At 39.9% G+C, this 206,363-nt stretch overlaps 2 protein-coding genes across 2 annotated transcripts; both read right to left on the bottom strand.

The window, feature by feature from the left end:
• Positions 1–8,165: 8,165 nt before the first annotated feature.
• On the bottom strand, positions 8,166–102,005 carry ccdc141 (coiled-coil domain containing 141). Its single transcript, XM_002935686.5, has 23 exons — positions 101,721–102,005; positions 91,860–91,982; positions 71,384–71,575; positions 60,047–60,155; positions 54,912–55,165; positions 52,892–53,011; positions 50,402–50,596; positions 46,732–46,901; positions 40,873–41,014; positions 39,146–39,265; positions 36,030–36,221; positions 34,777–34,950; positions 34,329–34,505; positions 33,823–33,948; positions 32,484–32,672; positions 27,456–27,617; positions 25,888–26,037; positions 20,184–20,324; positions 17,928–18,122; positions 14,372–14,555; positions 13,264–13,376; positions 11,798–12,675; positions 8,166–8,762 (listed from the first exon to the last, which is right to left on the bottom strand). Exons 1-23 carry the CDS (start codon positions 101,820–101,822, stop codon positions 8,504–8,506), a joined length of 4,467 nt encoding a protein of 1,488 aa, XP_002935732.3. The 5' UTR covers positions 101,823–102,005; the 3' UTR covers positions 8,166–8,503.
• An 11,050-nt stretch (positions 102,006–113,055) lies between these two features.
• sestd1 (SEC14 and spectrin domain containing 1) lies at positions 113,056–205,546 on the bottom strand. Its single transcript, NM_001011359.1, is given in 18 exon segments — positions 113,056–114,557; positions 115,212–115,333; positions 116,008–116,199; positions 117,152–117,274; positions 118,151–118,232; positions 119,408–119,567; positions 120,919–121,033; positions 121,934–122,128; positions 127,221–127,343; positions 138,920–139,131; positions 139,532–139,587; positions 141,599–141,696; positions 144,147–144,260; positions 153,841–153,954; positions 159,167–159,257; positions 164,359–164,467; positions 184,222–184,295; positions 205,513–205,546. Coding segments are annotated over 17 exon segments (2,091 nt in total). The 5' UTR covers positions 184,277–184,295; positions 205,513–205,546; the 3' UTR covers positions 113,056–114,427.
• Between the last annotated feature and the right edge of the window lie 817 nt (positions 205,547–206,363).

The raw sequence follows: 206,363 nt of genomic DNA, 5'->3' as shown, positions 1-206,363 counted from the left end.
TTCTGGATTGTGCGCACACATCACTCGCATGCCGAACACCAGAGACTATGCCTGGGAACACTGGAAATGACACAAGGCAGGATACAAAAAAATGTTGATGCAGATGCTCCCAATCTTCAGCAAAGTGCAAGCGCAGTTGCATTTACTTTGGGGAATTGGTCGCAAGTGAAGTTGGTGCAGCACAATTCCATTAAGAGAACAGCTTGTTTGGATTTGCAATGGCTCTAGAATACACATAAAAAATGCTGCTTTGTGGGGAAAAAAACATGGCAGTTGTGGTCAAAAATGGAACTTTTCAGACGTAAAGAATCAAATAACAATGTTTGTAAATAATGCTACTAAACAATATTATATCCAATGAATAAAAACATATTTTCTTGTATCTTGTATTGAATAAAAAATTAAATCACCATATAAGTTTCAGTTCACAGTGTTTAGTGGATATTTAATGATTCAGTTTGAAAAATATAGGTTTCCTATAGCTTATTAAAAGACAGAGTGAATAGGAAAACATATACAGGGATATACGTATATCTGGATTGCTTCTGACCTGGGGTCTTCTGGAAAAGGGATCTTTCTATAATTTTGGACACCATACCATAAGTCTGCTAAAAATCATTTAAATGGTAAATAAATCCAAAAGGATTGTTTTGCCACTGATATGAATTCTTGCAGCTTAGTTACCATATACAAGATATTAGCCTATTATTACAGAGAAAAAGAAAATAATTTAAAAAATAGGTATATTTGCTTCCCATGCCTGTAGCTTTAATCCAGAATGGGTCATAAAGTGCTTTAGGGTTTACATTAGAAAATTATTTAAGGGGCAGTTTACCTTTGCAATAACTTTAATTGTGATGCAGACAATGATATTTTGAGACAATTTGCTACTTGCCCTCATTCTTTATTTTTGGTGTGTTTTTTATTTCACCCTTTTTTCAACAGCTATTGGGTTGCTATGGCAAGCCAATTACCCTAGCAACCAGGCTAGAAAATGAACAGTAAGCGGCCTAAATAAAAAAGATTAGTAATAAAACATAAGAATAACAATAAAATTGTAGCTTCCCAGAGAAATCATCTTTTGGCTGCTGGGGCTAGGGGAACCGTATCTAAACGCTGGAAGCAGCAGAACAGGTTCATATTTTGAAAACTGTACAAAATCAAGACCAACTGAAAAGCTGCTAAGAATAGGCAATTCTGTAATATGAGTAGCACTGGGCCATGGACACAGCTTTTGACTTGAGCTGTGTCAGTTTGAAACTTCTGCTCATCGACAATGAGCCAAGCAAGAATAAAATGTATTCGTAGGTAAGTCTCCACATTGGCAGCACTTGCCCTGGCTGAGTTTTTAGCAAGCTTGAACTTTTGAGCTGAGTGTTATTCTGATTCTTTACTTTAAAGGGGTTGCTCACCCCCATCCATGAACTTTTAGTATGATGTAGAGAGTGCTGTTCTGAGACAATGTGCAGTTGGTCTTCATTCTTTATTATTTCTGGTTTGTGAATTATTTAGCTTTTTGTTCAGCTGCTTTCCAGTTTGGAAATTTGGCAGCTATGGGGTTGCTAGGGCTTACATTATCCTGGCAACCAGGCAGTGTGTTGAATGAGAGACTGGAATATGAATAGGAAAGGGCCTGAAAAGAAAGATAAGTAAGTAAAAGTAACAATAACAATAAAATTGTAGCCTTACAGAGCAAAAGTTTTTTGGATTCCGGGGTCAGTGACCCCCTTTTTGAAAGATGGAAAGAGCAGGTAGGAAGGTAAATTTCAAAACTACAAAAAAATAAATAAAGAAGGCCGAATGACAAGCTGCATACTAAAAGTTAAATTAAAAGTAAAATCCCCTTTTAAGCAAGACCATCACTTTATTGCCAGATAATTTATAGGCACCGATAGTGACTTAAAGAAAAGGAAGGTAAAACATCATATCCTATTAAGTGATTTTAATGGGTGGCAACAGGAGTTAAAATGTATTTTGGCACATTATAAATAACTGCAAAGTATTAATAAAAAACGAAAAACACAATATTGATCTCACAAGAATAGTTTGATAGGGACATGGCATTTAGTGACATATCAGTCCCCCCTGATGATTCTACCAGAAGCAATTCCTGTTACAGAAGTTTCCTAAGAGGAGGATGAGGTGACAGCCAACTTGGGAGACTATAAAACCAGCACCTGTTGTAGCCTTTGCCACTGAACTTTGGCTCTGACTTTGTAGTGCAGAAATGAGTGTTTGCTGTATAGAAAGAAAAGAAACACGGGGGGCAACACTTTAAATCACTATTTACATTTTACAAAAGTGCAAAATGTTCATGGCATTTCTATTGGCAACAAAGGGAATTGCCAGTGGAAAGGCCTACGCATCACAGGCAACTAAATCTCTCCGCGGGACATAAGATTTAGTCAGGGCTGTCCAGCTGGGGTCACATAGACCAATAATACGCCCAAAAGAATCTGTATGCCTCATAGCAATGCCTTTTTTAAAAATATATTTTTAAAAATTAGTGTTCATTTTTAAAATCCAGAGATGTACAATAGGAGTTAAATTGTATTATATGTATTAATATATATTAATATTATTAGACTGTAGAATTTATGCTGTAATGCTGAAATGCCACCAAAAGGGTAGCACTTTGGCTCTGACACCATAACGTTAGACAAAGAGAGCTGCCGTAAGCAAAATCCGAGTGGTGGGCCAGGCAAGTGATTCTTTCCCCACACAATGTATCTCTGGGTTTCTGGTTTCATTTCCTCAGAATCAGTGCTCCCTGTTCCATTTTCCTTCCATGCAGCTCATATATATACGCCGCTTGACTCACAGCACAGGGCAGCTGCTTAATTCCAAATGCCTAGCATGCTTTGGAGAGATACACAATCTCTGACATTTCAACAGTCAGATAGATCCCAGGGAATTAAAATTCTTAGGCCAGACATTCCTATATATATATATATATATATATATATATACTGTATATATATACATATATAAACCATTTCTACAGTTAGTATTGATGTTGGTATACTGTTTATGGTTTATGTATGTGAGTGTATAGATAGGTCAGTATGGGTCTGTATGTGAGTGGATAGATAGGTCAGTATGGGTCTGTATGTGAGTGTATAGATAGGTCAGTATGGGTCTGTATGTGAGTATATAGATAGGTCAGTATGGGTCTGTATGTGAGTGTATAGATAGGACAGTATGGGTCTGTATGTGAGTGTATAGATAGGTCAGTATGGGTCTGTATGTGAGTGTATAGATAGGTCAGTATGGGTCTGTATGTGAGTGTATAGATAGGTCAGTATGGGTCTGTATGTGAGTGTATAGATAGGTCATGTGGGTCTGTATGTGAGTGTATAGATAGGTCAGTGTGGGTCTGTATGTGAGTGTATAGATAGGTCAGTATGGGTCTGTATGTGAGTGTATAGATAGGTCAGTGTGGGTCTGTATGTGAGTGTATAGATAGGTCAGTGTGGGTCTGTATGTGAGTGGATAGATAGGTCAGTATGGGTCTGTATGTGAGTGGATAGATAGGTCAGTATGGGTCTGTATGTGAGTGGATAGACAGGTTAGTATGGGTCTGTATGTGAGTGGATAGATAGGTCAGTGTGGGTCTGTATGTGAGTGTATAGATAGGTCAGTGTGGGTCTGTATGTGAGTGTATAGATAGGTCAGTATGGGTCTGTATGTGAGTGTATAGATAGGTCAGTGTGGGTCTGTATGTGAGTGGATAGATAGGTCAGTATGGGTCTGTATGTGAGTGTATAGATAGGTCAGTATGGGTCTGTATGTGAGTGGATAGATAGGTCAGTATGGGTCTGTATGTGAGTGTATAGATAGGTTAGTATGGGTCTGTATGTGAGTGGATAGATAGGTCAGTGTGGGTCTGTATGTGAGTGTATAGATAGGTCAGTATGGGTCTGTATGTGAGTGTATAGATAGGTCAGTATGGGTTTATGTATGTGAGTGGATAGATAGGTCAGTATGGGTCTGTATGTGAGTGTATAGATAGGTCAGTATGGGTCTGTATGTGAGTGTATAGATAGGTCAGTATGGGTCTGTATGTGAGTGGATAGATAGGTCAGTATGGGTCTGTATGTGAGTGGATAGATAGGTCAGTATGGGTCTGTATGTGAGTGGATAGATAGGTCAGTATGGGTCTGTATGTGAGTGTATAGATAGGTCAGTATGGGTCTGTATGTGAGTGTATAGATAGGTCAGTATGGGTCTGTATGTGAGTGGATAGATAGGTCAGTATGGGTCTGTATGTGAGTGGATAGATAGGTCAGTATGGGTCTGTATGTGAGTGGATAGATAGGTCAGTGTGGGTCTGTATGTGAGTGTATAGATAGGTCAGTATGGGTCTGTATGTGAGTGTATAGATAGGTCAGTATGGGTCTGTATGTGAGTGGATAGGTAGGTCAGTATGGGTCTGTATGTGAGTGTATAGATAGGTCAGTATGGGTCTGTATGTGAGTGTATAGATAGGTCAGTATGGGTCTGTATGTGAGTGTATAGATAGGTCAGTATGGGTCTGTATGTGAGTGGATAGATAGGTCAGTGTGGGTCTGTATGTGAGTGGATAGATAGGTCAGTATGGGTCTGTATGTGAGTGGATAGGGTAAAACTACAAACTTAACCAGCAAGATTTTCATGGCAACTAGGAGGAAAGGAAAATAAGTATAAATTTAGTCAAAAAAAAATATATAGACACAGTGGCTCTTCATTCTGGCTTTCAGAATGTATTTTTTTGCCTACACTCCAAAAACTAGTATCCACCCCGTAACCATCATCAGTATGTATTTATTTGATATGGAAATATAAAACAAGGAAGTGTGTGCATAGATGCTCATAGATGCACGTATCAGCCATGTCTTCTTCATTCAAACTATACAGTTACTTATTTAGGTCAAGCTCAGAACTTTGTAGATCTTTGTAGAATAAGGAATTCCATAGAGCTCAGTAGATGCCATGAGTTAATAGAAACAACACCAGCCCACAAGTAAGGACTTTTTAATGGGGACCAGAAGTGTGGCTCACCTTGGACTATAACTCCAAGGAATCTCTGTCATATTATCAAGGGTCAAACATCCTGCCATCTCTCTGTATATTCAACCTCCTCTTCTTTGGTGATGGGATCATTGCTGGATGCATTTAAATACATTTTATGGAATGAACACCTAAATAGCCCTTATGCAATTAAATTAGGGCCATCTTTTTTGGAATGCAGATAATTGGAATGGGAGGGCTTCTTAGGAGAATGTTTTCTCCTCTGAGTTATTTGAGGCCTTTACCCGAAACATTCACCAACTTTTGAAAGACATTTACGTATACATTAAAAACATAAAACATGCAAGTAACCACAAATGAGATTGTATTTAAGATCAGAAAACCTTTAATAGACTCTATAATCAAGACTAACCATAAAGTAACAGCGAATGTCCTTTTCACACACATATACATATATTACCCAAAGATATAATACAAACTCTAATGCCAAATATATTTGTTAAGTTGCACTTATGAACTTAAATCTTGACAATACAAAATAAATACAAATGAAGTAAATAACATGACATATAATGGAACAACAATATATATGCTCAGTAAAATCCTTGATTTTTTTTATCCAGCAGCGATACGGTTTCTTTGTATTCCTCACAAAATTAATTTTCTTGGTAAGTTAATCAAATAATGTGTTTTTGGAGGGCACACCACATGTACAAACACAATGCAAGTAATGGGTGCAAATGAGAATCTGTTTACAAGCCCAAGAAGGGGCAAACAGAATATTGAAACAAATTAATTAATTACTTAATGCACACCTATTCAAAAACAAGAGTTTTGCACTTCACTGCATAGTATACATACCACCAATCACAATTCATAGTATACATACCACCAATTAGCCTTGACACAACAGAACAGATATAGAAAAATCAGACACCTGTGGATTGAGAACCCCATGTTTCAGAACCACGTCCATTGGCAAGACGAGAAACATTGGGGTTTTCTCAATCCACATGTGTCTACTTTTTCAATATCTGTTCTGTTGTGTCAAGGCTAATTGGTGATATGTATACTGTGTACTGTGTGCAAATTTACTTACTATATAAAGAGCATTATATGTTATCATACAATTTGCTTTGACTCTGATTTTTTAAAATGTGTGCATTAAGCAATGAAGTTAAACGAATAACACATAGTGGTTTATTAATAAAATAAAACACAATTCTGTTTGGTCCAGGGTTTAATTATAGAAGTGGCATGTTTTATCAGATTTAATTGTTTCAGGAATGTGGAGCAGAAAATTGCTTTGGATCCACATTCTCAATGGAGTTGGACATGGGTTGCAACTAGAAGGGCATTGTGGTTTATTTGTTTCAATGTTGCATAAAGCAAAGTGCAAATAACAAAAGCATGCCACTGTTGTTTTTACCCATAATCCACCATTTATCCCAGCAGGTGTTTGTATGTATTGTATCTGCTAGGGTGGGGTACAAATCTTTGTGTTCCTATATATATATCTGTGGCAGTAGCTCTTTGAGGGGTGTTGCGACCTAGCTGGTATTTTACCAACTTTGCCAGCAAATTGCCAGCTAGAGCCAGTGCTGGCATTACAAATTATACAATATAGTTGCCGGTAAATTTGTAAGGGCAGCAACCCTTCCTATGGATCCCTTCCTTCCCTGACCCTCTCCATGGCGATCATCTCCCTTTTTAACTAGAAGCCTACCTCTGCTCTGCCCCAAGTATTGTCACTGCCCACCCCCATCCTGAAGGCTGATAATAACAGCACAGAAAGGTGGCAACCCTGCATGAGGGCATCCCGTTGTGCTCTCCTTATCTGTGCATCATTTACAAGACACCACAAGGAATGCCTGTGGAAGCAAGGTCAATCTGAAGCCTTAGAAGGTTTCACTTGTGCCTCAGCGAGCTGCATCCCATCCTGCCCCTAATATGCTCATGTAACCAGTGCAATATGGGGAGCATTTCTTTACTGCCCTGCAAATGCTATCTTCTATTGCATTTGAATGGGAATAATTTTGTGCCCATTAGTAAGCATAACAATTATGCCTCCAATTAGTAAATGAGGCCTATGAAGTCATCTGCAAGTAGTAAATAGCATTCGGTTCCAGTAACTGGCTGATGCAGCAAAACAGCCACTTTAGAAGTGAAGCAACATCCCTATGTTTTCTGGCTTGAAAATATCCAATAAACACCTACAAAAGCCCAGAAAACAATGACACCTATAAGAGGGTTGGTCAAGAAAAGAATGATATAGAGCCAAAGGGAACAATATGTCAAGTGTGGCTATTCATTGTCATTGGGCTGCTGTACTGATCTAGAACTGCATGTGCTCCATATAAGCTGTGCGTTTCCTTACTATTTATATACAGCGAATTAACAGTGAAACAGGATCACAGTTTTATATAAAGCAGGCAGACATGTTTGTGACTGGATAATGTTGCATGTATTACTTAAAAGCATTTGCTGTAACTAGAGGGAGCAGCTCTGGGGAGAACAATATGTTACTATGATTTTTTTAAGTATGCGTTTAAGATATCCAAAACACTGTCAGAAAAGCTTAATTATTATTGTGTAAAATGTACCTTGGAGAAGAAGATCAGGTGAAAACTCTGTCTCTTAAGGTGGCCATACACGTAGTAATTCTGATCTTTTGTGCAACCATTAGACGCACAACAGATCGTTCCCACCCATCCTCAGATATGGAGGTACAAAACAAAAGAAATTCTACCTCCTTCTGCCGATTCAGCCCTGAAATCTTTCAACCTGGCCGATCGACGAGTCGACCAATATCCGCAGCCTTTTGCAATATTGGTCATCTCGTCGAGCCACCATACACACACCGAATATCATACGAAACAAGGTTTCGTACATTATCAGTCTGTATAGCCGGCTTTAAATATACGATTGACTCAACTCTTCCTGCTTTCACACAATTACTGCCAAAGCCGTTAAACATTGTTTTCTAGTACTAAACACTTACACATTTCCATTTATTTTAGTTTATAAAAAAACTTTATCCAAACTAACCATCATAAACTCATATTGATGGCAAAACAACTCTACGGGGTTTATCTAATGTTTAAATGATTTTAAGAAGACTTAAGGTATAGAGATCCAAAAACAGCAAGAATCCTTATCTGAAAAAACCCAGGTCCTGAGCATTCTGGATAAAAGGTCCCATACCTGTACTGGCAAGTGAATATTGTACAGTAATCTCAATATGTTTTTATATGTGCCACTATGCCTATAACTAACACATTCATTTTAAAAGAGTTTAGTGAAACAAATGAGATTAGGTGTTTAGTGCTTATCAGTTTAAGTGTAAAGATTGGATTAAATTAAAAAATAGTTTAAGAAAAAACAACATGAAAAAGATGCACTTTAAATATGACTTGTTACTCCTTGAGAATGAGAATGACACTGTTGCCGGGTCTTCTTTTGAAGTTTTTCAAGAGATCTTTGACTGTATTACCTATGTAAGGATCCAGTACATCAGTGACAGAAACAGGTAGAGGGCCAGCAGTGTTATCCAGTCCACTTCCAAAACAGGTGGCCTGTTGCCTTCTAACTGGGTGTCACAGATAAAGGTGGGGGCTTTGCATACTGAGCCCTGGGAAATGTATTTAGCAGCATCAGTCTCCTGTACCTCCGGAATAATTGGGGTGTGATGATGTGCTGGTTTTTGTAAATCAGATAAAGGATCAGTCCGATGCACTGCTGTCTTTCTGCACCTAAAGTGAAAAGTAGTCAGTAGCATATGATCAGGTAAGTCATTCTTTGGCACATAACCATAAATCAATTATTCCTTTTCAAACAAAATATTCTGTTCTTTTTGGAACAAACTGATTGCTACCCAAACAGATGAGAAATGGAATTGAAGTGACAAACCTGTTTTATTCAGCTGAAATACATCTATGCTTTCATGAATTATAGCAACGATTTGATAGATAGCCCAAAGAAACAGATTATTTCACATAGGCCACATAGGTGAGGTAGCTGCAATAAGCATCTCATCAGACTTAATAGGCTTATCTACTGTAAGCAGCTTGTCCACCCTTGACTCTTTCATCAGCCTAGGGGCCCATGCATTGGAAGCTCCAAACAATATCCTCTTTAATATACACATAATTTGGGAATTTTACATACTATTGGCTGAGGAAAACAATAACCAGTGAGGTAGTGCTCAGCCGAAAGTCCCCACAGCACCCCTTCTCTATAGAAGTGAATTTTTGGTCAACTCAATTGAATTCCTTCAAGTTGTATACTCCTGGGGAAATGGGAATTATCCTAGTGCCATGAATACATCATATCAGCTTCCCTTCTAGTAGATTGTTTCATCAAATTAACTTTAGTATGAAGGAGTATTATATAGGCATCTTTTTATTTTTGTAAGGCTATGTTTACTGGTATGGCAACCAGACAGACGCTTATATTGCAAATTGGGGAGAGCGGCAGAATAGGCAAATCATTCACAAAAAAAGTTGCAGAGAATCCGATCTTCTTTCCCTTCCCCACCTCTTTTCTGTTGTTGCTTGTGTTTTCTTTCACATTTATGTCTCACTGGTCTGTGTTTCTTCACTCTAACCTATGGGTCTAATTAACTCCATTTTACTGGCATCTTACGATTCCATCTTGTGTGTACTAAAATAGGCCCCAGATTAAGTAATGTATATTGTGGCTATTCAGCAAATACAGTCATTATTCAGGTCTTCTCCAAAACCGCCAGCTTGGCAAGAACAAAGAAGAGAATGTTAAAGGTAAAAGAGGGAAAAAAGAGCAAGGACCAAGTACAAAAAGATGTGAAAAGAGAAGGGTTGGTGAGGTGAAGGGAGAAAATATTCTGGACCTTTTCCTTGTGTCCCGGTCTTGTAATGGACCTGTCGCCATTTGAACTTCATTATAAAGTAAACACAAAGACATGCAATATCTTTGCTTGTTTCTTTCTGTTCATTGTTAAATTTCTATTTTCTACTTTACCATAAGAAAATATTAGATGGTTCTTTGATACGTGTTTGTATTTAAAGAGAATTATTGATTGGACACAGTTTAGAATATATCAACTTTTATTACAAACATATGCAACACATCACAGACTAGATATTGCTTCTAGAAGGCTTTATGGAAAAAAAGATCATTTTATTGGATTGGAAAATGACTTGCTAGACTGGCTCATTAATCATGAAAATAACTGGATTTCAGTAGCTCATATGGAATCAACATAAACAGTCTTGGGTGGTAACAGATTGGAGACCTTGTTTGCAGAAAAACTGCATTAATGCTTCAGTAACATAAAGTACTATTCAGAGGCAGAGAAAATAAAAATATGCCCTGGTTGTCAGGCTTCTAGCATATGTATAGATCTGTAGCTATTTACAAGTTTATTTTGGGATCATGCTTAATTTGGTGACATCTAACCCGTGCACAGTGTCCAACTGAGCAACTGCCTTAGACATAAAGAGGAAGAGATTGTAATTAGCTCCATATTATCAGTCTTACAGCTACATATGGAGTTGTGATATTAAGCTTTGGCTGATTTGGGGGAAGGGGGTTCTCTTTTTTATACAGTTATAATTTACTAGTGATACACATGGCTGTGATATGAAAGCATACTCAAAATCAATTCTAAAGGAAATTGGTGGCCATGAAGGGAGTGATAGTTTGATACTATTTGCATTTCTTATTATTTGTGGTTTTTGGAATTTAGCTTTTTGTTTCATCAGTTCTCCAGTTTGGAATTTCAGTACCTATCTGTTTGCTACAGTTTAAATGACCCTAGCAACCAGGCAGTGGTTTGAAAGAGACACTGGAATATGAATAAGAGAGGGCCTTTATAGAAAAATAATGAATTAAAAGTAACAAGTACCAAGTAGAAGACAAAGCGGCTGGGGAAAGGGCCTTCTTACAGCTTATAGAGTAAGCAGACCCCAATGCCCAGGCCCCCCATGACTGCTGGGTCTGCTTTCTTGATAGTTACACACTGACAGTAACAATAACTTTGTAGCCTCACTCAACTAACACTAGCTTACCTTTTCTAATAAAGCATATTTTTACATTTTGGCTTTACATTACTTTTTTATAGGAGTGTTTTATCTCCTTAACAAGCACCTTTGCACTCAAACAGCAGATCTATCTATTTGTCTGGTGTTTTTACAAATGTAATGTATAGAATTTATTTTCTCTGCTTCTGCCAATGCACATTATATTGGCAATAAGTATCTTTTACATTTCAACGTGTAGTTGTGCCACTTTATTGACTGTCTGTAAAGGTCTATCCCCAGAGCAAAGACGTTATTTAAACACAACTCCTAGAGAACCCATTATAAATATATATACTATTCTCTTACTAAAAAAAGTGATACCATCCAAGGGACAGCAATGAGACTGAAACATTGACTGGAACTCGGCCAACAGCACAGATCCCCTGTGACTGAACAAAAAAATTGGCATGCGTATCAATTGTGTAAAATCTGTATTGTGTACAAATTGTGTTTGTCTTGTAGTACAAGGGATGGCACAATTCTTTTCAAGTATACATTTCAGTGTTAACTGTCCATGTGGAATGTTGTGTTAGAAAAGGAAGATAAGTAGGAAATAATAATATGAACTGTGAGGCAGGTAAGTTGAAATTAAATGAGAAATGACCCATGCATTAGAAAAGTACGGAAACAAACAAACAGGTCTCTTTTGTGACCACATTAGTGCACACGAAAGTTAAAGGGCCTCCCTTTACAAATCATTCTATTGCTCTTCATTATAGGCTACCCACCATGTAACAGCAGGTTCTGGGTATCCGGTTACTTCAACTTCCAAAGTCACTGGAGAACCTTCCTTAACAGTGACATTAGGCAGGTGTTTGGAGAAGCCAGGCGTCTGACCTACGAGACTAGCATTGCTTTTAATGGCGTCTTGGGCTGTCACGTGTCTCTGGCAGCTTTTGGCAGGGTCTGATTGAAACATGACACTTGAGAAATCATCTGGGGTTGGATGCAACCTATCTTTGGTTTTAGTAGAGTTATTGGTAACATGCAATTGTTGGGTTTTTTTCGTGCTCTCATAAACAGAATGATGCTGCCAATGGGTTTCATGCATTTCATTCATCATGCTATGGCTGGGTGACGCTTTTGCAGGAGGAGCATTTAGAGAATAGCGCATTTCATTTACTATTGCCGGCTGATGAGCAAAGGGAGATTCTACTTTATATCCAACGCTAGGAGAAGAGAATCTCTCGCTATAATTAGAAGTCTTTTCTTTCTTGCGATTTGATGCGTCAGTATTAGCAACGGGGGTTAAGAGTTCAGACCTGTCCACCATCTTTTTGCCAGTGGCATTGATCTGCATTTGCAAGCTGTAGGAGGTGACATGCAGGCTGTGGGAGCTGAAACAATGCTGCTCGTCCAGCTCTGTCTCTGACTGTGGGAGGTTGGATTCAGGAGTCTCAGCAAGCGGAGGCAAGGAGATGTCATCAGGGGAAATGCATTCATATTCATCACCCGATGCAGCGTCCTCTGCTAGTAATTCAGGCTGCAAATCCGTGTCTGTTAGTGTACTACCGTCTTTGGCCAACGTTGGCAGTTCTGCAGATGGAGGTAGAATTGGTTCTTCTGGAGCATCATCTAACAAAACCGGTGCAACTTTTTGTGGTTCCTAGAAAATAAATAACAATCATTCAAATCCTGTTGTACATGTCCTAGCTTTTAGCTTATGTAGTGGGTATAATATTATGCTTAATTAAGAAAGACCATGGCAACAAGCTAAATCCCTCAGGTAGTCTTGCATTCACATGTTCTGAAGGCAATTGCAACAAGTACAGAAGCCATATCAATCTATGTAAAGTTATGGACACCCATTAGTCTTCCTGTAACTATTTGTTCAGTTGTTCCATTCCTTGAATAGGTGGTGAAGTCAATGATCTGTGCTCTCTGAGCAGTTTTAGGATTCCCTCTATATATGTGTTGCTTACATCAGCAACTAGGGTGGGAGTTACAGACATTTACTGTTCACAGCTGCATAGGAAACATACAGTCATGCCCTAGCCCTCAACTCCATGTCCACTCCTTTTTACAGTATGCCTATCCATTAGAGAAAGAACGATGGGGAAATCAGAAATACTTTTCCCACCATCAGTTATTCAATTCATTACTTCCCCCCCAAAAAATCTAAAAATGTTATCTAGTATTTCAGAGTTTTGGAAAAACAGACATATACACTTTATATTAGGAATTCATACAATACCTCCAACTTCTCTTCCAGTTCCTTTAAATAAATACATAGTTCATTCACAGAATGGAGCGCTTCTTTGTGTTTTACTATCATCTTCTCGATATATTTCATCCCATCATCTGGCCCTGCAGATATATGGAGAAAAAGGCATGACATATATAAAGAGCATGCCTTTGTTCAATGTAGTGGGCAGGTTTAGAGAAGTCATAACAAAAAAGCAGGCCTGGACTGGGATGCAAAATAGGCCCTGGCAACTTAAATACACAGAGGCCCCCAAACAGCCCCCCTCCAGTCTAATAAATAGTGACTGTCAATGGCACCTTACAGCAGCCCCTCTGGCATTCACCAGACTCCACAGACTGCCAATCCGGGCCTGTTACCAAGAGATGAACCCTATAATCTCATCACAAAAAATCATATTAAATGGTTGGACATAACATGGGTTCTTCAGAGGAGGATCACTGGGTATGTGCTTGTGTTATTACTTATTTATATAGCACCAAAATATTCTGCACTGCTTTACAGAGATTACACTTCATTCATATCAGTCCCTAACCCTGGGATCTAAGGTCCTAATTACTTTCTCATTGTGGAGGCATCCCACACAAACACTGGGATACCATGTACCATAGCTGTTATCAAACATAAAACCCAGGACTGCAAAGCGGAAAATCTAACCAGTGCCACCACCATGCTGCCCTCTTCTACGTCTGTTAATCCTACCTATGGAATTAACGGGCCTTGTTTAGTGTAATTCATACACTAGCTTCCTCTATACTGTTCTAACAAGCACTATATTAACATGATACAAATTTGTTAACCTACTAAAAACCTGTTACACATGCAGGGTCGTGATAAAATGGTACCGTTGTGTTCCTAAGATTACCCTTTCTTAGAAGTAGATAGTTGGAGTCAACTGCCTGAACACTATGAGAATTGAGTATAGTAGTGTTCATGGTACTTAGAACTATGAAAGCTAGATAACTGATTATTCAAGTTGCTTGTATGGCCCCAGCCTAAGTTTAGTACCAACTAGATATGACTATTCATTCCTTGAAAAGTTCTGTTTAGTGCCAGTGCCATATAAACAAACGATGATAAAGATGGAGAATAACCTTACCATAGACAAGTCTTGCAATTCTGCTCATTTGTTCTATTCTTTCCTCTTGCTGTGGGACAGTGGGTTGCACAAACTTGTTGAACTGCTTTAGAAGTATCTCTATGGATTCCTTTGTTTTGCATTCAGCTGAATAGCGGCCCACTCTCACAACCGTGGCACAGGCTTCTTCACACCAGAACTGGCACTGTCATTAGGAGAATGGAGGAAGTCATGTGTAAGACTGTGCTTATTGTTAAACAAGGCTGTTCCAATTTTTCCTGTCATTTTATTGTTTTTATTGCTGCACTGTTGGAGTTTATTTGTTTTTATTTCTTTTTTTTCCCTCTTTGTGCATATTTACCGGCAATCCTTCTTTTCAAGTCCCCTAAGCCTCACCAACAATTCATCTGTTTTGTATGTGCCAGTATGTTGGGCAGAGCTGATTGGCTAATGCATTGCTTACATAGTAATGAAACATGTCACATCCCTTGTCACCACTGTAAGGATTCCCTACCCCTATGCCATCTTAGTGTTATCCCTAATTGCTAGTGATATATGTATATCAGGGGCAGGTACTATATTCAATGTACATTTATATGCCAACAAACTACTCTTCGTATAGGCCCTATAGAATCAGCACATGGTGCATCCAGTGGAAACCCATCAGATTTCAACCGCAGGCAGAATTGCTGTGGGCATGGACCTTAAATAGTATTCCACTGCAGCCAGTCACTGTACCTTAGTTAGTAACTTTAGTCCAAGAATACCAAAGACATTCTAGAGGTATACAAATGGATGTTCATACCATAATTTGACAGGGTGTCCCAGTCTGACGCAAACTGTATTAAATGTGAAAGACTATATATTAACACAGTTATAGATTTCCACAGAGATTTCACCAATAAACGAGAAGATACACTAAAGGAGTTATGTAATAAAAGGCACTAGGTTTGCCCAGTAGCATTAACCCATAGCAAGTAGAATTTACTGGTTACATGTGTAAAAGCAAACATTTTATTGGTTGCTGAAGGTTACTGGGCAAACTTTATTTACATTTGGGGGCAAGAATGGCAATATATATATTGATATGTGCTTTATCACAAATATGTTGCTTGGTAAACCAGAGCAAGCAATCCTCTATCCAAAAAAATTGGCCAATGAAGGGGACTTTTCACTAGTGTGCAGTTAAGCTTTCCTCATCAGAAAAACGATGTATTTATTTTTGATATGAAAGCAAATATGCAGATAAAAAAAAGGTTTGCCTAATATCCTATTGTATGCCAGCATGCTTGACTACACATTTATTTGGGAATAAAGTGAGTATACCCAATAATGTGCCCTGTGTGCTACACTATGGGTACAGCAGCCAAATCACAGACTAGTATATTATGTAGGGGGGTGTGGGGTGGGGAGATGGATCAGTTTGTTCTTCATAGAAACAACATGTACTAAACTCAACTAATCAGCATGGCAACAGCTGTCTCAGGAGCTGAGAAGATGACAGTGACCCACGGAAGAAAGAGCCAAAAGCAAGTTAACTGCCAGGTTCTCAGTTGGATATCCAACATGTACAGGGAGAACCCAGTTAAAAGATATTTAATGGCCCTTTGGATATCCAACATGTACAGGGAGAACCCAGTTAAAAGATATTTAATGGCCTTTTTGGAAAACCAACTTGAAATCTGTATTTATGGTGTCCCCCCAGCAAAAAAAATGGAAGCATTTGAATTAACAGCTTATAAAATGCAATGCAGGATAAAAAAAAAAAACATTTCAAAGATGTAAGTTTTTGGGGCACAAAATATAAGAATCTCTGGCTCCAGTGATCCCAATAAATGAGCATGACGTGCAGTGAATGGCATTAGCTTAGAGATATACTGACACCAGAAATGAAACCTTTTTTTTACATCTATTATAACATAATAGAAAAATATAATTTTGCCCTTAAAGCACTTGCCTGATGCTTTTATATTCCGTATCTGATCCCCTTGTTACTCTATGAGGGGCGGCCATATTCCATTAGCATTAGAAGCTATAACCGACAGGCTGATAAGGGACAGTCAGGTTGGCAAAACAGTCAGCTTTAGGGACTTCAAGTAACAGACAATCAACATGACCTATAGGGAACTTTTTATGCACATTCATATTTTGAAGAGTAGTTTTGTAGTGTCAGTATCACTTTAAGGAGTGGTTTTCCCATGGCAAAGAAATGCCAAGTGGAAGTTGCCTGAAATAGGGGCAAGTCACATGACTGAATTTGATCGATCATGCTCACAGCAGGATCTAGCTTACTGAGCTTACAGATTCTCACCAATTGCTGGAAAGCCAAAGGCAGCTGAAAGGGGAAGTATTACTCCATATAGCATTTTTTCCCCAGAGATTATTTAGAGCTTCTTAGGTGCCTGCAATATATGACCCTTTCAAAAGATAAAGCAGTCTCATAGTACAGTTGCTTTGTCTCTTACAGTAACTCGCAATGCCACTTCGTAACAGCATTCAGAAATAAATCTTTCTTTGGGCTCCATCAAAACAGTTATGAGCTATAAATTGTATGGAAAATCACCACTCTCATTTGCAGGAGGCTTGCACACCAGACGAAAATATGAAAAACCTTTATTCCATTTAGAACATTAAAAGAACACCTGACACGTTTCGTCCACAAAGGACAAGCCTATGATTAAATCCATTGTGAATGACACGCACCTTTGGCATAAATATAGCCGAATATACCCCATTAGTATGCAATGCTCGTTCTTCTTCAGGGCTCAAAGTCGTGGAAAGCATATTCCAGCAAATAGAAACATTGGTCAAAGTGATGATAAAAGTATGAAAAAAATTGAGCTGCTGGGAATCCACCAGAACCTCCCAGTCTAAATGAAATCAACTAACGTCTCCTTGAAATTCTGATCAAAATTTTCAGGGATAAATAAATACATGGCCATGATGCAATGATCGGATTGAGAAAAATGAACTGAATCAAAGGGCTCTTCCCAGGAGATTGCACACGTGGCTGCCCTCAGATGCTGTTTATCCCTTTAATATCTAGGGTATTCACACCAGCTGGTCTAGGACACTTCTGTAAAGCTAGGCTGCAGTACAGAACATTTTTCCCCTTGCTTTTCAGCAATGTAATGTAATGCAATGTAATGTACAAAGCTTCAGTTATTTTTTACTGAGCTTTAACAATGCAAGCATATGGTGGTAGAACTCCCCAGCAACACTGAGTTCTAACACCCCTCCTAATGATAGTTAACATGGTGTTTGGTGGGTCAAAGCAGCTGAACACATTCTGCTGAATTGCATTAACATATTAACTCCTGGCTGTCAGGAAACATAAGGCGATAAAGGTTCAAAATGAAGGCTCAGATCAGTTTCTTTAGGGATTTACTGTGTCACTGAGTGAAACTGTGGCGTTTTTGTGGTTTTGCTTTGGGGTTATTATAACTTCTTACTATATTGCACATTAATTATATATTGATTATATTATACATCTAGCTCTACATCTGCTGCTGAATTATAATTCTCATTATCTGTGTCTGAAAAATCAGCTCATTTTGTCATGTTAGGATCCCTTTACCTCTTCCATAATATGATGGAGGTCTTCAGCCATTTCAAGATTCTGTTTGTATTCCTCTATAACAATGCTAAAGTCATGTACTTGTTTCTGAAAATCTCCCATTGCTTCCTGGACAGCATCCGCCCCATTAGCTTGTGGGGTCACTGTAGGTACAGGCATCTTCTTTCCTAAATTATCCACTTTTTTTCTAAGGGCCTGGAAGAAGGAAATGCTGTTACATACAATACATAATCTTGTACAAATTCTATTTGCATAGACACAATGACTGGGTAATATCGTCTCTGCCCACCAGTGTCAGACTGGCCCACCAGGATACCAGGAAAGCTCCTGGTGGGCCCAGGTGTCAGTGGGCCCTCTTGCTTTTAACTATTTGTCCAATTGTATGATCTTTCCCTATTTCTGTATGGAAAAAGAAATGGAAGGAAAGAGAAAAGAGACTTGGATAATAAAGAGGTTGAGAGAGGAGAGAAGGAATAATAGTTTAGAAAGTGTGACTATGGTCCAAAGTTTTCTGGTGGGCCCCTGGCATCTCCGTCCGACACTGCTGCCCACCAAGACTAACCAGTCCCTTTAAAGGAACACGTTGAAAGTCTAGGCCACAATGATAAGGAACAGAAAATGCAATCTTAAACACAGTGGCAAATAAATTTGTAATATGCTTAGAAAAACACTGGATGCTCCACAGCAGTAAATTGGCCACCCACCATGCCTGCCAACCATTGCCACCACGCTCAGACAGATAGGTAAAATCAAGCGAAGCCTTACATTGAACCCTTACATTAATTGACCTTTACCCAATATGGTATTAACACAACTCTCAACACGAGAATACTGACACCTTCCAAGCATCCGCACTAATCTCCAACTGTGGCAAAAGAAGTATACCATCTCCGGAACATGAACCCCAAACCCTGACTCACTAAGCTGTAAATACAATACAGGATGAAAGGAAGCTGCTTCATACATTGCCAAAATGAAAAAGGACTGCTACCCCAATTATTTTATTTATTTTCCTTTCCCAGCCAACATGTCAACTTCTGGTATGATGTAGACATTCAAAACACTGGAAGATAAATAAGATGAATAGAAAGAAAAGTAATAAAAAGTAACAACAGCAACTCATTTGCAGCCTTACAGAGCTATAGTTTTTTGCTGCTGGGGTTATTAATAGTGATGAGCGAAATGTTTCGCCAGGCATGGATTCACGGAAAAATTCGCCGCACGTCCCAAAATTGTCGCCGGCATCAAAAAAGAATAGTCGCGGGCGTCAAAAGAATAGCCGTGCGACAAAATAATAGCCGCAGGCGACAAAATAATAGCCGGGCAACAAAATAATAGCCGCAGGCGACAAAATAATAGCCGCGGGCGACAAAATAATAGCATTTCGCGGATCTTTTGAAAGATTCGCAAATTTTTCGCCGAAGCGAAACGGAACAGATTCGCTCATCACTAGTTATTAACCCCTATTTGAAAGCTGGAAAGAAGTATAAGGAAGACTGAGACTGAGATTGACACAAGCCAATGGTTACATATACACAGAGGAGCACAGTAGAAAGTTGTATTCAGAATAGTCTGTTTACTTGAAACATGCTGTGTTAGGCTGATGGCAGACGTGGCGTAGGGCATATATTTTCAGCAAGCGGAAAAAATGCTTGCCGAAAATACGCCCCACTACTGTAAAAATTGGCTACCTTGTGCCTGCCCCTGAATGAATGCGTCTTATGCGTCTTTCGGCTACATGTGCCTACACCCAAGCATATTTCATTCATTCGGGGGCAGGCACAAGGTAGCCAATTTTTACAGTAGTGGGCGTATTTTCGGCAAGCGTTTTTTTCGCTTGCCGAAAATATCCGCCCTATGCCACATCTGCCATCAGCCTTAATAGACCACTAGTCCTGATATTTCCTGTCTTCTCAGATTACTATTTTCTTCAGTAAAGCAATAAAAGACTCCAGCCTGCTACCTTCTAGCTATTGTTGAACTACACGTCCCACAGGCCTCAGTAGTAAAAAGCCTGTTGAGAGATGAGACTTCGGTTTTAGCTCAGTACAGTTGGCATCCCTTCTAAATATAAAATAATATCTTAAAAATTCTATTCTTGGTTGAGCAAGTGAACAGACTGTACCTCTCATGGAAATGTGATCCCACTACAGATCATACCATAAACTGGGGGCAGCTTCATATAGTACAGCAGGGCATTACAACATTAGTTCATATTGGTGTCTGGGGATGCGCTATGACATCAAACGGACTTACCTGCATTCTTTCTGCATACATCTCAACTTGCTGGATTTGGTTCTTAATAACTTTCAGATTTCGACCTTTCTCAGCTTTCTTTGTGTAGTTGAATTTTAAATTATTGAATTTTTTCTTCAGATCTTTAAATGACTCTTTTAGCTGAAAAATAATAGACATATACACAATATAAAACGTTTTGCTCCATGATGCATTGACTTTATTTGCTTGTGCTTCAGGCACAGTCACATTTAGGCACATCTCTGCCAGCAAAATAATGTCCATCAAAGCCACACCCCCATGTACAATGGTATTTAGGGTAATGGCTTATGGGGCATTTTCTCCACTGGTGTATTTAAGCCATTAAAGAACTATTAAAGGACTATTGCTCTGCATCCCTAAATATCATCCTTAAAGGGGTAGTTCATTTATTTTTAACCTTTTGGATAATGTATGCATTGATTTTTTGAGGCAATTTGCAATTGATCTTAATTTTGAAATTTTTGTCATTTATTATCTTTTTGTTTAGAAGATCTCCATTTTAGCATTTCATCAGCTATCTGGTTGCTAGAATGTTATTTACTCTTATGTATTAACAACCAGGCAGTGGTTTAAATGAGAGACAGGAATATGGGAAGAAGAGGCCTGAATATTCTGTAAATAAAAGTAATAAAAAGTAACAATAACAATACATTTGTTGCTCTAACAGAGCAATAGTATTTTGGTTGCCGGGGTGAATCACCCCAATTTCAAAGTCTGTAAAGGGCAGAAGAGGAAGGAAAATAGGTAAAAAACTATAAAATATAAATAAAGAAAACCAATTGCAACGTTGCTGGGCATAGGACATTCTATAACACACTTAAAATTGACTAAAAGGTGAACAACCCCTTCTAAAATACATTAAAATACAAAGTTCTCACAGAGCTCTCTACCCATGCATACTGGGCTCCTGATTTCTATTAAAAACACAACAGCAGCAAAGTCTGTTTTGCAGAGATAGTAAGATTTTTGGACTGGAGGGCAACATTCATCTCTCATCTTTAGATTCAATTCTGGATTTTTCCATAGAGAAATAATGAATGAGACTGAAATGTAATCTGTGTTTTACCCCTGTAACCTGAACTCCTGTAACCTGAACCTGCTTTTGTACAGTACAGTTCTGGACCCGTTATCCAGAATGCTCAGGACCAAGGGTATTCCAGATAAGGGGTCCTTCTGTAATTTGGATTTTTATACCTTAAGTCTACTAAAAAATCAATAAAACATTAATTAATCTCACTAGGATTGTTTTCCATCCAATAAGGATTAATTATATCTTAGTTGGGATCAAGTACAAGGTACTGTTTTATTATTACAGAGAAAAAGGAAATCAATTTTAAAAATCTGAATTACAGGTATAGGACCCATTATCCAGAATGCTCGGGACCAAGGGTATTCCGGATAAGGGGTCTTTCCGTAATTTGGATCTCCATACCTTAAGTCTACTAAAAAAATCAATAGACCATTAATTAAACCAATAGGATTGTTTAGCCTCCAATAAGGATTATTTATATCTTAGTTGAGATCAATTACAATGTACTGTTTTATTATTACAGAAAATTCTAAATTATTTGATTAAAATGGAGTCTATGGGAGACAGGCTTTCCGTAATTCGGAGCTTTCTGGATAATGGGTTTCTGGATAAGGGATCCCATACCTGTATTTGATTAAAATGAAGTCTCTGGGAGACAGCCTTTCTATAATTCGGAGCTTTTTTGTATAACGGGTTTCCAGGTAACGGATCCCATACCTGTATATAATAATATACCCTGTGAAATGCACAATACAGTGCTAATATTGGGAAAGACTACTGAAAGTTCTAAATTCATATCAAGGTTTCCTGCAGGACATCAATTCTAACACAGGTTTTATAATTTATGACAAATCAGTCTAACAGACCTACCAAGTCCAATATCTAAGTACAAGTAGTCAATATTGATCAATACTGATTAAACAGTAGAACATCGGATGCCCTTTGCTAGGTAATCATTCTGAATTAGACAATTTAAGAATGATATATTAGGTATCTTTCAACTTTGAATGGATTACTTATATTTGATACATCTGCTATAGTTATGAGTGAATCTGTCCCATTTTGCTTGCCCTAAGGTTCGCAAAACGACAAAAAAAAATGCGAAACTGTGAGAAATCTGTGAAACGCATTTGTTGTGCAACTATTTTGTCGCCCTCAACTTTTTTTTGTCGCCCGCATCTTTTTTTTCACCGTGTCTTTTTTTGACACTACCGCACTTATTTTGCCACAACTGCAGCCATTAGGACGCGTCTGCGACTTTTTTTGACGCGCAACAATTTTTTTGTGGCAGATTTCCACGGAAGATTCGTGAAAATATTTGACAATGGCCAAATGCAGAAATTCACTGTAAATCCATGCCAGGCAAAAAAATTTGGCAGCTTATTGGGCCGTGTAGGGTCAGAAACGAGGGCCATGCCCAACCGCTATCTGGTCTGGAATTGGGCAGATATCGATTGGGCAAGTTAAAAGATTCAGTTGGATCGGGGACCGCATTGGCTCATTAATGCAGTCCCCAAACCGACTGTGCCATTGCCGCCGTTAGCAGTTTGTGGCTTTACATAAGATCTGCTGATTTCTCTCAAGGCTGGTGCCGGGCTAATTTTGTCTGCAGCTCCCTATATAAGAATGCTGAGCATGCCCTGGCTTTCGTAACATTTAGCAGACCACCTTAAAATCTAATCTCTAGCTTTCCGTATAGACAACAATGTAGAAAACTGCAGTGGCATTTGTAGATAGGTTTTAAACCTAAATTGAATTTAGCTAATACTATACCTTGCACAGAAGATAAATCATAAAATCTAGATATCAGATGGAGATCAAAACTGAAAGGAGATTGACCAATTCAATGGCATTATTGCAGTAACAATCATTACCATCATTCTGGACATAAGACAACTTAATGAAAGGTCTATTAGAATTCTAACAAATACTGTTTTTATTTTTACTAATAAATAAAAACTAGTATTAACCAACAGTTTGTCAGTGTTGTTTCTGCCTTTGCTAAAATATGAGTTTTTTCCCCAGCTCATTTATATAGATCAAGGCTTATTTGCTGCTGATATAATAAGGGTGAGTAGGTCCTGCCTTTCGTAACTTAACAGAACACCAATCTCCAGATTACGTTCCAGATAGAATACAACAGAGAAACAAGAATCAGAATCTGTAAAGAGGTTACCCCCCTCCGATAGAATTTGACTGTGTTTGGTGCAGAACATAAATAATTGTATCTGGACCTAATGGCCGTCAGAAGGAAATGGCAATTGAAAGCCAATTAAATTTAGCCTCATGTTACATCTCAAAAGTGTCGGAGTCGTCACATTTACTCCTTTACTGCTTTTTCCCAGTTTCCAATGATGTTAGACAATCTGATTGATACTGTATATCAGTGAGCACCTCCCCCATGCTTTTTTACTCCACCAGCAGTACTGAGCACTTGGGGGCAGTTAAATCTGATAGCCCACCCAGTTGGCAGACTGGATTTGGGGTGGCATACCACCACTACAATCCTAGACCCAGGCCTTCCCACAGATTTGGGCCTGCTAGGAGTTTTAATTCTTTCATTTTGGTAATTTTCCAGATCTGATTTCTCTGATATTTTGGACAAATTTGTAGTGGTACTGATTGAGCAGAATTTTTTAACCAGGCATGGATTCGCTGCCAAATTCCACATTTCACCATTGGCAAATTTTTTGTCAAAATGGGCACAAAAATTTGCCGCAACAAAAATTCACAGAGTGAGAAAAAAGTTGAGGCTGCATCAAATAAATTGCAGTTGCGTCACTAATTTTTGAGCAGTTTTGCGAATTTTCTGGCTAAGCGAAATGAGACAGAGCTTTCACGTAGAACTGAAAAGGACATAATCTAATTATACAGAAGGCTGCTCCCTAACTTATTCTGGCCTGTAACGGCTTATATAAGAAGACTGAGAGGGCACTATTTTACGCAGTGTGTGTGATGGACCACCTCAACTTAGAAACAGCAGCTTGCATAATGTGGTTTTGCTAAAGAAACAAATATCCCGGCAGAGAAAGAAATGGTGTTGTCTGTCAATTTGCTTTGCTTAGCACGATCCCCTTCATGTTGTTTTTGTGCTGTTATAGCCTACAGTGCAGAGCACATGGGAAAGACAGGCCACGTTCTGTAATGCGCCTGGGGATTCTCAGTTTGATGCCGGATGGAGGGCAGCAGCTGCAAACCTTTTGACACATAAGCCTTCTTTACTGAGACTAGATCTGATTACACAGTTTTGTAACTGGCCAACTGTCCTTATTAATCATCTCTGGATACGATCTGAAATCGTGTCTGTATTATAGGTGTATATAAAGGGTAAATAGACTTTTTTTTATAATAATACAGGGTTCATTTAGTAAAGGTGGCAAAGTGCCTAAATATCATTTATCTGTTAATGATTAAGTATTTATTCTGAAGGTCAAGTTTTTCTTTAAGAAGAGAATGCTCTTTAAGGGCTCTGGCAGACGGGGAGACTAGTCGCCCGAGACAAATCTACCTTCTTCTCAAGGCAAGCGGTGCCGCTTATGCCATCTTACCGGCGATTTACATGTTTGCCGGTGGGATGGCATTTCAGGGAGATTAGTCGCCCGCGACAAGGGAGATGTGTCGCGGGCGACTAATCTCCCCGTGTGCCAGAGCCCTAAGGTTGATTCTTAAAGAGCATTCTCTGCTTTTGGGATTTCTATACATGAGTATTATCAAACAGCTACACAAAGTTGTAAAAAAAATAAAAAAATATTGCGGCCATTAGCATTTAACCCTTGGTTTATTTGAACCAAATTTTACGCATGGGACTAAACATTTTGTTTGCCTGGGACATATTACCAAGCTGACTGCACTTCCAAATAGTTGACGTGATTTCATCTCTTTAAAATAGGTGGAGATTAACTGTGAAAAAAGAACCACAGAAGGTCTTTGGATAAACAAGCTGCAAAATTTGGCTCCTCAAACCAGCAGTGTCAAGCTAAAGCCCCACAAAGCCCCCTCTGAAACCCTCCTCCCATACTAACTAGTATGGTTCCCTTTCAATTTCATTATGTTGCCCCCAGTATTTTGTAATACAAATTGTAGATTCCATTTATATTATATTTCTGAATGTATTTATAAAGCAGAATGTTTTTATTGGTTCTAATATAATAACTGATGCAGTTCGTAGTTGTTAGGGTACAGAAATAAGTAAATTGGTTTGTCCAGATGTTCATGGATATCTATGGTATGTTCAGGTTTTTGTGCACATTTATATACATCTTCACCCATATAAATCTATATCAACTGAAAAAAAGTATAACTTTACTGTTAGTGGCCTGGGTCCAGCTTAAAGGGGTTATAATAGCCTTTTACAATTATTGCTTAGGAACAAATAGGGATTTTTCAAATGCAGAATTAATTGGACCTGGCTGAATCTGTTCACAAAAGATTTGGCCAAATATGTCTGGAAACAAAAATATAATTTATCCCATATTTAAAATCACATGGCATTAAAATCTTATTTGGTCCAGCTGAACAAATCTCAATCCTACAAAAAGTGCTGGGATTTGGCCAAATCTGAAAAATGAAATCCTGGGTTCATTGCATTTCTGGTTATTTTGAGCAGCTATCACAAGAAAAACTGATCAGTCATTCACAAACAAGTAAACATACCTCATTTATATCTTCTATAGTTGTGCCAAAATCTAAATGACTTAGTAGCTGCTTCTCTTGTTTGTCCACAGTGGAATTCCAGCATGCATTGTCACGTTCCATTTTAGCAATCTGCTCCTGAAGTTCCATGACTGGAATGGTGATGTGCTTCTACATGAGGAGAGCAAGAAGAAGCATTAATATGCAGACACTAAAATGTAAATGGCTAAGGGGCCGATTGACTAAAGGGCGATAAAACAAGCGCTATTTATAGGATAAGCGTCATAATTAAGATGCTCTTTGCGTTATTTAACTCGCGATGAGCGTTTTTCTTGCGTTATTTCCCACTGCGTGCATTATTTCCTGCCGAGTGCGTTATTTCCCGCTGCACGCGATAGATTTCGCCGTGTGCTATATTAGCGCATGATTTCACACACATAACCATTGCCATTTCCCTGAAAACTGGAGGATGCATGACTCTAGGGCCAACACAGACTTGAAAAAAATCCCACTGCAAAGTCCATGTTGTGTTGCCAAAAGCTCAAGAACCGCCTGCCCCAATTAGGTGTTAATATTCGCACAGAGTAATGCGATATTAAGCGCATTTAACTCTTCTTATGTGTTTGTGAATCATGCGTTAGTATTATTTCTATGCGAGAATTAACACATTACCGATTTTTTTGCACATGCGACATGAGTCTTAACGCATACGATATGACTTTGATGAATCGTGATTTAATTATCGCATGCTTTTTACCACAAAAAGTGAATCAGCCCCTAAATATTGTATATGCTCCCCCTAAATAGCATATATACACAAAATACTATTTATCTTGAAATGCCCTACAAGAATATTACAAAACACCAAACAAACATAGGGTAATGAATAAACTTGATGCACCACCTGATTTGTGAGAGTTGTACAAACTTGGACAGGTTTTGGAGAACATATTACTCATTATTCTAAGTAATATAGTAGTATATAACAATATATTACTATAAATCACTGATAATCTAGGGAAGTGGTTGCCAAATTCTGGGGCTGACCCACTGGATAAACATGGAGGTCAGTTAGGGTGAATTTTGAGCATGAATGTTTATTTCTTGGGTAAACTGTAAATAAAGAAGAGTGAATTTTACAATTATATAATGATACTGAGCCCAACAAATCCTAAACCACATGTGGAAACCTGAACCCCAAGAGTCTGAGATCAAGAGCAGGCAATATCACCAAGAATTCCTAATATAGGACTCCTCAGAGTAATTATGGCTTCACAATAAATTGGTTGACTTTTCTATGACAGGCAGAACTTTGCAAACTCTACACCACCTTTAAAATGATATTTCCATTAATTTGGTATTTGGTAGTTACATACTGTATATTGAGAAGGCCACAAGTGGTGCTACGTCCATTATCTGGATATTGGTCTATTTCACTTGCATACCTGTACACATATTTCTCTTACTAAACTCTAAGAAGGAAAGCTAAAACCACTCAAAGTCGATCTGCTTGCTTCTGTGGTCTCTGGGATGTGCTGCTAAGCCTATGCGCCTATGAACTTCATAGACCAATTCTAGCTGTTACTTACAGAATGCTGTATAGTTGAAATGATTTCTCTTCCCAAGTTAACAACAAGTTTGTACAGAGTCTGGAAATGAGTTTGCTGATCCTGAATTTGACTGAGCTGAAGTTCATCATTGGTTATGTGCTCAGACTGGCATTTCTGTTCCGCTTTAACAAGAAATTCCAGCTGCAATACAGAAAAAAAAACAATTGGATTAGAAGATACACTTCACTAAAGTGCGATAAAAATTATCGCACGCTTTTTTGCGTAAAAAAAGACGTGAAAATTAGCGCGCGATTCACCATAGTATTATCGCGTGCGTTAAGTCGCCATTTTCACATGCGGTATTTTTCGCACTAGTTTTAACGCATGCGTTAATTTCCGCGCTGCAAAGAATATGATCGCATGATTCACAAACACTTAGGCGCGCTAAATATCGCATTGGTCTATGCGAAAATTAACACCTACTACAGGCAGGCAAAAAATTATAGAAAAGTATAGTAAATGAGTTTTTGCCAATAAAATATGGACTTACAGTGTTATTTATTCAAGTATGTGTCTTTTTACTCAATTTTACTAAAGTCTTGGCATGTATGGAATTTCGCTACTAATATACAGTACTATAGCGGTAAATATTTATACAAAAAAAAATACATTACTATGTATATTTTGGCGATTTCTTTTTTGTCGCGACTTTGTAATCTCGCGAATTGCGGACATTTTGTAGCGATTTTGTAATCTCATGACATGTGCGACTTGGGGCGATTTTGTGTCATTGAGCCTGCAGTCACACTACAGAGAGGATCATGCCTGGGGTTTCTTATCTGCTACCAGGGGAGAGGCGCTATATTATCACCGTTCTCCTACGCTCAGGATATGACGACCCACCGCTGGGGGACTTAGGGGTCCACGAGAGGAAGAGGGCAATCCTGCGCGAGCTAAGAGAAGGTTTGCTCGCCGGGTTTGCCCTTGATGTGGACCTCCGCCAGCTCCAGCGCCTATGGTCTGACCTGAAGCGTAGGAATTCAGACCTGGTGGCTGAAATTGCGGAAGGTAATTATTGTACTTTATTATGCTTTTACAGTATACGTTCAGTAAAAGATTTAGCAAGTAATTTGAACTAAAGGTACAAATGTAAGAAATGTCAGGGATGATGAAAGTAACATAGTAACATAGTAAGTTGGGTTGAAAAAAGACATACGTCCATCACGTTCAACCATAATGCCAGTGAGGAACTGAAACGTTGGTCACAATAAACCTCTGAATATTATTTCACATCTTCGTGACTCCTTGTGAAAATCCTGTGTGTGCCGTCACCCCATGCCTGTCTAGATTTTGTTTTGCCACAGGCACCCAGGTATTATTGTTCCTTATGGTGTGCAGCTTCCCAGCACTTCCTATTGTATATATATATATATATATATATATATATATATATATATATATATATATATATACACATCTATTTTCAAATACATATGCATAAATAAGTTTAAAGCAGGGGGTCATTTGGGGAAAGGCCACGAATGTTTTAGGGGGCCCTGGCTAACAATGTCTGTGTGTCCTTTGTATTGATGTGAGGGTTCACAGGGGGAAGGGCCATTGGGGGCGTGGGAGGAGGGGGGCCCAAAAAATGTTGTTGTGAGGGGCCCCGTTATTTATGATGGTGTATGAATGTATATATATATATTAAATGCACCGAATGTCTTAATGTTCTATATATTGATAATGGGTGAGTGCAGAGGATCTCTTGTTGTTGTTTCTATGTATTTCGTGGTCACAACCTCATTGCACCCCCGCCTAATGGTTTAAAATTTAGTGGTTGAGCACAACTTTCCCTTTTTTTGCTATAGCTTATACAGGAGCAGTGGCCAGCTCCTTGTTGTAGCTCCCACCCTTCCCAGCTGCAGTCAGGTGATCCCAGTGGAGCCAATAAAAGGGCAACCATATGGGGGTTTTAACCTTGAAAGCAAGAAAGTTGCAGGTAAAACTTAGTCCCTTGGCTAAATGTATATTGAAGCAGTAGAATTCTTAATGAATCGCATAAGTCAGTGTAGGAACTGGTCAAAAGGGATGACTTTGACGCAGTTGGCCAGCTTGAAGTATATTGCAATATATGGACAAACAATCCCTGTTTTGCTTAAAGGGAAGGGCATTTCTTAGTAGCTTAAATGCACCGAATGTCTTAATGTTCTATATATTGATAATGGGTGAGTGCAGAGGATCTCTTGTTGTTGTTTCTATATGTATATATATATATATATATATATATATATGTATAATATATTACACAAAATAACATCTTGCAATACTATCTCACAGAACTTCAGCTGGCGCCTCCTCCCCAGGCACAACCCCAGGCCCTCCAGGCTACTGTGGCTCACCAGGCTCCACCGGCCCCAGAGGCCCGACCTCCGGCCCCAGAGGCCCGACCACCGCCCCAGAGGCCCGAACTCCAGCCCCAGAGGCGCAACCACTGGCCCCAGAGGCCCGACCACCGGCCCCAGAGGCCCCAGGACCCAGCCAGGCCCCCGAGGCCCCAGCAATACCAGAGGCCCCAGAGGCTGAGAAGAGGCCCCGGACAATCCCCCCCCTTGACTTCTCTCCCAGTTTCCCCCCAGTTTCCCCGGCCCTTGAGTTCTCCCCCCAGACCCCCGGATCCCAGCCACCAGGTTCTCCTGCAGATGAGGGAACATCACGTCGGTCAATGCAGGAGGACCTGGAGAACATGAAGGCCGAGCTGGCCCAGCTCCGGGGGGAAGTGGCCCAACTGAGGAGGGACATGGATGAACTCAAGGGCAGCAAGCCCTAAGTTTTTTTTTCCCCCTTTTTATCTTCTATTTTTAAATATTTTCTTGTTATAGTAAAAATTTTTACTTTTCTACTTTTGAACTGAGTAATGTCTACTTATTTATCCTTCATTGATATGGTATTCTATACTTTCATGTAGTTTCCCCTACACTCTTCCATTTATCAGTAACAGCATCAATATGCTATATGGGTTAAATTTTTGCAAATATTCTGCCAACAATTTTGACTTTAGCCCATTTGCTAAATAGTAAAACTTGCGTTAATTAGTACGTAGCGTATTTTCTGGTGAGTGGGATAACTGCCAATCCAATGTTTTGTTGCCAGAATAATTGCAATATTATATTTGTTCCCGTTTAATAAAGTGCCCATAAAATATTTGCCATTTATTCTGTGTCTAAAATCTCCCACTTAATTTAAGCCACTTTAGCAAACGGACCCCTAAGTATGTGGCTAAATATTCTTAAATGCCCCCCCCCCATTTTTTTTTCTTACTTATATTTTTATTGGTTTTTGGGGGTTTTTTTTGCAAATAAACATTTATACAGCACCTCTCTAGCACTCTGTGCTCTCCCAGGGCAAAATGTCGCCAGTTTTATGCTGCCGATTGTCGCGTGCGTAATGTTGTGACAATTAGCGCATGCGGTAAATAGCGCGCATGCGAAAAATACCGCGCACGCTATTTATCTCGACAAAAATATTGCATGAAATACCGCGCGTAAAATAGCGCAAGTATGCTTATAGTGAATCGTGCGAAAAGTCATGAAAATTAAGACGCGATAAAATTTTTACCGCACGCTAAAAATAGCGCACGTTATTTCGCACTTTAGTGAATCGGCCCCATAGAGTGTACCTGAAGATGTCCTTTGGCATTATAGAATCTTTGCTATTATAGACTCCTAGTATTTCTCTCTCAATTCACACACACAACTAAACACACCACAACTTATAAAATCCTAAAATCCACAGCTTTATTTTGGCAATGTTAGACAACATTAGTGCATTTGCATTAATGCTGTTTGTGCCCTGTTGCCCCTGCACTTCATCAGAGCAACCTACAGCTCCTAGTGTTCCTTACATGTTTGAAAAAGACTTGTCTATCAATTTGTCCATCGCCTTAGTCGCTCTTTTCCGGATTTTCAGTAATGTCACATTTGGGTACTGGAGATCCTTACTGCAATGTATATTCCAGGAGACTTGTTAAAAGAGAGATTATCCTCTCCTCCTACAATGCTATAACCTTTTCATCCAAGAAAACACCTTGCTGGCCCATCCTGCTGTTGACTGACATTGCTTGCTACAGCACAGTTTATCATTCACATGTACTCCCAGGTCCATCTCCATAAATTATTTCCCTAACTTATTTCCATTATTTAACAATATCAGCTTTGAACCCCATTTGCCACATATCTACCCAAATCTGCTGAAAGTATGACACCTGGATGAATTCAGTTATTTCTATATCAGAATCGAGAAATCTGTTGTTTTGGAATATTAGGAGCAGCAAAGGTTGCCTATAGCATATGTGTTGTGTTCTGAGTCTTTGGAATCAGCCATCCTTCTTTATTATCTTTTAGAGAATATTTCAGTTTTATACAGCTCTCGAGTAAAAAAGTCTAAACTACTTTATTATAAGATACAAGTATAGGACCCATTATCCAGAAAACTTGGGACCAAGTCCGTAATTTGGATCTCCATACCTTAAGTCTACTAAAAAATCAATAAAACATTAATTAAACCCAATAGGATTGTTTTGCATCCAATACGGATTATTTATATGTTAGTTGGGATCAATTACAAGGTACTGTTTTATTGCTACAGAGAAAAAAAAATCAGTTTTAAAATTCTGAATTATTTGATTAAAATGGGGTCTATGGGAGACGGGCTTTCCGTAATTCGGAGCTTTCTGGATAATGTGTTTCCAGATAAGGGATCCCATACCTGTACTCAGAATTGCACATGTTATAAAACACGTATAAATAAAGAACAATTGCAGTGAACTATAAATTAACCAACCTCAAACTTAAAAAGGTGTAAAAATTATGACCACAGGTCGCACAACTGCTATATATCTTCATTTCATATATCTTCATTACATCTATTTTCACATTTATACATATACAGAAGTATGTAACTTATATACATGGGTCATGCCAAGGGCTGGTCATATAAAAAGCTTGTCGAATTATCTTCCCAGTTAGATTACTGGCGCATGTATGTGTAGGAGAATCCGTTCCTACTTACTTCTGTCTTGACTTGATAAAATGCCACCACTTTGATGAAAATATCTTCATATTCTGCAATGCTGTCCCTTACTTTTTGGTGAAGTTCAGCCAAGTCATTTATTTTGCCAGATTTTTCCGGCAATCGTGGGCCTTCCCGGGTGAGAAGATCAGATATCTTTATAGCATATTCAGCTTCAGCACTGAGATTCTGGTGAAATAGCCAAGCAGTATACAAAATGTTATTATTTATAAATCCATAGTGGGGATTTTTAAGAAAAGTTTTATACTTATACTTATACTATTGTATATATACTTATACTATTGTCCCCTTAGAGACAATGTTACCTCTAGCTTCTTTGTGACTCTGCAAGCCCTGCAAACCAATCAGCTTTAGCATGCTGTCCTAGCTGCACATTTTAGAAAAAAACACTTGTATTCCCAGTTTGCACAAGGAACCAGCCAGGAGCCACAAACCTGTCTTTACATGGCAGAATGGGCTGCTAGTAGCCACTTAAGGTTGAATATGTAATACGATCTCACTACCAGCTGGTGCAGAAACAAGAGTAAAAAGCTTGCTGTAGTGTGACCCCTCCCAATAGAAAACCTGAGTAAAGAGCCCTAGATGCTTTCTCTGTTTGTTTAAGATTGCAGCTGCCATTTTAGCTTGGTCTTCATAGCTTCCTGCCAGACAGCTCTAGCTGTTATAGCTCAGATTACACATTCCTAAGGGTGGCGGGAGTGAGTTTTATGAATTCTTATTGAAGGTGGGAAGAGGAGAAGGGAGAGAGGAGAGAACTCTTTTTCTAAAAGAGAAAGAAAGATGCCCTAAGAACATGTTTACAAAAAAGGAGACAAGAAATCTTGTGTTTCTTTTGATAGAGAACTTCATGCAGCATTTCTGATAAAGCTTACTTAGTTTTTACCTTTCCTTCTCCTTTAAGGGGGTTAACTTAGCGTACAAGTCAAAGTAAGGATCAGAATGAAACAGGGACAAAGCATGGCACTTGCACAAACAGTTTATTTAAAAAAACCTTACAGATGAACATGAACCTATAATGGTGAAGAAATGTAAATTCGGGTATGGGACCTGTTATCCCAAATGCTTGGGACCTGTGGTTTTCTGGATAAGGGGTCTTTCTGTAATTTGAGTCTCCATACCTTAAGTCTTTAACATTAAATAAACCAATAGGATTGTTTTGCCCCCAATAAGGATTCATTATCTTAGGATGAAGTACAAGGTTCTATATAAATATTATAGAGAAAAAAAAATTATTTACTTGATGGAGTCTATAGAGTGTATTTCGGATAACAGGTTTCCACATAACAGATCCTATACCTGTATTGTGATATTAACTCACCTGATACTTATTTTTTATGTGACTTAGTTTTTCTTGTGCATTTAGGATAGTTTGGAAGTCATTTCCCAAGTTTAGCGTATAAAATGGTTGTAGATCCTTCTCCAGGGCTTCTAATCCATCAGTAGCCTCACAAAAAAACATAAAAAGTGGCATTTAAAGGGTAAGGAAACCTACACAGCAATATTAGATGATCACTGGTGAAACTTTATTTTAATTCAGAGTATCAGAGCTAAAGAATGAGGAGAACTGCAGTCCTGCCATTTTGACCAGGTCACTTTCATAAATGAGTTGGCAGATGTTAATATGTTATCCTATATCTGCATTTTGTGGCCCTGACACAGGTCAGAACCTTTTATCCTCAATGAAAACAATGTGGATCAGAAAGACATGGGAGGCAGTCAGTCCCAGATTTATGGACAATGAATAATATAAATTTTTTCTGGAATAAAGTGATATATTGTGTATATATTTCCCTGATCCTCTAGCACTGACACAAGGCTACTTACTGACTGTAACTTGTCTTTAATTGTCCTCCATTGTTGCTTTGTGGAATTGGCTTGATTCACTCGTTGCTGCCATATTAAACCCAGATTTGTAATCTCGTTTTTTTCCTTATTCAAGTTATCAATTGTCCTCTCAATGACTTGCGCATGTCTGTTGTTCAAAACTGTATTTCTGTTCATCTGCGAGAAATGTTAACCACATAAACCAGATTCATTTGGGGATACTGAATGGAATAAGGGAACCTATCACCAAAATGTATGGGTGGCACAATTTGTTATTGTATTTTGTGTTTTCAGGCAATATATACATGACAATACCAAGCTTTTATTTTAACGTGACTCCCATCAGTGTATGTCTTTGGAGGTACATTGGACATTTTACACAGGAACACCGGAATATGACTATGTGTACCATTGGGCTGAATCTTACATAAACACAATAGTTCCTTACCATTTTTATGATATTTAGGCAGTTCTGCCCCATATCTTGAACTGAGGAAATCTCTGTAAGGACAAACTGTAACTGTGCTTCTGCTGATTTTAGGGCTAATGAAACATCCGTCTCTGTGCCTTCTTCCGTACTGGATGTATACAGTTTTCTCAGACTCTGGATGGCAGGTTTCAGCTGAAATACATGTGAGGAATTGATTATTTTAAGCACATTATTGTATTGTAAGTGTAAACATTAAACATGGATAAAAATACTGTTATGGAGGCTAGTCATAAGCTGTACGTGTAGGGATGTGTTAAAAATAAGGCAATGAGTGCCCCAAGTAGTACCTGTAGTATGTTATTGGGCAGAGTTTTCTAAGGAAGATCTTTTGGGGCGGTGAAGGTGCTTAATAAAAGGCAAAGTTACAGACAATGGGGGTTGGTGCCAATTTGTTAGTCTTTTGATTCTGGCTGGTGAGCTTTTTCTATGAAACATTAACCAGGCCAAAGAATTTTTCTGGGGAGCCCAATGGGACCATATTGCTTGGGTGGATTTGGGCTGGTATATGTACAATACAGCCTGACCACCAAGAATTCCTATAATTCACATATGCCCAATCCAAGTCTGAGCATAAGAGGAGAACAGAAATGGTGCATAATTGCAGATGAACACATTGTCTGTGATTGTGTCTGTAAGAAGTGATTCACCCATCTTGAAAAACAAAAGTGGTATTTCGATCCTAAGGCTATGCCTTCACAAGGCTGATTTTTGACGGCAAAATGCATACTCTCGCATTTCAGTGGCAAGTCCACTCCATGGGCCTGCACCAGGGCAGACGCAGTGGCTCCGGGTAAAGGCACATCCAAAAGCTGGTAGATGCACAGGGCCTGGCTTTTGGAATATGTGTATCTGCAGGCCAAGAATCAGCCCCGTGTGGTTGTAGCCTTAGACACACAGGGCTGAATCTTGGCCTGCAGATAAACTCAGGCTGAGAATCGCACCCTACACTCCAACAGCCTGGCATCAGACACATGCGGCTGACTTTGCACTGAAACGCGAGAGTATGCATTTTGGCACCAAAATCCGTTCCATGTTCCTGCTCCCCGGCCAGCACTGTGGCTGCGGCACATCTGAAAGCTGATCAGAGCATAGGGGCTAATTCTCGGCCAGTATTTATCCTCAGACTGAGAATCAGCCCCATGTGGCCATAGACTTAGGCCTATGAACAGAAGCAAAAATTGTAGTTTATACTATATATGTAAAGTTTATACCTCTGATGATGCTTTTAAAAATGCTATGTATACATTTAGACATTCCAGTTTTTCATCAATACTTTGATCCAAATCTTTTAATTGTTCTTCCAGGAGATGAGTGCGGCTGCTAAATTCTTCTGTGCCCAAGGGAAACATTTGAACATCTTCTTTTAAGGTCTTCCTAGCTGATTCCATGTATTGAGATGCCTCCTATATCCAACAATAGTAATAAAAAGTTTTTTATACAAACTGGTAGTAATAAGCACAAAGGTTTAAAAATTAGATAAAGGCCTACATAAATACCCTACAGATCTTAGGCAGTGGAATGATCATAGAGTAAGCAGGACCAGGAAGTAACAAAGACCCAGATATCTGGCCAGATATCGGTCGGGTATGGCCATCATTTCTGCCCCTACACGGGTCAATAAACTGCTGAATCGGTCCTAGGGAACGATATCGGCAGCTACAATCGGCCCGTGTATTGGGACCTTAATTCTGGAGTAATAATCCCTGGCAGTTAACTCTTAATGGTCAACGTCAATTAGACTAAGAAAAGCAAAATTCTGATTAGTTGTTACTACTTCAGAATAAAACTGCACTTGTTTTGTGACTTCTCCCTGGTGTTCCACAAGAGCTGGATGAGATGATGAAGGTTGTGCTTCCCTCCCCTAGGCTGTAAGAGTTCATGATAATTACAGACTAATACTAAATACAGGCTAATTGAGGCAATACATTTCCTGCCCCATTGCTGATTCACACATCATTGCTACAGCAGCTGCAGTGCGCTCAGGCCACTAACTGTTACTGATTTGCCTCTGTAAGGTGTCCATTGTATAACTGGAAGCCTGTTTACATGACCACCCATGTGCTAAGTAGCCCAAATGTCTTTTGGATCAGCAGAGGATGTTCCCATTACTGTTTTGTCATCCTGGTACCTCATCTGCATTTCCAAAACAAAATGTGTGTGTCTGTGTGTATACTGCTTGGAATAAGTATAGAGGTAAAATGTTTAGCTGGAGGACTTTTTGTTTTCATGTTATGTCATGGGCAAGTGACATGAAAGGATACAAAACTGTCTCATTTAACACCTAAGGAACTAGTTAACTGTTAGCTTCCTAGGCGTATATAAGATAAGATGGATTTAAAGATTTAAACAGCTGGAGAGCCAAAGGATCCTTATTTCATTACACTGGGAGTGGATGGTTAATATATATATTAATTTGTAGAATGTAATAAAACCAGGCTGTCCATCAGAATATTAATGCAGAGTTTTCAAAGTTTACTTGACAGACACAATTAGCCACTCCAAATTGGAACCTGTAATAAAATCATAGGAGCTGTAGGTGATGATTTTTCTTCCAGCGCTCAATTCAGAGTGCAGTGTAGAGAGGGGTGCATTCTTGCTTTGCTTAGTGCTCTTGCATTTGCCCCCCTCTTAGTACCTTGTACTTAATGGAAACTAAGCTGCATAATCCATGTTGGTGGCAAAACAATCATATTGTTTATTCAATGTTTAAATGTTTTGTTAGCAGACTTAAGATATGGAGATCCAAATATCAGAAAAAACCCTTAGACAGAGGACTCCAAGTACAAAGCATTGTGGATATGCTACCTGTATTAGGGTGATGGCCCACAGGGAGATTAGTCACCTATGGTTAAATCGTGGCTGCCATGGGCATGGCATGGGCATGGGCTTTTTAATTTTCCCCAAAACATCAGAACATGATTATTTGTTAACAGGCCAATTTAGGTTTTGGATTGGATATTGTATTCCAAGGAAATATTAACAGGATCAAGCTGTTTCTCTTGCTGTGATGTAGCAGGTACCCTGGAAACCATTTTAGTGCCACACAGACATTCTGGTGCCAGCATGAAGATACCATTGTGTGGATGCCATAGATCCTATCTAGTTCTGGGCTTCCTGTCAATCTGTGCTGCATGACGATCAAGTATTTGGCGATACATTAAATTTAGAAGATATCTCCCTAAAGCAGATGTATCTACTGAGATAATGAGTCCATTAATTAATAAATTAGGTTTAAGAAAGGGAATCTGCAAGTTATATCCCACCGATAGGTCCCGAATAAACATATGAATAAACAACAGAAATTTCAGTGGAATAAAAACAACAACATTTATTGGCTCAAATTAACAGAACAAAAAACTAACATATAGGGGCTGATTTACTAACCCACGAACGGGTCGAAATGAGTCCGATTGCGTTTTTTTCGTAAAGATCGGTATTTTGCGATTTTTTCGTATTTTTGCGATTTTTTCGGCGTCTTTACGAATTTTTCGTTACCAATATGATTTTTGCGTAAAAACGCGAGTTTTTCGTAGCCATTATGAAAGTTGCGTAAAATCTTGCGATTTTTCGTAGCGTTAAAACTTGCGCAAAAAGTTGCGCTTTTTTCGTAGCGTTAAAACTTACGCGAAACTTCGCACCTTTTAAGTTTTAACGCTACGAAAAAGGCGCAACTTTTCGCGTAAGTTTTAACGCTACGGAAAAATCGCAAGATTTTACGCAACTTTCGTAAAGGCTACGAAAAACTCGCGTTTTTACGCAAAAATCGCATTGGTAACGAAAAATTCGTAAAGACGCCGAAAAAATCGCAAAACATACGAAAAAGTCGCAAAATGTTCGTTTTCAAGTCAGAACTTTTCCAATTCGGGTCGGATTCGTGGGTTAGTAAATCAGCCCCATAGAGTATACTATACCAAACAATGGATAGGTGCATCCCAGTGCCTCATAGTACCCACTCTCCTAACGCGTTTCGCACACTGTATAAATTAAATGGTAAGGGTATATAAAGGAAGTGACACAAACATACCACACCTCCTCTGATGAAGCACCACATGGTGCGAAATGCGTTAGGAGAGTGGGTACCATGAGGCACTTAGATGCACCTATCCATTGTTTGGTATAGTATACTCTATATGTTAGTTTTTTGTTCTGTTAATTTGAGCCAATAAATGTTGTTGCTTTTATTCCACTGAAATCTCTGTTGTTTATTCATGAGATAACGAGTCCCTCTTTTATAAATGAAATGCAAAGTCATTAAGAGACTTTTCCTGAGTTAAAGGAAGATTGTGCCCAGGTCTCAGGTCATTATAAGGTCCATGTGAAGCATTACCTTTGCTTGGTTAGCCAGCTCTATAAGTTTACTCAGGGCTTCCTCACACTCAGCCAGACTCCATCCAGGTTCACTGTATCTTTCCAGGTCTGCAGTTATTCTCTGAAGCCACAGTGACACCTACATAATGAAAGGGTTAATAATTAGCATGTACATGGCAATATCAAATTCACCCAAAGCCTAGAAACTCACAGCTGCCTGTGCCACACAGCAAGCCCAGTTGCCCTTTAGTCAATTCCAATCTGCATTTATATAAATTTAATGTGCCATTTGTATGCCATAATATTAATATTGAAGAGTGCAATCCATTCATATCTGCTAGGTTTTTTTAAATTATATACTATCTAAAAGTGAGTAGTGGCGCAGATATAGGCATTTGAATGTTGATGTAATCCTTACTTGTCTGTACAGTATATTTTCTCTTTCGGGTACTGATGCTTAATGCACTATTTAATTATTTATTTTTAGTAATAAAATTATTCCTTCCAGAGTTTAAAATATATTTCCAGATTATTAAAGGAGTAGTTCACCTTTAAATAAGCTTTTATAATGATGTAGACATTGATATTATGAGATAGTTTGCAATTGGTCTTCATTTTATATGTGGTTTTTCAGTTATTTAGAAGTTTGTTCAGCAACTCTCCAGTTTACTCTCCTGTTTAGTATCTTTCTGGTTGCTGGGGTCCAGATTACCCTAGTAACCAGGAAGTGGTTTGAATGAGAGGCAAATGAATAGTAAACAGAAAAATGAATAGAAAAAGGTCTAAATAGGAAGATCAGTATAGGTATGGGCCCTTTTATCCAGAATGCCCAGGACCTGGGGCTTTCCGAATAAGGGATCTTCCGTAATTTGGATCTTTATTACTTAAATCTATAAAAAATCCCTTTAACATTAATTAAACCTAATAGGGTTGTTTTGTCTCCAATAATGATTAAGGATTAATGTTTGTTAGGCTCAAGTACAAGGTACTGTTTTATTATTACAGAGAAAAAGGTAATCATTATAAAAAGATTTCTGGATAACGGATTTCCAGATAATGGATCCCATACCGCTACTAAAAATTAAGAATAACAATAAAATTGTGGCCCCAGAGACCATTATTGTTTTGCTTCCATGGTCAGTGACCCCCATTTGAAAGCTGGAAAGAGGCAGAAGAGGAAGGCAAATAATTAAGAAAAAATGGAGACCAACTGAAAAGTTTCTAGGATTAGGACATTCTTTAACATACCAAAATTAAATGTAAAGGTGAACCACCCCTTTAATCCCCATCTGCAGCCTTACATTTGTTACTTGTAACAGACCCAATATGGATTGGGCATCATTTATAAAACATTTTACTAGGGATACACTGAACCCCCTTTTTTGGGTTCGGCCGAATTCTGCCAAATCCTGAACAGAATCCTATATGATAATTAGGACTGGGAAGGGTTAAAAGTCACCGTGCGCTGTGCGCGCTGCAAAAATCCCCCCCCTAAAATTTAACACTTTTCGGCTGGGACCGTGGATTCGTCCGAAACCGAATTAATCAAAAAAAGGCTGGATTCGGCCCCAATCCCAAACTAAATCTGGGATTCGGGGCATCCCTACATTTTACTAAACATGCAACCCATATAGCGATTAGTATTCACTTCTGTTCAAAACTGTTTCCTCTTACAATCCAGGCAGTTCACAGAGTGAAAGAGTAAAGTTATGTTGGCCAGAAGGTTATGTAGACTGTATACTGTACCTTCCTAAGATGCTCCTCTGGTGTCACGGCATTTTGTTGTTCCTTTAAGGCTTGCTCATTCGGCGCACTGATCTGGACAGTTAGCTGATCTACTCGTTTCTGGAGGTACCCAATCATTTCCTGAATTCCAGACATGGCAGAGCTAAATATGAACCAAACAGCTGTTAGCACCTCTCCTACCTTGGATCAAGGCCCAGCTGATAAACTATAGATGGAAATGGCGAATCTGTTGTACCCAGAGTTCCCCAGCACTGAGGCTGCATGCAAGGATGTTAAACAACAGCACAAGAATTAAACAGAATTAAAAAATATATATTTGGGTCTGTCCAAAAAAATATCACCCAAACCCAAAAAAAGGATCTCAATGAATTTAAGACCTAACTATCTGAGAGTGTTCCTAACAGAAGAATATGGTACTGAGTACCAAGGTATATTTTTGCATTAAAACTTTACAGTACACAGATATGTTGTCATTTCCAACTAAAACTATGCTACCCTATAAGTTATGGCTGATCAAAGATTATAGACTTTCTGCTTGGGAGATTAGCAAATAACAGTAACCAAATGAAGCATAATTAGTGTTTGAGTATTAAATGGATGTGCAACACCCCATCTGAAGTCATATTCTGCACCATTGGCGACAGAATTTTTACGGAGCAGTCGGGACCTCTCCTCCGTATGGGAGTTTAAATGTGCAATTGCGCATGCACACTGGTTACGCACGATCGCGCATGCACACTCACGGGGGGGCAAGGGCGGCCTCGGGGCACCCAGAAGTGAAATCTTGCCCTGCGCCCACCCGTAGGTGGGGGATATCGGGAGAATATCCGCTTGCTTGGCGACATCACCAAGTGAGCGGATCTGCCAGTGTATGGGGACCTTTAGTGACAGTGGGCACAGGACTATAAATAGTGGTTAGAAATAAATTGCATGGATTTAGTCAAGGAAATGCCTTTTCCCCCAACCCCTTGGTGCCACCAAGCAGCACCCCCACAAAGTGCCCAACAAACTAGTTTGGTGGAAAAAAATACAGGTATTTTTCCAAATCTGCTTTCAGTATTGCATTACTAAATGAGCACCAGTATATTAGAGAAGGTTATACATCAAATGTATTTGGTCTCAGGCATTTTAACACTCGTATTTATTTGCTTAAAAGATTTGTTAAAAACTGATGGAAGCTTGGAAAACCAAGAAATGAACTCCTGAAGATGTTGCCATACTATGGTATTTACAAGCTTCATGTCATGTCCTACACAATAGGGTACAAATTCATCATTGTAGGAAAGACGTGCATAGAAAAAAGGTATTTGCTCTATTAGTAAATTGAACGTTTCCTGTTGAAGTGAAAATTAAAACCCTCATAGGAAAGTAAGAAAATGAAACTGGACCATATTTTTGACATGTCATGTTTCCTTACACTAAAAAATTTGGGAAAAGTGTGCAAAATTTTAGACTACAAGTACAGGATTTGGGGTTTTCTGGATAAGAGAACTTTCTATAATTTGAATCTCCATACCATATGTCTTCTAAAAATTATTAAAATGTTAATTAAACCCAATAGGTTTGTTTTGCCTCCAATAAGCATTTATTCTAATTTAGTTTGGTCCAAGTACAAGGTACTGTGTTATTAAACAGAGAAAAAATAAATCCATTTTTAAAATCTAAATTATTTGATTAAAATGGAGTCTATGGAAGACAGCCTTCCCGTCATTTGGAGCTTTCTTGACAATGGGTTTTTGTTAATGGATCCCATACCTGTACTTCTTTCACAGAAAAATGACTGGGGAGTCAATTCATTTACACATACATGTATAGAACACAACAGACACTTAAAACTGGCCAGACCGCGGTGCCCTTGCCCAACTACACCACTCCACTATCCATAACCTTTTAGCCTTCCTAATTCCCCCAATTTCCCCATACAAACCATCTTCAGAATTGCTCCATTTCCCTCTATCTCCAGCTATTATATGAAGGCATTTATACCTAAAATACCCACAGAAGGCAAAGCTGAAGAGCTTCTCTCACAGATGGCTGCCTTCAAGTGGTCACTACTGTCTCTTTGTTGTCTCGATGCACGCATAACCTGTAAGGGCTTTCATGCAATTTAAGGATTGAATAAAACTTTGAAGATAAAAGCTCTGTATTTATTTCTATATAGATGCACTTTACTTTTTGTTTTTACTCTAATCAAATATATTTTTCCTCTGGTAAATACATTTGAGATAAAATTGATGTGCCATGTGGGAAGCGCGGTCCATTCCATTAAAGAACACAAGAAAAAAAATCTAAATTTTCAAATCTCAGCACAGTCAGTTTATAACTTAGAAATCTAAAGCAGCTAATGGTGAGTTCTAGGGGCAATATAGGACTAAACATTTTATTATTTAGCAGAACAGCCAATGTATTTATGACGGAATAAGGTGGATCCATAAGGGTCTAAGATATTGAGTTTTATTAAGCTATCATTAAAATACACCTTTATATCTGACAAACAATAGCTTTAGCCTTGGAATAATCCCACAAGACCAACGTGTAGTCAATCTCTATCCCAGTCTCATCCCATCCACGGAACATGAGGTTACCAAGAAAATGATCCCAAGCACCATCTAGTGTCAACGTATGAGACAGTGATAGATTCATTACAAGTGAGGTTGTGTTAAAATGGATGAAATGGGTGGGCATATTGACGCTATTTATTGAGAATGGGTAATTCTGGAAAGGTTATAGAGATCATATATAACTTCCTAAGCAGTGTGCAAAGGGTAGGTAAAGCACATAGGTGTATTTCTAGGTTTCCAAAGCAGGCTGCGTCTATAGCAGTGATCCCAGTGGCCTCACAGTGATGTTGCTCCCAGTGGCCTCACAACAAGTGCTTATTTTTGAATTCCTGGCTTTTGGGCAAGTTTTGGTTGCATAAAAACCAAGTGTACTGCCAAACAGAGTCTCATGTAGGCTGCTGCCAGTCCATATAGGGGCTGCCAAATAGCCAATAACCGTTATTACTTGGTAACCCCAGGAACATGTTTTATGGTTGTGTTGCTCCCCAAATCTTTTTACATATGAATGTTGCTCACGGGTAAAAAAGGTTGTGGATCCCTGGTCTTTAGGCACAACAGATTTGCCACAAAAGAATCACGTCCGGGAACATCTTCAGTAACAACTCAGCAAGTCCAGTTGCTCTAGATTTACTTATATTAGATTTACAGATATACCATGACCTGTCTGAAGGAAAACCTTCATAGTCCTACATGCTGGAAACAACCACTCACCACTGTGAGAATTTTGTCTGCAACTTGCATCCAATTAACAAAGATAATAAAAATTTGCAGCAAAATTTTGGTTTCTGCTGCGCTTAATGTTTTTTTGAATCCGTGCTACAATTTTGCAGTGCATTTGTTTAACCGGAAAAAAAATGTGCAATGCATTTGTTTTAACACAGTTGGTACATTTGTGGAGGTACACTGGATAAAAGGCTGCATTGGGGTTATACAAATATACAGAATTCCATCAAACACTGCACCTGGTAAGTAAATGCTCCCATCCCGTATCAAAATGATAACTGGCTAAATAACAGCAGTTGTCCCTAAACTACAACACCCAAGACACACTGACAGCTGAGCACTTGGAGGAGGCTGGGAAATGTAGTTCAACAACAGCTGCATAACCAGAAGCTGAAGAACTGAGATCTTTCAATGTGACACTTGTGATAAGAGCAAACCGTGCACAGAAAATGCATTCAGCTGAGGTGTAATTAGAGTTTTTTGTTTTTCCACACTTGGCTCTATAATATGGGTGCGATAAGTCTCAGATAGCAGCTGTTAGCCCTCATTACTGGCAAAGGTCTTTGGTATTCAAATGCCTCTGTCTAGGTCTGCCCCCCCCCCCCTAGACATATAGGATGCTGGCCCTGGCAATGCAGAAACCGGGGGGATTTAATATATCGGGTTGTCCAGCTTGCAGCCCTACAGCTGTTGTTGTACTAACAACTCCAAAATCCCCCCAGACAGTCTTTAAATGTAGTTGCTGCAGTTGAAAAACAGCTGGAGGTTCCCAGGCAGGAGTGATTTTTAAAATAGAACCATATAATAATATAATATATATATATATCTCAATTGTTGCATTTGACCTCTTTACTTCTCTTTAATCTGGCGCAAGGTGAAGAGCACAGCGAGACCCAGGAGGAATGTTCTCTTGATTCGACACTAAGAGAGTAATTTACTAAAGTCAGGATTTTTTTCCGATTCATGTTTTTACTCTAAATGTCAAGTGTTTTGTGTAAGGAAAGCATCAAAACAGTGAAAAACACTAATAGAAAACTTTTTGGTTTTTGCAGTTTTTTATTGGTTGCTTTGGGTCACTGCTCCTAGGTAAACTTAGTGGCTTGTATTACATATGTGGGTTAGTGTCTTTTTATCCACTATGACAGGGATCCCCAACCTTTTATACCCGTGGGCCACATTCAAATGGAAAAAGTGTTGGGTAGCAACACAAGCATGGAAACATTTCCTGGGGTGCAATTAAGAGCTATAATTGGCTACTTGGTAGCCCCTATGTGGACTGGTAGCCTATAGAAGGCTCTGTTTGGCAACCAAAACTTGCCAAAAATTCAAAAATGGGCACCTTCTTTGAGGCCCCAGGGAGCAATATCCAAGGGGTTGGGGAGCAACATGCTGCTCATGAACCACTGGTTGGGGATCACTGGCCTATGATATGGTACTAATATTAGTAGTAATGGGTAGTGATGAACAAATTCTTTCACCTGGTAAAGTTTTGTGGTTTTGTTAGCAGTGTCTACGTTTATGAATCTGTGGTAGAATATTGGCAAGCATTTGTTTTGCCAGGAAAAAAAACCAAGCTAGAACAACGCACTGAAAAAAAATCTGCTTTAGGCAGCGCCGGATTTCTTTCTGAGGCGCCCCGAGGCCGCCCCTGTGGGTGTCCCCCTCTGCGCATGCGCGAACGCGCCCCCTCCCCAGTGCGCATGCGCAAACACTCCTTTAAACTCCCATACGGAGCAGTGGGGAGAGGTCCCGACTGCTCCGTATGGGAGCCAAATTTTAAAATTTTCTTGCGGCGGGGCGGCATGCCGCCCCTAAACTTCTGCCGCCCTAGGCCCGGGCCTTTGTGGCCTCTCCACAAATCCGGGCCTGGCTTTAGGCGACCTAAATAATTTCAATTAAATGAATATGACTACACCATACTTCTAACCCCTAAACCCCGGGACTCTCTATTACAGTAGGTTCAGCTTTCAGCGCTGATTGTCTCTTTGAACCAATTGCACAGAGGAGTGGGACTTTTATTATTTTGCAATATCTATTAATCTTCTCCCTTAATATTACCTTAATATTACCCCCCCCCCCATGATCTAGAACATTTTGTGAGTTTTCATGAATTGCCCATGATTATGTCACTGCCATATTCCCACAATCGTTAAGGCAAGGGCTCACATTGTGGGTTGTGTCCATTTCGCAGGCTGTCATTACTTCCCAATGGGAAGACTGTAATGCTCTGCCAATGGCAGCCTCTGGAAGGGAAAAGTGGGGAACAAAATTTAGACTGCAGCGGTTTTCCTGAGGGTTAAAACACATTGGGGCATATTTACTAATGTGTGAATTTTCTCCTTGTCATACGACACCACCAGATTGGAAGCTTTTGTCTTTTAGTAAGTTGCCAATGTCATGGCAAATTTTCATTTTTGGTGATAATATGGCAAGTTTCAACTTTCACCCTTTATAAAATATGCCCCTGTGTGCCATAGGCCTAAATGTACAGAAACTCCCCCTACACATTTACAGTAACAGCCATGAAGCAATGCTGATGGACTAGAACAATATCAGCACCCAAAACATCACTCACCCACTGAGAGACTTTGAGAGCAGAGCTTTTCCCTTCTGGAAGGGGTCGGTGGTACAGTTCCTAATTTCTGCTTCCGCTTCTCTCTGCTTCACTGTGAGATGCACCAGGTTCCGACCTTGGCTCTTCCATTGTTTTAAGTTTGTTTCAATACTCCCCAGTTTGTCAAATGCCTAGAAAACATAACAATGTATATACACATATAAGGAGGAGATATATAAAGTGTAAATAGTTAATATTTAGGTTGTCCAGCAATTGTCAACCCCTAAGATTGGTCCTGTAGGTGATTTTCCCTGGGTCTAGAGAACTTATATAAGGAGGTTGGGAAAAATGAAGTTCCTCTGTGGCCTACAAGCATCTGATGGCAGTATACTATATATCATGGCAGGGCTAGCTGGGAGTAGGTGAGGTTTGGTGGTAGCCTGCCACAGAGGTGAGAGGTAGTGGTGGGCGAAATGGATGCGCGGCGAATTTCCGAGTTTCGCCATTGGCGGATTGTTTCGCGAAACGGATGAAAAAATTTACCTCACATCCAAAAATTGTCGCCGCCATCAAAAAAGAATAGTCGTGGGCGACGAAAGAATAGCCGTGTGACGAAATAATAGCCGCGGGCGACAATTTTTTTTGCCGCACAACATTTTCGCCGTTTCGTAAATTTTTCGCCGTTTCACGGATCTTTTGAAAGATTCGTGAATTTTCGCCAAAGCGAAACGGAACAGATTCGCTCATCCCTAGTGGTAGATAGGAGGTAGATAGGATAGCTAGCAAAGGCAGCCTGTAGGTCAACTGTTGGGAACCCTAGGCAACCCAGCCAGCTACCTCGTCCCAACCCCACTGCATGTGATGATAACCTGCAAGGTGGGGGTGATGATGAGTGGGTTGGGGGGGTTTGATGAGCAGCAGTGGGGAGCGGGCAGTATGGGGAATATGAGAAGGACTTGAGCGAGTGAACTCGGGCTAGGCAAACAGAAGAGCTGCTTGCCTAGCACCCCCCACTGTTGTGCCGTAGTGCCTTCTGCCTACCCCTAGTTCCAGCCCTGTATCCCAGATGCAATAGCGTGCCAGTTAGGGATAGTTGTGTTTTTATTTGTAGGTTATTGGGAACCTACAGGAATTAAATACAGTTTTTATACCTCTCACTAATTGTAGTGGTGCAAAGCCTGGCAAAGCATCAAAGGGCCAACTGTATTTCTGGAAATGCCATAAAGAGAGAGGTTGGGCATTAGCACTAATCTAGTGGGGCTACCTTCTCGCAATAGTTAATGGAATTCTGCTAGGGCATTTATCATTAATAGGTCTGAGTGAGGGAGAGCAGTGTGAGATGTGAGATGATTTGTGACATTTACTGTTTACGGCCATTAGAGCTGGGATGCTGCACTACTGCTCCTTTATGTGGAAGTCTGCATAGAAAATATGTGTTAAAGGTTTGCCTAAATAGAATACCATGTCTAATAAATATCATTCAATTACAACATGTCCAACCACAAAAGACAATATAAATGAAGCTCTGCATTCTTGTTTTTTATTGGACCCTTTAAATAGAAAAAAGTAAACATTTTCCTACTGGGACACTATTCCTATTCACTATTCCTGATCTGCAGGAGTGTTACGCTGGCCATACACGTAACAATTGGTTAGAAAATCAATTGGGCAGATTTGAAAATTGTAGTTGTTAATGCAATTTATCCATTGCCAATTGTTTGCAGTGCCAAGCAGGCAGTTCTTCTTGCTTCAACAAGATGATATCGCTTGAAATGGCCATTTTTCTTGATGGACAAATTGTACTTTTACACGATCGTTTCAGGATAAGCTTTGTTGTAGAATAACTAAAAACTACACGCGTATGGCCAACTTTAGACTGGCAACCAACAGACAACAGGTGACCACATAGGAGAAAACAGAACTCCCAGGACAAGTGTGGAGAAATAAAACTCTGTTGAGAATTTGAAGTTATAGAGAAGACTGCCATCTGCTGGTCACCCTTATGAATAATATCATTGCTTTTCTGGTCATTTTATTTATTGTATAAAGGAATCATATCGACACTCTGTCTGAAAAATGTAAGTACTTGTTATCATTATATCTAGAAAAGAACTGTCCATTGTGCATTGTTATTTACAAATATAATGGATCAATTGATTAACTCTTGCCGGACTGCTGGACTGTTATCCCTCTTCTGGCTGCCCTGTCCCTTGGCTAGATGAATAGACAGCCTGCCCTGACCACTGGCCTCCCTTGCTTTGAGTTTCTGCTATACTTACTGTACATTAAAAGTAGTCTTTAAATGGTTTCCTACTCTTGTTTCATTGTGTCACTCAGCATATGGGCTCCAGCCTGTGTGTCCACAACCCACAGTTCCTGACAATGCTGAACACAGTAAGAGCTGGTTTGACATTCAGGGTATCTGTGATGATTGTGCCAGTTCAGCCAGGCAATGACGTGCCAAAATCGGACAAATATAAGGGGATTTTGCCTAATGACTGGGGCAGAGATATATCAGAGGACTTTCCTCTTCTTCTGAAAATTTCTTTCAATTGCCAGCCCAGTTGGCAGGACTCTGGCGGCACTACTGTTACAATTTCATAAATATTAGCAGTGTCAAAATTGCTAATATCTTGTACTGTAGAAAAAAATATTAATTGACAATCAAATTGAATTGATTTGTTGAGGTTTCCTTTAAAGCACCACTGTCACCAATGGCTATTTAATGTTATGTTAAACAGGTGGGAAGTGTAATTGGTAGATATCATTTAGTAAATGTATATTCGGTTTACTTTTATTTATTTTTTTTATTTAGTAGGAAGGCATTGGGTACTGGGCCCCTTGTGCTGTTAGGTCATATCATATTGCTGATATTGAGAGGGCAACAAGCTTGATCTGGCACTGTGGATTCATTTGTTCACACATTTCTCTGCAAAGCAATTGTGTAACTTTTCCATGTATTCATAACTTAAGGGGCATATTTATTATAGTGCATAAGCCAATATTACTGGTGATGTTGCCCATAGCAACCAGTAAGATATTTGCTTTTTTTTTCTAACTTGCAGGTGACTGTTCAAATATAATTGCTGATTGGTTGCTATGGGCAACATCATCTGTGATGTTGGCTTATACACTATAATAAATTTGCCCCTTAAAAAGGTGGTTCAATTTTAAGCTAACTTTTAGTATATTATAGAGTGGCAAATTCTAAGCAACTTTTCACTTTGTTTTCATTTTTTCAGGGTTTCTAAATTATTTGCCTTCTTCTGCCTCTTTCCAGCTTTCAAATGGGGGTCACTGACCCCGGAAGTCAAAAATTCTTTGCTGTGTGAGATTACATCCTGGATAGAATTGACTGGTCTGCAGAGTTTTGTGTCATCTGCAAACACTGATACATTACTTATAATACCCTCCCCTAAGTCATTTATGAACAAATTAAACAAAAGTGGACCCAGTACAGAACCCTGAGGGTTTGAGAACCGTATTCCAAGTAGAGAATGTACCATTAAGAGTCAAGCATGAATTTTCCTGTATACGTATCAAAGAAAATACATTTTTTATTATACCTGAATAAAAGAGCTCTTATCAAAGTAAAAGGAATGTAGTATTATGTATTATTAGCCATTTACACCCATTAGCAGAACTATTTGTACTGAATTTTAGAATAATTTTCCCTATTCTCTTCACTCACCTTGTTAACACTTTTAAAAAACGCATTGGCTTCCTGCAATACATCCAGCCTTTCATCCATCAGCTCCCAGAACTCAGCATGAAGCTTCTTTAGTCTCTCATTTAAATCTTCTGGGGTCCCATTTTCCTCACAGCTCTCCAGTGTTCCTATCCTGCTGGCTTCGGTTTTTAACTTGTCAATGGCTAATGTCCATTGCTGAAAGAAAGAGAATTGTGCTTTTAAGGAGAGAGTTAAAGGGAAATCTTCAAAAAATATCACACTGAGTTTATAGCAAAAGGGCAAATTGTACATGGAATTATTATTAACGTGTATTTATAAAGCGCCAACATATGCCGCAGTGCTGTGCAATAAGTGGGTTTCATACATTGGACATACAGATTAACATACAAAGCAACCAATAACCAATACAAGAGGTGAAAAGGATCCTGTCCAAAAGAGCTTACAGTCTATGAGGAGGAAGAGTTGAGACATAAGGTATGGGAATGGAAATGGGAACTGTATCTATCATGTCATGTATTCTCACATTTATTATTATTGATATGTATGGTATGAATCTTGCCCTCCTCTGTAAATGAAATGGAGATTGTCTGTGCATTTATTGCAATGTATTTAAGCTGGCCCTCTCCATCAAATCATCCCTGGTCTGGACGATCGGACAATCCAACACTCCGGCTTTCATCTGGTTATTTTATAATTCTAGTATTTCTTTAGGCATTTCTCTAGTGGCTTTCCAAGGCTAAAATGCCCATGAGTGCCTTTTTATTGGGTGCCACAAGAATGCGCACTGTAACCTTTCAATCACTCAATAGAAAGTTTCCCAGTTATACTCAAGTGAGGCTGAAAGGATCATGCAGTATAAAATCTGGCCACAGTGTGGCGCTAGCACTACATTGTGTGAAAATTCTGTACCTCTAGTAAATACTAAACGGATTGAGTGTCTTTTGTTCCAAGCAGCGGTTGCCTGGTAGCTTTGCTTTGGGCAACAGTTAATATTGATGTAATGTTCACAGAAATTGTGTGGTCTTCAGAAGGCCTGCTGAGGTCCTGCAGGGGTCCAATTTTGCCTAAACAATACCCAAGTGCATAAAATCTGCAATATTAAGTAACAATTATGTTATACAAAGAACTGCCTTCCTCCAGATACATAAGGGCTTATTTATGGCCACAGACGCACTGGGCAATTTGGGCTTTTTCCTGCAGTGAGTTGCATCTAAAACCACTTTCATTAAAGGTACAGGTATGGGATACCTTATCCGGAAACCCATTATCCAGAAAGCTCCGAATTACAGAAAGCCTGTATCCCATAGACTCCATATTAATCAAATAATTCAGAATTTTAAACCTGAATTACTTTTTCTCTAGAGTAATAAAACAGTACCATGTAATTGAGCCCAACTAAGATATAAATAATCCTTATTGGGTGCAAAACTATCCTATTGGGTTTAATTAATGGTTAATTGATTTTTTAGTAGACTTAAGGTTTGGAGATCCAAATTACGTGAAGATCCCTTATCCAGAATACCCTTGGTCCCGAGCATTTATGGATAACGGGTCCTATACCTGTACTTGCATTAAAATATGCGCACTTCTGTATAGTTGCAGCAATCTGTCCCTCCTTCTTCTGTTCCAAACTGACTGTTCCTGCATCTACTTATGCATGGCGCTGTGTGAACCCTGGTGCTACTGTCACCTATGGACCAAGAAGTACACCCAGGGTTCCCTCAGAGGCCTGTGTCAATAGACGCAGTCTATTTGCACCTAAAGAATCGGGCTCACACATCATTGGCACACCGGAACTGATGTGACCAAACAGTGGAACTGACACCACAAAGCAGGGGCGGGCCAAGTCAACCAGGCGCCCTAGGCAACCCGGTCGGCCAACCTGCACCTTCCCACCCCCTGCGTGTGCTTTGGCGGGGGGTGTGATCCTATGGGTCATTGACAAGCGGCGGGGGCAATGACAAAGAAGGAGGACTAGGGGTAGGCAGAAGAGACTACTGCCTGGTGCCCCCCAATCGAGCGGACTAGGCAGCTGCCTTTTCTGCCTACCCCTAGTTCCGGCCCTGCCACAGAGACTACAAAAATTTTTGGCAGGACTGTGTCCAATATGCAGTGAGGTGCACACACAGTTGCGTCCATTTCGACAAATTGGACTCAGTCATGCCAGATACAATTCGCGAGAGTCCGATGCATGGTTATTGCTTCCAATTCAATACCCACATTGCACATGCAATGATGCATGAATTCTGGGTAAAACTGGTGCATTTAAAAAAAAACAAAACACAGTGATTGTGTCAGGGTAAGTAAAAGTGCCCAATAGTTTTGCATGATGCCCAGCAGGTCCTCAGGGGTGTTAAATACAGGAAGCCTACAGAACTTTTAAGGAACGATCTGAAAGAATTGTATATTGTATATATGTATATATATCACGTAAAATAAAATAAATTAAAAATAATAAAATAAAATGAATTACTCTAATAAATTACTTACCTTGGCATCTAGGGCCAGCTGGCTGTGCTTGTGGATAAGCTCTTCATTTTCTGTTAGCGACGCACCAAGTTGGCCATTCTTCAAATACAAGTCTATGTGTTTCTGCAACCAACAAGTTACCTAGCACGAAGGGATACAAGTCTTAAAGTGGGGTGGGATACAAGATGTACAGCAGTGTTGGTACAGGGGCAAGGCTGTGGCTCTAATTGTTATTGGCTATAAGCACTGAATTCTGGGTTTGAATCAGGATCTGACCCCCAGGAGTCCCAGGTTTCATTGCAAGATCTGACCCAATTGAAATTATGACAGAATTCAATAAATAATGAATTTTGTACATGCCTGAACTGTTTTTGCTGTAATAAAAAATGCAAGAAAAATGTAGGTGATGTTTAGGGGCTGGGGATAACTATATGCCCCCCCCCCGACCCATCACATGAATGCAGCACTGCCAACCAGAGGTAGCATTGTATTCATGATAGGAACTGTAGTCCATCTTAAAGCAACACTGCACAATAAAACCTGTTTCTAAGTCCTTGGAACCCAGCAGCCTAACTGATGAAAGAGGATCTTTCTTTGAGAATCCCACCTTCTCTGTGTGCATTTCTCTCCCTTTTTGTTTTCATACAGTTGGCACAGAATGCATTAAACCGTTTTTGCCTAGCTCTGAGCACCTAGACAGCACTACATCCACCCTTTAATTGCAGTGTAATCTTGATAAATACAAATTGCATGGCTATCTGAGTATGCATCCATAATTACATCTGAAGAGCTTGGAGGTGCAAAAAGATTCAGGTTTAGAGAAGGTTTCCTTTGGCCCAGCCAGAGCTATGTTTTGGGGCTGCATGCAGGGTTAAAGGCCCTGAACTCCCTCCTTCTGTTGGGCAACTGCAAGGCAGTACTTATGTGCAAAGAGAACATTTATCCCAGTCTGCTGTTTTTTTGGAGTAGGAGTTACACTTTAGGGGGCATTTGCAACCCTGCTGAAAGCAAGTGTAAGAGCACTAAGGCGTGAGAGTACTCCCCTTAGTGCTCATTTCCTAGCACTTGTACCCCGGGCTTATAGCCTTCTGCACAGAGCGCCAGATCAAAAATCTGTAAGGACAGGGCTGTGCCTCCTGCTACTCCTACCTTGCGCCTCAGGTAGGGTAGGGTCTGGGGCGGAGGCTCACAATGCACCCCTGCCCCCCCCCCCCCATTTGAAATGGTGACAATGCCCAAAGCAGTGGCCAAAGTGCAAAAAAGGGTGATTGTATCCTTTATTGCACTTTGCGTATTATGTGGGGCATTGTAGCTATGGCCTTGTATTCAAGGGATGTCCGTCAAAAAGCACCCAGCTGCTGTTGAACTATAGCTCCTGACACCCATTTACAACTGCAAGAGGATGCAGAGAGTTGTATATCAATAACAGCTGAAGGCTGGATTACAAATAGCTGATCCTGCACAGGTTATTTTGCCGGGTCTCTGTCACTGCTAAAGACAGCCATGGGTCTTGAGTAGTATGTGTAGACCCCAGGCCTCAGTGTGCCACCATCACATTTGTTAAAGATCTATTAAAACCATTCAAATAAATAATAATTTATTTGATTTTAAAACCCCATTGGGAAGCAGTTTAGCTGCCTGTTATTAAGTTTCTCTGTGCTAAAAGAACATACTAGAGTAAAATCCCCTGATTATTTGTTAAAAAAATGCATGTTTCTGGTGCAAATACCATGCAATACTTGGTCTGTTTGTAGCAATATCTGTGCATGAAGAAAAGGAAACACACACCTCTGACAAGGGAGCAGCCTGCAGGCAGTTAATATAGGCTCTATGAATTGTCGGCCATGTGCACTCTTGAAGCAGATGGCAACTATTTCAAGATCTTTTAATATCCTCTATACAGGGAAGTGCTAAAAAGCACAGATGGAAGAGCAGCCTCGCCAGTCTCTTTCACACCAAACAACACATTTTGATGTGACACCAGCCTTACAGGCCTGAGCTAACAAAGCAGGTGCTCACAACACCAGTTTCTTTTATTTACCTTATCCTCCTGTTGGTGCCACTGAATAACTTGCAGAACCTTCTCCAGCCTTCCTCGCTTTTGCCTCAGTTGCTTATCCAGCTGCCGCCTCCTGTCCTGCAGTGACTCCAGGAGGCTCTCGACCTTCCTGCAGCTGATTCTGGCCTGACGGATCATCTCAGAGTTTGCAATGGATGGGTTCGACTTGAACTCTTCTATGAGTCCTGTCAGTTCGTGGCTTTTGTTCAGTGCAGCCAGTGACCTTCCTAGCAGAGCTTAAATAGGCAAACAAATGACAAATTATGAGCCATTCTTTTTCAAAGCTCTGTTTTTCATAAACTAAAAAGTATCATTAGAAAGCCCCATGTGGTTTTTAGGCTTTAGTTCCACTTTAAGAGACTTATAAGCATTTATAGAAACTCTTTGGTCTGACTAGCCCTTCAGAAGGCGACGGCACAGAAGGAGTCTGGTCCGGGAAAGGGTAATCAAATGCAGCAAAGTGGTTGTTTACCTTTACAATAATATTTAGTATTCATGTAGACTATTTAGCTTTTTGTGCAGTAGCTCTCCAGTTTGGAATTTCAGCAGTTATCTGGTCACTAAGGTTTTGTTTAGCTTAGATACCAAGCAGTGGTTTGAATGAGAGACTAGAATATGAATAATACAGGGCCTGAATACAAAGATAAGGAATTAAAATTAACCATAATAATAAAATTGTAGCTTCACACAGCAATATTTTGACTGCCGGGGTCAGTGATCCTCATTTGAAAGCTGGAAAGATGTAAAAAACAAAGGCCGAGTGCAAATTTGCTAGGAAAAGGACATACTATAGCATATAAAACATTAAATCAAAGGTGAAGTACCCCTTGAGATTCTTCTGCTGAAGACAAAGTTGATTAAGCTGAGTGTTTTCACAGGTATAGAGATGTTTCATTGGTGACATATACTGTAAATATAGGGTAGGGTTTCAAAACACAGATTGTGCCAGTTTACTAATAGATGATGAGGGAATGTGTCCTGTTTCGCTTTGCAGAAAAATTTGCGAAGCTTTGGAAAAATCTGCCATTTTGCGAAAAAATTCACAGATGGCAAAATGCAGAATTTCGCTGCCAATCCATGCCTGGCGAAAAAACTCATCACTACAAATAGATGTTCCCAGAATGACATTCTGACCCAATGACATTAGAGCATTATAGCTTTTCATGTGCAAAAATACAAATGGCACATTTAAGGAATATCCTCCTTGTACGGGCAAATGCAATAGTTGCAGGTTTTGGCTGTTGCCACACTAAGGGGCACATTTAACAAAGTACGATTGATTCCATTTACAAAAAAATTGTATTTGTTCTAAGTTTTTAAACTGTGTGTTTTTTTGGCATGTTTTTCGTGAATTTGCGTTTTGACTTTTTGTACTTTGCGACAATTTGTGCAACAAAATCGTATTTTTCGCAACGAGTACGAAAGTTTCGGATTCATTCAAGCTTCGGTATCGTGACTTTCCTTGGGCCAGGTTGGAGCTGCAGAGTGCCATTGAGCCCTATGGGAGACTTTCCTTGGGCCAGGTTGGAGCTGCAGAGTGCCATTGAGTCCTATGGGAGGCTTTCCTTGGGCCGGGTTGGAGCTGCAGAGTGCCATTGAGCCCTATGGGAGACTTTCCTTGGGCCAGGTTGGAGCTGCAGAGTGCCATTGAGCCCTATGGGAGACTTTCCTTGGGCCAGGTTGGAGCTGCAGAGTGCCATTGAGCCCTATGGGAGACTTTCCTTGGGCCAGGTTGGAGCTGCAGAGTGCCATTGAGCCCTATGGGAGACTTTCCTTGGGCCAGGTTGGAGCTGCAGAGTGCCATTGAGCCCTATGGGAGACTTTCCTTGGGCCGGGTTGGAGCTGCAGAGTGCCATTGAGCCCTATGGGAGACTTTCCTTGGGCTAGGTTGGAGCTGCAGAGTGCCATTGAGTCCTATGGGAGGCTTCCAAAAACATGCACAGAAGGATCAAAGATCGTTTGGATATGTAATGAATGCCATTACAATATTATCGTGACTATTAGGATTTTCGTAGGCATTTTCGTGACATTTCCGATCCTCAGAAATTATCAAATTTAATCCGAATTTTACCCATTTCAGGATTCGTACTCATACTTTGATGAATGTGCCCCTTAGTGTATATCATTTATTTTCGGCAAGCCGACAATTGCTTGCCGAAAATAGCGTCATACGCTCCTACTTGTGCCTGCACCTGAATGATTGGAATACGTTCGGGTGAAGGCACATGTAGCCAATATCCACAGAAGTGAAGTCTCACATTTTTTGGCGGATATCGGCTACATGTGCCTGCACCTGAGCATATTCCATTCATTCGGGTGCAGGCACAGGTAGGGTAAATCTAGAGTAGCCGGGCATATACTCGGCAAGTGTTTTTCGCCTTGCCAAGAAAATACGCCCATGTGGCATGTGATTCAATGTCTGATCAGCAGCAGTTTTGGAAGTAAATATTTTTCCGCTTTATCTGTATTAACTAGCAATCACATTCCCAAACATTGAACCCTCCCTACCCAAAGAAAGATGAAAGTAGTGACTTGGGGTGGTCCATTTGAATGGCATTCAGGATATAATTTGGATTTCATACCAATTCCAGAAAACCCTTCTATAGACTAGGGAGATATCAATGTTTTCATTTGTTTTCCGAACTGTGGGTGTAATTCTCACATGCCATACACATACACATTATTATATCAAAACTGTGGTGTTTTGGGATGCAGTGGGGGACTTATGGGTAGAATATTTTTTCAATACTTAAGTTTTTAAACCATATTTAGACTGCAAAAAGTGAAAGTAATAAGCACAAGAGTCTTGGACTAGTGGCTCAACAGGAATTTTATCAGCATGGGCTGGTCCTGATGGCTATGGGTCATTCTCAACTGGATGCTGGCCCTCTGAAAAACTGGATTCAGATGAAGAAATTGCCACATAATTTCTCTGTTTTCTTTTTCATGTAAAAGAGCTTTTTGGACATCTGTTAAGTGTTCTTATTATGTGTTCTATACAGCTATATTACACATTTACATTCCACCTGAGAATATTAGAAAAAGTCTTTTTTTTTGTGCTATTTTATTTATAACTGTTCCTCCCTCCGGGCTCTACAGTAGACGCCTAGATTATAAAGCGAGCAGCTGAGCTGTCAGCGTGCAAGCACAGCCTCTAAATCCTTCATGCCAGAAAACTCAAAGCTTTGACTTTTATATATCGGCTTCTGTTCTCCGTGGGATATTATAAAGCAAACTGCAACTTCCTCTTGCAAGAACATGAATCTATCCCCCGAAAATACTTCAATTAAATTCTTATTTTATTCATGAAATATTGAGTTCCTAATTATTATTTAAAGGGATACTGCCATGAAAATAAACAATAGTTATTTTGGCTTTAAACGGATGCTTAATGCTAAGTTAATACTATTGGGAAAACTGGTTGAGATTTATTGTGAAAACAGGCGTTTGTCTGCTTGCGTGAAAAAAGGGATTTTCACACAAGCAGCAGTAATATAAAGAAGACTACCAGGGGAATTTAATAATGGATAAAATAGCTGTAATGCAAAAAATGTGCAGTTACGCAAATCAGTTTTTCTTTGCAGGCATTTAATATGCAATTTGTGAAGCCATATGCCAGTAGACTCGGCTGTATACCTTATAGTTTGCATTTGTGCACAAAGGAATAACAAATTAGGCAAACATAAAGGATTGCTTGCTAAAATAATACACCGTGGGAAATGCCATTAGCATATTTTAGAGCTTTCTGGATAATGGATCCCATACTTGAGCATTATCAATAGGATTCTAAAGGGTCCTAAAAGTAAGAGCAGTGCTCTGTATCTCAAACATGCAGGTTCCCATTATATTGTAACATAGTTGTTGAAGTTGTGAACGAAGCCCCTGAAATAGTGTTGCCCCCTTTTTAGGTAATAATACCGGCCTTCAGGATAGGGGCAGGATGTGACTTCACTTGGGGGCGGGGCGATGGGTGGGAAAAACAGAAGGATGTGACTGGTGGTTATAAGATGTGATTGGAAGCCGAGAGGATAAGGGAAGGGAGGGATTTATAACAGTATAACACTGGCCCAACAAAAACAATATGGTATCAACAATGATAACTTAAGAGTATTATCCCCTTAGCTCAATCCTTCAAAACTGTATATAGTTTATATAGAATATAAAGTGCCATGCCTAGTGCAGAATGGGACAGGTGAGGATGGTAGATAAAGATGAATTTGGTTGCGGGCCAGGGCACTGGAGGGTCTGGTTGTGGGTGGCCTAATTTGCACACAAAGGACAGAGGGTGCTAGTCTAGAGGGACCCATGGCATCCGACTCGAGTATAAGCCGAGGGTTACTTTTTCAGCACATTTCGGGTGCTGAAAAACTAGGCTTATACTCAAGTACATACAGTACTTGCTATTGGTGCAAGTACCTCTTGGCCTGGAACTGACATCTATAACTTTCAATGGGAGTTGTCCTTTTTTGAATTTTTCAAGTTTTTTTCAAGTTTGTAAATGCACAAATTCTTGGTATTTGAGTTTTTCAATCAATTTATTTTTTTAATAAATAAGCAAACATTTGAGTTTTTTTTTCGAAATGCGAGTTTATTTGAAGTAGAAAAAAGTCTCCAATTCATAAGTATTCAGTCTTTACCCTAAAGCAATTGGAGACTCTGAGGCTTTACTTGTCTACATAAGGGGGGTAATATATGAAATATAGAACAGCAGTTGATTATTATCTGGCAGGAAAACTTTTATTGAAAAGATGTTATCACCTGTCCAAATCATTGTGTATCATGTATTGGGATAATTTTTGGACAATTATTTTTATAGAAAATTGACTTTTAAATACCATTGCTAATGTTCTGTAATATATAACAACACTAAGGGGTATATTTATCATGCTGTGTAAACAGTGGAGTAAAACATTACCAGTGATGTTGCTCATAGCAGCCAATCAGATGCTTTGGTTTTCTAACTGTTGAAATCTAATTGCTGATTGCTGCGGGCAACATCACTCCACTTTTTACACAACATGCTAAATAAACCCTTAAATGGATTATCCCCTAAATACTTTGAAATGTATGAAAAAGTTATATATTATAAATGCTGTAACTTGGGAATCAGTGCTTACCCTTCGTATGACTTTGATGCTGGTGAAGAATTTCTGTAACAGACTCGACTGAGTCCTGGGCCAAGGAACTGTGAAGGAAGTCTTCTGCTTGATCTAGTGTTGCAGCAAACTAAACAAGAAGAGTACAATGGTATAAACATAAAGGTAATGGTCCATAATATTCTCCAAACCATATTTCAGCTGAAGCTTCTCAAATCTAGTTTTAGAAAACTGGGACTTCAATTCTCTTGGCCAGATGTAGATCTCGTTCAAAATAAGAAATATGTAGCCATACATACATACACTCTTCAGTATAAGACCAATGGGCCTGTGGATGACAGAATAGATAATGCCCATGCACAGTATGGCAACTATTGTTCCATTTTTTTAGATTGACAACGTGAATGACTGAAGCTGAAAGATGTGAAGAAAAGCCACAACTCCTGTTCCCTTCCCAATCTGCCAACGCACCAACCACTGGCTCATGTTGCATTGTCAGAAATATACAAACTCATCACCAAACTGACAGATATCCATGGTACAGCAATGTAATTCTCAATCATCCATCCAACATACATGTATGGTAGCACTGCTAAGATACATTTCGGCCTTTTAAACATTCCTGAGATTTTGCAGGTTGGCTTAAAATGCTGCTGCCTACATCATATTAAAAGTGACTACCACTAATCCTTTGGGTACAGAAAGATCTCAGACTATAGAATATCAATCAATACATGTTTGAGTGAATTGCACCCACACAGTGGCATAACTTTGATAGGGGCAGGGGGGTACGACAGCACCTGGGACCAGCCCACCATGGGGGCCAGCAAGGGATACCATTGTACGTTCTTTTACATACAGAGGATGTCAGGTAAGAGCACACTTATGGGTAAACGCATGCCTGTAGGGTGATAATTACATCTCTGCACCCACAATTTCTAAATTGGATCTTTAATTGGGAAGAGGGTTTTGGAGGAAGATGAGAAGGGAACTATAGATTACACAGAAACAGTGAACATAAGGCATTGATAAGCCAATGGCAACAAAAGTTCAAAAACAATTTGTATTTAAATCTTTGATCTTCCGTTGAATCCAAAACCATAGTCTTATGTAACTACTTACAAGCAGTCAATGCTGTTCAACACGTTCAAACAAAAGTTTACTGTTGTCCAAAACTCTTTTTCTAAAGTGTGGTTATTTTGGGTCAGGTATTGAAGCACAGAATTTCCTTGCCAATCATTTAGCACTTATAGCAGAGAGAAATAACAGCAGTCTGATTTCAGAACAAATGCAATTCTCCATAGGAAACTGACAGTACTCACAAGGCCAGAGCTACTCTGGGAGGCCTTACAGAAAATAACATAAATGTCCTTGAGGGCCATGTCAAAGTACTGAGAGCAAATTGGGGCAGCTTTAAAGAACTGCTAACTAAACTTAAATTGAGCCTGTTTGGGATATCAGTAAAAGAACTTTGCACGTAACTGAATTGTGTGAGTTAACCCATCTGAAAGTTCCATATACCATCTCAATCTCTCATAATAGTGATGAGTTTATGAGCCAAGCCCTGTATCCAGTTACATCCTCAGTGATGGTGTACAAGCAGGATTTGTATATAGCCATGAATGTGGTAGTAGAGATGGCATCACACATTTTTTTTGTATTGGGCCCTGCATTTGGTATTGGTGTTAGGGTAGGGAAAATAGGTGCATTTGGTTCCTAGCATAAAGAGCAAGGAGCAAGAGAGGAAGCTGGATGGAAGTGGGATAGCATGGTTAGCTCTTTCCTATGGGGTAGATTTTTGGGTTAAATATTAAGCATGGTGTGGGCAGGCATCAGCAGATTTTTCATTTTTAATGTATAGTATTCAGAAATAGGCACTTTAACATGGTTATTACAATGTACAGACAGCTGGAGTATTAATAAAACTAAGGTCAACTTACACCTAGAAAAAAAGAGGAGATGGTGTCTGTCTCTCTTATTCTTTGGGCATTAGTGGGCCTTCCATATTCACGGACTTACTCCACTCAGCAAGCCAACTTGGTGAGAAAGATGGGGCTATAATATGTAGAAACATTTTATTCCAGCATTCCACCAAATGCATAAAGAGGCAGCTGTGGTCTGTTGGTTGATCCATGGATACCCTACTAAGACTCAGAAAGAGAACCCACTGCACCACAGCAGCAGGGAAAGTAAAGGACTGGGTTGTCAGTATTTGGCAACAATGGGTTTTTTTGTGAGGATAGTGGTAACTGAAGCACAGAGAAAGTTGTCATAAGCCACAAACATATGTATCAATGGCTGGCAAAGGTTTCCAGGGTTTTATGAACCTGTAGTCTGGCTTGGGATCAAGATGTTACCTAGTCTGGCCTGTCTGTACCATATGAATGTGTAGGAGGTTGTATGTTTTTTGTGAATATATTTTTATGAAGCCTATCTTGCTTTACTGCAAAAAGACCAATTGCCCTTGAAGACCACAATGCAAATGAAAGAAAAAATACTAGCTGTGCAGACATAATCCATAAATGATTTATGTTGTCGGTCTGAATGGCAAAAAGTGGCCTGACTGCCTCTGTTTTCTATACTATTTGTTTTCTCCGGCAGGGTAAACATAAATTTAAAATGTTACCACATATACAGATATCACGATAATTGAACCTTAGCTATATCTAAAGAATGGCATCACATCTGTACTAAGCTAAAAGTCAACTATGGGTTGTACAGGTATGGGGCCTGTTATCCAAAATGCTTGGGGCCTGGGGTTTTCTGGATAAGGGATCTTTCCGTAGTTTGGATCTCCATACCTTAAGCCAGGGATCCCCAACCTTTCCTACACGTGAGCCACAGTCAAATGTAAAAAGACTTGGGGAGCAACACAAGCCCATAAAAATTAATGGAGGAGCCAAATAAGGGCTAAGATTGGCTATTAGGTAGCCTCTATGCACACTATCAGCTTACAGGGGGCTTTATTTGGTAGTAAATCTTGTTTTTATTCAACCAAAACTTGCCCCCAAGTCAGGAATTCAAAAATAACTCCCTGGTTTGGGGGCACTGAGAGCAACATCTAAGGGATCGGGGAGCAACATGTTGCCCCCGAGCCACTGGTTGGGGATCACTGCCTTAAGCCTACTAAAAAATAATTTAAACCCAAATAAGTTTGTTTTGCCTCCAGTAAGGATCCACTGTATCAAGTACAAGGTAATGTTTGAGTATTACAGAGAAAAGGAAAAGCATTTTTAAAAATCTGACTTATTGAATTTAAATGGAGTCTATGGGAGATGGCCTTCCCATAATTCGGATCTTTTTAAATAATGTGTTTCCAGAAAACTGACCCCACACCTGTACCTTGTTTTCATTTAGTTTGGGAAGGTAGCCATTAAAGCACTATATTAAAATAAGCAGAGCCAAATGAATTATAAAGTTCTGTTAAAATCCAAACAAAAATATTGGACAAAAGTTATGTAATTAAGCTTTTAAGAGACATCAATATTTAAATGACAGTGAGAAAACGGAAAAGGTCTATCCAAGCCGGAAAAAAATGACACTAAAGTGAGTGAACTTGTCATCTTCTTGAAATGAATTTGAGTTTAAAACAAGAAATATTGGCACAGGAATCATTCCGATCATTACATGCGTATTCTTGAGAAAGGTTCCTAGTTATAATGTTGTTGGACAAAAATATATCTTTGTTTAAGATTTTTGGTTTATATAATGTATTTCTTTCTCCAACTTATTCCTTCACTTTTATTTCATTCTACTTCTTTTTCTTAATTATTAAAAGCTTCTAAAAATGTATCCTGTGATAAAACTCTAACCCTCTTATCATCTGAAAACATGCAAGCTCCAGTTGATTTATCATCGATTGATATCACTGAACAGTTTGCGAAGATAAAATATGATCATGTGTTTTGGATTAGTGCCGTTTTTAATCATGAGATTGCTTGGACGAGTGATTTATGAGAAATATCCCGGTCATCTGGGACAAAGCAGCCTCGACTAATCTGCCAGAATATGTGAACTTCTTAAATCTCTTCCAAATAGTTTGGTGATTTCTGAGGAAGGAATCGTGTGTTTGATACAATAATAAAATAGATCAGGAACACTTGTATGTATATTTTGTTGGGGAAATAATCTCATCTGCCATTATTACCAACTGCTGGCGCATTCAGCCATGTGCTTGTGTTCATGTAAACTGTTTTACTCATGTTAATCTGAGCAGGCACCAGGCAGGCCCACTAAAGAAACACAAACCAGTACATACCAATATCATATTCCCCAAGTACTGTCTAATTCCACTGGTTATTGCACAGTTTGCATGCAGCTATATTCACCCACCCCCAGCCCAATACATGACAAAGAATCTTAAAGGAATTCTGTAACAAAAAATGTTTTTTTACACAATGAATCAGGTAACAGTGCCCCTACAACAGAATCCCATATTACATAGTTACATAGTTACATAGTTACATAGGGTTGAAAAAAGACCAGTGTCCATCAAGTTCAACCCATTCAAGTAAACCCAGCACACCTAACGCACACCTACCAATCTATACACTCACATACATAAACTATATATACAACCACTAATACTAACTGTAGATATTAGTATCACAATAGCCTTGGATATTCTGATTGATCAAGAACTCATCCAGGCCCCTCTTAAAGGCATTAACAGAATCTGCCATTACCACATCTCTAGGAAGGGCATTCCATAACCTCACTGCCCTCACCGTGAAAAACCACCTACGCTGCTTCAAATGGAAGCTCTGTTCCTCTAATCTAAAGGGGTGACCTCTGGTGCGTTGATTGTTTTTATGGGAAAAAAGAACATCCCCCATCTGCCTATAATCCCCTCTAATGTACTTGTACAGAGTAATCATGTCCCCTCGCAAGCGCCTCTTTTCCAGAGAAAACAACCTCAACCTCGACAGTCTAACCTCATAGTTTAAATCTTCCATCCCCTTAACCAGTTTAGTTGCACGTCTCTTGAAAAAGTAAACAGATTTGTTAATATTTAATTTTAAAACTTGACATTGCCTAGACATGTTTTTAGTTTCCCAGGGTACCACAGCCATGTGACTTGTGTTCCAATAAACTTCAGTCACTTTTTACTTCTGCTGTGCTGCAAGTTGTAGTGCTATCATCCTCTTCCATTTCCCCCTGCCCCCCACCAACAGCCTATCAACAGAACCAGACAGTAACCAGATAACAGCTCCCTGACATCTGTACTGATAAAAATGTAAAAATCCAAGTCCGGGTCACCCAAGTCATGACTCCCCCAGTTACAATGAGCAGGAGAAACAATAACTTATCTGAAAGCAGTTCTATTGTGAAGTGTTGGCTCCTTCTGAAAGCTCAGGATGAGACACAATGCACTGAGACAGCACCTACACACCAATACTTCAACTAAAAATACATTTATTTGTTCAAGTATGCCATTTTAATTGGTAGGATGAATTATTTGCAATGTACACAGTGTAATTTAGTAATACAAACTAGACCATAAAAATCATGACAGAATCCCTTTAACATTAAGAAGAAGAAGAAGGTTTTTACGTGAACATACATGGAGACTCACTGTGCCCCCAGCACATATACAGGTATTTATACACATAAAGCAATCCACATGTTTCTGCTGACCATCAGTCTTATGCATGAGGAACCAAGGAATACTTTTCAGTCATCGGAATTTGGAATAATGCAAAGCATACTCCAATAATAAAAAAAGATTGCCCTGAAGTTTTCCCATGTATCATGTGCCATTGTCTTAAGGATATATATCCTTAAGACAATGGCACATGATACATGGGAAAACTTCAGTAAAAACAATTAAAAAGAAAGTTATATTGGATAAAAAAGCAGCTGATCTGAATGGTGCCAGTGCTCCACTAACCAGTAATATACTGTAAAAATATCCAGTAAGGATTCAGACAGCACAACAAATGCCTGTGCTTTTTAAATTCCTACTGCATATTTTGGACTCAGAATAGGGGGACTCAGATCCTACAATATTTGGTAGCTCAGGTGGCAGTGCCCTTGTTCATGTAAGTACTTCTCAGGTGGAAAAAAATTGCAAACATGAGCTGCCATGTTTCCAAACAACAATCATATGACAAGAAAATGCACTGGCACTTTAAAGTCATTGCTATAGGAGGTAATGGGGGGCAATTTCATGCAACTGTATTGCTAAGTATTGCTTGTAGTACAGTGTTTGATATTTTTCAGCTATAACACACATCTAGGGCCTTGCTGTCCAACATATTATATGTAGAGGGCCAATTATTATGTATAGTATGTTTAAGGGCTGAATTAAAATAAAATTATGATGTCAAATAATTAACTTTAAAAAGCCTTTACGCAGACTGGGGGCCTTAAAAATCCTTTGGAGGGCCGCATCAGGCCCGCAAGCATCCAGTTGGACAGCCCTGATCTAGGGTATACTGATTGGTTGAATGATTCACACTTGTAAATAATTATCATAAACAATGATAAGAGTAACAGCACACTTCTATCTGGAGCATGAACCTTTCAAGCAGGAGACTTACTGATCCTTTGCTATTGGTTGCTAGAAATGAATAGACATTTAGCTATGAGAAGCAGATAGGACTTCATAGAAAAGTCAGCACTCCAGATCAAAGTAAAAAAACATGCTTTCAATTAGCAGAATCACCTAACCTAGTGTTTTGCTACTATTACTTACCCCTAATCCCAACCTTAAGGTGGCCACACACGTGGCCATTTCCGATCCATCCTTCCTTCCGACCATCGGTCGCACGAAAGATCGTACAATTGGCCACTAACCGTTCAGGGCTGAAACAATAGGATTTCTACCTCCTTCTGCCGATTCAGCCCTGAAGGCAGATTTTGCTCAGGCGCCTTCTATGGCGCCCAATCAAAATCTTTTAACCTGGCCGATCGGCGAGTCGACCGATATCAGCAGCCTCCTGCGATATCGGTCGACTCGCCGACTTGCCATACACGCACCGAATATCGTACGAAACGGAGTATTGTACGATATTATCGGTGCGTGTATGGCCAGCTTTACTCATCACCATCATTATCATTTATTTATATAGTGGGAGCAAGTTACACAGTGCCCTCCATACTTTAAAGCACAAGAGTTACAGAATAAAAACAAGATCAAAGGGCCCTGCTCCCAATCTTAAGGTTTCCAAGAATAGCAAAGAATGATTGTGGAGAGTCACAAATATCATACACAGACACTCAGAATTACCAAATGTGCCCAGGCCCCATCGTTTCCAATCTCACATAGGAAAAATGTAAAGGGTGTAATTAGTGTATGAGGAGTCCTACTGCCATATTAACAGCACAAGCATGTTATACAGCTTGCAATGGGCACATTATGCTATAATAAAACACAAATTATATCACTGATATATAATATAAGCACTGATTATAACTAGTGATGCACAAAATCTATCATTTTTTTTGCATTTATCTGAATACTAAAATCCACTGCAAAAGATTCATCTGAATCCTGAAGAGAATCCAAACCCTTATTTCCATTAACAGTTTAGAGAAAAATCACATTAACTGTTAACAAAAAATGTCACATTTACCATTACAGAAATGAAATGACTTCATTGGACATGTAAAGTATATTTCAATACGGAGTGCCATAATATTCAGTTTTTTCCCCAGGCTGGTGCTCCTGTTAGGACAAAACTGAAAAAAAACTTCCATAAGCGCAGCTCTGGCATTTTACTTACCATCCTACCAGTGTCCCACGCATCCCTTGTGAAAATCCCTTTTTGCTCATGTAGCGTATACCCAGCAGATCTACTCTACCACGCATGCACAGATCGCCAAGCACCAAGAATAGAAGAAGGAAGGTATTGAGATGCTGGTGTAGTTTTAAATGGATAAATAAAGCCGTCTTTCTAAAGGGATATCCTGCTGTCCGGTGTGTTTGAAGTCTTTTCCTTGATTTTGCCTGGTTGTTTTCCCCAGCTACAGGTTCGGGGCTCCATGCACCCAGACCATTTTCTGGACACGGTGAGTTGTTTTTTGACCACAGTCACCTTTGATTGTCGTGGGATTCTAGACTTCAGCTATATAGCGTTAGACCTGGGGTGTACACACCTGGGTCTCTTTATTTATCCGTTGCGGACCTATATATACCCACTTGGTGGATGTCTATTTAAGAGTTAAATAAGTTTACTCGCTTTACACATACCCAATTTCCTTTTGATATTATTTAATCTTTTTCATTAGGCCAGTGCAGTTTTCTAACAGGAGCACCGGCCCAAGGAAAAACTTAGTGATCTATTTTACTGGGGAGGTACCTAACATTTAAGCGATCATACTAAACAGATTAAAAGAAAATACCAAGACTCAGTTTTCCTTTTTGTGGGTGGAGGTTGGCCACAGCTTTATTGAATGATATTAAACCAGTAAACTTTCTTGCCCCATTATAACCAAAATAGTATATGCCCAGATGCCAGCCACCACGTAATGTACAATCTCTTACAACATACCCGAACGGGCAAGGACCAAATTCAAAAAATACCTGCCCGCAGCTGTGACAATGTAAACAAAGTATCCATAAACAAACAATCTAGTATAAAAACAAGATAATTGTGCAAAAAAACAATATAAATGTAGTTTTCAACCAGAAACACAAAGGAAAAAAGTGGGTGGGATGATCAGTTGTTATTACTGGGTGCCAGACACGCTGCCAGGTGTATGCCCAGTGCTCCAGGTGCCCGTGATGTGAAGGAAAAGGCGGGAAAGCGTCTCCTCTTTTATCTATCACCCCCCCCAAAACTGCTCACTGCTCCCAGCACCTCCCCACAGCCCGAGGCACCCTTTGTTAACCACTTTGGTGCCCAAAAAAAGTTTGGTTTCAGTTTGACCAAAACCAAAACAGACACCTGAATCTGGTGCATCCAAACAATCCAGACAGTTTACAGAAAGATATAAACAAAAAGAGAAAAGTCTCTTGCTCTACAACCTAAATGGTCACAGGTGGTGTGCTGCACTATCCCAAATTAGAATCAACAGAAAAATGTTTGTAGGGCAAAAAGAAACCCCACCACAGAGGGACAGAAAAAAAACACATCTTCCCACCAACTGATGCAGGTTGTCACGGGGGACAAAAAGTTAAAGTATAACTTTTACTTCTATAATTAAAATTAATTAAGTAATTTAAAAACTCTGAGTGCTCCGAGTGCTATTGGGACATAGTTGGGTCTAGTAAGCTTAGTTCATCGTTATGAGGTTTGGGCTTTTTTTCTTGTCTTGTCAAAAGGGTTGAGGAGACTGCCTCATACGTATGAAAATAGACCAAAGGGATTCTGGGAACAAATTCCATAAGGCTCCTAAAAAAAATCCCATTTACATTTTAACAGGGTCAAAAAACACAGCTAACTGGAGCTCTGTTTTCCTCAGTGCCTGCAGCTGAATGGGCATGTTTCATTCTCTGCTCACATTTCACTTCCTTATCTGTGCAGGACTTGCTCATTTCAGCAACTGACCAATGACAATCCAGTAAGCAAACTACTGTGCTTTTTTCAAGTGTGGTATAGGACAGTCCTGGAAAGGAAAATGTTAGGCACCCCCAAGTGACTTAAATCGCTTACCTTGTACTCCGGGCTGGTGCCCCTGTTAGAAAAAAAACGCACCAGCCCGGGGCACCTGTAGTGAGCGCTTCCTTCTTCCGTGTTTCTTCTGCGGCAAAGTCCAGTGGCCGGCGCAAGCGCATTAGAGTGAAAAGCCGACTTTCTTGTTAAAGTTCGGCTTCTCACTCTATTGCGCATGCGCAGCACGCCAACAAGGAAGGAGGAAGCGCTGGCAGCTACCCCGGGCTGGTGCTGTTCTCTCTTAACAGGGGCACCAGCCCAGGGTACAAGGTAAGCAATTTAAGTCACTTGAGGGTGCCTAACATTTTGGCACCCCCAAGTGACTTAGCCTTTCCTTCTCCTTTAAGTCTGATACAGAGTCTCCTGCTTTTTTTTCACATTAGGACGGCCACTGGCCCTGTAGGTTCCCAGGAGCTTTGATCAGAGCTCATTTCAGGGGAATAGCATAACATGCAAAATACAAAGGCTTCTACAGAATAACGGCAGAGAATTTTTAATAGGTTTATATTGCAAATTTATTTCATTTGGTCTAAATAACACACACAGGGATTATGATTTTGGGCTTTCCATCTCTATGTCTCATTGACAGATATTCATTAATTGACAAATCTTCAGCCTTTCCTCCTGGACTTCCCTAATATAGAGGTTAATACAGGAAAGCTTTTTGAGCAGAATTATATTGCTATCATATCCGCTCACCATTAGTCAGAGAATGCAACAAGAGCAGGACAGGATTCGGTTTAACCACAACAAGGAAAGCATCATTTATAACAGTAATTTAAATGGTTTGTATTTGTTCGGTTGGACACATATGAGTTTTTTCTAATTCAAATAAACTTGCATTTTAAAACAACTCGAATGTTTAGTTATTTATAAAAACCCAAATATAAAACTTGTTTGAATAAAAAAAAACGGAATACCTCGAATTTGTGAGTTTACAAACGCGAAAAAAATGGAAACCTGAAAATCTCAAATTAAAAAAATATGGCTTGAATTTTGCCTAGGACAACTCCCATCGGCTTATATATAAACTAGCAAAGTTTTAGATACCCAAATTTTCTGTTTTTTTACACTTCATCAATATCGGACTTTCAAGTTTTTTTAACCAAAAGTTTAAAAATTTAAACTGTGGAAAAAACATGTTTTTGAAACCACAATCAAACTATAAAACCACAAATTTAAAAAAGATTGTTACAATGTGCCTAGGACAGCTCCCATTGACTTCTGCTTGATCTCTACAACTTTATTTTCACATTTGTGTGGTTTTGTGGTTTTGACACATACTAAATGGCAAAAAAAAATATTTTTTTTGTGCAAAAAAACACTTGTTACATTCTCTGATTAATGGACCCAAGGTTAAGACAGTGGCAATAGAAAGATACAGACTATGAGAACACTCTCTCCCAGATATTGGTTGGGTAGGCCTGTCTGAGAGCAGCATTCACAAGCCAATAAGCTGCAGACTCGTACCTTCAGCAGCTGTTATTGGCCCCTGTATGACCACCTTAAGGGACATATTGGAACCAGGAACTGGTTTCCACAAGTGGCTATATTTGGCTGGTGATGTCCCAGTAATATCGCCTACATGTTGGCCTACATGCTCTCTGGTTCCTATAATGGAATTATGACACTACTGAGGTGGAAATTCATAAAGAAGTTTGTGGCCAGAAAGCCAGTAAACAACAGAAGAATGTACATGCCTAATTGTGGCAGCATTAATAATATCCATAATAATATCCATAGTATGTGTGTCACATACCTCTAGCACCATTCGAAAGAATGCTGAAGCCAATTTTAGGAGAGCTTGTCTATTCTCCAGGGCACTGATTAGGGCCTCCCAGGCATCCTTAAGGGTCACCGCCATGGCATCATACACTTGGCCTTGTTCTGGGTTTTCTTCAGCTGTCTTGTCTGCTTCACATAGCAGATCCCACACATTATCTTCCAATGACTGTAGAAAAATAATGCAGTTAGTTATTGGATAAACAAAGTAAAGCTAAACATACTGGACATTACATAAAATTGGTAAATCCATTTAGACTAGCCACTCCTTAAGGGGGACAGATCTGCACATTTTCCCACCATTTTGATCTGCTACTGAGAGAGTCTTTGTGATTATTATTATTGTTGTTATTTACTATTGACTTCCACAGTGCTTTACAAAGCAAAGTAAGGGGATACAAACACAAATTATATTGTTGGGAGTTTATGGGGGTGGTGACTGTGAGAGCTTTCAATATATACGTTTTTTTGGCAGAAGCTGACTGTAGAAGTGAGACAAAACATAATTAAACTCAAGGAAACTGCGGTGAAAAGATGGTTGGGGTGAAAGATGGTTGCAGCTTTTAATTCTGCCTTGCAGCACTTAGCACCTTATTTTTAATGGAGCAGGTTCCTGCTCCTGGAATGCTGACTGCATGGGTAGCACACATGGAGCTTACTGGGCATGGGAAGTGACCACTTCTGGTGAAGTCTTAACAGAGAGCTTATCTGCACTTTTGGAAAATTGCCTGCCCATTGGTCACTGATCAATACCTCTGAAGCAGAATGGTACCCTATTTGTGCCAAAGTCAAGCATTTATGATGGCAAATGGCTTCTATTATACTTTTCCCCTTAGTATTCTAAAGAGGAAGGGCATCCATCACTGTCCAAGTGCTGTACATTGAGTATTAAGTAAGGAAATCCTGGTCCCCTAATCTATGGCAACCAATCAAAAATTAGTTTTTATTGGTCTACTTTAGTTAGAAAGTGGCAAAAATCTGCTCGGTTACTAGACCAAGGAAATTTTACGTACATATTCCCCATATTTGTCATCTTTCTCCTACTAAAGACGCCCCCTTCATGTTATTAATTCTTGATGGGCAGACAAATAAAGACAAGTAAGATGGTTCATCTAAACCTTAACTAAGGTGGTTCCTAAAGGTCATTTAGGTATGAATATTAATAATTCATAGGAGCTCTATGAATTCTAACAGACTATTTGCCTAAAATCACAAGGGAGTATTTTTAATCTGATACCTTAGGGTTCATTTACACCCACAAGTGCAGCCCTTACTGCCTTCCATTCCCAATCAGGTGCTGCTGCGCCTATTGACACAGGGCAACCCATGAGCTACTGCCACCTCCTGGGTTCTTGAAGGGCCCTGCATCAATAGCCACAGCGGAGTTGCACTAGGAAATAATGCAAGTGAACACTGGAATTGACACCAGACAGACTTCAAAAATATTTGGTGCAATTGCACCTGTTTTGCAATGAAGCATGTATGCAGTTGGAAGCCATAGCAGTATGTGTGGTGCAATTACGTCAAGAGAATTGCCCCTGTGCCACTGCAATAATGCTGGAATTTTGATAAAAAATGTGCATTGTGGGAAAAATTATGCAGTTTTCTGCAAAAATTGCAGTTTTCTCACTTAAATGAGCCCTCATTTTTTAGCTGGAAGCCAAGGGCCCATGACTGCTCCTGCCATCAGCCAATGACTGTAATACAAACTACCAGAGCTGGCAGGCAGATCTCAAAGGAGTCATAGAAGGCTGCAATTCCTACAAAAATGGATATCACTTGATTCTTCTTAGAAATAAACTGATTATGTTGCACTTGATATAAATACTTATACTGCTACTGAAACCATATCATTCATTATTTACTTGCCATAACATCCTTTTCACTCTGTAGCAATACAACATTATGATAACAGCTGAAACCTTTTTAAGCAATAACACGGAACATTGTTCTTCTGCAAACCTGAAAGTAAGAGCAGATGATCCATTATTTTAACTTCATTTAGCCTTTAGCCTGACATATCCACTGCAACACATTTCCCTTAACCGAGCCTATCATAGCTTTGTAATTTACAACCAAAGAATTAAAAACAAGAGAATTTCAAGTGGGAGACTCTGAACTTCTCACCCATGAAGTGCGATGATAAGTGAACCTAATCAATTTAATTGTAATAGCCGCCCTAAGCAATTTGCAAGCACAGCGATAACAGTTTAATAGATGTAATTTATATGCCATATTACCAAACTGCCTCTATGTGCCGCCTGTAATGTGCTTGCTTGAGTTATAGCCCAATATAGAGGAATGATTTGCAAAACACTTAAGGGAACATACAACTGGATTGTCAGAAGCCATATCCACTGTTTGCAGCTACACAAATAGCTTTGCCAGCAAGTCAAAGCCAAGATATCAACAGGCTGAGACCAAAGATGGACGCCCTGCAGATCTCCAGAGGTTTGTCTGTTTGAGGGATGCTGGGAACTGTAGGTCAGACAATATCTAGAAGACCACAGTTTGGTTCCTGGCCAACACATTATGGCCCATGTTCATTTATATCAATTGCATAGTGTTCAAGGATGCAGTGCAGCCTAATTAAGGTTGATTGCAAAGATGTAATGAGGAGAGTGTAGCTTAGGCACTAAAATTAAAGTGACACTGATGAACCAGTATTTAAAGATTAAGTGGAGCAAATGAACACATATCAGTGATGAAGAACATTTAAATGGCTTGTTCACCTTTAAATTAAGTCTAAGGGGCTCATTTATCAAAGTACGATAGCTTCTGAATACAAAAAAAAACGTATTTTTCGTACTGTGCTTCTGTTTTGCGACTTTTTTGTTAATTTGCGCAATTTTTTGTACTTTGCAACACAAAATGCGACAATTTGTGCGATAAAATCGTATTTGTCGCGCCGAGTACGAAAGTTTGGGATTAATTCAAGCTTCGTTATCGTCACTTTCCTTGGGCCGGGTTGGAGCTGCAGAGTGCCATTGAGCCCTATGGGAGACTTTCCTTGGGCCAGGTTGGAGCTGCAGAGTGCCATTGAGCCCTATGGGAGACTTTCCTTGGGCCAGGTTGGAGCTGCAGAGTGCCATTGAGCCCTATGGGAGTCTTTCCTTGGGCCAGGTTGGAGCTGCAGAGTGCCATTGAGCCCTATGGGAGACTTTCCTTGGGCCAGGTTGGAGCTGCAGAGTGCCACTGAGCCCTATGGGAGACTTTCCTTGGGCCAGGTTGGAGCTGCAGAGTGCCATTGAGCCCTATGGGAGACTTTCCTTGGGCCAGGTTGGAGCTGCAGAGTGCCACTGAGCCCTATGGGAGACTTTCCTTGGGCCGGGTTGGAGCTGCAGAGTGCCACTGAGCCCTATGGGAGACTTTCCTTGGGCCGGGTTGGAGCTGCAGAGTGCCATTGAGCCCTATGGGAGACTTTCCTTGGGCCGGGTTGGAGCTGCAGAGTGCCATTGAGCCCTATGGGAGACTTTCCTTGGGCCGGGTTGGAGCTGCAGAGTGCCATTGAGCCCTATGGGAGACTTTCCTTGGGCCGGGTTGGAGCTGCAGAGTGCCATTGAGCCCTATGGGAGACTTTCCTTGGGCCGGGTTGGAGCTGCAGAGTGCCATTGAGCCCTATGGGAGACTTTCCTTGGGCCAGGTTGGAGCTGCAGAGTGCCATTGAGTCCTATGGGAGGCTTCCAAAAATATGCACAGAAGGATCAAAGTCAGAAAGATTTTCCCACCGTTTACAATCGTTTGGATACGAAAATTTCGTGACTTTCAGATCGCCAATACAATATTGTGACTAATATGATTTTTTCGTAAGCATTTTTGAGACATTTTCATCAGAAATTATCGTATCTAATCCGAATTTTACCCATTTCGGGATTCAAACTAAATATGTTGTAGAAACAACTTGTCTTCATTTTTTATTATTTGTTATTTTTGAATTATTTAGCTTTTTATTCAGCAATCTCTCCGGAATTTTAGAAGCTATATGGTTGCTAGGGGCCAAATTATACTAGCAACCAGGCAGATATTTAAATGATAGACTGGAATATGAATAGGGGATAGACTGAATAAAACATAAGTAATAAAAGTAACAATAACAATGACATTGTAGCCTTGCAAAGAAATAGTTTTTTTGGCTGCTGTGTGTGGGGGTCAGTGACCTCTATTGTAATGTTAGAAAGAGAAGAGAAAAGCAAAAAATTCAAAAAATGATAAAAAATGAAGATCCATTGAAAGGTTGCTAGGAACTAGCCATTCTATAACATACTAAAAGTTAACCTGAAGATAAACAGCACTAGTTATAAGTTTCTTCCAATACAAATGAAGCTGTAGTGTGAATTAAAAGAACAGATTCTTCCTTTTTCAACATGCCAACATGCAATGATTAGGGCTTGTGCTACACATGCTTTGTATATATCATGAAAAATCTATGGATTTTGTTATATCTTGAGCTAATATGCCAAACAGGGAAGCTAAAGCCACTCCAAAACAGTCCCAACAAATGGTGCAAGGCTGGGGTTGTTTATATAGATATTATTATCTCTAGTTAAACTAACTCTTTTAATTAAAAATAAGATACGGTTAAAGCAATCTAATTATATATGATAACGAATTATCCATTTTAGAAAAGAAAAGAATATGCAGAATATATTTTATACCTGTACACAACAGTTCAAGAAATAGAATTCAATACAATTGCTCAGAATAACAGAAAAATGAAAGGAATGAATTTCCCTAGGTAGGCATGTACAGATGCACGTAAGGTCAATACAAGAACATTAGCCCTGCTTAATAGGGAGATCTAGAAAAAGACTAGGATGCCATCGAGAGCTTTCTCTCATGTGTAGCCACGTGGGCAGCAAGTTATTCTTATAAGTGAGCATAGCAGGACTTTCCTGGCACTGCAGCTGCCGGCTTCTCCCACTCTATCACTGGCCTTACTGGCTGTGTTTTTAAAGGGGCAGTATTAAAAATGATGAATTTTTCCTACTATTCAGAAAAAAGGTAATTTTTTTCTAATCAAGCTTTCAGAACGCTAGTTTTCAAGATTTATCAAATAAAATATTAAAAATTTGAATAAAAATATTCGGCAGTAAAAACCCGGTGAGCTGCTCTGTATGTCAGTGGGAGGTACATGTTCAACATTCAGGTTTTTTTTCCAAGGTTTTTTTTAACAGTAGGATTTGTACAAATGAATGAAGTAATGCAATTTTTGTTGTGATAGAGGTTTTTTCCTGCAGATGAACGCGTGGATGCAAATCGGTGGATCTCGATACAGCTGTGCTAAGCCTACATCAGTTGAATTCAATTCAGCAAAATGGGTACAAGTGCTTTTTTGCAAATTGGGCACAATTGCAGCAAATATAATCAAAGTGTGTATGGTTCCATATCCAGCGTTCAGCAGCGTCATTTACAATGTTTGATGTGCCAGTGTGCCCTATACTTTTGCCACAGTTATGCAGCACCTATTGACAGGGTCGGACTGGACCGCCGGGACACTGAAAAAAAACCCGGTGGGCCTAGTCCGAGGGTTCAGACCCGACCCTTGCTGGTGCTCCCCCGGCCGACTGTGTTCCTCCCCTGACGCTTTATACTTATGTGGGCTCAGGATGTTGGGTGGGGGACCAGGCAGTTAGGCAGGCAGTTAGGGAGGCTCAGCGGGGGCCCCTGTTGGGGGTGCAGGGGACGCGGCCGGGGAGGGAATCCTGGAGCTACAGCCTGGTCAGAAGGTGACAGTAACTCCAGGGTTCCTCTGCATCGATACATGCCACAGTTCATGATTCGGAACAGAAGGCAGGAAGGACTGAGCGGCGCTGAGCACAACTATACAGAAGTGCAAGTGGTGCATTTTGACACAAGCGCCTTTAATGAAAGTGGTGTTACTCAACATGGATTGGGGGAAAAACAGGTTGCCCACTGCACTTGCTTGCGTAAATGAGTCCTAGTGTGCGACACTGGAATAATCGTGACCATTAAGTAAAAGCCCTGGAGCCATGAACACAGAATCACATGGACTGGCCCACCAGGATACCAGGATACCAGGAAAACTGGTATGTGGGCCCCTTCTGCTCCTGATCCTTTGGCCTGTATCATGGCCATTCCCTATTCGTGAATGGGAAGAAAGAGGAGAAATAGATGGAAGAATAGATGCTACCATGTAAATAAAAGAGACCAGGAGAATAAAGAGGTTGGGTGAGGAAAGGAGGAAAAATAGTTTGGAGAGTGGGCCCATGGTCTAAGGTTTTTTGGTGGGCCCCTGGGGTCCCAGTCCGACACTGTCTGGATTGAAACTGATGTCAATCAGAACGACTTGTTTATATTTGTAGTACAAACGTAGGGGCAGGTTTATGTTTAAAGATCATTGGGAACCTCAGTGATTCTCAGCCATTCTATCATTGCTGAAACCTTGATAAATTTACTGAAATTGCCCTTGAGTGAATTTGTTCGGTTGTTATCCATCCAATTAAAATCACTAGTAATCAATGGCCTTCAGGGAGTTGATTTCTTAGACCACCAAAAAAGACTGGCGCTGACTTGACATTTCAGTCGATTCATAGTCAGAGACTCTGATCCTAGCAACCAAATATTTCCAGACAGCTGAGAAACAAAAAGGTAAAAATATTTTACAAAATGAATAATGAAAAACAAATAGGGCACAAATTTGGAGATGTCGCGGCAGCCCCGGCCATTGTTCCCTGTTGCGCTGTTACATTTCAGACCCAGCATAACAACGCAGTAATCATTCTGCCCTTTTCTCTGACACAGAACAGAGCCTGTTAGAGATACATGAAGAATGCGGCTGACTTGCAGATAAATGGAACACAGCAATAACATTGTGATCTGGTTATAAATACAGCAACACGTTTTGTTCCGCAATGGGAAAGGCTTTTTAATTATCACCTTGAAGATCAGACTCTTTATTGGCAATTGCACTTTTTGGGAGAATATTTGTCTTTTGGAGATTACCTTTAATTCTCATTTTACAAAAGAAACCTGGGAGTTTGCAAATAATGTTTAGAGCATCCTCGCTTTATGCAGAGATAGTTCAGCTGACAAAGAACTTCAAATCCCAGCATCCTTTGCCAGATTAGATGAGAGTTGCACTGCTGCCTGAGCTAACGCACTAAACATCCATTGTTGCTATGGTTCTGACAGTGCTCTCTGGTTCTGACAGTGGTTCATTGTTTCATTCCCGATGTCTATATAATGGCACTAAAAAACAGCAGAATGCTTATTCATCTGTGCCCTGTGCTTCTGGCAGGTCTCTTTGTGAGTTTTTGATGAGCCTGCTGTCATTTGGATTTCTGCCTATAGGATATACCTCTACAATGCACCCATCCTGCTCAGTATCTTTTTTGGGGGAGTGGGAGGGTATCCAGGGATGTTTCTCGAATCAATTCAACATTAAATTCTGCTTTGCTTTTTGGCACCACTAAGATCCCCTTTTCATGTGAGCCCTGTAACTGTACATAACCAACTCGCTGTCATTATGCCATTTTTACCCTGTACAGATATAGGACCTTTTATACAGAAAGCTCGGGACCTGGGGTTTTCTGGATAAGGGATTTTTCTGTAATTTGGGTCTCCATACCTTATGTTTGCTAAAAAATCATTTAAATGTTAAATAGACCCAGTTTTGCCTTCAATAAGGATTCATTATATCTTAATTGGGATCAAGGTACCATTTTATTATTACGGGGAAAAGAAAATCTTTTTTTAGAATTATTTGGACAGACTTGTGGGAGATGGCCTTTTATGAATTTGGAAGTTTCTGGATAACAGGTTTCCAGATAACAGATCCCATACCTGTACCTTGGAATTATCTGTTAAATAATGAAGATTTATGTAGGCTTAGCCTCTAGTGAGGTGCGAATCTGTCCCGTTTCACTTCACTGAAAATTTTGCGAATCCGTGGGTAAATTTGTGTAACGGCAAAAATTCACAAAATACACTGTTATGTTTGTGGCAAAATTCTTATATGGACATTTTTATTTTTTGCAGCTCCTTTTTTCATGTAAAATAGCTTTGGACCTTTCACGTTGAAATTTTTTCTGTGCAAAATACATTGGGGTCTATGTATGTTTTCACACCAAATTTTCATGGTTTGCAAAAATTTGCAAAAATTTTCACCAATGCCTGATGGCGAGCTATGGAAATTGTCCGTGGATCCATACCTGGCAAAACATTGCACTCATCACTATTAACCCTCCCAGTAGAGACCGACTCAAGTATAATGATACATTCTTTAATAGAAAGTCTTTACTGGTAGCCTCACCAACCATAAATGTTAGACACCTTAAAGGGGAACTCCACCCAAACATAACAAGCTTTTTGAAAAGTAAACATAATTTAAATTTTGTAATATTCATCAATTTAAAATATGCAGCCTTTTCATGACTTTTAATGTAACAATATGGTTTGAAACAGTTCTCGTCGGTCACACATCGTTGGTCACACACGTCGGTCACACACCTTCGGCCGCAAAAAGGATCGTTCCAACCCTCCACTAACATTCAGGGCTGAATTGTCAAATATGGAGGTTAAAACAATAGGATTTATACCTCCTTCTGCCGATTCAGCCCTGAACATAGATTTTGCTCGGGCGTCTTCAATATTGCCCGATCAAAATATTCTAACCCGCCCAATCGGTGAGTCAACCAATATCAGCAGCCTCCTGCAATATCGGTCACCTCGTTGACTTGCCATACACGCACCGATAATATCATACAAAAGCTCGGCCTTAAGCCTGCTGATCTGGCTGATAGTTGGCTGTGCTCAGTCTGCCTTCAGCCTGCATCCTCCAAATCCCACAATTCCCTGCACACGTGATGTCAATAATGAAAAGAACATCACAGTGCAATGCATTGTGGGTTATGTAGTTCCTGCATGCTGTCTGTAAGATGTGGAGAAGTTGTTACAATTTGTAACATCAGTCTTTTAGTCCCTCCTCCCCTGCCAGGATTTCAAATGAGGCAGAAAGAGAAGAACTGTTTTGCATCCAGATTTCAGACAGATTTCAACCAGATTTCAGCATATTTATTCATACTTATATAATGGTATTTATTCATACTTGTTGAAGGAACACATTACAGTGATATGTATAATAGGGCTTTCTGTGTTGTGTGGGGCTCTTTAACAAATTTTGGTTTGAAGGCCGGAGTTCCCCATTAAATTGTCATCTTGGATTACTATTTTTTTTAGTTTTAATTCAGACATTTCTTGCTCTCACCTGTCTGTCCCTTAATTGCCCATCAATGTGAACCCTTCCCCATTAGAGGAAAAATTAAAAAAAATTTCCTAAGCAGTAACCTTTCCACAAAGCCCCTATGAGGCACTATTGCAAAACCAATTTTTGAGATGTGGGCCCGACCTGAACCCGCAGTATTGGAAAGTTGCTCAGAATTATGTTTTCTTTTATTAGGCAAAAACTTATTTTTGTGGTTGATGTGTACTTAAATATCTCTTAAACTTCTAACCACTCCTGATTCCATAGTTATGTATAAAAATGTAAGCCTTATGATTTCTCTCATTCTCATACACATATAAAAGGTAATAATCCAACTGCACATTTGTCTTTCATTTTGCTACAAAGGCATCAGAAGTCATTCCACAAAGCCAGCCAGCCTTGTACTATTTTGATCTTTGCCTGAGTTAAGATTTGCTTAAACAGAAAGAGAAGTGTGATCATTAAAGAAATAAGATATCTCATCTTCTTCCAACATCAAAGTAAAGAGAAGTCTCAGAAGGCAGAAACTCCACATGAAAGAAGGGCAAAATAAGAGGGTAAGATTTCTCTGCTGTCCCTCTATCAAACACTTCACATTAAATGTGTTTACAGGATACAGAAATACGCTTTTCCTCACCATACAATGTAGGTGACCATAGAGTCCAAGCCAGAACTACTTGGTTTGAACCAGTGATTGAAGTTTTGCTTTAACTCTAAGGGAGGTGGCAGACGGGGAGATTAGTCGCCCCGCGACAAATCTTCGTTGCAGTGGGCGACAAATCTCCCCGCAATGCCATCCCACAGGCTAGAATGTAAATCGCTGGTGGGATGGCATACATGGCACCGCGATTTGCTGAAGTTTCCTCTCAAGACAACTTTGTCGACTTTGGCAAATTGTGGCACTACGTATGCCATCTCACCAGCGATTTACATTCTTGCCGGTGGGATGGCATTTCAGGGAGATTAGTCGCCGCAGCAATGAAGATTTGTCACGGGCCGACTAATCTCCCCGTCTGCCACTGCCCTAAGAATGAAAACACACAGAGCTACTAGTAGCAGCTACTTGTTGTGGTTACTAAATGCCAGAAAATACCCTGCCATAGAAAATACTAAGAACTGCCTCTGCTAAAACACACGTCAGTAAATGATCAGCATTGTCTATTTTAGTAGCTGTGACAAGTAGCTGCTATTAGTAGCTCCGTGTGTCTTCACCCTAAAAACTACAAAGCTTGATCATGTGAGATATGAAATTGAGAAAGAATATGACAAATCTCATGGATTTTATTCATCATTATCTTGAAGTCTGTGGAGTCTGTGTGTCCCAGTTTATTTATGATCTTTCCAAACACATGGCTGTATGAACCTATGGCAACTCCGTGTTTTATAATGTTATTTAGCTTTTAGCACAGGCAAAAGTGTTTTACTGGTCAGGGAGGTTTTGGAGCTGTACAATATTTACATTTTTCTCAAGACTTTCAGCTAGTGTGTTGTTTTCTTTTTCATAAAGGAATACTGTTATGGGAAAACATGGTTTTTTTTTTCAAAACACATCAGTTAATAGAGCTTCTCCAGCAGAATCCTGCATTGAAATCCATTTTTCAAAAACACAAACAGATTTTTTAATATGTAATTTTGAAATTTCAGATGGGGCTAGCCATATTCTTTATTTCTCAGGGTGCCATAGCCATTTGTGCTCTGATAAACTTCAGTCACACTTTACTGCTGCGCTGCAAGTTGGAGTGATATCCCCCCCCCCCTCCCAGCAGCCGATCAGCAGAACAATGGGAAGGGAGCAAGTTAGTAGCTCCCAGTAGGTATCAGAATAGCACTCAATAGTAAGAAATCCAAGTCCGGCTTGGGACTCCTCCAGTTACATGGGAGTAGGAGAAACAATAGGTTACCTGAAAGCAGTTCTATGACATGGCGCCTACACACCAATATTACTAACTAAAAAAATATATTTGTGCAATAAAATTTTAAATGGTAGAGTGAATTATTTGCTATGTAAACAGTGTAATTTATACATAAAAAGTACCCCATACTGCACTATGAGTGGAATTGGCAAAACTTTTGTCTATTGGACAAGTTATACACAGTTCATTTAAATAAACACAGTCGTTTTTAGATCTTGAAAGTGATGGGAATTTGGTTGCAAATATTAACTGAGAATAATCTGATTTTAAGACCAACTTTAAAGGGGGTTGTTCACCTTTAAATTAACTTGAATAGACTGATTTTCAGGGATAATCTGCAATTCTATAACATACTAAAAGTTATCTTAAAGGTAAACCACCCCTATAAAGGAAAAGTAACACCAAAAAATGAAAGTGTATCAAAGTAAATATAATATAATGTAGTGATTCCCTGCACTGGTGCAACTGGTGTGTTTGCTACATAAATGCTACTATAGTTTATATAAATACCCTGCTGTGTAGCCATGGGGGCAGCCATTCAAAGGGGAAAGGGCACAGGTTACATAGCAGATAACAGATAAAACACTATTATATGCTACAGAGCTTATCTGTTATCTGCTGTATATCCTGTGCCTTTTCCCCTTTGAATGGCTGCCCCCATGGCTACATAGCAGCTTATTTATATAAACTATAGTAGCACTTCTGTAGCAAACACACCAATTTACCAGCGCAGGGTAATAGTACATTATATTTTAATTACTTTAAACCGCTTTTTTATTGCAAATGTAAATTAAGTCTAGTATCTTTTAAGCCTACTTATAGGTAAAAAAATAGGGCAAAAGGTAAGGTCTTGAATAAATTACTGCTAGATTATTATTTGAACGGGGGTCACACCTAAACCTTCTCCAGAGAACTGTAGCCCATTCCTGCCAACAACCAGGGAACTACAGGAGTTAATTGCCCAGTCTAGCTAAGAGCTAACTATAGAATTACAATAATTATCCACTTTGTGACAGATGCTGATCTCCTTCAAATGCATGCTTAGCATATTACTAGCAACTGTGTATTGCGTAATTATCCAAAAAGACATTTCAAGACACAGTTGCTATCTGCTGTTTTGCAACAGGGAATTATTAGCCTGGATCTAGGGCTGGTGACATAAAGGATAGAGGCAAATCAAGGTGAAGTGAAATCAATTCCAAGCTTCACAAAGTCCCCAGGAATGTAAGGGCTCATTCAAATGAAATGCTCATTCTAGGATAATGATTCCCAAACTGTAAGGAAGACTCCCCTGGTGGGAGCTCGGAGCAGTGACCCATCCTGAATGTCATTAACAGTTCAGTGCCAAGCCAAGGGGGGACGCCCTAGCAACCAGGCTGGCCACTTTGCCCCTGACCCCTGCACACAAGTGGTGATGACCTGGAGGGGGGGGGGGTTGATAAGTGGTGGAATGTGCGCAGGACCTGAGGGAGTGGACTAGGGTTACACAAACAGAAGAGGGAATGAAAGGGCTCATTCTAAAGGTGGCCATACACGCACCGATATTATCGTACGAAACCTCGTTTCGTACGATAATCGGTGTGTGTATGGCATGTCGGCGAGTCGACCGATATCGCAGGAAGCTGCCGATATCGGACGACTCGCCGATCGGACAAGTTTGAAAATTTTGATCGGGCGCCATAGAAGGCGCCTGACCAAAATTCTCCCTTCAGAGCTGAATCGGCAGAAGGAGGTAGAAATCCTATTGTTTCTACCTCCTTACCTGCCGATTCAGCCCTGAATGGTGTGTGGCGGATCTTACGATGTTTCGTGCGACCGATGGTCGTACGAAACATCGTCAGATCGCCACGTGTATGGCCACCTTAACTGCTTATTCTTAGACGATTCCCAAACTGTAGGATTGACTTCCCCAGTGAAGACTTGGAGCAGTAACAAGGGGGCTCATCCTGAATGTCATTAACAGTCAAGCTGGGGGAGGGCACCATGGGCAACCCGGCTGGCCACCTTGCCCCTGAAAAACAATGGTTAGAGTCAACAGTTCCATTGTTCCCCTTTGCTGGGAAGCTTTTTGGAGCCATATAAGAATTATAATTTGGGCTTATAATAGGGTGGACCAATACTACAAGTACACTCTTACCTATATCATGCATTTCACGCTTTCACACAGTAATATTTACTGGTCTGCTCTTTGTAAACAAGCATCTAATTGAATCATATAAGTTACTAGACCTGAACAAAAATCCTCATCCATTATTATATTGCCTCATAGCACTGCTTTGTGTGGGCTGAAGGCATTGTGTTAAACCAAGGTAAAAGATGGAAAATGTGGAAAATAGAAAAGTACAATATAGTATGGTCATAGTTTAATATACAGTACTGTCCGATGTGAAGTAGTCCCTCTCTATTCCACCCATGCAAACATACATGTTGTATTCCACCAGCTTTTGGTACTTACATGCGCCTGTGTCAGTACAGCCCCATAATGAAGAATAGGAGAACGCCACTGCAGGAAGAAATGCTCGTCAGTACCAGCCCTAAGATTCCCCAGCTGCTTCATGTGATTCTATTTTGACATGAATTTGGGGTTAGCTGGGAGAGTTTTGGTCGCCAACTCTAGAGCAGCAAAACACTATAAATCATCCCCCGTGTGCAATAATGATGATGGAAGGACCTAACTTTGAGGAAGGAATATAATTGTATACACAGACCAACCTACAGATCTGCTTTGTGACAGCAAGCATCTCATTGGTTTAATATTGCAAAGTGGACAGTACTATTGATACTCTAGGAGTAAAGGTGGCCATACACGCACCGATATTATCGTACGAAACCTCGTTTCGTACGATAATCGGTGCGTGTATGGCATGTCGGCGAGTCGACCGATATCGCAGGAAGCTGCCGATATCGGACGACTCGCCGATCGGACAAGTTTGAAAATTTTGATCGGGCGCCATAGAAGGCGCCTGACCAAAATTCTCCCTTCAGAGCTGAATCGGCAGAAGGAGGTAGAAATCCTATTGTTACCTGCCGATTCAGCCCTGAATGGTGTGTGGCGGATCTTACGATGTTTCGTGCGACCGATGGTCGTACGAAACATCGTCAGATCGCCACGTGTATGGCCACCTTAAGAGTAGGAACTGAATTGATATTGTTGGCAAATATCTCCAAGAGAGGGAGGCACAATTCCCCTGTTAAACACAGCTTTATGCAGCTATCCTTAGCAAGCACACAGAAAAAGCCAAATACATTCACTATTGTGCCTGTTGAAATAATTCCTAAAAAGTCAAATTCAGTATGTAGCCACCTTTATTGTTTTGTTTCATCCCTCCCAAATGTTTTTTTCTAAATCTAACATAAACTTATTGCTTTTGGGAAAACAACAAGAGAGGCGCCATATCACAAAGTAATGCTATGACGTCACTAAAGCAGAAATGGGCAGAATATTATAGAGTTATGATTTACTTTCTCACAATCTCTTTTAGTTTTTGACACTCTCTAAGCAACGCCAGCCTAACTCATTACTTTCAAGATTAAGTCTTAAGACTGTGTCATATTCAGCCTTCCCCATAACCAAAACTTCAAATTACTGACCCGATAATATGATACCTATATAGTAAAGGTTTCCTAACTTCCCTAACTGGTAAAAGGGGGCAAAGCATAAGATGGATTGGCCACCTGAGGGATTTTTAGAGTAACATTAAAGTAGAATGTGTATTTGCTCTATAGGATAATCTAGGAGCCCAGCTTGAAAGCCAATTAAGGTTGGAGTTGGCTTATTTCCCACCCTGCAAATTATTATAACTATAGCAGGGTGACTGATAGGTGACATTGTGACATAGATGTATCCTTGTTATTAAGGGGCAGTCTGACCTAATATTGGTCCACAAAAAAGGAAATCATGGATCATTACACTCATTCCATGAGGATATGGAGCTTCAAGGGACATGTTTGACGGCATGGCTGTTCACAGTGGGGTCCTGTACATTCAGGCCAGTACATCAGCCATAAACGAAACTTTAAAACAACAGTTCAGTGTAAAAATAAAACTAGGTTAATAAATAGACTGCACAAAATAAAAAACATTCCAATACAAGTTATATTAAAGTTATAAAGTTAATTATACCTGGATAAATGTGAAACACTGAGAATAAATCCACATGTACCAGCCATATGTGACACGTGACAAGGTGGGAACTGCATGCTATGTCCCAGAAAAGCACCCAAACAGTTGGGCTCTTGAAATTTAAAAGGAAAATCCTGCAGGCCATTCTCCTTAAAGCAGATAAATGGATCAGAACATTTGAGCCCAGAATCTACACTTCCAAGAGTTTACATTCTACCTGGGTGTATAGCTCAGCAAAACCTAAACAGCAGATATCATTTACAGCAGAAACACATTAGCAAAGAGCAGTGCAGGGTAGTTTTTAAATAGGATCTAAACATTGATGCTTAGTCATATTTAATTTAAATGTTGCAGGACTACAAATCCCATATGTTAAACAGATTATAAAGGGTTAAATCTTGCTGTGAGCTGTAGTCCATTAACATCATGGTAGCATTTTCAAATCTATATTGTTCAATGAACAGGGCCGGATTTCTAAACCGGCCGCCCCCAGTCGCACGCCCCCTTCCCCCCGAGTGCGCATGCGCAATGCGTGCGAAGAGCGTGCACAATGTGCAAACAGCGCGGGGGGGGTAGGGTTGCGCGCACGCATGCGCGGTCGGCCAAAGTTGCATACGGAGCAGTGGGGAAAAGTCCCCATTGCTCCGTATGTGAACAAAAATTTTAAAAGATTTTAGTGCGGCGGGGCGGCATGCTGCCCCCAGGTTTCTGCCGCCCTAGGCCCGGGCCTTTGTGGCCTCTCCACAAATCCGGGCCTGTCAATGAAACTTCCCCAGCTAGCTAGGGGCTACATTAAAATGCAAAATATTCCTCTAATGAGAATCCCACCTAATCTGTGTAACTCTGATTTTGTGCTCTTTGTACCTGTATTTAGTGTTAAACACAGTTTTTTTTCTAGAGCTAAACACGTGTGCCCTTCCTCCCCATCTTTGATTACAGTGTAATATAATGAAGCCAAAATGACTCATTTATCTCCATATGCAAAATAATAGCAAGATGCCTGCCCTGGTCTAGTAATTAGCATTCTTACTGGTGTCTTCTCCTGCATCTGTAATTAAGTTTTTGCTTTGCAACATACTTAGTAAATTGCCTTTTTTCTGTAATTAAGTTTTTGGTTAAGCTCTGTAAAGAATGAATCTGCGCAGTGGGGCAGTTCTTTTTGATCCCCTTTAAAGGAGAATGCAAGTCAAAATTTAAAAAGCATACTGCCCAATAGTCCTCCTATTGTTTAGTAAAAACGCCACACTTTTGGCTCACCTAATCAAATATTTACTCAGTCACACTTACTTCACATTTTCTAGAACAGGCAGCCATCTCTAAAAAGGTATTCTCCCTTCCTTTCCCTCCTTGCTTCATACTGCACATGTGTTTCATTCCCTTCCCCCCCTCCCCTCTGGCATATCCGATTCTGATTGGCTGGTGGGCATGTGTAGCTCAGAACAGGAGACAGGATCAAGTTACACACATGCTCAGAGAATAGGAAGGCTGCCGCTGGCACCTACAGGAAGGGGAGAGAGATTTCAGTGATGTCACTGTAGGCTTCACACTGCTGTAGGCTGCCAGCAACATATCTCAGAGAAGCAAGCAGGGATCTGGGAATTTAGATATGCAGTAAGTACTTAAAAAGAATGCCTTTAGACTTACTTTTCATTTATATTAACCTTTCATTGTCCTTTAAAGTAGGTGCACATTAGAAGAGGTTGCAAATACAGAGAACTGGGAGCTCTACTAACAAAGATACTAAATATAAACAGTGCCATTACCAATATCAGCCAAATGGCAATTAATTGTGAATAGGCCACCCTAATTTAAAATTAAAATGCAAATATCTTTTGAAAAATATTAAAGATTTTGGTCCAAATACAGAAGCCGCAAGAAAAAAAGGCAGTAATTCTTAACAGTGAAGTGTTTACAGGGAGCTCAGAATATGTCCCTTAGAAGAGCGTACTGCACTTGAAGGACAATGTCTGGAAGCAAGCCCTGTAATTTAATTAGCTGTAAGGCTGGGTATGACTATAAATGACATTGGTTGATTTTTATAGCACAATCACAATTTATAAGAGTTCCAGATTTTCTTAGAAGGCATACATGTACTAAATGAAAAGACAAGAGCTGGGTGCAATAATGGGAATGGATGAGGAATGAGAAGGAGAAAAGTAAGAGGCAGTTGGGTTGTAGGTGTAAGTTATATGGGTCATATATTACTAATGCCATGGGGAAGGGACATCCTGGGAGAAAGACACCCACCAATAGTGATGAGCGAATTTGGGTGAAAAATTTGCGAAACTTGGCTACCGCATTATTTTTTTATGCGACCGCGACTGCAATGTATTTGACATAACTGCGATTTTCCTCACTCTGTGAATTTTTATCGCTACCAATTTGTAGAAAAATCCACAAATAGCGAAATGCAGAATTTCGCAGAGAATCCATGCCTGCCAAAAAAATTCCCTACCCACCAAGCAAGAGGAACTGGGTGAATCTGAGTGCTGTTAACAGAAAGTTCAAAAGCTGTTTGGGGAATGATGTAGAAGATAAGGTTACAAGTTCAGTCTTTGACATGTTCAGTTTCAGGCGTCGCTCTACCATCTTGGATGGAATTACTCTAAGACAGTTTGTAATCTGAGAATAAACTAAGGTTGAGGTCAAGTGTAGAGACATAGACCTGGGTGTTGTCTGCATAAAGAGGACACTGTAAGACTAAAGAGTTTATGAGTTTCATGAATATTTAGGACATTCAGTAGGTTTTCACCCCTAATCTTACCCTGACTCATCTTTAAACAGAACAGAAGGAGAGAAAAAAAGGATTGGCTCCAAATCTCACCCAAACTGAAGCCCTTTTAACAAAAACTTGCAGAAAAAGAGAAAACAAACACAGACCCCAAGTTTTAAGGTGATTCCTCAACAGAAAATGACGTGTAAATGATAGAGTGGTCATCCCTTGTGCATGAATGATTTCAATAGCAGATAAAGCAAACCCCCAGCATGCTCAGAACTACGTTTTCATTAGGGATAATGGACCCCACCAGTTCTAGAAGATCCAGTTACAAGAGCAGTTGAATAAGAGTGAGTTATACTGTTTGAATGAATACTAAAGTCAGGGAAGCATGGTAAAAAGGCAAATTGCTTGCGCTATAATGGCAAATAAACAGACTGGACCTCTAATCAGTGGCCCTTTTGGTCTTAAGGCATGGACTTATGCAATTCATGTTTCATACTGAAGGATAAAAGGCACATTTTATGATCTGCATGTAATTAAATAAAAACATGATCCTGTTTTCCTGAAAAACATATTTATGTTCGAACAACCTCTTACAACCTTGGAATTGGGCTGGAAACGTGTGTATATAGACCAGCTTACAGTCAGCGTGCCCTTCATAGCATTTGTATGTTCCTCTGCCTTTCTGTCTCAAGAAATCAGCCTGTCAGTTAGACATCTCCAAGACATTTTCAAAAAAGCACGGAGCTAAAAATTCAGGACTTGCTGACTAGCCATTAATCTTGATAATGCCAGTGAAGCTGAGGAATCTAAGCTCAAGTTAAAAATAACTGGGTTATTTTGAGACAAATATCTGACTGAGCTGCAGTTCAGGGTGAAAATGTTACTTTCAGAAACACTGTATAAGCTTCTATACCGCAACACTTGTGCATTTTATTACGCTGAGTTATGAGATTGGGGAACTATTTATACTTAAATCCATGGATGACTTTATCCCATAAGCAGAGGGGAGAAGATCTAAGTGAATTTTTTGTTGCTTGTTGGGCCATACAGTCAAACTACCAAGGTGCAAAACATTTACTTACACATAAACTCACATAACTTTCACATTTTCTCATAGAATAGCACTTAATTATATAATCCATACAACTGATTGTAAAGCAGTGAGAGGTCTAGGCATAATACAATGGGTAGTAACTAACTGCCACAATATTGAGAAGAACATAGTGAGAAAATACAACATAATGGGAGGAGTTGGCATAATCCAATGAATAGTAGCTATTTACCTCAAAGGAGAAGGAAAGGCTAATAAAGAGTTAATCTCAAGCTGTAGGCATACCTTCAGTTCTCTCAATAGTGCCCTTAAGTCTCCCCATATTTCTCCCATTCAGATGATCAGAAGCCAAACAGGAAGAAAAAACGCTGAGCTCTGTAAAGAAAGTTCCCATAATGCCTCGCTCCAAGACCGAGACCAAGTGAACATGCTCAGTTTGTAAGACTATGAGTCAGCTTCCTGCTGATTGGCTCAGATCCACATTCCTAAGGGGGGGCGTGAGTTCTTAGCATTCTTGAGGGAGGGGGGGAGCAGGAGAGGGGAGAGAGAAGAGAGCTGCATGTCTCTGGTAGAGAAAAACAGACACAAGAAATCTTTTGACAGAGAACTCAGTGAAGCGTCTCTGTGAGTGCTTATGGCTGCATTTACATAGACCTTTCTGATCAAGCTTACTTAGTTTTTACTTTCGCCTTTAATATTAAGGATAACATAGTGGGAGGAGTAGGCATAATCTAATGGATAGTAACTAATTGCTAAAATATTAAGTAAAACAAAGTGGGAGGAGTAGGCACAACCCAATAAATAGCAGCCAACTGCTGCAATATTGAGGAAATGTAGGTAGGAGTAGGCATAATCCAAAATACTAAGGAGAACATAATAGGAGCAGCAAGTAATTTGCCATTATACTGGGGAGAACATAGTTGGAAGAGTAGGCGTAGTCCAGTGGATAGTAACAAATTGTCATAAAGGAGAACATAGTGGGAACAGGATACATAAACCAATAGATACTAACTAATTGCCATAATATTAAGAAGAACATAGTGGGAGGAGCAGACACGTAATACTGAGGAGAACATAGTGGGAGGAGTAGACATAATCCAATGGATAGAAACTAATTGCCGTAATAGTGAGGAGAACATAGTGGGCAAACAAGCATAACAGTATACAAATATCAAATGCTTTATATATATATATATATATATATATATATATATGTCCTATAACACAGGAAAATGTTTGGTCAATGTATCTTCAGAACCTTAGATATCAATCATCCAGGGCTGAGAAGTTTCACTCCAGACAGGAATTTCAAATATTTACCATTACCACTGTTTGTCAAGTATTTTTGAAGCAGAAACCTATATCTTTTCACTCAAGTGATTTCACTACTGACCAATAATTGTAAATTGCCAATTGCTTACCTTAAGTTTGCCAAGGAGCATTTCATGATCTTGTAGTAATTTTTGGGTTTCATCCTGGTTTGATCCAATCTCAAGTAAGTTTGGAATGGATTCAGCAAGTTGCAGCTCCACCAGTGCTCCACACTTTAAAGACAAGAGCAAAATATTTATTGGAAATAGATATTTCAGTCACAGCCATAATTTCTGACATAGGTACCACTACATCATATAATCTTATACACTCTCAATTCTGTGCTTGCTAATTTGCAGAAACGGTTTGGAGAAGACCCTTTCCCGTTTCAGCAGCAGAATAACTCCCAGCTAAATGTGTGTATGATAAAATGGAATGCCAACTGTGACCCAGATCTGTTTGCCAAACATCGGTGACTTACCTCACTCTTGTGGATGAATAGAAGCAAATCCCACCAACAATGTTTCATCATCTACTGGAAATTCTTCCCAGAAGAATAGAGGCACTTAGAGTAGCATAGGGAGGACCAATTTCATATAAATACTCATATAAATACCACTGGCTTTGTAATTAGATGTTGGACAGGCAGGTGCCCACATGTTTTGGCTATATAGTAAGGGCAGGGTGAAAAGTGCAAAAAATGGGTGCAGGTTTGTTCATTCCAAGTGGGAGCATAGACACCTGCATTTGCCCCATGAATACTGTGCTACTGGTGTTTGGGGGTGCTAAGTGCAGAGCGCAACCATACCACAAAGTGATTTTTATATGAGGGGTGCAGTTTTACATCCCTTGGTGAAAACCACTTTTGTATGGAGTCAAAGTAAATGGCCTTTATATTATGCTATGCCATACAGTAAGACTAGCACGGGTACTTTGAAAAAAGTGCAAACATTCCAGATATTCAACTAATTTCACATAATACATTGAGTTCACTGAATTTCAGTGAATACAATAGCTCAGTATTACACGTCAGCCCTGTGCAGCAGATCATTATACATTTGCAGATATTGGTCATTATATCACCTATCAACTAGATCAGATTTGTGAAACTCAAACAAGCAGACTTTACCTGATATGCCCTCCTAAGGGCTGTGGCACACGGGGAGATTAGTCGGCGCGCAACAAATCTCCTTTGTCGCTGGCGACTAATCTCCCCGAAATGCCATCCCACTGGCTAGAATGTAAATCGCCGGTGGGATGGCATACATGGCGCCGTGATCGTCGCACCGGCGATTTACATTCTAGCCAGTGAGATGGCATTTCAGGGAGATTAGTCGCCCGCGACAAGGGAGATTTGTTGCGTGGTGACTAATCTCCCGGTGTGCCACAGCCCTAAGGTGGGTATATTGGACTGATATGATTGTTTGGCCCTACGGGATCAAAACAACGGAGATACAGGCCATCAGGGTGAGGGCCGCATCAATGAGCCAATGTGGACCTCAATCCAGCAGGAAAATCAAACCTTCCTGATCCAAATTAATCCAGATTATTAACTAGATATCAGTTGGGTAGGGCGGTTGGAGGGCCCTATACACAGATAGATAAACTGCCAAATGAGTCTAAAGGGCCCAAATCAGCAGCTTAAATCTGCCCGTGTATGGCCAGCTTAAAAGGCTTATTTACCTGCACCTTACGGTGGGTGATATTGTGCTGATCTGATCATCTGGCCCTAGGGGATCACAACAACGGGATACGGGCCATCCAGACGAGGACCACATCAACAAGCCAACGCAGTTCTCGATCCAATGGAAAAATCAAGCTTTCCTGGTCAACATCTGTGCAATTCTCAACCAGATGTCGGCTGGGTAGGCCCCTCAGAGAGCCCCATACACGGGCAGATAAGCTTCCAAATCAGTCTGAAGTGCCTGAATTGGCAGCCTAAATCTGCCCGTGTATGGCTTCCTTAAAAGGCTTATTTATCAGCTTAGCCACCAGCTCCAAAGCATGAGCAGAAGCTGACCACTGAGCATTATTACAGATTCCCCCATTAGTAAGAGGTCACGTCCTCATCATTTTTTCTAAGTAATATTCTTTTTGATGTCAAAATGTATTTTCTCTTTTGGAAAAAAAAACAACGAGAAAAGGAGAAGCCATAAAGCTGTACTGGCAACTAAATAATCAAGGGCAAGCCGGCATTACAGAAAGAGTTTCCTTCCCTTCTCCTGCTCTTTATTAGCAAGACTTGAACTCTGCTGTAGAAGAAAGCTCTTCCCATCGTTCATCGTGGTGATTAAGACATTATTACTATACAGTTTGCTTTTGAGATGTAATGTAAAACTCATGGAGAAAAGCAGAGATGACAAGTCTATATAAACAACAAAGAAGGGGTCTTCTTGAAAGGATTAGCAAAACAGTAACAGCACTAGGTCAAATCTAAACATTATCTTCTGCTACTGTACCATTAAGTAAACAGCTCACTGCACACATTCCTATAGCGTGTAAAGGAAAAATATACCCTAATTACTTTTTTAATACCTGAAAGTAGGTATTTACCCTTAATGATAAGAATTGTCAGTATGACCCAGGTTCAGACACTTAGACAGACCCCCAGACCAGTGTGCATAATAGATATTCCTCTCTGGTGCCCTCTCTGTTGCCCTGCACAGCTTAGTTTAATCCAAGAAGTTTGACAGATAGATAGATAGATAGATAGATGATAGATGATTGATAGATAGATAGATGATAGATGATAGATAGATAGAAATATTTCTTTATCTATAAAGTAAAGTATAAATGCGTGGCTTATACTGTATATGGTGCAAAATCTAACACTCACTTTCAGTCCAACTGCCTAGTTCTGTTTGTTTAAACAGATCTCAGTATCTCCATGTTAACAAATATTTACAGAAAGAGAGAAGGGAAGCTAGTTTATCGAAAAACTAAATGATTTCCCCTTAGTGCTCTATAATTGCAGACTACATTTTCAACACAAAGGTAAAGTACTGCCCCTTTAAAGGTACACTGCCAGCACATAATTGACCCCTTTTAATATAATACCCTATGAATTTCTTTACACAAGCTTAATGTCCATGTTCAGATATTTGGTATGACGAAAACACAGAAAATATTTGCATCTGGTTTTAGTTTCTATTTTCCTATGTTTTTTGCTTTTGATTGCTCAGTTCCAATGATCCTAGAGCCCCTAATAACCAAATAACAGTGTAACTGCCAAACTGAGAGCTGTAGAACTAAACTTAAATTATAGCAAAAACTGCAACAATAATAAAATAAAAGACTGCACTTCCTTCCATCTTCCTTTTATGTTTATTGGTAAATGTGAAATATGTGCATATATAAATGAACTACCTCTAACATGCTGAACAACGGTACCATCATCATCTCTTGCAAAAGGTGCTATAAATCTGCTCCCCATATGTTCCTCACCTAGGAGGATAGTTCTGTGCAAATACCCAGTACTCCCCAAGCATCTGATATATTTTTTTACATTTCAGATTGTGTAACTCTATTGCAATTAATTGTACCATATTGTGTTCCCAAAAGCTGAAAGCATCCCAAAAAAAACATTACAATACAAAAAGTGTTTCTTTGAATCCCGGACCATGTTTGGTACTGTGCAAAGGAATTGTGTGAGATTAATAGTGTCCATAGATAGAACCTATCCAGTAACAGAGGTGCTTAATGCTTGATTTATAATGATTATTCAGTAACTAAATGAAGTAATGCATTGTAGGGCCAAAGTTTGCATTAGGTCTACTAATCCACAACAACTGATAAAAAGTTAGTATATACTGGTCATTTGCTTGGAGGCAAATATCTAGTTGTGATGGTTTACCAGACCCACAATTCATTTATTCTCTGGGTGTCAGGTGGTGAGTTCAAACATTTTGTGCAATTTTTACTGCATGCATGCTGGATGATCCCAAATGATATCTACTGTATGTACCATGAATAGTGGTCGGTTCATGAATAAGGCAGGTTGGAAACTCTTACCTGCCGGAAAACTATATTGGCCAGTGCATGTTGCATCGCCAGATGAGAAGGCTGCAGCCCACTGTGCCATTTGCTGAGGCTTTCAGACATAACAAATGGAAGGCATCTCTCCATTCGGCCCAAGGACCAATGCGTTGGATACTGTACAGAATTGGCCCATTTGTGGCCATATTTACTTGGGGGACAGCCTGTACCTATCATATATCTATAACTCTTCTTCATTGAAAAGATCCTTCCTGAACCCCACTTTCTCATCCATTCCTTAGGTTACAGCACAGTGGGCATTAGTTTCTTAAGGCCAAACCATACATACATAGTAACGTAGTAAGTTAGGTTGAAAAAAGACATATGTCCATCAAGTTCAACCTTAAAATCCTTTTGCATATGCAGGTATTTCAACTGCTTTCAGTGGCACGCTTTGCTTACTAAGTTATAGCTGTTAAGTAGAGGTGCCGAGTTCTGAATTTGTAGGAAATATTCTGCCATGCCAAAGAAACCCTTACTTACAGGCTCTGACTGCTCCAGGGCCACAACCACAGACCAATGTGGGTTCCCGTAGGTCCCTAAAAGAGGCCTAAATTGGTTATTATCAGATATACATTGCTACCATGCAGATGGCAGTCTGTACAGAGCTGCCTATTTCTAGACCTTGTGTTACATTTCATTCTAATTTGGACAGTCTGTTACTAAAAATATAATATTACTGTAATATTTCCTAGGAACATGAATAAGGCTGTCGACAGCCAGAGTATAAAGTTTCATATCCATCATTCAATTAAATGAATGTCTAACATTCAGATTGTGAAAGGGAAGCAAACCTCTTGTATTTATGCTATCATCATCATCATCATTTATTTATGTACAGTATGAGATGAATCAGCCCAGTGACAGATTTATATAGAAGGTAGGGGGCAGTTATGGGGAGCATGAAGGTACAGAGGACAAGGAAAGAGAGGAACCAGGAAAGAGCATGGAGGCAAAAGAGGGCAAATAATGAACAACAGGAAAGCAAGGGGAAGAGAAGCATAAAGGGATGGAAATTGCCATTCTTTCTTGGGACACAGATATCTCTCCTTCATACATACAAATGCAATTAAACAGCAAGGCCTCATTTATCATACATAGACAAGGTGTAAAGTGCAAATAATAGGTGCAAAGAAAACCTGATTACCGCAAATCGCTAACGCACATCTTTTGCTGAAAATGGACTGACGTTTCGGCTAGCAGTCTAGCCTTTTGAAAAAGCCAAAACGTCAGTGCATTTTCATTAAACTATATTTTTTCTCTCATAAGTCCTGAGAGGGCAGTCTCACTTTATCAGTATATACATTAGTATATACATTATTTTCTGTTTCTGCACCCAGGCATATATAAATATAGAGGGGAAAGGTGAGACATAGGCGACCCTTATCCTACCCCCTAACTTCCAAATATTCAGACACTCAAGTTAGGGAGGCCTGGCAGACTCTAGTTACAGCAGAGCCCTGTACTTACCACTGCCTATGGCACCCAATGACCCAGACAAAAGTGTTTTATATCCCTTTTGTGCCCCTTAGGGCTCTAATACTCCAGGACTAACAATAAATGAGGTCTGGTATGTTCTGTGCTGACAAGTAATCAGTACACTCATAAAACCCAAGTAATAAGGAGTGTACTTTTTCTTGAACTGAAATAAAGATATCCAGCCAACAAGATAACAGGAACATTTTGCTCAGTTTGTGAATTATACATAAAGCCTTAATGTCTGTGGCAATTCCCCCAAGACTGAAAGACGGTGCTTTTAATGCTAATTTGCCTGCATATTCATGCAAGAGAAACTGAGGAACCAGTTAGTATTGTACATGTCAGACTGTGGGAATCTCACCTTGCCAGAGGAGCACACATTCAAAGGACCTTCAGAATAGAACCAAGGCCAAAATAGAGTTTCACTGGGGGTGTGATACATAATGGACATATATGAATTCTGATCACTGTGGCTCTCCCTGAGAGGCCGGACGGAATAGAAATGCCCAGTGTGCCAATGCCCAGTCCCAAGAACCACTGTTTCCTTGCTGAAGGAATGTGGCAAATGGGCGGGAACTTCTGTAGGGAGTTTAAAAAGTTTTAATTGCAATAAAAAATATGGTTAACGCAATGAGATATATGTATATCATCTATCCAGGGCCACTTTAAGGCATCGTTGGGCCCAGGGCAAAATATCTTCTAATAAAAACTGATACTGAAAAATAGAAAATAATTAAAAATGTGCATACCATAGAGCTTTAACAGTTGATTTAAATTATGTCTGAACTTCTGTCAAAGGTTATATCAGATAAAAGCCTGATGGTCAACCCTTTGTGCTTGTGGGCCCTGTGTTGGTGCCCCGCTTGGTCATTTAAAATGGCAATCTATCTATCTATCATCTATCATCTATCTATATATCTATCATCTATTATCTATCTATCTATCTATCTGTTTATCTATTTTCTATCTATCTATCTATCTATCTATCATCTATTATCTATCTATCTATCTATCTATCTATCATCTATCTATCTATCTATCTATCTATCTATCTATCTATCTATCTATCTATCTATTATCTGTTTATCTATCTATCTATCTATCATCTATTTATCTATCTATTATCTGTTTATCTATTCTCTATCTATCTATCTATCTATCATCTATCTATATATCATCTATCTATCTATCTATCTATCTATCTATCTATCTATCTTCTATCTATCATCTATCTATCAGCTATCTATCTATCTATCTATCATCTATCTATCTATCTATTATCTGTTTATCTATTCTCTATCTATCTATCTATCTATCTATCTATCTATCTATCTATCTATCTATCATCTATCTATATATCATCTATCTATCTATCTATCTTCTATCTATCATCTATCTATCAGCTATCTATCTATCTATCTATCTATCTATCTATCTATCTATCATCTATCTATCTATCTATCTATCTATCTATCTATCTATCTATGTATCTTTTTATCATGTATTAATCCAGCCTTTCTGCACATGCCTGGGATAAAAGGCTACAACATGAGAGTGCAGCATTTTAAGTGATATGATTTAACTGCAAAAATAAAATACCAGGGTAATATATACATGAACAATACACATACACCCCGTAAATACAAAAACTTGTTTTCCCAACATCAGTGGCCAATATGACAGCAATAAACTACATTGCATGAGTTTCAAAAGGCATGTCCTAATGCAGAAGCTTATTTTTACAGATTCTGACTGCCCAAGTGTTTATATCTGAATGCACCAATAAAGGTGCAGGTAAAGGTGCAGGTAAGCTGACAATACACAGGATGATTTGACCCATTTGACCCACTGTATAAAGTCTGGCCACAGAAGGAGTTGCCAGATTGCTTTGATCTCCTTTACTGCGTATGGCGGCATCTCCAGTCCAGACAGATCAGCTGCAACACCATAGAACTACAAAATAGCCCATCAAAGCTGCCTCCAAGGAGGCCCTACAGGTGGCCATGGTCAGTGGCCAAACTATCACACTGTGCATGACAGGATTCGCCTAGGCCATAAATGACTTTTGTTATTTCTATATTTCTCCATATTCAAATGGATATCGGTAGGATTACACCTGTCTCAGGGTTCTCTCTTACATCTCTTGCTATGCAAAGAGTCACTAACAACATAACGATAATGCAATATTTTTGTAATACAGGTATAGGACCCATTATCCAGAATGCTCGGGACCAAGGGTATTCCGGATAAGGGGTTTTTCTGTAATTTGGATCTCCATCCACTAAAAAATCAATAAAACATTAGTTAAACCCAATTAGATTGTTTTGCATCCAATAAGGATTATTTATATCTTAGTTGGGATCAGTTACAAGGTACTTTTTTATTACTACAGAGAAAAAGGAAATCAGTTTAAAGATTCTGAATAAGGGATCCCATACCTGTACAAAATAATTCTGTCAGTTACTGGTATGATTCTAAAGCTAGAGCAATCCCCATGAGAATAATAACATAAATACATTCAAACAGCTTATTCATTAATAGTGTTGGAAGAAAATGCAAGTATATCTTGGCTCATGAACTGACACTCAAAATGGCTAGTACACAGCAAGAGGCCCTCTTCACATCTTGTATCGGTTATTGATTGCTTTATATGTTACTCTGTATGTCCAATGTATGAAACCCACCTATTGTACAGCGCTGCGGAACATGTTGGCGCTTTAAAAATAAATGATAATAATAATAAAAATAATAAAAGAGGCCATTTACTGCTGGGTGGATTATTGTGCTACATGGGAATCCATCATTCTGCAATTGAGCTGTAAATTATAGAAGGCCTTGTTTATACTTTGTTGGACAAACTCAGTTGGTCCAACAGGTCAGTTTTAAATAATGTTAATTCTAGATAATTCAAGCTGTAAGGATGCACAATGGCATCTCATTTCCACAGGATGGAACATGCACAGCACCACTGTGTACGAGGGCTTCCAACTGCAGTGGCTATAAGTCCATCTCAGTAGCCAGTCAGACTCACATTCAACAACAGGGGTTAAACTTCAGCATGCAAGAGTCTGAATGTGTTTGAAAACAGCAATAAGATACAGGTATTGGATCCATTATAGGCACACCTGTTACCCAGAAAGCTCTGAATTATGCAAAGGTGTTCTTCCATAGACTCCATTATTATTATTAACTTGCATTTATAAAGCACCATCATATTCTGCAGCGCTGTACAATGAGCGATACACTGAAGATACAGAATTACATATAAAGCAACCAATAAGCGATACAAAGAGGTCCCTGCCCAAAAGAGCTTACAGTCTATAAGGAGAAGGGGTTGAGATACTGATGGTGTGAAGAGAAAGGGCTTTTGTATTCAAAAATAATCCTAATGGGTTTATTTAATGTTTAAATCGTTTTATTAGTTGACAAAGTATGGAGATTAAAATTATGGAAAGACCCCTTATCTGGAAAACCCCAAGTCCTGAGCATTCTGGATAACAGGTCCCATACCCATGTGATAACTACAGCATCTCTCTAACAATATGTCCAACCCTGCATGAAGGCATCTACCCAATCCCTCAGCCCCCTATTCTTTTACTGCCACGCTGCACTAAGCACTTTTAATAATAGATCCTCTCATTTTAGGGAAAGTGCATGGGTCTTTTTACTATCCTATATGAAATGTATAAATTTATCTGATCTTTGTACTGGCCCTGAGCATATCTGGATATTAACCCTTAAACATCTCCTTCTTAAACAAACCTAGAAGCCTGTCTTCCTTTATGTTTAATATCCACTAAGGAACATTAGCAAGTTTTGTGCCTTTACATAAAAAGGAATCACTTTTCCCCAATGCACTAAAGTTATACTCATCATATATACAATTTGTTCTGTAATTTTCAAGCTGAAGATTTATCTAGCAGCAGACGTGTCAAAGCAAAGCCATGTGTCCATAAAGCTCCATGTAAATGCTCTTTAGATCTCTCCCCACACTGATTTTAAAAATACCAACAGTGCGGATAGAGTTACACACACAGCATAAAGGCCACACTAAACATTAACTATCCCTGCAACCGCAGCCTGTCCCGGGCTGTATATTTCTTTATCCAAACTATAACGGCCATTGACAGTATAGATACAAGGATGCAGATTTATTTCTTTTTTAAAAAAAGAAATAATGGCAAAGTATGTTATTGAACTATCAGCCTGTTATTATATATGGTTAACTGCTAAAACATAAAAGTTGGAACTTTTTGGGATTATGCTTTTTAGTTGGTTTGTTTTAGGAAGTAATAGTAATGTTTTTCTGTTTAACATATTGTATCACAGCAATTGGCTGGCAACTAAATGCAAGTCTGACCCAAGCAGACAAACCCAGCAATCTAATGAGCATCTGGGAGCCCATGTAGCAGGGGTGCCATTTAAATGCCATGGCCCAGACACTGCAGGTCTCTTACCTTGAGTATAGCCACCACTATCCTGGAATCCCCAGCTTGTATGGCCACAGAACTGACTGTAGTTGTTGAGAGCTCTCCAGGATTTTTCCTCTCCTCTGCCATGACGTCTCCAGTGCCAGGTTAAAGGGGGGGAATAAAATCAGCTCTGGGGTGACTCCCTAATAAGCTGAAGGTTTGGGAAAGCAGCAAGGAAGAAGATTTGGAACCATTCAGGAGAAAATCTCCCACAGCCCTGATTACATGAACAGAAGGAAAGAACAGGAGGTTAAAAATAGACAGCCCATTAAGTTTATCATCCTCTAGCCAGGGAGCAGACACTCCCCTCACTCCATAGCACTGACTTGCCCAGTCCACTTCTACTATTATCAGAGGCTTCAGCTGCCTTCAGCTAATGGAATAGGACTCCTGCCATCAAAGCAGCACCCATCCTGCACCCGAATCTGAACCCATGCTTCATATCACAATCCACTTGATTAGGAGATTTGTAGGTTTAACTCTTTGCAGCAGGAACTTCTGCAGTTTTATGGAATATTTCTATGGTTCTGAGTTTAAGAGAGAAAAAACCCATGAAAGTGATGAAAAGTGACAAGGAAGTCCAAAGTGCTCCGGCCTGTGCCATACTGAGCCCATTTACTTCCAATGAGGGGCATAAAATGTGCTGCCTTGTGCCTTTCCCCATCGGCTTGGCATGACTTTAGTTTTGCAATAGCAAAAGGTCTTTTCTGAGCTGAAATGAACTGGGCTCAGATTGTCATTCATATTTGTTTTTTGAAAACCAGGAGCAGATTTACAAAAAGGTTCACAAATGCTGAAACCTGGAGGGGTAAATCGTTATGGGGACAGGTATGCGATTTACTATCTGGAATGCTTGAGACCTGGGGATTTCCAGATAAGGGGATTTTCTGTAATTTAAATCTCTGTGCCTTAAGTCTACTAAACCATGTATTAAAAAATCAAGTTTGGCCCTCCCATAATTTGCAATTCATTTGCATACTGGATATTAAAACAAAAACAAATTTGCTTATAAAAGGCATTTAAAAAGAGACAATGCTATATATCCAATGTAAACTGCTGGGGGCTGCAGTGTGTTGGACAAGGGGATGGGTTGTGCCAATAAATCATTTCTGCCCACCTGTTCATGGCTAAATGCACTAACTGGGAGGACGGCCCAAACAAAGGGAGGCCTAGGGCAGCAACTTTAAATATGGCCCAGGACACAGTTTTATTCTATACAGAAAAGTTAATCAGAAAACTGTCTATGAAAAGTCTCCAGGAGAAGATAACCTTAAAAACTAGATTTTTTGACTTTTGTGTTTAAACCCTACTTAGGTCATCCCTTAGCTCAGCTAATCACCCATAGTTCCAAGAACTTCTAGGGCCCAAAGTATCACATTAATTTATCAGAGGCCATTCAGCAAGGCCAGAGCCAGTGGCAGGCAGAAGAAGCATGTGCCTAGGCGCAACAATGGTGGTGGTTAGGCACATACCTTGTCTATTAGATCTGGGATTCAAAATAGGCCCTGGCATTGCAAGTACACAGAGGCCCAAACAGCCCCCCACCAGCCCAATAAATAGTGACTGTCTATGATATCTTACAGCAGCCCCTCTGGCTTTTGCCAGAATCCACAAATTGCCAGTCCCAGCATGTTATCTACCTACCCCTAGTTAATATTTCTATAATTTCAGTTCCCTTGCCAGCAAAATAATATGGCTGCTCCTGCTAGTCACTTATCTGCACGCATGTCACCTCACTGACAATATTTTAGGGGATAAATGAACCCCTAGTAATCCCTAAAAAGGGATATGGGTGACAATCATTATTACACCCGATAGGCTGGTGGGTATGAAAAGGCTGAATCTCTAGTGGCATTTACCTGAACCCACTATTGCCCAGTGTTATGTAACAGACAAATAAAAAAGAATGAATTTGATGGGAAATTCAATAAATGGGAATAGGTCAGGACAAGGTCCAATATGTAAAAGGTAATATTAGATTACAACAGTCTCTTTCATATCTCTGTCGGAGACACAACGGGTATGTTTAGCTTGTATAACTGATTAATTAGAATGAATTAATCTTTTGTAATTGAAAATTGAAATATCTAGAGGGAGCCAAGAATGAAAGATGCTCCCCCTGTGTGGATTTTTATGTATTTACCTCTCAGAATATCTCAGGGAAAGTTACAAGTGAAAGGGACCTGAGGGCAGGGATTACATGGCACATAATGTGGCTACAGGAGAGGACATTTGCATATAAATATATAAATCATCACTAATTACAGTCATTAAAGCTTAATTGAAAACCCATTGTTATGTAGCATCAGCAGCAGTAAATCTGTGGATAACATGGAGAATGCTTGACTAGGGAATTTGGCCACAGTCCATAAAAGTCAGGGTCAAACCCAGAGAGTTCCCAGGTATGAGTACAATGGGGCCTAAAATAACATGATACCAGGGCTATATTTGGCCTGTGTTATCTGTGTTATGGTGAGGAACACGTGTTTCACCAGCTGCTGAGTTGAAGTCTCCCTTAGTGCTGGGCTATTATTTTATGTACAGCTACAATACGAATCTAATCTCCTGGAATTGTGTTATTGCCTTGGCTCAGCTTGACAGGCACGCGTGTAGCACAATTCCTGAAAATCAAGCTCAGCCCTTCTGTAGGAGTTGGGTAGGAGCACATTCTGTGAGCTTGGAAATTAAAGGGTAGGAAATGCCTAAAACTTACATTCAAAACTAGAAACCCCATGAATTTTATAAAATAACTCTACCCCCATATCTGGGAAAGGTCACCTCAAAATCAATTGCTCTTTGAATCCAAGTAAGCATTCCACCACTTTCATGATCTAAATAAAGTCCACGGCTTGGAACCTCCTATAGTTTGGAGCTTGCTGCGTGAAACAGTACCAGTACATACCATATGCCTGTATGATTATGTAGTTGTATGAGTTGATTATAGATGTCCAACCTGATGGACTACAAATCTGGGCACCTTTGGCTATTGAGGGATGCTGGGACTTGAAGTTCAGCATCAGATAACTTCCCTCTACCTGCTAGAAAAATCACCATCATCCCCATGTGAGGGCAGAAGAGGTCTCTTGTTTATATAAAGCAGTGAGACAGCCCTTCAGATACTGGAAAACTGCACATTTTAGAAGTAGCAGTTTAACAATATTTGGGGGCTGCAGTTGGCTGTACCATTTAAAGCAGCTTTGACATTATTTAAGATACTGCTTATATTGGGGACAGTGCTGAGAAGTCATTGATGGTTCCACACTAATTATTTATATATGAGTATATGCAGAGAAAAGACACCTGTGATCCTGAGACATAGTGGACCTTAGTGGTTCCTGAGATTAAATGCCATTCCTTTGTTTCAGTGCACAAAGCAGCTGTTCCATTCCCTACGCAGAGCAGCTGAGAAAGCCTCCCAGCACCAGTCCAGGCCATGTATTTCCCAGACACCTTCCCATCACACACACGGTGGGCTGGCCAGCTTTAGCTGTCTGCACTCTATGTTCTTTCAGAGAAAAATAGCTATGCTGAAAATACATGATTTTAGGATTCCAGCAACAATAGTTACTGCATTATGACTTTTTTCCCTTTGTTTTTAGAGCAAAACCCGGTGCCTCTGTGATACCAACCAAGTAAGTGTCCCCTGCTATTGCTAAGGCTCATTCCTACTCTGCTGAAAGCTTTTAATCCACCCTGTATGTCTAGACTGTGCTTTTACTCATGTAGCAGAATCTCCTGGCATTTTTAAATAGGGCTCATGCCTTGCCAGCTGCCTGCAACAGAATGAATGTGCCAAAAACATTAGAATCATAAATGAGATATAGTCTGTGCAAAATATCCCTTTCAAATATTTATGTTCATAGTTGCACTTCTTAGAAGTACCGGGCAATGTTCTATTACTAACTGTATCCTTAGTCTTACATATCTTACAGTCATAGATCTGTTGCCTTTCCTCTTGCTGAGCTTTCTTATCACTATTATTTATCCAATTCATCCTAAGGTGTCCAAATTTTGCATTAAACTTTTTTATATATACAGCCCAAACCCACTCTCAGCTTGCAAAACCAGACCCTCTGGTATTGTGAATCTAATGGAGATTAAGGACAGGACCCACACCAGGTCTGGACTGAAATTCAAAACAGGCCCCACCAGCCCACAAAATAGTGGCATCTATGGCAACTTACAGCATCCCCTCTGGCATTTGCCAGAATCTACACATTGCCAGTCTGGGCCTGACCCACACAGTCTGCTGTTTTCCATGTCTGCACTGACAGGCACAGCAGATTACAGCAAATATGCATACTTTCATGTTCCCGCACTGAAATCCACATAGGTGTGTGCTAACCAAAATATCAGAAAAGGCCAGGGCCAGTATTACAAATTTAACAGCAATGAACTTGCCAGTAAATTTGTAATAAACAGTCAAGTTGCCCCTGGCCCACCTCTAATGCTCACTGTCCCATCTCTAAACCCCCCCTTTCTAGCTCCCACAACTCCTGCAGTCATGCCAACTGTATAACCCTGCCCCCTTGTAATGTAACTCAGCCCACTTACATAATGACCTGTCCCCTGGTGGACTTGCCTCCCACCCCAGCTGGTTTGCTTTTAGTCAAAAGGTGGCAACCCTAGCTGGAACCGGTCACCCCTGTCCTAAGGCTAATGTCACACCAGGTGGCTCCAACATTTCCTCCCCAGTGCCATTCTACATATGTTATCAGACAGGAACACCTGTAAAATTCAATAACAATATTTGGAAGACTATTTCACTTATAGGAGAGCTAAAGCCTAACTAAAGAAGTAGGCTAGAAATGGTGTACATAATATTTTGGGTTTCTGTACCAGCCCAAAGCTACCACAGCCCTTTAGCAGGGAAGATCTGTGCCCCCAAAGATGCCCCAGTAGCCCCCCATCTTCTTTTCTGCTGATTCCCTGCACATACTCTGTGCTGCTGTCACTTACCTGAGCTTAAGGGCCAACACACAACATATTGTATATACAAAATATAAATGTCAAAATATGTTGCTGATTAGTTATTACTACAGATAACTACTACATGGTAGCTCAGTAATTAGTGATATGGGGGTCAGCCGATACCGGCAGGTTTCCCGTGGGTTGGGGGGGTTCGGGCTAACCTCGGCACAACATTTGCAGGTCACGGGTGGGTTCAGGATGAGCTCTTCCACCTGCTCTACATTATCGGTGGGTGGGTCAGACGTGCAGGCCCAGATTTGTGACAAGACCACAAAGGCCCAAAAATTTAGTGGCAGCATGCCACCCAGCCGCAAGCAAAAGTTGCCCCCAAACAGAGCATGGGGGCTGGACGGGCACAAATGTTCAGCATGTCGTCTCCCCAGTGCTCTGTATGTGAGCGAAAAGGGGATGCGCATGTGCACAATGGGGGAGGGGGGGGGCAGGGAGGCGGCAAATGGGGCGGCCTCTGGGCAAATCAGGTACTGCAGGCCTGGGTCTATATATAGATGGGACTAGCTGGGTTGGGTAGGGTTAAGGCTGGGCTTGTTTCAGGTAGTGTAGACTGTAATTACAAGAGCAGACAGCAGGTAAACCAAGGGTCTTGGAAAGAAGGTGGGTTGTCAACTAGGAGAGGGCTGGTGGAGCCCAAGCGCAAAGTTTACTCTGGCCAATGGGCATAAATCATCCAGGAGCCGCCTCAGGCGGCGATATGCCCAGAATCGCCCCTGAGAATAGGCACCTTTAAAATACCGTACATATCAGTGTTGGACTGGCCCATTACATTACATTACATTAACATTTATTTATAAAGCGCCAACATATTCCGCAGCGCTGTACAATAAGTGGGTTACATACATTGGACATACAGAGTAACATATAAAGTAATCAATAACCGATACAAGAGGTGAAGAGCCCACCAGGATACCAGGAATATCCCTGCTGGGCCCAGGTGTAAGAGGACCCCTGGCATCCCAGTCCTTTTAGACATCTTTTCTTTTTCAATCTTTTTTTTTAAATTTTACATAAACAATAAGACTGACAATAAAGAACAATCATTTATGAGAAGGGATGGTACAATAAATGAGTGTAGAATAAACAGAGCACCAAAGGTACCAAAGCGAGCAAAATGCAACAAATTATCTTAACTACAAGTCCCATTAAGATGTCAATACAAATGTAAAGGAAGAAACTGTAGATTTGGGTGATTTAGGAGTGTGTGATGCAGATTCAGGGCTATCAAATCAAACTCCTTCATTGTTATAGGGACTGGGTGCAGAATGGTGCTGGAGCCAATTAATCTTCATGTATATTTTCGGTGTATGACTGGACAGAACCTATGAGCCTACGTATATGCTTTTACCCATAAAGACCACTAAGTGATCACATTCTGATAATATAGCCTAGCCTCCTCTTGCCTCTTTTTGTCCTCAGGCAAATGCTTGAAATGGTATAATTAATAATTTGTATTTTGATGGATTTTGAAATCAATGACATATTCCAAGATGCAGCCTGTTTGTGTACAAACACAGCAATAGAGAGGAATCTGAAGACTTAATGCCTTTCCCTTATTAATGCATGAAGCAGCGAGAGGGCTGAGAGCTCTTCCCCTGAGTCAGCAGATTGTGCTGCCCATAGAAATATATTCTGCTTATAGCAATGTAATAACAGGGCTTCCCATTAGCTCCCCCACACAATTCAAATAAATGGTTTCTATTGTGCTTTCTAATATCGTCAGAAAGGGGGTAGTACCCCTTGAAATTAAAGGGGCAGTCCACCTTTGAATTAACTTTTGGTTAAAGATGTAGTCAGTGGTACTGTAAGATAACATGAAGGCACTCTTTATTTTTTATTCTTTGATTATACTTTTTTTTCTGAAGCTCTTCAGTTTAGAATTTAAATTACCTGGTTGCTAGGGACCCACTGACCTTAGCAACCAGGCAGTTGTTTGAATGGAAGATTGGAAAATGACTAGGAGAGAATATAAGTAAAGGTTATAGAAAATATAAATAATGAAAATCTAGCTTTAGGGTCAGTGTTCTTTCTGGAGGCTAGGGTCGCAGCATTTTACAGTTTAGACAGATTTAGATAACCACACCATACTAAACAAGGCTGCCATCAGGGACCCCGTGGCCATGGGGGATCTGAAAAGACTTGACAGACCTGACACAACAGTCCATACAAACAGTTAGAATTTAGGCATGGCCTGGGTCGATCAGGGGCATGGCCAGCTGCACGGTAACTAGATGAATTATTCTTTAATATGAATCCATTGTACCTAGTAAGGAGGCCCCACTGCCTAGAAGGCCCAGTTAAGCACAGGACTAAGAACCTGGACCACCTGCCTGGGGAAGACCCTGCATATGGAACCAGTTTTGGGAATGCATTCTTTCCTTATAGTCTTTGCTAAGCTGCCACTGTCCCAGGCTGGGTGACCACAACTTTACCTCCATATTTAGGACTTCTCTAGCAATATTTTTAGGGGTTTAGGGGTTTAATGGACATAGTCTGATGTTATTGTGGCATGGCTGAGAGTGACCAGTTATGGAACACTGCAGGTAAGGGGCTGTGGGAAAGAACCATTTAGTCTGCAATATTAGGATACAGCTACACCAGCACCCCCAAACTAAGTAAAATTGCCCACTTGGCACCCCGCTAAGTCCCCTTTACCTCACAGGGTTTCCTCTATAATTGCTCCCATGAGTAGGGCACATTTTGCTAAAAACCATTTCAATGTATAGCCAGCTTAAGTACCTTTGGTCCCACGCACAATCAGCCACTTCCCACGCAACCAAGCCAAGATGTCCGCAATAACTAAGCACTTTCCTGCTTTCTCAGCACAAATACATACAGTCACATGAAACTGCTCACGTTTTACTTTAATTCATTTACTTTCCTTTTGGTGTCGGTTATCATGTTAAATCTGTATCTCAACACATTCCCAGCGGCTACAAGGCAGTAATGGAAAAACCGTGTAGCGAGTGTTTCTAATGGAATGAAAAACAATAACATTTTATTTGTGCAATAAATTTGCTATAGTATTAAACCCACCAGCACAGGGCAGTTCTAATACTCTGCCTCATTGCTTCCCTGATCTAGTGGCATATGTTTATTCACGGGCTTTACTATAAATACATGTCTTTTTCAACAGGAAATATATATTTTGACAAGGAGAGTTTATCGACCATTTGCCATATCTTGATAGTAGTAAACTGCTATTAATCTTCAGCCTAATCTTGGACATGACAGTGTTCTGACCAGGGAATGAGAAGTACAGCTATAGGATCTCTCATCCACAATGTTTGGGACCTGGGGTTTTTCAGATAAGGGATCTTTCTTAAAGCTCCTAATTATCATTTAAACATGAAATAAAACCAACAGGATTGTTTTGCAACCAACATGGATTCATGCAGCATAGTAATTACAAGTACAATTTTATTATAAACAGAGAAAAAGGAAATAATTGAAAAGAATTGCCTAAAGGACAAGTCAACCCCAGAAATACATTTTGCCTAATAAAATAAAATATAATTCTAAGCAACTTTCCAGTATGAATTTATTAAACATTTTGTTATTTGTAAATGTAATTGCAATAGAAAGCAGCATTTGCTGAACTCCTGGTTGTTATTTTTAAACAATGTTGCAAAGGTCAGTCTCCTCCAGCAAGGCAGGTCTGTCAGCCTGTTGCTTGTGTTACATTGTTTCCACTGGGGCAGGGAAGAGAAAAGGACAGTAGTGCAGACCCGGATTCTTGTAATTGGCTGTTTGGGTCTCTGTGTCTTTGAAATGAAAGGTCTATTTGGAATCCCAATTCAGTTCAGGCTGCTATAGGGGGTATATTATGGGCAAAAGCAATGAGTAAAGTAAAACTGAGGTGCTTAGTGTTGTCACTTGGGCAACGTGACACAGTTTAATTGGTTTGATAAAAAAAAAAAAAGCACACCCTACTTTATGTGAGGATATTAGAATTAATTTGGGAGTTCTATTTAGCAACTGTTAATATCAGTACTAGTGATGAGCGAATCGGCAAGAACATTCGCAAAACGGTGAAAAAAAATCGCGAAATGCATTTGTTGTGCGATTTTTTTGTTGCCCGCGCTTTTTGACACAACCACGCCTTTTTTTACGTGACCACGCCCACTTTGACGCACAACAAAAAAAATTCCATGCAATGAATTTTTCCGCGGCGAATTTTCACGGAAATGCGGAAATTCGCTGCTAATCCATGCCTGGCGAAAAAATTCGCTCATCACTAACCATGCTTAGAAATGTCGTCACCCATTTTTAATGAATAACCCCCATTTTAAAATAGGTTTAAAAAGTCACCTTGGGATTCCATGATATAGAAGTACTTAGCCAGAAAATTTCATGACTTGATATGGTGGTACACTCCTCCGTGACTTGTAATATGCTTATATTTTACAGCAGTAGGGCTCATGTACAATCAATGGATGCCATAATTGGTGAATTACACCACTTAAAATCCCACACAGAACTTACCATAATGCTTGCAGCACAGGGGGCAAGGAACAGTGCACCCTGGCACAAAGGAACCCTGTACTTAATACCTTCCTTGAGATTTATGATCATAGCAGCTCATTGCTGCCCCGGGCCCATCTGTGTGTTACCCATTACACCATAGGCTAAGGCTGCACCTGTTTCTGTGCAGTTTACTAACTGGCTATAGTGAACTCACAGTGTATGGATCAGAATTTTGCATCTAACCGGTGGCTGCAATTATGCTGCAGTTCTGGTAATGGTTGTTGGATCTTGAGTTAAAACATGTGGACCTGCTCAAGTGGTTTGGACCCTTTTATTAACAAGCACTGAAAATTAAATAAACCCTTTTTTACGGCAGAATCTGCCCTACAAAACACTATGTTAACTATCAGCTTGAAACCAGTGGACAGCCAGTTGGGTCAATATCTGCCATATTTTCCAAACAAATGTAACAATAGAACATGGTATCTTAGCTTCGGGAGGCAGGAATATTTAGCCCACTGGACTGGGGATACACCTGGAGCTCTGAGGAGTTTGAAGCCCCTTTGCCAGTGAAAAAAACTTTTCAGTACATTCCTTTCTATATAATATTCCTATGATCCACTAGCAAAGGCTGTACTCTCAGGACGCAGTAACTAACACGGCCCCATACACATGCAGGGGTTCTAAATTAATGTCAAACAGGATGAAATTCAGAAAGTTCTCAGTTTGCTCCACCAAACACTGGAATAATAGTTTTAGTTGTTCTTCAACTGATGTGTTGTGTTTCTCTGGTTGATATAATGTAGTAACGTTCCTATATTAAGTGTTTCTGGACTTCTTTATGGGGTTATAGGGCTCATTTAGTGAGTGCAGGGAGGGGTGCAAAGTATAGAAACGCATTTTTTTTTTTGCACACTTTTCCAAAATGTCCTATAAGTAAAATTACCTAAATCCCATAAAGTACCTAAGTGCTTTCTGAATAAGAACTTGTGCCTGGGGTCATCATATACAGCATCTACAGTATCAAGCCCTAATCAGGTAGTAGTCATAAACCCATTAAATAGAGTACAGCCAATACAAGGTCTCCAGATTCCATTCTCTAAACATAGCAGAGTTTATCATATGTATATGAGAATGGTAAAATGACAATTGTCAAAATGTCAATAACTACAGAAACACAAAAGTCAATACTAGTCGGTCACTGTGGCATGTGGCTCTTAAGAATAAAAGTTGGCCATACACTTGTTCGGCACCCTAGGGTGGGCAATATCAGGCTTATGGATTGTTGTGCCCTAGGGCCAAATGATCAAATTACACCAATGGAGATAGGAGTGGCAGGAGCGAGGACCCCATCAATGAGCTGAAGCAGTCCCCGACCCGACTTAAAAAATTTAACCTGTCCAATCAACACCTAGACGATTTTTGGGCATATACTGGTCGGTTAAATATACAAATGGTGAAAGCTTAGAACTTGTACCTGAACCTTAATTGGTCACAGTTTCTTCTGCACTCTCCGTCAGTGTGCATCTAATCCAAATCAAGAAAAATGAAAACTGCTGACACCATGCGATTCTTTAACCTGCAGTTTTCATCTTTCTTCATTCAGATATTGGTCGCATAGGACCCTTGGGGTTCCTATATACTGGCACATAAGCCGGAAAATTGGTCTAAAGGATTTGAGTTGGCAGCTTTAATCTGCCCGTGTATAGCCATGTTTTTTGTACATGCATGTAAGAGTACATACCGTATGGCGAACCTAGTTGGCCCAAATGTGGCCGCCTTTAATGCTGTCGTCTTGCAATTTCCTTCATTCTCCCAATATCTACTCTACGCAAATCCCCAACCTTAGTATTGTAAGTAAACAAGGATATCCGATCTTACAAAGATGGTTTTATTGAGCACAAACAGCTTTAAATACATTGTTTCATACAAGTAAGAAAACAATGGGTTCATGAATATGATATATCAAAGGTTTCGTGGACAGTTTGCATAATGGCACAATAACAAAAGGAAATGTCTTCAGGTAATAAGACACATGTGGAAGTACGCTACTGCCTAAAAACAACTGGTATATTACCTACGTCCTAAAAATACTACATTATCTGGTCAGGAACAGCACTTTAAAGTCTTATTATTATTAATGAGAAATTCCTTCAATTTTGGTAGCACCATTAAAAAGCTTTTACCAGCGGCTAATCTAGGAATACATGTCACATAGCATGGACAGCCAATGGCAATGTAGCTGAAGGCCAACACCCGCCTCCGGGAGGCCCAACCCATAGAGCTGCTGGAAAGCTGCAACTTCCAGGATACCACAGACTGCTGAAGGCACCTTAGGGAAGTCCAAACTATGGAGCTACAACTCCCAGCATAAGGTGAGTAAGGAAAGTTCAACTTTGAGGGCAACGGCTGTTGGTGTTGAGTTCTAGATTACTAAAAGCTGGATAACCACAGGTATGACATCCCTGATATAATCCTTTTGCCCCTCCTTTTTTTTTGCCCATTCTTTTTTTTAAGAAAGAAATGCGTTGTCCTTACTGATCCTGCAGAGGATGACGGGCACCACCTATTGACTGTTAGTGCCATAGAGAAAGAAGCGTCCATCCCTTATTTTGGTGCTCTTCCAGCAGCAAATGGATCGGAAATTAAATCAGTGCAAAATTGAAACCATTCTTTGAGCTCTGCTTATCAAAGGCAGAATTGGGGTGCATGGATTATACCCCAATAATTTTCTTGGTCGATGCATTCTCATACACATAAGTTCTGTATACAACACACTTAGACAAGACCTTGATACTTACGGAGCAAGTTCATCCATCTGATTCGCCCAAATGTAAATTTGTCCCTTTTTTTGTGTGTGTGTTTTTTTGTGCTGGCTTCTTGGGAAACGTCTTTGCGATCACATAAATAGGCAAGTTTCCTACATTCACGCATAGGTTAAACCACTGCATCAAAGGGCGTGTAAAGGAGCCAGGTCTGCAGATCACACAACTGCGTGTGTCCAAGGCAATTCTAACTTTGATAAATCTCAGCGTTTGAGTCTAGGATTTCACAGCATATTAAATAAGTAAGGCTTTATAGATGAGAAGTCACAATACAAGAACAATGTTTAGGTGGAGGAAATGCTGCTTTGGATGGGTCTGAAATGCATTTAATGGATTATACCAAATGCTGTAATATGCTGACGACATGCTGTCTTACAAACTGCAGCCTTAAGATGAGAAAATGGAGAGATCAGTCTATTAGCTTTCCCTAATGGACTCGTCGGGCTCTAAAAGCTGCTGTTTTTTCAAACAAACCATCTTAATTCTCTCTCTGATATGTTCTGCAGTGGAGGCCATGTCACTTGGAGTTCCAAAATACTGTTCAGTCCTATAACAAAACAAAAAATAGAAACAAATGTATTTATATATATATCTGTGGGAGGGAAGGGATCTTGTAACCAGTGCCTGCCCATAGGTAACATAATGTAAGGGGGCTCCTCTTTGGTCTCCAGCAATACTGGATGTGCCTGAACCTTTAGGAGACCAGCAACCTTAGAGAAGTTAAGGAATAGGGACCCTGTGAACGAGGTAAAGGCAGCAGATAGGCATGATGCTTTAGGCTGGCTCAGAAGGTATAGCATCCTCGCCACTGAGAATTAGTGCAGAGTTAGAAGTCCCTGGGTACAACTGCCCAAGTGTAGGGGGCCACAGTCTAGAAATGAACTCAAAACACAAACACAATTGCAGAGGTGCGGTTGTTATTGTGGTGCCTTAAAAAACACTGAATTGGTTAATTCAAATCCCTGCATGAGTTCCTGGATGAGCCTATTCCTTTTTGGGAGGAATATGTGGCAGGTACTCCAATACCCATGTAGGCATACATAGTTCTTGCAGATAATGCTCAGGTCAGAAGTGAACTAAAGACTAAATAAATGCTAACAATGTTGAGGTCCATATCAGCATCATACAGCTAAAATCATTGTTTAAATCAGCATCAACATGCAGCCAGTAGGTAAATAAAATAAAGAACAACATGGCATACCCATCGGGATATATTACAGGCACTGTTAATCTGTCCAGCACAGATTTCCCAACAGCTTCAACCTCATCAAACTGTTCAAAATCCATCACTGTCTCACCAAGATCTGGGCATTCTTGTAAAATCTGAAAAAAAGGGAAAGTAAAAAAGAGGTTTCAGATATTTTGTATCTTTATTGACTTAAAAGAGTATTGTCTCCCACCTCCTCACTGACATAGGCCGCAGTGAAACCCCAGCACCCATTGCTTCCCACAGGCATGAGCATGGACTCATATCAGGGGCTAATGTCTGCTGGTGTGGCACTAGCATGAATGAGCCTAATCAGTTGTTCCAAACCAAAGAACAGAAAAGGATACAAATACTGCTACCAGTTGCAATTACATTTACCAATAACTTTAAACTACTGAAACTTTTTTAATGAATATACATTGGAATGTGGCTGAGAATTACATTTTCTATTATTATGCAAAAAATTGGTTTCGGAAGGAGACCCCGTTTAAGCTTTTACAGACATAATTAGGAGACATAACGGCACATTACCATTTGTTGCCCGTATATTTTCTTACAATGAACACAATTACAATAAAGAATATTAATAAATACCAGAACAAATGTTATTGATATGTAAATATATTCCAAAGGCTAACATTTCCTTCAGTTCTTTGCGTCTCTGGAAAAAGAGGCAAATATATGCTTGTTCTCCGATGGAGCACACTAGCTAGAAATTCTACAAAATATGTATGTGACCTTTAAATGAATGGAAGCATTTGTGTGCGGGTCAAATGCAAATACAGCCAACCTTTTCGGCATTTGAATGAAATGCAAGAGCCATTTCCAGCCGGTGAACTCTCTCCTCCGAGGTTATCGTGAACTGTTTCCACACTCTGTTAAGTTTGGGGAGCGTGTCCCCAGATGACCTTGATGTACATCTAAGTGACTGACACAGTACAACGGTGGCTTGCAGTAACTGTCGCCCGTAATCATACGTACTCTGTAAAGCAGAACACAGGCAAATGGATATTATTCAGTCGGACTGGACCTCTTAGGGCCCACCACAGAACCAAACATCTAACGCCCACTCTATGCGCCATTAGATATAAAATTCTCTAAATTATACCTGTATTACACATTTCTATGGCAGAAATAAGAAAGCTGATACATTTGTTATACAGGGGGGCTCACAGGGAGATTCCCTAATTTTCAGAAAGGCCAGTCTGACCCATGTGCATAAATCAGTTGACTCACCAGTGGAGACATTAGGTTTGGGTGCCAAGGACCCAAACTCCACAGCCAGGGGAGACCATATAGACGGAGAAGGGCAAGCACACAGTATATCCAATGTTGACAGGTTAATATAAAATAATTCATCGCTATTAAGTATATTACATGTCCATAAAAAATCCCAATGCATTTCGGATTGTTAACGTATGGTTAAGGTTTTTTTTTATATACATGTAATTTACTTAATAAAGATAGATTCGTTATTTTATAATAACCTGATTAATTGAGTGCCTGCCCTTCTTTTTGTGTATATGTACTTACAAGAAAGGTCAAATAAATAGCAGATTTTGGCAAAATGTTTGCTCACAGTTACAATGCAAGCCAACTTTCAGACTAGGGAATACATTGCTAAAACGCACTCTTCTGTTGCTCTTCATGCTTCTGGCTGGGATATACTCTTGTGCACTGCCTCTGCATTCTATTCTGCTCTGACGGACAGGAGACATTGTGATCTGAACGCAGCAATGTCTCCTTCCTGTCAGAACAGCACTCATGGTATGCGGAGTACAAGCTGTACCCCAACACAGAGCGACTATTTCCCCCCCAAACACTCTTTTCCCTTTCCTGTATTTTATGTCATTTGAGATGAGGATTTCAATGCTGCCATCAGTTTAGTGCTGCTGATACAAATAGTATAAGTGTATTAAGCATTCAGCATTTACCTGGGCTACATCAACAAACTTTCTGTGCTTTTCCAAAAGGATTTTGGTCTCTTGACTATCATCGCCAAGTCGAATATGAGTTTTAAGTAAGGCATCCAGCAATTCATTTAACCAGTCTACTGCCTAGGAACCATAGAAGGGAAATGACAAACACAGGACATTATACCACCAAACCTTTGCTTGAGCTTTAGTTACACACACATTAAGAAACCTGTCTGTCCTGCTAGGATCCCCATTTACTGACGTCACCTCACCATAAACCATTTAAAGGGGAACTCCACCCGAACACAACTTAAGCTTTTTAAAAAGTAAACATAATTTTTAGCAAGTTTGCAAAACACATCAATTTAAAATACGTAGGCTTTTCATGATTTTTAATGTAATAATATGGTTTGGAACAGCTACCTAAGCCTGGCCCCCTGTTCTCAAACATGTAATATAATGTAAATGTAGTCAACTGTCCTCAGCCCAAATTCTCCAAATTCCCTGCACATGTGATGTCAATAAGGAAAGGAACATCACAGTGCAATGCATTGTGGGGTTTGTAGTTCCTGCATGCTGTTTGTAAGATTTGGAGTTGTTTTGTAACATCAGTGTTTTAGTCCCTCCTTCCCTGCCACAATTTCAAATGAGGCAGAAAGACAACTGCTTCGCAGCTGGATTTCAGCATATAAAAATGGTATTTATTCATACTTTTTTTAAGAACAGATTACAGTGATTGGTATATAAGGGTTTCTGTGTTGTGTGGGGCTCTATAACAAATTTTGATTCGGAAGCCCTTTAATATACAAAATAAAACAAAAGGGTTTCTAGTTTCCAGAATCATGTACAATGCATATGTTGATGTTACTATATGTAAAATGCAACCAACCAAATGAGAGAATCTTTCTGCGCATGGCAAGCTTAAGTTTTAATTGATTTTGAGGGATACATTGGTAGATAACAGTTTACTCTGTATCCATCATCAGGAAAGCATTTTTGTAAAAAGGTGTCACATACCTGAGCTGCATCTTCCTCACATTTAAATAGCTGAACCATCTGTAGCATTTTTAACCTTCGGACATCTACCATATCTTCACACCTGGGAAAGGCAAAGGCATGCAATGAACAGGAGCTAATGCACAGGATATATACTACCACATTATCAAAAAAAAAGTTGTGACACTGGGGAAGAGGTAATGCAAGACAGTGGGAAACATGTCCCTGTCCCAATTATTATATATAATTATATATATATATATATATATATATATATATATATATATATATATATATATATATATATATATATATATATATCCTTCTATATATAGAAGCCTAGCTCAGAAGGCATTGCCTAGTAAAGCCAAATATTCGTAAATAGAACAAAATAACTAATATGTCCTTTTTTTCATGTTTATTCCCCATAGGGGCCCACCTAATGCTAAGGGCCCTTTCTAACCCCTTCCCAATATAATTAAAATCACCCTAATTATAATACATATAAAAGATAAAAAGTATTGACATTCCAAAGGTATTGGCAGATAAAATATAGTTCTGATAGGAAATGGCCTTATATGGTGTGAGGGTACAACAGAGGTATGTTACATCGTTAGCATTTAATGATTTTATAGTGGCCCCTTGTTAAAGGAGACATATTGGATAAATGGGAAACCCCCAACCCGTAGGCAATTATGAATAATATCCGGTGCTGGTTTCCCTTTGGGCTAAACATTAACCCTATCTGTAACAATGGCCCCTTTATTGGAGCTCCCTATAGATCCTCTCGCTTCTCCGTCCGAGTTTGAAATGAAGAGTGGGCGTGTCCTAACGGTCCCTGCCAGAAGCACAGTAGGAGGGGGAGAGCCAATCACAGCCCTGCACTCACACAAGCACAGACAGGCTTCAGTTCCCTATCAGGTCAGCCAAGCTGCTGATTGGTTCCTATCTTACAGTGCAGGGTACGGAGGGCCGCCGGCTCCCCGGCTCATCCAGAGAATTCAGCCAGCAGGAAGTGGAACAGATGGGCGGGGCTAGTGGGGTTTTGGTGGAATTTCTCAATAAATCAGTCTGAAACACAACTTTTTTAAGCACAATCCTTCTATATCTAGAGGAGTATAATTCCCTGGTACATTCATAATTTTTATAGGATATGTCTCCTTTAAATATCCCCCAACAGTTCCTGTAGGTAATATAGCACAGAAACATTGAGAGGTAACTTATTTGTTGCTCACTTCAGAAAATCAGGTTTGTAGGGTTTCTTTATATAAAACTTACCGCTGTTTCCTTAATTGCATATCTTCCATTATACCTTGGATATGATCCACGTTATCTTTGTTTTCAGTGGAGACATCTTTGCCATAAGCCCAAGATGCCTGGTTGGTAATCTGATCTAGAAGCCCTTGACCTTTCTCACGTAAGCCCTGGAGGCCTGTGTCTAAAAACAATAAAAAGAGAAACTGAGACGAGCGTACAGTGCGGTGTGGCCAAATGCATTTCTGGCATATGCTCTGGGGTGGGGGGAATGTGTCAGTAGGGACGAGCTATCAGCTATGATCACTGAAAATTTGGATAAAGTTAAATGCACTTTACCATTACTACCAATATTATGCAATGCCAGTGGCAGCTCTGGGACCACAGACTCAGATGGAAAGCCAAAGCACACACCACCCTGCAATCATTTAATGCACAACTTGAGGAGGATGGGAATGGCTCACACATGGAACCTAAAGGCTATGGCACACAATACATTCTTATTGTGATAATCTGCACACTGACCATAATGGGAAGTACAGCTAGCCGCTGAAACCCTGCAACTGTTACCCAAAATTACTACACTGTTGTGTGTTTCTAAATAACAGTCATGGTTCCTAAGCTACTCACATCACAGCCCACTGTATCAGTTACAATGACATACTGTAGTGCCATCCAACTATGCAGTGGGAAGATAAATATTTCAGATACCAAATACTTGAGGACCATATTATATTAAAATTACTATGCTATTAAGCAAAGCTAGGGCAATAAAAATCCCTGGGAAGGCCACATGAAGTTTCCGGGTCTCTGTCCTCTTTCAATTATTTTCCTTTAAAAAAACGAAAATGCTATATACATACATTGTGATGATTATTATTATAATTAATATATGATTATTATATAAGATTATTATTATGATAGCACCATCTTAGTCATAAACAGATTTCACTGAACTAGAGAAAACTATTAAGGTATAGCATGCAATTTGGCATGGATTTTTGTAGCCTGCACTTTACACAATGTAGGGTTGCATGTGGTAAGTACTCCCTGCACCTTGCACTCATTGGTGCTATGTAGCTTCTGTATTTGAATGAAGAGAAGCTATAGGGTGAAAACCAAGGGGATATGGATATATCACCCCCTGCCCATCTCTTTGTAAATAAAAGTGGCCATACACAAGCCGATTTCAGCTTATCTGCCCGTGTATGGGCACAAGCAATGGGCCTCTCTAACTGACATCTGGCCTAAAAATCATCCAGATTTCGATCGGACAGGTCTATGCCTATGCCTGCCATTTTAATCCGACTATTTGGCCCCAGGGCCAAACAATCGAATTAGCCCAATATCACCCACCGTAGGCATAGGTAACCCATGACAGGAAGCAACTTGACACCCTCTGGCCTTCATAACAGAGCATTCTATTGTTCATCCTGATAGCAGATTACATGTGGGTGTAAAGGCATACGGCAGTTGGCCCAATGGGGCCCATTGGGACCCTACTGTTGCTCATTCTGCAGCTCACGACTCCTTACCAACACTTTTAAGCTTCTCCTCGAGCAGTTTTAATGTTTGTTGGATGGCTGCTCCGTCTGTAGGGGCCACATCAACACAGAGCATCCCCAGGAGCCCATCCAGCTGCTGCGACAACTAAAAGAAATGAAGATTTACATATTAAAATATATGATGCACTATGCTCTTGGTCTGCGCACTGTAAGCTCCTTACTTTGGAAATACCATTAGAGTAAAGCAGCAAAAAATCCAGAAGCAAAGACACAGAATTAGGGTGAGTCAAACTAGCACACAGATATGGGAGGGGAGCCTGCCTATGTGGGATTATATACTTACTTATATATATATATATATATATATACTTTATTTTTAGTAATGTAATGTTTTAACCACTTACAAACCCTTGCAAAGTGCTGTGCACATAATTGTTACTATTTCTCCCAGAATGCAACACAACAAATAGCCAATATCAGTATGAGATGGTTAGATTTTAAAATATAATACTTCAAGAACTGGAATAAAGACTTTGCTTTTGCTTTGCTATTATTTCTATTGCTAGTGGTCTTAGGCTAATGCGACACAGGGCTGATTCTGGGCCTTTGGATAAACGCTGGTACTTCCCTGTTTCTGCGCTTGGTACCATTACATCAGCCTCAGTGCAGGCAAACAAAGCGGATTTTGCCACCAAAATGCACAAGTACGCATTTCAGGGCTAAATCTGCTCCATGACCCTCCACCCACTCCAGGTGCAGGCACAGGGAAAGGCTGATGCCGGTGTAGTTGCTGATTCTAGGCCTGCATATATCTGCTGGCCGAGAATAAGCCCAATGTGACATTAGCCTTACATACAGTGTTCTATAAGATGAAGTAAGAGCGATTATCTGAATGGATCAGTTACATTTACTGCATTGCTGCTTGGGATGCCTCTAGCGGCTTTATTATTATAAAAGCTTGAGTAAAAAAACAAAACAAAAAAAAAAAAAAGTGTTTTATAATAAAAAGGGGTGATAAAATTGCACTGATCCCACCCGCACTTACATCTTGGGCAACGCTGTGAAAGTCAAGCGCAGTCTGAAGTAGGTTTTGCCTGAACTCCAGCTGGCTAGCCTGTCGGTAGCACACATCGCTGAGCCGCTGCTGTAAGGTTTTTAGTTCTACCAGATCTTCCTCATCACCAGCATTGAGAAGTGCCGCTATCTGCTGATTCAGTTCCACGTACACAGCAAACCATTCCTAGGGATGCAAGAAAAGAAATGTGACTTTCGAATGTATGAGCTTATTGGAATAAACCCAGGGAGAGTGCCCATGGGCTTTAAATGGAGTGCCAGTCACAGTTATGATGACAAAGTCTGGCCCCTCAGTCTGGCTTTGGTACAGCACTGAATGCCAACCGCAGCACGGCGTGAAGGAGAAAAGCCTTTGTCTTCTGTAACATCCACTAATTAACCTACTGTAAAAGTGATTTGGTATTAAACTGGCACTACAGTCACCCATTTCTTTGTCTGAATCCTTTCGTCTCCATTCGCATTGTAGGATTGTCTGTTTAGACAAATAATTTAGATAAGCAGCCAAAACAGAAAAACATTTGATTTGGAAGACGTTCCTACTGTTAATTTACTCAGTGTCACATTCTTACAGGAATCCCAGGAACAAACAGAATAGAATAAAAGGACTATTAATAAGAATGGAATCTAATAGGCAAAACAAATGTGCATTTGTCTGTTAGTTTGCATTTGCATCTGACCTGCATGCTCACAAATGAACTAAACAGTTATGTCCCATGTGGCCTCCTCTAAAAACACTGACTAACTAAGAGAGCTGAAAGCAGGAAGTAGTGTTCTGGCTATTACATTAGACATCTGCCTGCTCCAGCACATATAGATATATACATTTTTGCCTAATTAACTACCGTATATACTCGAGTATAAGCCGAGTTTTTCAGCACAAAAAATGTGCTCAAAAAGTAAGTCTCGGCTTATACTCGAGTATACCTTCCCTCCTACCTACCTACCTCCACTTGTGTCTGCCCTGCCGGCACGCTGTAACGCACATATGTTAGTTCACTTGTTTGTGCGCCTGTCAGCCGCACGTACCGTATTACACCGGTTCCTGCACCTTTCCTCAGAGCGCAAGTAAGTTCAAATAAACCATACTTTCTGCACATACGCTGTCTGACAGCGAGACAGCGAGGAAATGCCTGCTCAGAATGCAGGCCATGTGTGCATGGCGTCTTGTTCGTAGGATGCACGGGGATGCTCGCGGTGCGCTTAAGCGCCGAATTCGCCACTGCGACGAGTAGTTCTGTGGCCGTGGAATGTTCAGCGGTGCGTTGGGGGTGCGACAGCATGCATGTAATGTGTTTACCTGCCTGTTACATGGGGAGCGGGGATGCATACGTGTGCTTAAAATCACTAGGCTACACCAACTGTCAACTTTAAGGGTCTGTAAGTCTGGGTAAATGAGACCCAGCCCACTGTACAGCTGCACAGATTTGCAGGATCAAGTTACCAGGTATATTCATATGGATCAGGTTCTATTGCTTCCCTGAGGTAGTACATTGCTCTCTAAGTTGACAGTACAAAAGTTTATAATTTCTGGTTAATGAATTTTGTTCATAAAAGAACCATGTTTGTTTTAAAGTTGGGAATATTTTTGCAGTGACGAGTAGTCCTACAGTGCCCGGCATGGTATGTGGCTATACTGTGGGCTATACTGTGGGCTATACCGGGTGCCTGTAGTTGTGTGTGTGGTGCCGGGTGCCTGTGTGTAGTTGTGTGTGGTGCCGGGTGCCTGTGTGCAAAAATGTAGCAATTAAATTGAGATATTAACCTGTACAACCTTGCATGTGGTTATCTTATGTTGGATGTGCCTCATTTTCCAGGCCATACCTTGTGTTTATTAATATGGTAGTCATGTAAGCACTTGTGAGTGTCCTTTTATTAAATAATTTGATTATTGAAACTTAGCAGTAGCGGCTGCATTTCCCACCCTAGTCTTATACTCGAGTCAATAAATTTTTCCAGTTTTCTTAGGTAAAATTAGGTACCTTGGCTTATATTCGGATCGGCTTATACTCGAGTATATACGGTATATTGAAAAAATGTTTTTATTTTGTGCAGTCTATCTATTTACCCAGTTTCATTTTTACACTGAACTGGTTTTTAAGATTTTATATCAGTTTGTCAAATAAGAGTGAGTGGCCTTCCTATTTCTAGTGGTTGTTGCATGTTCCACTGCTCTGAAGCTGCTACAAGCAATGTATGTCCAAGGCCAGAAGGGACAAAGTAATCACAAACGAACAGTAACATTAAGAAATTAAAGTGTTTTATATACATTTATATATATGGTACTGTTTCCCCGCACTGGTAAAACTGATGTGTTTGCTTCAGACACACTACTATAGTTTATATAAATAAGGGGCTGTGAATGAAGCTGGAAAAAGGAAAAGGTTACATAGCAGGTAACAGATAAGCTTTGCTTTTATAAAGCTTGTCTGTTATCTGCTATGTAACCAGTGCCATTTAGCCATTTATGGCTGCCCCCATGGCTACGTAGCCGTAGTTTATATAAACTATAGCAAACACACACCTTTTAGGGCTCTGGCACACGGGAAGATTAGTTGCCCACGACAAATCTCCCTGTTTGCGGGCGACTAATCTCCCCGAATTGCCATCCCACCGGCGACAATGTAAGTCGCCGGTGGGATGGCAACTGATGGCAACTTGGGGAGATTAGTCACCCGCGAACAGGGAGATTTGTCGTGGGTGATTAATCTCCCCATGTGCCAGAGCCCTTACTAGTACAGGGCAGCAGCACATTCTATTTTAATTACTTCCATACACTATTTTTTTTTTTTGCTGTTACTGTCCCTTTAGAGTTCAGTAACTACTTTGTATCAGGTTGGCAAACCCACAGCACAACAAACTGCCATTGCAACAAACATCCATTTTCAGTGCTTTTACACTTACTTATAGGGATGCACCGAACCCAGTTCTTTGGGTTCGGCCTCCCCCTCCCGCCCCGCAACGGATTTAGCCGAATATCGAACCAAATCTGAATTAGCATAAAAAAATCGCTGTGCGCACAGCAAAAAGATTCCCCCTCCCTAACATTTAACCCTTTTGAATGCTAATTTCTGCTAATTAGGATTCGGATTCGGTTCAGCCAGGACTGTGGATTAGGCCAAAACCGAACCCTGCCAAAAAAGGCAGAATCCTGGCCAAATACTAAACCGAATCCTGGATTCGGTGAATCCCTACTTACTTATAATTAATTATTGGCTCCATGCTATAAAGCATATTAAGCCCACATAATAAACTGAGGCTCTGACACAAGGTTATCACATGTGTGTATTATGCAAGTGCATGATCAATAAATCTATCTTATATAACAATGTAATCCACAGAAGCAGGGTGTATTTTCCCTTTAAGAACATAAACTGTCCCTTTTGCAGTAAAAGGCCTTCTTTCCATTAGAATACCTATTTCATGCCTCACCTGCCTGTATGAAATATATTAGGGCCCATTTCATTTTAAAAACAACACAAAAAATGGAAGTTGCACTTTATAATGTGTTTGCATAGAATATCAATGGGCGGCTGGTGTGAAAGGTAATGTAAGTAATGCATTCTGCATGAAGCCCGGTACGAATGACGGATTCGCAAACTGTGGTAATGCAGTGCCACCTGCTGTGCTGGCTAGGAATATAATGAACCTAAAGGGATGGGAGAACACTGTAGAATAGAATATTAGCAAGGCATTGCATTACATTTCTCTTCATTAACGTTCGACTATTCATTTCCCCATAGCACTTTACAGGCGATAGCTAGATAATCTGCTCGATTACAGGGGATACATATAGCTCTTTAGTGGACACACCTGGCAGCAGGCTAAATGGGGACTTTTTTTTTTTTTTTGCATTACATTTTTCTTGCATCCTCAAATAGAAATGCTACAAGCATAGCATTTTAAAGGCCATGTAAAGTTCACATAAGGAGAAGGAAAGCCATTTTGGCATTTTACTGCCAACAGATTTGCCACATTAGTGCCACCTAGAATAATATATTTATTCTGCAGAAAGCATTACCATACCTGAGTAAACAGCTGTAGAAGCTTCCCCCATTTGCCTAAAACAGCGCTGCCATTTTAAGTAGCTTCCTGCTGCAGCTCTAACCCTTACAGCTGAGAGTACACATTCCCCTAAGCGTGTGGGGAGGGAGTTCTTAGCATTCGTGTAGGAGAGGGGAGAGAGCTGTGCAGACTCTGGCCCAGGGAATTATGGATGTTTCTGAGAGGAAGTCAGACACCGGAACAAAATGTTTACAAAAAAGGAGACAAGAAATCCTGAGGACTTAGTGCAGCCTTTCTGTGAGTGTTTATTGTTGTATTTACATAGACCTTTCTGATAAAGTTTACTTAGTTTTTACCTTTTCTTCTCATTTAATAGCATTACAGTTATTTAGTATTTTAGTTACTTAGTATTAGTATTTAGTACTATTAGTGCTATTTTTTGCAATGATGGTTATGGCTTATGAAACAATGTAGCAAACTAGTCTTGGCTGAAGGAGAGCTGACTTCTCCCACAATGCTCCAAAAGTCAGAACCATGAGTACAAAAAGGGACATACAAATACTGCATTCAACTTCAGTTATGTCTACTTATAACATTAAAAGATGGCAGATGGCTCTCGTATTCCTTAAAGGGGTTGTTAACCTTAAATTAACTTTTTGTATGATGTAAAGAATGATATTCTAACACAATCTGCAATTAGTCTTTTTGATATTTGTGGTTTTTGAATTAATTAGCTTTTTGTTTAGACGTTCTCCAGTTTGGAATTTCTGCAGCTAACATAGTTAACTTAAAGATGAACTAGCCCTTTAAATCGTAAACCTGATGAAGATCCTAAATGGGGTTGAAACCACAGTGTTCTAGGTTTTCTATAAAATTACTGCCAACTCAGAATATGTAAACTGTTCTAATTCGATGCAGAAGTCGATACATGTCTTTTCTTAGTTTCTAAAGAACATATCCCCTGTGTTTCACTAACATCAGCTTTTATAATTGAAATAATAGTTACTAACATTCTACATTTCATGCTGCTGTATTAACTGATGTAAATCATTGTAAAAAGTTTTAAAGAAAAAAGGAAACTAAAAAATTTGCCATTTCTGGTGTATTACCAAACAACTGAACTGAAAAAAAATTTGTTTGCGAGGTGCACTGCCCCTTTAAGGCCTAATACTGCTCGGCAAAGTGGCAAATCTTTATACATAAATCCTTTGACATCAATATCTGTGTTGTGTGGAAAGGCAGAGAAAATCCCTTACGCTGTGCTGACTCTCAATCTCTTCATGCTTCTGTTGCAAGGCCTGCGACGCTCTGATTGAGTCTCCGATCCCCCACTGCGTTCGGAGCTGTTCTGAACCCGGCCCTTCCAGCCAGTTGACAACCTGTACACAGAAAAAGGAGCAGTAACATGATGAAAAATGCTTCCTTACCGACAATATGCATTTGCCAGAGCAGGATAGCACTTAGTCTGGGGGTGGGTTATATTATATATATATATAAAATCTGTGGGGCCATGTCAGAGAAATGCAATTGTAACCTCCAACATCAGCTCCAAAAGGCAAGAAAGTCCGCTCTGCTGCATCTGAGCTCCCTTCTTACGTTCATTACCACAGCGAAAAGAACTACAGGCCTATCCCAGCAAAGTCCATGGAAATCAGGTCTGGACTGGACCTCTGCAACCCCCCCTCCACCAGTCAACTAAATAGTGACTGTCTAAAACTCTATGGCATCTTACAGCAGCCCCTCTGGCATTTGCCAGAATCCACAGATTGCCGGTCTGTGGAAACATTTTTATTTTATTTATAAAGCCATGCCACTTTTACCAAAGATTTTGGTTTGCTATTTTGATGAGAATATAATTTTTCTTTAAATGACCACATAAGAATATCTGTTTCCTCTGCATCCCCAACCCTCAAAAAAATATCACAGCATTACTTTCATCCTATGGATTTTGCAGACAAGCAAGGTGCAGATCTGACATTCTCTGAGGTTTATACTATGTAATAAATTACTGGATGCAATGTCTAGTTAAAGGAAAACTATGCCCCCAAACAATGTAGGTCTCTATAAAAAGATATCACATAAAACAGCTCATTATATTTAAGGAAAACTATTTCCCCAGAATACTTAAGCAACAGAGTTGGATATATTGTTTTACCTCTTTTCCCTTGAGCCACCATTTTGTGATGGGCTGTGTGCTCTCTCAGAGATCACCTGACAGGAAATAATGCAACTCTAACTGGAACAGGAAATAGTGTGGGAGTACCAGACAGAACTTTGCCTAATAATTGGCTGATGGGGCCTATCAGGTATGTGTGCCCTGACTTGTTTGAGTGCACTGTGAATCCTATGATCTAAGGGGTCCGCCCTTAGTACTTAAAATGGCAATTCTCTATTTAGGATTACCCAATAGCACTTACTACTAAAAAAAAAAAAGCATATTTTTAAGAAAATGGTTTATTTAGATGAAGCAGGGTTTTACATATGAGCTGTTTTCTGCATTCCATTTTTATAAAGACCTACATTGTTCTGGTTTATAGTGTTCCTTTAACCAGAACATAGTTTAGCTCACATTAAGTGACCTATAAAGAATCTCGCCAAACTGGAATATATATATATCAGTAAATATTGCCCTTCTCCAATAAGCCACCATTTTGGTGAAGTCACCAAATAAACTTTTCCTTCCCTGATACGCCCACGTGGGCAATGTTAGATTGATCTGATTGTTTGGCCTGAAGGCCACTTTGACAGGATGTAGGCTGTTGGGGCAAGGAGTGCATCAAAGAGTCAACATTGTCTTTGCCCCAAAAGGATTTTTAAACCTGGACAATCGACAACTGCCTGATCCCATCTGAAAGCTCCATACATGGGCTGATAAGCTGACAACTCTGTGCAACACAAGTCTGTGTAAGGCCAACTTAACTGTTTAATCTATTTCTTTGGTCGCCACTCACTCTAGCAACTGAGAGGAAGTTTAAATGACTAGTTTTTATATAGACAGGATGTCAGTTCCAGAACTAGGGGTAGGCAAAAAAAGGGAATATGCCTAGGGCGCAACACTGGGGGAAGGGGAGGGGGTTTACTAAGCCTGTACCTCTTCTAGTTCTAGTTCCTGCCTTTGTTTCCCAACTACCGGCCCATTACTATCCTTAAGCACATCGAGCTCCCCCCTTCTCTCATTGTCAGCGTGCATGGGTGCATGTGCGCTGAGTGAGTGAGTGTGTGTGTGTGTGGGGGGGGGGCATAAATTAAACATAAATAATTATAACAGTAAAACCCCAAATCAGTAGCCATTAAATGAGAAGAAAAGTTGTTTTGCCATTTTACTGCCAATAGATTTGCCACATTAGTGCAACCTACAACAATATATTTATTCTGCAGAAAGCTTTACCATACCTGAGTAAACAGCTTTAGAAGCTTTCTCTGTTTGTTAAGATAGCAGCTGCCATTTTAAGTAGCTTCCTGCTGCAGATCTAGCCATTATAGCTTAGATCACACATTCCTAAGGGAGGGGTTGAGGGAGTTCTTAGCATTCTTTTGGGAGTGGAGAGAGGAGAGAATGCACCGACTCTGGCCACAGGAATTAAGGATGTTTCTGAGAGAATAAGTCAGACACTGGGTTGATAAGCTTAATGATATCCATTTCCTCTGATGAGTCCTAAAATGGCAATTTGTTATCTTGCATTAACAGCACAGTGAATAGTTTATCATTTCTCCCCATGACAGGGTTGGAACTAGGGGTAGCCAGGTTGGGGGGGGGGGGGGGGGCTGCAATGTTCGGAGCAAAGTTGTAAATCCAATGACAGGGAAAATAAGGCAGTAAGCAAGTAAGTGACAGGCAGGGCCAGAACAAGTGTGAGTGGCCAAGTATGTGGGTCACTTTGGAGGCAATACTACTTGGCATGGCTTCAGCAATCTGGTGCTGTACTAGGCAAAATTCATCACCATATTTCACTCACTGTACAAATCCTCCCTATAAACACACACACATATACATACAGAACAATACATATACCAGTACCAACACTAAACACTCCTATTCATACACCCAGATACCCAAACAATTTTGGCTCTGCCCTCTATAAACATTTCCCCAGCTAAGATCTTCTCACAATGCCATCTTTACAACTTGTCATCTACTCAACTAACACTTTAAGGGGTGTGCAGAGAACTCTATGTCAAAAGATTTAGCGCAGGCAGGGCAATATAGAACAGGAAAGCGGTCTGAGGGTTAAGAGGGCTGAGTGGGGTACATGGAGAAACTGGAAAAGCAAAGCCTACAGTAATAGACTGGTTCAGAGAAGAATAGACTGAGGAGGAACCAGTTTTAAGGACACATAATGAAGGGGAACTGGGTCAAACATACACAAATTCCAGCTGTTTGACAATGGATATGGGTAACACTTCCCCAAAGGGGGACAGAAAAGAATCAGCTAGTCTAAAGAAAACTGGAAAGGATATGCTTCCAAGTAATATGGGAGGTGGTTCACCAGCTTTACAGTACAGGTTGTGAACAGTGGTGTTGACTGATTGAGCCAACAACAATGGTTTCCCCAACATCTTGCAGGTGGCCACATGCAGGATCCATCATTCAGTGACTGGGAAGTACTATCCTCAGGTCTGGAAGTCAGACCTGACTGATAGGAGGCAGGTATGTTTAGTCCAAGAACTAAATTTAGCCTTTTATGAAAAGGTGTGCTCGTTTGAAAGGGCTGCCAAACAAGTATCTATTTAACCAACTTAGCCTACCAATTGTCCAGAGATTAGATAATAACAGCTCAACAAAAGAGCATTGATTTTTATCTGACCACGTTTTCCAACCTATCTAATATCAGCTACAGCCCTGAAACACCCCAACTGCAGGTACTCTGGTTTCCCCCCACACTCCAAAAACATAGAGGCAGGTTACCTGGCACCTGATAAAACTGCCCCTAGTGTGTGTAAATGTGATAGGGACCTTATATAAACTCCACCAGGGCAGGAATGTATGGTATAACACACCCCAGCACTATATAAATAAGTTCTAATAAACAAAACAAAAATTTATTAGCAAATATCATTGGCCTATCTGTAAAGGTGCCAGACTATTTGTATATTAAGATACAGGCTATGTTTTTGTTAATATCTGCACTTTTTATCACTTTTTCATAACCACATTCCTGTAACTGCTCATAATGTGCCTCTGCTCTCCTGTGGTGCCCTGTGGCACCCCTGCCATTGCTAAGACCTGCTCTCCTAGGCTCCTAACTTCATACCGCCACTGAGACAGGCTTCGAGACGTCGAATTATCCGTGCAGAATGGTGTATCTGCTAAGCACAGCCGACAAGCTGCAGATCACATGCTAATAAATCACAGCACTGCAGCTAGATTTTACCAACCCACACTACCGCTCTGACCTCAATTTTTCTGCTTATTAAGCAATTTCCACAGTAGATTTAAATCACGCTGAAAGCCTACGCTCTGCCAAACTTATGTAAATTCCCCTATTTGAATTTAATCAGCTCTCTGAGCGAAAGTATACAGAAAAACCAGGAGACAGAGAAGCAAGACCACCAGACACCGCAGACTGGACCATCAAATGTATGTAGTCAGGGATATCCAGCTTGCTATGGGGTGCCGTTTGTCCAAAGCACATTTTGTCTACAAAAATACATTCTTTATACAAAAAACAATCCCCAGTACACAGAATTAATGTGTGGGCATATACATTGGTAAAAAATATACAAAAGATATTTTTCTAGTGAAGAATGAGAACAAAAATCTATTTTGTGCACAAAATGAAATTATTATATTACACACTCCATTCTATAAATTTTAACAAGCATTCAATCTCAAAAATCTGTAACATCCATACAACAAAATCAGCTATGTGTAAAGTTACTTACAGAGTGAACAAAACAAAACAAAACTTTGACAAAATATATAATGGTGTAACTGAATAGCATATTCCAGCTAGTTTTTCATAAAATAGATGCTTGTGACAGAAAGTAAGATTCTATAGCACAGAAGTCATTCTATCAACACAATGAATACTCAGTTCCACAAAACTAATAAAATATCCATTCTGTGAAACAGTCAATCAAATTCAATCAATTTACTGGTCTTCCCACTGTTTTAATTTGTCCATAGAGTGTTGACACACACACACAAAAGGATTTGTTTGTAGGATTTGTTTAAGGGCAGTTACAAACAGGGAGAATAGTCGCCCCGCGAAAAATCTTCATTCCCGTGGGTGACTAATCTCCCCGCAATGCCACCGGCAAGAATGTAAATCGCTTGAGGGATGGCATATGCGTCACTGCAATTTGCCAAAGATGCCTTGAGAGGAAACTTCAGGTGACTTCGGCAAATCGCAGCAACGAGTATGCCATCCCACTAGTGCTGGGCGGTATACCGGTAAAAAACGATCACCGTTTTTTTTTTTTGAAACCGATATGAATTTTCTACATACCCCCATACCGGTGTGCGTGAATACTTCCGGGTGCGCGCGTGACGTCAGCGCGCACACTCTACAAAAGCGCCATCGCTAGGACGCATTCAGAGTCGGATACCAATGTGAGCTGTCGGGGGGGTGCCTGGCCAGTAATTATATTTTATGTGAAGGGGATGGGGGGGTGTTATTTATGTGAAGGGGATGGGGTGGGGTGGGGGGTTATATTTATGTGAAGGGGATGGGGGGTGTTTGGGGTGGGGTGGGGTGGGGGTGTGCGGATGGGGGGTGTTTGGGGTGGGGTGTGGGGGGTGTGTGTGCGGATGGGGGGTGTTTGGGGTGGGGGGGGTGTGCGGATGGGGGGTGTTTGGGGTGGGGTGTTTGGGGTGGGGGGTGCGTGCGGATGGGGGGTGGGGGGGGTGCGTGCGGATGGGGGGGTGTTTGGGGTGGGGTGGGGTGGGGGGGTGCGTGCGGATGGGGGGTGGGTGGGCTGCGTGCGGATGGGGGGTGTTTGGGGTGGCGGGGGGGGGTGCGGGTGGCGGGTGTTTGGGGTGGTCACCTAATCATGCATGGGGAAAAAAAAATACCGTCAAATACCGTGATACCGATATAATTTTGAAAAATACCGTGATATAAATTTTTGGTCATACCGCCCAGCACTACATCCCACCGGTGATTTACATTCATGCCAGTGGTATTGTGGGGAGATTAGTCGCCCGCGGCAATAAAGATTTGTTGCGGGGCGACTATTCTCCCCCTCTGTAACTGCCCTAACAAGATGAAAAGCTGCCAGCTCTGCCCCACACGGCTGCATTATCCATAGTGCTGAGGATACTGTCTGGCCTACCATAGAGTGGAATATGCTAGTCAGTTACACCATTATATATTTTGACAAAGTTTTGTTATACATAATTCATTCTGTACCAAATTGGTTCTGCTGTATGGATGTTATACATTTGTGAGACAGAATGCTTGTTAAAATTTACAGAATGCAGTTTGTAATATAATAATATACTTTTGTGCATAAAATTGATTTTATACTCAGAAATATGTCTTTTGTATATTTGTTACCAGTGTATGTATGTATGTATGCATAACTTTATTTATAAAGCGCCACAAGGGTACGCAGCGCTGTACAGTCTTACAGAATACAAAATTACACACAGGGAGGACAAGTGATATAATAAATAAATACAATAAATACATATATATATACATATATATATAAGTGCCATGTGGTATGAGACACAGTAGGAAGGAGGTCCCTGCCCCGTAGAGCTTACAATCTGAGCGGTTGGGCAACATACAGGCTGGAAGGTATACGGCCACACATTCATTCTGTGTACTGGGGATTGTTCTTTGTAAACAGAATGTATTTTTGTAGACAAAATGTACTTCGGACAAACGGCACCCCATAGCTTGCAACTCTCCAGCTGTTGCTGAACTACAATTCTCAGAATTCCTCTGTGAATTGGCATTTAATAAAGGTTAGTGGCCTGCAAGCTGGAATCTCTTGTGCATATATTTAAAATACCTAATAACTATTAATATAATGTGGATTTCTACTACCATAAGGCTGCTCTTCCTTTATATTTGTCTTCAGAATTTTGCTCAGGACACAGGACAATGCCACTATGGCTGGACCAACTCATTACATACCATGTACTACACATATGCAGCACAATGCTCACCATAATGCACAAATATCCTATTTTTTAAAATATGTCCATATCCCATGAAATAAAAAAAATATCTGCTCTGCATTTATAGCCAAGGGTCCCTTAACTGACCAAATAAAACTATTTGTAGGCAGAGAGGGACAGGTGCATGTCTGTGGATGCTTGCTATATATAATGGCCAAGAGAATGTAAGTTGTAGGCTTGTTATCTGCATGTCCCAACCAATAACCTGAGGGTTTCAAATATTGAATGGTACTAGATACTCAACTACTAAGTGGCTAAGAAATGCTGACATTGGGATCCAACCATACTTTTTATTACCGTATATACTCGAGTATAAGCCGATACGAATATAAGCCAAGGTACCTAGTTTTACCCAAGAAAACTGGAAAAAATTATTAACTCGAGTATAAGCCTAGGGTGGGAAATGCAGCAGCTACTGCTAAGTTTCAATAATCAAAATATATTTAAAAAAATATATATATTTAAAAACATTAAAAACATATACCGCACTGATGCCTCAATTACATGAATGTAATTACATTCATTGAGGCATCAGCGGGGTATATGTTTTTAAATATATATTTCAAAGAAAAACAGTTAAACTAGCTCTGTAAGTGGAGAAGAGGGTCAACAAAAACAATATGAGTACTACCCCATGCTCATTGTGCATTGGCAAACTGGCAGCAGACCCAGTTCTGGAGGACACGTAAAGGGAAATAAGTATGGGAGAGGGCCAGGGCACTGGAGGGTCTGGTTGCGGGAGGCCTAATTTGCACACAAAGGACAAAGGGTGCTAGCCTGGAGGGACCCATGGCACCCGACTTGAGTATAAGCCGAGGGTGACTTTTTAAGAACATTTTGGGTGCTAAAAAACTAGGCTTATACTCGAGTATATACAGTATATATCTTTTTATTAAGAGGATAGAGAAGAGAATAAAGAAACTGAATGGAAAAAGGAAAACAGTTTGAAGAGTGGGCCAGCAGTCAGGTATCCCAGGTGGGCCCCTGGCACCCCAGTCCGACATTGTTTAAATGATCTGTGCGTGTTCCTTTAGGTGCAAGTCTTTTGCTGTGTCTATTGACGAAACCCATTGTGGAAGCCCTGTAATTAGCACTACCATCGTGGTCATGGTAGCCCTAGGGTTCCCATGTGTCAGTAGGCACACTTGCATGTGATTCCTTCCAAGCAACTGTATGGGCACTATGGCACTTGGTGCAAATACTCGCGAGTGGGGAGAGTGTTATGCGCATGTACCTTTATGTACTGCAACGACTGCATGCACAAACTGTAGCTACGGTCCTTACTGAGCCCTAGTATAGTCTCCCACGACAATCTGAACTGGCCAGAGAGGTTATAAAAGATATTTAGTGATTAAAAAATTGTAAACTTTTGTAAGAAAGAAAGATAACATTTCTAAATCCAGCATTTTCTGTTTGGTGGCAGATTTACAGTGAGCTGTTACATTGCCCAGTGTAACCCCCTACTGCAGCAGGGTATGTTAGATGTTGTGTGAAATTGAACTAGTTATGTTAAAAAAAATGAAATGACTGTGTGATAACATTTAAATGTACAATTTTCTTTTCAACCAACACCAATTCAACAAATTTCCTTTTAAAAAGTAAATTACATATTACAGTAATTTAATCATTTTTAAGTATTTAAAAATAAACTGAATCAGGTTTAATGACTTGTTTTTTTCCCTTATCGTGATAATTGGTGGCACAGTTGCAAATGTGCATTTATTGGAGAGGATGGGTGTTATGTTTTGCTCATGCCGCAGACACGCTGGTTAAATGAAGCCTAAATGGGGCCTTTTAGTGCTCTACCAATGGGACATCAAATTCAAAAATGTTCATAATGAAATCATTGCATAAAACCCTTTAAAACTGAAAATGTAAATAACTCAGAGGGAAATATTTCAAAATGTAATCCCAATAGAAATTATTATTACTGTATCCTCACTAAAATAATCTGTTATTACAGCGTTCCGTGGCAGTCTCAGAAAAGCCGGCAATAAGACGAGAGTAAGAGAGATAAACCTTTCAATTCCGTGCGCAGGGAAATGTTCATGGCGTATTTATTCTGCACCATCAGTACATAGATCAAGCAAACAGAGGTCTATTTCTAATCAGACTGATGTAAATTGAGGTTGGTGCCCCAGTAAACACGTTCATTTAAATGCATTAATGGAGGCTGTTTGCCAAACGCAGCTAGATACTTCATTTGAATCATTCCTTTGCCGAGACAATTTGAATATTAACTTAGCAAAGGGCCTCAGTGTCATTTTATAGAAGCCTTCTAGTAGCAATGATAATACTAGCGGAAAAAATGAAAGGGGGCATAAGGATAAGTTTTATAAGGCTAAATCATATCATACAGTGCAAGAGAGGGAAGAGAAGAATGGCACAAATGTGGAAAATTATACTATAAATGCCTACACAAATTAAAGGAAAGGCAACACTAAAAAATTTTTAACTAAAAAATCTATTCTACCCTCCCCCAATAATTGCCCTATCCTGAAAACCATTTGTTATTTTGAGTGCTTTAGTAGAAAATACCTGTAAAAAACTTGGCTTCCTGTCATTTGAACAAAGGCGATATGGCGATGCCGGGGAAAGTATCAGGAGATGCATCAACTATGCGGCGATCGATTGATCGAGCCTAGCCTGACTTCTGTATAGGAAGGAAGCAGGCTAGGCTCGATCAATCGATCGCCGCATAGTTGATGCATCTCCTGATACTTTCCCTGCATCACCGTATCGCCTTTGTTCAAATGACAGGAAGCCAAGTTTAGAAGGTATTTTCTTCCAAAGCATTCAAAATAACAAATGGTTTTCAGGATAGGGCAATTATTGGGGGAGGGTGGAATAGATTTTTAGTTAAAAAATTTTAGTGTTACTTTTCCTTTAAAAGGGAAGCTTTAGGGATTGGTAACAGCTGATAATGATAGCAGCTATTGGTAGCTTATATCTGATAGACACTCCCTGCATTTCCAGAAAGGAGTATAGATTAAGTTGTGGTTTGTTCAGGGACATATGGAACAGATAATAAGATAACTTCAAGCTGTAATGGACAGTTCTTCTTCTATGAATCACTAAATAAAAACTTGACATATATCCACATTACAAGAAACTTAAAGGAGAAGGAAAGGCATTTTCACAGGGAGGTGGTGTGTCAAAATATTAAAGGAATACTGTCACTGGAAAACATGTTTGGTTTTTTTTCAAAACATATAAGTTAATAGAGTTTCTCCAGCAGAATACTGCATTGAAATCTGTTTTTAAAAACACAGTTTTTTTATATTTAATTTTGAAATTTCACATGGGGCTAGCCATATTTTTTTTATTTCCCAGGGTGCCACAGCCATGTGACCTGTGCTCTGATAAACTTCAGTCACACTTTACTGCTGAGCTGCAAGTTGGAGTGACATCCCCCCCTCCCAGCAGCCGATCAGCAGAACAATGGGAGCAAGATAGCAGCTCCCAGTAGATATCAGAATAGCACTCAATAGTAAGAAATCCAAGTCCCACTTGCAACTTATCCAGTTACATGGAAATAGGAGAAACAATAGGTTACCCCCCCCCCCCACCCCAGTGAATATAACTGCTTACATGAGACCCCAGGCCACTGCTCCTGTTTGCTGAAACCTGCACTGGCCTGGGTAACTCCTGTAGGAGAACCACATTGCAATATTCTTCCTGTTCTTGGATCTTATCTATGGCCCTGGTTTTTTTGCTTCTAAGAGTGAAGACACAAGGAGCTACTTAGTAGCAGCTACTTGTCAGAGTTACTAAATGCCAGAAAATACTGTGCCATAGACAATACTGAGAATTGCCTCTGCTACAACAACATGTAGAGACAATTATCGGTAAATGATTGCTCTGACAGCCTGCACAGCTCCACTTATAATCCGATCAGTGGCCCGAGGGCTCAACGATCAGATCAGGTGAAAGATCTGCCCATTTGGCGACTTTGCCAAGCCAGTGTTTGTACAGATGTATGGCCAGCTTAAGTTTTGCTTTTCATTCTACTGCACATACGCACCAAGATCAGTGCCACAGAGAGGATCCAGGAACAAAAAGAAGATTGTGCACCTACAGTAGGACCTGTTCCCAAGCAGTTTTCAACAAATGGCATAACCGGTGTGGAGCCTCAAGTAAGCGATTATAATCACTGGGGGGTAGCTAACACTTTGGCATGCTCCACAGAAATTGGCATTTGATTTGGAGAATATTCAGCACATCACAGCAGCTTGTCCTCCAAACAATTACCATTATACTTATATTTATTTTCACACCCATTTACATAGATTATTATATGTCTACACAGCCCCAGTGGAGCTTAAAATCTACACTCAGTAGGGTCAATTTTATTAGGAGCCAATTAACCTGCCTGTTTAAGTAATGTAGAAAGAAACTGGAGTACTTGGAGGAAACCCATATAAAAGCACGGAGAACATACAAACTCTAGCAGGTAGTGCCCTAGTAATAGTCTCAGTCTAGGTAATGGTCCATTGTGTAACACAAAGTTTCAATGACTGAATCTTCCAAGCTAGTGTTATTTGGGAGTCCGATCCTGTTGACTCACAAGCAAATTTTGAAAACTTATTGAGGGATACATCCTAGAGCAGAGGTTTCTTTTTTATAGACTTTTTCGGTTGTAACTGTGGCATAACAATAAACAAAGCAGAACCCGCAGCCACAGGGGCCCCCGGACAACATTTCATTGTAAATGACATATCATTAACACGGTATAATAATTGTTAGATAAGGTTAGGGGTGTCCAATCTGTGGCATGCCACCTACTGGTAGGATGCTCTAAGCTGCAGTTTAAAGATAGTTTACCTGCATGACCTTCTGCTGAATCTCATCTAGCTGAGTGCGCTTGCTTCGCTGACGGCAGACTTCTTGATACCTTGTATACTGCTCACGAAGGGAATCGAGTAACTTCATGACCTGAGGCTGAGCCAGAAGCTCATCATCCATCGGAGACCAAGAAACTCCTCCGTCTGAGCCATTGAAACGGCGTTGCTGCAGTTCTGATAACAGCTCATGACCTGGAGAGATTGAGTTTAAAAAAAAAGTGAATGTGGTCAAAAAAAAAAGAAGACCTATCTAGTCTGCCAAGAGACAAATATTAATGCAAAAATATTAAATGCAGCATCTAACTTTTGTTAAAAATTGCAATTTTTTTTTAATACACCAGTAATTACAAATGGGGTCTTTATTTGTTTCCATGAATGAGGTGGTTTCAAAAGCATATAAAACCTCTGCTGGTATTATCTCATTCTCTGTCAGGATATCAAAAAAGTAAATGAATATAATCACGTATTTGCTCTGTTTATCTATTGCTAAGCCCAAGAATACAAGGCATTATTTCCCAACTGTTTACATGGCCCTAATTCCACATATTTATCATTAGATTTCCAATGGTAAACACAAAAAGAAACCCCTTACCTGTCTGTAAAACAGTCTCTGGGTCAACAGATGGGAGATAATTGAAATCCACTGACCTTGAAATAATAAAAAAATCATTAATAACAGCGGTAACAAATTTAAAAGCACAATATAATATCCATGAAAGATATTTATTTATGAAAGTTATGAAAGTGATACTGTCATAAACACAACAAAGCTATATACACATAAGGTTGTATTGTTTAGCTACCTGTAAATCTATCATCTTGTGCAAATAGGAATAATGGCAATGACCTTAGTAAATAAATGTAATATTAATTTGAGTTTGTATACATTTTGTTGCAAGTTCTGAATATGAAACTGCATGTAACCAGCTGTATGTATGACCTTGTTTTCTCTCAAACACAGGCTATAGCAGATTGCTGGCTCATTACAAAAAAAGAAAGTCAGGCTAACTGGATATCAAATTGTGATTTATAGGTTGACTGTCTGACAGTGAAATGCGCTGGTCAACTACTTTTGTTTATTGGCAAATTCTAAAATTAGCCTTTAGGTTGATAAAAACAAACATTCTACTCTTGAAAAACTAAAATGAGAAAACATGAGAAAGCAAACAAAACTGTGGTTAGTAGCAAGGGCCTAATTGTTTTGTGCAGGGAGGTCATAAGTGGTATCCACAACATGTTACTACCTTGCTTACAGTATTCCCCAAAGCTTGGAAGGCCCTCTCAAAGGAAACTAAGGTAGTACAATATGTCTATTATACTACACACATCCTTATTAAGGCATGCAATATGTCTATTATACTACACACATCCCTATTAAGGCATGCAATATGTCTATTATACTACACACATCCCTATTAAGGCATGCAATATGTCTATTATACTACACACATCCTTATTAAGGCATGGAATATGTCTATTATACTACACACATCCATAAGGCATGCAATATGTCTATTATACTACACACATCCTTATTAAGGCATGCAATATGTCTATTATACTACACACATCCTTATTAAGGCATGCAATATGTCTATTATACTACACACATCCATAAGGCATGCAATATGTCTATTATACTACACACATCCCTATTAAGGCATGCAATATTGTCTATTATACTACACACATCCCTAATGGCCAAACACAGCTACCAATATTACCCTGTTTAAATATTTTATCTTTCTTTGCCTTCAAGAAGCAAGAACAAAAGAGGCCCTAGTTGGCACCTGTTGCTCAATGAATTCTACATTCAAATAGGTATGCAATGAATAGAGGTTATTAGAGGTGCGCATGGAGCGTGACCAGCTAATTAAACAGAACATAGTGAAAACCATTTAAAATAGATAAACTCAATTAGTATCAGCCTTCTGGGTGACAGTCTCTATACAGTATGTGGTATGCAATGGAGGGGATTAGAATTTGGGTGCAAATTACTGACAGTGGGTGACAGCACAAATACTGCAAGTGACTGGATCAGGGGAGGTTAATTCAGGGAGACTCCCAATAAAAACAGTTAAGTTGACAAGTCTAAATCTGACTTATCAGTACACTGTGGAACCTGCAGTATGCACCAAACTGTGTAATATCCATAAGGCTACCTTGTGCACTGATTTGATTAGATATGCAACAAATCGGTCTGTGTTGCGCTTTGCATAATGGAAGCAGCATTCTTGTGCTGTTTTCACTTGGCCTGGCCCTGTTCGCTGCTTTAGAACTTCAGGGCATATCCTTAAATAGCCACAAATGCTGTATTACTGCAGTGAGGATTGTATGAACAACACTGCATTTACAAAGTTTGTCTTCTATGCAAACATTGGTTTGTATTTAACATAATCGCACAGAAGTAAAAACATAATTTAACATCTGTGAAGCCTTTTCATTTGGCAGAGTTATTTTCCATCACTCATTTCTGTCACGTGACAGTGTCCTTTCTCATGCAAGAACAATGTGACTGTCACTTAAAAGGTAAAATGGCTGGTTTCCAAATTCTCCTGCCGGCCGCGTACACAGAATGCGTACACTCTGACAGTAGCATTGTGGTGAGCGAGGCACAGGGCGGGAACAATAAGTCAATTTCACAAACCAATCCACACACCTCTCCTTTTCGTTCTGGCTTCCCTTATCGCTTCCATTGTTGATAACAGCAAGCTCGTCCAGCAGCGACGTGGATTCCTTTGTGAACTTCTCAAATACCTGAGATGCAGAAGCAAAACACTATTATCGCACACAATGGGAGAATTTGTATAAAGCAGTGCACCATGAATACTAATGATGTAACATGAAAGTTTTGGTGTGACATAATTACGAACCCTTTTTAACACATTACATTAAATGTATCCCCCAAAGACACAAAGTATTAGTGAGGAACCCATCGTCTTTAAAGGGTAACTAAAGACCTAAAACCTCCTTAAAGGTGGTGTTCGCCTTTTTGTTAACTTTGAGTATGTTAAAGTGACAACGGAAGTGGTGTTATATGCAAGTAGTGGGTGGCTGTGGCACGCAGAAAAGCCGAGAATTATAGACTTTACAACAGCATTTAAACAGATCTGGCCTTTCTTCCTGATTATAATCCAGCTTGTTGGACAGAGATCAGCTGGATCAAATAGTTGGACCAGCACCTTTCCATTTTTTATTACAATTCTCACAGGCAGCTGTGCACATAATGTCATCCAACCGCCAGAGCTGGAAGGAACTGAAGCATGCCGCAACCTGGGTTCAGTCTGCCCAAGTCTAGTTGCATACCCAGTCATCTAATAAAGTTGTATGGCAGTCACTTGGTCATGAGACATTTTTCTTTAAAGGACAACTTGAAGCTCAGTCAAAAAAAGACTTCTGTACCGGGCCAAAGGTGCCACAGCTCTTCAGCAGTAAAAATCTGGGCCTTTGAAGATACCCTCCATGTCTCCCCATACTCTATTCTGGTCATTTGCATCACAAGCTCTGGTATGATTTTAGTAGTTGGAGTTTAAGGTTAATGGTTATATTATACATGCAACAGAAAATTCATAATACAAACCTGGTGAATAATATTAAGATTAACAGTGACAGCATAAAAACCAGGACTGTTTGTTGTAAAACTTATTATCCCCGTAGCATGAGGAACTGTGACAGATATGACCTAATTATTAATGACTCCCAAATTCAGCTTCTTGCCAGCTTAGGGCACAATGAGCATGTGCAGTGCCACTGACAATCAAAAGATGCTCTAACAAGATTCAAGATGGGGAGCTGTTGTACAGAGTTTTGATTGCATGAAACACTGCTGTTACAGGTCTAATGACTCCTGGACTCATTTAGTATGAGCAGTATATAAACTACAATATTTTTGAGCCACAGTCCTTTTTTAAGGTTTCGTTGGATCACAGGACATAACCCACTACAGGCAACTCTTACTGGAATCAGAATAAACAAGATATCACTGAGCGCATCTTCCTAGGAGAAGACAGTGGCATAATCAGAAGTTACTGGACCCCGCAGCAAAATGATTTTAGCCCCTCCTACACCATACACTTTAGTAAATAGGACCCTGATCAGTCAGAGGGTCAGTTTTATCTATAGTGACATAACTTTATTACTGGCTGCGCTGCTGTAATCTGTTCAAGCTAGATGGTTAGCTGCACTTACATATCTTCTTGGAGCTAGATGGCGCTCCTCGATTGCACTTAGGATAGAAGTCTATCAGCTTCCACCCTGTCTGACAAAAGCGCTAATTGAGCATTGAAACATTACAGTAAATAAAAGTCTTGTAAGTATCACAACAGTCTGTAACAGTTTGTAACCTTTAGCCCTACAGAAAGTGCCCCCCCCTCCAATTAAAGTGCACAGTGTGCATTAGTAGGAAAGACAAGAGGCAGATTTAAAGGGGCATTTAGAATGCAAATGGTTTCACTGTGGAAATTTGTAAATCAGCTCTACCAGTTCAAGTGCCACAAGAGAACAGCTAAATATTCTCTCTTTTCAAAAGGGTGTGTGTCTGCTTATTTTGTGTTCAACATAATATAAAATAAAGAGTACCATAAAAAAAATATATATTTTTTAATATATGACTAGGAACTGCCATATACATGGCATTTGAAAAGACAGAGCTGAGCAATCTATTTCTTACCACTTGAGGGCAATGTTTTACTCTATATATATATATGAAGACCAGCATAGCAAAGTTGCTTATTTTCCTACACTAGAAAGCCATTATGCAGAGTAGGAACCTCCTGGGCATAGAGTAAGATCATGTTCTCATACTTAAATGTCTATTTAATGGGAAATAAATGTAAAACACAACACTATTTATAAATCTGGTATATTTTCCCTTCATTACTGTTTATCTGTGTAGAACCAACAGTTTTACCTAGCACTAAATAATAACAGGGGGATACACTGGCTAAAAATTAGACACAGATATTTTTTTTCAATCTAACATAAAATAAATAGCGTATTTCTAGATTCCATCCATCTGCTTAAGATCTTAGTATAAGAGGCCAGTTCCCTATCAGACACCGCACAGCATAAATATTGATCATATAAGGCCATTGTTGGTAGTTGAGTCACATATGTGTGGCCCTGGCCTATGAGCTATTTTCCTGTTGGCTGTAACAATGGCATACAGGTGGCATTTCAAACCTAGAGAGGAAGGTACATGTACTTACTAGTCTTTTATTCAGCCAGTCCATATGGTCATAGGTTAGGCTCCCACCAAATTCTTCAGTCAGTTGGTTAGGTTCTATGTACCTTGTTAGTTTGTTTCCAGATACTAAGATCACCTGTGGGACAGAGGGAAAACATGTATGAGTAAGGCAAGTAACTCTCATTGCATCACTTCTGTATATGTTTCTTTATATAGTGCTACTTGAATATGTAGCGTTGTATCTTTCAAAGAATGCCTTTAATTGCCATAAAACATAGTGCCAGTGCTGAGAGAGAGAGAGAGAGAGAGAGAGAATTCCAAGTGGTAGAATTTGAGTTTAGCTTTGAAAAGGCTGATGGCAAGTGGCGATACATGGACCCTTCAGGTAACCTCCCACCACTCCAACCAATTGGCCAAACTGATGGAAAGTGTGCGAGAGGTCACCAAATGGCTGCATTTTTATTGCCCTGATCATTTGGGGCTGTTTGTGCTTCCTCTTCACCTCCTTTTATACCAAACACTATGCACTGGCTGATATTTAGCATTATCCAATAGCACATGCTACTAAAAAAAGTATATTTTTATGAAAATGGTTTATTTAGATGAAGCAGGGTTTTACATATGAGCTTGTTTATACAATATATCTTTATAGAGACCTACATAGTTTGGGGGTTTAGGTTTCTTTTAATGCAAGAGGCTAATGGCACTGCTCCCTGCAGCAAGCCCCAAATTTTTGATCCGCTCTCGCTGCAGAAATCGGCAGGCCTAAGGGGTATGCTTTTGCATTACTTATTCTTTAGCATTTGCATCCCTGGGTTAAATAAATCAGCCCATGTATGTTCTTCCCATGACTGTGTGGGTTTCCTTAATGTACTCCAGTTACCTTCCACACTCCAAAGTCATACAGGCATGTTAATTGACATTGATAAGATTAACCATAGAGTGGTTAATTACATGTTACTTTCCTTTAAAGCATATGGGCCCGAAGGTACCATAGGTTCCCAATTTCCCAGCAGCCCAAGGTCAGGTAGTTCAAAATCCCCGCTCTAATAGGTAAATATTTAGTATATGAAGTTAATAAAGGTTTTGAAACTCATTGCAATCAGGCATTTATATTCCTAAGGCACACATCTAGCAGTACAACATCTTGCTGGCTGTCAGCCATAGAATTTGATTAAACCCACTCTACTAGATATCGCTGGCAAACCAATTCTCCATACACAGAAAATATCATCAAAATTTAAATGAATTTCATACTTTCATTGCTTTGCAAACTCAGGAAGCTCTTAGGGCGTCTTCAGATGACAATACCATTTATCCATGAAAAGGCATTTACATGTTTAATAAAACAAAATATTAGCACAAATGCACAATTCGAAGATACGGCTGGAAATAAGAAAGACTAAATGTGACAGATTTTGCGCTACTGGTTCTGTAATTAGTGATGAGGAGTGTGGATACTCTATATACAGCTCTATATAAACAGGAGAAACACAATAGAAATGGTCTCCAAGCAAAATCAATGGGAAACCTGGGGTGTCAATTTGCCCAGGAGAAATGTAATAAAAAAGTCCAAAGTCCACAAAGTCCATCTAGTACCCCTTAGCAACCAATCAGTGGAGTGTTTGTGCAGAACATTCAGTAAATTCTACCTGCTAGTTGGTTGCTATGGGTAAATATAATTTTAAACATAGTGATCATGCACTGTAGAAATAATAGACAGTTGGCATTAGGTTGACACATCCACAAGCCCCCCCAAAAAGTTACAAAATGTGACCTCAAAACCAGAAGCCTTCCATGCTTTGTGCCTACAGGGGCACCTAAGGTTCAAGTCTGGTATACAGTATGTGCTATGGGTCAAGTTGCAAACTTTATAAGATTACCCTGGAATTTTCAGAAGATTATTACATAAATGCTTTACACAAGCATTGCAGGTGTTGGTGGGTGAACACTACATTGGCAGGGGCCAATTACAGTGGTTTTGATTATTGATACACCAACCTAAGGATTCAGTATAGAATTTTGCCAAATCTCAGTGCTTTTTTTTTTTTTTGCATAATTCAGATAAATCCAGAGAACCAGGCCAAGTCCTTGTTTTCATTCACCTTCATTAGGATGACATAAAGTGATATTTGGATTCTGTGAGCTAAGGGTTCAAGAGAGAGCAAAAAGTATTGTTGAAACTAGTACAGCCTTGTCCTAGAAAGTGAGATCTGACTGGCTGGTCCCTGATGGCTTGAAAATTGTTTACAAATGTTGATACTCAAGAACAGGGATCCCCAAACTTTCTTACTTATAAGCCACACACAGATGTACAAAGTTTTGGTGAGTCACACAAGCATAAAAAGTCACTACTTAGTGGGCTGGTGGGGGGCTGTTTGGGCCTCTGTGTACTTGAAATGCCAGGGCCTAATTTGAATCCCAGTCTGGGCAAGAGGTTCAATTTTGGCCCCATGTGATTAAAGCAATGATGCATTGTTTTGAACAGTTCTGATTATTTTATCTCTTCCCAGTGATTTTTATACCAGTGTAAATGTGGAATGGCTAAAACCCACTAATTTTACAAATTCAGTTGGTCTATTCTTTTTCCTTAGGTATCAGTACTACTGATGTTTCCTGCATATGCAGGGGGTATAATGGTTGTTTCAAAATAAATCTAAAAAAAGGCAGTTTTATTCCGTCATGTACTCCCTGCGTAGCTGGTTTCCTAATATAAGACAAATTTATTTCACTTCTGTAAAAAGGCGGCTGTGTCACACTTTCCTGGAAACACTGATCACAGTTGTTATTGCTCATTGTTTTTCTTTCAATTATTTCTGCATATGATTTCCTTTGCCTTCACAGGGGGGGAGCACGGGTCCTGTAATCACTGCACTACTGCACCTTTGTGACATTTTCAAAGGAGGGGAAAATGGAAAGTATTATGGCTTCCCTGCATTCATTTGGGTGTAATAAAGTGCCACAGGGTCAATTTACTTTACAGGACGTTTGTTAATAATCTGATTGATTTTAATTGCTTTGAACTTCGAAAACAGCAATAATTGCCTCAAGCGTTTCAAGGACACTGAAAATGCCATCAGCATAGAGGGTTTTCATTCTGGAATAGAATTCACTTGCAACATCAAAAAAGCACTGCATTTTAAAGCAGTCATGATGCCAAATCTTCACTAGGAGTGATGAAGAGTTATTTTCATACAAGGTGTGTGACAAAATGAATTCAACTTACCATATTTATCCGAATAAAAGCCGAGGTACCTAATTTTACCTAAGAAAACTGGAAAAACGTATTGACTCGAGTATAAGCCTACTGCTAAGTTTCAATAATCAAAATAAATACCAATAAAATAACATTAATTGAGGCATCAGTGGGGTATATGTTTTTAAATATTTATTTCAAAGAAAAACAGTAAACTAACTCAGTAAGTGGAGAAGAGGGTCAACAAAAACAAAATGAATACTAACCCACGCTCATTGCGCATTAGCAATCTGGCAGCAGACCTGGTCCCGAAGGACACGTAAGGGGGAAAAAAGTATTGTGACTGGGAGCGAGTCAGGGCACTTGAGGGTTTGGTTGCGGGTGGCCTAATCTGCACACAAAGGACAGAGGGTGCTAGTCTGGAGGGACCCATGGCACCCGACTCGAGTATAAGCCGAGGGTTACTTTTTCAGCACGTTTTGGGTACTGAAAAACTAGGCTAATACTCGAGTATATAGTTCGTCTGCAGTTTAAAGCTTCAAAACTGCCCTATTCCCAAACCAATTGATAGCTATAGTACATGAATATTGTTTGAAACCGTTTGGCCATTAGAAAAGTACAGGTATGGGATCCGTTATCTGGAAACCAGTTATCTAGAAAATTCCAAATTAAGGGAAAGCCTTCTCCCATACACTAATTTAATCAAATAATTCACATTTTTAAAACAGATTTCTTTTTTCTCTGTAATAACAGTACCTTGTATTGGATCCCAACTAAGATATAATTAATCCTTACCCAGAGAAACAATTCCACTGGGTTTACTTCATGCTTCAATGAAGTTTTAGTAGATTTGAAGTATAGTGATACCAATTACGGAAAAACCCCTTATCTGAAAAATCCTAAGCCCCAAGAATGCTGTATAACAAGTCCCATACCTGTAGCAATAATCATACAAAGTACAGCATTACATTACACATCTGACTGGCCACCAAGTGAATAAACAGATCTAAGTAAATATGGCCTGTTATAGACTAATGAGATGCATAACAGAACTTGGTGAATAGAAGACTAAAACATAGAGATAACCTACTGATTTTGCTGTAGTACAAAGAAGGGCTACAAACAGGCCTTAAGAAAAACTGCTCTCATCAGACTGAGTGACAGCTTCTGTCCAAGCATTGCCATAAAGGGAATAGTGATGGGTAAAACAGTAATTGGAGGGACAAGATAAAATGAGAGTATCACTAAATAGGGATACAACAGACAGCATTACACCTGTTATTACACTGCCCTGGTAATGCCTTGAGCAATGGGACCTAAAAAGGCCACGAGCTACAATCAACTATTTTGCTGCTGAAAACCAAACAACAGCAGGAGAGCTTTGCACTGTAACCAACTCAATTAGTTCTCCCCTCCTGGGCACTTGCCATTCTCCTCAATAAAAAAAAAAAAAAACTTGACTCGGAAAATGACTAATGTTCATTCAAATGAAAAAAATTATATTATTTTCTCTTAGTGGAACAGTTTCTACTGCAACAGCTTCCTGTCTGCAGCTGATGTAATAACTCCATATAAAATACACCCTCCAGACTGGAGGTAATAAAACCGGGTTCTACATAATCTGCCTTTTTGTGTGTTACTATTACTTCTAACCCAAAACAACCCCAGCAGTATTTTAACACAGGGCTGCCCAACTGGAGGCCCAGGGGACAGATATGGCTCCCATTCTGCTCAAAGACTCCATAGACTTGAAACAAGTGATGACAAGTGATGATATCATGATTTTGATTTAATACGGCCGTTGAACATGCTACATAAGAAATGATCGGACCAGTTAAAGTAATAAGTTGGACAGCACAATTCTAACATTTTAAAATCAGGAGCCCTGTGCTCATAATGTTTAACATTTATCTACGCTTACAACTTAATGTAAAACTACCCTCCTGAACACTTTTACAATCTATTTATTTTAGATTTTTATAATATTAGCATTTTTTGTACTGCTAATATCATGAAGGTGTAACTGGAGCACAGGAAATGCACATTATCTCTCTCTATATTACATATATATACACATATATATATATATATATATATATACACATATATCTATATACACTCACCTAAAGGATTATTAGGAACACCATACTAATACCCTTCTCTGACCTCTAGCATCAACAAGGCATTTTCGCCCACAGGACTGCCGCATACTGGATGTTTATCCCTTTTCACACCATTCTTTGTAAACCCTAGAAATGGTTGTGCGTGAAAATCCCAGTAACTGAGCAGATTGTGAAATACTCAGACTGGCCCGTCTGGCACCAACAACCATGCCACGCTCAAAATTGCTTAAATCACCTTTCTTTCCCATTCTGACATTCAGTTTGGAGTTCAGGAGATTGTCTTGACCAGGACCACACCCCTAAATGCATTGAAGCAACTGCCATGTGATTGGTTGATTAGATAATTGCATTAATGAGAAATTGAACAGGTGTTCCTAATAAACCTTTAGGTGAGTGTATATCTATATATAGTCCCATAAGGCTGATGCCACACCAGGCGTAGGGCTGATTTTTTCGGCAAGCGGAAAAACGCTTGCCGAAAATTCAGCCCTACGCCTGCTACTTGTGCCTGCACCCGAATGAATGGGATACGCTCGGGTGCAGGCACATGTAGCCGATATACGCACGAAAACGCGAGAGAATGCAAAGTCTCGCGTTTTCATGCGTATATCGGCTACATGTGCCTGCACCCGAGCGTATCCCATTCATTCGGGTGCAGGCACAAGTAGCAGGCGTAGGGCTGAATTTTCGGCAAGCGTTTTTCCGCTTGCCGAAAAAATCAGCCCTACGCCTGGTGTGGCATCAGCCTAAGGTAGGCACTCACAAAAATGAAGAATCCGATGCCTGGGTACAGTCCTCAGTTCAATGTATAGATACTTTTATTTTTGTTTGCTCTCTATGTAATAGTTTGATGTTTATTCTTTACACACGTCACACACGTACACACGTACACGTCATTGGTTTTTGTTCCCGCCATTTCACGTATTTCGGTTTGTTCCAAGTGTGTTATGTAACATTGATCAAACGATCGAGTTATAAAGATGGTAATAGGTGCAGTTGGTTCCGGGACTGCATCAACGAGCCGATGCAGTCCCTGATCTGACAACATTTTTTAACCTGCCTGATCGATATCTGCCCGATTTCATGCCAGATATCGGTCGGGCATGCCCGTCGTTGTTGCCCCAACACGTGCCGATAAGCTACCGAATCGGCCGATATCGGCAGCTACAACCGCCCCGTGTATGGCCACCTTAACACCATATTTAAAGCAATAGGTATGAGAATCCACTGTGGCACAGAGCATACCTGTTCTTGTCTTCATATTATAAAAAGCCAGGAAAATACACAAGTGAAATAGTTAATGAAAGAGCGGTTAGCTGCTGTTGTAATTTGCCTTTACTAGTCTCAAATGGGCTGTCGAAAATGCCCAGTAAATGCTGGAAGTATTTGCTAGACATGGCTGCTTTAGTCTGTTTGTTTGCACTGATTTACTGCAGTGTTACCATGATCCTTCAGAAAACAAGGTTCAGTCATCCGATGAGTAACCAGAGCTCAAAGGAATTCATTTCCAATTTCTCTACTACGTGGTAATTCAAAAACTGTAATGTAAAAGACAATATCGTTGGGGCAGGAGCCAAAGATATTAAAATCAGCTTGCAGGAAGAAGAGTTGAATATGAAATAGAAATCCTGGTGTCTGTGGTTAAATGGATATTAATGGGAATTTTTTTCCCCTCAAAACATTTATTTTCTATAAAACATGTCTGTAATCTCATTATATAACTGCAGCGGACACATGACCAAATGAAACACAAGCGGGCTCTGGAAAAGCATGAATCTCTGGGTGTAAACCGTTAATATAAAGGGAATACAATGAGTAAGCTTCCCAGCTCCTCAAAGACCCAACACCAAAGCCCATGAAAAGTAATGTGGGTCAATGCTGCCCAGTGTAGTGAAGAGTGCTCAGATCTATATATTGGGGAGACAAAACAACTGCTCTGTAAGAGAATGGCCAACATAGGAGGGCTACCTCTTTAGGATGAGACTTAGCAGTCTATCTACATTTAAATAAAAAGGGGACACTCCTTTGAAAACAGCAATCTGCATATTTTGCCTTAAGAAGAAGAAAGGTGTGATGCAGGCCATTTATGCCAAACTGGAACAACCCAATCCTAAAAAGAGGAGGGGGCCTGGGACACCACTTGTCAGCAATGCACAATGCCACTTTAATATTCTTACCTCGACAGTCTCACAACAATTCATACATCCAGTCATGTACAATGAAAAATTAAAACTTGCCTAATTGAGAGTCACCGTAACATTGCAACTAGATCACACTTAATTGAATAAGCTCAATAGAAGCATTGTGACTGGATACTGGTGACTGTATTAACCTTAAGGGTTTAAATGCCTGGAAGTTTCCTACCACTTGAACCTATAGTAACCTATAACTATGTAACTGCACTGGAAAAACTTAACACCCATATTAAATGCTTTCTTTAAGCCATGGTTTTTATTGCAGATGAGTTCCAAGGGACCAATATCGGCAGCTACAATCGGCCTGTGTATGGCCACCTTTAGGCATAGAGGCATCAGCACTCACTTTCCACCTCCTTCCTCATCATCTAACTGTGTAGCCAGTACATCTACAAGCTTGCCTTAAAGGAATACTGTCATGGGAAAACATGTTTTTTTCAAAACGCATCAGTTTTCATCCAGGTCATGATAAATAGTATCTAGAAGAATTAAAGGAACAGTAACACCAAAAAATGAAAGTGTATAAAAGTAATTAAAATATAATGTGCTGCTGCCCTGCACTGGTAAAAGTTGTGTGTTTACTTCAGAAAGTCTACTATAGTTTATATAAATAAGCTGCTATGTAGCCATGGAGGCAGCCATTCAAAGGAGAAAAGGCACAGGCACATAGCAGATAACAGATAAAACACTATTGTATTCTACAGAACTTATCTGTTATCTGCTATGTAACCTGTGCCTTTTCTCCTTTTTTCCAGCTTGAATGGCTGCCCCCGGGCTACACAGCAGCTTATTATATAAATTATAGTAGTGTTACTGTAGCAAACACACCAATTTTACCAGTGCAGGGCAACAGGGCATTATATTTTTATTACTTTAAAGCTCTTTCATTTTTTGGTGTTACTGTTCCTTTAAGTCTCATCCGAGTGGCTTGTTCAGGCCCCTCCCAGCAGCTGATCAGCAGAACAATAGGAAGGGAGCAAGATAGCAGCTCCCAGTAGATATCAGAATAGTACTCAATAGTAAGTAATCCAAGTCTGGCTTGGGACTCCTCCAGTTATATGGGAGTAGGAGTAACAATAGGTTACCTGAAAGCAGTTCAAAATGGCACCTACCTGCTTGCTGTGATTGTGTAAATCCAAGATTGAAGGAAACAAGATTTATATTATTTATATAGTTTAAGTGAAGTTTATTTTGCTTGACAAACACAATAGAAAATAATTTAAAATTTGGAATTATTTCTTAGGGTGACAGGTCCCCTTTAAATCTGCTAAAAACCATTTAAACATTAAAGAAATCCAATAAAAATTTGTTTTGCTTCTAGTTTCCAGTTTGGATTCATGCAGCTTAGTTATGATTAAGTACAAGGTACTGTTTTATTATTACAGAGAATTTTTTTTTTTAAAAATTAGAATTACTTAAAATGGGCCTATTGATGGAGGCCTTCCTGTAATTTGAAACGTTTACCATAATGGGTTTCCTGATAAAAGATTATTCATATACCAACGATATTTCAAGATTATACTTTATTCACATCGTACTGCAGACATCTTTAATCTGTTATACACATAAAATCCCTCATCAGTTCAGTTTCAGAGTAACAAATTGTCTTTGGCTAAAACATATTGATGATTTGGGCTGGAAACCCATTCACAGTTAATGCAATTTATGTTTTCTGGAAATTATGCAGAAGGTTCAGAAACAGAGTTTATTTTCTGTATACAAATACATTAGGATGTTAAAGGTCTTTAAAGGAACAGTAACACCAAAAAATGAAAGTGTATAAAAGTAACTAAAATATAATGTGCTGCTGCCCTGCACTGGTAAAAGTTGTGTGTTTACTTCAGAAAGCTACTATAATTTATATAAATAAGCTGCTATGTAGCCATGGAGGCAGCCATTTAAAGGAGAAAAGGCACAGGCACATAGCAGATAACAGATAAAACACTACTGTATTCTACAGAACTTATCTGTTATCTGCTATGTAACCTGTGCCTTTTCTCCTTTTTTCCAGCTTGAATGGCTGCCCCTGTGGCTACACAGCAGCTTATTATATAAATTATAGTAGTGTTACTGTAGCAAACACACCAGTTTTACCAGTGCAGGGCAACAGTGCATTATATTTTTATTACTTTAAAGCTCTTTCATTTTTTGGTGTTACTGTTCCTTTAATTTCCTTCATACACCAAGAGAAATGTACTATACCTCAAAACCCAATCGGTCCTTTTCCTTCCAAAAACAGAAATGGGTGACCTTCTTATCCCAAAACTCGTCTGGTTTTACCACACAAACCAACGAAACTTCAGCTGGAACAACATTCTGGAACAGAACAAGAAAAGGTTTTAAAAGTAGAAGTCATTTTAAAGAGTGACAGTCAGGGAAAAGGGACACATAAGGCTTTGGGGATTTTATCAATCCATTTAACATTTACAGCAAATTCACTGAGGGATTTACTAGGCTTCTCTCAATTCCTTATCTATATGCGCTGACATACATCTTAAACCAAGCCAGCATTACAGGAAGGTGCTTACACAAAAAGCAAACGTAATGAAACATAGTGAAGATACAAATCATGGTCTGAAATTGCCGTTTAAGGTGAAGGCAGGTAAAATTCTTTCACATACAGACCATATTATTCCGATACAAGTTTGCACTTTCCTGTTTCTACTATGTATAAAAAATAAAACTTTTATACCTACATTCCCTCCTATAGGCTGCATCAGCAAAAAGTATATATTTGTTTTTCTGTACGGTTTGCAAAAACTGAGTATGGGGAGCAATCGGTGGATCTGAGCCAGTACTTGAACTAGGCACAAGGTTTACCTAAAGTTTTTCAAGTTTTTATTGTTTTTAAAGACTTCCTTGTTACTAGATTACAGAACACTGAAAAGTTCTGCAGTGATAGAGCAGCATAAGGATAACCCTGACCTGATCATCACAGTAAAGGTGGTCATACATGGACAGACCAAGTCGGCGCCTTACTGGTCCATGTTAGCAGGCCTTGCAATGGCTTGTTTGAAAGATATCTATCAAGCAGGTTTGAAAAATTTGCCCACCAAGGACTCTGTATCGATGTGGTACTTGCCCGACGGATCTGCATAGACCCCTATAAGGATTCAATCACTGACCATAGGGTCAACAGCCAGATCAGCCCACTTTAGAAGGGTGGCAAAATCAGGCAAAGAACTGCTAGTTGGCACACTTACAGCAAGCAGATAGATTACAGTTGAAGATACATTGGCTTCTGCTTGTTAGTGTGTCTGCAGTCGCAGGCACTGTGTAAAGGTCCCCATACACTATAAGATCTGTTCGCTTGGCGATGTCGCCAAGCGAGCGGATCTTCACCCGATATCCCCACCTACGGGTGGGCGATAGCGGGTAGCAAGTAGCTAAAAGATCGAATTACATTTGCGGCCATGGGGCAGTCGGTTCGGGGACCGCATCAACGAGCCGATGCGGTCCCCGATCCGACTGGATTTTCTAACCTGGCCGATCGAGATCTGGCCAATTTCAGGCCAGATATCGGTCGGCCAGGCCACTCGCTTCAGCCCATACACGGGCTGATTAGCTGCCGAATCAGTCCAAGGGACGGATATCGGCAGCTACTATCAGCCTGTGTGTGGGGACCTTTAGTCTGGGAGCATTTTCATGGAACAGATTTCAGTGTTGAAACAGTGTTGGCCTGCAGATAAACGTGGGCCAAGAATCAGCCCCTATGCTGGCATCAGCTTTTCCCTTTGACTGCATCCGGAGCCAGTGACGGCCCAGGTGCAGGGAAAGGGTGATGCCAGGGTAGGAGCTGATTCTTGGCCTGTGTGGCATCAGCCTAATGAGTGAAGGCCAACAGATGGGCTGATTCTCAATATGCATTTAAGCCGGCAAGATCAGTCTCATATGGCACTACCCTTAGTCGACAAGTAAGCCCAAAGGGTGAAAAAGATTAAAAGGACACCATCTACATATATGACATAAAAATTACTTTAAAAAATTGTATTTTTGATTTTAGATTATTACTTTTACGTTCAGATCTGCAAAAACATCTCCTTAACCTTATTTTCCAAAGTCTTTCTAATGGATAATAAAATCCTTACGTACACTGTAGCAAGTTACTGATGCTGAGCTGTTGCAATAATAAACATAATATACCTACCGACATTCACCAGTTCAGCAGGGCAACAGAAAGCTGATTATACTAAACAAAATGAATAATCCAGACTCTGATAAATCAGTAATTTAAGGAAGATTACTCAACAACAGTTCTGTATGTTCTCCACAAAAGATAAATTTGAAATATGAAGCTATAGAAAATTCCAATATATCTGATTGGTAGGAAAGAGACAAAGCTCTTGCTGTTCGCTGCAGTTCAAATTTCAATCCATTATTCAGCCCTTCCAGCTGGTAACTAAATACAGATCTGAACTTTAAACCAATTTACATCAATCACAGCTCTCTCGAAGAGCTTAAGCACAATACCCAACAATAGGTACATTTAGTGCTGTTTTTTGGGGAATTATGCCAGGCTGCTGATAAATCACAATGTATATTAAAAAACGTACCCCATGTTTTGAACAGCCGTGTTACATCAATACCGCAACACTTAGGTGCTTAGAAATAGTTGTCGTCAATAATAGTAGCTCCTTTACACTTTTTTTTTGCAAAGAACCCACAAATTACTAATATAAACTGATCTACTGCAAAACAAGTTGACAAGACCAGGTTTCCTCAATTTTTTATTTCATATAAAGATTTAACAGATATGAAAAAATGACTGACAAAATTGTTGAAACCCTAGACTTAGGGACAGATTTTTTAAGGTGTGAACCGCAGAAAAATTCACCCACTCTCTATACATTCCATGACATTTTTAGAAGCATACAGTATTTGAATTATAGGTTTCACCCACTGATAAATATTCTTCTAAAAATCCCATAAACAAATAACACATAGAAAGTGGGTGAATTTTTCTGTGGTGAGCTCTAATTTTACACTTTGATAAATCTTCCCTTTTATGTTTGGTAGCATATCCCTTGGAAAAATAAAATGAGGTTCTTCCTATAGCCAAGAATGAGCTTTCTACATCGCTCTAATGGCAGTCTGCACCATTCTTTTATAACAAACTTCTCCAGTTCATCCAGATTTGAAGGATGTCTTCTCTCAGCTGTAGTTTTCAGGTCTCTTCACAAGTGTTCAATAGGATTTAGATCTAACTCATTGCTGGCCAGTTTAGAACAGCCCATTGTTTTATCCTTAAGATTTACTGGATGTTTGTCAAGTTTGTTTTAGGTCATTGATCCACTGGCATAGCCTTCTTAGGGCAGGGGTACACGGGGAGATTAGTCGCCTCTCAAGGCAACCTTAAATGGTAGAACAAATTATTTGCAATATACACAGTGTATTTTAGTAATAAAAACTATACCATAAAAATTATAACAGAATCCATTTACGGAAAGGCTACCTTATTGCTGGTGCTTAATTACCCTAGCAACTATGCTGTGTTTTGGAAGATAAATATTAAAGTGTCCGAATAAATAGGTAGTTGACAACAAGAATAATAAAATAAAAGCCTTGTTATATTTGAAATGGTGCAATCAGTGACCAGAACAGGGGGGTTGCCCTGGAAACAGGAAGAATATGAGTGCTAACAAAAAAAACAACACTCCTGTAAAATAAACTGATCACTGCTGCAAACTAAAATTGGCCAAGCAACTGGGGCCTAAAAGTGGCCATACACGTTGCCATTATAACAATGGGTATATGAGCCAGTTCCTTAATACTGGGTTGATCTGTATCTGCCCTTGTGATATGTCACATCTTTATCTGATCCCCCCGTGAGTCTTAGGGCAGTGACACACATCCCACCACCGATTTACATTCTAGCCGGTGGGATGGCATTTGGGGGAGATTTGTAGCGTGGCGACTAATCTCCCCGTGTGTCATAGCCCTTAAAGTAATGTGCATCGCGCTTCAAATTCCCTCTGCCCGCCAGCTCACCAAAATTTCTGTTTGACACACTTTGACTACACACTTTGACTTGATTAGATCTATGCCAGTTGATCGCAGATCTAGCTGCCATGCAGGCCCTTTAGTTGGATTCTATATTTCCCTATCACTTTGACTCACGTCCCTATATGGCATGCGCTTCTCGCACCACTTGGTTCTCCCTCCGGTTAGTGTCATGGCAACGGCGAGGCACTCGGCTCCACATAATGACGTCCTAATCCTCCATTACGGTGGTGTCCGGGCTTCTATCACTCTCTCCTAGAGCAGTGATCGGGTAGGTCTTCTTTTTTGGGCCCTATCTTTCTCCGCATTGTGTTCCACATCAGCTTATACCCTGGTCTTGTTACACATTGATCTTTCAGCTATATTTTGTTCTCAGTATCTGTTACTGTCACACTTATTTGTTACATTTGTGATACTCTACTTACCATTTCAATGCCGTACTAGTGATTAACAATAAGAGGAGTCGTTATATTTTTTTCTTTTATTTACCTTTGATTTCTCTGCTCACTACATTGTTTATTTCCCTATATCATTTGTATATAGCGGTTGCTATGGGTACGGTCACTGTGTTTTGGCGCCCTTTTTTGCAGTGGAGTATTTAAGGGGTTTGTTTGTACACTGTCTTTTGGTATGTCCCTGAGCAAGAGCACTGTTAGCACTGTTTTGATTTTTCTTTAAAAGGACAATGAAAGGTTAATATAAATTAAAAGTAAGTAAGTAAGTTCTTACTGCATATCTAAATTCCCAGATGCCTGCTTGCTTCTCTGAGATATGGTGCTGGCAGCCTACAGCAGTGTGAAGACTACAGTGACATCACTGAAATCTCTCTCCCCTTCCTGTAGGTGCCAGCGGCAGCCTTCCTATTCTCTGAGCATGTGTGAAACTTGATCCTGTCTCCTGTTCTGAGCTACACATGCCCACCAGCCAATCAGAAGCAGATCTGGCAGAGGGGAGGGGGGGAGGGAATGAAACACATGTGAAGTATGAAGCAAGGAGGGAAAGGAAGGGAGAATACCTTTTTAGAGATGGCTGCCTGTTCTAGAAAATGTGAAGTAAGTGTGACTGAGTAAATATTTGATTAGGTGAGCCAAAAGTGTGGCGTTTTTCTCCTTTAAGTCCCTGTGTGTGCGGCACTCTGTTTTTCTATTGCTAATTTTTTGCCAGCTCATTATGCCCTTAAGTGTTAAGTAACTCTTATTATATTATATATGGGAGGCTGAAAGAGTATCAATAATATCTTTTTGTGTTAGAGCTAATAATTCAATTCAATTTCAATGAGAAATAGCTTGTATTCAGTTAATGTTAAGCATAACATTTTGGGGCAGACTATCCAGTGTTGACAGTTCTGTTTACATGCACATGAGTGAATTGTCTTATTGGTTGATAAGGAGAACTATGGGTCCCTACACTGATCAATCTATTATGAAAAAAATGTCAGTTTACAAGAAAATGTATTTATTATTTAACTTACCTCATCCAGTGGGATGGAATAGTTACCTCAAAGAGTGTAAATAATATGCACATTTACCTGTAGCATAAGAACCACAGTCTTCACCACATTCCATTGTGATTTCCTTCCATCCACGATAACTGTGAACCCTCTTGCTTTGCACTTGTCACTAGAAAGAAAAATAAAATCTATTTTATCCAGGGTAAGCCCAAAATGCCTACACGTCATCATGGACAGCTGCCAACTATTACCAGGGGCATGTGGAACAGTACGACAGAATTACTCTATTTGGAAGCATGAAAGAGTCCTTTGAAGGTATAAAGGGTCATTTACTGAGAGTAAAGAAAGGTACAAAGTGCAACAAATAACTGTTTTTTGCAGTTTGCACCCTGCCCTGCAGTCGGCACCTCAGACACCAGGGCAGGGTGCCTGCCTTCATAAGCGTTGAATTCGTAAGGGCAGGGGTCCCCAACTACCGGGCCGGGGACCAGTGCCGGGCCGTGGGCTGTGCTTAAGCGGGCCACCTCTGGTCCCAATTACCTGTGATCCCAACTCTCTGATGTATTACACAGCCATGACACCAGCTATGCGAAGCCCAGGTAGCTTTCTACTGATTGTGACAAGTCCCAAAGTACTTAAAGCTCCATACTAAGCAGCAGGGGATGTCACCACTTAGGTGGGAGTAAGAAGAGTAAGAAGGGAGCTGGGCACATCTAGTTGCAGGGAAACAAGCTCAGGTCTCCCACTGATTTTGTATTATGATGAGCTGTATAATATTTTATAATGTAATAATAATAAAAATAAAGTGCATAATATAAAATGTAATAATTACATTTACATTATACATGTAATAATTAAATTATATACTATGCACTATTTGTACCACCCCCACCCCTGGTCCTTGGAAAAATTGTCTTTGTTGAAACCGGTCCGTGGTGCAAAACAGGTTGGGGACCACTGCGTAAGGGGCACATAGGAGCCCCGTCTCCTTCACCCTACCAGTCCCCAAGAGTTTTAATCCAGCACAAGATGTAGAGCCAAGACATAAGAGGGCTCATTTATGTTCACAAGTATGGTTACAGTCCCACGCTGTTCCCTGCTGTGAATTGTTTGTTAATCCAGGGGAGCACCACTGGAGGAGGTGCTTGTTGGTTGGGAAGTTAAGCACAGTGGGCCTGGACACCCTAGTCCGACACTTGTGGCACCCAGCTCCGCTTAGTCCTTCCTGCCCTCTGTTCCAAATTTTGCACCCCAATTTAGGCACTTTTTTGCTTTATTTGCATTGGCAGGCTGTTGGCACAAGGGCAGTCAAATACAAGCAGGGACAGTCAAGTTCCAAACTGTCTATCATGGACTGTGGCTTTAAGTCTCAGCTTTATTATGTGAAACAAATGACCCTCAAACGATGCTGCAAACTTTCACAGTGCCTGGACTGCCCACTCCATTATGGTCTAATTGTTTATACACAAGGAAGAGCCTGGACAGATCCACAACATAATCAGTTGCCGGAGTACTGTGAAATGTTTTTTTCCCCAGGGAAAAGAAGCTTTAAGATCACAAACTTAAAACATTGCTCTGAATTTAATTGAACAATAGCTAAAGTAAAAGGAAGCAGGGAATATTCATCTATGGTAATAGGGAGACATTGCTGCTTTCCAGCTGCTATTGTTTTATATTCCAAGCAGGTCTGTGAATAGAACAACTTGTTTGGGGCTGTTTCAGGCACCATCTGTGCTACACTGTCCTGATTCAAGGCACTTAAAAGAACAGGAAAGGATTAAATACACATTGCAAATGTAACGTAAAATCTATATGACACAATCACAGAATGTATGTATTATATATAAATGTGCTGAGAAAGTAATATATTCATAACTTCTGGTATACACCTGTATTTTGTTAATGCTACAGCTCCTCAAAGCAATTCTACTTGCTTCTACTGCAGCCCCAAGTTACCAGGCCAGGCTTCAAGTATTGCCATGTTTATACAGCATTCTCCCTATGTGATTTGTAGTCTTGAATGCAAGGAGGGAGAATTAGAGAGAATGCAAGGATAGAATCAGCAAGAGGCACTCTGACAGATGCAGAAGGGAAGTTAAAAGGATTTAATGTTATGTAGTGTCCTGCTGCAACTTTGCAATTGGTCATTTTTTCTTTATAGGTTTTGAGTTATTTGCCTTCCTCTTATATTTCTTTCCATCTTTCAAAAGGAGGACACTGATCCCAGCAGCCAAAAATCTTTAGCTCTGTGAGGCTACAATTTAATTGTTACTGTTACTTTTTAACAGCATCTTGTATTTGATCCCAACTAAGATATAATGTATCCTTATTGGAGGCAAAGCAATCCTATTTGGTTTCATTTATGTTTAAATGATTTTTCTGTAGACTTAAGGCATGGAGATCCAAATTACAGAAAGACCCTTATCTGGAAAACCCCAGGTCCCGAGCCTTCTGGATAACAGGTTCCATACCTGTACTTATCTTCTTCCTATTTAATCCTTCTCCAATACTTATTCCAGTCTCTCACTAAAGCCACCGCTTTGTTGATAGGTGCCAAGACCCTAGCAACCAGATAGCTGCTGAAATTCCATCCTGGAATGAAGTCCAATTGCAAATTGTCTCAGAATATCACTGTCTGTATCATACTAAAACTTAATTTAAAGGTAAAATACCGCTTTAACCACTTGATTGGATAATAATCTTTTTTTAAAATATGTATAGCGTAATTTGCATAAATTGATATTTTGGTATATCTAGGTATGGGACCTGTTATTCAGAATGTTTTGGCCTGGAGTTTTCTGGATAAGGGTTCTTTACATCATTTGGATCTCTATAGCTAAAGTCTAATAAAAAATCATTTGAACATTAAATAAACCCAACAGGATTGTTTTGCCTCCAATAAAGATTAATTACAGCAGTGCTTGAAAGTTTGTAATCTTCGCTATAAAGTTCATCTTAAAAGTAGATTAGTTAGAGAGTAAGTGAGAGACCCTGTTTTATTTAAAGAACGGGAACCCAGCAAAGTCTGATCACACATACAACACATTTGTGGATATGTATTATGGCTCAAATAAAGGAGGTATTGGAGGAAAAAGAGTTGTTGATGCCCATAAAGCTGATAAAGGTTACAAGTCTCCAAAATTTTAAAGGGTTCACTGTATATCTTAGCTGGGATCAGGTACAAGATACTGTTTTATTATTACAAGGAATCATTTTTATAAATCCTAATTATTTAACAAAAATAATGTCTATGGGAGATGCCCCTCCCATAATTCTGAACTTTCTGGATAACAGGTTTCCGGATAATAGACCCCATGTAGAGTATCACTATCATTCAAACTATAGGACAACTAAATCCAACTGACAGTTCTTTAGCCGCATTGCTTCCCTTTTTAGTACTGAAAGAGTTAATACAGAGATATTATTGCACTGAATTTGGACTGAATACTACATCATCACAGTTTTACTCTTACATTTAGATTGTCTACAGGGGAGTCTCAAAACTTTACTGCAGAAGAAAACTCCTATCAGTTCTGCCCAAATATGGAACTTTGGGTGAGAACTTTAGTTTGCTAAGAAAAAGGAATCCAATAGTTAGGTTACGAGAGGGGAAGATAGAGATTAAACAGGCGCCTAAAAATGATGGCAGTGTCCAAGTCTACTTTAGATTCTGTACTTTTTCAGAGGAAGGGGGGCAACAACAAAAATCATATGTAAATGTACCTATTTCCCCCTATATGGTAAATATAAGTAAACATAAGCCATACATGTAACTTATTACCCACAAATCCTCTGCCCATAATTTAGGAATTGTGGGTAAGTTAAAGGGCTACTGTCATGATTTTTATGGTATACTTTTTTTTTTCTAAATTACACTGTTTACATAGTAAATAATTCTATCATTCAAAATGTTATTGAAAAAAAACAAAACATTTTTTTTTAGTTGTAATATTGGTGTGTAGGCAGCCATCTTAGTGCTGAGCTTTCAGAAGAAACCAGCACTACACATTAGAACTGCTTTAAGGTAACCTATTGTTTTTCCTACTCCCATGTAATTGGAGGAGTCCCAAGCCAGACCTGGATTTCTTACTATTGAGTGTTATTCTGATATCTACTGGGAGCAGCTATCTTGCTCCCTTCCCATTGTTCTACTGATCGGCTGCTGGGGGGAAAGGTAGGGGGGTGATATCACAGCGTTAAAGGAACAGTAACACCAAAAAACAAAAGCATATAAAATAAATTAGAATATAATGTACTGCTACCCTGCACTGGTACAACTAGTGTGTTTGCCCCATAAATTCATATAAACAAAGCTGATGAGTAGTCATGGGGGCAGCCATTCAAAGGAGAAAAGGCACAGGCACATAGCAGATAACTGATAAAACACTATTGTATTCTACAGAGGTTATCCGTTATCTGCTATATAACCTGTGTCTTTTTTTCTTTTTTCCAGCTTGAATGGCTGCCCCCGTGGCTACACATCAGCCTATTTATATAAACTATAGTAGGGTTTCTGAAGCAAACACACAACTTTTACCAGTGCAGGGCAATTGTACATTATATTTGAATTACTTGAAAAAAAAAAAATCATTTTTGGTGCTACTGTTCCTTTAAGAGTCAAGGAGCTGCAGACCTTTAGTAAAGCGGGACAGCAAAACAATGATGAGGAGACAAGGTGACTGATATCTGCAAAAGCCTTGGATATCAGTCGTCTTGTCAATCAGGCAGGTCAGAAAAAATTGCTCTTGCAAACATTTAGTGCTGAATCATCAGATAGGGAGAAACAAAAGAATTTTACCCTATGTATCTGATGATTCAGCTCTGAATGGAATGGACAAATAATCTTTCCTCACAGTCATAATTGTAATGTGTATGGCCACCATTACACAGCTTATCTGATATCTGCACTGCATCCTGTGTCATTAAGCCCTATTTCAATTTGAATGGCTTCCCCCATGGTTTCATAAAAACTATAAACTTTTTTTAAAATAATAATTTAGAGAGAAAGTAAAGCCACATATTTTAGCAAAATTAATTCTAAGCTTCTAGTTTTTAGTACAAACTAACATTTTAAATAATTTTGAGGAATTTGTAAATGTATTTACTATTGTGCTATACATTCTTTTCTATTCCCTGCACTTGGTGGTCCTGACTTATATACTATAGGATGCACTCATTGAGTGCAGTATCTTATGAAAGATGAAGCACCTTAGGAGAAGGTTTCTGAGGCCAAACAGAAGTTCACAGTAGTTTATGCAAGTGAAAGTCACCTTGGGATGCTGAGCAAGTAATCCAGGGTTACACTGAGCTCATCCATACTGGTCTGGTCCGAGCACAGTGGGATTGTCAGAATGAGGCCACTTCTTCTGTCCTTTCCTCCTAGAAAAGAAAGTTAAATGTCAATTGCAGGAAAGTGCCCTTTTCATTCTGCAACGCTGCAAAGCTAAATTCCACCTGTACAGCAAGAAATAAAAGGAAAGTCAGCAGAGCTTAGTAATGTAGCATCTTTGAGCCATTCAGAAATATTTATCTAACTCCCATCTCTCCAAAGAAATGGGAAGCATGCAGAGTTAAATTACTTAAAAAGCTGAAAAACATACATTTAAAAAAAAAAAAAAAAAAAATCTTATATTTGAACAAATTATGGACACATTTAGATTACATAAGTAGCTTGTGCTGTAAAGCTGGCTGGGTAAATTATTCAATATTAACCATTTACATCATCCCCTGTTACTGGGGTAGTTTGCTTTTTTTATTCTTTACTTCTTGTTCTACGAAACAATAAAATAAAGGTGCTAATACACATAGATGCCGATGTTGGTCCTTGACCAATTCGGCAGCTAATCTGCTGTGTATGGGCACAGACAACGGGCCTCCCCTTGCCAAACGAGTGGATCTTACAGTGTATGGCTACCATAAGGGGCACATACATGCTTGATTTAACCTTCGGGCTTGAGCAAATCATAAAGGAAACTCTGTGTGAGTTTAGTAACTCAAGCAGGGTTTTGAGCAAAACTACCTTGATTGTTGAGATTTTTCCCAAGCAGGCTTTCTTAATAAAGAATAGAACTGCAGCCTTAGTTTTTCAGCTGCCAGGGTCAGAGACCCCCATTTGAAATTTGAGAAAAGTCACAAGAGGAAGGCAAATAAATAAAAAACCTATATAAAATAAACAATGAAGACAAATTCTATTCTGTACCATAGTAAAAGTTATTGAAACGGTGAACAACCCCCTTTAAGAGACCCTAATTTGCAGGTATAATCAATGCAAGCAACAGAGCATTTTGGTGCAAAACAGTAAAATGGATGCTCAGTTGCTTAAAAGGAGAAGGAAAGGCATTTTGGCATTTTACTGCCAATAGATTTGCCACATTAGTGCCACCTAGAACAATATATTTATTCTGCAGAAAGCTTTACCATACCTGAGTAAACAGCCCTAGAAGCTCCCTCCGTTTGTTTACGATAGCAGCTGTCATTTCAGCTTGGTCTCCCTTAGCTTCCTACTGTAGCTCTAGCAGTTAGTAGCATAAATCACACATTCTGATGGGAGGGAAAGTGAATTCTTATGGGAGCTGGGGGCCGGGGAAGGGAGAGAGGAGAAAGCTGTGTAAACTCAGGGCCCAGGAATGAAGGATTTTTCTGGGAAAGGAAGTCTGATACCAAAGAACAGGTTTACAAAAAAGAAGACAATAAATCCTGTGTTTCTTTTGATAGAGGACTCAGTGCAGATTTTCTGTGAGTGCTTATGGCTGTATTTACATAGACCTTTCTGACAAAGCTTACTTAGTTTTTACCTTTCCTTCTCCTTTAACACAATTCTGAGAGGTAACTGCATCCATACATGACCCTTTGCAACTTACGGTATGCACCAAGTAAAATTAAAGACCATCCCTCAATGTTTAATTCTCAATGATTTAAACATATTCGAAAATGTAATTTAAAGCAGTTTGTCTGTCTCTTTAAATTCCACCCTCTCCTTTTCCTGGCTATTCTTACAGCTGCAACACTGTCAGAATGCCATCGTAGCAGCCTTTGACACAACACAGTGGTAGCCAAATGCTCTGCAAGACAATTACAGCAAAGGATTCTGGGAGGAAAAAACAACAGCAGGTGCTTTGCTACAGTGGAAAGTAAATTGCTTTCTTCCTCAATAGCCGATGAATAATGTCAAATTTTTGAGCACCATCAAACTATAAAAAAAAGCAGGTGCAATTGAAAAAGTGAGAACAGAAATGTGGCACTGGGCCACGGAGCAGAGAGCAGCCACACAGCAGTCCGTGCCAGCTGTCATGCTTTTGTGGTGTTGCTAAGTTCATTCCATAAAGCTGAACAGACTCTTGGATGCCTTACAGTGAAGCTTTACGTGCTGCCTTTGTGCTTCGTATATAGACAACGTCCCTAAAATCAGGTTTCCAAACATCCTCGATCACATTTTATGGCCAATGCATTGTCCAACAGGGAGTAAACATATCAATATGCAGCTTCTATCCATTAGAAACAAAATGAATTCACTTTGTATGTATACCTACACACTATATGGCAGCTACACATGTCCTCAAATATCTTAGGTCTCTGATATATATATGTGTGTGTGTAGATAGATAGATAGTCATTAAAAAAGCTCCCTTGCACATAAGTCTAGAATACAGATAATTAGTTTGAGTAGCTTCTCACCAGGTCCCATGGGGCTGAAACAGAACAGCGTCTGGCTCTGATTTCTACTGCAGGTAACACTGGTGTCTGAAATATACATGAAATAACAAAGGGGAAATATACTGCTTTGTCTGCAGAGCACACCTTATCTGGTAGCTAGAAACTGTGGCATTCATAGGTTAAAGAGGTGGTTCACTTCTAAGTTAACTTTTTATATATAATTAAAAGTCTTATTCCAATCAACTTTGCAATTGGTCTTCATTATTTTAGCTTCTGAATTATTTGCTTTCTTCTTCTACATCTTTCCAGTTTTCAAATGGGAGTCACTGGCCCTGGCAGCTAAAAACTATTGCTCTGTAAACATACAATCTTATTATTATTGTAACTTTGTATTCCTCATCTTTCTATTCCGCTCCCCTCCTAATCATATGCTAGTCTCTTATTCAAACTGCATGGTTGCTAAGGCAAGCAGGTCCTAGCAACTAAATAGCTGCTGACATTCCAAACTGGAGAGCTGCCAAAAAACTGAAAAACCACAAGTAATAAAAAATGAAACCAAATGCAAACTGCCTCGGAATATCACGGTCTGCATCATGGTAAAGTTAATTTAAAGGTTAAATGGTGGCCATACGCACTTCAACTGGAAAAGTCCTTGGGTGATCAGCCTGCTGGCCAAATGGACAGATCCTGTTTGAGGGGCCATAGAAATATATAGCTACCTTTGTTTTGCTCTGTTCAGGAAGAAACACAAATGCAAAAAAAGTATCTGCACACTCAAAAGAAATACAAAATAATTTTTTTTTATTATGTTATTAATAAAAATGTTTTCTTTTGTATTTCTTTTGAGTGTGCAGATAATTTTTCTCTTTTGTGATTATATTTGGAGTAGCTGAATGGGTTTTCGTCAGTGTTCTACACCTCTACTATTATTGTTGTTTTGATGAGGTGTGCACTCTGGCATTTTGCAATACTGTTCTGGAAGAAAAGCTGAGGTTAGAGCAAACTATCCTCAATCCTCCTGAACTATCCATCTAAACAACCCCCCAACTCACCATGTATGCGCAGAACATGGGGCAGTATGGTCAAAACTGTCTGCCCAAATCTGGCCATGTATTGCCAGCTTAACACCCCCAGAAAAATACAGTAAAGGATGCAGCTTTACAGGTAGAAAAGAATGCCAATGAACATTAAGATAAAGTTCATTTATTTTTATTTAGTTTTTTTTTTTTTTATACACCACCACAGAGGTTACCTACAAGCAGTCACTGGAAAAACAGCAGTTCATGTACTGCAGGGTCAGTGTTAGTCCCACATGCCACAGGCCATGATGCATTATCACAAGTGCACTGGATTATTTTAAGCTCAGTTATTCAAATATTTTAGATACAAACGGCCTTTGAACACAACATCATGTTACCACAATTAGTCAGCTCTATTGAGTGATTTGGCTCCTGACAGACATTTCTTACAAACTCTCCCACTTTTGTATCTAAATGGGAACGCACGAAGAGCAATTCCCTGCAACTCATCACTATATATTCTGCATCTTATCTGCTCATGTATGGACACTAACGATGGGCCTACCCGACTGACATCTCACCTGAAATCGGGCAGATCTGGATCGAGCAGGTTTGATTTTTTTTGTCAGATCAGGGGCCACATTGGCTCGTTGATGCAGTCCCCAAATCGATGGCGCCTATACCCGTCACTCTAATTCGATCATTTGGTCATAGGGCCAAGTGACCTAAATAGCCAGATATCACCCACCCGTAGGAATTACGCTTTATATAGCACCAACATATTCTGAAGTGCTTTTAAGAGATTATACATGATTCTCATCAATTCCTGCACAAATGGCACTTAAAATATGAAATCCCTTTCATGTTCACGCTAGTGCTGTGCAGGCCAACCCAAAACTTGCGGGTTTAGCACTAGGTTTGCCACTTGTTTGGTTTTAACCCGGACAGCCTGGTTTTTGGAAGCACTGTCTGGATCAGGTAATCCAAACAGAACTCTAAAGTAAATGACATGATGATCAGCCAACTACTGCGTTATAGCCCTGCCCGCTGAGGTTACCACCCCAAAAATGTCACAGCCCGTGCCTTGCCTTTGCATATTCAAAAGGGTTGGAGTGGCGTGTCTGGGGCCCACTGGGGCTGGTGCCTTGGGACCCCCATACCAATCGCAACGTCAAACCCTCTCCCCCACCACATACCGCATTTCCTCCTTGCAGCCACAATGTGGGGGAAATGTGTCAGCACCCAGAGTTGGCGGAGAGAGCTTCGTGGGCCCATAAAGCCAGGGACCTACCGGGTTTTTTCTCGGTACAGATTTCTTAAAATAGTGCCCTGGTTGAAATCAAACCTAGGACCAAAACAAGGTGCATTCACAATTAGGGATGCAGGAAATTTAGCGCTTCATGTTTGCATTACTTTCTTTTGTTGGGTCTATGTGCACATTCAAGAACGCTGCCCATGTTAAAATGAAAATGCAGCCAAGGAGCACTCCAGTAAGGCGATGAGTAGGTGAAGAATATGACCCAGGTCAAAACTCAGCATTTAGCAGAGGGCCAGCCTCACCTCTTCTCATAGCTACTAAAGCACCCCCTACCCACAGTACTTGAAATGAAGTACAATCCCAGCAGCTCTATCTCACACAGCACGTGAGCAGATTGGCCTGCATTTAGTCGTCTCTGCCATAACCCACTGAGCCAACCACCCTCTGCCGAATCATCCTTGAACAAGGGCAAATGCTCTGAAATTGAGCAGATGGTACGACTTGTTTGAGAACTTTATTCAAAGCAACAAAATACTTCCTGCATGCTTCCAAATATAAATTCCCTGCAACATTAAAAGCCCCATGATTGACACTGATATTTCTATACTTGGCCTCCATGCTATGTTGTTTCAGTAACACTGCCGTGCTTCATATACTCTTATGTGTACTTAAAGGGGCAATTTATACCCATTAGAAACCAAATAAATAGGGACTGCATGGAAAATGTATTTTGCCTATTAACAAAATAAAATATAATTGCCACAAAGCATATTTTGATGGCTGCTAGCTCAGCACGTACAAACAGTAACTAACAGTACCAGACCTTGGGTCGACCAGACCATAACCATAATAACTGAAAATTTAAACTATTTACAGGTCACAGCTGACCATGCAGGGCACCCATTCCTATCAATGAAGAGAAATTTGTGGCACGCAGTGGGTATTCCATGCCAGGCTACTAATAAAAAGCCTGGCTTCCATTGGAAAGCAAAGCCATCAGGGCCCCATACAAATTTACCTGTGGGCCCCCCTGTATACTAAGGGGGTGAATTATCAACGCTTGAATTCCAATTTTTGCCACAATTCAAACATTTTTGTACTTAAACTCATTAATTAATGGTTCGAAAAACTCAAATGTTCAATATTAATTAAGCACAAAAAAATCCAAAAACTTGATTGCAAATCTTTGGCATCTAAAAGTTTGCAAGTTAACAATTGGAGTTGTCCTAGGCAAAATTTCATTAGTTTTTCAATTCAATTTTTTAGAATTTTTCTGAAAGTTTGTAGAACCAATGAAAATCATAAATATAATTAAGATGTATTCTAGATTTTTTTACCATTTTATTTAAGTTTTTTTATATTCAAATTTTGAAATAAATAAGGAAACATTTGAGTCTCCCCAAATATGAAATCCAGTCCATTTGGATCTAGAACAAACCCAGTGCACCATCTGATAAAAATCTATAATTAGCCTTAGGTGCCCTATGTGAGCCAAGCAAGCAGTAGTGCTACAGGTACAATGCAATTTATGGAATTAACACTACTGAGACTGAAAGTTAAATGCTAAAGCTTGAAAATGCTGATGTATTGGGACCTAGGCTGAGATGCTGTGTGTCAGGGTACACAGGTCCCTAATTAGGACAGAGACTTTTACAGGAAAACTAAACCCTAAACATGAATATGGCTAGAATTGCCATATTTTATATACTGAACATATTGCACCTGCCTAAAGTTTCAGCATATCTATAGTAGCAATGATCCAGGGTCTTCAAATTTGTCACAGGTGTCACTATACTGGATTTTGTTAGAAATGTCTGCAACACACACGTGCTCTGGGCAGCGGTTGAGAGGGTTTATGGCAAAATATCAAGCAGAAAATTTCTGTCAAAGAATATCTGTCATCTTTCAGATTCGAACTGCACTAGTTTGACAGCTACAATGCACTAATAATCTGTATTATTGACTAATTACCCTTATATTGTGACATTTATATTCTGTATATACAGTATATTGTGCATCAGTCCCTAAGCTCAGGTAAGTCACAGCAGCAGTGAATCAGCAGAAAAGAAGAAGATGGGGGGCTACTGGGGCATCCTTGGGGGGGAACAGCTCTTCACTGCCAAAGAGCTGTGGTTGCCTTGGGCAGGTACAGAAACCCAAAATATAATGTACAACATCTCTACCAGACTTCTTTAGTTAAGCTTTAGTTCCTCCTTAAATGTGGCTCCTTGGAATTAGGTCTGAGCTTGGGATTTAGTGGGTATAGAGCAGAAAGTATCTAGGTGTGTTTAAAGCGCATAAGAGTGGTGGCCTAAAATGGCCAATCAGGACCCCCTTCACATACTGCATTATTACAGGGTGATAAAGAATTTAGCTTTTTTTTTTTTTTTTATTCTTACAACACCTACTGCTTATCTGGAACTTGGAAAGACAGTATTGCATGAAATCTACAAGGCCTTAAAATAACAATCTTTAATTGTTAGAGCTTGGGAAAACCTTCCGTGAGCAATAAAACATAAAGGAAATTGTGTTCTGTTTATGGGACACAAGACAAGACAAAAGAATGAACAAGGAAAGACTATACCCTTTGGATGATTCATCCTCTTCCCTGTGTATACATATAACATAGTGACACATACTCTAAAGGTGGCCATACACGCACCGATATTATCGTAAGAAACCTCGTTTCGTATGATAATCGGTGCGTGTATGGAATGTCGGCGAGTCGACCGATATCGCAGGAAGCTGCTGATATCGGACGACTCGCCGATCGGACCAGTTTGAAAATTTTGATCGGGCGCCATAGAAGGCGCCTGACCAAAATTCTCCTTTCAGAGCTGAATCGGCAGAAGGAGGTAGAAATCCAATTGTTTCTACCTCCTTACCTGCCGATTCAGCCCTGAATGGTGTGTGGCGGATCTTACGATGTTTCGTGCGACCGATGGTCGTACGAAACATCGTCAGATCGCCACGTGTATGGCCACCTTAAGACAGTGAGTGATCTCCAACCAGTGGCTCGGGGGGAATATGTTGCTCACCAACCCCTTGGATGTTGCCCCCATTAACCTCAGAGTAGGTGCTTATTTCTGAATTCCTGGCTTGGAGGCAAGTTTTGGTTGCAAAAAAACAGGTGTACTGCAAAACAGAGGGCTGCCAGTCTACATAGGGGCTGGTCATTTCAAATACAGCGATACGGCGATCCAAAGAGATGCAGAATTCACTATGCGACGATCGATTGATCGATCCTAGCCTTCCTTCTGTTTAGGAAGGTGTCAGGCTAGGAGGAGATGTCGATTGTCGCAAAGTGGATTATGCATCTTCTGGATCGCCCTATAGCTGTATTTGAAATGACCAGATGCAACGTTTTACAAGGTATTTTCTAATAAAGCATTTAAAATAATAAACGCTGGGAAGAATAGGGCAATTATTGAGCAAGGTAGAATAGATTTTTTACTAGAAAAATTTTAGTGTTACTTTTCCTTTAAGAAGGTCATACATAGTATAGATTTAAGATGGCAATTCGAGTCAGTTAGACCGATTCAGCAGCTTATCTGCTTGTATATGGGACCCCCTGTCGACTTCCCTGAACAATATCTGGACAAAAATCAGTCAATCGGGCAGGTTTGATCGGGGACCACATTGACTCATTAATGCGGCCCTCAACCCCTATAAGCCTTACTTACACACATCTTTGGTACCTTGGCATAAGGAGCAATACGTAAAAGACACATTGCTTTTATATGTAATATTATTATGTAACATTTAACCAATATTATTCTTTGACCCATGCAACTTTATGGGAAGAAAATTCTGTGCCCATGCTTGTAAAAGTACCGTGGAACAGATGAGAGACTGCAAGTGCATCATATAAATGGTAAAAGCGGGGAAAACATCCAATATCAGTGCCAAGAACTAAGAAAAACAAGATGAAGTTCTTTGCCTTAAAGAGTTTACAATCTGAGAAAGTGGAGAGTTCCAGAGACAAATCAAGGCAATAAAAGCGCTAATGTAAAACAAGGATTCCTATTAAGGCTACAGACACTTCATACATTTAAACTTTGTATACGGAAAACCCATAGCTGCCAACTTAGAAAATAATTCCCAGGAAAATGTTGACACCCTCAATCAATGCACCATATAAATCTAGGCATTTTGGCAAATGGGGCATTTTAACTGTCACACAAAGTTTCTAGGTTTGACATTGACTATTATAGGGAATTTTCTTTTGGGTCAGATTCCTTAAAAATAGGTACAAGTATGGAATCTGTAAACCTGAAACTCACTATCCAGAAAGTTCCAAATTATGGGAAGCCACCTCCCAAATGTTTTAAAGATTTCATTTTTCATTATAAGATAGAACAATGTAATTTAGTTCAACTAAGATATAATTAATCCTTATTGGAAACAAAGAATGCTATTGGGTTTATTTAATGTTTAAATGATGTTTTAGTAGACAAAGTATGGAGATCCACATTGCAGAAAGATCCCTTTATCCAGAAAAACCCAGGTTCAGAGCATTCTGTATAACAGGTCCCTTACCTGTTCTTTGTCTGGACAAGTAAAACAAATATGTATGTAGATTATGACATTATTTCTTCAGATGATAGGGCAGAGGCTCCCAAACTGTGGGGTTGCCTACCCAATGTGGCCGAGAGCAGAGGCTGAGGAAGGGGCCCACCTAAAGGCCAATTAGGAACATATTTGAAAAGAGTGCCTGTCTAAGAAACTCCAGGAAGCCAATCTTAAAGGTTAGGGGCCAATAGTTAACTAATCTCCTCCTACCTACACAATTCTACCAACACAAGATCAAACAATGACTGTAGTTGTTCCTCACTAAATTGAAGGTAATGACACGGGGCACAACACGTTGGTGCATTTTTGAATGATGATGCTGATGTAGGTGACTTTTGGCCCTTCCCAGTAGTCAAGTAGACACGTGTCACAGCTCTGTCAGGTGGAAGGAAGGCAAGGTGGAAAGTAGGGATGCACCGAACCCACTTTTTTGGGTTCACCCGAACCTCTGAACCCACCCAGGAGGATTCGGCCGAATCCCAAACCGAATCCTTATTAGCATATGCTGATTAGGATTAGAGGGGGATTAAAAATCACACTGCGTAAAACAAAATTTCACTGCCCATTGAACCCTTTCCGAATTCTAATTAGCATATGGTAATTTATTTATTTATTTATTTATTTTTAATCTCTAAAATTACTTTGAACATCCCCCACAATAATATGCTTTTTTCAGCATCCAGATTTATTTTGTTTCTCTATTACAAGCAGCTGAACTGCAGCTCTTTTACCAACTTCCTTGTCTAGCATGAGCCCCGCCCCCACCCCACTCCTTTGCTTTCTAAGCACTCCTTCTCTCTCTGACTATGATGACCTCAAAGAGGTGCCTACAGCACATGCCTGATTGATTTTAATTGGAACAGAGGCAGTGAGCATGCCCAGAAGTCACCACTTTGTCGTTTTTATAGCGGGAGAGAAGGAGTGCTCAACAAGCAAAAGAGCTTCATGCTAGATGAAAGGAGCTGCAGTTCAGCTGCTTGCAACAGTATTCTGGGGGCTGTTGAGAGTAATTTTAGGGCATGTTAAAATAAAAGGCTTACTTATCTTTTAAAGGAGATGGAAAGGCTAATAAAGAGTTAATCTCAAGCTGCAGGCATACCTTCATTTGTCTCAATAGTGCCCTTAAGTCTCCCCATATTTCACCTGTTCAGATGATCAGAAGCCAAACAGGAAGAAAAAACGCTGAGCTCTGTAAAGAAAGTTCCCATAATGCCTCACTCCTGCACAGATACCCAGACCAAACTGAATATGCTCAGTTAGTTAGACTATCCACATTCCTAAGGGGGGGAGTGAGTTCTTAGCATTCTTGAGGGAGGGGGGAGCAGGAGAGAGGAGATAGCAGAAAGCTGAGTGTCTCTGGCACATGAATTACAGACACAACAAATCTTTTGACAGACATCAGTGAAGTATTTCTGTGAGTGCTTACGGCTGTATTTACATAGACCTTTCTGATAAAGCTTACTTAGTTTTTACCTTTCTTTCTCCTTTAAGCAGCAGCAACTGGCAGTCTCCACATGTTCCTGGCCAGCACAACTCAGTATTCTCCAGCCAGCCCATAGCTTGCTCAGTTTGGCCCGAACTTCTTTCTTTGACACCATCAGCTTAATTCTCAATATTTTCCAGAATGATAAAATCCCAAAGCCATCCTGTCCATTATTATGGGTATATCACTGTCCATAATTTAAAGTGAGGTTGTTACCTATCAACTATCTTCATGGTTTAATGCCATTATGGAGACTGCTAAAATCAACACAATACAGGTAGAGAGGGCCTATACTGCATAAACTAGGTTTTAAGAAAACATACTTGTCTAGCATATACATTGCCTACTGATAGTATCTGCTGCCAGATGAAAAGAGAGGTCTTCAAATTACTGTTCCGGCTGCCTTACTTTGGCAAGAAATATACCGCTCCTAGCTAGACTGGTCCTGAGTATTGATTGGCACTTTCCAGCAATGCCAAAGCCCCTTGTGGGTGATTTTACCCAAGGATACCCTGGGTCTCATGTGATTTACCGCTTCACAAATCACCGAACACAAATAAAATAGCTACAAGCACACAAATCATGACATATTTATATTCCACAGAAATCACCTCTGAATCACTGCAAGGTTTAACCCACTGAATACTATTTTGGGCCTCACACTATTATTTTAATAGCATATGTATGAAGGAAAAGGCATTTTAACATAATCAATGCACTTTGATCATGAGATGCCTCTGGGAAATGCATTGAAACGGAAGAAATAAAGTTATGAGCAATGTTTGTGTTAAAAGCGTACATCAGGAATATCTTATAGACTCTGCAGTCAGCAGGAATATGGATCAGACTGAAGACTTGCAGTGGAGGGTGGGGCTAATTTACATTTATTTAATACACTTGGGGGTTTCTGCAGCTCGACTGGTGGAAAATACTATGTGCATGTGAAGTGCTGGAAATATGAGATAATAAAACTTTCCATTTTTATCTACTACCAATTATCCAACAAGAAGGTCCTATGGGAAAGAAAGCTGGGTCCAAGGTTTCCTGAGTGGGTGTGCAGCCATATTTGTTCATCAACATTAGAGAAATGCAATATAATGGTTTAGTGTTCCTTGGGTATTACATGTTCAAAGGATTGCCAAATAAAGCAGGAACAATACAAGCTTATTTACAAGAAGGATGATGTTTTATAATATTGCTTGCAGAGAAGTTGAGTCAGCATCCATCTATACAAGGCAAGTATTGGTTTATTAACAAACTGTGGGCTCTCAATTGCTCTTATTGGGAAAGACACAGGTGCCCTCCTGAATATATGAGACAACACATCTAGATGTTTATTTAGCAGAGAGGTGGACAGCAGGGGTAAATAAAATAATGGAACCTTTGATAATAATATGAATCCATGAGCTGCCCAACAAACACTTCTTGAAAGACTACAAGTATTATCAAACACAAACATCATGCTTGCCAGAAGTGGTTCCAAATTACCATATAAGCAAAAACTCAAAAAATATTAATAAAGGTACTTATAGCAATAAATGATCCTCTGTACAAAATTATTCTTAACAGCCCCAAGAATAAAATACCTTTCTCCTTGCCTGCAGATTTGTTTCGTTTCTTTATTACTAGCCCCCCATCATTTGCTTTCTGAGCACTCCTTCTCTCAAAAAACATATGTAATTGTTCAGTAAAGAACAATACAAAGCTGTCTTCATCATTAGTAGAATTACTACTGGCAAGGTTCAACATCCTTCTGATATACCGTATGCAGGCATATCGTATTTAAAGGGGCAGACTTACCAATATGTGAGATTAGAACTCACCACTGAGAAACCCACACCCACTTTCTATTCATTCCTATCGGATTTTTAGGAGCATATTTATCAGTGGGTGAAATTTAGAGTTTAATAAACTTCTAAAAATACCATAGGAATGAATAGAAAGTGGGTGAATTATTCTGTGGTGAGCTCAAATCTCACATTTTCATAAATATGCCCATAAGTGTCCCCAAGAATTTACACTTCAACAGATTTCCCTGGCATATAATCACAAATAATGAATGGATGGAAGCGTTAGTATTAGAACATGCCAAAATGATGTCCTCTTTAATGGTTTTGCAGATGCTTTACAAGATGTTTTTTTAGATTAGTCAACAGATCTCTATCAATACTCCACATGTTCAAGCTTGTGTGAGCACTCATCATTACTCTTCCCATCAAAGAATTGTTGAGGTTTCCAAAACCCATACCCATGATTATATGATTATTTTACTAAGTATGCCATATGTTTATTCCCAAAAATTGCACCACAACTTCTTATACAACAGGTTCTTAACAAACTTCCTGGTAGAATGCACATTGCTGTGGCTGAGATTATAATGTGCTTAGTCTCTCTGGCACAGATCCCTTAAACACATTTGAGACTGGGAGAAAGCAAATACTAATATTTGGTACTGACTAGGCAATGACAATTTTAATGTATTTGGAACATGCAAGAACTAGTGAAAAGTGCGCCAACCCTAGTGCAACACCTTAGCACAGTGACCCACAACCAATAACTAGCCAGCAACATGTTGCTCACCTACCCCTTGGATACTGCTCCCAGTGGCCTCAAAAAGCTGCTTATTTTTGAGGCAAGTTTTCGTTGTATAAAAAGAAACCAGGTATAGCCAAACAGAGGCTCCTGTAGGCTACCAGTCCATATAGGGGCTACCCTACCCCCATATAGGGGGCCCTTATTTGGCACCCCCATAAACATTTTTTATACTTCTGTTGCTCCCCTAATCTTTTTACATTTTGATGTGGCTCATGGGTAAAAACGTTTGGAGACCACTGCTTCAGCACATTCAGCAGCTGCGTGGGTTTTCTCCAAGGGATCAGATTTCCTTCAGCACTACTACCATGCTATACCATATTTGATCTGCACATTCAATAACTGCTGGTTTCCCAAAAAATCTTCAATACAGGTATACTAAACACAAGGCCATTATTATTGTGGAGATAAAAATTGAGAATGATAAGAATACAGATAGACAGCAAATGAAAACAGAGGCTACGACTACATGCAAAACTCTATTGTTAGATCAGTAGTAATGCAATACTATCAGTACATGGAGGTCACCTAGATAGGGGGCATGGGCACGCAGGATTTAGAAACTTTATCAGTCACTATTTCATATATTTGAGGCACGAATTACTAGAAAACCAACAACAGTGATCCCCAACCAGTGGCTTGCAGGCAACATGTTGCTCACTGCTCCTAGTTATGTTGCCCCAGCTGGTCTCAAGGCAGGTTCTTATTTTTGAATTCCTGGCTTAAATGCATAAAGACACAAACTTGGTCCAAATAAAGTCACCTGCAAACTGGTAGTTCACGTGAGGCTACCAAATAATCAAATCTCAGGCCTTGTGGCTAGCCCCAGGAAAAGTTTTCATGCTTTTGTGCCTCCCTGACACATTTTACATTCCAGTGTGACTCATGGGTTAAAAAGGTTGAGGACTTGTGTTCTAAGGAGGCCACATCCAGTCCAAAGGAAAGCCGACAGCCAGCATTATTCACATTATTCACACTGTGATGCCACATGATTTGATTCCACCCTGCCTTTCCCAAGATGAAAAGAATGTGACCAAAAGGCATCAAATGTTTAAAAAAAAAAACAAACACAAAACTTATTTGGGTTCAGTATTCATTAGCTCCATTACAGCAGAATACCAGCTAAGCCTTTAGTTCTTACAGTAAATGAAACATAAACACTTATTACAGAGGACATTTTGCCTTTATTCCTCCCTGCCCTTGGAAAGAACAGGAAGTAGCCATTTTCACAGACCACACAAGCACAAACACAAGTCTTGCTCAGAATGCACTGAAGGAGAACGAGGTTCTACATCCATTTTTACACAATCCATAATGCATTGATGCTTAACTAATACACAAGGGCAAGTATCAACAAAAAGTAAAGGTATTTACTTAAACTCACATTTACTCAGTACTCATCATGCATATTGTTTCCTTTGAAGTAGAACTCCAGTTTCCATTGCAGTGTCTAGCAATGTCTGCAGGAGGAAACTTGGTGCGACTTCCCATTGCCAAAGCGATGCGAAGGGCTTTCCACCACCAACTACTTACTATTGCTGCTGATGGAAAGCCTTTTCAGAATGGTTTGTCATCTGTGATAGCAGAGATCTATTACGGGCGACTGAACCGCTCTGTGGGTTCTTACCCTTAAAGTTAAACAAACCAGTAGCCAATGACCAGGCTCTGTATAAGACAACAGGTTGAAGCTGGGGGAAAGGGGCTTATTTATACAGAGAAGTTCTTCAAAGTGGGCTGCTGATTTGTTTGGCTTTGATCCCTGGGATCAGGAAGAAGAAAGAAGCTTTAGTTTTGTTTTCAAATTTTAGTCCTGTTTAAAGAAAGAAATAACAAAAAACATAGATATTTCCTAACTAAAAGAATAGGCAAAACATATGTTTAGAACAAGCCCTATTCACAAAATCAATGTTATAAAAGGGTGTATAGTCTCTTTAAGGGGCAGTGAATTACTGTGACTTGATTCTGCATAAAATAAACAATGCTACAGAAAAATAAGATGAATAAATATAACAATAATGCTCTTGTTCATAAAATAGCTAAAATATTGATCCAGCACACAGCCATGAATTGCTGCCCTTTAGCACAATACAGCAGAGCTTACTGAATACCACCTGTAGGCAAGAATTCTTGAAAATGTCACAAGCAGAATCTCTGAATAAAAGCGTTTTTTCTTCATTCCTTTTTTTTTGTTATTAGTGGCTAAAACACGGCTATTACTTTATAAAACATTGCATAATTAGATACCATTTGCTAATTATCTTAGCATTTACCATTCACAGAGATGAATATATCTCAGAAAATGATGTACTTACCGAAAGGTTAATGGAGAGATAACACTTTCGTCAAAAGGGAAGAAAACCATAAGGCTGTAACTTTGAAATAATATATTTCTTTAGGGAATAGGTTTATGAACGCGACATAACCAGCAAGATAACTTTGCGGCATTCTTTAGGGCTTATTTTCACAGTTGTATTTACAGAGCGGTCACCAGTTCTTTTTTTTTTTTTTTATCTTTCTTCGTGTTGACTGTTTATCCACTACAGGATGGAGCCAGAGTGGCAGAGTGTCTATGAAGATTTTCATTCATCCAGGTCATGGTATATCTAGTATAAATAAATTTAAAGCAACTGGACTTGTTTAGTAATCATTGAAGACGTTTCACTACTCATCCGAGCAGCTTCTTCAGTTCAACTGACTGGTATGGGAAGTCCTCAGCATATATACTCTTCCACTAATCCAATCACAATGGCACTTTGTAACTCTTCAGAGAGGTGACATCTGAAACTCACAGAGGTGTGAATGCTGTGGAGTTACTTTGAAAGGATTACCAAAGTATCATGCAACCAGGTGTTACTTTTTGGAGTTGCATGAATGGATGTGTGAAGAGTGGCAGAGCTGACTTTGGGTGACAATAAAAGGCCACATCTGGACAACGTACCTTACAAGAAACAAACAAAATTAGGTGCATGTGTTGCTGCCATTGTAGCTAAGGGGCCAGACCCACATTTTGAGTATGGCCACACCCACAGTTTGAGCAGCAGTAGACACAGCAGAGTGGGTACTGGCACCATGAATGGGACACCTCTTCATGGACTTTACACACACAGAATAATCTATTTCTTGGCTGGGTTGCTGACTGGGCTATTCTTTAGCGATTTGATCATCCACTGATAGGCCTAGTATTGCTGATAAGCGTACATGATCCTTTGGGCCAAGCTCAGATCAAATCAATATAATCAGCTACTAGTCACATACAAAGGTCCATACTGTCAACAAAAACAACAAATATATAGTGTTCAGTGAAGCAGGCTGTTTTTCAATTGTGGCACCCCTATTTTGTCATTTATCTTCTCTTTCAGTTACTGGTCCAGGGTGGCACACCTGTGACACATGTCTATTCAGTAGGCGCAGACCATTTCTTTACAGCTCCATTATACTGAAGATAACATGCTTCAGGGTTGTTCTATCACACATGTTTGGGGAAGGTGGGCCCACCAATGAAACCTTCATCCTAGGTCTGCTGGTACATTAAAGCGGGCCTGGTCGTAATGGGGCCAAATATTTGCACTTACATTTATATTGCTAGTGTTTCTTTGGTTGCCAGAAGCCTTGCAAACCAGTAGAGTATTTGCCAACACTGGAGGATTTCATTGGTAAAAAGACCTTATATTTGCATTACAGCATATACAGTTTGTTAAACATAAGTAAATATTTATATTTCTACAGATGTATTTGTACGCTACGTTGACCAAGCCCCTTAATCATTTTAGTCGAGGGGAGGTTCAATGTAAACTGATCAGAGTAACTTGTAATCTAGGCCCAATAAGTCTTAGTGATTGTGTTGACAATACATTTTCAATTTGGAAGCAGAACAAAGTCATAAAAAATGTGCGCTCAGTAACGAATGTAACCATTTCCTTTTTTGGCTACACATTTAATCCTCCGCTGTACTATATTATTTTTAATACTAAAAGCAGAAATGAAACAGCACAAAGTGATTCATGTTATTGGCTCTTGGTGCTTCCTCTGTATCAGCAGCTGCCAAAATCCATTTATGGGGGTCATTTACTACCTGTATTCCCAGCGAGCAATACAACAGTCTGTTTGTTTCCGATTTAAGTGTTTCCTCAATGGTACATCTAATATTAAGTGTCACATTTGGTACAGGGTATCTTGCACTGTATTCACAATTTTAGGACCTGGCTGAACCCCAAACTTCCATGTTTTTTGACAAAGGTCACATGATTTCAAGGATTCGGAATCTGTTTGGTCAGAGGCATGGATTTGAGCAAATCTGAATCCAGAACTCAGAATCTTGGATTTGGTTCATGCCTAGTACCTTGTACAACTGCAGAAGAAAACACGTATCTGTGGGTAGCTGATATGACGCTGTAAGACTTTGAATTCATCAGTTGAAATGGATGGTCTTACTATTAAAGTGCATGTTGTATTTCGTATCATATCTATATATATTCATGAGATCAAAGAGAACATCTGGCGATGACAAGTGAAAACGACTGAGGGAACTGGCACTGCTACACTGTCAATCTTCATTGAGCTTCCAATGCCTGTTTCCTTACTAAACCCTCATTGAAGTGAATTTTAATAAGAGAAATACATGCCTTTACATGTTATTATTCCCCTAATTATTCCTATGCAGAGTTGACTTCTTCCCCCCATGTCAGATTTTTACACTCAATTTTTAAAGAATCTGAATTATTTAAAACATTTTTGAACATTTCTATCAAAGCCAGATATGGATCACATGGATTTTACATAGGAACTGTTTCATACCTTTACTTTGCCTTTAACTGGGAACACTAAAATTTTAAGCAATGTAGCACAATTCGCAGAGGATAAAATAACAAAATTGTTACATTAGCCCATAATGCAGGTGTAGATATCCAAAAATAATACAACAAAAAAATGCTGCCAAATTGAGGTTTATAGTAAAACAACAAAGTCCTGATGTTTTGGCCCACTACTTGCAGCCAGGGGCCCTAGTGTGCATGTCCCAGTGCAAATACAACAGGAGAAAAGGCCAAGTACGAAGTAAGTGGAAGCTATCTCCTTAGGGCTCTGGCACACGGGGAGATTAGTCTACCACGACAAAACTCCCTTTTCGCGGGCGACTAATCTCCCCGAGTTGCCATCACCTGCCATCCCACCGGCGAAAATGTAAGTCGCCGGTGGGATGGCAAACGCGGCAGCGCGATTTCGGGAAATCGCCGAAAAAGCCTTGCGAGGCAACTTCGGCGATTTGCCGAAATCGCCTGCGCAGCGTGTACCATCCCACTTACATGTTCGTCGGTGGGATGGTAGTTCGGGGAGATTAGTCGCCCATGACAAGGGAGATTTGTCGCGGGCGACTAATCTCCCCGTGTGCCAGAGCCCTTAGGTGTACAAAGCATACATTGATTTTCTCAACCAACAAAGAGAAGCATCATGATAGAACCATAAACTGCTATTGTTAAGGCATGGAAATGCTCCAATGCATGTTTTTAATTATAGTCATGGGGCTGGGGCCATTTTAGAGATTCCTTCAATGGAAACTCAACTGTTGAGATCTATGATATTTTGAAGGAGGGTACAAAGGGTACTGCAGTTAGAGGGTCCTGTGGCAGAGAGGGACCCTAAGATGGAAAACAAGATCCAATTTACCCTAACAACCAGGAAGTGGTGTGAATAAGATACTTGAAGATATATAGGACAGGAACTGAATAGAAATAAAAGTCATAAAAGGTAACAAAAATATTGTACCGTCACAAAGCAATATTATTTTGCCATTTAAAAGGCAGATGAGGAAAAAATTGGAAAAAAGACACCTAATTGAAAGGTTGCTACAAATAGGATATTCTACAACATACTAAAAGTTAACTTAAAGGTGAACTACTCCTTGAATTTCTTTTTTTGTGTGAAGAATGGAAGCATTGTTTGTCCTTCTCTTATATTTGATGAATTTCCCACAGACGTGCTAACGAATACGTTTCTGTGAGTTGCCATCCCATCCCTTCCTTTTTGTTCCATAACCGCCATGCAAATAAGACAGGGAAACCTGACACGCTGCAGTCATTAGACAAGGTCTCTATGACAGCAGATTAAGGAAAGGAGCAAGAAGAAACTAAACTCCTTTGATGTGAAAGGTTTCAATTCTTTTTACTAGTTTCAGATTGAGGATAAGAAAATATTGGATTTATTTGTTTGGCAAGCACTCGGCGTGTTGGAGTTATTAAACTTCTTTAACCCTGTAAAGGCTTTGCCTATAAATCTTAAGGTATTGCTTAGTTTGTATCAAGAATGTTTGGTCTTTCTCAGTAAAGCACAAGAGTTACCTTAAAAAAAATAAAGATATAAATTGCACGTGCAATATAGACCTGCCTTTCAAATACCCATAAATTGTGTTAATAGCCCATCTAGATATTCTCCTGCCAAAACCACTAACAGATGTACTGGAATTCCAGCAAAACCTCAAAACAAATCCAACCGCTTCTGGAAATCCATTATTTCAGAAAAGCCTGAGTGTCAGCGGAAAAAAAAACAACAACGGAATACCTACCTGAGAGAAAAGCCAATTTCTTCTTCAAGATCGGTAAAATCACGGTGGCATCCATTTTCCCTTTATGAACTTATCTGCGAAAGAGATTTAAAGACATTATTAGATTTGTAATCCAGATGCAAAATACATACATATATGCATTACATACAGGGGGGATTTCACAAAAGGGTACTGTATAAGCTCTCATTAATATTCTCTTATGGTTTCTCTAGGATACTATCCCAGACCTAACTTACTCCAGTTTTGGGAATTTCCCATCAGTGCTTCAATAGTTTATATTATTATCCTTTATACATCTAGCACTGCCATATTACACAGAAGAGCATATAACATACAAGCTATAAGAATTTGCTTTTAGTCACAACCCAACAGTTACCATACTGAATTCCTAAATAAGTTCTTACTCAGCTCTTGAAAAATCACCTTAATTCCAATTCAAACATCTTGTAAATAAAAAAGATGCAAAAGGTGCAACAAACAAAAAAGTCTTGTTTCAAATGTTTCATAATAATTTACATGAAAGAAAAACAAAGTATATAACACTTCCTGCTGTCACTTACCTGAGCTTAGGGACTGACGCACAATATACTGTATACACAAAATTTAAATGTCACAATATAAGGCTGATTAGAATTCATTCAGATTCACATTACACGGCAGCTCATATACCAGTGCAATTACAGTGCTTATATTAGACAAACCTCATTTTTTGCTTGATATTTTGCAACAACCCCTAAGCTCGGCTTCTCAACAGCTGTTCAGAGCCCACTGAGCATACGAGTGTCACAGACACTTTACAAGATGGGAGCTCCTGTGACAGCTGTAAAAACCTGGATCATTGCGGCTATTGAGATGACGAAATTGTAGACTGGTGCAGTAAGTTTAGTAATAAAATATGGCATTTTTAGCCATATTAATTTTTAGGGTTTAGTTCTCCTTTTTCTTGGTACTACATTGCTCAAAACAGGGCAGGTTAGTTATGGTCTAACATGGGGTTAGAGTGAAACTAAACCTGGGTATGGGGAGCTCTGGGGGCATCTTCACAGTCAAAGATTGTCATTGCTAAGAGCTGTGGTTACCTTGGGCTGAAACATAATGAGCAGCATTTTAACCCTACTTCATTGTGAAGTCAGCTAAACTGATTGATGGAGTATGCATCTTATTATAATTGCTAATTTTTACCATAAAAATAATTTGCAATTTATAAAAAGCCATCCTAGATCCAATCAATATTGCATTGGTTCCATAACTGTATACCAACCTGCTGCTTAAGGACCAGTGGTCTAACAGGTAGCAGCATGGTGTGGCCTCATTATGGGTATAGCCAAATCTAAAGAATCATAAATGTTTTAAAATTAAAGGTAAACATGATATGAAAAGCAAAATTTTCTATTTTTACAGCCTGTACATACAGTACCTAAAACTATTCAAAGTTGTGGTCTTCCACTTTTTACCATTGGTTTTCTAGTAAGCATCAGCATTCCTTTTAACCCCCCCCCCCATGATATGTGGCACCTTACGGCTGCCCACATTCCTCAGTGAATTGCCTACTGTTAGTGCATAGCATTCACATCTCCAAAAGGAGCAAAGTGCTTGTTACAGCTGCAATGAGAGAGATGTTTGTAAGAGCTGTATCATTAGCAACTGTGATTGGCACAACTATGTCAGTGTTTTGGTTACAGCAACTCAAGTGCTCTTTCTGGCACTTCAATGGGTGTCTGATACAATGTCTCTACTGAGCTTCTTCAATGTGCAGTCACCACACCAGAGTGTGAAGGTGTACATGATGGCACATTTCAGCTGCTTCCATAGTTAAGAGTCACTTTAAAATATAAACATCATGTTTTGACATCAAAACACACCATTTATAAGAATACAATTTACAGTTTAGCTGATAGCATAATGTAGATTACATCCTGTATATTTTGAACAGTACCTGAGATTAGGTGATTGGCAGCCCAGAGCAAGCGCTGTGAATTAGCAAAAATAAGATGGGGAGAAAGTAGGTGCATGTTTGGAAGCACCAAAGCCCTAGCATTTATAGCCTAATTCTTTGTAATGTTTAAAGTAACAGTAACACCAAAAAATGAAAATGTTTTAAAGTAATTAAAATATACTGTACGGTTTCCCTGCAGTGGTAAAAGTTGTGTGTTTGCTTCAAAATGTTACTATAGTTTATATAAAATACCCTATTGTGTAACCATGGGGGCAGCCATTCAAGCTGGAAAAGGGGAGAAAAACAGCACAGGTTACATAGCAAAAACAGTTAAACTCTGTAGAATACAATAGCAATCTATGCAGCTTATCTGTTATCTGCTATGTGACCTGTGCCTTTTCACCTTTTTTCAATTTTAATAGCTACCCCCATGGCACAGCTACACAGTAGCTTTGTTTATATAAACTATAGTAGGGAGTTTTTAGCAAGCGCACAACTTTTAACAGTGCAGGACAATAGTACATAATATATTAATTACTTTAACACCAAAAAATTAATGTATTTTACTGTTCCTTATTTCTCCTATGAGACAGAAATGTGTGGTCTCACTCCCTCAACAGAGAAGTAGGGTTACAAATGAAACAGACTATTTGTACAACTAAAGGTGGCCATACACGAGGCGATTTCGCTCGTTGTGCGATGAACGATTATATCGACAAACGATCGTATGGCGATCGAGTTCCCATACGATATGCCATCCACGGGCAACGATAATTCGGGAAAGATTTTGTCGCATCATTATCGTAAAATACCTACGATCGTACATCTACGTACGATCGATGTCGTTGACTTCTGCTGCTGGCAATCGTGACATGCGCAGAGAACAATCGTTGAAAGACAAATGTCTGACACTCACACCAACTGGCAGATTTTATCGTTAAACGACCAAAATTTTTAAACCTGGCCGATCGATTTTGGGGACGATAATGTCGGCTCGTTTAGTGGGCCGACGATCGTTCGTACACCACCAACTATACGATAACTTAACGATAGCATCGGATCGTTCGGGAATCGGTCGTTTGTAAGTAAAAAATCGGTCCGTGTATGGCCACCTTAAGTGTTTTCTGCAGGGTAGGATACAAATTACAGGATCAGTGTTTGATTAGAAACTGAGAATGTGGATCTTGTCCCATAAGATAAGACACCTTGAAGGAGGATCTGAGATAAAAGACCATTGAAAGAATTCCATATCATCTATTAACTGTGTGGTATAAATAACATTTCAGTGTGCTTTATTAGCAAGGTCAGAATTTAGAATATATAGTAGCTCTTAGGAATAATATTGATCCGAAGACAGCAATCCTCCAATTACAAATAATTATAGTACACAAATACAATATTGCTAGCAAAATATAAAAAAAATGTTTATCCAGGATGTCAGAGAAGGAAAAAAAATGTAATAAGATGGTCTTTATCTGCCATCGGGGATTGTTTGATACCTCTGGCTAGTGAGAGGCCTGTGAGTGATTATATACAGTGCAGCACTATGTGGAAAGCAATGCATTTAATCATCCTGGTGAGAGCACGGCAAGGAACTAGCAAAAGCTTTCAGGCCTCCTTTGGCTTTAAGTTCAGATGAATGATATTTTAGAAGCATGCCACAAAATGTATGGTGCAGTAGAGTACATTCTCAGAAGCACCAAACCCCCCCATACATAATACATGTGCACCAACACTAATAGCAACTAAGGGAGTTAGTACTGTTTTCTCAATAGCGCTCATAGCAGCAAATAAGCAGCGGATTTTTAGGAAGTAAATTATTTACAGAACGGGTGGTCAGAAGATAGTCTAGCCTTCGTGGATTAGACATTCCATAAAAAGTGGAAGCCACAGTAATTGGAAGCACATGGCTAGAGAAGATGAGCTATACACATTTACCTCCTGGATTGTGCTTAGCTCAGGGCTATAATTATGTTCTCTTTTTGGTATCTGTTTGTGCAGGATATTATTTGGCAATTCGTGCCATTAAAGTCTGACATGCCTGTGCTATAAGCAAACTTTATGGTTTGTTCCCGCTACAGCTAGCATTTGTATTTGTCAAGACGTGTCCCCAGTGACAACTGAAGGGTCCCCTTTGGCTTCTACACCTTTCCCCAAATATGGAGGCACCTTGGCACGTTCACAAACTCCACTAACAGCCACTGCAGCAAGTTTAAAATACCACAATAATTCAACTGAAGAAACATGGTTCAGATTGGGCACAACAAAAAAACTTTAGAGTAGACTGGAACTTTAGTCAGGTTCATCATGAACAGAGGCTCCATGTCATTTCAAACTGGACAAGAATGAGCCTTTTACTGTTCATTTCCCCCTACCATACAGGTAATCTCTGCTACCAGAACATCATGATTGGCCAAACCTTATTGCTTGACAGTAAGCTCATGCGATTCAGTCTAAATTGCAGTACAAAAATAAGTCCGAAAATGTCAGATGCCTAGAATATGTGAAAATAGAAGTTAGTCTCACAGAGCTGGTTTCCAAAAGGCTTTTGTACCACAACCATGTCCACCTATTTAGGCAAGATTTGTGCAGATTATGGGAAAGTTTTTACCACTGTCAATGTAAGGTTGATATTTTCAGGAAGAAAAGTGGGAGACGTGAAACTGTTTTTTGGGGGCAAAAACCAGGAGGCTCCCGAATATTCCTGGAGAGTTGACACATCTATGTGGGTTGTTAATAAGATTCTCACTATTATGTGAAGTAGCACAACTTAAATAAAGATTCAGGTTATAGTTACTTCTTGCTCTTCGTGGGGAAGTATTTCCTGGTATTTAAAAGATTTTTTTTTTTCTTCCTGGCAAAAAACAGCTGTCCTGCTCTACCCTGTGTATGCCATAACCCTATGCTGCCTGTGTGTGCCATACTCTGCCTGCCCTATGCTGCATATGTGTGCCATACTCTGCCTGCCCTATTCTGCATATGTGTGCCATACTCTGCCTGCCCTATGCTGCATATGTGTGCCATATTCTGCCTGCCCTATGCTGCATATGCGTGCCATACTCTGCCTTCCCTACCCTGCATGTGTGCGCCATATTCTGCCTACCCTGTGCAGTCTGTGTGTGCAATAGTCCGCCTGCCCTGTTCTCCCCTGCCTGTGTGTGCCATATTCTGCCTGCTCTGCTCTGCCCTGCCTGTGTGCGCCATACTCTGCCTCTACTCCGGGAGTTTGTTACTATTTGGAAGTAGTTGTTAGAGGACTCTAAGGTGTATAATTATGTGCTGGAGGTTGCCGTGCTATCCAATTAGAAGAAGGAGCCATGTGGATTTAAAAGTAAAGGTCGCTATACTCGGCAGCTAATTGGCCCATGTATGGGCACTGCCCGACCGATATCTGGCCTGAAATCAGCCAGATCTCGATCGGGCAGGTTTAAAAATCTAGTCGGATCGGGGACTGCATCGGCTAGTTGATGCAGCCCCCGGACCGACTTTGCCTATGCCCGTCATTATAATTTGATTGTTTGGCCCCAGGGCCAAACAATCGAATTAGCCTGGATTCTCCCGATATCACCCACCCGTAGGTGAGGGATATCATGAGAAGATCCGCTCGCTTGACGACATCGCCAATCGGCATTTTTTTTTTTGGTGTGTTAACACCATTATTGTGAATATAGTCTTAGAAATGTGTTAACATGGGTGTGGTTTAATGTTCCCTTTAAAACAGTAGTTATACAGAAACAATACTTGCTATTTTTTTCCTAAGAGAGAAGGGAAAAGTTTAGGAAGTACATGTCCCATAAGATTAGAATTCTGCCGTCCTGACAAAGATGCCTGCCAACAATACAGATGCCTGCAGTGAATCAGCAGTTGCTAAAATAATCAATTCTAAATAGCTGAATCGCAATCCTTCAATCCACCATCAAAAGACCAATCTCATTATCCCTTTTGTGTACTATAAGCTGATTAGCAGTAGTCAAGAAAATGAAAGTTTATTACAGCATTGCAGATAGGATAAAACTATAGAAAAGCCACTGAGTGCAAAGTAAAGTAGAACATATGACCATGTACACTCAAAACTTCCATCCAATACCACATGGACAGCAAGGCTAGAGGGTCTGGGCCCATTTTTCCCTTTAAGTTATGCTTCTAAATCACCAGCAACCACTTTAGTTCAAAATAAAAGGAACTACTGCTAAATGGGTTGGTGACACTTGGGCAACTTGTGTGACAAAAAGAGCCATTTCAACCCTTCTAAGGACAGAATCCCTCAGGCAGTATGTACTGGTTGTCAAATTAAAGTAAGGCAGGCAACCGTTCAAAGTATTTGATGATACGGAATGCTAGTGTCTTCTTTGTAAATGTACACACACCGCTATTAGCAACCATGAATTTTAAGGAACTAAAATTGGCCTAATTAGTGAGAAAATAACGTGAGCCTCTTATTAATTGGATCATAAAAGTAATGGCTTCTGCTGAATAGTACATGTTGTTCTTTCCAAGTAATAAAGTAATGAAATGAAGGGCACAATAATACTCTTTACTGACTCTCAGAGTTGCTGAATAGAGCTGGGGCAATGTTTCATGCCTCAACATCAGAACACCTGCATATAACCCCCAGTCATGGGACTGATACAGTTATACTTTATTTATATAGTGCAGCATTTTACAATGTTCAGTCATTGTTATTGAAAGTGTAAAGGCCCCCATACACGGGCCGATAGAAGCTGCCGATATCGGTCCCGATATCGGTCCCGCGGATATCGGGGGGAAGATCCGCTCGCTTGGCGATCTTGCCACGCGAGCTGATCTTACCGTGTACGGGTACCTTAGTGTATGACCTCCTGCCATAGAAAAAAAACCCACAGTGATCCTTGCTAATGTACAAGTCCCATCAAAGGATTGTAAATAAGTGGACAAACTGGAGTATATCCAGGGGACATCATAGCCTTAGAAATATAACTAGAGATGGTAAAGCTACAGGATTTTGGGTTCTCCCACAACCCCTATCCCCTGAAGATTGGATGCAAATCTGGGACAACACCAGACAAATGGCCACTTATACCCGACAAAAGAATATGTGTATAAAATACTAACTTTTCGGTACTGTACTCCAGACAGATTCCACAAATTTTCCCACAGCATCCCCCCGCAACTGAGGATACCAAAGTACCTTACAACACACATTTTGGAACTGTCCTTGCATCTAACCTCTATGGACTAAGGTAACAAAACTACACAAAAGTGGTCAAGCCTTGGCCAATCAGGTCCTAACAGCTACCCACCTAGCCATATCAACAAAGGGAACGAACCCAGATCCACCTAGCATAGCCAAAATAATCAACACCAACAGAATATTTGATTTGGGTATTGCTATTATTCAAAATGCAACCAATCTCTACCTTAACATCTGGTTCCCATGGAAACTGCAAGGCCGAAGCTACCGAAGCCTACAATCTCTATTAGACATAACCAACTACATCAGCACTGACCATCCAGTCTATGTGCATCCATGTTACTACCTTAAATTGATTGTTTACAGTTCATGTTAAAGTTCACATTTTCCACATAACACCAACTAAAAAAGACAATGGACCTAGCCTACTGTGAGCTCCTATATTATGAATATTTGAAACTTTGTCATATGATGTGCACTGCATTTCTGTGATGTTTTATATATTTGAAAATGTTAATTAAATATAAGTTACAAAAAAAGCTATAGGATTTGCTCTACGGCAGTGCTGTCCAACTTATTACATGTAGTGGACAAGTATTTCTCAAGTAGCAAGTCCAAGTGTCGGATTTAATTAAAATGATGAAGCCATACTATGAAGTCTATGGAAAATTTAAGCAGACCGGTGGGGCTATAAAAATCTATTGGAGGACCACATCTGGCCCATGGGCTTCCTGTTGGACAGCCCTGCTCTACAGGACCTACTGTATCTTGATCTAAGTTAAGAATTGTTCCAAAAACAGCTATAAATCAACCTGACTGGCTAGGACTGTCCATACAATGTGGCTAGTAAAGTAATTCATGCAGGGGTCATTTTGGCCACTTCCCTGACAGCTAAAAATACATTTCAGCAGATGAAATTTTAAAACAGCTGCTCCTCTTCTTGTCTTCCCAAAACAAACAGAACAATACAAAGGTGGCTATATACCACCTATGGCTTTTCATAAGTATCGAAGAGCCTATAGGTCGGCTACTGGATATAACGCATGCCCTTTGAAAGGTGACCCAAATGACCAAAGATCCACTTATGCAGCCACCTCACCAAACCAGCATAACGTTTCTGCAATATGCCCACCTTTATTATACTATATGCAATTAATTAAAAACAGATCAGTAACAGTTTTTCAAGCACATCATATCATTCCTAGAAAAGCTTGCAAGAACACTTGGTGCACAAGGCTTAGGGAAAATTACTGACTAAGCTTTTATAGATCCGACAATAGCTGACACAGGAATTGCATCTCTCTCTGTATCTATATCTATCTATATATCTACATATATACACACACACACACACAAACATATGGCCATAATCAAAACCATAAGAGGTGACCTATTTTTTCCTGTGATCAGCCTTGTGTTTTTATACTTCTGGGTAGTGATCCAGAAGATATTCAACAGGCACTGTGTGGCAGGAATGCAAAGAACCTTACAAAGTCTTATATAAAGCACAAACCCTACATATATGTTTGAGCCTATGAAAGTTAACTGCACTTTAACATTCGTTTTCCTTCAAAGGAACCCTGATTACACACATTTATTCAAAACACCATGTTCCCTCTTTCAGTAATCTGGCTGAAATAATTGGTGTTCCTAGATTTTGCATAAAGAGATATGCCCGCTGAACAAGACTAGGCACCCAGCAGTATAATTAGCTGTCAGGACTGCAACTTCCAGAGAATTTCTGATGGAAACGGATGTATTATTTGCATCATCATCAGCCAGAAGCGGCATAAACTGCACAGATTGCACAGGCTAGGATTATTTATAGGAACTGTCTCCCAGAAAGGGTGAAAAAAAACAAGTTCTAAAAGCAAGCTCCATAGCAAAATATCTAAAAGGGATGTATATAAGAAAAAGCTTATCGTAGACCTGCACACATTTTTTTCCTCTATTTCAGTGCCATCCTTTCTGTCCACACAACAGAATCCTTGACACAGGCAGCAAAACACAAATCAGAGGATGGAATTCAATATAATTACAGAGAAAATACAATATATTCCAAAACAACATTTTTCTCTGCAAAGTTGGGCACACAGTAACCTTTGCTTAACATTGACATTAAAGGGGGCATATACCTTGCCATTATCAATAAGCCATTATCAGAAAATCTCAAAATTACAGGAAGGCATCTCCCACAGAACCCATTTTAAACAAATGTACTTGATGGGAACTAAGTTGCATGAATCCATATTTGTGGCCAAACAATCCTATTGGCTTAATTTAATGTTTAAATGTTTGCTAGCATGGTGGTACAGTGATTTAGGGCTCTGGTACACGGGGAGATTAGTCGCCAGCGGCAAAACTCCCTGCTCGCGGGCGACTAATCTCCCCGAGTTGCCTTCCCCCTGCCATCCCACCGGCGAACATGTAAGTCGCCGGCGGGGCGATTTGCGCGACTTACATGTTCGCCGGTGGGATGGCAGGGGGAAGGCAACTCGGGGAGATTAGTCCCCCGCGAGCAGGGAGTTTTGCCGTGGGCAACTAATCTCCCCGTGTACCAGAGCCCTTAAGGAAAAATCCCTTATCCAGAAAACTCTAGCTTGTGCATTCCTGGTATATTTTATTAACTTATGTTAAATTATATAGAAAGGTATACGTCCCTTTTAGGATTATGGCACAAGGGACATCTTGTCGTCCGCTTTAAATCACTCCAGTGCGGTCAGTATTTTGGTCATTGTGAATCACAGGCAATAAAACATTTGAATCACGTAGGCAAGGGAAATTGCATTCTCCTTTAGTGATGTACAGACTGGCCCAAAACCTGCAGGTCAGGTGGGTTTGGGCCGAGGACACTGGGAGCAACATCCAAGGGGTTGGGGAACAACATGTTGCTCACGAGCCACTGGTTGGGGATCACTGGTCTAAGCCATCAGCCACAGTCAAAAGTAAAGACTTAAGGAGCAACACAAGCATCACAAAGGTTTGTGGGGGGTGTCAAATAAGGGCTGTGATTGGCTATTTGGTAGCCCCTAAGCAGAATCTTAGTTTACAGGAGGATTTGTTTGGTAGTATATCTTGTTTTTACTCAACAAAAAATTACCATCGACCCAGGAATTCAAAAGTAAACACCTGCTTGGGGGCCCTGGGAGCAACATCAAAGTGGTTGGTGAACAACGTGTTGCTCTCAAGCCACAGGTTGGGGATCACTGGTCTAAGAGAAGCCATTATGTTTAAATCTGCAGAGGTATTATTTAATTTAAAGACCTCTAGAGGTCACAGTTGCAGCAACTAATCCCTGTGTATAATATACAGATAGATGCGACTGCGCATTACTAGTCACCAATGTGTTTCACAGTGGCAATTAGTCACCAGGATTAGATTTTAAAAAACACGGATACTTGTCACCTTGTCTGTTTTCACCCTAAGGTTGGCCATTCACGACCTGACCTCAAACACACTGATACTGTACAAAAGGTTGAGGTTTTTTTTACACTTTTCTATTGTTCTGTTTGTTTGGGCCAACACCCCAAATGATCAGGACAACAGGAGAAGATGATAAGCCATAGTGTCTCTTTACTTCCTCATCTACCAATGCATCATTCACTGGCAGATATGGTGCATCAGCAGATTGCATTTTCAACCCTGCCAGATCAATAGTGCTGGGGATCATCTGGCCCCCAATCATATACTGAAAATTGTAAGAAACAAACATGTTTTGCCAGCTTATGGGCAGCGAGTGCCTCATGGATGATGTCTCTCATACACACGCCAATTGCCAGCTAGGTTTTCCATTTAGCCCTTTTGCATTAAGATGGTCATACAGGGAACAATGAAACACAATTCTCAAATTATGCAAAGGGGTGACCCACTTAACTGCCTGTGGCCAATTAAAGAGCTGCTACATTCAAATGTAATCGCCTGGAAAGATTAACAAGCACTGCATTATCTTTGGCCACCAAAGTCCACTCTTTAAACAAAGCCTGCTGATGACATTTAACTAGTTGTTCCAAGATGTCCCTCTTCCACAGATAAAAAGAAACATGCACAGAATTATGGTCACTGGGAAGAAAAAATGAATGGTCTACTGCTTATTTCTAATAACCCTTAATGTGCATAATACTTCCCCTCACTGGCTTGCTTGTGTGCCAACAAGTAGATTAGTCCATCTACCCTATACCAGTTATTAACAATAGTACAAACACTAAGGGGCTGATTCATCAAGTACGAGGTTTGAATCCCGAAATGGGTAAAATTCGGATTAGATGCGATAATTTCTGATGATCGCAAATATCACAGAAATGCTTGCGAAAAAAACGTATTGGTGATCCGAAAGTCACAAAATGTTCATATCCGAACGATCGCAAACGTGCATGTTTTTGGAAGCCTCCCATAGGACTCAATAGCACTCTGCAGCTCCAACCTGGCCAAAGGAAAGTCACGATACCGAAGCTTGAATGAATCCGAAACTTTCATACTCGGTGCAACAAATATGATTTTGTCGCAAAAATTGTCTTGCTTTTTGTCGCAAAGTACACAAAGTCACAAAAAATATGCACAGTACGAAAACTTAAAAAAAAAAAAAGATTTTTTTGTATTCAGAAGCAATTGTACTTTGAAAAATGAGCCCCTAAGTTACAAGAGGTGTGAATTACAGTGAAAGGGAGATACTCAATGACAGATTTTGACCAGACATTTTTCCCTTTTTTTTTTTTTTTTACTATGGGGTTAAACCTTGAAAAAGTAGATCAGTAGATCCTGAGCTTTATCTTCAAAGAAGAGGTAATTGAAGCAGTAAATGCAATAAATCACCTTGAAAGTGTTTGTAGAGATAAGAGAGGCCTGTCTGGTTGACCCTTGAGCAAATTCCCAGATTCTTTAATAACAAAGAAACAGCTGGGTGAGAAGCCACCTTCCACCAAAAAAAAATCTTACCTGGGGAAAGAAGGAGTTTCTCAAGAACCAATGCAGAATGCACCTTTCTGTGGACAGCTATGGGAAAGTCCACACTGCACTGGGAGACACTAATTTTCCTGCTTGGTTTCCAAGACTCTTCCTGATTTAATGCGTTGAACAAAAAGGTAAAAAACTGTTGTGAGCGAGTTACAGTTCCCATGTCTACAGATATACTATAGGGCTTATTTGCTATGCCCCATGCAGAGTGTGCAGAGTATGCAGAGTGCTGTTTGGGGAACTGTGTGAATAAACGCATTTCAGAGTGCAGAGATCTGCAGACTTTTTGTCAAGTAAACATGGAAGTTGGAAATTTTTTTGGGCGACCTTTAACCTTTTTGTAACATAATTTGCATATGTAAATTAGGATTCGGTTCGGTATTTGGTTGAATCTTTTACCAAGGATTCGGGGTTTGGCTGAATCCAAAAAAAAAAAAGTTGATTTGGTGCATCCCTACTTAGAATCTTGTTCAGCCTGACCTTCTTAGTAGCAGCTACTTGTCATGGCTACTAAACACCAAAATATACCCTGCCATAGAAAATACTGAGAATTGCCTCTGCTAAAACACACGTAGAGACTGTTATCAGTAAATGATCAGCATTGTCAATTTTAGTAGCCACAAGAAGTAGCTGCTACTTGTAGCTCTGTGTGTCTTCACCCTTAAGGGCAATGATTAGATCATCTCACCGGCTAGAATGTAAATCAGCTGTGGAATAACATACGCGGCACCGCGATTCGCCCAAGTCACCCAAAGTTTCCTCTCAAGGCAGGTATGCCATCCCACCGGCGATTCACATTCTAGCCAGTGAGATGGCATTGCAGGGAGATTTTGTAGCGTGGCGACCAATCTTCCCATGTGTCACTGCCCTAAAAGAGGCTGGAGGGGGGAGGCACATAAGCATCCTCCCCTCCAGCCTTTTACTTGCACATCAATCTAAGGGCTTCCTGGTGCTGCAACCCCTGGGAAGGGGGGGGGGGGGAATGTAAATGAGCTAGTAAATTAGATTGTACGCTCAACGGGACAGGGCCCTCCTTCCTACTGTGTCTCATACCTTGCTCCAATTTATAAATAAAGTTATACATACATCAAAGATCAATATTTCAGTAATTTAATTCAGATGATCTTTCAAGTCTGTGACACACAAGTCAGCAACTTAGAGGGCTGGAAGAGGGGCCCATGAGGCACTGGGGACAGATTTAATTTAACAATCCAAATATCAATAAAACTAGGTATTTCTTCCTAAGCAATAAATTGCAGTGTACAGTGATACTGCACATCGCCTATATATTGCTATACTCCTTAAAGAAAATGCATCCCTTTAAACGCCCTTTATAATCTGTTTATTATGAAGCAAACGTGAGCAAAGTCTACCCTAATCCAATATTTACGCAACATAAACCAGCAAAAGCCAATGGCTGATTGGTTGCTAAGGAATGCAGTGCCTACAAGCCCAACAGCGGTCCAGCTATGCAGAAACAGACATTTCTCGTTGCCCCAAGGTGGTTGCAAGTTATAAAGGAGACCATTTAGCACATGGATGGAAATAAAAACAGCCATTTTGCAGTAATAAAGGACCAACTAAGTGTTTTTGGTTCTGAGGGGAAACAAAATTAAGAAGCCATGCAAACAGCTTGCCATTATAGTTACAGGGAATCTCTGTGCTATGGCAAAAAAAAAAAAAAAAAAAAAAAGAATTCACAAGTTAAAAAATGATGTCCTTCTAGGCAAAAGTCACATATGTGTGCAATGAAGCCAAAAAATGGTTTACGACAATAATGCTGGATTATTCTTGTCGGCGTGTCTAAAAATGAACACATACCATGCAATTCTGGGCCCTAATGTAATCAGATCTCTACAGAGAATACGAAGCATCAATGTTTTTATCCAATTACTGGTGTAAATGCTAAAAACAAGGATGCAATAGAAGGTAACCATGATCACGCCGAGGCAAGGCACACACTGCTGGATCTAAAATGCTTTTGTATTCAAGACCAGTGCTCCAGCCAACACGTCTCATCCCCTCCGCCACCCTGCCATTACACATCAGCTTTTTATTTCTTCCTCACACCAGACAGATCCACACAAACACACGCTGCAATATTTTGAGTGTGACAAAGCAGGTAGAATGCAAAGAGGCTTATGAAAGAGTACAATCAAGAGAGGGGAGTAGTATATTAACAAAGGAAACTCTGCAATATATGAAGTCTGGCAGCGTACGATGGGATCAAAATTGATTTAACCTACAAGGGACATTCATGAAAGATTCATTAGGAAACAGGGAGTGAGCACATAATGCATTGTTTTCCCCATAGAGAAATGGGTGTTCCACTTATAATGTTCTGGCAAAACACAACCTCAGTACATTAACCGATCCAAATCTGTACTCTCTAACCCCATTTTCTACCTAAAAAAGACACAGATATGGAGCTCCACTGGCCAAGGGCAGGGAATTCATCAACTGGACACCGAATGTGAACGTGTCATTTATTGAATGTAAACATGTCATTTACTGCCTCTGGTTTCTAGCCGAGCAGTCAGGCATTATGGCTTGCCACTTTATAAATAGATAATAGCATAAATGGTACAATGAGCGCTGAAATGAGAACACTGCTTCTACCAAACACAATGAGAAAGGTCGAAAAACAGGAAACATTACAATTTATAAAAGGGGAAATAACTCGCTGTGCAGTTACAGTCACAGACAATGACCAAATTCTATTCTATGCTAAAGCAATACCTATCTATGCCTTAAGTGTAAATAGAAAAGAGAGAACACACACACACACACATATATATATATATATATATATACACCCCCAATTCTGTCTTGCTTGCCGTACCTATTCATTAAAAGCAAAGTAATGAAGAAGGGTTGACATCATCTTGTATCACTTGGTGTCTTGTTATACACAATAACTGGCCAGGAGCATGTGCAGTTGAAGCCAGGCCCAGATCAGCTTCAACTATGCATGCTCCTGGCCTGATTATTATGCTACCTCAGTGTCTGCTGCATGGTAGTTAGTGCATGGTACTTAGTCTCTAGCCCCTTCTTCCAGTTTTGGCATTTGCTGCAAACAAATGGCAAACAAGCAGGCAGTAAGCATGGGGGGGGGGGGGGGGGCAGAGAACAATGCATGAATGGGAGGAAACCTAGTGCACAAAAACATAGAGTAGTGCCCTGGAGAGATATTTGTGAGATTCCATATCTTCAGAGACTTTTCTATGTATCTTGTTTGTTTCAAGAGGCTGACCAAAGCTAACTTGCCAATGGTAACTGCACAGGTGTCATTTATCACCTATGTTAGCAAATAAAAGTGGCCATACATGTAAAGATCTGGTCGCCAAGCGAGCGGATCTTCTCCTGATATCCCCACCTACGGGTGGGCGATATCAGGGGAATTTAGGCTAATTCGGTTGTTTGGCCCCTGGGCCAAAAGATTAAATTATAACGACTGGAATAGGAAGGTTAAAAAATTCAGTCTGATTGGGGAACACATCGGCTCGTTGATGCAGTCCCTGATCCGACAGAATTTTTTAACCTGCCCAATCGATATCTGGCCAATTTCAGGCCAAATATAGGTCAGGCAGGCCAGTTGTTGTTTCCACTACACCGGCCGATAAGCTGCCGAATCAGGCCAAGGGACCAATATCGGCAGCTACAATCGGACTGTGTATGGCCACCTTAAGACTCAGAGCCCTAACTTACCAATCCAATGGCTGCAACCGCTGGATCCCTAAGGAGCAATAAAGCTGCACCCTTTTTGGCCCATCACTGGAGCCCTTGCACCCATTGGATTTGATGTTCCAGGAATTGCCAATGTGCCACTCACCCACTGTTAATGCAGGGCTGCTCACTGCATACCACATATCTTTGAGCCAGTGGGAAATTTGCAAAGCATATTCAATAGAGTGCTTAGTGCCAGTATTATGTATTTTGTGCACTTCTCCAAGTTAGTCTGTGTCCAACATCAATAACCCCCACCACTAAAATTAAAAGCCTAAGCAGTGTTAGTAGAAATAAAAGGCAGAAATAATCAGGTTATCATTTCCCACACTGGTGCAATCTTAAGCAGTATATTATCCAAGTATAAGGTTCTCACATCTCATTTAAAAAGAAAAAATACTGTTTATGGAAAAGATCTGCCTTCCAGCAAAAATGCTACTAACTTAAAATAATACAACACTTTGCAACGGTAGTAACTTTTTCCATGAACAGCTGGTCTATCGTTTACTACCCTTAAGGGCTATGGCAAATGGGGAGTTTTTAAAATTGTGCTACTGGCTACAGTGCTAATTGCAGGTAAAAAGTTACCAGAGCACAGTTTAAATCCAAGGTATCGGGTAGCAATCTGCATTATTTGCACCAAACACCACATGCCAATTAGGCTGCCTACACATTTTTTGCTCTGCTTGCATATTCTACCTTCCTGTGAATTCACCACCAGGGAGACTACAGACATGGAAGGTACTCTATTTACTGTGTCCACAATTTGGCCTCAAAACACTACTTTGTGGTCTCTGAATCATTCAACATATTTTTTAGCAGTGATCCACTATAGAAGTTTGACTTATCTCAATGACACTAGTAGTAACCAGGCCAATGGTTTGAAAATGAATTTACTTTTATTTATATACGGAGAGCAGTGCCCCAGTACTTTTTTGAGATTTTACATCAGTTCCTGCCCCAGCGAAGCTTACAATCTACAGATTTTAGCTTATGATTCGGCTCCTTCAGTCCCAGTCAGCAGCTTATCTACCCGTGTATGGGGAACTCCAACAGGCCTATCCAAATGATATCTGAGCAAAAATTGTCCACATATCGAATTGGAGCAATGACCACATCAGCCCATTGATGCAGTCCCTGTTCCAACAGCCTGTATACCCGTTGCTGATATTGATCTGATGTTGATCTGATATTGCACATCTCAAAGTAGGCATATTATGGAAAGACCTGCTCGCTTGACAACCTCGCCAAACGAGTGGATCTTTCAATGTATGGCCATTGCGTGGCAATTTGCCGAAATCACCGAAGGTGCCTTGAGAGGAAACGTCTGCGATTTCAGCACCGTGTAAGCCATCCCGGTGATTTACATTCTAGCCAGTGCAATGGCATTTCGGGGAGCTTAGTAGACTAATCTCGTGTATTTGTAAATTTATACTTCTGCAACCAAGATATGCAGGTAAAAAAAGTAATTGCTTACCCCTTTTTGACAATTCAGAATTAACATTACAATGCTGTAGCACCTTCAGACACCTCCTCAATATTTTCAGTCCTGCCCAATCGACAAGACGACCAATTTCCAACACTTTTATTGATATCAGTTACCTCATCTCTCAACATACACGAAGCGATAATCGTTATGTACTATAATATCGGTGCGTGTATGGCCAAGTTTATTCCCCCCTTCCTTTTGTATGCTTGTAGCTAATTTGACCAGATTAGTTGCCCTTTCATTGTACCTATATATTTTACTTAGCCTTGGAGTGCACCCACAACCCCCCCTTTTCATGTACTTGTAAGCTTATACTACTGCAACCCATATTCAGACTTAATTTTCCTTATAACTCAGTACAATGGTGCATTCTGTTCCACAATGACTTCCCTGTGCTTTATATATGTAAGCATGGAGCAATACCAGAGACTGTAAGCAATATAAAAACTATTTAACGATGAGGAAAAAATAACTCATTGGAGCACAAGATCTCCCAGTCAAAACAAGTGCTTATTTGTAAGGATAAGGAACAGTCTAGAAATGAATAATATCTCGCTGTTTGATCTGTAACCTGGGGAGAGGGGAAGTGTCAACAAATAGCTGATAAAAACACATACCAAAGAATGAAGGAATGAACAACATTAAACTACATTAACTTAGATGGCACAGTGCAGCTAAAAAACACCTAGAATCACCCCATCTGACATTGCTTTAGGCTATTGTCCCACAGAGCCATTTACATCTCTGCTACCACGATACATCTCTGCTACTGCGGGTGACTAATTGCTCCGAAATGCCTTTCCACCGGGAACAAGGGAAATCGCCAGTTGAAAGGCCTACACATGGATTTGGTTTTTCGCGCAAAGTTGACTGCAGGAGGAAAACTGCAGCAATGCGTAGGCCTTTCCACCGGTGAATCCCCTTGTTACCGGTACAAAGGCATTTCGGAGCAATTAGTCACCCATGGTAGCAGAGATCTATCTCAGACATCTAAATGTGGGACATTTAAGGGACACTTCTCCTTCCACAAATATAGGGTGATGGCAGACAGGGTCCACAGGAAACTGTGCTAGCCGCTGGTAAATATTGCCTGAAACCCCTTCCAATAAGACTTGGCTTGGTTACCTAAATAATGTGCTAAACGGCAGTTTTTAATTGTTCCAACTGCAAAGGTTTCTGTCACTGTAGGTAGCAGCAAATCCCTTTAAAGCAATGTCAGACAGAGCAATTCTAGGTGTTTTGTAGCTGGACAAAACATATTCCTTAGAGCTCTACAATAAATGCGTGTATAAACTGAATAAATAGATAACATCCAAAAATACAACAGATAAGGGTGGTAAAGAGGGCCCTGTTCAAAATGCTTAGGCTACTGCCACACAGGCCGAGAACCTACCCCTTCCCTACCAACTTGCTCTCTTGTGTGTTTGTACCCAGAGATGCTGCGTTGGACACATGGGACAGATTTCACCTCTGAAATGCATGAGTATGTATTTTTGTGCCATAATTTGCTCTATGTGTCTGCAGCCACATGGAAATTATTGATAACATGTAACTATAGTGTATCAACAGCACACCACAAAGAATAACATTTTTTCCATTATTTTTTTTTTTTTTTAATATCTCTAAAATGTAGTTTTTTTTGCAAATGAATTAGAGACATTTTTTCAGCTTTCAGGTAAACTCTTTTAGTCAGATCATCAATGTGAACTAAAAAATTGCTAATAGAGCCCACACTCTGGTTTAAGGAAGCATCAGTTTTGCCATATCACTGTCATCGCAACCCCTCCGGCACCAGTAGGGAGCCTCCAGTGTGGGCAGCCATGATTGCCACACACTTGCTAAATGAGACAGCCTACTAGCGCACTCAGTATGTGCATGCATCTGACATAACACACATGTGCCGACCACCACTCCACTCCCTCCTGGAGCACGTGGCATATCACTGGCGGGGGGTGCATTTTTTTTTCAAAACTACTATTGTTTTCCCTAACCAGAGTGCAAGTTCTATTAGCCCATACTTGCAGTGAGGGAAGCAATTTTTTACTGATGGGCGCCATTTAATATTTCATCCATAAGTTAATATAACTCCAAGCAGCATAAAAGATCTGTCAGCAACTAAATAAGGCTCATTACTGTGGTTTACTTTAAAAATACAATAGATTTTATACAGGCAAACTGTTCCTTAACATGGCTAAATTACCAAGAAACCACATACTAGTACCAACCATTGATGAAGAGTATCCAAAACAGTATCTGATTCAAAAAGTCATACCCCCACAAAAACACATGGACACATCAAATTTTCATGAAATATACTTGCTTGAATAAACACTTGAGCCCTCTTCTCACTATTGTTGGACTAGAATTTCCATCATTGCCAGTTTGTCTCTGTCTGACTGTGGGTGTTGTGAATTACAACCCTTCCGTTACAGTTGAGACTCAATTAGTAAACTCCTGGCACAGACAAATAAATGGTATAACAGGCTGTGCAAATAAAACCTGTAACAGCAAAATGGTTTTCAGGATTTTTCTTTTTAAAAGCACTGTTTATACGAGTCACATTACTACACAATCTGGACAGCAATGATCTCATCAGAACAGCACACTCATAGCCATGGTAGGAAATGAGAACATGAATGTGTCAGAAGCACATGCTGATGGAACTTCTCAGGTACAAAGCAAACTGCTGGCATGTCTTTACATTTAAGGGGATATAATTGCTTCTACTACATTCCAGCTCCCATGATTCTCCATCATATAAATTATGGGCAAACACATGCATGGTGTTGTATTCCATCAATAAATGGGCTACAAGGGGTAGGGCAAGTAGATCCTGGATGTTAAAGTCCTCAAGAACTAAAAACTTCTCATTCTAGCTTGGGATATCAGGAGCTGTAGCTCACAAATTACTTTTATTAGACCTGATATATCATAGGTCTAGTCTGTCCCACAAGCAAGTAAACTGCCAGATACAACAGAAAGTTTAAACAAAGTGTCAGGTACCCTTATAACAACTAAGCACATCCAATGAGGGTGTGTCTTTTTTCCACCTCAACTGCTATGTAACTTCTAGGCCTCCAGCTGTAGCAAACTGGGATACTGGGAGTTATAGATAGCAGAACAAAATGCATTGCCCTGATCTTGACACTCTGGACTGTTTGTTAATGCAGTTGAGTCTCCCCATTCATCAAGTAAAGAATGCTCTCTTCTCTTTATATCAGGGATAGGCGGCCATTGGCACTCATACAGAAGTAGCCAGAGAAAATGGGGATGTGTAGTTCTGCACAAAAGACTGCCCATTATACACAGTACACATGTGTGGAATTATGTACCCTCTTATTTTAAATATGTACAGTATAGAGGAATTAGAAAATCAGTATAGAGGCACTAACTGACACAGGCTAAGATCTGTCTAAGATGTGGCCTTTAATATCCTCATATTGTAAAACAGGGGGTGCACCATTTTCACTGTCATGTGGCAAAAGTGACATCACTAAGCACCATTTATAAGGATATATTTTACTTATTTTTTTTATAGAAGTAACCATGGTCCTTGTGTATTACACACACACACACATATATATATATATATATTAATATTATACTTTATACTCAGTATTTGATATATCACATTTACAGTAAGCAACTATTACCATGGACTGTCAGCCTCTCAGGCAAGGATGGAGTTCATATACAAAGCACCCTGTGCCAATGGGGGGGTGATACCAGCAGCAGCAACACAACATGTGCAAGGACAATGCTGAACCCAGACAGCCACCAGCATGCACCATTCCAAACATACAGGGGGGAGGGAATATGAGCTGTAGTCGTCCCCACAAATGATTCCATGCAAGATCAGCACATCCAGCGCTGCAGCCTCAAGCACAGACACGTTAGCACCCCCCATCCCTAATACATGAGCCACTCCGTGCTAAAAATGCCCACCGCCTTGATTCCTGCTCGTCCTCCCTACCCAGCAACATTCCCTACACACATCCCAACAAGAACAGCAATATTTACATGAGGAGCAGCAGCAGAAGCAGCGACCACGGTGGCTCCGGCTATACCATCCACACTTCCTGTTGCATCCCCTCCCCTCTACTCGCCGTCCTCCACTCTCTGGGCCACGCCCACTAGGGATTCAGGGATATGGGGGGCGTACCACCAAAAGGAGGAGAGAGATGAAGGGAAGAATTCTATTGGCTGCTGTCTTTCCACATGTTCATTTCCCTCTCTCTCCCCCTGCTCCTCCACCGCAGCGCCTTCGATTACTTGGCGACGCAGACTTGGAAACAATGAAAGTGATGCGGTCGGCAGGGAATTTGGGGGGAAAGTGGGGCGTGTCGTGCAGACTGCAGGTATCTCCAACCTGTGGCCCAGCTATAAACACTGTAGTTGCTTTGTTAGGGGCGCGGCTATATAGGGTTAACAGCCGCATAGATTGGAAAAGGGACAAGGTCTGTTTCGGGGAGGGGTGAGAGTAGCTGCCCCGGGCCCCCAGCATCATGGGGTTCCCTGCAGCTAAATAACCATTATTAGATACGTTCGGTCTATACACCCCTCCGGCTGTGGTGGAATAGTAGTTCGGAACATACCATAGTCAACCCAAGGCAGGGGAGTACTGGACGTTAGATGGTTAGAGTGGACAAGTGGGTCCATATAATCCCCCCCCCCCAATTGTCATATCCAGCCCTGGATCAGGTAAGTGCTCGCAGGACCAATAACAGCTGGGGTGTGTATGAAGCAGCAATCATGCCTTTAACTTTTGGTAGTGATACCTTTTTTCTGTTTGGGGAAAAAGGGGTAATATATTCAGAGGGGCCCCTTTTACTAATAAAAAAAATGGTTCTAGACTGTACAAGTGCAGTTGC

Source organism: Xenopus tropicalis, chromosome 9 (genome assembly GCF_000004195.4).
Source record: "Xenopus tropicalis strain Nigerian chromosome 9, UCB_Xtro_10.0, whole genome shotgun sequence".
Lineage (NCBI taxonomy): Eukaryota > Metazoa > Chordata > Amphibia > Anura > Pipidae > Xenopus > Xenopus tropicalis.
Note: the sequence above shows the minus strand (reverse complement) of the source record. Positions and strands in the feature narration are given on the sequence as shown.

What these genes read in the sequence shown, in the direction of transcription:
- ccdc141 (XM_002935686.5), bottom strand. Translation starts at nt 101,822, where the DNA reads ATGGCAGAGGAGAGGAAAAATCCTGGAGAGCTCTCAACAACTACAGTC. An exon ending in GCCTAAATATCATAAAAATG is followed by an intron (nt 34,506 to 34,776) that starts GTAAGGAACTAT and finishes CATTTCTCGCAG; the next exon opens with ATGAACAGAAATACAGTTTT. An exon ending in TTTATCAAGTCAAGACAGAA is followed by an intron (nt 27,618 to 32,483) that starts GTAAGTAGGAAC and finishes TCTGTATTGCAG; the next exon opens with CTGGAATTTCTTGTTAAAGC.